Here is a 288358-nt window from a genome sequence, read left to right on the forward strand (position 1 = left end):
GGCTCGAACCGGGATCCTTAGGCCGGTCCTTGCGCTTTGCGCCACCTGCGCTTAACCTGTTGCACTACCGCCCGACTCCCTGTATGATAGTTTTCTATCTTTTCACTTTGAGTCTGTGTTTGTCTTGAGTTAGGTGGGTTTCCTGTAGATAGCATATTGTTAGGTTGTATTTTCTGATCATATTCCTACTCTGTGCCTTTTCATAGGTGAATTCAAGCCACTGACATTTACTGATATCAAAAATTGAAGATATTTTAATGCCATTATTATAGTTTTTAGAGTTTTCGGATATATGGTGTATTTATGATGGTCTGTCTATAGGAGACCTTTCAGAACTTCTTTCAGGGCAGGCTTTCAACTGCTGCTTGTTTGAGAAGGTTTTTATGCCTCCATCTAGTCTGAATGACAGTCTAGCAGGATACAGTAGTCTTGGTTGAAAGCCTTTCTCATTGAGCACTCTATAGATATCTTGCCATTCTTTTCTGGCCTGTAGTGTTTGTGTGGCAAAGTCTGCTGCTAATCTTATGGGTTTTCCTCTGTAGGTGACTCTTTGTTTTTCTCTTTCAGCCTTCAGGATCCTTTCTTTATCTTTATTCCTTTCCATTCTAAATAAGATATGTCTTGGTATCTTTAAGTCTGGGTTAATTCTGTTTGGGACCCTCTGGGCTTCTTGAACCTTTATGTCTTTTATGTTGTCTAGACTAGGGAAGGTCTCAGCTATTATGTCCTGAAGAATGCTTTCTTCTCTCTCTTTTCTCCCTCTGGTAAGCCAATAATGCATATAACATTTCTTTTGAAGTCATCCCATAGATCTCTGTTGTTGTTTTCAGTATCTCTTAATCTCTTTTTGAGATCTCTTACTTCTTTTTTAGTTGTCTCTAATGCACACTCAATCTTGCTAATTCTGTCTTCAGCCTCATTGATTCTATTCTCTCTCCCCTCTACTGTTTTCTGGAGTTCATCTATTTTGTTCCCCTGTTCTGATACTGTTTTAGCTTGTTCAGCTAATTGTGTTCTTAGCTCAGCTATTTCAACTTTCAGCTCTCTAATAACCTTGAGATAATTAGTGTTTTCTTCCAGAGTCTCATTTGTTGTTTCTGCATTTCTGATGACAATTCTTTCAAACTCTTTACTCACTCCTGTGACTATTTCCTTAATAAATGTTTGGATGTTGACCTCACTATTTTGTGGTTCAACGTTTGGGGGTTTTGTAGCTGGACACTTGTCCTGGTTCATTTCTCCAATATTTCTTCTTGTTGGTTTAACCATTCTATATAGTATGCTATAAGGTCCCTCTCTCAGTACTTCCCAAATTACTGATCACTCTTGCCTGGATTGACTTGTGTCTAAGTAAGGCACTTAAATAGTTCACAGTTGTGGAAATTAACAGTTGTTTCTTTTTTATATTATTTTATTTGCAGAGGTACATATGGAAGAGACCAGAGATGCTATGACTCCCTTTTGATTTATGATTTTTTTTAAATTTCTCTATTGAGGAATTAATGTTTTACATTTGACAGTAAATACAATAGTTTGTACATGCATAACATTTCCCAGTTTTCCATATAGCAATTCAACCCCCACTAGGTTCTCTATCATCCTTTTTGGACCTGTATTCTCCCCCCCCCCCCACCTTATGTTTGGTTGTCTCTTTCCTGTATTTTCTTGCCAGATATTGGGTTGCCTGAAAAGTTTTAACACATTTTTGCACAAAAAATCAGAAAAAAAGGCCTGGGGAGACAGTATAATGGTTATGCAAAGAGACTTTCATGCCTGAGGCTCCAAGGTCCCAGGTTCAATCCCCAGCACCACCATAAGCCAGAGCTGAGCAGTGCTCTGGTCTCTCTCCTCTCTCCCGTATCTCTCATTAAAATAAAGAAAGAAAGAAAATAAAGAAAACCAGAAAAAAAATCTGTCAAGACTTTTCCATAAACCCAACAGGAATGGCCCTTCTCCTGCTGTCTCAGCAGACACAAGCAACAATAGTTCCTGGTGACCAGTCATCAGCTCCTTGATTTTCCTTATATGGATTCTTTTTTTTTAATTTCTTTATTGGGGAATTAATGTTTTACATTCGACAGTAAAAACAATAGTTTGTACATGCATAACATTCCCCCATTTCCCATATAACAATACAACCCCCAATAGGTCCTCTGTCATCCTTCTTGGACCTGTATTCTCCCCACCCACCCACCCCAGAGTCTTTTACTTTGGTGCTATATGCCAATTCCAGTTCAGGTTCTACTTGTGTTTTCTTTTCTGATCTTGTTTTCTGCCTGAGAGTGAGATCATCCCATATTCATCTTTCTGTTTCTGACTTATTTCACTTAACATGAATTTTTCAAGGTCCATCCAAGATTGGCTGAAAACGGTGAAGTCACCATTTTTTATAGCTGAGTAGTATTCCATTGTGTATATATATACCACAACTTGCTCAGCCACTCATCTGTTGTTGGACACCTGGGTTGCTTCCAGGTTTTGGCTATTACAAATTGTGCTGCCAAGAACATACTTGTACATAGATCTTTTTGGATGGGTGTGTTGGGTTCCTTAGGCTATATCTTCAGGAGAGGAATTGCAGGGTCATAGGGTAGGTCCATTTCTAGCCTTGTGAGAGTTCTCCAGACTGTTCTCCACAGAGATTGGACCAATTTACATTCCCATGAGCAGTGCAGGAGGATTCTTTTGACCCCACACCCTCTCCAGCATTTGCTGCTGTTACCTTTTCTGATGTATGATATTCTCACAGGAGTGAAGTGGTATCTCATTGTTGACTTTACTTGCATTTCTCTGACAATCAGAGACTTGGAGCATTTTTTCATGTGTTTCTAGGCCTTTTGCATCTCTTCTGTGGTGAATATTCTGTCCATGTCCTCCCCTCATTTTTGGATGGGGTTATTTGTTTTCTTGTGGTTGAGTTTGGCAAACTCTTTATATATGTTGGTTATTAGCCTCTTGTCTGATGTATGGCATGTAAAGATCTTCTCCCATTCTGTGAGGGGTCTCTTGGTTTGGGTAGTGGTTTCTTTTGCTGTGAAGAAGCTTTTTAATTTGATGTAGTCCCATAGGTTTATACTTGCCGTAGTCTTCTTTGTAATTGGATTCGTTTCATTGAAGATGTCTTTAAGATGTATGTGGAAAAGAGTTCTGCCAATATTTTCCTCTAAGTATCTGATAGTTTCTGGTCTAAACAGTTGTTTCAATATTATTTCAATCTCTGAGTTGGATCACAGAGGCTGTTAAAAGCTTCTTCTTTTTCTTCCCTGTAGGCTATGGGAGCCTGAGGGCTTTTAAACTATAAGTAGGCTTCTTATCTTAATCACTCACTCCTGAACAAGAGATAAAGCAGGGTGGGGGAGAGACAGCACAGTGGTTATGCAAAGAGACTCTCACACCCCAAGGATCCAAAGCTCTGAGCTTAATTCAGCTCCTCTGCCAAGCTGGGTAGCACTGCTGGGCCCTGTGAGTTTCTAAACAAGTCCTGTTTATAGTTTGTATATTCTGAGGCAATTACTAACCATGTTCTCATCAGGGGAACAATGTGGAAAGGCTCCCACTATACAGTTCCCTTGCTAGGCCACCGAGGTGTAGCTCTTCTCCTGAGTTTCCCAGTCAGTTCTCTGTTCCCAGATGTCAGCACAGGGCCTCCCCCCTGATGCTCCAGTCTCTGAGGACAGTAGCAATGGAGACTCACAGCTGTGGTTGGTGAGTGTTAGGGGAGTCCTCTCCTCCCTTCAGCAGTCTTTTTGTTGGTAAAACAGACTAGAGGTGGTGTCTCAACTGGTAAACTGCCGGACTGTTACCAGCCACTCAATCTCTCCTTAGGCTCCTCCCTGTTCACGAACCACATGTGTTTGCACTCACCAGTGGTTTGGTGGGTTTCTGAATTTGTTCTAGTCCTGCCTTGTTGTGGTCCCAGGTGGTCTCCTTTGGTATTCCTAGTTGACCTGGGAGAGGAGAGGAGAGAAACACAGCTGCTGATTCTCCGTAGCTCTGCCTCCAGAAGCCCCCAAAGTCTTTTACTTTGATGCAGTACACCAACTCCAGTACAAGTTCTTCTTAGTGTTCTCTCTTCTGTTCTTATTTTTTCAGCTTCTATGAGTGATATCATCCCATATTCATCCTTTTCTTTATGACTTATCTCACTTACCATGATTCCTTCTAGCCCCATCTAAGATGACGTGAAGAAGGTGAATTCACCATTTTTGATAGCTGAGTAGTAGTCCATTGTGTATATATACCGCAATTTACTCAACCACTCATCTGTTGTTGGACACTTGGGTTGATTCCAGTTTTTGGCTATTACAAATTGTGCTGCTATGAACATAGGTATATATAAATCTTTTTGGATGGGTATTTTTGTTCCTTAGGATATATCCCCAGGATAAAAATTACAGAATCATAGGGGAGGTCCACTTCTAATCTTCTGAGAGCTCATCAGACTGCTCTCTACAGGAGTTGGACCACTGGAAGATATTCCACTGGTGGGATGCATGCCTTACCAAATACATGGCCCAGATCTGAGCTGGCACCACATGTGAGTAAACTTGTGTTGCAGGAGAGAAAGAAGGAGCAGGGCAAAGGTGTGTGTGTGTGTGTGGGGGGGTGGTGGCGGGTCCTTTTAAGCTCTGCGGGTAGGATCCTAGACGAATATCCACATGGAAGGTGTTAAGGGCAGGGGTTGCTTGACCAGTTGAGTTAGTGCTGAGATCTTGGTCACATATACTTGCTAATGTCCTCCCAGCAACCTGGGAGACTCTCTCCTAGGTAGTAACAATGATACTAGTACTGTGGTGTCTCTTCTTTTCCCTGTGTGTCTATCTGAAATAAAAAGAAAGGAAAAGATGATCTGAAAATGGTAAATTCATGCATTCATGAACCACTGGAGGGCAATGGTTGCTGAAGTTGAAGTCAACATGCTCCACCGCAGTGCCATGCAGCCATCTTTGGTGATGGCAGACTTATCTCAAGTGACTGGATGGAGAAAGAGCCTCCTCTGGCTATGCCATTTTCATAAAAGCACAGGAAGCAGGAACAGTTTCCCTCTTGTAGGTCTTAAACCTGTCTGATGGGGACCCTTAGGGCTTGGCCCCCATATTCTGAGTACATGGAAAACAGAAATCTGTGGTTCTCAGGACCAGCTACAATCTCTGAGATACCAGAAGATTGAGAGTCAGGAGCCCACATCTCAGAATCCCTGTGGCCTGTCTCTGCCTCAGGTTAGCCACCACAAGGCCTTTCCTGGGATGGAGACAGAGTCCAGGTACCTTGTGGCACTTGGGGCTTTGCTCTTCCCAGTCTGCACTGCTCTCACACCCTCCACTGGTTGGCACGGACTTTGTCTCAAAGACGCTGGAGTCACAAGCAGTGACACAGCTCAAGGTCATCTCCATCCAGGTCCAGTCAGCCTTCCACACAGCCAGGCTGCAGCCCTTGGTCAGCAGGCAGGCGGTTTCCGGGGCAACTGCTCTAGTCAGCTTGGAATGTGCTCCCCAGCCTTCCATGGTTAGCTGGAAGTCAGCAGTCTTCTCAGGGGGATGGTTTTGCTGAAGTCAGGTGACCTCCCAGCTTTTGCATATGTGTAAGGAGGAGGAGGGTCAGTCCCTGCCCCCTGGGGAGCCTTTGTCAGGCCAACCTCATGACTCCCCAGCTGGCTTTGTCCAAGGGCACTTCAAAACTTACCCAAGGAAATACAGTTGATGAGAGGAGCCAGTTAAGGGCATTGGAGGAAGCTGGGGGGGCGGGTGGAGGTGGAGGGGAGCACTCCCATCAGACCACAGAGAACCAGGAATCCGGAATCATCTGACACTCATGCACTACACTCCCTTGGGGACACTACTGTGTCCAAGTCAAATAACACTCAGCACACTGGGAACGAGTCCCTTGATGCGAACCCACTCAGCACCCAACATTTTCTGCAATTAACTGTACTGGGGTTTGGTCTCCCAGGAGCACACTAGCTAGACTCATTTCCTAGAGCTACAATAGACCTCTCTTTATCACTAGTAAAAATCTTCTCCAAAATTGAGAGCTTTAACTTACCTCTTATAATTAAAGCACTTCACATACTCTTGTTCTGACTTTTTCCATCCGAATCATCTGGATCCTGCCTACCAGTGGTACTCATTTCCACTTCTATATTTTAAGCAGTGTTTATTTATTATTCATTAAGTTATCCTGGGCTTGCAAAGCTTTAAAAATCTCAGGTGTTTGGCTTTTGTTTTTGCCACCTGGGTTCAGTGCTCACACAACTTAACCACTCCTGGTGACTTTTAATTCTTTGTGCTTCTCTTTGACAAAAGGTGAGACAGAGGAAAAATATAGAGAGGAGAGACACCTGTACCACTGCTCTCCTGCTCATGAATCTTCCCCCCTGCAGGTGGGGGCTGGGGGGTTGAATCTGCCTCCTAGTACATGGTAACATGTGTTTTCCATGAGGTGCACATTCACTCTCCCCCTTTGTTTCCCCCCTAACCCATTGTTGTTGTTGTTTTAACTGCCAAATATTTGCTGGGGCTTTGTGCCCAGGTGGAACCCATCATCCTTGGTGAATTCTTTTTCTTTTTCTCTAGCTGAGGGATGAGAGGCAGCAAGAGAGAAAAGACAGAGGAGAGACACCATAGCATTGCTCCACACTACAGCTCAGCTATCTCTGCCCCTCAAGTAGGACAGACAGAAATTGATAAGTGAAGGGGGATAGAGAGGGGGGGATGAATACTAGGGTGTATCTAGCTGAATGGTGCGGCTGTTGAATGCACATGTTACCATGTGCAAAAAGCCAGGTTCAAGGGCCGGATCCCCACCTATAGGGAAAGCTTCACAAGTGGTGAAACAGTGCTGCAGGTGTCTCTCTCATTCTCTCTCTCTGTCTTCCTTTTCAAATTCTCTCTGTCTCTATCCAATAAATAAACAAAACAGTAAAGAACTGTTAATTTAAAAAAAAAGAGAGAGAGAGAGAAAAGAGCATTCAGCATTCAGATGGTCCTATGTGGTTCCATCTGCTGTCACCAGGGGGCACTACCATAGATCTAAACTATAAGTGGAGTTGAACCTATTTAACAAAAATAAGGAGATGGAGTGGAAGGTAGCTCATCTGGTAGTGTGTATGTTAAGATGTGCAAGGACTCAGGTGTGAGCCCTTGGGCCAGCACATGGGAGCACCCGGCAGTCAGAGGTGGGGGACCTTCACTAATGGTGGAGGAGTCTGTGGTGTTTCTCTTCTCTCTATTTCTCATTGTCTATCTAGAGGAAAATGGCCACTGGAATCAGTAAATTCGTACAGGCATTGAGCCCCAGGATAATCTTAATGACATTACAAAAGAGAAGAAGAGAATTGTAGCGGTGGTGGGGTGACAAAAAAAATGGCAACTTTGTATTCCTCATTCAATGTTTGAGCAAATTAACTACATTAAAAAATTGAATTTAACTGAACTTTAAAAAGTATTCATTGAGTTATGAGCATTTCACTTGGATAGTGTGATGCTTTGCCATGTATGTAGGTAGCCCAGGTCTGAGCCTTTTGGAGGAAACTTTGGTGCTGTTTTCTCTCCTCCCCCACCTTCTCTCACTCTCTCTCTCTCTCTCTCTCTAAATGAACAAATAAAATTTATTACTTATAACACAAGTGAAAGAGAAGAAGAAGAAGAGAAGGAGAGAACCAGAGCATCACTCTGACATATGCGATGTTGGAAATCAAACTTGGGACCTCGTGTTTTGAAGTTCAGTGCTTTAACCATTACACCACCTCCCAAGTTGCTTCACTGGATTTGGTTTTTAAGAAGAATAAGGAATATGGACATCAAATTGTCATCCTTCTGTAGATAATTGGGAAGTGTAACTTACACATTAAGTGGGGGCACGTTCAGCTCTAGACCAGGGAGGCTGGGAAATGTCACCTTCCAAAAAGACTTGCAGCCCTGCTGTGTGTGCTGGTCTGCACTAGGGGGCACCAGGGAGAGCCCCCCCTCCCGCTGCCGAGGGATTTCAGGCCTTTGCCATCTGGGTGACTTCACTAGGTTCCTGTCATAGGCCATTTGGGCAGCTGCAGTAGATATCATAGGTGGTGTAACAATAAGTAGACTTTTATTTCTCACCGCTCTGGAGACTGGAAGTCCAAGATGAAGTCATTGACCTGTCTAGATTTTCACTAAGGGCTGGCTTCCTGGTTCCTAGATGACCATTTTCTAGCTGCATCCTCACATGGTGGGAGAATTGAGAGAGTTGTCCGGATGTCTTCTATAAGGGTGCCCATCTCATACAGGAAGGAAGGCTCCACTCCATGACCTCGTGGCCTCAGTACCTTCTATTGCTATAAAAGTTGGGCTCCTGCTTTAACACATGAATTAGGGTGTGGTACAGATGTTTAGACCTCCACAGCTGCTTACTGGTGCTCCCCAGAACACACCTCTCACATGCACTCAGAGTGGTTTTTCTAAAACAGCAGATCTGGGCCCAGTGGTGACTCTTCCTGTAGAGCGAACATGTTACCATGCATGAGGACCCGAGTTCAAATCTCTGGTTCCCTCCTGCAGGGGAGAAGCTTCATGAGTGTCGGAGCAGTGCTTCAGGCATCTCTCCTCTCCTCTCTCTCTCTTTTTCTCTCTATCTTTCTCACACTTTCTCTCTCTCATCCTCTATCAAAAGGAAAGAAAAGTTCACCATCAGGAACAGTGGAGCCATGCAGGCATCAAGCATCAATTACAACCCTGGTGACAAAAGAACAAGCAAACAAACAAGCAGAAACACAGATCTGACCATGTGACTTCTCCCCAAACTGTGGTACACTCTCAATTATGAAATAAACTTTTTTTAAAAAAATAAGTTTTCTATTATTGTCAACAGGGATATCACTGGAGCTCAGTAATGAATCTACTGCGCCAGAGGCTGTTTTTGTTGGTTTTTGATTGAGACAGAGGGAAATTTAATTGATAGGGAAGGGGGATAGACAGAGAGAAAGAAAAAAGACACTTGAAGCATGGCTTCTTCACCCCTCGTGAAGCTTCTTCTCTGTAGTTGGGCTCCAAGGGGCTTGAACCAGGGTCCTTACACATGGTAACCTGTGTGTTCAAGCAGGTATGCCCGCCCTCCTAGACAGTCATTCTAACTCAACTCAGGCCCTCTTCTCTGAGAGCTCATTGACTTTAAGATTATTTGCAGCGTGCACCATCCCCCTTGGTCTCCATGTCTCAGATGATGTCTGGAGTCCTGAAGGCAGGACTTCAGCTGTGTTTTACTCGAGTGTCTCTTACAGTGTCACACTGTCCGAGCCACAGTCCGCATAGCCCATCAAGCAGTGGGAGTTCCTCTCCTACATCTGTACACACTCAGCTCAGTCCTCTTCCTCCTCCAGCACCTTCCTGCCCCTCTTCTATGGGGCATCCAGGGTCACCGCTGTCCACTGTCCAGTCTTTTCTGAGTGTGTACATCAGCCTGAGTGGTGTACAATAAGGGGCAGAAAAATGAAAGTGGGAAAAGAATAATGACATTTCTTATTCCAATATTTTCCTTCTCCCTTTTGGGAAGATGTCATACATAAAGCAGAGAAGGAAGCAAGATTTTGCTATAAAAACACATCTTCCTGGATTCCTTCCACAGTGGCTCTGTGGAGTGGCCAGGGAGGGCCTGGCCTAGCTGAAGGAGATGCTGACACAGTCCAGGAGGAGAAGGGGAGGCTGACGCAGATACTGGAGGTCTTGCCAAGTCCCACAGGAGTGTCTCAGCGTGGGATTTGGCTGCTCACACAGCACAGTGAGGGGAGCAGCTGCTTCTTCCAATAGGAAATATTAGCAGGAGGGGTGACACCCATTGGTATACTCACCTCTGATGGCAATGGGATGGATGGTCTCCCTGGTCCCCTCTTCCAAGTCTAGGGAATTGTCCCATGGTTCCAGGTGAGAACCCAGGTCTGAGCAGAAACTGCAGCCCTGACCCAAGGGTCCAGGGTGGTATCAGCAGACAGTCTGCTGTTGTCAGCAGAGGGACAGACCTGGTTCTGACATTCTGTGCCCTCTCTACTTTTCTTTTCCATGTGAGGACATCAATGTCTGTGAGTGGAGAAGTGAGTGTAAGTGAGTGGCATGAGGGTGGTGGTGCAACTGGTTAAGCATTATAATACACTAGGATCTAGGTTCGAGCCCCCAGTCCTCACCTTCAGGGGAAGCTTCACAAGTGGTGAAGCAGGGATGCAGGTATCTCTCTATTTTTCTCCCTCTCTATCTCCCCTTCCTTCTCAATTTCTCTCTGTCCTATCAAAGAAAAAGAAAATGGTTGCTGGGAGTGGTGGATTCACGTGCAGACACCAAGCCCCAGTGATAACCCTGGTGGCTATAAAAATTAAATTAAATTAATGGCATAAGTTACAAAAAGCTTTTGGCATAGCCTGGAGTATGGTCTCTACTTAGTAAAAGAGAGTGTGTTGATATGATAATGGTGTCTGCCCCAAAGTTGCCTCCATAGCAAAGGCCCTTCTGGCCACCCTCCAAAAGCATGTGCCTGTTGTCATTGTCCACATACTGCAAACCCTGCTGGGGTCAGGCAGGCAAAGGGACACAGTGGTGAAGGTAGAGTCACTCACTCACTCCGGCCCACAGAATGCCAATCCATCCATTACAGATGTGCTGACTTCCCTGTCTCCTCAGGTGGTATATTGAAGTGATTTGTAGCTACTTTTCCTGACTCAGTTGTCACTTTGAATATTATTACTCTTTGACAATTAAAAAAAAGCCTTCAAAAGTCACCTGACTGTTTAAAACATAGGTTTACAGTGGCCACGGTTTGTCTAATTCTGCTGTGATTTTTGGAGTCTTCTATCTACTTCACTTTTCCCCCTCCCATCAGAAAGAAAGATATTTACATAAGCAGAGTAAGAAACTCCATTCCTGAGAGCCGGCAGGTTGCTCACCCGGTAGAGTCCCCACGTCATGTGACCATGTATGAAGAACTTGGTTGGAGGCCTAGGCCACCACATGGGAGCACATGCAGGGAGTAATCTTCATGAGCAGCAAAGCAGTGCTGAAGTGCCTCTCCTTCTCTCTCTGCCTCCCTCTCTCTATTTCTTCACCCACCAATTGTGGCACTGTGGCTGCATCATGAATAGAAAGACTGAGAGAAGCTCCCACCCCCAGCCTCTCTCTGAACTGAAGTTTCCTTCAGTGTTTGAACTCGAGCATGGGTCGCACATTACACAAATGAGCTCTTTTGTTGGGTCTTGTAATTTAATTGTCTTCTGTGGACCAGTATTGGGTGGGTAGGTAGGAGACACATTTCCAGAAGAAAACTTGGGAGCCAGAGAGGTGGCTTTCCTATGTCTGAGGCCCTGGAGTTAATTCCAGTGTCACATTAAAAATAAGACTGACAGACAGAATGTCATAATGACAGAGTGGTGCTCTAGCTTTTCTCTCCCAATTCAAGAGAAAAGGAGCCCCTTCTCTGCTTCCTCAGAATATTCTCTCTCCCTCCTCAGCTTCATTCTATTCTTCCTTCTTCACTTTGTATAACAAAATTTATTCATCACCTACTATGTGTCAGACCCTCAGCTAAGTACTGGGGACAGGGAGGTAGAGAAGACTCTTATCACTGACAGGTGGCCTGAAGGGTGGCCCAACAGTTGTGAATGCCTGATTGTTGTAAACCAGGATAGAGACACTGCTGCACGGAGAGACCTGGAGACACAGAGAAGATGGACTTCATCCAGAATGGGAAGAGCAGAAGGAGGAGGCAGAGCATCAAGGAGAGCTTCTTGGAGGAGGAAGCCATAGAACTCAATTCTGAAAATGGGACTGAGAACAGATCTTCTTGCCTTTGACATCTAGTCACTGAATTTGGTGCTGTGGGTTGGAGGTGTTCCCCCAGAAATAATGAGCAAGAATGGAGCCAGGTGGGGATGTGGAGGGCAGAGAGCCGGACCACCTCTAAGCCTATTTGAAGATTATTTTTCAAGGAAGCCTTTCCAGGGTAGGTACCATTTGATGGTGAGTACTGGACTAATACAGGTTGGATTTATTTGTGTGCCTTTTCTTTATTCTACTTTATCAGGGGATTAATTATTTACAGAACAGATATTGATACATAGGTACAGCCTCTCATTTCCCCATGTTAGATGCCTGCAAGAGACTGTCTCCCCTAACCTAGCCCCTTTTCCACCATCTTACACCAGGTTCCCAACACCCCTCTTCTACTATATCTTTCTCTCCTTCACTGGACTCTTTTGCTTTGGTGCAATATACCACACCCAGTTCACCTGTCACCTTATGTTTGTCCTTGTTTCTTAAGTTCCACCTATGAAGGAAGTCATCCCACCTTTCTCTTTCTCTTTCTGGATTATCACACTTAACATGAATCCTTCAAGTTCTGCTTATTTGTGACCTTGAGGCCCCCGCTGGCTATTGACATTTGGCAGGTAGCCAGGAGGCACTTTTGTCACTCAGCACTGATTGACATCTGCTGTGTGCCAGCTCTGTGCTGGGCTGTGTGACCCTTGTGTGACTGAACCAACCCTCCACACAGGCCTTCATTCACTTCAACCCATTTAAGATTTATTTTTAAGAGGTTCCATTTCCTTTATGAAGATCCCACCCCCACCTCCAGCCCACAAAAAGTGTTTTCTAGGGGCCAGGTGGTGGTGCACCTGGTTGAGTGTACATGTTATAATGCGTAAGGACCCAGGTTCAAGCCCCTGATCCCCACCTGCCTGGGAAAAACTTTGCAAGTGGTGAAGCAGGGCTGCAGGTGTCTTTCTTCCTTTCTCCTTCTCTATCTCCCCTTTCCTTCTCAATTTCTGGCTGTCTCTATCCAAGAAACAAATAAAGATAATTTAAAATATTTAAGTGTCTTATGTTTATTTACCAGTGTAGACAGTGTCTAAATGAACGGTTTTCTTCCTGTGTCACTTTTGGTCAGAAAAACAAAAATAAACAAATAAACAAACAAACCCGTAATCACACAAACAAACAAACCCGTAAAGACACAGCAGAGAAAATGTTCAACTTAACTGATTTCCCCATCATCACCACACCCCTGCTTCCTCTCCCCATCCTTCCCAATCCAATTTGGTGATCTTCCATGCTCCATCTTCTTCTTCATTTATTTATTTATTTATTTATTTATTTATCTATGCCTCCAGGATTATCACTGGGGTTCAGTGCCTGCACTACAAATCCACTGCTCTTGGTGGCCATTTTTTCCATTTTGTTGTTGTTGGACAAGACAGATAGAAATTGAGAGAGGAGGGGAAGATAGAGAAGAGAAAGATGGACACTTGAGACCTGCTTCACTCCCCGTCAGGCAACCACCTGCAGGTGGGATCCTTTCGCCGGCCCTTGCAATTCGCACTGTGTGTGCTTAACCAGGTGTGTTACCACCTGGCCTCCTACAAACCATCTTCTGATGCCAACCTGCATCTGCATGACATGGAACCACATGGGAAATGGCCCCCTAGGAACCATTGTCACCTCTCTTCTCTAACCATATAAGTTTCACTTGGCTCCACAGGAATACCTGGGCCTGATGGGAAGGAATCAAGCAGACCCAAGTTCGGATCCCAGCTCTATATTTAGCTGTCGTAACAGAGGGTGGTCACTTAACTTGACAGCTCATGCTGTAAAGTTGAACAGAACCACCTAGCCTGGTGGCTGATGTTTTCCTGTTGGGAGAGAGACAGAGAGAAAAAAGAGACACCTGCAGCACTGCTCCACTGCTCATGAGTCTTTAGCCTCTGTAGGTGGGGACCGGGGACTTGAACATGGCAATGGTGTGCCACTGAGTAGCCCTCATGAGTCTCTTGAAGGAGGTTCTCAGGATGAGGGCAGGCAGGCAGCCAGAGTAGGGAGAAGCCCCTCTCCCCACCCCCCTTCCTGTGTGGGTGGACAGAAACAGGAAGCAGAGCAACGGTGGCAGGGTTTGCAGACCCAGTGCTGAGTCTGATTCTTGCTGCTTCTCACTAATAAGGAATCTTCCTAGTAGGCCATTTCCTCATCTGGAAACAGGGCTGACCCCCAAAACAGGCTGAGAGATGGTCTTGTCACTGTAGCCATCGTCCTCAGTGAGCTTGAGCGAGCCTGTTCTGCACACATGACACCACCATAGACAGGGGCCTGTCCATCCACAGCAGGCCTGTGGCAGATAAGAGAGGCCCCTCAGCTCACCCCACAAATGAGTGTCACCCTCCAAGAGGAGAGTGGCTGTGGAGACACAAGTAAATAGGTGCCTTCCCATCTCTCTGTCTCTCTCCAGTTTTCTTACTCTCTGTCAAAAAGAAATAAAAAGCAAGTCTGCCTGGAACACTGGGGTTGTGTAGGCACCAAGCCCAGCAGTAACCCTGGTGGAAAAAAATATTTTAAAGACCTATCAACCCAAAATATGGTCCCCAAGAATCTTCCAGAAGTGGGCTAAGCCTTCAGAGTTGTCCTCCTCAAGTCCTCAGGAAGAAGACAGTGAGGGTGCTTTCTTCCTGAGCCCCAATAAACCTGTTGAGGCATTGAGTTGTCCCATTGAGGGGGATAGGGTGAACAAGGCTCCGAGGACCTGTGGCTGAAAGCTCAGGACAAGGAGGACCAGCAGGAAATGGGACCTGTGTGACTGCAGGTCAGAGAGAACAGCCTGGAGTAGCAGCTGGTGGCAAAGGACAAATAAGGCCTTCACTTTAAATTGCCACTAAGGACATAAGCTCTTTTATAGTCACAGCTGCATTATTCACAATAGCCAACAAGTGGAAGTAGTCTAAATGCCTATCGGCAGATGACTAAATAAAAAAGTTATGGGACCTATACTCCATGGAATACTGCTGAGAGAGAGAGAGAGAGAGAGAGAGAGAGAGAGAGAGAGAGAGAGAGAAATGATATTGTGTCCTTGGGGACGAAATAGTTGGAACTGGAGGTGATTATGCTTAGCAAAGTCAGTAAGGAAGTGAAAACAACTACCAGATGGTTTTGCTCATATGTAGAATCTAGAGAATTGAAACACATGAACTTGCAAAAAAAAAAAAAAAGTAGCAAAACTATCTCTAAGACTTTGTGAGAACCATGGTGGTTATTGTTAGGGGACCAGGTTCGCACGTTGGCGGTGGGTACAATGTCCACCTACAGCCCTGCTGTCTTAGCAATTTGCAGATGCCTGCTGAATCCCTCATAAAAATTACCTGAAATTTTTTTTAAAAAGTAAAATGTTCAATAAATCACCCACCTAGGGTATCCCAGCCCCCCTCCCCCTTGTGGCTGACTAGGTTTCCGGGCTCCTCATTGGAGGACTGAGTGGGTGAGATGAAAGCGTCAGAATCAGGACTGTCCCCCCACCCCGGAAAATCCAGCACCTTCTGTGGTGTGTTCAGGACAGGGTGTGGTGGGGCCACCCTGCGTTGGTGAGATGCCATCAACCACAGGTGGCTGGGGCTCACGAAGGAGGCAACTCTTGCACAAAGATAAGGGCCACCTCTGGGTGTGGCACCCACTCCTGGGAGCTAAGAGCCCCAAATGTGTCTGGTTCTTGGAATGCAGGAATGAGAAGATGAAGGCAGGAAGGACCTAGGGACTCCTCCTCAGTGTCCAAATGTGAGGTGAATATTGTCAGAATTAGCATACGGAGCAGGGTCTGCACCTCAGGTTTTAGAAAACAGGAAGGGAGTGGGGAGGAGGAGAGTGGTGGGGGGTGGGGGAGAGCTCTGTTCTGGTCTGTGAGCCCTGGAAGGGGTCAGAAAGGCTGCCTTTCAAAGTTTACACCAGCCTTACCACAACTTGGAACCTGGGTTTGACCCCCGGCACCACATGAGAGCACCTACAACACCAGTGAAACATCATGGGTGGAGGACTGGTCTTTTGTCCATACACACACGGAAAAAAAAAAAAATCTGCACCAAACATGCCTGGTGACTACAAGCCACTGGAATGGGAGATTCCCCAAGACTGGGCAAGCTAGACAGAGCTCTTCAGTGTTAAGGCAATTGGCTATAGGGAGCTGCTGTGGGCTACGGAGCTACTGAGCACTGAATGAGTATTGAAAGAAACTGACTGCTGGAAGTGGGGAGAAGTGCTGCACAATGAGCTGGGGACAGGGGCACTGAAAGGAGGGTCACAGCCCATAGCTTATGCAGTGACAGTGGGGACAGCCGAGAGCTGAGGCTGTCGGTGAGGTCACCTCCCCTTCCCAGCCCAAGATGACACTCAGCTTCTCAGTGTCATTCCCACCTCAACCTCCTGTGCAGAGTTCAACCCAGTTGTCTTTTTTTTTTTTTTTTTTTTTTTTTTTTTTTTTGCCTCCTCACTGGAGCTCGGTGCCTACACTACGAATCCACTGCTCCTGGAGACCATTTTCCTCATCTTATTGCTCTTGTTGTCATTGTTGTTGTTATTGCTGGATAGGACAGAGAGAAATTGAAAGAGGAGGGGAAGACAGAAAGGGGGAGAGAAAGAAAGACACCTGCAGACCTGCTTCACTGCTTGTGAAGTGACCTTCCTGCAGATGGGGAGCTCATTTTTACCCCTTTCTCTAGAATTAATGCTTCAGGAGGGTAAGGCCTACATCTCTTCTTTCTCTCCAGTATTCCTAGCACTTAAGAACCTCTTTGCAAGTGGTTAATGTACTTGGATAATGGAGTTTTAACTTCATGTTCAGTTGTCCAGTTTCGTGTGTGTGTGTGTGTGTGTGTGTGTGTGTGTGTGTGTGTGTAGCCACGGCTTCACACTATTGAATTTCACCTCTTCTGAGCCCACTTTTTCGTTCAGAGACAGAGACATAGGTAGAGACAGAGGGAAAGAGGAAGAAACACTGTAGCACCTGAGCTTCCCCTGGGTGCATTGATACCCCCATGTGGCATCAGGGCTTAAGCCTGGGCCAGATACATAGCAAAGAAGTACTCCTACCAGGTGGGCTGTCTCTCTGGAGGGTCCCTCCACTTCCTTCATGGATGAAGAAACATGCTGTTCTTTTCTCTTTCTTTCTGATTCCAAAAGTAGAGCAACAGTAGCGCCATGTTAACAACAACAACAACAACAAAATCTGTGTTCCTTTAGGCTCTGTCATTTTTCATTCCCTCCCTCTTTTAGCTCCTGCCCATGACAAAAAGACAAGACCATTATAGGAACTTTAAAATATATTATTTATTTGTTTATTTTTGGTAGAGACAGAAATTGAGAGGGAAGTCTGAGATAGGGAGGGAGACAGGACGACCCCTGCAGCCCTGCTTCACCACTCTTGAAGCTTCCTCCCTGCAGGTGGAGACTGTTAGTTTGAAACAAAATGCTTGAGCATGGTAATGTGTGTGCTCAATCAGGTGTGCCACCACCCAGACCTTCAAATGAGAACTTGTTAAGCAAGACATCATGAAGAGGCTCTAACAGGACTTGCTCTTCAGCCTCCCTCCCAGCAGCCTCCCTGATAACAATGGCTGAAATTCGTCAAGGACACACTGCCTCCCCCACTTCTTCCCATCCCCTTTGCCCTAAAGAGTTGCCCCAGACCTTGAAGAAGGCTGCCTTTGTGCTTAACCATGAAAATGATGGACTTTCACTTGAACTTTGCCCAGCCACCCAGCTTCCAGAATGAGCAGGTGTCAGGTGTGTAGGTGTTTGGGGTCGGGCTAATCTCTTACACTGTCATCCTGCCCCAACTCTTCCTGCCTCCTTAAGGACTCATCCGTTGCCACTGTCAGTGGAACTAACCCCTACCCTGCCACTAACACAAGTGATGATGGTGGTTCCTCTTTTTTTTTTTCCCTTTCCCCTTTACTTGATAGGACAGAGAGAACTTGAGAGGGGAGAGGGAGATAGAGATGAGGAGAGACATAGAAACACGTGCAGTACTTCTCATGAAGCTTCCCCCCTGAAGGTAGGGACTGGAGACTTGGACCTAGTTCCTTGTGCTTGGTGACTTGCACTTTACCAGGTGCACCACTGCCTGACCTCACCCACTGTGGAGGTTGTTTTTGTCATCCTGAATGGGGGAGCTGAGGCCTTCAAGGACTTGAAGGAGTCTCTGGGAAAGTGAAACATTGACTCAAGTGATCTCTGCTGACATGAGTGATATGACTAGAGTTCCCACAAAGGAGCAATCAGAATCAGCTGGAAAGTTCTGGAAGGAAGCCAGACCTGGTTGGGCAGGGCAGACAGAGAGCACACTCCAGACTTAGGAGAGAATTTGAGGACAATCCCATCACAACGTGTGCCAGAGGAATGTGAAGAACAAATGTGCAACTTCAGATTGTGCGTAGCAAGACTTTATGGGGTACTTTTAAATTATGTCTAGGACTGAGCAAAAATGCACTTAAACTTTCAAAAGTAATCACTACCAGGTTGAAGCTTGTGGAATGTCTAAAATCACAAAAAGGAAATAAAAAACAACAAATATTGCTGAAACAAAAATGTACTCTTAATTGCTTACATTTTTGTCATATCTCTCTGGTCTCTTTTTATTTCTAAATTAAATAAAATAAAATATTTTTACAGAGCCTGGAGTAAAAACTCCCTAAAGTGTACTTATTTTGTCATGTGTGGCCCAGGTTTGAACCCCAGTGCCTCATGGGAGTTCTATGGCACTGGGGGGAACTCCAGCTCTGTGTTGCTTCTCCCTCTGTCTCTTGATCTGAAAGAAAAAAATTGGCCCAAGAGTGGTGACATCACAGATGTGTGAGGCTCCACAAAATTTTAGATATATGGGCAGGCATAGATAGCATAATGGTTCTGTAAACAGACTCTTATGCCTGAGGCTCCAAAGTCCCAGGTTCAGCAATCCCCCATACCACCATAAGCCAGGGCTGAGCAGTAATCTGGTTAAAAATAATAATAATAATAATAACATATATATATATACTCTATACCTGCTAACATTGTTCAACTATTTTTCCTTTTAGATTCTGGAATTGATAATAATTCTCTACTTCTAATGAACTCCCACCCATACCCTTGGTCTCCCTTTCTCCTAAGCAATTGCTTCATAAATCCTTAAGAACCCTCTGCCCATCTTACCCACCCCCACTATCACCTCCTCCTAGCCTTTGCCCCAAATGCGCCACTCCCTTTTCTTTTAAAGTAGCTCTTATACTTGGCTTTCCTTCCTAACTTTATGTTTACCCTATGTCATTTCCTTTAGTATCTTTTTGTTATCATTATTTTTTTTATTACCACAAGGCTTATCACCAGGTCTCAGTACCTGAACAATGAATCCACCACTCACAGTGACCATTTCTTTCTTTCTTTTTTCATTTGACGAAACACAGAAATTGAAATAATGGGGGAGAAAGAGAAGAGAGAAAGAGAAGAGATGAGGAGAGAGAGAGAGGGAGAGAGAGAGAAAGCTGCAGCACTGCTTTACTATTTGTGAAATATCCCTACTTCAGGTGGGGGGCCAAGGGCTTGAACCCGGGTCCATAAGCACGGTAAAGTGTGCACTCAACAGGATGCATCACCACCCGCCATTTCTCCTTTAGTGTCCTTTTAAAAACTGATTATGCAAGAGAGAGAGAATGAGGCTAGAGCATTGGGAACAAACCCGGGGCCTCTGGTATACAAGTCTCTACCCACTGATTCATCTCCTTGACCATGGTTTTGCCTTATTTTGAACTTGTCAGATATTGATATACAAAACTTAGTGTGCCACTGGGAAAATGGCTCAGTGAGTAGAGCACAGGACTCTCATGTTTGGGGCTCCAGACTCAGTGCTGTGCACCACACAATCCAGAGAAGAACTCTGTACTCTCTCTCTCTACCTTATTTTATTTTATTATAAATTTATTAAAATTTAATAATTTTTTATTTAAAATGTTATTTTATTTTATTTATAAAAAGGAAACACTGACAAACCATAGGATAAGAGGGGTACAACTCCACACAGTTACCACCACCAGAACTCCACATCCCATCCCCTCCCCTGATAGATTTCCTATTCTAAACCCTGTGGGAATATGGACCCCACTGGGGTCATGATGGAGTGCAGAAGGTGGAAGGTCTGGCTTCTGTAATTGCTTTCCCGCTGAACATAGGTGCTGACAGGTTGATCCATACTCCCAAAACCTTTTTTTTTTTTTTAAAGAGAAAAGTCTGGCTTATCAATAGCCATCTTTATAAGTTGAACACTTCCATTTTATTAAGCACTTAGGTGAGTCAAAAAAGAAACTGGAATGGGTGAGGGAGAGAGCCTAGTGGTTAGGCATAAAAACCTTCATTCATGAGGCTCTGAAGTCCTAGGTTCAATCCCCCACACCACCATAAGCCAGCTGAGTAGTGCTCTGGTCTCCCTCTCCTCTCCTCTCCTCTCCTCTCCTCTCCTCTCCTCTCCTCTCCTCTCCTCTCCTCTCCTCTCCTCTCCTCTCCTCTCCTCTCCTCTCCTCTCCTCTCCCCTCCCCTCCCCTCCCCTCCCCTCCCCTCCCCTCCCCTCCCCTCCCCTCCTCTTCTCTTCTCTTCTCTTCTCTTCTCTCTCTTTCTCTCTCTCTCTCGTTAGAATAAAAACAAATTTAAGGAAGACTACTGGAAGAAGAGATCAGCTTGTCTCTTGCATCTATCAAACTCTACAGCACACAGCAAAGTTTAAAGTAGGACTTTACAACTGCTCATGGGTAAATGTTTTTACATTCTCAATGACTTTTCATTTCTGTTTTCTTTTTAGATAGAGACAGAAAAACAATGTTTTTGTACAATCCCATTTTAGTTATTAAACTCAAGCAAAAACTGTGGCAGTTGTGGGCCCCAAGGAATGGACTTTCTAGATTCTTTCCAATCTAAGGTCCCTATTCTCATCTGCTCTGTTCCTACTTTTCTTTTTCTCTGTTCACTAACCATTGTGTCACATTTTATATCTTGCCGCGCCTTCTGGCCACCAAGCTGCAGATGTGACCATGATTCCACCCTGACTATTCTGGGCCAGAAGACCTCACCCCACTTCTCCAGAGCCCTACCCCTCTAAGAAAGATAGAAACAGGCTGGGGTTATGGAATGACCCGCCAATGCCCACACCCAGCGGAGAAGCAATTACAGAAGCCAGAACTTCTCCCTTCTGCACCCCCAAAACAACTTTGATCCATACTACCATTGGGGGGAGAAGTGATCAGGGGGAGATGACCAGAGAGCTCTGAATTACATCAGGACCTGGAGAGAGAGGAGATAAAAGGAAGGTACATTTGGATGTAGTAATAGGTGTGACTTGGAAACAAAGATAAGATGGGACCTAAAGGGGGGGGTGGCAAATATATTCAAATACAAACAGACTGTTGTAGAAATAATAGTTAACCCTTCAACCTTAGGAGACCTGCTGTAGCTTCCACTGGAGATATTGGGGATTCAGAATTCTAGTTGTGGGAATGGTGCAGTTGTACCTCTGTTAGCTTGTAATTTTGAATCTGGGTCACCCACATGGTAAAGCAGTGCACTATCCAAGTGAGTTATTTCACTAACCCTTGATAGTTTTTCTAAGTCAGGCATCAGAGGCTGATGACTGTGCCCTATCCTTTGATCTATAATGGAGTTATTTGTTGCTGGAATCCTGCAGACCTCAAAGAAGTCACCAGCGGAAACAAATTTCAATGGAATTGAATTCTTTGTAATCATTTTGTAATGGTGCTTTTCTTTACTACCTTAAAAACATCATTCAAGGGGCAGAGAGATAGCTCACTTGGCAAAGTGCATGCTTTACCATGTGTGAAGACCCAAATTTGAGCCCTGGTACCACATGAGAGTACCACAGATGGCACCAGGGGAAGCTCTGAGGTTGGTGGTAGAGCAATATTATGGTGTCAGTGTCTCTGTAATTAACAGAATGAAAACACTGACCCGGGGAGCAATAGAATTGAACATGCTTAAGGACTTAGAGTCATGGAAGAGGGGGGATTGGCCCAGACTGGGGGCCAAGAGGGGATAGGCAGTACAGTGCATGCTGTGCACACCAGAGGCCCTGGTTCAATTCTTCCTGGTCCTACATTCAAATCAAACAAAAAAGTGAAAAACATTTTTCTGAAAATAAGTCCATAGGATCCTCTTAACTGCCAAAAAATTCCTGGGCACCAAATGAACAACAACAACCAAAAAAAAAAGGGCTGAAAAAGGAGAAGAAGAAAAAGGAAGAGGAGGAGGAGGAGCTCTGCATCCTGATGTTCAGTGGGCAGGTTGCTGCTCTGAATAGAGAGCATACTTTTTTTTTAATCCACCAGGATTAACTGGGGTTTGGGGCCTACACACAAATCCATTGATCCCAGCAGTTAGTTTTTTTTTTTTTTCTCTTTCTCTTTCTTTCTTCCTTTCTTTCTCTCTTCCTTCCTTTTTTTCTTCCTTTTGTAGGACAGAGAAATAAAGAGGGAGGGGAAGATAGATAGGGAGAAGGTGAGAGAGACACTTACAGTATTTACTTCTTCACTGCTTGTGAAGCTTCCCTTCTTCAGGTGGGGAGTGGGGGTTTGAACCCAGGTCCTTGCTTATATTAACTGGAGATGACACTTTTAAGCCCATAACACATAGTGTTATTAAAATGAAGTTTGCAGTTTCCTCAAATCTTCCTTAAGTAAAGGGCCTGTTGGGGGACTGGTCAGCGGCACACCTGGCTAAGCACACATATCACCATGTACAAAGACCCAGGTTCAAGCCCCTGGTCCCTACATGCAGTGGGGGAATCTGCACTAGTGGTGAGGGTGAGCCAGAGCTGCAGGTGTCTCTCTTTCTCTCCCATCTCTATCTCTTCCCTCTTGGTTTCTCTCTGTTTTTATTCAATAAATAAAATATTGAAACAATAAAAGAGCTTATTTATTTATTTTGGATAAAAACAGAGAGAAGTTGAGAGAGAAGAAGGAAATAGACAGATGATAGAGATAGTTCCAAAGAAGGAGGAGGAGAAGGCTGAGGAGATGGCAGGCTATCGAAGACCCATTTCCCTCTTTCTCTTTTTCTTTCATCTGCTTCTGGGATCACAGACATAATGGTTGGAGCTCCAGCAATTATCTTTCCCCTTGAGAATGGAGGCCACAGATGGCAGTGCAACAAGACTGAAAATTTGCTGCATCCCGAACAGTGTGGGACGGGGAGGAAAAGGGGAGTCACTAGTCTTACACTGATAATATTGTCACTCAGGCTTCTGTTTCTTGCCATCAGGCCTCAACCAAACCATGCCCTTTCTGAAGCATAGTTGAAAATGGAGTTGTTTATTTGAAGAATTTCTAGAAATCTTCCCTCATTCTAGAGAAAGAATCATTTCAAACCCAGACGATGACTATCTTCCTGCCTGGTGTTGTCTCTAGTGTTTAAACACAAACCAGTAGTGTGGGAACATTTTTTTTCAGAGTTTCCATTTTTGACATGGCTAAAAGTTGATAACTTTTTGAGTCTCTCATTTCCCAGCCTCTTCTTCAATCTTTCCCAAAGATGGACAGCCTCTATCAACACAATGTATTATTGTGACTCTCTTTTAAGAACTCCCCTTAAGATATTTTTTTATGCAGCACAGGGAAATTAATCCAGGACTTTATATACAAGATGTTCACAGCTGAGTAACTTCCCTGGACTAGATTTCTCACTCTTTTATTTTAAAGACAAAAAGAGAGGAGAGTTGCCCCAGCATTGTTCTACTATGCAGGGAGCCTCCCCAGAGCCATCATACTATCCTATGTGGGACTTAAGCCCAGGGCTTCCTTCACACATGGTAGGGTGCATGACTAGTATCCTGTGGACCCAGCATCTTAAGATTATTTTTAAATATTTAATTGTGACTTTTTTATTAGTGATTCAATAATTATCAACAAGATTGTGGGATAAGAGGGGTACAATTCCATATAATTCCCACCACCAGAGTTCCATATCCCCTCCCCTCCATTGGAAGCTTCCCTATTCTTTATCCCTCTGGGAGTGAGGACCCAAGATTTTTATGGGGTGTAGAAGGTGGGAGGTCTGACTTCCTTAACTGCTTCTCTGCTGGACATGGGCATTGACCTGTTGATCCATACCCTCAGCCTGTTTCTATCTTCCCCAAGTTGGAAAGGTCTCTGACATCTTAAGAGTTTTAAAAATTAATGCGTCCTAGAGCTCCGCTTCCCCAGAGACTCATCCTACTAGGGAAAGAGAGAGGCAGACTGGGAGTATGGATCAACCAGTCAATGCCCATGTTTAGTGGGGAAGCAATTACAGAAGCCAGACCTTCCACCTTCTGAAACCCACAACGACCCTGGGTCCATCCATGCTCCCAGAGGGATAGAGAATGGGAAAGCTATTGGGGAGGGGTGGGATATGGAGATTGGGTGGCGGGAATTGTGTGGAGTTGTACCCCCCCATCCTATGATTTTGTTAATGTCTCCTTTCTTAAATAAAAAAGAAATTAATCATTACTGTTGGTAGTAATGCAAGCAGGTACAGCCCCTTTGAAAAACTATATGGAGAGCCTTTAAACAAACAAAAATGGAAATATCTTAGTTCCTGTAATACCACTCTTGGACTTTTATCCAAAGGGCATGAAAACATTAATTTGAAGGGACATATACACCTCTATGTTCATAGCTGCAATTATTCACAATAGCAAAGAGTGGAAGCAGCCTCAATACCCACTGACAGACAACTAGATGAAGAAGTTATGGGATTTTTACTCCATGGAATATGCAATCTAAAAAGATGGTATTGTATCCTTTGGGGAAAACACATGGAATTGGATGTGGTTATGCTTCATGAAATAAGAGATGAAAGAAAACTACAGGATGCTTCACTCACATGTAGAATTTAGAGAAATGAAAGACATGAACTTGCAAAAAAAAAAAGTAAACAAGTTAGGGGGCTGGGCAGTAGCACAGTGGGTTAACCACACCTAGCACAAAGCACAAGGACTGGCATAAGGATCCTGGCTCAACCCCCCAGCTCCCCACCTGCAGGGGAGTCGCTTTGAAGTGGTGAAGCAGGTCTGTAGGTGTCTCTCTTTCTCTCCCCCTCTGTCTTCCCTCCTCTCTCTATTTCTCTCTGTCCTATCCAACAGTAATAACAGCAATGGCAACAGTAACAACAAGGGCAACAAAAATGGGGGAAATGGCTTCCAGGAGCAATGGATTCATGGTGCAGGCACTGAGCCCCAGTAATAATCTTGGAGGCCATAAAAAAAGGTAAACAAATTGTCTCTAAGACTTTGTGAAAACTATGATGGTTATCGTTGGGAGAGAGGAGGCATAGACCTTTGGTGATGGGTGCAATGTGGAACTGTACCTTGTCATTTCATAATCTTGTAAGCCACTAGTAGTCACAAATTTAAAAATAACTTAGGGGGGAATCAAGTGGTAAAGATATTCCTGATATGCTCATTATATTGCAGGTGTATTCAGATGATATTTTATCATGTAAAGATCAATAACACATTTTAAAAGGATGCTGTGTTTTATGGAATACACAGAACAGTAGTTCCTGTCCTCAGAAAAGATTGTTAAATAGTTGGGACAGTTTGCGCATGTAAAGATAAAAACACTTAACAAGTACCATAGATCCAGCAAGTGGTAGAATAATTCAGATTAGGAAACAGTGATAGTCGGGTGCTGGGTAGTGTCAAACACAATTAAGCACACATATTACCAAGCATAAGGACCTGGGTTCAAGCCCCCACTCCAGACCTGCAGGGGGTCTGCTTAACAAGAGGTGAAGCAGGTCTGTAGGTGTCTATCTTTCTCTCCCTCTCTCTATCTCCTGTCTTATCTAAAGAAGGAAAAAATAAAAATTGGCTCCCTGGAGCAGGGGATTTGTAGCTACTGGCACTGAAACCCCAATGATAATCCTGGTGGCAATAAAACAAAAACAAAAAAGAAAGAGAGAGAGGAAGGAAGGAAGGAAAGAAGGAAGGAAGGAAGGAAGGAATCAGGAAAGAGAGAGTCAGGCATTAGTGCAGTGGGTTAAGCACACGTGGCACGAAGCTCTAAGGATCCCAGTCCGAGCCCCTGGCTCCCCACCTGCAGAGAAGTCGCTTCACAGGTGGTGAAGCAGGTCTGCAGGTGTCTATCTTTCTCTCCCCCTCTCTGTCTTCCCCTCCTCTCTCCATTTCTCTCTGTCCTATCCAACAACAATGACATCAATAACAACAACAACAACTACAGCAACAATTAAAAAAAAAAAGAAGACAAGGGCAACAACAAAAGGAAAAATAAGTAAATAAAATAAAAAAAATCTCAAAGAAAGAGGAAAAGAAACAGTGATGGTCCTGGGAAGAACAGAGTTATGATAAAAGCAAAGAAGAAATAAACAGTGGAGGAATGAAAGAAAATAGATAAACCAGTTGGCTGATGGTCCTGGGAAGAACAGAGTTATGATAAAAGCAAAGAAGAAATAAACAGTGGAGGAATGAAAGAAAATAGATAAACCAGTTGGCTGAAACTGAAGTACAATTCAAATGACTATTTTCCTTGTAAATTTTTTGAGGGTAATCAGCCCACCAGTCTTCTGGGGTTTCCATGTCGCTTTGTGAGTGCTTGTAATATTGCATGAGAGAAATGATCATTATAAGCCCTCTCCAGACAGGGACACTTAAAAGCCTCTCACTTACATGGACTTCTACAGTCCTGTGAATGAATCTAGTTTTTGACAGGTGTATGTGCTACATCTTTAATTAAACCATCCCCTTGTAGTACTTCCTTTAAAATGACCTAAAAGTTATGTTTTATTGTAGGATCATTTTAATCTTAGTACTACATAAATTAAAGACCTCAATACCTAATCCTACTCTCCACAGATAAGACACACTAACCACTAACATGGTAGTGTACATGCTCACACAGTCACTCATGTGGGTTTTATTTTCTTGAGTCTGGCCTGGAAACCCAAGTCTAGTTTCTCTGGAATGTCTATCATTCTCAATATTAGTAACATACAGTGAATATCAACTTCAGAGAGTCCTGATTGGAGCTGTCCTGATTGGAGTACAAACTTGGAAGCTAAGGGGGAAAGCCAGTGGGTGCGTTAGCCAAACGCCAGTGTATGCCCTTGCTATACTGATGAGATACTAAGTCAAGACTGTGGAATGCACTGCAGGTGCCTGGAGGGTTCTGAGTGAGGATTGAGGAGGAGAACTCCAATAGGAACCTTAAAGAATAATTCATCCAAGGTTCAGAGGCAGCCACTGCTGAAGTTAATCCTACTTTGTAATGGACTTCCCTAATTCACAAATAATTATTGACACAAAACTCACGTAACATGGCATTCACCATATTGAAGTGCACAATATAGTGATGCTTTGAAATTCACAATGCCATCTCAACTCCATCTCTGTCCAGTTCTAAAATGTCCCCAGCACCCCCCAAATATCAATAAAACCCAACTTTATTAAGCAACTTCTCCCCAATCTCCCCTTCTTCCTAGCCCTTGGCAAGAATCATTGTGTTGTATTTGTAGATTGAGCCAATCTGAGTAATTCATGTGAATGGAATCAAAGACTATGTGGCCTTTTGGGTCTGACTTCTTGCATTTAGCATAATGTCTTTTGAGATTCACATACAGTGTAGTGTGTATTGATACTTTTTTTTTAATTGCCACCATGTTTATCATTGAGGCTTGGTACCTGCACCATGAATCCATTCATTCTGGTGTCCATTTTTTCCTTTTTAAGTTTCTTCTTTTGTTGACAGAGATGAAGATGAATTAAGAAGGGAGGGGGAGATAGGAAAGAAGAGAGAAAGAGAAACACCTTCACCACTTGTGAAGCTTCCTCCCTGCTGGTGGGGATAGGGGATTTGAACCTGGGTCCTTGTGCCTGGTAAAGTGTGTGTTCTGCTGGGCATGTCAACCAGCCCCAACATATCCTTTTAACTGTTGAAAAATATAACACCCTTGTATTGCACCAAAGAAAAAGATGCTGGGTTGGGGTTGGGGAAGAATACAGGTCCAAAAAGGATGACAGAGGACCTAGCAGGGATTGTATTGTTATATGGCAAACTGGAAAATGTTATGCATGTACAAACTATTGTATTTACTGTCGAATGTAAAACATTTGTTCTCTAGTAAAGAAATTAATAATAAATAAATAAAATAAAAATATACCACCCTATATCTATAACACAAGCAGTTTATCCCTTCATTAGAGGCCTTTCTAGGGTGGCCCTCTTCTTTTAGGAAGCTGAGAGGAAATATTTGCATATCTGGACTTTTATGGACAGGTCAGAGGAGGGGCTGTGAGCTAGCTAACCAATTAGAGTGCGCACTTCCTCTTGTTTGAAGATGGGGTTTGAGAGTGTAGCCACAAGGCAATATCAATCAAAAGGGAGGCTTCGGGACTGATGGAATTCTCAGCCTCTATCCCTCTCTGTCTTCCATCATCTATCTGGCAGGTTGGGGGGTGGGGTGGGGAGAGAACAAGGAGAATCTGATGGGAATGATGTAATTATATAAGTGCAAAGTCCCAGTAAAACCCTGGTGAGAAAAAAGAGGGAGGCACAGGTTAATTTGGGGTTTGCCACATCAGCTCACATCGCCTTCCATTTGGAAGTGGCATAAAGTTCAGAAAAACCTAGGCTACCCAACTTTACAACAGCCCCAGGCCCCAACCAGGACAGCAAAGCTTATCTCCATTATATAGATGGGGAAGTCAGAGTTCCAGAAACCACAGTCAAATGACCTGGCTATAATGTGCTAAGCATAAGGATACAGTGAAGGCTTCTGAGCAACCTCACCCTGGCATCCTGCCCCCAGTTACTACTGACAATGACCACAGTGGTAGCCAGAGACCCAGGTGGTAGGGAGGGTGGTGTGGAAACCAACAATCCCAGGCTTTTGAGAGCAGGACGGGGACTCATACCCAAGGACAGAGGCGGTGCTTCTGGGACCCACACACTTTATGCTCATTCTTCTCCTCCTTCCCACACATCAAAGCATCTGACCAGGAATTCAATTTTTATCTCCATGGCTCCTACTTCCTGGAGACCTAGACAAGCAGTATCCTGTATGGGGTGGGTGTTCATGGGCAGAGAATGTTCCAGAAAGGACAGCGGGTGGCAGACTGATTATTCACATAGAAACATGCGTAGGCCAAGTGTGTGGCACAAATGACTGAATGCATCCGATGAATACAGTTTGAAACGTTTATTTGAAGATCCTGCAGGTTTTTCTGCCAGGTAGTTTCTTCTCTGTGTGTGGGACATTAAGTGAAAAGTCTAGACTAAATTGTGACTCTAGATAGTGCACTGTCTGTGCCTCCAGGAGGGGAAAGGGAACAATGGTTTTTGTTGGCACCCGTCAGGGTTGGGGCTGGACTGATTTAACCAAGGGGCTCCCGGAAGTCTGCAGCTTTAGGGAACGAACACCTGCATGTAAGTTCCCCTTCTCTGTGATGCCGGTTACACTACTAACATCTCTGTACCAAAGCTGGACTGCTGAGAGTTTCCACAAACCTGACCTGTAGGTGAGGGAAAGAGAAAGCACAGGAGCTTGCCATTTCTCTCTAGAATGTAGTATGGAAGATTGGCTCCCACTCCTAAACAGGAAGTGCCTCTCTACTTGGCCGCCATCTTGTTTCTGGCCTGTGTGTCACTTGATGGAAGAGCAGAGGCAGGGTTTTTGAGAAAATCAGAGGTAACCAAAGTATGATAAAATATGCCTTAAATCTCACTGGGTAGGTTCTCTTTTGACAATTTGAAAAAAAGACAGTTTAAGACAAGATGTTTCAGTTGAGGCTATAGATAGCATAATGGTTATGCAAAGAGATTCTCATGCCTAAGGCTCCAACATCCCAGGTTTCTTTTCTTTTCTTTTCTTTTCTTTTTTTTTCCCAGGGTTATCACTGGGGCTTGGTGCCTGCACTACAAATCCACTGCTCTTGGCAGCCATGTTTTCAATTTTTTTTGGATAGGAGACAGGAAGGGAAGATATATATATATATATATATATATATATATATATATAGAGAGAGAGAGAGAGAGAGAGAGAGAGAAAGAGACACCTGTAACCCTGCTTCACCACTTGTGAAGTGACCCCTCTGCAGGTGGGGAGCCAGGGGCTTGAACCAGGATCCTTGTGTAGGTCCTCGTGCTTTGTACTATGTGCACTTAACTCTGGTGAATAAAAATAATAATAATAGTTTTTATAAAAAGATAAGATGTTCACCTTCATATAGTAGGCAATCAGTGTCTGGGATTTTTTCCCTCTCTTTCTTTTTTGTTTGTTTGTTTTCTGTTTTTACCAGAGCATTATTCATCTCTGGCTTGTGGTGGTGAAAGGGATTGAACCTGAGACTTTGGAGCCTCACACAGGAAAGTCTCTTTGCATAACCATTGTGCTATCTACCCCTGCCCTGTTTTATTTTTATTTTTATTATTATTTATTGTATAGAGACAGCCAGAAATCAAGAAGAGAAAGATACAGAGGAAAAGAGACAGAGAGACACCTACAGACCTACTTCACCATGCCTGAAGCTTTCTCCTTGCAGGTGGCATCTGGGAGCTTGAACCCCTGTCTTTGCTCGTTGTAACGTGCACTCTATCAGGTGCCTCACCACCTGCTCCCCCTCCTTTTTTTTTTTAGAAAATAAAGTTGCTGTATGCAGGGGAGACAGCATGATGGATATGCAAAACAACCTTCATGCCTGAGGCTCCAAGGCCCCAGGCTCAATCCCTAGCACCACCATAAAACAGAGCTGAGAAGTGCTCTGGTAAAAAAAAAAAAAAAAAAAAAAGTTAAAAATAATGATAATAAAAAGTTGCTGAGCACACACAGACTCACATAAAATTCCCCCTTGACTCCTGGGGGGGGGGGGTGGAGGGTTACAATGCCCTCAGCACACTCTCTTTGTGTTACACACTCACACATGAATTTATACCATTCATCACAGTTTGCTCTGTGTTTTTTGTTTTGGTTTGGTTTGGTTTTTGCCACCAGGTTTATTGCAGGGGCTCAACTCCACCATTCCCATGGGCATGTTTTTTAGAGCGTGAGACAGAGAGAAACAGAAAGGAAAGGGAGGGCGCTGAGCGGTGCTACAGAGGGTTAAGAGCACATGGCGCAAAGTGCATGGACCGGATCCCAGAAAGGATCCCAGTTCGAGCCCCTGGCTCCTCACCTGCAAGGGGGTTGCTTCACGGGCAGTAAAGCAGGTCTGCTGGTGTCTATCTTTCTCTCCCCTTCTCTGTCTTCCCTTCCTCTCTTGATTTCTCTGTCCTATCCAAAAACAATGACAGCAATAACAACAATAATAATAACAATAGCAACAATAAACAACAAGGGCAATAAAAGGGGGGAAATAGCCTCCAGGAGCAGTGGATTCATGGTGCAAACACCAAGCCCCAGCAATAACCCTGGAGGCAAAAAAAGAAAGAAAGAAAGACAGAAAGAAAGAGAGAGAGAGAGAAAGAGAGAGAGAGAGAAAGAAAAGAAGAAAGAAAGAAAGAAAGAAAGAAAGAAAGAAAGAAAAGGGAGAGATATAAAGAGAAGGTGAGACACCTATAGCATTGCTCCTCCAGAGCTCTTGAAGCTCCCTCTACCCTGACAGCACAGATGAGGGCTAGAAGCTTGAACACTGGTCCTCACAAGTGATAACATGTATGCTCTACCAAGTAAGTAATCCACCACCCACCCTGGTCATCTCCTTCTCCTTCTCCTTCTCCTTCTCCTTCTCCTTCTCCTTCTCCTCCTCCTCCTCCTCCTCCTCCTCCTCCTCCTCCTCCTCCTCCTCCTCCTCCTCCTCCTCCTCCTTCTCTTCCTTCTTTCCTGCTGCCAGGGCTTCCCTGGGGCTCCCTGCCAGCATGATTCCACCACTCACAGAGGACTTCCTTCTTTTCTTTTCTTTCTTTCTTTCTTTCTTTCTTTCTTTCTTTCTTTCTTTCTCTCTCTCTTTCTTTCTTTCTCTTTCTTTCCAGAGAGAGGGTGAAAGGATAAAAGGTAGAAGGGGAGAGAGAATGAGAGGGAAGGAGAGATGGAATAGAGACTCCAAAGCTCTGTTTCACTATTTTCCTGAAGTTTCTCCTTTGCACAATGGTCCCTTGGCTGCTGGGTTTGAACCCAGGTCCCTGAGTCTCATGGTAAAGTGTGTGATCTGCCTGGTAAGCCATTTCCCTGCTCCCTCATTGCATCTCTTGGGTGTGGGGCCCTATTAGCAAATAGGTGAGGAGAGGGGAAAGGAGCCCAACAAAGCCAGGGACTAGAGTCCTTGAAGGGCCTTGGACCACCTCCTGACTGCCTAGAATTGAACTGAGGAGGATCCACCCATCAGCTGTCTGCCCCAGGTAGCATGGGGGAGGGCTGTGGACTCTCTCCTACATCCTTGTCACCATAACAGGAAGCTTCTGCCAAGTGCTTAAGGAAACCCTGGACAGCTGGGCCAGGAGAAGGTACATACATGACCCTTTGCAAGGACCTGGGTTCAAGCCTCCAGTACCATCTGGGAGCACCATGTACAAGGAAAGGGTTCATATACAGTGCTGTAGTGTCCCTCCTCCTCTTCCATTCTTTCTTTCCTTCCTTCCTTCCTTCCTTCCTTCCTTCCTTCCTTCCTTCCTTCCTTTCTCTCTCTCTCTCTCCTTCTTCTCTTCCTCCTCCTTTTTTTCCCTCCTCTCTCTCCTCCTCTCTCTTTTCTTCTCTCTCTCTCTCCCATCCCATCCCTCTGTTTCTACCTGATTGAGGGACGTCCACCAATAGTGGTGGAATGGTACAAGCTAAAAGCAGCCTCCCCCCCCCCCAGAGGCAGAAAAGGAATAAAGAAAGAAAGAGACCTAAGGGAAGTGGGGAGACAGCAAAATCATTAGGAAAAAATATTTTCATGCCCAAGACTCCAAAGTTCCATTTTCTTTCTTTTTTAAAAAATGTTTGTTTATTTATTCCCTTTTGTTTCCCTTGTTGTTTTATTGTTGTAGTTATTATTGTCATTGTTAATGGATAGGACAGAGAGAAATGGAGAGAGGAGAGGAAGACAAAGAAGGGGAGAGAAAGATAGACACCTGCAGACCTGCTTCACCGCTTGTGAAGCAATTCCCCTGCAGGTGGGGAACCAGGGGCTCGAACTGAGATCCTTAACACTGGTCCTTGCACTTTGCGCCACATGCACTTAACCTCCGCCCAACTCCCCAAAGTTCCATTTTCAATCCCCAACTCTACATAGTGGTTTTGCAAGAGACTTTGATGCCTGAGATTCTGAGGTCCCAGGCACCACCATAAGCTAGAGCTGAGCAGTGCTCTGGGCTGTTTCTCTCTGTATCTCTCCCTCATTAAAATAAAATAAATAAAACATTTTAAGGGAGATAGAAAGAAAATAAAGAAAAGAAGAGAAAAGAAAAGGAGATGAGACCAGAGTGGGTATCTTATAATGTGCAAAATCTCTGGACTCAGAGCCAACTCCCACCCTGCCAACCAGGCTCCCTTCACCAAATCCAGCAGTAGGATAGTCGTCTCTCTGGGGCACTGTCCCAACCACTCTGAAAACCAATCCCAGATAGCAGAGCCACTGCAGACCCCAGCTTCCTCCCACCCTCCTTCTTTCCATTCTCCAGCAGCTCTGCTGCCCAGACAGTGAACATTCTGCTCACAGGCCCTGAGCTTCCTAGTCATCTCCTCACTAAGCGGGAGTCATGGATCATCATCTCAACAGCCTCAAGAAAGGAAAGACATTTTCAGGCCCGCCAAAGGTCCCAAAAAAGACAGACAGAAAGAGAAAGGAACAGTCAGGGGCAGGTGGAGGGAGGTAGAGAGGAGAGGGACTGAGCCAGGGCTCACAGGCTTCCAGGAGGGACCACGGGGTTTTCTCCTAGAGAAAACTGCTTCTCCTGGAAGCAGCTCCTGCCCTATTATGGAGATACAGTAAGCAGGGGTAGACTTCTGGCAGTGGGCTGGCCCTCTCTTCTTCTGGGGCAGGGGAAAGGCTCTGCCTGCTCTAGATCGCACTTTGCTTAGAGCACTGCAGGGGCTGACAGCTGCTCTGAGGGCCCAGCTCCTTATTTGGTCCTAGGAAGAGGTGCCTTTCCTGCTGATTCACAGCTCTGCTGTCAGAGTGCACTTGGAGGAGGGTAGGACAGGATGGGAGGTGGCTGTGCATAGTGAGTGAGAGGGAGTCTGCCTCCCTCCTTATTTTATTAAGCACCACTATTCAGCACCATTTTATTCACACAGACCAAGTTGGCTTGACCTTTGATGAGATGGGGTCTTTGGAGCCTCAGAATGAGTCCTGTTAGAAGTTGCTAATGGTGGGACTGGGCAGTGGCACACCTGGTAGTTCTCACACAGATTACCAAGTGCAAGGATAAGGACCTGGGTTCAAGCCCTCAGTCCCCACCTGTAGGAGGAAGCTCCACAAATAGTGGAGCAGTAGTGCTGTAACTCTCTCTCTCTCTCTCTCTCTCTCTCCCTCTCTCTTCCATTTATTTCTGTCTTTTACCTGCTTGCAGAAAAAGGAGAAAGAGAAGAGAAGCAGCAGAAGAGGCAGAAGAAGAGGCAAAAGGAGAGGGAGAGGAAGGAGAAAGGAAGAGGAGGAGAAGAAGATGAAGGAGATAAAGAAGGAGGAGGAGGAGAAGAAGAAGCTAATGTGAGGAAAGACAGGTTGGGAGGTTTTTGTTCTCAGGTGCAATCAGGTTCACCTCTTGGTTTGTCACCCACTGGCTGTGTGCCACCCAACAACTAATTAACCTCTCTGAGTCTGATTCTTTCTTTCTATTTTGTTTGTTTGTTTATTAGCCACCAGTTATCACTGGGGCTCTGAGCCTGAAGGACTCTACAGCTCCTGGTAGCCATTTTTTTCCTTTTCCTCTAGAATCTAGAGGAGAGAGAGGGAGAGAGAGGGAAAGAGAGAAAGAGAGAGAGAGAGAGAGAGAGGTTGAGAGAAACACTGTCACAGTATGGCTTCACCACCTGTGGAGCTTCCCACACACCTGCAGGTGTTCCAATGTGGAGGCCTGGGGGCTTGAACCTGGGTCTTTGCACATCGTAGGATTAGCTCTACCAGGTGAGCCACCTGCCAGTTCCTGAGTCTCTGTTGCTTAACCTGAAGAATTAGGTGTAGAACACTGCAGGGAGATGGCTGGGTGGTGCCGACTCTCCAGGATGGAAGCAAGGAGGTGGATTCATCACAGATCAGGCTCAGTCACTGAAGCCTGGGACTCTGGAGTCATTCACCACAGGGTGGGAGGTGCCTGTTTTCTCAGGGGCCATCTAACACTAGTCCAACTCACGGAGACAGAGGTGCAGACCCAAGTCCCCAAGTACTGAGTCAAAATGAAAAATATAGTCAGTAGGAGGACTGGTCTGATGATGGGGGAGTGATGTGGGAAGTAAAAGTGTCACTAGGCCTTTGCTTAAGGAATATGAGGAGGCTGGACAGCGATGCACCAAACTGAGTGCACACATTACCAGGGATGGTTCTCTACCCAGGTTCAAGCCTCCACACCCTACCTTCAGGGAAAAGCTTCATGAGCCGTGAAGCAGGCCCTTCCCCTCTCAATTTTTCTCTGGTCTAGCAAATAAAAAAAATAGGGGGAAAAAAGGAAAAAGAAATAATGGCTGTTGGGAGCAGTGGATTTTTTGTGCTGATACTGAGCCTCAATGATAACTCTGGTAGCAAAAAAAAATAAAAAATAAAAAATCAGACTGAGAACAACAACACAAACACTGTTCTGGAAAGACTACCTCTCCTACTGAGTCTTCAGAGACTATAGCTGTAACAAAAGTGTAAAGGAATGATTCATAAGGGGCCAGCAGGTGCATCGAAGGTAGAATGCACACGTTACCATGAGCAAGAACCCAAGTTTGAGACATGGGCCACCACGTAAGATTACATGCAAGGAGCAGAAGGAAGCTTCACAAGCAGTGGAATGGTGTTGCAGTGTTTTCCATCTCTCACCCTCTACCTAAAGTCTTTCCTTTTTTTCAAAAGGTCATTGGGAGCAGTGGACTTGTGCAAGCACTTAGCCCCAGAGATAACCCAGGTGGCAAATTGTTTTTTTCAAAGTTGAATTAAAGAACATATCAACAGGGCCTGATGGTGGCACATCCAGTTGGGCACACATATGTGTGAAGACCAGGGTTTGAGACCCTGCTCCCACCTGGGAGGAGTGGGGGGAAGCTTCATGAATAGTGAAGCAAGTCTGCAGGTATCTATCTATCTATCTATCTACCTATCTACCTACCTATCTATCTATCTATCTATCTATCTATCTATCTATCTATCACCTATCTATCTACCCACTCCATTCTCAATTTCTCTCTGTCCTATCAGATTAAGTAGAAAGAAGATTGAAAAAAAAAAGAAAGAAAAGACAAATGGCCACCAGGGTTGGTGGATTCATAGCAATAACCTTAGTGGCAATAAAAAAAAGAAGAAGGGGTCGAGTGGTAGTGCAGCGGGTTAAGCGCACATGGCATGAAGCGCAAGGACCGGCCTAAGGATCCTGTTTGAGCCCTGGCTCCCAGCCTGCAGGGGAGTCGCTTCACAAGCAGTGAAGCAGGTCTGCAGGTGTCTGTCCTTCTCTCCCCCTCTGTCTTCCCCTCCTCTCTCCATTTCTCTCTGTCCTACCCAACAACGACGACATCAACAACAACAATAATTACAACAACAATAAAACAACAAGGGTAACAAAAAAAAAAGGGAAAATAAATTAAAGAAAGAAAAAAAGAGCATACAAACATAGTGTTTGGCTTGACATCTCTTGGTGTCATGGGTGCTGAGACAGGCAACAAGAGAGGGTCACTCTTGGACAGTACCATCTTCTTCCTTATCAAACTCATGCACCAAAAATGAATGTATCAAATAATAAACAGAAGTGCTCGTCACAGGGCTCTACTGCTCAATGCTGGTAGCATGAGGTCTCTAAGCCCACACATCCCTCCTCTGGTTTAATACTGTTCAGACCCAGAGAAATGCTTCACCATGGCTCCTGTCCTATATTTGCAAAACAGCAAGTGACTGCATATGAGCCTGGCTCTGCAGCTCTCTGTCAATTCCAGGAGTCCTAACGTAAACAAGACAACTCTACGTATAAACAACAACAACAAAAACCCTGCCATCAAGTTTTGTGGACTGGATCCCTGCCTCATTAGAGGACACTGCCTTTTTGGAGAGTGAAAAGATTGAGCAGTGGAAGAATCTAGAAAAAAGGCAAATTCGTAAACTTGTTGCTCCCAAGGTTATCGCTAGGGTTCAGTGCCTGCAGGGCTCCACCATTCTTGGTGGCCATATTCTTTTGATAGAGGGTGAGAGGCAGAGAAAGGTTGGGGGAAGGGGGAGAGCAGAGAAAAAAAAGAGACACCTGCAGCACTGCTCCACCACTCGTGAAGCTTCCCTTCCTCAGGTGGGGACCAGGGACTTGAACTCAGATATGCATGCATGGTAACATTCTCATAAGAAACAAGAAATGACACACAGAGGCCACCTGCCCAGAACAGTGATACCTTCAGGCATTGATGCTGGAGACTGAGAATATTGGAGTCACAATTTAGCATGTGACACACCTTGGGGACACAAAAAGTGACATGGATTCTACTGCCAACTTGCTTCTGTCCTTACCGGTCTGACCTTGGGCAGTTTCCTCCCTGCCCCTGAAGGCCTCCGCTCCTGCCCTCACCTTTGAAGACAAAAGCGCAGTCTTCCACACTTGGTTTCTAAGGTCCTTCTTGCTTTGCAGCTCAGTGGTGTAGCTGCCAAAAGGAGTCCTGTGTGTCTTGAACCCCAGCCAGTGCCAGGCCTACTTATCCCAACAGGCAGTTGTTCTTTTTGTTGGCTGGCCTCTGGGGCAGCCCAGGTATTTTATGATGTTATGGGGTGGGAGGCGCTGGGTAGCCCATAGCCTCAGCCCTGGGGGCCCCTAGTATTGACCTTGGCCCAGCCTCTTCGGTGGAGGTCAGCCCACCCTTGTTATGCGGTCAGGCAGACACACCACCTCCAGGGAGCCACCCACAGGACAATAGCTCCTTTGAAGGCATTAAGCCATTCCAGCTAGGACAGACAGCCCTTGAGTTCTGATGTGGGGTGTGGTTGGGACTTCTTTGAGGTGTGACTCATTTTTATGCACATATTTGACAGATATATAAATGGGAAACTAGTCAGCCTATTGCATAGCGTTGCCACAAAGAAAAAAAAATCCATATGACACTCTAGACACTGTCTAACATTTAATGAGTTCTGATCCATATTAGCTATGGGGGGCCTTCTGCATACCAGGTCCATGCCAGGATCCTGAAGTGGCCAGCTCCTAGAGGAGGGCATGGAGGTTAGTCACCCCCACCCCCAGACAACCTAGGACAAAGGATAGAATGAGGAGGAAGTGACAGAGGTCAGAGTCCCGATGGGGACCTGTTGATGCTTTGGGGAGAAGAAGAGGAAGCAGGCATGGTGGACACCTTGGCTTCTGCTTCCTCAGACTGTGCCCTACCTCTCCCCCTTGGGGGAAGTCAGGTAGGACTGTTTGCAGCTGACAGCAGGTGACCTAAAAGGCCAGGTAAGGCAGAGAGAAGGAGAAGGAGTGCAGTTCAGAGAAAGTTCAGGGAAAGTCCTCAGAAGTTGTCTCCAGTGGTCAGAGAAAAAAAACTGAATCTATTGGAAGAAAAGTGGGAGAAAGGGGAGGGGGAGAGGGAGAGAGAACACAATCAGGGCACGCTGGCCTGAACACAGCTGTACCTGAAGCTGCAACTAGCTCTGTTTCAAGTCAATAAAATAACCATTGTGTATGGGCTTTCTGGCATTTGTAATCGACAGCCTTGGCTCATGCATCAAGTTTTTGTTTTCTCAAATATATTCATTTATTTATTTATCTGAGAAATACAGAGAGAAATTTAGAGGGAAGAGGGAACTAGAGAGGGAGAGAGAAAGAGAGACAACTGCAACACTGCTTCACTGCTCATGAAGCTTCTCTCCTACAGGTGGGGACCGGGAACTTGAAACCCAGGTCCTTGTGCATGGTAATGTGTGTTCTCTACAGAGTATGTCACTGCCTGGCCTCAATATATAATACTTTAAAGATGAAGGGACAATTGAAAAGAAGTTTGAAGAATATGTAGACGTTTATCAGGAAAAAACCCCACCATACTAGTCACTGATGTTTAGGAACAAATAAATAATAATTTCTAGGAATTCTTGGGGTCTTCCCAAACCATAATTGGTTATGTATTTTATAACGCTTCGCTCATCTTAAAATATTGAATAATCATACTAACAAGCTGTGACTAATGTTTCTGTGGTAGGGACATGATAAATGTTACAGAGATTGTCTATTCTTTAAAGGATAAAATAAGTATCTGTTATTATGAGGAAATATAATTTATATGCTTTAAAATGCTTTTTAAAATCTCTCTGTGTGTGGCTTGGGAGATGGTCACAGACAAAACACAGCACGTACATGTGTAAGGACTAGTACTTGAGACTTTGGACTCTGGTTTCTCTCTCTCTTCCTCTTTCTTGTTCTCTTTCTCTTTTCTCCCTTCCCTCCCCCCCTTGTTGAATAAATATATAAATCTTTAAAAATCTCTTTGGAACTGATACACATGAATTTATAAATAAATTAATAAGTAAGTAAATAAATGCAAACTATTTCTGAGATTTGTGTAAACTATGGTGGTTATCTTTGGGAGGTGGGAGAATGGGAACACAGAGCTTCGGTGGCAGGTGTGATATAGAATTACAATGTAATCCTGCAATCTTGTAATTTCACTTTTAAAAATAAATATAAAACAGAATAAAATCTCTCTGTTATAGATATTTGGTAATATAAAATAATAAAAGGAAGATTATCCCAAATGCCAAATAAAAGTCATTGAAGATGGAAAGATAATACAAATATTAAAAACTCTTCTAAAAACAAAATACTTAAGCTCAGAAAGCACTAAGTGCCCTAAACAATAACCTTGGATTTTGGCTTCATAACAATCAAGAAGTAGTCAAAAACTTCATTTTGTGCTGATGCAAGTTGAATTATTAAGACTGAATCTAAGAGTGAGCAGAGAGATAGCATAATGGTGATGCTCTGGCTAAAAGAAAGAAAAAAATTGCTAAGTCTATTTTCTACTTCAGATTAAAAGTAGATTGTCTCCTCCTGATTTTGTCTTTGCCTTAGGAATCACTGACATTTTCAGTAGTGATTTCCGGTCAAAAGGTTCAAGGTCACACATCATCTTTTTGGAAGTCTCTCTTGTTTCCTGGGGTCCAGCTGTCTCTCAAGAACCACTTTCTCAGAGCATTGCTCTGCTCCTGGCCTCCAGGTAGCATCCTTGCCTGCCCTGGTCCCAGACCTCAGCCAAGCCCACCACCCTTAGCCTTCTAGGGTGCACTCCCTGCCTCTCCAGCCCCAGTGGCCTCAGCAGCACTGATCCTGGTGTATTTCCCCCTGGGTTCCAGAAGACCACCTCTCCTTGCACATCTCCACCATCTTTTGGGGAGTCTCCATAGCCAAGGAGAGAGACTGTTCGGGCTGTCAGCTGTGGACTGTGTACAGTACGTGTATATATTCAGTCCCATCTTAGAACTGGACTTGACTATATACTTGCAAACAATTTTTTGTTCAGTGCATTTGGCTTGCTACTCAAGGGGGCATAAATTATCTTTGTATCTTTAAGGAGACTGCTTCAGGGGGCCGAGTGGTAGCACAACAGGTTAAGCTCACATGGCGCAAAGCACAAGGACTGGCTCCCCAGATCCCCACCTGCTGGGGGTCAATGCACAAGCAGTGAAGCAGGTGTGCAGGTGTCTGTCTTTCTCTCCCCCTCTGTCTTCCCCTCCTCTCTCGATTTCTCTCTGTCTTATCCACAACAACAACAGCAATAACAATAACATGGGGCAACAAAAATGGGGAAAAAATGGCCTCTGGGAGCAATGGATTCGTATTGCAGGCACTGAGCCCCAGCAATAACTCGAGTGATGCTGAGGAATTATTCTGATGAAGTCTGCGGCGCAGCCCGACACCTGGCCACAACGGACACTGGAGGCAATAAATAAATAAATAGATAAATAAATAAATAAAATAAAGAAGACTGATTCACTTATTGATTAATGCGAGAGAGAGAGGGAGAGAGAGAAGGGCATTGCTTTAGCATATATAGTGTCCAGAATAGAACTTGGAACTCAGTATTCTACCACTGTACTACCTCCTCAGCAATTTTCCTCATATTTATTTGTTTATTTATGTATTAATTTTGCAGTTGTGACCTCATACATGAATCCAGTAGACCATTTTTTAAAAATGTTTTTAAAGTTTTATGTATTTATTGGATACAGATAGAGAGAAATTGAGGTGAAAAGGGAATACAGAGGGGGAGGTAGAGACCTGCAGCACTGCTTCACCACTCATGAAGCTTCCCCATGCAAGTGGGACCTTGGGCTTGAACCCGTGTCTTTGCTCATTGTGATATATACCCTCAACCAGGTGCACCACTACCCAGCGTCCACCAAGCCACTTTTCCCTTCAAACAGAGACAGAGACAAAGACAGAGACACCATACAACAAAGCTTCCTCCAGTGTCACTATGTGGTCTCAGGGCTCGAATCTGGGCTGCACACATGGCAAGGCAGGTGACCTATCCCTGATCTATTTCTCCCACCTCTTATCCTTACACACAGTCAAGGTCTTCTCTCTTCCATTTCTGTTTCTACTGCTCTCCCTTGTATCTTTTTTCTCACTTATTTTTTCTCCTGTAGTAGGACTCACTTTATCTCCATGATTATTTTTTTCCTCCATGATTATTTTTTTTTTTTTATATATATATTTTTTTTTATTTAAATTTTTAATTTAAGAAAGGATTAGTGAACAAAAGCATAAGGTAGGAGGGGTACAACTCCACACAATTCCCACCACCCAATCCCCATAACCCACCCTCTCCCATGATAGCCTTCCCATTCTCTAGCCCTCTGGGAGCATGGACCCAGGGTCGTTGAGGGTTGCAGAAGGTAGAGGGTCTGGCTTCTGTAATTGCTTCCCCGCTGAACATGGGCGTTGACTGGTCGGTCCATACTCCCAGTCTGCCTCTCTCTTTCCCTAGTAAGGTGTGTCTCTGGGGAAGCTGAGCTCCAGGACACATTGGTGGGGTCCTCAATCCAGGGAAGCCTAGCCAGCATCCTGGTGGCATCTGGAACCTGGTGATTGAAAAGAGAGTCAACATACAAAGCCAAACAATTTGTTGAGCAAACATGGATCCCAAGATTGGAATAGTGGAGAGGAAGTGTTGGGGAGGTACTCACTGCAAACTCTAGTGTAATCCTGCTTTCAGGTATATATTTTGCAGTAGTTTATGGATACGTGTGCGCATACGCTCTCTCTCACAGAAACTGGTGTATGTCTAGGTTATTCCTCCATGATTATTTTAAGTGTTTACATTATTATTCAAATTTTAAATCTACCTTCTTAAATGTCTACTATCTTCTTATTCTTTTCTTATTTATTTTAATTTTGTGATTAAAACTATTTCTAAGTCTTCTATTTGTGTCCTTAAGTCTATACTCTCTCATTTCATCTTACCTCCTCTTTGAGGTTTTGTCTGCCTCCCTCCAGCCCTCCCTCCCTTCCTTCCTTCTTAAGTATACCTCTTAATTTGATGCCATTGGTGAATTTTTAAAAAATATTTTACTTACTTATTAATGAGAAAGATAGGAGGAGAGAGAGAGAGAACCAGACATCACTCTAGTACATGTGCTGTTGGGGATTGAACTCAGGATCTCATGCTTGAGAGTCCGATGCTTTATCTACAGCACCACCTCCTGGACCACATGAATTTTTTTATATATAATTTTTTGTATGTTTTGTATGTTTTCTTTTCTATTTAATTATTTTAATTTTTAGAAGTTTAAAAAATTTAACTTAATTTAATGAGAGAGAAAGGTAGAGAAAGACACAGAGAGAAAGGCCAGAGCACTGCTCATCTCTGGCTTATGGTGGTGCTGGGGATTGAACCTGGGACCCAAGAATTTCATACATAAAAGTCTTTTTTCTTAACCATTATGCTATCTCCATAGCCCCTTTTTTCTTTTTGTAAGAGAATGAGAAACACAGATAAAAAGGGAGAGAGAGGGAGTCGGGAGGTAGCACAGTGGGTTAAGTGCAGATGTCGCAAAGCACAAGGATCGGTGTAAGGATCCTGGTTCCAGCCCCCATCTCCCCACCTGCAGGGGAGTCGCTTCACAGGCGGTGAAGCAGGTCTGCAGGTGTCTATCTTTCTCTCCCCCTTTCTGTCTTCCCTTCCTCTCTCCATTTCTCTCTGTCCTATCCAACAACAACGACATCAATAACAACAACAATAATATCTACAACAATAAAACAATAAGGGCAACAAAAGGGAATAAATAAATATTTAAATTAATTAATTAATTAAATAAAATGGAGAGAGAAAGGAGAGGCATCACAGAACAACTCCACCACTTGTGAAGTTTCCCCCTACAGATGGAACAGTGGTGACCCCCATATTATGACTGAGGGCTTGAACCAAGGTGCTCAAATATAGCAAAGTATGTGCTCTACCAAGTGGGCTATCTTCCTGTCTCCTTGCTTATTTTTACACACTTTTGTAATGCAGGGTTTCATATAGGCCTGATACTAATGAGTGGCCTTCCTGGCCAGAGTTTTCATTTGTTTATGTATTTATTTATTTATGAGAGCAAGACAGACAGAAAGAGAGAGATACCACAGCACTCACCATCTATGGAGCTTTACTGGTACCTCCATAGCCCTCCCATGTGGTCCCAAGGTTTGAAACTAAGCCTTAAATACAGCAAAGCACACCCACTAAGCAGTGAGCTATTTCTCAGGCCCTGGATTTTTATTTTGCAGGTGCTAGGGAGCCAACAAGGTGTGTTAGGTGGGGAAGCAAGTCAAGTTAGGCACAAATGGGAGCTACATCCTAATAATCACTCTCTCCTGTTTCTAGAAACATTTTCTGGGACCTGGAGTGTGATGAAACCAGATTCCTTTGCTCCCACCTCTTCCCTGTTTTAAATGCTTGTCAGGGAGCCATCTCCTTAGCAAATTAATATCCTTCTCCTGCCGTCTTTGCTGAGGATGCCCAGATTCTGTCCAGTCCTGTTCTCACCAAGGCAGCACAACAGTTACATAGCCAGCAAGTCTAGATCCAAGCAGCAACTTCAGCTCCATTAATCTCTCCCTCTCTCTCTCTCTCTCTCTCTCTCTCTCTCTCTCTCTCTCTCTCTCCCCCTCTCTCAGATATTTTTTTACTGGGTAAGGATAGAAACTGTAAGTGGAGAGATAGTGAGGGAGAGAGAAAGACACCTGCAGCACTACTTCATTGATCATGAAGCTTCCTCTCTGCAGTTGGGGACTGGGAGCTTGAACCCAGGTCCTTGAGCACTGTAACACATACACTCTACCAGGTATGCCAACCGGGAGTTGGGCGGTAGCTCAGCAGGTTAAGCACATGTGATGTGAAGCCCAAGGACCGGCGTAAGGATCCCGGTTCGAGCTCCCAGCTCCCCACCTGCAGGGGAGTCACTTCACAAGTGGTGAAGAAGATCTGCAGGTGTCTATCTTTTTCTCCCCATCTTGTCTCCCCCTCCTCTCTCCATTTCTCTGTCCTATCCAACAACAGGGACGACATCAACAACAACAACAATGATAACTACAACAACAATTAAAAAACAAGGGCAACAAAAGGGAAAATAAATAAATAAATAAATAAAACTTACCAACTCCTCATACCCACCTGCAAGGAGGAAGCTTCACAAGTGATGAAACAGGTCTGCATATGTCTCTCTTTCTCTTTCCCTTTCTACCTTTTTCCCTTCTCTCTCAATTTGTCCCTGTCCTATCAAATCAAACAATAAAATAAAATAAATAAATAGCGCACCATTAAAAATAAAATAATTTGGTAGTCTTGGAGGTGGTGCAGTGGATAAAGTGTTGAACTCTCAAGCTATGAGGTCCCGAGTTCAGTCCCCAGCAGCACATGTACCAGGGTGATGTCTGGTTCTTTCTCTCTCTCCTCCTATCCCTCTCATTAATAAATAAATAAAGTATTAAAAAATAAAATAGTTTGGAAGTATCCAAGTGTAATGTGTTCAAGTCTTTGACTTGGGTGAGATTTTCATTGCTTCTGCATGCTGTGATGGAATGCTGTGACTTCCGAGTTATGCTTTGTAAGGCTGTACCTTCCAGTTTTGTTAGCAGACTCTCTTTATTGCCTGCTCAACTCTAATGCTGTAACCATGTAGCAAGTGTATGAGAAGAAAAGGCTCATCCCAGAAGAACCTACAGTTTCTCACTGAAGGCAGCAAGTAGCTGCACCTTTCTAACAGCAATGTGAGTTTGGAGCATACGCTTCCCCACTGGAACATCAGCTGAAAGTCCTGCCCTAGATGACCCCTTCCTGTGACCTGAAGTAGACAACCCAGCTAAGTTCTTCTGTGAGATAATAAATGTACAGTGTTTTCAAGCTTCTTAAGTTTCTAGCAGGCCCTTGAGGGAATGGACTGTGATATGCAAATGATATATCCTGAAACACCAATCCCTGCTGGCCAAAGGAACTAGTAACAAAGGGAGTAACAGAGAAGCTGCAACTACCAATAACAGAGGATAATTTCTGGAACCATCCGTTCCACCCCGGTTCCATGGCTGCCAGTTCTTAGCAACATCGCCCCGCCAGATATTCGTCAGGATGCGGCATCATCTAAGTTCATTTCCCACGTCTACGCTAGACCGGACCTGCCAATATACGCGGATATCTTCGCCCACCCTGTTCAACGCTTGATGTCTCGTCACCCAATCTGGTCCCCTATGCCTACACTGAACTTCTCTGTTCCAGTCTCTTGGAAACAGAGCTGGCAGTCAGCTGAGGTAAAGAACAAACACCTCATCACAGACCCCTGCAAGCGTCAACCCGGCTTTGACCTAGCACGTTATGATTGGGCCCTCCTCAATCGCTATCGAACAGGCCATGGCCGGTGCGCCTCTATGTTCCATCGCTGGGGAGCCAGAGACGACCCAAACTGCCCCTGTGGCTACAGACAGACTATGACTCACATAGTTAACGACTGCCACCTCTCCAGATTCAAAGGAGGTCTCAAAACTTTACATCAGGCTCAACCTGATGCTGTTGACTGGCTACGGAAGAAGGGCAAACGCTAGAAGAAGAAGACAGAAGGGGCCACGCTGCTCCCACTTAGGTCCTCCAAAAGTCTATTAAAAAAAAACCTGGCCCTGGGAAGCCCAGGTTGGGGGTGGGTGGTGTGTGTGTGTGTGTGTGTGTGTGTGTGTGTGTCTGTTGTGTGTGTGCATGAACATGTGTGTGTCAGTGTCCAGCATTCCTCCCTGCAAATAATATTCATCTTGTCTACCTGGCCGGTTCTCTCTGATTCATGTCAACTACCATGAGAGCCACCTCTGGGAAGTCAATCAGGGCTTCCCTAAGAGAATGTGACACTCCACCAGACCTAGAAATCTGCTTCCCCCCACAGCAATAGCACTAGATAAACATTCCATGCCCCTTAGCAACCGTCTCCTGAAAAGTCAAGGGTGATGTCCTCTTCATCTCCTAAGGCCTGTCCCCTGCACAGAAGTTCTAGAAATGAGTGTGATCCCAATTGAACTGGTTTCTGTCTTTCCCCCCAGGATTCCCTCCAAGTTTCCTCCCAAAAATGGACCTAAAATGTTTAATTTTAGCACTTCGTTCCCCACCTAACACGCCTTTTTGGCTCCCTAGCACCTGCAAAATAAAAATCCAGGGCCTGAGAAATAGCTCACTGCTTAGGGGGTGTGCTTTGCTGTATTTAAGGCTTAGTTTCAAACCTTGGCACCACACTGGAGGCACTAAGGTAGGAGAGGAAGTGTCTTTCCTTCTTGTTGTCTATCTGAATGCAAAAGCCATCCAGAGTGGTGAAGGTGGCATGTGTGAGGAACACTGAGAAATAAAAGAAATAAATAAATGCCCAAACTATTGGGCAGGGCAATCAAAGAACATTGTCGCTTGCTCTGAATTGCTTGTCCAGTCTTTTCTACCTTGTCACTGAACGCTCCCAGCATATGTTCCCTCCACTCAACGTCTCTTCAGTCTCTCCTTTGTGGGGAAAAGCATGGGATATGTCATACCCTTTTTTGCTTCAGGAAATTTAGGCCCACTTGAGGGTCCCCTCTCTCCTGGGTGTCTTCACTCTACCCCCACCCATCCCCAGGAAGCCCATATGCCGCTCTCCTGTCCCCCTCCCCCTACTCCCTGAGTGGTATTCTACCAAGCACCACCACCAAGTATTGCTCATCCCCAATTCAGCTCCACTCTAGTTTGTGGGTACCATGAAGAACATCATAGACTTCTCTGATGATCCTTCAGAGTCCCCCTTACATCCTCCTTTTCCCCCTCCTACCCAGAAACCCAAGGAATGGTTAATGTGTAGAGGAGGAACAGTGCTGATCCTGAACCCCCTAAGCTGAGCTGATGGGCTCATGGGCTATTCAAGGGCTAGGAGTAGCTGTGTGGGTGTCAGCACAGGAGACATTGTGCAAACGACCAAAGGGGTGGTAGAGGTAACTTGCAATGAAGATACCACCTCACATTGCTAATCCTGCCCCTCCAGATCTGAGGGACAGGAGCAATGATAGGTCATGGGGACTTCCTCTTTCTGTGGGAGATAGCTGCCTATTTTGTGATGGAACGTGACAAAGTGACCTTTTAGGGCAACTTTGTCTTTAAAGACCCTGCTATGTAAACTCTAAGTTTCCTTCCCAGTCCTAAAATATCACATGATGGCTGGGGTTTGATTCAAAGGTCTCCTTCTGGCTCCTCTGGACATGCTGATGCAGACTACTCAGTAGAAAAGGTCTTTTGGTGCAAAACATCCAAGAAAGACTCTTGTAAGTCTCATGTACTTCACACATTCTTGGTGCTCTTTCCTATCACTTACTATGTATATATTTTTAAAAAATATATATTTATTTTCCCTTTTGTTGCCCTTGTTGTTTTAGTTGTTATTGTTATTGATGTTGTCGTTGTTGGATAGGACAGAGAGAAATGTAGGAGGGGGGGACAGAGAGGGGGAGAGAAAGATAAACACCTGCAGACCTGCTTCACTGCCTGTGAAGTGACTCCCCTACAGGTGGGGAGCCAGGGGCTCGAACCGGGATCCTTACACCAGTCCTCGTGCTTTGTGCCACATGCACTTAACCTGTTGCGCTACCACCTGACTCACATATATTTTAATTTTTTTATTATCTTTATTTATTTATTGGATAGAGGCAATCAGAAATCAAGAGGGAAGGGGGAGGGAGAGAGGGAATCAGGCAGTGGTGCACCTAGTTAAGAACATACTACAGTGTGCAAGGACCCAAGTTCAAGCCTCTGGTCCCCCCCTGCAGAAGGAAAGCTTCACAAGTTGTGAAGTAGAGCTGCAGGTGTCTCTGTGTCTCTCTCCCTTTCTATCCCCCCTCTCCAACTTCCTTCTCAATTTCTATGTCTCTATCCAATAATAGAGTAAAATTAAAAAATAAAAAGACAGAGGGGAGAAAGAGACACCTGCAACACTGCTTTACCACTTGCAAAGCTTTCCCCCTGCAGGTGGAGACTGCAGGTTTGAACCCAGGTCCCTGCACACTGTAATATGTGTGCTCAACCAGATGCGCCACCACCCAACCCCTATTTTTTAAAATCATTTTAATTTTTAAAATTTCGGATAGAAACAGAGAGAAATTGAGAGGGAAGAGGGGGTAGAGGGGGACAGAGAGAGACATTTGCAGCACTGTTTCACTGTTTGTGAAGCTTCCCCCCTGCCTGTGGGGACACATTGGTCCTTGGGCTTGGTGACATGTACACTCTACCCCCACCTGGTACCTATTACTTATTTTTGTTGTAGGGGTTCATTCTCACAGATGCCACATAGATCAGTTATTCAGAAAAGAAGGAACATGGAAGGAATGTAGATGCTAAGGGTGACCTTTGACCCTTGACCCTCCATTGTCCACTACCGCTGACTGCAAATGCCTCGCTTTGCATATAACTGAAGGCCACATTTCCACATGCATGTTTCAGTTGGCCAGAATTTGCATTTAGATCATGAGAAAGGGATTGCATCCTTTAATCCATTTCTTACAAGCTCAGTGGGTGTTTCCAGATAATGAGAGAGATGAGAGAGAGAGAGAGAGAGAGAGAGAGAAGGAAAAGGTCTAAAAACTACTGGCTCAGAAAAAAATTCATCCAGGGCATTAAGGGTCTTTGTCCCTGAGTCAGATTTGCAATGGGGACCAACACAAGCATGCAGAAATCTATCATTTGAGTTGTTGCAAAGTCAGATGGAAAGTAGATCATTTTCTTTGTCAGAGTCCACATGTAAAATGGAGCATATTTATAAGTAGCTGAGGCTCTGCTTCAGAAATATGTCCACTTAGCCTGGTTTTGCCTTTCTAGCATCATCCCCACTCTCAAAACAACAACAAAAAGAAACTTTCTGGATTTAGGAGTGATAGAAGATGCTTATGATTTCTGTCCTTGCCTGAATTGTAGGCTTTGATCATTCAGCAAATATTTATCAAGTATATTCTCTGCTCTGCTCCAGCACAGCAGATGCAAATGGGAATAAGAATAAGGCTATTTCCTGACTTCAAAGAGGAAGAGATAAGAGGTAGCATATTACAATAGAGTGTGCAGTGGAGAGTTTTTAGTAAATGTTTGATGAATGGATGACTAAGAGCAGACCAAGTGGTCTGGAAGGTGGTGTGGTGGATAAGGATTTGGACTTTAAAGCTTGAGTCCTTGGTTTGAACCCCAGCATCACATGTGCCACAGTGATGCTTTGGTTCTCTCTCTCTCTCTCTCTCTCTTTCTCTCTCTCTCTCTCCTAATTAAATCAAAATTAAATCATGAATAAAGATAAGACTAAGTTGCTTAGTATAAGACAAGGAAACCCCAATATTATGGGGTGTGCCAGGAAGATACCTAACTAATTATGGAACGGAGAGAGTACTGAATACATTTTTTTTCCCTCTTCTTCACATTAACCTAGAACTGTAACACTTGCCCTTTGCCTTTTGTTCTTTCTAGATTCATGTATTGGTGGTAGCAAGTCTCTCTCTCTCTCTCTCAGTGCATTTAAAAATAAACATGCATGATTGTTTTGGTCTTTTTTTATTTGTTTGTTTGTTTTTTACCAGAGCACTGCTCAGCTCTGGTTTATGGTGGTGCAAGCGATTGAGCCTGGGACTTTGGAGCCTCAGGTATGGGAGGCTGTTTGCATAACTATTATGCTGTCTCCCCCACCCAAGCATCACTTTCTAAAAACAGTGTTAAAAAACAAAATTAAAACAAAACAAACAAACAAATAAACAGGTGGTCTGGAAGGTAGTGCAGTGGATAAAGCATTGAACTCTCAAGCATGAGGTCCCAAGTTCAATCCTAGGCAGCACATGTACCAGGGTGATGTCTGGTTCTTTCTCTCTGTCTCTCTCCTCCTATCTTTCTCATTAATAGATAAATAAAATTTAAAAAAAAACAGTGATTTGAAAAGATTGGGGATTAAATCACAAGTAAGATATTGATGTATTGGGAGGGTATTGAGTGGCTGGTGATGGGGGGTTTCATAGAAATATCGTGGGGGAGTTGGGCGGTAGCACAGTGGGTTAAGTGCATGTGGTGCAAAGCGCAAGGACCAGCATAAGGATCCCAGTTTGAGACCCCGGCTCCCCACCTGCAAGGGAATCACTTCACAGGTGGTGAAGCAGGTCTGCAGGTGTCTGTCTTTTTCTCCTCCCTTTCTGTCTTCCCCTCCTATCTCCATTTCTTTTTCCTATCCAACAACAACATCAGTAGCAACAATAATAACTACAATAATAAAACAAGGGCAACAAAAGGGAATAAGTAAATAAATAAATATAAAACAATTATATAAAAAACGGATATCATAGCGGGGTTGCATGGTGATGCACCTGGTTAAGTGCACATGTTACAATGCATAAGGACCCAGGTTTGAATCCTTGGTTCCCACCTGTAGGGGTAAAGCTTTGTGAGTGGTGAAACAGTACTGCAACTGTCTGTCTCTCTTCCTCTCTATCTCCCCCCTTCCCTCTCAATTCCTGTCTGTCTCTATCCAATAAATAAATAAAGATAATAAAAAAATTTTAAAAGAAATATAGATGAAGAGCCAGCGTGATAGCTCACCTGGGAAGACACCTGTTTTACCAAGATGCATGAGACTGAGTTTTCTGCCCCTGGCACAGCATTTGGCAATACTGTGGCCCAGAAGGAAGCTTTGGTGCTATGCTATCTCACTCTTACTCTTTCTCTGTCTCCCTGTGTGAAAAGAAAGCCAGCTTTGAGAGGTGAAGTCACACGTATGTGAGGCCTCCCCCCCCCCCAGAAATAAACAAAAAGAAATATCACCTTGGGCCATTTGTCAAAGGGTAGATAGAGTGTGGGTCTCAAGGAAACCAGGGACAGAAATGGGAGTAAAGTGACCCCCTGGCCCTCTCTCCACGGCTCACACAGGAGCTGTGGTTTTTCTAGTCCTCATATGTCTGTGCTGCTCTCTCATCTGCTTGCCTAGCCATCCTTTCTTCAAGCTTGGCTTCTCTTCAGAGCTCTCACATTTCCTGAGTCCTTGTGACTGCTCGTGCATGTGTAAGTTGCCCAGATGAAGGGGGAAGATGAAGGACACAGGGGAAGGAGAGTTCAGAGGGGCCAGGGCAGAGGTGAAAAGCAGCTAGAAACTTACTTCCTCATCTGTGGCCTTGGTGGATGCTGAATGGGAGATGGCATAGTCAACATGCTTAGGGGCATGCCTCAGCTTCAGCCATGTCTTAGAGTCATGGGGCTTGGGGTGGGGGTGGGAGTGGGTTTCAGCATGAGAATTTCAAGTAGGCAGTACAGACATGAGTTGTTTAATGACCAGAATAGTTCTGAGAAATGTACCCTTAGATGATATCATTGTATGAAAGTCTTAGAATGTAACTGCACAAAGTTCTAGAACTTACTACATGTGTATTAAGTAGCCCCTTGGGACCACTGTCATCTACATTCAGCCTGTGGTTGACAGCACAGTCATGAAATGGCACTTGACCAACCATGCAGGATGAAGGGGAGGTTGCCCTTCTCAGCCCCCTCCAGTGCCTGCAGAGCTTACACCTGGCAGGTGTGACTGAGGGAAGCACATCATCTTGCCTAGGAAATAGAAGGGGGCGGGTTTTCCCCATGTTACTGAGTCCCTGGTCTTTTTGCACAGTGATTTGACAGATTTATTGATACATCTGTCTGTTTCTTTAAATTGAACAAATGTGAACATTCACTCTGTAAGGGTTAGAAGACTGGAAAGAAATAAAAGAGCTTGCCATAGAAGAGCTCACTTTCTAGTAGGGAGCAATGCAGTCCAGAAAGACTGAAGATGATGATATAGTGTATGAAAAAAAATGTAAAAATTATATATGTTGGGAAGAGGGAACAAAGAATCCATGAAACACATGAGTGCATCAATGAATGAATGAATGATCATTTGCCCAGAAGGGAAATTATGTGTCATGTGCCATGCTTGACACCAGAAAGGGGGTTGCTGACATCCTCAACAAAGACTTTATTCGTAGTATTGTGAAATAATAACAACATATTTGAAAGATCAGGCAGTGGCATGCCTGGTTGAGCATACAGGTTACCTAGTGCAAGGAGCTGGGTTCAAGCTTCCAGTGCCTATTTGTAGGGGGGAAGCAGTACTGTAGATGTTTCTCTGTCTTTCCCCCTTCCCTCTCAAGTTCTCTCTGTCCTATGAAATAAAAGGGGAAAGAAGTTCCTCAGAATGGTGGATTCATTGTACAGGTACTGAGACCCAGACATAGCCCTAGTGGCAATTAAATATAATAATAATTATAAAATAAAATATAATAATAGAAACAAATTTTTGAGTTATTACAGATATGCAAATATTTGACAGTTGATAATTTGAAGACATTTTTTATTTAGTTGTTATTGGATAGAGAGAAAATGAGATATGAAAAGGAAACAGAGAGACACCTACATCCTTGCTTCACCACTCATGGGCTTGCAACCTGGGTCGTTGTGCACGATAATGTGTGTGCTTAACTAGGTGCACCACTGCCTGGCCCCTGACATTTGCTAATTTAATACTTTTTTGCCTATATGTCTGTTCTTGAAATCAAGAGTTTTTAAAAAATATTTTTTATTTATTTATTTTTATTGTTGTTGTTATTGATGCCGTTGTTGCATAGGACAGAGAGAAATGGAGAGAGGAGGGGAAGACAGAGAGGGGGAGAGAAAGATAGACACCTGCAGACCTGCTTCACTGCCTGTGAAGCAACTCCCCTACAGGTGGGGAGCTGGGAGCTCGAATCGGGATCTTTACTCCGGTCCTTGCGTTTTGCATCACGTGCCCTTAACCCGCTGTGCTACTGCCCAGCTCGCGAAATCAAGAGTTTTTGTGTGCGTCTTTGATTTCTCTTACCTGCCCCACAGCTCATTTTTTAGGCAGTCACTAGTCAGCTTTCTTCTCTTATTTGTGTTTTCTAGCATTTTCTATAAATTGAATTATACACTAGATATTCTTTTTTTTCTAGCTTTTTCTTTCAGTATAATTATGTTGTGATTCAACCATGCATACAGATTTAGATATATGTATGTATGTAAATGGAGACAGATAATTAATTTTGTTGATGAGTAACATTCCATTGTATAAATATACCACACTGAATTTATCTACTGCCATGTTTATGGACTTTTGGGTTTGTTTCCTGGTTCAGGCTATTCAAATAAAGCTTCTGTGAATATGTGCATACAAATATTTCTATGAACATATGCCTTCATTTCTCTGGAGTAAATGCCTAGGAGTGGACTGACTGGACCGTTAGATAGGGTGTCTATCTACCTTATTAAGAAACTGTCAAACTATTTCCCAAAGTGACTATATCATTTTTTATTCCACCTATAAGTGTATGAAAACTCAACCCCTTCACACCTTTGTTTTGCAAGTCTAAAGTGTTTTTAACTTTTTTTTTTTTTTGCTTCCAGGGTTATTGCTGGGTCTTGGTACCTGTACTGTGAATCCACTGCTCCTGGTGGCAATTTTTTCCCATTTTATTGCATAAAGCAGAGAGAAATTGAAAGAGGAGGGGGAGAGAGAGAGAAAGATAAACACCTGCAGACTTGCTTCACAGCTTGTGAAGTATCCCCCTTGCCAAGGGCTTGAATCCAGATTTGAACCTAACATTTAGTACTATGTGTGTTTAACCAGATGCACCATTGCCTGGCCCTCTTTAACCTTTCTCTATTGGGAAAACTGGGTTTAGCAACATGAAGAAGAATGACACAGAACCAGTACATCTTACCATGCACAAAAGTCAGCTCCAAATGGATCAAAGACTTGGATGCTAGACCAGAAACCATAAAATACACAGAAGAAAGCTTGATAGAACAGCTCACAATGTCTGTTTTGGAAATATCTTTAGAGAATCAAGTTCAACAGCAAGGAATACAAAGGTACAAGTAGACCAACGAGATTACATCAAACTGAAAAACAGCACAGCAAAAGGAAGCACCATCAAAACAAAAGGGCATCCTACTGAATGGGATTTTACATGCCACATATCAGACAAAAAGCTAAAAGCCAAAATATAGAAAGAGATCATAAAACTCAACAACAATAATAACAAGAGCCATTTAAAAATGGGGAAGGGATCTAAACAGACTTTTTATCCAAGAAGATATTCAGGTGACCAACAGGCATATGAAAAATGGTCAAAGTCACTGATTATCAGAGAAATCAAAATCAGGACAACAATGAGATATCATCTCACACCTGTGAAAATGTCATACATTAACAAAGACCAAAGCAACAGGTGTTGGCAAGGATATGAAGAGAAAGGAACTTTTTTACATTGTAGGTAAGAATGCCAATTGGTCTAATCCCTATGGAAAACAATCTAGAGAATCCTTAAAATAATAAAAAGCAAAGTAAAACAAAAGGCAACAGCCTACCATCTGATTCAGAAATTCTTCTCCTAAAGACCTCTCAAAAAAACAAAGCACTAATCCAAAGAGATCTATGATTCATATGTCAGTTGAAGTGCTATTTGTAATAGACCAAAGTTAGAAGCAACCCAAATGTCCAACAACAGATGAATGATTAAGGAAGTTGTGATAATAGGCACACATCACACACACACACACACACACACACACACACACACACACACACACACGCTAATCAGTTGTAAAAATTGATGGAATTTTCTCTTTTGTTACAACTTGGAAGTAACATAGGAATCATGTTAAGTGAATTAAGTCAGGACAAATACCAGAGGATCTCATTCATAGGTGGAATTTAAGAAACAAAGACAGGAAAAATATAGGGTAAAAGTTAATTAGATGTGGTGTATTAGGGTCAGAAAGATAGCATAGTGGTGATGCAAAAGATTGTCATGCCTGAGGTTCTGTGGTCTCAGGTTCAATCCCCAGCATAAGCCAAAGCTGAGTAGTGTGTGTGTGTGTGTGTGTGTGTGTGTGAGAGAGAGAGAGAGAGAGAGAGAGAGAGAAGAGGAGCTATCATATATATATATATATACATATATATATGTGTATATATATATATATATATATATTCATTGAAGTAAATCCAAGAACTCTAAAGGAAGGAGGTTGAAGTGCACTGAAAAGGCAGGTAGAGGGGCCCTGCAGTGATGAAACAGGTTGAGCAGATATGTTACAATGGACAAGGACCTGGGTTCAAGCATTGGTCCCTACATGCAGGGGGAAGCTTCACAAGCAATGAAACAGTGTTTTATGGTGTTCTCTCTCTCTCTCTCTCTCTCTCTCACCCTCACTAACTCTCCCTTCAGTTTCTCTCTGTCTTTGTTAAATAAATAAATAAATAAATAAATAAATTTAAAAGAAAGGCAGGTAGGGACCCGGTATCCTATGGTGGAAGAAGAGGATAAAATGATAGAGGGTATGGTATGCTGACACTCATCATGAGGAGATGTGAAATTGTACACTTATAACAACAATCTTGCAAATCAGCGTTTCTCCAACATAATAATCTATTTTAAAATCTGAACCATTATAGTAGGTACAAAATGGTGTTCACTTGTTATTGTGTTTGCATTTCCCTACTGATGAATGACCTCCAGCACCTTTTCACATGCAATCTTGCCACACTTATGCCCTTTCCTTTGCTACTCAACCATAAAATGGGATAATAATATCTACTTCATAGAGTTGTTCTTTATGAGAATAAAAACATGTCTAAATGCTTCTACTCTTCTTAGACTAGTGCCTGGAAAATAATTAAATGACAATTTTTTTCTTGTGTTCATTTAAAATCGTGGAAGGCAACTTGATTCTGTTTCAAGATGCAAGCCAATAAGGCCATTTTCCAAATATATGGGATTTGGGGGCTCAGGAATGTAACTCAGTAGCAGAGCACATGTATGCTTCAGATGTATATCTGTATCTGTGTCTGTGTCTGTGTCTGTGTCTGTATCTGTAGCTCATGTCCATAACACTGCTAAAAACAACAACAAACTTGGGGACTGGATGGTGATGCACACAAATGAGTGCATATATTACCATGTTGGAGGACCTGGATTCGAGTCCCCACTCTCCACCTGCAGGAGAAAAGCTTCATGAATGGTGAAGCAAGTTTGCTGGTGTCACTTTCTCTTTTCCCCTCTTTCTCTGTCTCTCCCTCTCCTCTCAATTTCTGTCTGTCTTATCTGATTAAAAAAGGAGGGAGTGGCTTCTGGGGACAGTGGATTTGTTGTGCAGGCACTGAGCCTCAGCAATAACTCTGATGGCAATAAAAACAAAACAAAACAAACAGAAACAAAGAAACAAACAAAAAACCTTGAAGTCAAATATATGGGGTTTTGCGCCATCATTTTCCTCATCCTTGTAGCTCTTGGTGGTAGCACATCTAGAATTTTATTTACTTAAGTTGTTCACTTTAAAGGTACTTCATTAATTTTAATATAGTGAGACAAATAGGTAAATATTCAATAGATACATAGATAGGGGCACAGAAAGATAGAGAAACCAGAGAGCACTATTCAGCTCTGACTTATGGTGGTGCTGGCAATTGAACCTGGGACCTCAGGGCCTCAGGCATATTCAGTGGGGAAGCAATTACAGAAGCCAGACCTTCCACCTTCTGCATCTCACAGTGACCTTGGGTCCATACTCCCAGAGGGTTAAAGAATCAAGGCTATCAGGGGAGGGAATGGGATACGGAGTTCTGGTGTTGGGAATTGTGTGGAGTTGTACCCCTCTTATCCTATGGTTTAGTCAATGTTTCCTTTTTATAAGTAAAAAAATAAAAAAAGTCTTTTGCAGAACTATTATGTTGTCTCCCCAGCCTACAAGGGGACTTTTTAGACAAGTGGGATTGTCATTTAACTTTACCTCCTGTCCTGAATAAGAATCCCTTTTGCATGCCACACCTGAGTGACTGCTGGCTGCCTCCTGACCAAGAATTCTTTAGGCTGCTTGAAGAATTTCTCATTTCTGTGGAATGTTGATGGTGTCTGGCTGAGGTGTGTGTGTGTGTGTGTGTGTGTGTGTGTGTGTGTGTGTGTGTGTGTGTTTCCCCTCAGAGACTGGGAAGCTAAATTTCTGAATTCAGTGTATGCATTGCCAGATTGTTACTACCATCAGGATATCTGACATGGGCATTTACATCTGCCAGAGTGGTGAGCACTCATGTGAGAAACTGGGCACAGCCAGCAGCTTTCTGGAGACCAATGACTTCTTTTGTGACTAGGGAACTGAACTTGGGGCAAGAATCCTGAGGATTTTTTTTTCCCCTGAGTTCTTTTTATTTGGCTCCATCAAGGGTGGGAGAAGGGAAATGCTAAAAAAAAAAAAAAAAAAAAAAAGTCAGAAAGGACACAACAGTTCTAGATTCCCAGCAATTAATTAGTTAGTTTATTTTAAATTGCCACCATGGTTATCACTGGGGCTTAGTAGTTATCACTTGGCTCCTGGTGGTCACATTTTTTCTTTCTTTTAAAAGAAAATTTGATAGAACAGAAAGAAAATCTGATAGGACAGAAAGAAATTAAGAGGGGAGGGGAAGATACAGAAGGAGAGAGAGAGACACCTGCAGTCCTGCTTCACCACTCTTGAGCTTCCCCCTCTGACATGTGGGGACCTCCAGCGCCAACCTGAGTCTTTGCACATGGTAACATGTTCACTCTACTGGGTGCATCACTATCCCACCCTTAATCTCCAGAAATTTGAAACTCAAACATCTTTTGGTTTCAAGTCTTTTTCCTGATTGAGGAGCAGGTTACTTCACTTATTCAAACAGCAATGCTAAAACAAAGGTGAGATGGTTGACAAGTCAAGTCAAAACTTCCACTTAAATTTCAGTTAATAGTAATGTAATGGGAATCCGACCTAAGGATCCCGGTTCCAGCCCCCAGGCAGTGAAGCAGGTCTGCAGGTGTCCGTCTTTCTCTCCCCCTCTCTGTCTTCCCCGCCTCTCTCCATTTCTCTCTGTCCTATCCAACAACGACGACATCAATAACAACAACAATAATAACTACAACAACAATTTAAAAAAAGACAAGGGCAACAAAAGGGAAAAAAAAAAGTAATGTAAAGACTGATTCAAGTTTTAGATTCTTTAAATCTCCTGAACTTGAACGCTGTGCCTCCTCCCCCACCCCCACCCCCCACTGCAGCCCCCTACATACTTTTCACTAAATGCTGCAGGTTAGAAAGTCATGCAAAACACACTGCAGCACCAAAGCTTAAATGAGATAGATTCTCTTCCAAGTACCAACTGGTTAATTTCCCTCACTTTTTTTTTTTTTTTTTTTTTGCTAGTGGTGGTGATGGGGGAAGACTTAAAAATTACCACTATGGGAAATTGAGCAGGAGATTTCCAGCCTTCTTAGGTCCAGGACTATCTTTTTTTTTTTTAATCAATAATAATTTCGAGAAGTGCAAAAGCATACCAGTGTCACGTTAACAGTATGTGTTAGGTAACAGGTAAAATACAGCATGAAATCAAGTTAGTGCATCTAACAATCACACAGCTCACAGACCAACAGCCAGCGTGCCACAGTCCTGCACAGCTTACTGAGGTGCATTTCAAATGAACAACTTTGCAAAAAGTAGGTGCCTCCTTTGAATTTGCATATTCGTGCAGAGGGACGCAAACCGTTTAGATAGAATTTTTTTAACTCCGAAAAAGACCCCATGATTTGCTTAGCATAAAACGCATACTCAAAACTTTATTTAAGATAATTTTTTTCAAAGCCAAATAGTTTCATAAAGTTAAGCCACCAGCAAAGGCTCGATGGAGGAGTGGAAAATGGATCGTATATCTTTAACCCGCAAAAGTTAAAAGTCTTTTTTTTGGGGGGGTTAGCTAACAATGGAAACTTTTTTTTTTAAGTGTTTCCCTCCTTCAGTCTTGCCAAGCAATAGAAAAAAAAAAAAAAAGAAGAAGAAGAAAAGAAAAACTTGTTCCGCTGAGTTCAACCCCAGACCGGCTCACAACTTCCTTCCTGCATTCCTCCCCCGAACCCCCGCCTTTCTCCCTCCTCCCCTCACCCCCCCTCGCCTTTTTTTTTTTAATCGCACATGAGCAAACAGTGAAGTCGCCGAAGACAGAGCTAACAGAGTTGGGATCTCCACGGCCGCGGGGAGCGTGCGGAGCCCTGGCCGCGTTGTCACCGCCCAGACCGCTGCCCCCGCGCCGAGGAGCTTGCTCCCCCCTTTCACCGTACCCAGCCCGCCTTTTTCTTTCTTTTTCTTCTTTTTCTGATCTCATAGCTTAGTGTGGAACTCCCTGTGAACTTTTCTTTCGCTCTTTCTTTCTTTCTTTCTTTTTTTTTTTTTTCTTTTCTTTTTTTTGACGTTAAAAGCTATCTTGTGTCTATGAGGGCTGCGTCCCTGGGCCATGTAGCCAGCGGGGGACCCGGGGACTTCAGACTCCGCAGGTAAGTGGAGCAGCTTTTTTTTTTTTCTCTTCTTCTTCTGGGATCTGGCCTGGAAGCCGGGTTCCCCTCGCCCCGCTGTCGAGCCAATGAGTGTTCCGGGTTCGGGGCGAGCGCGGCCCGGGGGAGGTGCCTGTTTCGGGGAGGCCGGCTTGCAGCTGGGGTGCGAGAGGAGCTGCGGGAGACTAGTTATCCGCGCCCCCCCCACCCCGGGTTGGCTCGCCTTCCGGGCTGTCTCGCGGGGTGCGCTCCGGGGGTCCCGGGTTTGGGCGGCTGCGCTACGCCGCGCCCCGCGAGGCGGCCTGGGATGCCGAGAGGCCCTGCCCGCCTCTCGAGGGCGCACCGGGGCTCCTCCCTCCGAGTGGGTTCGGGCCCCGGAGCCCTGCGGGCGGCGTGCGGGGGGCTGGCTTGTGGACCCTCACACAAGCACACGCACACACGCCCCTCCGCTGGGGCCGAGAGCTGCGGGCAGGGAGTGTGAGTTCCGGCCCTGGGTGCGCGCAAGCGCGCCCTCACACAAAACACACTTGTTTTGGGACAAGCAACAAGGCTGGTGAGGGGGGGGACAAGGCCCCCGGGCAGGGGAGAAGGGAGGTCGGCCGGCAGGGGTGCTCCTAGCGGGGGGGGGGGGGGTTTGCTGGCTGCAGCCGAGGGAACTGCAGCAGTCGGCTCCGAGCGTTCCAGGTGGTCAGAGGGTGGAGCGGGGCGCGCCTGCAGCTGGGGGGCGGGAGCTCGAGGGACTGTGCTGGGCCCTGAAGACTGAGGCTCCGGGTAGAGTGGGGAGGGGTCGGGTATCTGGAGGCAAATCTAAGAATTTGAGGCTTTTCATTGGGGTGGGGGTGAGGTTGGGGAGCCCCTCCTCCCCCGGGAAATGTATGCCTTCAACTCCAGTGCAACTCAGATGAACCTTCCCCCCACCCCACCCCACCGGCCCGCGTCCCACTGCAGTGCACAGTCCTTCTAAGTGAGGCAGCCAGTGGCGCCCGATCCCTGGGGTCCCCCCCGACGCCCTCCCCCCCTTTCTGGGGCACTGACTTTTCTCTCCTTGTGTCTCCACAGCGGCGCTGTTGTGTATGGAGCTCCCGGCGGGGGCTGAGCGTGCAGGCTCGCCCCCAACACGCCGCCCAGGCCATGGCCCCATGAGTGCGCGCCGAGCCGCGGCCGGCCGCCCCCCGGGACTGAGTGGGGCGGGAGCGGCGCGGGGCGGCGGCCCGGGAGCGCGGAGGGCCGAGTACTATGGCTGTGTACTGCTATGCCCTCAACAGCCTAGTGATCATGAATAGCGCCAACCAGGCCCCGAGCGGCCCCCGGCCCAGCGGCAGCGAAACGCCCCCGGAGCCGGGGAGGGCGGTGCTGAGCCCTGGCAGCGTGTTCAGCTCCGGCAGAGGCCCCGCTTTCCTCTTCCCCCCAGCCGAGTCGCTGTCCCCTGACGATCCAGGGAGCCCCGGGAGCTGGCGAGGTGGCCGGCGTCGGCTCAACAGCAGCAGCGGCAGCAGCGTGGGCAGCCCGAGCTGGGCGGGTCGCCAGAGAGGGGACGTGCAGCAGGTGGTGACGGCCGGCGCCCTGGCCCCCTCGGGCCCAGAGGAGGCTAAGAGGAAGCTGCGACTCCTGCAGCGCGAATTGCAGAACGTGCAGGTGAACCAGAAGGTGGACTTGTTCGAGGCGCACATCCAGGCACAGAGCTGCTCCGCCATCCCGGCGCCCCGCAGCCCAGGGCTGTGCAGGGCCCGCTCGCCCTCGCCCTCGCCCTCTCCCGGCCCCGCCCGCAGCAGCAGCCAGCCCCCAGCGAGAGTCCTGGCTCAGACTGGGGAGCGCAGGACCAAGTCCTGGGGCGAGCAATGGCCAGGGACCTCGGAGTCCGGCCCCGGGAGAAGAGGGGCACCCGTCTTGTGCCTTTGGAAGGACAAGGAAGGAGGGGCACCTCTGCCCATCTCAACCGAATCTCCAGCTCCAGGGGCGCAGGGCCCAGCGCTACCGGTCAGGACAGAGAAGGGGAGCCCTGCTAGGCTCCATTCTGGCACTACTGTAACCATGGAAAATGACAAGAGGGTCTCTCTGTCTTTGGCGACTCCTAGCTGCCAAGGTCTCCCTTCCTTGGGGCTGGCGACAGTGAACCCAGCAGTGACCACAGAGGTGCCAGCGAAAGCCACACACCCCCAGCTGCAAGGCACTGTCCTCCCTGAGTGGGCAGAGGGGGTGCGCGAGCTTAGGGGTGCGCACCCTGGAGCGATCCTGCTGGGTACTCAGGGACCTTCTTCGGGCAGAGAAACAAACCCAGCCCCAGAGCTGGGTGGGCCCCGCAGTGGTGGAGAGCCCCCTGGGAAGGTGGGGGGAGGAAATCTGCCTGGTGGAATGCGGGGTTCTGGGGAACCCGAAGTGGGCCAAAGGCCAGGGGCGACCACTATGAACGCGCCAGAGCCATCAGAGGCCGGGAGCTGGCTCAGGACCCCAGGAGACCTGGACTCAGCGAATCCCGAGGTGACTCCCAGTGGAACCCCAGTGGTTGGAGGGCCTCAGCAGAGCCTCCAGAGAGTACAAGAAGGGTCTCCCACTCCAGGCTTGCTGGGGGGCAGCCAGCAGGCACAGCCGGGAGCCCGGGAAGTAGAGGCGGGAATTTCCTGTGGCAGAATGCTGGAGCCTGTTCGCTGTTGGGGACCCAGGACCCAAGAGCTGGCAGAAGCCCTGTGCCTTCCTGCGGACAGGATGGACCTGCATGTGGCCTCCAGGACCTGGCTGGATCCTGTGGAGGAAACAGGTCTGGTGTGGACGTGTGGCATGGGGGTACAGGCAGAGGGGACTTGGGAAAGCCAGCCACAGGACAGAGACCCCAGCCGCCCCCCAGAACTGCTGGCCCTGGGACCCACGAACAAGCCTCTCCCTAGAGAGGGCAGCAGCCACAGTAATATCCCTGCGGTCATCATCACAGACATGGGAGCCCCAGAGGGAGCCCTGGACGAACCTCAGGGGAGCCCCCTGGGCAGCCTGCCCCTGAGGAAATTGTCCTCCTCCTCCGCCTCCTCCACTGGCTTCTCCTCCTCCTATGATGACTCTGAGGAGGACATATCCAGTGACACTGAACGCACCCTCGATCCCAACTCAGCCTTCCTGCATACCCTGGACCAGCAGAAACCCAGAGTGGTAAGTTCTGCCCAAGGATTTTTCTAGAACTCATGTGGCCTTCATGTTCCCTTTATGCTAAGCCCTGCAGACTCTGATCAGTGTGATTGGGGCTAGTGTTTCTTAGAACTCTGTCCAGGTCTGTTTGGACACCTGCCCACTCATCATGCACTTGGTAACTGGGACAGTGGAGTCACTTGTAGCTACTTCTTGAAAAGCTCATCTTGAAAAACTTTTTAGGAGTTGCAAGGGATTGAACCCAGGGACTCAGATATATCATATATGTGCTCTACTTCACTGAGCTACACCTCCATCTCCCCATCCCCACCCCAGTTTCCTAAGAAAACAATTTTTTAAGTGCCTTGGATAGGTCACCACTCACTTCTTAGGAAGATAATATGAAATTCATGAGGATTCCGAAAGCCTTCCTGGTTAATCCCAGAAGGTACCCAGAATGACTGAGTGGAGATTTTTATCTCACTCTGTCAGGTGAAATGTTTGATTCTGTGACTCATTTAGGTGGGGGGAGAAATGACACTGAATTAACTCAGTATAAGTGACAAGGCTCTAGGACAGAACCCTGACACTTACAGATGTATTTGCGGCCATTTGGGGAACCAGAGTTTCAATAAATGAAGACAATTGTAATATTCTTAGGGCCTCATAACTCAGGTATCTTGATGTACGAATTAAAAATGAAGATACTGCACTGGTGTCTTTAATAGCAGAATATTCTATCAGATTGAATTGCCTGAGATAGGGAGCTGGGTGCTGTCTCCAGGGCAGAGATTTCTTGCCTTATGCTTGCTGCTTGTTGCCTGATACAAACTCAGTTTCAGTGACATTTTCAAGGTTCATCAGACTGAAGTCTTGTTCTGTCTATGGCAGTGGACAGGAGTCTGTTTCTGTTACACAGTTAATCTCAGTCCTAGACTGTTTGCACTCTTAGGAGGATGCAAACTTCATACGGAAGACCTAAGCGTTCAAGCTGACACTTCTGAAAAGGTCTGGACTTTCTCTCAGCTTTTCCAGAGTGGGGAATTTCCTAGTTCAGCATGCAGGGGGTTCTTACGCCACTTCAGGGGAAAGTTTGCATTGGGTTGTAGTCTGGAGCCTACCTCCTTCATCTTGAGTGTCAAATACTGTTTGACCGACCTTCATGACTTGAACCACAGCACCTGAGAACTTTGTGTTTCTACTCCTTGCTCTTCTCTGAGGACCCCAAACAGGATTCCCACTGTTGCTTCTGAAATCTCAGCCTGCGTTTCTGATGTTCAGGCATTTCTTTTCATAAAACTCAGCTTTTTGCGAATGATTGGGAGGCAAATGTGTATGCAAATCTGGTCCCTATGAAGCTGGGCATTTTGTGGCCAGGACTGGGCCTCCCTCAGGCCTGGGCACACACCTTCAGAGGAGGGGTAATCCCTGAGCAGGTGGAAAAATGCTTCTCACGGGAGGCGTGACCTATGTGGCACTGGCTGGCTGCCTGCCTGGGGTTCAAGGCCTGTTGGATGACATGGCCCTCTGTTCCTTCTATGCCTTTGTTTCTCAAACCCTGAAACCTCATTGGGACAGTCAAAGGAGCTTTCACTTGTTCTCCAATTTTCCATTCGCCCTTCCTAATGGTGGACTGGCAACTCTTGTTGGCTGGCTCTTGATACAGTCAGTGTGTCCTGATGTTTGAAAAGGGCTCTTGTCTGCAAGTCATTGGAAAGGGAGATAATAATGGCAGGTGATGTTTTCTCTTTCTTTTGTCAAAGGGATGCCAGCTGAGAAACCAAGTGGCCAAGTGGTCTGCTCAAGTGAGCCAGCAGGTCCAGAGTTAGCCATCAGATGGGCCTACTATCCAACCCACTTCCCCCATCTTTAAACAGACACCCCTCTTTTCAGACACCCACGGGGTAAAGCCAGGGAAAAAAATCCCCTGCTAGCCTAGCTCTCAGATTGCATGTGGCTGTTGAGGAGTGCGTCTGTGCTGTGTGTGTGTGTGTGGGGGGGGGGGGGTAACCAACTGGAAATTATGGGATCCTGGGGACTTTTGAGCTTTTGGTTGAGTGCCCACACAATAAGCTAAGTTTTTTTGTTTTCCTGGACATATTGTTATGGTTGGGGCCTTTATCTGAGACACCAAAACTTTTGCTCTTTTGGCTAAAAAAAAAAAATCACTTGATCACCTGATACTGATATTTTGTCTACTGAAAGCCCAGACATCTTGATGAACCAGCCCTTTTGTTGGGCTTCTCAGTATTGTGTAGATAAAAACTTGGGCCACCATTGCTGTTTGAGGTGGCGGTTCTTTTCTCTGATCCTCAGTGCTTCTCGTCTGTCTGCGCTCACACATGTCCTCACATGTACTAACACTTATAACCCCCTCACGCACACTTACCCTCACACTCTTGCATCCCGCAACACTCTTACTGTCACACATGCTCTGCCTCACATGGACTCAGCACACTCAGACCATTTAGAAATCACCTGCTTAGCCTTCCAGTCACACAGTGCCCCCTGCCCCCTGCCTACCAGTCCTCAGACCCACACTGAGGTTTTTTTTTTTTTTTTTAAAATACTGACCTTATTGACTGTATGTGAATTACAGAGAAAGTTGAAGAGAGGAGCTTGAACACCATTGTGGTAGCTTGGGGTCCCAAGGAAGGAACGGGGAGCCCCAGAGATAAAGTCCTGTGTTCTTCCAGTTGAGCTTTTTCCATGGCCTCAACACACTAAGATTTTTTTTTTCTTTTAAGGCTTCTCTGAATTAACCCTTATATGACTCTTGCTGCACATTCTTGAGTCCTCATGAACAATGGCTGTGTGGGACTGTGGGGGGGGGGGCGGAGAGGAGAGGGAGAGAAAGAGAGAGAGAGGAGGCTGAAGCCTGGATATTATGTGAGCTTCATCTCCCAGTTGCCCACTGGGAGCACCAGAGCCAGTGTGTAGAGAATTGGTGAATTCAGAAAAACTCCTTGGCATTAAAACAGAGTGAAAATCACATTGTTTGGAAATGCATTCTGATGTCCTTTAACCAGTTAGGCTCTGCAAAGCAGTGAAGGCCATTTTATTGGAGGGCAAGTGAGAAGATAGAATGGCCTCATTTGCTTACAGGGGTCCAGGATGTAAAGTCATCCTCAGAAACTTGCAGGGCTGGGGAGTCGGGCGGTAGCACAGCAGGTTATGCACACATGGCGCAAAGCACAAGGACCAACCTAAGGATCTCGGTTTGAGCCCCCGGCTCCCCACCTGCAGGGGAGTCGCTTCACAGGTGGTGAAGCAGGTCTGCAGGTGTCTATCTTTCTCTCCCCCTCTCTGTCTTCCCCTCCTCTCTCCATTTCTCTCTGTCCTATCTAACAACAATGACATCAATAACAACAACAGTAAAATAACAGGGGCAACAAAAGGGAATAAATAAATAAATGAAAGAATCATGCAGGGCTGCAAAAAACATTCATGAAAGCCTAAAGCTCTGAGATCCCAGGTTCAATCCCCAGCACCACCATAAGCTGAGCGGTGCCCTGGTCTCTTTATTTATCTCTCTACCCTTCTTTGTGTATCTCTCATTAAAATAAAACAAAATAATTCGCAGGAAAGAGAAGAAATGTGCAGAGCACCCTAGGTTCCTTCTGACAGGCTCCTTCTGTTGCTTCAAGCAGGATGTTCCAGATTTTTATACCATGTGTCTGTTTATAAAGGATCAGACGTGGAGTTTGCACAGCAGTAACCGTGTTAACACTCCAGGTTCACTTCACTTTGAGATGGGGACACCAGTGCACTGGGCTGAGCAAGGATACTATTTCTCATCTTTAATACAACTCATTATTGACCAACAATTCTTCTTTTTCTCTTATTATTCCATTTAAGGCGTGGGTCCCCGGGGTGGGCCTTGTTAGAGCACCAGCTTGCATACTGGAGGACCTAGAGGTCAGGTTCAATCCCTGGTACCCCATTATGCGAGAGCTGAGCAGTACTCAGACCTTTCCTCATAATGAAGTAAATCAATCAAATCAATCAATAAATCAATAAAACAGTGGTCTAGGAGGTGGTTCAGTGAATCAAGCACTAGACTCTTGAGTATGAGGTCCTGAGTTTGATCCCTGGCAGCACATGTACCAGAGTGATGTCTGGTTCTTTCTCTCTCTCCTCCTCCTATCTTTCTCATTAAAAAATGGATAAAATCTTTAAAAAATACATAAAAATAAAATAAGTAGCAGAGTAATTGAAACATCTGACTTAAAGTATGTTAAAGCATACATGCATTTTATTTTAGAAAACAGGTTTTATTAAACTATAACCACATCAACAACAGGTTTTGTTGAGTTACTCCAAATCTATCAGTGATTGGTAAGTGGGCACAGGGGCAGAGCAAAAGTCTTGCAGGCATGAGATCCCTAGTTTGATCCCCAGCTCTGCTTATGCCAAAGTGATGCTCTGGTTCTCTGTCATAATTAGAAAGTAAATAAATCTTCTAACGTGTATGATCAGCTATGTATACAAAGCCAAAGAAAATAGTGGTCTAGTTACCTGAGTATGTATGTGGAGATAGAAAGAAGGATTATACAAAGTCCTTGACACCTTGATGCTTACTATTTTTTTTAAGCACCACTGGTGCTTAAAATTTCCACCCATCTCCTTTGAATTTCCACCCTCCTCCTTTTCCTCCTCCTTTTTTCTCTTTCCCTCCTCCTCCTCTCCTTTTTTTCTTCTTTGGCATTACTTAGCCTATTGTTTTGCTTTATAAAAAACTGACTATATAAAAATATATTTTATAAAAAGCTAACTATATAAAAAATACAAACAGCATCAGTGGTGTTCATTATAAAAAGCACCACTCTGGTACCTGTGATTTGGGGTTTGAACTCAGCACCTCATTCTTGAGAGTCCAACACTTTATGCACCATACCTTAATGCCTCCCAGGGCTAGGCAGCATCAATGCTTTTATGTGGTTTCAAAAAGTGTAACACGTCTATTCCGGGGTAGACCAGTTGAACATTTGTAAAGCCTTTCCAAGGGATCATTTTTGAAAAATGAACCTAGTAGCAAGTATTGTGAAGTAGATTTCTTTTTCCCTACATGAGAAGGCCCAGATGTGCAAGCCCAGGAGCTCAGGTTGCCTGTGCTTCTTCTTCCTCCCCCCCCCCCCCCCAAAAAAAAAGAGCCACCCTCTTCTTTTCTTGGTTGTGTTTAGAGGATCTTTCCAGCTTGGCCTCAGCATCTTTCAGGCCTGACAGGAGCCTGAGTTATTTATGTGAGGTTTTGGGTGCTATTCTGATCTGTCTAGAGAGGAGGAAACTGAGACTTAACAAGGCACTGGGACCTTCAGACACGTTGCTGGGCTCCATCTCTGTTTGGGTTTCCTCCTTCTCAGATGCACGTGGTGCCTAAAGATCTCATGGGTGGGAGGGGGACAGGCAGTGGCACACCTGCTTAAGTGCATCTGCTACTATCTATAAGGACCGAGGTTCAAGCCTAGGCCTACTCTTCACCTTCAGGGGGGATGCTTCAGAAGTGGTGAAGTAGGTCTGCATGTGTCTCTCTTTCTTCCCTCTCGTTCTCAATTTCTTTATGTCCTATAAAAGAAAAAGGGAAAAAAAATGGCCTCCGGGAGCAGTGGATTTGTGTGTTTGGCAATTACAAAAAAAAAAAAAAAAAAATCTCGTGGTTGGGGGAGTAAATAGGTCTTGTCTAATCCTGGCTAGTTTTAGATAATTTGATTCAAAACCTAGTATGTGTGGAGGGCATAGGGTGTGACAAAGACCAGGCCGATCACATTGGACCTGAAGCTGAAACCAGACACATTTAATTTTGTGCTTTGATGAATGGATCTGTGTCTCTTCTGGTTGGGGCGGGGGTGGGGGTGGTTCTTTGTAATTTCACACTGAAAAAACGAGATTCCCATTCGTCATTACGTTGTGTTGGAGGATCTCTGGGTAGAATGTCCCGGAACATGTGAACACGGGAAGGGAGAAAGAAGGTGGCATTCAGTTATCTGAAGGCCTGGGCTTCTCTGAACAGCGAGGCTGGGAAATTGAGGCCTAGCCTACACCGGGTCAAAACAGTGCTTCAAAGACCTTGTTTTATCCTAGATAAAAGTAATTTAGTCTTTTTAAAATGCTTTTCAAATAAAGGTGATATACGGAGGTGGGGGGGTGGTTTGGGTGGGGATTGATGTTTGGCCACTGTAAAAACGGTTTAGGATTTATCTGGCCTTTCAGTTTTGGAAGAAAAGCTTATTCAACCTGTTGCTTGTTGTTCTTATAAAAGTGTATTTCAGGCAGTCCACACATCACTTCCAGATCTTTCATTTTGAAACCCTGAATGGCTATGGAGGGGGTAACTGCTGATTTCGTTGGCAGATGCCTGCTAAGTGGAGGGAGAGATTAGATTGCTTCTGGTAATGTATTTATATTCCCAAGAGGATTGATAACATTAACTGGGCTTGTTTTATTTTGTCAGGTTGCAATCTAGTTGTCCCAAGGTAGAATTTTAAAATATTTGATGGAAAGATTTTTTTTTAATTTCTTTATTGGGGAATTAATGTTTTACATTCGACAGTAAATACAATAGTTTGTACATGCATAACATTTCTCAGTTTTCCACATAACAATACAACCCCTGCTAGGTCCTCTGTCATCATTTTGGACCTGTACTCTCCTCCCACCCCCACCCCAGAGTCCTTTACTTTGGTGCAATACGTCAATTCCAGTTCAGGTTCTACTTGTGTTTTCTCTTCTGATCTTGTTTTTCAATTTCTGCTTGAGAGTGTGATCATCCCATATTCATCTTTCTGTTTCTGACTTATTTCATTTAACATGATTTCTTCAAGCTCCATCCAAGATGGAGTCACCATTTTTAATAGCTGAGTAGTATTCCATTGTGTATATATACCACAACTTGCTCGGGCACTCATCTGTTGTTGGACACGTGGGTTGCTTTGATGGAAAGATCTTTATGTTTTAGTAGTGGGCGGGGGGAGAGACACCTTTGTAATGGGTGATGGTTCAGAGTTGACTGGGGGACTCATCTCAACTGTGCTGTGGTCATACCTGCCACCTGAAGGGTTCTGTGGGTTTGGATAGGAGACCCAGGCATGGTGAGTTTTGGGCACGTGCCCTCAAATCGTCCACTGGTTTGCTTTATGATGACTTTTTTTTTCTAGCTAGGTAACATTAATACCATGGAAGATGTATTTTTTGGCTTTTTTTTTTTTTTTCTCACAGCACTACTTAGCTCTGGCTAATGGTGGTGCTGGGGATTAAACCTGAGACTTCAAAGCCTCAGGCATTAGAGTCACTTTGCATAATCATTATGCTATCTACCCCAGCTCAGAAGATGTATTTTTTTCCCTTTTGTTGCCCTTGTTTTTTTTAATTGCTGTTGTAGTTATTATTTTGTTGTTGTTGATGTCGTTGTTGGATAGGACAGAGAGAAATGGAGAGAGGAGGAGAAGACAGAGGGGGAGAGAAATACAGACACCTGCAGACCTGGTTCACCATCTGTGAAGCGATTCCCCTACAGGTGGGGAGCTGGGGGCTTGAACCGGGATCCTTTTATTTTTTTTAGAAGATGTATTTTTCATAGCCCTTGAGAGACTAGTCTCTCCAAGTTTATTGCTTAAGAAATCACATCACACCTAATGTGAAGGAGTTAAACTGGACTTGTGTGACAACAACTGTCTTGTAAATTACTTATTTCCCTAATAAAATTATATTTTAATAGCTTTTAAAAAATATTTTATCTTTATTATTGGATAGAGACAGAAAAATTGAGAGAGGAGGGGGAGATGTAGGAGAAGAGAGACAAAGAGACCCCTGCAGCACTGCTTCACCACTTGTGAAGCTTTCCCTCTGCAGGTGGGGGCCAGGGACTTGAACCTGGGTCCTTGTGCACTGTAATGTGTGCACTTAAGCAGGTGCACCACTGGTTATATTTTTAAAAGGAATCAAATCAAACCTAACTGTGGACTTTTTGATAATATGAAAAATCCTTTAGAATGCTGGCCTCCATTTTCTTCTCTGGGTGTTTGGGATTTTGTGTGTCCAGTTTTCCTGAGATTGTGCGCCCTTCCAGTGGTTGTGTGTATCTCATTTTCTGAACTTGAGGGTGGACGGTGGTGCTGTGCTACAAGTGTTCTCAGACAACAGGGAGCAGAAACACCCGGCATAACAAAATTTCCTTCATTTCATGGGGCCATTTCACCCCACTGTGTAGCCCCAACTGGAGGTATGGAAGATACAGAAACATCACCTACAAGGTCCCATGACCATGTTCCCCTTATGTGGGGTGGGGGGTGGGGGACTTCATGAGAGGTGAAGCAGTGCTGTGGGTGTTCCTCCTTTCTGTCTCTCTCCCTCTTTATCTCTTTCTGCCTCTCATCCTTGATTTAAAAAAAAAATGGCTCTGAGGAACCACTGTCTCGGTCAGTCTTGCAGGAACTGAGGCCCCAAGGGATAACTCTGGTGGAAAGAAAACAGTTTTGTTTGTATAGCTTATGGAATTAACATTACAAATCAGGATCTGAAAGCCCATTGTCTCCCTTGCCCACCTTTTCCACAAAAGAGCAAAGCCAGAGAAAATTCAATACAGTCACAAGTGCTGTACTTGCATCCTTCTTTTCACTTGAAATTTTGTCATAGTGGAAAAAGCTCCTTCCTATGAGAGATCAGGCTTGGCTTTCAACATAGTATGTGTTTATACTATGTTTCTTAAAGAAATGAGCTAGTGCGGGAGTCGGGCTGTAGCGCAGCGGGTTAAGCGCAGGTGGCGCAAAGCACAAGGACCGGCATAAGGATCCCGGTTCGAACCCCGGCTCCCCACCTGCAGGGGAGTGGCTTCACAGGCGGTGAAGCAGGTCTGCAGGTGTCTATGTTTCTCTCCTCCTCTCTGTCTTCCCCTCCTTTCTGTCCTATCCAACAACGACGACAACAATAATAACTACAACAATAAAACAACAAGGGCAACAAAAGGGAATAAATAAATAAAATAAAATATAAAAAAAAGTGTATGTGTCAGAATATAGTAGTCACATCACTTTAAAAAAAAAAAAAAGAAAAGAAATGAGCTAGTGAATGAAAGAATAAGTGAATGAATGTGCGCCAGTGTCAACTGGATTATCAAACCATGAAAGAAATGCTGAACAATCTGAAAGGTGAAGAATGGGCAAAGAGGAGCACAGTGAAGGTGTAAATCATTCTTTCGGCATTGCTGTCATTGGGGTGAGAGTGCCACACTAGAGTTCAGAAGACTTACGGTGGAATTCCAGTCTGTAATAATCTGTACACCCTCTGAAACATGGGGACAGTAGGAATGGACTCACACACTGGGAGAGTTCACTTTTGTGACACTAATACAAGTACCTTGATGGGCAGACAAAATAGCACACTTGCATAGTGTGTTGCTTTGTCATGTGTGCAACCCAGGTTCAGAATCCACTCCTACCACATCAAAGGAAACTTTGGTGCTGTGGTCTCTTTCACTCTACCTTCTCTGTCTCTATGATAAATAAATAAGTTTGGTAGGGTGTACATTGCCATGCTTGAAGACCTAGGTTTAAGTCCCTGGTCACCACTTGGGAACGCCTGTAGGGAGGGAGGAAGCTTCTTAAGTGGTGCTATGGTGTCTTTCTTCCCTTCCTACCTTTCTCTGTCTCTGAAACCTTCTATCCAAATTAAAAATAAAAAGGCTGCTGGGAATGGTAGAGTCACATAGGCTCGAAGCACCAACAAACAAACAAATCACTTGGAACAGCGCCCAACATAGAGCAGAACTTCAGCAAACCCTAGTCTGAGTGGAGTTGAGAGGCATCCTGCATACCTGTGAAGCAGGCATTGTCTGTCTAGAAATTTCGTTGGACCCCTTGCGTGAAAGGCTCTGTAGCAACCATAGCACACTGTCTAACTTCCTCTTTTGCTTTAAAGCAGCCTTGGAAAAATGATTCTGCCTTAGCCAGGAAGATGGGAATGACAGCGTTGCTCAAAGGTGCCCGAGGTGCCTCTCATGGAACCTTGAGAAGCAGGCTGTTCCTCACTTCCAGCTTCATTTCCTAGTGTCGTTTCCTGTTGTTCAGCTACAGGGCTGGGGACGGGTTTCTAGGCTCAGGATGAAAAACATATCCCAGTGGTCAGCATGATCACAGAAGTACGTGCTGTCTCTTGGACTCGAGGAACAAGGCCAAAGTGTTGTTAGTGGGGATGGGGGTGAGGGGCTCCACACAGGTTTCTCAGTGTCCCCTGATGAGGGGCGCTTGTTGAACTTGTCTGGCATGACCGTCAACACTCCTTTTGAAAACTCATGATGAGAAAGTGCTTCTTTCCCCCCTGCTGAACTTTACTTGGACATTTTATTGAGCCGATAATACAGGATGGAAAACTGTTAAACAAAAGATCTCTCTTGGGGGCCAGTCGTGGTGCACCAGTTAAGTGCACATATTACCATGTACAAGGACTCAGGAACGCTTCATGAGTGGTGAGGCAGGTCTGCAGGTGTCTGTCTTTCTCCTCTCTGTCTACCCCCTCTCTCTATTTCTTTCTGTGTTATCAAATGGGGGGGGGGAGTGGCCACCTTGAGCAGTGGATTCGTAGTGCTAGCACAGAGCCCCAGCCATAACCCTGGTGCCAATAAAAATAACACCCTGTTGCACCTTTTCACCACAGTGTTTCTTCTTTTCCTCCCAGTCAGCGGTGGAGTCTTATTAGTAACCCCTAAAGTAGGAGCTATAGACACTAAGAAAGCAGGGTAGCAACTCATGTTTCTGTGTAACTTCATTTAGCGAGGAATGAAGAATGGATTTTAATTTTCCCAGCTTTGAATAAATAGAAAAACTTGACACCATTAACCTGGGTTAATGTGGTGAATTCTTAAGTAATTCATTATTAAACTTATTCATTTTTTTAACTTTTTGAATTTTATTTATCTCACATTTAATAAGATAGAAATTGAGAGGGCAGAGAGGGAGAGACTTGCATACCTACTTTCCCACTTGTGAAGCTTCCCCCCCTGCAGGTGGGGACCAGGGGCTTGAACCTGAGTCTTTGTGCATGGTAGTATGTACACTCAACCAAGTTCATCAACCCTGGCTCCATTTAATTAATTTATCTGCTACCAGGGTTATTGCTGGGGCTTGATGCCTGCATGACTTTACCATTTCTGGTGGCCATTTTTTCTTTTGCTAGGTGGTAGGAGACAGACACCCGTAGCACTACTTCAACTCTCTAGAAGTTTTCCTCCCTCCAGGGGCTTGAACCTGGGTCCTTGCCCACACAGTGGCGTGGTGAGCCACTGCCCAGTCCCAGTAGGGAGTGAATTTTCAACTGTAGAGGAACATCGCTTGTGAAGTTCACTGTTATCCTAACAATCTAGCATTGTTACTTTTGTGGTGAGATTCTGGGAGGAAAGGGAAAACGACATGATACAGCAGCTCCAACAAAGGCACTGAGATGATTTCCGTTGACCTGGTGACTAAGATCAGGGCTTGTCTAACCTAGAGATGATGGTACGTGGTAACCAGGCTGAGTCAGGGCTCCTCCTTGGTCAAGAACTCTTGCACACTGGTGGTCCATGTGCTCACACGTAGAGAGTTGTTTCGGAATGAGGCACTTTAGCCTCTGGCTCTTGGGGCCTGGACAGTACTGTCCTTTCTTTACCCCTCGCTGCCCCCCCTCCAGCCCACCTTCAAGGCTTGTATTCATTCTTCCCCTCCCCAGCCACTGAATGAAAATGAATAACCAGATTGTGCTGTTTCCCAAGAAGAAGCTGTCATGCGCTTTCGATTACCACCAGCACTTCATGTTTTCTTGCACGGTGGGTGGGGAGACCCAGCCTGAGCACAGCAGACAGAGAGGGGCTCCCCTCCCTGCTGACTGGCCAATAGCTCCTTCCCCTTCCCCCATCTCCACTGTTCCCCCCACCCCCACCCCTCAGCTCTGCCTGGAGTCTCTCTTGGCATGCTACTAATGGTGGGATCTGAGAAATGACAGGGGAGGTCACTGCACCCCCCGGGGCCATTCCCAGCAAGTGTTTTTCCAATTTTGCTGACATTCTTTCCAGGCTCAGCTCAATTTGTTTTCATCTTCTCTATGGCAATTGATGACCAAGTCATAAAATGTTTAATTCGGCAGGATCTCCTGTTGAAGTGATTCTTCCACACTTGTGAAGGAGCTGGTGCTTATTCAAGCCTCTGCTAGATGTGTGTGGGTAATATGTTTATTATGTTTTATTTATTTTTATTTTACTGGATAGAGACAGAGAGAGAGAACAACAGGGAAAGCAGAGATAGGGACAGAGAAATTGAGACAACTGCAGCATGCTCTACCTCACCGCTCATGAAGCTTCCCCCTTGCAGGTGGAGACTGGGGGTTTTGACCCAGGATCTTTGCACGTGGCAAAGATGCTTATCCATGGTTGCCGCCACCCAGCCCCACTTTATTTTTTAACAAACTATAATAGCTGTCTCAGTAATATTACTCATTATGTTTTAGGGCTGGGGAGACAGCATAATGGTTTTGCAAAAGACCTTTGTGCCTGAGGCTCTGAGGCCCCAGGTTCAATCCCCAGCACCATAAGCCAGAGCTGAGCAGTGCTCTGGTCTCTCTCTCTCTGTATCTCTCATTCATTAAAAAATGAATAAAATATTTTAAAAAATAAAGAAAATTACATATATATCCTGTAACTCTGGGGAATGGATTGCATCTGGTATAGAGAGAAGCAAGAGGCTGACTTTGAAAATTCTTATCTAACCTGAATCTATTAGCAGGAAGCTGAAAAGGTCTGTGGAAGACAAAGAGATAAACAGTTTAATCTCTGAACAATGTCAAGTGGAAAATCCAGCCGTTGCCAGTGGTGTAAGGAATGACGATGGCAAGGAGGTTTTGTTGTTGTTTTTGTTGGGAGAGCAAATTCTGAGGCTCAGATCACAGAACCAGGGGCAGGGGAAGATTGATTGCTCCATGTCACAGCTGGGTGGGTTCAAGAAAATTCTGAAAGGTCTTCAGGATACAAAATTTGCAATTTGTTAATGCAGAAGGCACTTAATGGAGGTCACTTAATTGAGGTTTCACTGTGTATGAGGGCACTGAAATGTTTTCCTTCTTCCATCATTAGAGTCATCATGGCTTTCAGGACTCTTCAGCATTAAATATCTGATTGATTCCAAACAATCCGGGGTCTCTCGGGCTTCTCAAAGAACCTGACCAGGTGTACTACTAGAGAGCATTATTTTGGGAGTGGAATGGCTCATGACTCTCAGATTTGGAACCTGACCTCTGGCCTCTGGCATTCTCATCCATAATATGGGCATCTGAGTAAAATCTTCCTGCAGACTTCCTGTGAATACTTGCATGGATGGTGTTTAGGGAGCATGTGTCTGCTTTTCCTGTAAAGCCTAGTTTTTGATTAGTTGTGTTGTGTCCTCTGGTGTTGCTTTTTTAAGTTTGCCACAAAGAAGACGGCCAAGTGACTCTGGAAGAGTGCATGCTTTATAAGCATGAGGCCCTGTGTTTGGTCCCTGTTTATGCAAACGAGGCAGAAGAGGAAGAGGAAGAAGACACAAGAACAAATAGGACATCATAAATGATGGAGGGGTGCTCTGCTCTCTACCCCACTAACCACCCTCTCTTTTTATCTCCCATCAGGGCTTCTCTGTGGCTTTACATTTACATGATTCTACCCTTCCTACTGGGCTCTTTTTTTTTTTTTTCCTCTCCTTAAGATGAGGGTGAGAGGGGGCCAGGAGGTGGCGCACCTGGTTGAGCGCACATGTTACAGTGCTCAAGGGCCCAGGTTCAAGCCCCCAGTCTCCACCTTCAGGGGGAAACCTTCACAAGCAATGAAGCAGGACTGCAGGTGTCTCTCTCTCGCTCTCTATCTCCCCTACCCTTTTGATTAAATAAATAAAGATAATAAAAATATTTAAATAAAACATTGAAAAAAAAGATGAAGGTGAGAGACAGAGGAGAGAGACAGAAAAAAGGAGAGATATCATAGCAGTGATCCACCATTGGCATAGCTTCTCCTTTGCATGATGCTTCCATGTGGTGGCCGAAGATTTGAACCCATGTCCTTGAGCAGGGTAAAGTATGTGTTTTACTGGGTGAGCCATATCCTAAACTTTCTTATTAATTAAAAAAGGGGGGGGTGAAGGATACATCTGTATTGGTTATGCAAACAGACTCTCATGTCTAAGGCTCCAAAGTCCCAGGTTCAAGCCCCCACACCACCATAAGCCAGAGCTGAACAGTGCTCAGGTAAAAAAATAAAAAATAAATTGCTAAGGGCTCTGTCAGAAATAATCCTGTAACTGAGGTAGAGCCCACTCTGAAGTGAATCTTGCCATGGGTGTGGGGGAGCAGGGGTGAGCAGACGTATGTGGATCACATCCGGGTTCTTCTCCAACTGCTCTGTGTAGTCTCTGGCTTGGATATCCATCTTGGCCTGGGCAGCCATTTTGACCAGCATAGACTCTGGACAGTTTCCCGCCACCCTGTGTGGTCTGTCGAGTAGGTGGTCTGTAGGGGTATGCATTTGGCAAGAGAGATGTGAGGCCACAGAGTTCATGTTCTTGTCAGCTTCTGAATGATTCAGGGGAGATGGTCTCCATTTAGGATTTCAGCCACTAAGTCTTCTAGTACTGCAGAATGGTTTTCCCGCTGAGTTTGAAGAAGTGAGAGGAATTTTAGCAAAGTTTTGAGTGTTTAAAGCAGATGTTACACCGAGCCAAATTCTTTTATTTATATATATATTTTTTATTTTATTTTGCCTACAGGGTATTGCTATGGCTCAGTGCCAGCACGGCAAATCCACCACTCCTGGTAGGCATCCCCCATTTTTTCCTTCTATTTTATTTGATAGGACAGAGAGAAATTGAGAGGGGAGCGGGAGACATAGAGGGATAAAGAGAGGCACCTGCAGACCTGCTTCACTGCTTGTGAAGCTTCTCTGCTGCAACTGGGGAGCAGGGGGCTCGAACCCAGCTTCTTGCAATGGGTGCACTACTGTCCTCCGCGCCCCCCCCCCTGCCAAATTCTACATGGCATTTTTCTGAGTGTGGACATTGCTGTCTCAGACAGGACCTCCTTTCTGGGGTCCATCTGCCCTCAGAAGTGGAAGCTGTACCCCTGTGGTCACCTAACCAGCAGACATCTATTTACCCGCTCCCTCTGTCTGCAGATACCTGTGCTGGGGAAGGATTGAACCGATAATATCACAGCCCTGGGGATGTGCCCTCTGAGGCAAAGCTCGTGCCAGCTCGTGTGCTTGAGATTTGCGAAACTCGAGAATGAGTTGTATAGCCATTAAACAAGCCCATTCATTAAATATGAGTTAATAAATAATGACTTGGCGTGTGGGCATGTGAATGACAAGAAGCTCCGGTGAGTGTTGTACCACAACAGGGAGTGGGAGAAGTGAGTTTGGGCATGAAGGGTTATATCTCTGTTAGAAGTGGGCTGGCAAATGGGCCATCTGGATTCAGAGGCTCTGGGGTCTGGAAGGGAAGAGGCCCTGCCTTCTCATCCCTGCCAGCCCAAATGCCCTGCACTGAACACCACATAAACTGGTGCTTTGCTGATGAGAGATGTGCTAGAATTATGACTAAGACGTCAGGCAGCCCCCTACTCTCATCCCAAGTGACCAGAGGCCCTGGCCAGGAACACTGAGGAGAGACTTTTCAGTAACTGTGTCCAAAACCTTAAGCTGTGGCTGAGTATTGGGATGAGTAAGAAGGGTAGAGAGCCAACCACTGCAGACTGAGGACGGCACTGGGTTGGAGCCCAAGCCTTGCTACTTCCTGTGTGACCCAAGAGACATAGCTCTTGACTCTAGCCCTCAGTTTCCACATCTATAAAACAGGGCTTTCCATAAAGCCTTAGAGGAAGTGGTGGACAGAGTACCTGGTTCAGTATCTGGAGGTTCTAAATGTTCAAAAATTGGTCACTGTAGGGACCACTGGACAGATGCTCTTTTCCTCAGCTTCTGTGCTGAACAGTGTTTCTCCACTGTTCTCTTCACTGAAGAGAAAGGGGAGCGGGGATCCCAGGTAGCATGGCTACTGGTGCGGCCTTCTCCTTGAAGTGGGGCCTGAGGGCTTTCTGATCTGGAGTTTTGTAGGGGTGTGGAGTGGAGGCTGGCTTCCCCACTTGACCTGAACTCACCCTCATGCTGTGCAAGTGTGATGAGGACCTGACTTCTCTGGGTCTCAGAATCTTGTCTGATGTGAGGGTGATGACAGTCTGGGGTTGGTGTGGCCATGACTGGAGACTCAGGGCCTGGACATGCATGATGTTGCTGAGTGACCTCTAGGGCCAAGTTTGCATTTGTTGAGGGAGAGAGAGGGGAAAAGAGAAAGAGAAAGGAGGGAAGGTGGGAAAGAGGGTGGGAGGGAGGAGAGGAGAAGAAAAGAGAAGGGAGGGGAGGAAGAGTAGGAAAAGGGAGGGGAGGGGAGGGGAGGGGAGGGGAGGGGAGGGGAGGGGAGAGGAGAGGAGAGGAGAGGAGAGGAGAGGAGAGGAGAGGATAGGAGAGGTAGAGTGAGTACAAAGAGGCACCCACCACTTCTCCACCATCCATAGAGCTTGCAGGGTGTCATCCTCAGTTCTCCACTGTGGTGCCATGGCTTGAACCTAGTAGGGCCTCCCACTTGTGGCAGAACACACTCCTGTACCCAGTGAGCTGTCTCCCAGGCCCCAAATAGAATTTTTTTTTTTTTTTTTTTTTTAGGTAGAGACAGAAGAACTGGGCTCAAATCTGAGTCTCACACATGGTAAAGCAGCACACTATTCAAGAGAGCTATTTTACTGGCCAGGCCCAAAAAACCATTTTCTTTGTTTGTTTTTACTAGTGCTCAGCTCTGGCTTATGGTGGTACTGGGAATTGAACTTGGAACGTCAGAGTCTCAAGCTTCAAAGTTGTTTGCATAACCATTATGCTGTCTCCCCAGCCCCAGAACATTTTTCAAGCAACCCTTTTACTTGCCCAAGTTCTCTCATCCAAAGTGGAGGTTGGGGGTGATGACAAAGTCAGTGACAGGATTGATTTTTCCAAGGAGGCTCCTTGCTTGCAGGAGAGGCCTCACTTTGTTACCAGGGCTCTGGAGTTGAAGTTTAAAAAACAATCCACTGGCATTCAGCTGCTGGCAGGAGGTGTCAGATTACTCACCCTGGAACCACTCTTTTTCTGCTCTCTGTGAGGTGGAAACTGGCTGAGGTCATCCAGGCACGTGTGGATGACCTCATGACCCTTCTTTCCCCTCCCCTGCTCCTCTGCTTTCTGGGTGTGTCTCTGAGAGTCACAGTAGTTCACAGGAGAGTGACTGAAAGGAGGAATAGAGAAAGTACATCTGATTTACTTACTGCCTGCTGGGACCTTGTGTCTACATGATCCTACTGCTCCCAGCAGACTTTATTTTTCTCTTTAAATTTCAGACTGAGGAAAATCTACTGCTCCGGTGGTAGCGCAGCGGGTTTAGTGCACAGTGGTGCAAAGCGCAAGGACCAGACTAAGGATCCTGATTTGAGTCCCTGGTTCTCCACCTGCAGGGGAGTCGCTTCACAAGTAGTGAAGCAGGTCTGAAGGTGTCTATCTTTCTCTCCCCCACCCTCTGTCTTTCCCTCCTCTCTCCATTTCTCTCTGTCTTATCCAGCAACAACGACATCAATAACAACAACAATAATAACTACAGCAACAGTAAAAAGGGCAACAAAAGGGAAAATTTTTTTTAAAATTTAGGTTGAGAGACAGATGGAGAGAAAGAGAAGGAGAGACACTGCTGCACTGCTTCACTGTTCAAGAAGCTTCCCTAACATGTTGCTCCCTTGTGGAGTTAGGGACTCAAACCTAGGTTTTCAAAATGGTTAAGTTTATGTCCCACTGGGTGAAAGATCTCCTGACTCAGTGTGGATACTTCTTTTTTTGCCTCCAGGGTTATCACTGGGGCTCAGGTGCCTGCACTATGAATCTACTGCTCCAGTGGCCATTTTTTCTCATATTATTACTATTAATGGATAGGATTGAGAGAGGAGGGGGAAGATAGAGAGGGGGAGAGAAAGATAGACACTTGCAGACCTGCTTTACTGCTTGTAAAGTGACCCCCCTGCAGGTAGGGAGCCAGGAGCTTGTGTGGTTCTTTGTGCTTTGTACTAGCACTTAACACAGTGTGCTACCTTCCAGGCCCCTGGATACTTTTTAAAACAAACTTGAGTGCACGTGCATGCACACACACACACCTTTCTGAACACGTGTGTGATTTAATTGGCCTTCACTGCTCCTCTACACCTTTCTGGTGATGCACAGGCTCTTTCTTAGATTAAAGAGATGGTTCCTTTCACTGCAGACCCAACTGGGGCTTCAACATAGGCCTCTTCACAGGGCCTCTGAGGACCAGGCTGTCCTGCCTACACCATCCTGTCTTCTCTCTGGAAGAAGGGCCTGCAGCACTTCTTGGATCACATTCATCATTGTCCTTTTGGTGAGGCAGGACCCACTGGCTCAGGGTGGTGGGTGGTGATGTGGGAGATGAGCCCAGTCAGACTGCTGGGGCGGGCCGCACTGACCTGGAGCACAGTGCCCACTTGGCCAGGGGGTGTGGGATGTGGGAGTGGGGGTTGGGGAGAGAGTCCCAAGAAGGTAAGGAGCAGAGGCTTGTGTGGTGACAAGGGCAGGTCTATCAGAATAGGACAGACTGTCCCTTGGCTAGACATCGATGCAGCTGTGGACAGCCCACCTACAAAATGTAAGCATGACATGGGACATGGAAACAAATGCCTCCTTCCTTCCAGGCTGTACTAAGAGGCCTGAAGCCTGGTGTGTTAACCCTCAGGGCTCACATCTTTTCTCTCTGGCTGCCACAGGCCTCCCTTCCCTCACCTCAGGGTCAGCCCAAGATGGCCTGTAGGGCTTGGAAGAGTTTGCAGGCACAGAACTGCTGGTCTTTCTTGTGACGCTATGTTTCATTCTGAAGAGATGGGACTCAAGTCTGTTTTGTGCTAGCATCTTCTCCTGAACCCCAGACTCTTGTGCTTTTTTCAGGAACTGAGAGACTGACCCCTGGGAGGAGTGACAGCACGAGAAGGACTTGTGCATCTGTGTCTGTGTTGTTCTTAGTAGCAGTGAGAATGGCCAGGCCAAAGCAATAACAGCGCCTCCATGATGACCCAGCCTGGGAATACACACGGGTAGGTAGTTAGTTCCATCCAGGGTGAGGCTGCTGTTATCTGGAATGCAGGTCACAGTGTGGGGACCTTGAAAGTCACAGCCTCCTCCAGAGAGGCACCTCTGTCCCCCTGTGGGCTGCTGGCTCTCACTGGGAGCCCCAGCCAAGTCCTGTGCATCCAAAGCTGCTTCCTGGACTCCATGCTCTGGCATTCTGGCCTGGCTTAGCTTTATGGTCTCTCGCTTGGCCACAAATAGCACACCCCCAGGGAAGGGCAGTGGCCCTGGCCCAGAAGTCCTTGCAGCCAAGCTCCCCAAGAGTCCCTATGGGTCAGCCAAAAGGGAAGTGCTGGTGTGTCCCAAGTGCAGTTTCTGGGTGCTCACCTGCCTGACCTCTGATTGTGGTTTGGGAACATGTAACACTGACTTTGGAAAAAAGATATGGAGCTCATTAGAAAATAGTTCACTATGATCCCATGACCAGGTATGATAAAGAGAACATGAGTCCTGGGTACAGAGTTTATTCTACTCTATTTTATTTTAACTTTTGTCACTAGGATTATCACTGTGCAAGGCTTTACCATTCATGACAACCATTCCTCTTTCCTTTTTTCATTTTGGCTGGGTTTAAGAGAGAGAGGAGAAAGGGAAAATGAGGGGGTGAGAGGGGAGAGAGGAGAGAGAGATGAAAAGAGAGATACCTGTAGCACTGCTCATGGAGCTTTTCCTCCCTGCAGTTGTGGGCTGGGGCCTTGAACCTGGGACCTTGCCCATCGTGACTGCACTGTACTAGATGAGCCACCACCCAGACCCCTGGATACAGATTTTTAAAAATCAGCTACATGAAGCATAAGAGTGGAGGGAAACCTGCCATCAGTTTTCTTATGAAAGTCACTGGAAGCTATGATGTCACTAACACCTCGGTGTGCATTAACTTTGTGGCACATGTAATGACAGTTGTGATTTCTAAACTCTCTGCTGTGTGGCAAGCACGTTCCATGAGTTGCTACTTTTAATTTTTTGAAGGTTCATATTATTTATTTCCTTTTGCTGGCACGTGTGTAATTTCACCTCTTTGAACTACTTCTGTCATTCAGAGAGAGAGAGAGAAAGAGAGAGAGAGAGAGAGAGAGAGAGAGAGAGGGAGAGAACTTCCTCCTTTGCCATAGCATCTTCCTGGATGAGCCAGGCCTCAAACCCGAGTCTTGTATGTGGGGATGCAGGACTCCTCCCCACTGAGCTAGCTTGAAGTGTCACGGCTGCAGTTTGAACTCCCCACTATCTTCCATATCCTGGCTCTTAATTCTCAGAAACTCGGAAAATAGCAGTGGAAGGTGATGAATAGGGCAGGAGTGCTGAGTTGAGTTTTGGGCACTGTGCTTTAGGATAGTGGGGGGCTGACTGCATTCAGCGCAGAGGGAGAGTGGTGCGGGCATGAGGGTCGCTTATGGTTTGGGACATATTTGTTCTCGGGGCAAGGGTGCTGCCTTCTCACTGACCCAGAGTAGCATTTTGGTCTGAGTCAGGATCTGCTTTCTGTTAGAAGAGGTGGGGCTAAGTGGGGATGCTTTTCCTTCCAGATGAATGGTCTTTGTGCAGAGTAGATTGAACCCCAGAAATAGGGAACTTTGGGGACTGTTGTGCAGCTCCCAGCCTGGGGGAAAGAAAAGCAGTGAACCTCAACCTTTAAATAGCAGTGAAATCTCACTGGAGTAGACAGATAGGTAGGGAGCCCCACTTCCCAGTGGGGGCCAGGAGCTCCTAGACACTTCTCCACAACTACCTGGAGTCACAGCCTGCTCCTTCCTGTGGAGTCCAGCACAGGGCACCTTGGTGGGCACAGACCATAGACCTGCACCTCTCAGGCTACCAGAGAGACAGAGATGGGGGACTTCATGTCATGGGATTCACTGGATATGGTTATACAGCCCCTAGACACAGGGAAAGGCCTCTGTGGATGTGAAGATTTCAAACATGACAGCAGCATCTACACTGGAATTGAGGGCCAGTAAGGTAGCTTGCTTGGCTAGTGCACCTATTTGCCATGCATGAGACGCAGGTTCAAACCCAGCCCCTACCACACTTGGGTACACTTTGGTTCTGTGTTGTCTGCCCTTCTATCCCTCTATCTGTCTGTCTGCCTTTCTATCTGAAAAAAAGTTAACTTGAAACCCCAGCAATGACACGAAACACAAGGAGTTGGAATTGAGCGTACTGAGTTGTGTGACCTGCCTATGGATGGGTGGGAGATACTGGGCATCAAGGGGCAGGTGAACACAAGGGCAGGAGGACTGGGTGGGCTCTCATTTGGTGATGGTCTTGGTTTTTTCCCTCCAGGAAAACAGTTTTTTGGTTGTTTTTTTTTTTTTTTGCATGACTTAAATGACAGAGATGGGCTTGAAGAGTGTGAGAGTCAGGTGTGTTGTGGTACCTCCCTAGAGAGGAGCCAAGCTGTGTCACTGCCTGAAGGTGACCTCTGTCAGCACCATGGGGACAAGATGGGATGGTGTGCAAGCCCAGTGTGTATTGAGCACAAAGGCTCTGAAAGAATCCTGGAAGGTGGGCTACTCAGCTCCTTTGCCCTCCTCTGAGATTCTAGAAGGAGACAGCTGTGTGTGTCCTGGTTTGGGCTATTATGGATAGGCTTTTGTATGACAACATAACCATTTCTCTTTTTTTTATTTTTTATATTTATTTATTTATTTTCCTTTTTGTTGCCCTTGTTTTTTTATTGTTATAGTAGTTATTATTGTCATTATTGATGTCATCCTTGTTAGATAGGACAGAGAGAAATGGAGAGAGGTGGGGAAGACGGGGAGAGAAAGATAGACACCTGAAGACCTGCTTCACCGTGAAGTGACTCCCCTGAAGGTGGGGAGCCAGGGGCTCGAACCAGGAACTGTATGCCTATCCTTGCACTTTGCACCACATGCGCTTAACCCGCTGTGCTACCACCCGACTCCCACTTTAGAACTTTTCATTAGAACTTTTGTTAGTTTATTCTTGAGCTCATTTAAGTTCTGTAAAACTATAAATGTAAAAACATTTTCAGAATTTTTGGACTTTAATTTTTTATTATGTTTTTTCACTTCAAAATACAGTCATTTCCACAAAGCATTATGGCCTGGTATAGTGTGTTTAAAGGTATTTTTATTATGTAATCATTCTTTTTTTTTTTTTTTGCCTTCAGGATTATCTCTGGGGCTCAGTGCTTGCATTATGAATCCACTATTCCTGGAGGCCATTTTTCCCCTTTTTTTTTTGGGGGGGGACAGGACAGAGAGAAATTGAGGATGGGGAGATACAGAGGGAGAAAGATAGACACCTGTAGACCTGCTTCACCACTTGTGAAGTGACCTCCCTACAGGTGGGGAGCCAGGGCTAGAACCAGGATCCTTGAACAGGTCCTTGCGCTTTGTACTATGTATGCTTAACCCAGTGCGCCACCTCCTGCCCCTTATTATTTTGTCTTTTAAAATTATTTTATTTATTTATTATTGGATAGAGACAGAGAGAAATTGAAAGGGGAGAGGGAAATAGAGAGGGAGAAAGACAGACACCTGCAGCCCTGTTTCACCACTTGTAAAGCTTTCCCCCTGCAGGTGGGGACTAGGGGCTTGAACCTAGGTCCTTGTGCATTGTAATGTATGCACTTAACCAGGTGCACCACTGCCTGGCCCCTTATAATCATTGTTTTCTTATGTATCAACTGATACTCATACTGTTGTTTCTCTTTTCCAAGCCCTCAAAGCAATTCTTTTCCAAAGGGATGATTCCTTCTTGGTGGTTTCAAAGTGAGATAGCCAGAGGCTGCTTTTACATAGAGGCTTGCTTTTAACTTTACTTTGTCACCAGGATTACCACTGGGGCTCAGTACCTAGATGATTCATTCCATCATTCCTCGTGACCGTTTTTTTTTTTCCTTTCTTCTAAATAGAGGGTGAGAGACCAAGAAAGACACCATAGCACCTCTTCACCACTCCTGAACCTTCTCCCTGGAGACATTTTCATGTGGTGATGTAGGGCTTGAACCCATGTCCTTGTACATGGTAATGTGTACACTATCAGATGAACCACCTGTCAGCTGCCTCCCCTCCCTTAAAGTTTGTTTTAATAAGAGAGAAAGAAATGAGAGCACCACTCAGTTTTGCCTTACAGTGCTGCCGGGTATTGAACCTGGGGCCTCGGAGGCCTCAGGCATGCAAGTCCTGTGCCCTTACATGCTGAGCTATCTCTTCGGACCTGTGTACACATGTGTCTGTGATAAATTCTTAGGAGTCCAGTTGGTGGGCGAGACAGAAGTTGCTGGAATCTGGGAATGGCACCCAGTAGACCATTCCCTTTGCCTGGTGTGAGGACCTGGGTTTGAGTCCCTGGCTATTACATGAGGACACCATGCAAAGGGGAAACTTCACAGGTGGTGAAACGGCACTGTGGTGTCTCTCCTCCTTCACCTATCTCTCACTCTGTCTTTTGCCTTCTGACTGAAAAGCATCAACAAAACCGCCCTCCAGGCATGATGGGATCATGCATGCATGAAATCCCGTTGAGAGCCTATCAGCAAAAGAAAATAATAGGGGGAAAAGAAAGGAAGAAACTGCTATGCTGTTTTCCAGAATGCCCACATTACCCACCGCATGTCCCCACCTGCAGTATGGGAATGGTCCAGTTTCCTTCGGCTCCAGTATGTAGTAATGTTGCTGGTTTTTATTTTAGTCATTTTAATGGTTAACTCATTGTATAAATAATCTTTCCCTAAAGATATATTTTATCTAACTTATTTCATGAGAGAGAGAGAGAAGAGAGACAGACAGACACAAGAGCATCACTATGGCCCATGTGGTGGCAGGGATGGGACCTGAGGCTCATGCAAGATCCTGTGTTCTACTGCTGAGCCACCTCCCTCCTTCCTGTTCAACTTGCTTTAGTCTCTGATGGGACATGGTGCTGAACACCTTTCTGCGTGCTTATTTACTGTCTGTATATCCTCTCTTGTGAAACGATATGGCTTCAGAAAATTTTTATAGGAGGCTGAGAGGTGGCTCACCCAGTGGAAGACACAAATTAATGTGTGAGGACATAGGTCTAAGCCCCTATGGTGTCTCTCCTCTCTTTTCTCTTTCTCACACATAGCCTCTAGTAACAAGTTTAAAAAAAAAAAAAGGCTGCCGGGAGCATTGCAGTCATGCAGACACAACGCCAGCGATAACCTTGGCAGCCAAAACATCAAAAAATGCAGAGAGATGCTATGGATCAGGCAGGATGTCAAAAGGTGATACTTTCTTCCTGCATGAACTAAGCCTCAGTGGGCCACAGTTGTGAGTGTTTTGTCATTTCTAAAGTCCCGTCCTGCCCCTCCCTCCATGGAGTAGTGACCCAGAGTGCCTCCTCCAGGCAGAATGGGGCCTCCCTCCCTAGCTCTGCCTCCACAGTACTCCATCAAGACTGACTCCCAGATGCTATATTTAAGGAAAACTATTTACCTGGGGCCTGGGAACAGAAGGAAAACAAAGGGATACATGTGGTTTCCCCTGGCCACCTGACTGGGACTTCTCTGAGAGACTGTGGCAGGGAGCAGGCTTCCTTGGTGAGGCCTCTTCCTTCTATGTCTCTTCAGTGGGCGGCAGGTAGAGGGTGCACTTCTGGTTTGGGTTTGCAACATGCTAGGTGTCACCAAAGGTCTCATAAATGCTTCCTTTTTATCTTAATGAAAGAAAAAGAGATTGTGTCTGTAATTTTAAATTGCCAGAAGTGGCTGAGATGATTCCCCCCCCCCGTTTTCTTTTCTCTCCCCCCCCCCCCTTTTTCTCTTTCTTTTTGGCCACCAGAGCTGTTGCTGGAGCTTGGTGCCTACACAGCTCCTCCATTTCTGCCACTATTTTTTTTCTCTTTCATTTCTGTTTTGAAAGAGAGTGAGAGACAAGAGAGAAAAAGAGAAGAAGAGGGAAAGAGAAAGCAAAAGAGAGAGAGAGAGAGAGAGAGAGAGAGAGAGAGACTTGCAGCACTGCTTCACTGTTTACAAAGCTTCCCCCTAGAGGTGGGAATGGAGCTTGTACCCAGGCCCTTTGGCACGGTAGCATGCGCACCCCTGGGCACTTGTAATTTCTGTTTAAACAGCACCAAAGCACAGCCTGTCATCCTAGCAGCATTGTTGCTTTTTGTCCTGCCTGGCTTAGGAGAGGAGCAGCTGGAAGTGGCCTGGGGGATCCCTGGGGCTGCTACCAGCCTGAGGGATTTGTCTCCACTGGGAGGGTAGCTGTCAGCTGCTTCGGTGAGTATTTACTTTAGTTTTGCTGCCTGGGAATGTCCTTGGGACTTCACAGCATGTGAGCTCAGCATTCTGAGTCTTCATCACTTGTCTCTTTACATAGTGAAGTGTACAGTGGTGACATAATGCGATAACATGTGGTTCATGTGTGTAAACTGTTTATCACAAGGAGACAACTCGTTTTCAGTGGGCTAGAGAAGATTTGGGGGGAGGGGTAGGAGCCTAGGATTTTTTTCACATATATTTGTGAACCTGGGCTTTCCACACAGTGCTGTGTGACTTTGTATATCATCACAGTGTTTCACTGGTCATTTGAATGGACCTATGTCCAGGGATGCAACTGGGCCACATGACAGTTTGCTTCAGAATATTCTGGTTTGGTGCTTTTTGAAAATAAGTTTTGAGAGGACCAGGTGGTGGTGCACCTGGTTAAGTGTACACATTTTAGTGCGTGAGGACCCGGGTTCAAGCCCCTGTCCCCCACCTGCAGGGGAGGAAGCTTCACAAATGGTGAAGGAGGGCTATAGGTGTCTCTTTGTCTCTCTCCCTACCTCTTGATTTCTGAATGTCTCTAGCCAATAAATAAATAAAGATAATGAAAGAATTTTTTAAAAAGTATTTTAAAAAACACAAGTTTTGATTATGGCCTGAACTTGTTCAGTTCATTTAAAAACAAAAGTACAACCACAATTTGTTACATTCCTGGTTCAGATTTGTTCCTGGTCTGATGGTGAATATGAATATATATATTTAATTTTATTTCCCTACCAGGGATGTCACTGAATCTCTGTCTGTACAATTCTCCTGCTACCAGCAGACATTTTATTTTATTGTTTTAGATAGAGCGTAAGATGGAAGGAGGGAGGGAGGGAGGGAGGGAGGAAGAGTGAGAGAGAGAGATAGAAAAAGGAGAGACCACAGTATTGCACCACCACTTGTCAGACCTCCCCCATGCAGGTACTCCCCATCTGGTGTCTGGAGGCTTGAACCCAGGTCTTTGCACATGATAAAATCTGTGCTTTGCTGGATGATTCCCCTCCTATGCCTGAGTAGTTCACTTTGTTTCAAATCATTCCTCCCAACAGCATCACTATTATAGACTTTATTTCCCATGAACTTGTAGTCTATCAGTATAGTGTGTGCCTGTGTTGAACCTGTTTCTCAAATATTCCAGTTAGCTGAGACCTTCCCTCCTTACACTGGTACTTTTCCCCCCTTTTGTTGCCCTTGTTGTTTTTCATTGTTGTTGTGGTTATTATTGTTATTGATGTCGTCGTTGTTAGGACAGAGAGAAATGGAGAGAGGGAGGGGAAGACAGAGAGGGGGAGAGAAAGATAGACACCTGCAGACCTGCTTCACCGCCTGTGAAGCGACTCCCCTGCAGGTGGGGAGCCAGGGGCTCAAACTGGGTTCCTTCCACCAGTCCTTGTGCTTTGCGTTACACTGGTACTTTTTAATGAACTTGAAATAGTAAAATACACCAGAACTAGCTGAGCTTTTTCTAAAGGCACCCAAGGTCTTTTCCCTTTGGGGACCATTCAGAGGTCTCTGGCTTCACTCAGGAGAAGCTGAAGGAACTCTTCCCTCATGAAGCCCACAAATGTTTGCTGATTAGCTCGTGACAAAGCCACAGTTATACTAGCAGACAGGAATGCATATGTGAGTGAGACGAAGTCCCTATCATCTAGGAATTAAAATTTGTTTTAAATTATTTATTTTGAATAAGTTAGAGAGAGAAATTGAGCAGGAATGGGAAAGAGAGGGGGGAGGGAGAGAGAGAGAGAGAGAGACATCTGCAACAATATTTCACTGCTCATGAAGCTTCCTCCCCTGCAGGTGGTGATCAAGGGCTTGAACCCAAATCCTTGCACATGGTAACATATGCACTCAAGTGGGTGCATCACTGCCCGGCCCACCTTCTAGGACCTTGTAGATCAGTAGAACAGACAGATGGCACTACCTCTCATGCTATATCAATCACAGGTAGGCCTTGAAAAAGCGTTCGTGCGGCCAGTCCAGTCTCAGTCATAGCAGTAGAGGGTCCGTGAGGCAGCCCCAGCCCTTCTCACTCTGTCTAGCACAGGGTATCTCGTCTCTGTCATGACTGATATTTTGGGTGGGATCACTTTCTGTTTTGTGGGGGAAACTATTCTGCACACTTGAAGTGTCTTGCTGTAGCTCTGATTAGTGACAAACCCCCACCCCCACATTGTAACAACCCCAGATGTCCTCAAACATCCTCAGCTGTTCCCAGAGAGAGGTGTGCTGACCCTGGTTGAAAGCTTTCTGCTCTCTAGTCCCTACCCAGGAGAGCTAATGCTGTCTTGGTGCATGTCCACAAGTTTAAGGAGTGACTTCACCCTCAGTCCTCTTCAGAACAGGTTCTAGCTCTGCCTGGGGTTGTGAGGAAGGGCGAGTTCACAGCTGGTGCCGTTGGAATGGAATGTTGAAGGGGCCCAGCTCCCCTCCGCAGAGAAAGGGGAAGGATGTTCAGAGTGACGTACATGAAAGCAAGATGGAACAGAACAGAGCAGAGCAGGCTACAGGAGAACAGGTGTTTGCTGTGGCTCTTCCTCTTCCTTCTCTAGTGCTGTGTGTGTGTGTGTCTTGTTTTTGTTTTGTTTTGTTTTGTTTTGTTTTGTTTTGTTTTCCTCTCCTGCTCTGAAGCAGCAAGAGCTTAGGGCACAGAGCAGCTGTTTTCACTTTCGATTAAAAGTGGTCCAGGGACAGGGTGGTGGTACATCTGGCTTACTGCACACGTTATAGTGTAAGGACTGGGGTTCAAGCCCTCAAGCCCCATATGCAGGGGGAAAACTTCACCAACAGTGAAGCAGAGTTACAGGTGTATTTCTCTCCACTCCCTCCTTACCTCTCAATTTCTCTCTGTCACATAAAGCTAAATAAAGTTGTTTTTTTTTTAAGTGGTATGTTTGGACAGGCCAGGTTATATTGCAGGAACAGTCTTGTAACCAGCATTTTAAAAAGAAGAAACAAAGGAAGATTTGGCCTGGTGAAGTAGCTTACTTGGACAGCACGCTGCTTTGTCATGTGTGTGACCCAGGTTTGAACCTGGCCCCCACCACACTGAAGGAAGCTTCAGTGCTGTGGTCGGTCTCTCCCCCCCACACCTCTCTATCTCTATATTAAAATATATATATATATATGTATTTCTTGCTTAGGCAACATGCCTGTTGTGGATCAGCCATGGGCTCTGCTCTGTAATGGCCCCACCCTGTGACCCAGGTTGGTGGTACAGTCACTCTCTGGAACACTGGTGGTCACCATGTGGAGAGTCACACGTGACAAAGCTTCAGTCCAGAGTAGCCCTAGCCACTTCTGTTCAGATTTCATCAGCCAGGCAACTCTCATGTCTTCTCACATGGCAGAAACAGCTGAGCCAATCACAGAGACCAGGAGAAATAATGGAACTATCTGGGGGTCTCTCAGGTGTCTTGTCTACCCGCCATGACAAAGGTACCATCTCCGGGGCATGGTTGCCTGGGCTGCTCTCTGAGGGCCTCTGACCTGAAAAAAATGACCTTAGTGAGGCATTGCGAGAACAAAGAGTTTGTGAATTCTCCCCAAATGTGAATTCCTGTCTGAACAAATTGAAGAAGTCCTTTGGAGTTAGGGCCAGCCTTCCCCCACCACCCCAGGCCTTTATCAGTTGAGCGAGGCCAATGAGAATAGGAATAGAAGAAAGGGTGCCAGATGTGTGTGGCCCTGGATGTCATAGACGGTGTAAGTGAGCTGGGGTAGTTTTGCTCCGGACATCAGCAATTACGGGAACACCCAGGGCGCCTCCTCCCACTGTGAGCACCATCAACAGCACCAGCCTGAGCCAGGCAGGCAACAGGTAGCAAGAGGGGACCTTTGCCAGCCAAACATTTCTGGTTCTATCTCTGAAAGGACCTCAAAACACTCACTGTGTGCCTTGTGGCTGGGATGCTTTTAGAAAGTGGTAAAATGTTCGTTCAGAGTCTGTCACTGTCCTAGGCCCTGGGCTAAGGAGATAGAGACGGAGCCTGGCTGCCATGGGGCTAAAATGGACTGAAAGCGGAAGCCTGTGGGGAAGACGCCGGCCTTGTCACCCCTGGCAGAGGGGGCCACGGAGGCCTTAGAAAAATAGAAATAAAAATAGCAGTGGCCACTTCCCTCCCTGGTAGAATGTTCTCTCCAATGCTGTTTCCACGCTATTTCTGTTCCCCTGTAATTTTTTTTTTTTCCAGAGCACTGTTCAGCTCTGATGTAAGGTGGTGCTGGGGATTGAACCTTAGACCTCAGGGCCTTAGGCATGAGAGTCTTTTTACATCACCATTATGCTGTCTCCCCAGCCCCCTCTACTCTTTCTGAACTGCTTCTCATGATGGGGCATGGGGTGTTGAGGCAAGGGAGGCGGACAGAAGAGGGGGTGAGGTAGGGGACAGCATTATTAAGTGTCTGGGACACAGAAGTGGGGTGCTGCAGAGACTAGAAGAGCCTAGAACAGCCAGCTAGGCCCAGAGTTGCCCCAGCTCTGGGGGCTTGCAGGAACATGTGTACCCACAGGCCTCTGCAGCCTTGGGGGGAGGGGGGAGGGTGCTGAGTGGACTGCCCTGCAGCTGGGAGCGTTACTGACTGTCCTGTGGTTTGCTGATAGCTGCACCAGAGTTGCGTGTGTTTCCTCCCTCCTCTGCTGCTGGCTTCTCTGGGGTGCTCAGTGAGGCACCAGGGCTCCCCAACACTTGTCACACCCCAGTATACATGTCACTTGGGAGCTCTGAGGGCATTAGGGACCACACTGCCCTCTTAGGAGCCTGGGCCAGCTCCTTGTCCTCCTCACTCAGTGTCCCCCATCCCCCATCCTCCCATGTGACCTTCTGACTACTGTCCTTAAACACCTGTTTCTTCTCTGGGAAAGGGTGGGGCTGCAGAGACACTCTGCAGCGCGGTGGGGGTGATGGTGGTGGTGGTGGTGGTGTGTGTGAAGCAGCTGTGAACACTCAGTGCCCTAAGCTGGTGGTGCCCAAGGGACCAGGTGGCCAGGGAAGCCCCAAGTGCTGGGGACCCCACCTGGGCCTGACAGTGGCTTTGCTAGAGGTGCTGAACTGCGGGGAGGGGGGGGAGTAGCAGCAGCAGTGTGGCTAGGAAGGGGGGAAGGGGAAGAGGAAGAAGAGGGGAGGAGGAGGAAGGGGAGAAGAGGAAAGGAACCGGAGGAGGAGGAGGAGGAGGAGGATAGACAAAAGGAGGAGGGAGGGGGAAGAAGAAAAGGGGAAAGAGGAAGAGGGGGAGTACTGGGAGGAGAGTAGGGGCCAGTGGGCCCCCAGTGGGGCCCACCCCTGTGGTGCTGCTGAGGAGGTGGTTAGAGCCCTGCTCACCCCATGCTCCGAGGTCTCCGGAAGACACAGGTGCTATATATAAAAGCAAGGTGATTATCTCACTCTTGTGAAGTTTCCACCTGGTGGTTGACTGCACACCACTGTGGAGATTTCCTGAGCCCTTCTTCTGGTTCTCCCCTGGGCGGGGGGGGGGGGGGGGGGGATGCCGGGTGTGCAAGCTAAGAGAAGGGTGCTGTGAGAATAGGAGCCTGCCCCGAGGACCTCCACTCCAGCCCCCCAGCCCCCTAGGAACGCCTGTATCAGAGTTTGCTTAGAGACAAAGAGAACTAAGAGTGTGTAGAAACACAACCAAGCTCACACTAGTGAGCTTCTCCCGACGTGGTCCCAGTCTGTCATAAAACCCCCTTTCCCTTTGGGTGTTGCACCTGGTAGAGTGCACATGTTACCAAGGGCCTGGGTTCAGGTCCCTGGTCCCCACCTGCAGGGGCAAAGCTTCACAAGCAGTAAAGTAGGCCTGTAGGTCTCTCTCTCTCTCTCCCTCTCTATCTCTGTCTGCCCCCTTCCCTCTCAGTTTCTCTGTCTCTACCCAAAATAAATAAATAAATAAACATTTATTTTAAAAAACTTGCCCTTTTCATGCCTTTCAACCTTGTACAATGTGGGGACTTTGCTCATGGGGCCTCTAGGTTAGGAGTGGGAAAGGGTGTTGTGAGAGAGGCTGCCTAGAGTTTCTGCCCTGGAGGAGAGGGTGGGCAGTGCTCCTTCAGGGTTTCTCTTGGCACCTGTCACCTCCACAACAAATGACAGGAGATCCAGGTGGACAGGTTTCCCTTTAACTGGGAGTGGCATGAGATTTTTTGCTACTCTGTTGGGGACATAATGGCTTCCAGTACAGTTATTGACACCTGGGCACAATTTCTCATCTCCCTGTGATAAGTGTCTGCAAAACATTCTCACCCACAACTTAGGTCCTTTTCCACCACGGTGCACCAGGATCCCAGAGCCCCTCCAACCCATCTCATCCCTCCTTCCCCAGAGTCCTTTGCATTGGTGCAGTCCACCACACCCAGTCCAAGTTTCACTTTGTGTTTTCCCTTAGTGTTTTTGTTTCTGGAGTTCCACCTCTGAGTGAGATCATCCAATATTCTTCTTTCTCTTTTTGGCTTATCTCACTTAACACGATACCTTCAAGTTCCATCCAAGATGTGGCAAAGGACATGACCTCATGCTTGTTAACAGTTGCAATATATATATATGGCACAACTTTCATAGTGGAACATGCAATTTTCCTGAACAACTTTCGCAAATGGGGCATAGTTGGCATTTGGGGGCAGGACAGTTTTCATTGTTTGAGTCTGGCCTGCACATTGCTGGCTGGCATCTCTGGTTGTGGGCTCTGGAGGCCAGCAGTAACCCCTCAGCCATTGGCATCCTCCCTCCTTCAAACGCCCTCTAGGGCAGGGGCAGGGTCAGGCCTTGCAAAGGATTATTGGCACCAAAAGATATCTAGCAGAGTTAAAACACTTAGGAGAGCAGTGGGGAAGGTGTGTGTGTGTGTGTGTGTGTGTGTGTGTGTGTCTGTGTCTGTGTGTCTCTGTGTGTCTGTGTAGTAGGGAAGTGGAGGATATTGGCCTGAGAAGGGTCCCCATCAGCTTATCTTGTCATCACCTTTAAGCAGTCAAGTTTAAATTTGTCATCCTATTTGGGGCAGCCTTAATCAGCTGTTGTTCAGCCTGTTTGATTCTTTTTTTTAATATTTATTTATTCCCTTTTGTTGCCCTTATTGTTTTATTGTTGTAGTTATTGATGTAGTTGTTGGATAGGACAGAGAGAAATGAAGAGAGGAGGGGAAGACAGAGGGGGAGAGAAAGATAGATACCTGAAGATCTGCTTCATCGTCTGTGAAGCGACACCCCTGCAGGTGGGGAGTGAAGACTTGAACTGGGATCCTTACGCCGGTCCTTGTGCTTTGTGCCACCTGCGCTTAACCCGCTGTACTACCGCCCGACTCCCAATTCTTTCTTTTTTTGACACCAAGGTTATTGCTGGGGCTTAGTGCCTACATGATGAATCCACTGCTCCCAGTGGCCTTTTCCCCCTCTTCTTTCATTTGACAGGACAGATAGAAATTGAGAAGTAAAGGGGAAAATAGAGAGACACTTGCAGCATGGCTTCATCATTTGTGAAGCATCCCTCCTGCTTCCTTCCCTGGCAGGGACTGGGATCTTGAACCCATATTCTTGTGCATGGTAACTTGTATGCTCAAACTGAGTGTGCCACTGAGTGGCCCCTGTTCAATTATTTCTTCCTTCTTCTGTGCATAGGACTCTTGGTCAGCTTCATTCGTGGGTGGGTAACCAGTGCATGTATGCATGCATGCATGCATACACACACACATGCACACACTGTCCTGAAATTCTTCATAGTTCTGTCTTTTGAGTGTGTGTTTTTTAAATGAACTCCAATGGGACAATGAGGTGTGAGCCCCTTGGGCCAGGGCCCCACTTGGCTTCCCTCTAGCCTGCCCTTAGCAACTTCTGAGACACCCCATCAGCACCCTGTCTTTACAGATACCTGCTATGTCCTAGCTTGGAGCTGGCAGTGACCCTGGTGGCAACCAGAGGGGGCATGAGGTTGAAGGCAGAAAGCCAGGTCTCAGGTAGCCACCCACGGAAGGGGACTGAATGGGTCGACGGTGCCACACCAGGTAGAGGAAACAGGCCCAGACCTGGGCCCTGGGGATTCTTCTGGTCACACATAGCCAGATGGAGAAAGACAGTGACCCTGGTCTGAGGATAAACTGAGTTGGAGTCTGAGCTGACCTAGGGCCATCCTGCCCTCCTTGGAAGCATCTCAGAAGTTCTTGGGAGCAGCTGAATATCAGGAGCCCTCTGACACACCTCCTTCCCCCACCCCACACAAACCCTCCCACAGCCGGCTGCATACTTTCCAAACCCCACCACCACTTCTAGACCGTTACTAAAAAATGCATGGCTGGCAGACATTCCTGCCCAGATGCTCGCCACCCTCCTACCACTGGGCCAGACATGCCCCAGACAGCCCAGACAGCAACAAGGGGGCCAGGGAAGCCACCTCCGTGTCCCCTGTGCAGCCAGAGTGAGGCCTTTGTCCCTGTCTGGCATCTGGTGGAGAGGGGAAGTTTCTGGAACAAAGGCCTGGAAGCTTCACCTAGGGGGACCCATGCTGACATTTAAAGGTCTTTCACCCTCTATTGAAAATTCAGGCAGACTCCTTCCCCCACATATCCCCCCTACCACCACTTTTCTACCCCTTCACCTCCACCCTCCTCCCCCAGTACTTTCCTGTTCTGCAGGAAAACAGTTTTGTCATATCCTTGGTGAAATGGGAAAGTGGTGGTCAGGAGGCCTCTGGTGGCTCCGCTGTTAAGAGCCTGGGACTCTGCTGCTCCATGCTGTCCCCTGCCTCCTGTGCCATCTGCACTCGCCTCTGGGCCAAAGGAAGACACTTGTGGACAATGATGTGTCCTGGAAATGCCAGTGCCCTTTCTGCCTCCATCTCCCCTAGGCCAGGAGGCATGGGCCCACCAGTGAACACCTCTACCCAAGCGTCTGAGGTGCCCTCAACTGCAAGGCAGTGAGAACTGCAGATGCAGTGGCGTGAGCAGTGTGGGGGAACAGAGTGTCTCGCCGTCAGCTCTGGCATCGTGTATCAGAATCACTCCTGGGCTTTGTTGTGACCCTGTGTCCTTTGCCCTGTCCCACAGCAGGTGACTCATCTCTTCCCTTGGTTGCCGGATGGCTGCTGCAGTTCCAGGTGGCTTGTGGACACAGTCACATCCTGTGAAGGAAAAAGACAGGCTGGCCTTTTCCACGTCTGAGGCCCCTTGACCAGAAGCCCCCCACCCCCAGCAGACACTATCTAGGTCTCGCTGGCTGTGCCATATGCTGGTGCCCAGTCAGTGACTGAAGCCAGTGACTAAAACAGTTATCATTTGCTCCTGAAATAGTTTCAAGTAGCACACACTTTACCAAACCTTTTTTTTTTTTGAGGGGGTAGGGAGGGATGTAGATATTCAAACAAAATCAGTTTCCAACCTCATCCTATAAAGGAGGCAGTGCTGATTTCTTTCATTTGTCCTTTTCATTTTATTTACTGAATAGAGACAGAGAGAAATGGAGAGGGAAGCGGGAACTAGAGAGGGAGAGAGAAAGACACCTGCAGACCTGCTTCACTGCTTGTGAAGCTTCCCTCCTGCAGGTTGGGACTGTGGGCTTGAACCCAGGTCCTTTTGAACCCTGTCCTTTTTTTTTAATTTTTAATAAATCTTAGAGATTGACCAAATGAACCATTGAGCTCTTGCCAAGAACACTTTAGTATCTGATAAGCTGTATGACATTGCTGTACATGAATATAATTTGGTTTCATCATTTGATTTTATCATCTTACCAGCATTTCACATTTTTATGAGTTGACAATGATTCTCTGTCATTTGAAATGTATATATAATAAATGCAGCAAAATTTTAAAAATATTTATGTATTACTAATGAGAGAGAAGGAAGAAGAGGAGAAGGAGGAAGGGGGGAGAGAGAGAGAGAGAGAGAGAGAGAGCATGAGAGAACCAGAGCATCATCAAGTCCAAGCTTGTCCACTGTCCGGCCTCCTAGGCTGCTGTACTGAACACTTGTCACATCTATTTTTTTTATATATGCCAGGTACAGTTCTAAGTGTTTCCATATGGTTTATTGGGCATAATCTGTATAGAAACCCATTTCCACAAGAGGAAACTGAGGCACAGAGTAGTGTGGCACAGTACATAATGCTGTTCTTGCTGGGACTGCCATAGCCACAGCTCTCTGCAGCATTGAGCATTTTTGTAAAAGGCATGCTCTTTCGCTTCTCCCATTAGCTACTTCCTTAGGAAACATTCAGTGGTATTGCTGTCAGAACCCAAGACATAGGTAGCTGTGTCATCTTCCCGTCTTACTTTCCGGAGCCTCTGAGCCAGGAGCTGGGTCATTACCAGTTCTGAGTGCCTGGGTCTTTCTCCCAGCCCTGAGTTTTCTTTGTTTTTGTATTGTCACCTTGACCCTTAAACTTTTGTTTCTAAGTGGAACTTGGCATGTGTCTTTGTGACGATGATGGATGATGGCCTTCATTTATTCGTTTCAAACTGCCTGCTGTCCCCCTGAGCACTGTGGAATGGTGGCCTATAGTGACAGCATTTTCACATTGCAAGTTTTTATTTATATTTTTATTATTTTATTTATTTGATAGAGACATCCAGAAATCTAGAGGGAAGGGGGAGACAGAGAGGGAGAGAGACACCTGCAGTACTGCTTCACCACTTGCAAAGCTTTCCTTCTGCAGGTGGGGACCAGGGGTTCGAACCCAGCTCCTTGCGCATTGTAACATGTGCGCTCAATCAGATGCACCACCACCTGGCCCCCGTATCAAGTTTTCATTGTCATTTATAAATATCTTCCTACTCTGTCTTCTCTTAAAATCCTACTCCCCCCACCCCTTCCTCTTCAAACAGATTCTCTTCTTTTCCTCCTTGTGAAATTGTTCTTAAATAGCTTGGCCTGGAAATGGAAACTGTCTGGTACTTGAGGCTGATGGATTGGTGCTCATTTTTCTTACTGGAACTACCTTTGTGATTAGTCACACTGTGATGCATTGCACCCTATGAAGACTGGTTTTTGCTTTTTCTTGTCTTATGAAGGGGGTTTGGTGAAGCACCGAACTGTTATCTGTAGGACACCACTGGTTTTAATTGCAGTCTCTCCGGGGGTGTCTGGGATTTGAACCCAGGTCCTCAGGCATGCAAGGCTGGCTCTCTCTCTCTCTCTCTCTCTCTCTCTCTCTCTCTCACTGAACCAGTTCTCTGACTCCCACAATTCTTTTTAATTATATAGGACTGATAGAAATTGAGAGGGGATGGGGGAGATAAGGAGAGACAGAGACCTGGTGAAGTTTGGCCCCCTGCAGATGGGGAGTGGGGTCTCAAACCCAGGTCTTTGTGCATGGTAATATGTGCACTTAACCCAGGGTGACACCTCTTGGTCCCAACTGTTTTGTTTTGCTAATCTCTCCTGAACCCCACAAAGCAATTCAACTGAGAGTCGGTGCCTAGTGCTATAATGGGCCACAGGTCATACCCAGCACCCCCCAGGTCCTGACCACCTGGGCATCTTGGCAACAGAGTAGAAACTGACACTTAGACCCAGAAAAGCCAGACAGAGTGGTGGCTGGAGACTTGACGGAATCCTTGTAATTAGTAAGGGGAAAAGGCCTGTTAGCGCATGTGGTGTCCTCCACTGCTGCCCACAGGCCCCAGACAACTTTAGGAGGTGACATATAATTTGCTCTGCTACCTGATGTGTACACTTGAGTTTTCAGGGTTTTATTTGTGAGAGTCAAGAGCTGGATTCTACTTCAGTTGTTTTTAACCTTTTGGGAGACATGTGTTTTGGACAAAGGTAGAAAGTGCATTTCTCCTCTTGCTGGAGAAATACAGGTTGTGATCCAGGAGAAGGTATAATGTGTCATGCTTGCTTCGCGGGCGGGAGAGAGAGAGAGACGACCAGGGACTCATGGCTGAGCTGGGAAGCAGTATCTCTATTGATAAGCGGAGATGCGGTTCAACAGTCTAATCTCTTCTAATCACAACACAATTCTGTCCTGCATCTCTCCTGAGGCAGAAGAGTCAGGAACAAGGAATTACGTAGGATAGGGGGCGGGGAGAAGGGAAAAGCAGGAACCAGTGAGGATTAAACCAATGTCGGGAGGTAGGGGAGTGCTTAGTTAACAGTGGTTATGTAAATAGAATACATCGTAAGTAATACAAGCGAACCTAATGTGATGATCAAAACAGAAGGTCTTATAAGCAGGATTTAGAAGCATACCAACAGTAATGGATAAAGCATTGGATTCTCAAGCAGGAGGTCCCAAGTTCAATCCCCAGCAGCATATATACCAGAGTGATGTCTGGTTCCTTCTCTCTCTTTCTCTCCTCCTATCTTTCTCATTAATACATAAATAGAATTTTTAAAAGAGAGTGAGAGAGAAATACACATCACAAATCTTCTGGCAGGTTCTTTCAGGACTTGTAGAACTAGAAACCCATTGCCCCTCCAGTCCACAACCTTACAGGTTTAGAACCCAAGACTTCTTCATCTTTGAGAGCATTTTAGCTCAGAGAATCTAAATTCTAGAATGTTTCTCAGACAGGAATCTCAGACTGGAAGTGGATAAAAAGAGAGACTTTTGGGAGTTGGGTGGTAGCACAGTGGGTTAAGCACAGGTGGCACAAAGCACAAGGACTGGCGTAAGGATCCCGGTTCCAGCCCCTGGCTCCCCACCTGCACAGGAGTCACTTCACAAACGGTGAAGCATGTCTGCAGGTGTCTGTCTTTCTCTCCTCTCTGTCTTCCCCTCCTCTCTCCATTTCTCTCTGTCCTATCCAATAACAACAACATCAATAATAATAATAATAATAATAACTACAACAATAAAACAATAAGGGCAACAAAAGGGAATAAATAAAATAAATATTTAACAAAATAGAGAGACTTTTGTCTTTGCTGAGACTTCTGTTTGTAGTTTTTGTTTTTATGTTGTCTATTTTACTTTCATCTATTTTTGTGATGTGATGTTCTTTTTCTTCACATTTTTATTTTTAAGCGTTCTGAAAATTGAACCCAAAGCCTAACCAAACAAAACATGTTCTTTGCCACTGAACTGCACCCCCCAGCCCCTGCATTCTATGTGTTTATTTATTTGTTTATTTATTTATTTATTATTTAGGACAGAGAGAAATTTACTTGAATCCTGGTCCCCATTCATGGTAACAAGTGCACTCAGCCCAGATGTACAACTGCCCAGTCCCGTCCTGTGTTCTTAATACCTTGTACTACCTCTGATTGAAATTATTGAAACCTTTCAAGTTTGTAGGAGTAGAATTTGGTTCTGACTGGTTTAAAAAAAAATTAGTTTATGAGAAGAGAAAGAGAGCCTAGAGAACCACTCAGTTACATACAGAGCTGGGATTGAATCTGGGGCCTCATGCTTCTGAGTAGAGCCATCCAAATGCCCTTTGAAGTTCACAGCACATACAGAGGAGGGGGAAAATTTGTCCAGGCATTCTGACCACTCCCAGTGACTATTAACCTTTCCCTGCTGATCCTTGGCCTTCAGCTTCTTGAAATAAGAGAGAACAGCTGGTTTGGGTGTTTTTGGTGATGAAATGGGTGTTGAGAAGTTAGAAGAGGGAGAACATTGTCTCCTGGGTGATCGGAGTACTTCCCCAGCACTTCTGGGCTTGCTTGCTTACCTAGAGACTTTGCTTCAGTTCCCAGGGACTTTTCCAATTCCTCAAATGTCCTGTCAGAGAGGGAGTTGCAGAGAATATGATTTGGCCTCAGAGATCTGTTCACAAGAGTCAAGCGAAAGTGTTCAATATAATCTGATGTTCCCACAAGCCTTCAGCTGTGGAGGGCAGCCCAGCCTTTTGGAATGAGGTGGAGACAGCCAAGATACCAGATTTTCTGGTGGAGGCTGAAGGCATGCTTATATGTGTGTGTACACGGTTGCTTCTGATTACCTGGATTGGATTTATTGATAGACTGTTGACAGTGCTTCAGGCAGGAGGAAGAGAAACTTGCAGCCACAGTTTTATATTTCTGGAGTCTTTTCCTTCCCTCTCATCAACAAATATATGGCAAGTGGCAAAGTATTTGCCTCTATATATTTCATGGAATTTTAGGCTGATTTGCTCTATAGGAGAGTGACCTGAATGTGGGAACTTTTGGTTCTAATTCTGCAGTGTTTAGTGGTATAACTGTCTAGTTACTGGTGCTGCTCTTGTTTCTCACCTATTCCAGGATTAATCTGTAAACATTTAACACTTTTAGCCAAGCAAGGGTTATGCTATGAGCTTATATATACTTTTTAATTAATGGGGTGGCAGGGAGAGGAAGGGGTAGGTCAGTGCACTGTCTTCTGCCATTTATGACCTTCTATTTCCTTTTGTCTTCCTAATTTGTATGCAGCACATGAGGATCTAACCCACCCAAGGCCTCACACATGCCAGGCATGTGCTCCACTGCTGAGCTATTTGACCTGCACAGTGTGAGGCTAGTTAAAAGCACACAAATAATTTTGCCAGTAATTCCCTGTTGTTAGTATAAGTTTTATGAGGAGTTAGTTTCACAGTGTTAAAAGGATCCTACAGCTTTAAGCAAGTCCATTTCAGCTGCAGTTGAAGCTTTGTGAAGTCACAAGTTTTCCCTTATCCACTTCAGAGGCGAGAACCTCTCATTCTTACACAGGGCACAGCGCTGCCGTTGACTGTCCATCACTTAGTGTTTAAGTAGCCAGCAATCTCTGAAGAAAGTCTGGCTGTAAAGTTGCCAGAATGGTGCACTGTTTTGTTTCAGGTCACTGTAAACACTCTTTCCCTGGATCATTTTTACCTCCAGTGCTTCTTGTTTCAGTCTTTCTTTTTGCTACTGACTGAGAAAATATTACATCCCTCTAGAAAATTTCCAAGAAAAACAGATTTCATTGTGTCTTGCTCAGTTCAATTTTTAATAAATTGAAAAAGATTCTAGTTGTTTTTTTTCCCTCTAGCCTCACACATCTTCAGCAAGCTACACACATGCACACACACACACACACACACACACACACACACAAATTTTATACAGGAAATTCTCAAAACTTTGACCACTGATGATGACTGTAGGGGTGTGGCTAGCCTTGGTTACATAACATAAAAAAATTAAGTCATTTTATTACATTATTGACCATGTATAATTTAATGAGTATCTAATTTAGTAAGCGTTCCTTATTTGTAGCTGGTAATTTATGACAGCCATACTAAGCAGATATTTTCCTAAGGTGTTTGTTCTCTCGCAAAACTTTCCTCCTGCATTGTAGGGACCAGGGCCTTGAACCTGGGTCCTTGCACATTGTAGTATGTGCACTTAACCAGGTGTGCCCACCACCTGGCCCCAGTTCTCTCAATGTTTATTTTTCTCCACCATGTAGCTCCCTGTTTCCATGCGGCTTCTCTGGGATTTGAACCTATAGTGTTGGAGCCTGACCCTCCCACTGCTGGAGAGCTGATGGCCCTTTCCAAGCTGCTCAGTGTTGTCGGAAGAAGTGAAAAAAAAAAAATTTTTTTTCCTATCATTTTTTACATCAAGTTAACAAATAATGGGACCAAAAGTTGTTCTTTCTGGTGTGTGTGTTGGGGGGGGGGAGAGGGGAGATAGTGGTGAGAAGGATGGGAGTGAGACAAGAATTGCTGATTTTTGGCAATTCAGTCTTGGACTGGATTCAGTGTGCAAGGTAGTATGAAAAACGAACTGTAGTAAATGTGAGTTCTGTAAACACTGCCTACATGGGGTAAGATGCTAAATACAGACACCTGCTCTGATTAAGTGGGGCCACTGGGCCCACAGCACCCCTTTCGGCCTAAGTCCCATTGCACTAACAGAGCTGGATTCTCCCAGGACCCCTGGCGGGCTCCGGGCTGCCTCGCGCTTCTCTCATCTCCTGCCGCCTCTCTTCCCACCCGAAGGGCCCAGCGGACTCCGGGTAGAGCCCCCAGCGCTGCGGTCCACCTTGTGGGCGCCGCCCAGCTGCTCTGGGGCAGGGCACCTCCCGCCACGTGACCCGGCGCGGTGCATGCCGGGAGGCGGCGCCCCCTCCTGGGGCCGCGGGTTTCCGCGCGTGGGCAGCGGGCGGCTGACGAGCGCAGGAGGTGCTGGGTGAGGGCCTTGGCCGGGGAAGCCGCGGGGAGGAAAAGCCCTCTGCTGGAGCTGTCTCTCTTCGGACCTCCCCGGACGACTCTGCTTTGGCCCTGTGAGAACCAGGCGACACAGAGGGCAGAAGGACCAGCACTCTGCAGGTTCATTGTAAACAATCTGGAGTCAGGACTCCACTGCCCTCGGGTGCTAGCGCTCGGTTTTTCTCCTATGGCCCGACAGCACTGTGCAATCCAGCTGTTTTCACGTCTGCACTCTTCCCTTCACCTACTCAGACGTTTGCCATTTCCCCTCATAATCACTTTCTCTTACTTAAACATACACACTTAGCACTTGGCAGGCGGGATGGAATCTCTTCGGACCTCAGTGTTTAAGCTGCTGAAACCGAGGGCATATTTTTGGTTTAGATATTTTACTGTTGTGAAAATAAACCACCTCCTGCAGTTACATCAACTCGTATTTTTTTTCCCTCTACAGGGTCAGTGTAGATAATCTATTGGGAGAAGAAAAAAAAAAGTGTAGTTAGGAAAGGATAAAATTCCAACTTCTGGTTCTTGAGTTTGGGGAATTCATTGCTTCCTGCCCAAGAAAGAGACTGTGAATTGTACATCCTGGGTGTCTTGGAGAGGAATATTGAACTAACTCTGTACCTTTGCTTTGCAACTGTAATGAACACAACTCCCCCAGCCAAGGCAAGGTTTCTCTGCCCTTTTCAGCAGGTGGGACTCCAAGAAGGTCATTGATAGCACTTTGGAGGGCAATCCACACCATGGTGGAATAGGGGAGAGCATCAGTTTGATTCTGTTAGGGGACTAGTTGTCCTGCTCAACAAATACCTCCTGCTCTTGTTTTGGTCTCTGGTGTTTTCTCTGATCCTGTGCAAGCTTTTCCTGCCTTTTCTGATGCTTTGTGTGTGCATGGGTGTTTAGCGTATAAAGAGGAGGAAGATTTCTGATAAGGGAGCAGTTGGTGAGCAGGAAATGGCTATTTGGTACTGACTGTTCTGTAGAACTAGGGAGTGTTCCTGGTGCTGATGCTGATGAGGTCAGTGGGAGGACTCAGTCATGATGCTGAGTCCTCTGATCACAGGTGGGCTAGTGATGAAATCATAAGAAATAAAACTGTGGACATTAAGTTTTTGAAATAGAGCCACAGTTGGCAAGATGCTAGAATCTTCACAGGCCTATAGGAATTTTCCTGTTGGGATTGTACTTTCTGTCCTGTAGAAATGGTGCTGCTTTCAAAAGTAGGAATTCTCGGTATATAAGAGCAGGACCTGTATGGCTGGATTCTGATCACAGTGCCAAGAGTATCTGTATTTCCTGGTGGTGCGCTCACATGGGCAACTAAGACATCTTGAGAAATCTTGTCCAGGTTCAGGTCCATGTCCATGTCCATGTCCATGTCCACAAAAGCACTTTACAACTGCATTCTGCTGGTTTTTCATTAAAGGTGAGATGTGCTGTGTAAGGTGCCCCTCTTGGCCTTCTTAGGCTCTTACTGCATCCAGAGTCAAAGGGTAAATGGTAGATGATAAAAAACCTGAGTAAAAAATAAAGTGACTTTATAAGGTTCTGTTTTTTTTTTTTCTGAGGACCCCAGCATCTGTTTCTGCATTCTGTTCTTCTCTTGCCTGAGTCCTGTTTGGGCTTCGGCCTCCCTGCACAGTGCAGGGTGGAGGTGCCCTGCATTCAGGCAAGATAGCCTACAGGAAGAAGTGAGCTCTGAAGGCCAAGGCTGGATTTCGGCCCAGCCTGGCCACTGACTAATAGCACTGTAGGCAAAATGTGTCTTTGGTAGAAATACTTTCTGCATTGGGTTTATGTGGGGGCTGAGTGATCACATTCTAAGGACCTGGCATAAATTGAGAGGGGGAGGGGGGATAGAGAAAGAGAAACTCCTGAAGAGCTGCTTCACTGCTTTTGAAGCATCCCCCACCCCAGCAAGTGGGGAGCTGGGCTCAAACCTAGGTCCTTGCACATAGTAATGTGTACTTAACCCAGTATGCTACCGCCCAACCCCCTCGATTTTGTTTTTAAAGTAACAAGGCTGGGGCCAGCAGGTGGCTCACCTGGTAGAGTGCACACATTGCCATGGGTTCAGGGACCTGGGTTTGAGTTTTGAACCACCACATGGGAGAGCCTGCATGGGGAATGCTTCATGACTAGTGGAGTGGTGCTGTGAAGTATCTCCTCTCCCCTTCACTCGCTCTATCTCTTCCTACCTAGAGCCATTGTGCAGGCACTAAACCCCAGAGATAACCATGGTGGCAGAAAGTAACTCATGAATTAATTAGTGAATGAGACTGTGCCATCCTGGATGCTGTGAAGACGCTGCCAATACGATCATCTCAGAAAGCTGGTAGAAAGCTGTAGAAAAGTTGGTATAGCACATGCCAGCTATGGGTGGTTGGTATGTGCTAAGCCTTGTTCTGAGTGCCTGATGTGCTGTGGCTTATTTCATCTCCCTAGTGCCCTTGAGGTCAGTGCTATGAATATGTCTCTGTTGTCAACGAAGAAACTCAAGCACAGGGAGGCTAAGGAACTTCTCAAGCGGCAGAGAGAAAGTTTAGTAGGTGAACACAGGCTGTCAGGCTCCAGAGTCTGGGCTGGGAATTGCTGTGTGTTGGCCGGCCGGGTGATAGATTAGGGGCTCCGTGTTGTCAGCAGCCTGTGGGAGCCCCTTGGGGGGTCACATACCAGGCATCCTGCCCCTGCCCCTCCTCCTGTCCCGTTCATAGTGCTGCTGCTGCTGCAGGCCCCTGTCTTCACGTTTCCTACTGCTGGACAAATGACCAGCTAAGTGTTTTCCTTTTGGCCTCGACCTGTCCCTCCCTCTGATTAGGCTTTTAGCAAATGTTAGACAGCCAAGGTTGTTCCTTTGGGGATCTGGTGGGCCCTGTGGAGAGTTCAAGGAGCCTTGGCCGTGTTCCCTGCTCACCAGCTCTTTCTGGGGCCTCCCACCTGCTGGGGCATCCAGAGGACATGCTGGGCTGATGATACTCGCTGTCCAGCACCTGCCAGAGTTGCCAGACACCGCCTGCCTGGTTTTCAGCAAAGAGAACAGGTGGAAGAGGAGTCGGGATGGAGCAGGGTCTCTGAGCACATGCTGTCTCTGGTGCATCTGTGAGCAGGCAGGCTGAGAGAAGCCAGGTGCTGCGCTGGCCTCTAGCTCAGGGCCCTGGTGAGGAGAAGGCTGCCCCGTCAGTCCCCTGGAACCCCAGTCAGTGGCTCCTCAGCTTTGAGATTACCCCCAACTCCCAACCCCATTTTTCTTTCTCCCCCTCCCCTTTTTTGTTTGATAGGACACAGAGAAACTAAAAGGGGAGGGAGAGATAGGGAGAGAGAAAGAGAGACACCCTCAGACCTGCTTCACATTTCATGAAGCTTCCCCCCTGCAGGTGGGCAGCAGGGGCTCCAACCTAGATTCTTGTGCATGGTAGCACTCTCCTGGGTGTGCTGCTGCCCTGGGCCCTAACCTCGCTCTTTCTTTTCTATTCTCTACCAGTTACTGGGGAACTGGGGACCATCCACTGGAATATAAATGAATGATAACCTGTTCTGTGGGGGTAGGGGAGAACCTAGATGCTGTTTTTCCCAGGTGATGTTTGCTTAAGCTTATTCTGAGTCTGGGAAGAGGTAAGATGAAATTAAAAGGCTCACACTGAAGGGCTGGGCATTATGTTATTATGCACAAGGACCTGGGTTCAAGACCCTGATCTCCACCTGCAGGGGGGGAAGTTTCCTGAGAAGTGAAACAGTGCTGTAAGTGTCTGTCTCTCTGTTTCTCTCTCTTCCTCTGTATCTCCCCCTTCCCTGTCAATTTCTCTCTGTTTCTACCCAGTAAACAAATAATAATAATAATAATTAATAAATGTCACACCCTATTGCTTTAAGCTCTCATGAGATCTGAACACCCAAACTCACCTTGAAGGAGAGAGGTTTTCTCTTCCTCCAGCTTTCCTGGCCTGAGGCCACCTGTGTGCTGTCCAGATATAAATTCTCCCTCTGCCTCAACACTTCCTAAGGACTTAGGGCCCCCTTTCCATCTGTAGCTATTTCCCGTGGTGCTCTGGTATGGTGAGAATGCCAGCGATGTAGCAGAGCTCTGATTTTGTGGAGTATTCTCATGTAGTGAACCCCTGGGCCCCCCAGCAGTTGAGGATGGGGACCCTTAGGACAGATGAGCCCAGAGATGCCATCCGTTGCATTGTGCCCTTAAATGCACCATACCTTTATCACACATAATTCTTTCCATCATCTTACAGACAAGGAAGCCAACACAGAAAAGTTACCCAAGTTGTGACAGGCACATAGCCTGAGCCAGTGGAATTTTTCCCCAACCTATCTGCTTCCCAGACCTGTCCTCAACCCTGCCCCTAGTTTTCTGCTTCAGTGAACTCTGTTATGTCATTTCCAGATAGGAGCACCTCCAAATTCAACGTGACCCCATTTATCTAATGGTTGCTGGGTGATTTGTTCCCAACAGGCTTGGGAGCTTGAACTTCAGGGCTGGGACACTCACTGTATGTGCCCTTCCTGTGGGAAGTTGATGCCATTGAGTGTGAGTTAGACTTCGAGTGTTCTCCTGGGTGTTGAGTCTCAAGCTAAGGGGGGAGTTGGATGGACCACGTTGGTCTTCACTGTGTCCAACTCTGAGATGCTTGACCTTAGTATGTGAAGTGAAATGCTTAGAAACAATTTAACTCTGCCCACAAATGCTGAGGGGTGTGTGTGTGCGTGTGTGTTTCTTATTGCTCATGACTCCAGGGAATTTTCTGGATAAAATCATGCACTTTATTGATCACCTTAAATTCAAAGGGACTCTGAGAAACAGTAGCAGCTGCTGGTGAGGCCAGAGAACACAGGAGAAAGGTCAGGGCCAAACCTGCCCTTTCCTTTCTAGCCTTGACCTTGTTCACGTTGGGACCTGGTATTCAGGGCCTGTCAACCTTGCCAGTCCCTTGTAACTGATACTGGCTACTGTATCAGTTCTCTGTCAGTTTTTTGCACCATTTTTTCCTTTATTGGGGAATTAATGTTTTGCATTTGACAGTAAATATATCAGTTTGTACATGTATAACATTTCTCAGTTTTCCACATAACAATACAACCCTCACTAGGTCCCCTGTCATCCTTTTCCATCCTTTTTCATCCCATATTTATCTTTCTGTTTCTGGCTGATTTCATTTAACATGATTTCTTCAAGCTCCATCCAAGATGAGCTGAAAATGGTGAAATCACCATTTTTAATAGCTGAGTAGTAGTATTCTATTGTGTATATATACCACAACTTATTCAGCCACTTGTCTGTTGTTGGACACCTGGGTTGCTTCCAGGTTTTGGTATTACAAATTTGTGCTGCCATGAACATAGGTATACACAAATCTTCCTCTGTGTCAATTTAATGCTCATTCAACACTTAGCAGAATATTGAGGTAGATATCATCACCTCCATTTCACTGATGTGGAAACTAAGGCTTAGGTAGATTCAAGGATCAGCCCCAAATCACATAGCTAGCAGTTGGTAGAGCCTGAATTTTAACCAAGCCAATTGAATTCTGAAGACTCCCAAGTAGGGGGTGGGAAGGATCTGGGTGGAGAATGAGAGAATGGCATAGGGGAAAAGAAAGAGGGAGGGGTTGATGATGGAGAAATATTATTGGGGCCCACTCTGAGCCCCCATTTGGGGAGAGATAGCTTCAAAGACTGATGGGGAAATTTTTTTTAATCTGGGCATTGGTCAAGCTACTTAACCCAGTGTTTTTCTCTCTCTCTCTCTCTTTCTTTCTTTATTTCTTCCTTTCTTTCCTGGTTTGAAAAAATAAGTATTTTATGTATTTTGGTAGGGCTAATAGTAGTCCACATTTTGTTTCTTTTAAGTCTATGTACACACCATGAACAAATATAATATATAAACATTGCTTTTTTCATTTTTTACTTACAAAATTACATGTCATCAGGGGTATAATTCCACACCGTTCTCATCACCAGAGTTCTGAATCCCAAGTCCCTCCATTGCAGACCACCGTGGTTCTCCCAAGGTTGCAGACCTGGGTTAACTGTCATCTCTACAACAATGATCTGTCTACATTTGTACATAGTTGCCCCTTTTTCTCCATATCCAATCCCCTCTTCCCCTCCAAGCCACACATAACCCTGTTACTCAAATATCTCTGTCCTTTTCACCCTCTCTCTCTGGGACCTGATGGAGCTGCAGTTCAAAGTCCTTTTATCCTCTTCCTCCTACCACTTCTCCCTCACTGGGAGTATGGACCAAAGTTGTTTTGGGGTGCAGAAGGTAGGAGTTCTGGCTTCTGTAATTGCTTTTCCCTTGGATTTGAGCATTGGCAGGTTGATCCATACCCCAGCCTGAAAGCATTTTAAAATTTTTTATATTTATTTATTTATTTATTTTTACCAGAGCACTGCTCAGCTCTGGCTGATGGTAGTGTGGGGGATTGAACCCAGGACTTTGGAGCCTCAGGTATGAGAGTCCCTTTGCATAACCATTAGGCTATCTACCCCCCACTTATAAACATATTACTATCCAGAAGCGTCTGCTACCATTCTAGAGACACAATACAATATTTAAACCAGTGCTTCAACGGAGATGATTTTGAGCCTGAGGGCCTTTTGGAAACACTGAGAGATGTTTTTGTTTGTCACCACCATGAGGGGTTGTGCTGGCTGGATGCGCTCTGTGAGTGGAGGCCAGGGGTTCGGGAGACATCCTGTAAAGCCCAGAAGAACCAAAGATGGTCCCACCCATGACTCCAGTGCCACCAAGCTTGTGTGATGATGTCAGATTCCCAACTAGGTAGCCTCCGGTGAGATAAGATGCGTCAAATTACGACAAAGTTCTAGGTGGGTGATCACTTCACATACCATTGTGGCTGAGGGCACCTCATACTAACTGGCACTGTTGTCGGTTAGAAACTAAAGCAGAGGGAGTAGGGCGGTTAACGCAGCGGGTTAAGTGCATGTGGTGCAAAGTGCAAGGACCAGCGTAAGGATCCCAGTTAGAGCCCCTGGCTCCCCTGCAGGGGAGTCGCTTCACAGGCAGTGAAGCAGGTCTGCAGGTGTCTATCTTTCTCTCCCTCTCCTCTCTCCATTTCTCTCTGTCATATCCAACAACAACAACAATAAAAAACAAGGGCAACAGAAAGGAAAAATAAATATAAATAAATATAAAAACTTTTTTAAAAGAAACTAAAGCAGTTACTGATAATAAAAACAAAGTCATTTTTAAGTTGTCTAGGACTGGATTCTGGAAGTCTACCTCTGGTGTCCCCTTAGAAGCCTCTGGTAGCAGATGAGTGGTCAAGAAAGTTGTGTTTGTTTACTTATTATTTAACTTTTTTTTATTGCCTCCAGGGTTATCACTGGGGCTCGGTACCACCACTGTGAATCCATGGCTCCTGGTGGCCATGGTATTTATTTATTTATTTATTTAGAAGGGAGGGAAGCTAGAGAGACAGAGAGAAAGAAAGATGCCTGCAGACCTGCTCCACCATTCCTAAAGCTTCCCCCCTACAGGTGGGAACTGGGGACTTGAGCCCAGATCCATGCTCAACCAAGTGCATCACCACACAGCTCCCTAATGTGGTGGCTTTTATAGACAGTGGAAGACTACTCAGCTATTGGGAATGATGGAGACACTTCCATGTCATCTTAGATGAAGCTTGAAGGAATAATGTTAAGTGAGATGAGCTCCCCCCAAAAAGGATAAATACAAAATGATCTTTGCTCATGGACAGAATTTAAGAAACAAGAACAGAAAGGAATAACACAAAGTAAAACCTGGACTGGGTTTAGCATATTTCACCAAAGCAAAGGACTCCGTGGAAGGAGGACAGGGAAGGGGTGGGGTGGATGGGGAGACCCCTTGAGATCCTGTTGCCTGATGACAGAAACGGAACTAAGAGTGTTTTGCAGACTATCGCAGGAAGATGAGAATTTGTACTCAAGTGTCAAAAACTGTACTGTAAATCATTAGCCCTCTAATAAAATTAAAGTCTTTGCCATTTAAAAAAACAAGCATTTGAAAACTCTCAAGGGTTCTCAATGGCCTCATTATTCACAGTCTTTGTGGGTCAAACAACTTCATAACTACTTCTTCTGCTCCATGCATAAGCAAATTTGATTGCTCTCTCTTGTCCTGCCCCTCAATGACATTTGGACACAATGTGGCCTTCTACCTGGGTTTATAGCAGACCAGGAATAAACTGAGGTGGTTTGTGGAGACTCTGCTAAGTGAGCGCATTTAGACTGTTCATAACTACTCCTTTTCCGCATCATTGTCCACAAGCCCCTGTCCTGCAGCTCAGCCCTGTGTTTGTCCATCAGAAGCCTCCCCAATTCCATCAAGCAAATAGTCCACCTTCACTCCTTTTACCCATATCCTCTTTGCGGCCTTAAAGATTACTTTGAGATGGTTCTATGAACAGACTTGAGGTTGTTAAGAGTCATCTGTGAAGACTAATAAGCTAATAAGCAGGATGTCTCATGAGAACCCTTCATGGGGGGACCACTGGATAACTTTTTTTGCCTCCAGGGTTATTGCTGGGGATCAGTGCCTGCACTGTGAATCTACTGTCCTAGTGGCCATCTTTTTATTATTGGATAGGACAGAGAAAAAAATGAGAGGGATAGGGGAGATAAGGGGAAAGAAAGATAGACACTTGCAGATCTGCTTCACTGTTTGTGAAGCAACCACCCTGCGGGTGGGGAGCTCGGGGCTCAAACCGGGATCCTTCATACTATGTGCACTTAACCTAGTGCACCAGCTCCCGGCCCCCTGGATAATTGACTTCTCTGAAAAGTGTGTGTGTGTGTGTGTGTGTGTGTGTGTGTGTGTGTGTGTGTGTGTGTGTCTAAGTGTAACCAGGGAGCTGGCTCAGTGGTAGAGTACGGGACTTGGATGCACAGGTTCCCAAGTTTGATCCCCAGTACCATCTATGTCAGAGAATCTCTTAATAAATAAAAAGTCCAAGTATATAACTTCAAGAGATAAGACAAAAGGATGGGCATAGATAGCACAATGATTATGCAGAGAGACTCTCATGACTGAGGCTCCGAAGTCCCAGGTTCAATCCCCTGCACCACCATAAGCCAGAGTCAAGCAGTGCTCTGGTAATAAATAAATAAATAAATAAATAAATAAATAAATAAATAAATAAGTAAAATTACGTTTAAAAGAGAAGGGGGAACAAAAGCACAGAGCTGACAAAATAGCTCATGTGGATAGTGCATTGCTTTGCCATGTGCACGACCCTGGTTGGAACTTGGCCTGTGCTGCATTGAAGGAAGCTTCAGTGCTGTAGTCTTTCTCTCTCTCCCCGCTCCTGCCTTTCTGTGTCTATTTAAAAAAAATCACAGGTATGAGGTGTTTTTTGTTGGAGCAAGGTATCTGCACTACAGATCCACTGCTCCTGGCAGCCATTTTTTCCATTTTTGGTTGTTGTTGTTGATAGGACAGAGAGAAATTGAGAGAGGAGGGAAAGACAGAGAGGGGGAGAGAAAGATAGACACCTGCAGACCTGCTTCACCACTTGTGAAGCAACCCACCTGCAGGTGGGGAGCTGGGGGCTCGAACTGGGATCCTCGTGCCAGTCCCTGTGCTTCACACTATATGCACTTAACCCGGTGCGCCACCACCAGCCTCCCAGGTATGACTTTTTATGAAAAGGTAGTCTTGAGTTGTTCAGGAAAGGGAGCAAGGACACATATCAACCCTCCACATTCACCCTCTGCTGACCCATCACACAGACACGTATGAACTCCGACAGAGAAGACCGACTCCTACAAATTCTAGCAGTTTTAACGTTGGGGTCTTGACCCTCCAGAGGGGGTTAATGCAATTGGTCCTGACCAACATGCCCTCATGACATAGCCACAGGGCCTGCTGCAAACTGGGATGTTGACAGTGGTTGCTGTGGAAAGGTCAGGGGAGCAGCCAGCAGTGGTCTCTGCAGACCCACATAGGAAGTGGTTCTGACGTTTCGAAAGTACATTCTGAAACAGTGACTCCTGGACAAGGGTTTCCCTCATCTCTGTGCGTGCAGAAGGTTCCCGGCACTGCCTGACAGTGTTCCTTTCAGATGAGTAGAGAAAAAGGCAAGAGGGAAGGAGGAGCTGGTGGAAGGGCCTGGCAGAACTCAGTGTCTGCTGGGCTCTGCTCTGGAACTCGTGGCCTCTCCATTCCCAACAGTAACGCCTGCCCGGCTTCTGAGAAAGCAGGGCTCTGTGCTGTCTGCTCAGAAGGGTCAGAAAGGTCTTTTGTAACAGTTCTGCCTCTCAGGTCCCTGGAGGGAAAAAAAGAGCCCAAGATGGACCAGAAGGCTGGCTTTGTTCCCTGACCAGCTGAGCTCTGTCACCCACGGCCTGAATCAGACAGTCAGGAACATTTCAACTGAGGCAATAGTTCCCAGGACCGGAGAAAGACACACACACACACACACACACACACACACACACACACACACACACACACACACACACGGCAGAAAGTCATAAATTAAGGAGCCAGAAGTTGAACATTTTTGTTGTTGTTGTTTATTTGTTTTTGTTTGTTACTGTTGGTTAGTTGATGCTTAAGAAGGAAAGGAGCTGGCAGATGAAATAGCTCACTTGGATAGTGCACTGCTTTGCCCTGTACATGGCCCAGGTTTGAGTCTTGCCCCCAGCGCATTGAAGGAAACTTCAGTAATGTCTCCTCTCTCTCTCTCTCTCTCTCTCTCTCTCTCTCTCTCTCTCTCCCTCCCTCTCCCCCCTCTCCATCTCTTTCCCTCTCTCCCTCTCTTTCCCTCTCTCCCTCTCTCCCTCTCTTTCCCTCTCTCCCTCTCTCCCTCTCTTTCCCTCTCTCCCTCTCTCTCCCTCTCTCCCTCTCTTTCCCTCTCTCCCTCTCTCCCTCTCTCCCTCTCTTTCCCTCTCTCCCTCTCTCCCTCTCTCCCTCTCTTTCCCTCTCTCCCTCTCTTTCCCTCTCTCCCTCTTTCTCCCTCTCTCCCTCTCTCTCCCTCCCTCTCCCTCTCTCTCCCTCCCTCTCCCTCTCTCTCCCTCCCTCTCCCTCCCTCTCCCTCCCTCTCTCTTCTCTCTCCCTCTCTCTCTCTCTCTCTTCTCTCTCCCTCTCTCCCTCTCTCCTCTCTCTGCCTCTGCTTCCTGTGTTTCTAACTTAAAAAAATAATAGTGAGAATTATTGTGGTGAGGCCGGGTGGCAGTGCACCTGGTTGAGCGCACATGTTACAATGCACAAGGACCCATGTTCAAGCCCTTGGTCCCCACCTGCAGGGGGAAAGCTTCACAAAGTATTGAAGCAGTACTGCAGGTGTCTGTCTCGCTCTTTCCCATCACCCCCTTCCCTCTCGATTTCTGGCTATCTCTATCCAATAAATAAACAAAGATGGAAAAAAGAAAAAGCCTGCTTGGCAAGGGAAAAAAAAAAAGAACTGTGGTGGGTATTGTAAAGAAGGCAGAGGCACAGATCTATGGTGGTGTGTGTGGTGTGGAACTATACAATCTTATGATCTTGTAAGTCACTACTTTAAAAATGGCTTGTAAAAATTATTTATAATTACAAATTTAAAAAAAACACTAAAAGAACTTTTGAAAGACATAAATAAATGAAAATATATCAACTATTTGTATGAGTTAGACACACTGGGCACTGAAGGGACTGGCAGGTGCCAGTAGTGAGCCATTTTATTTTATTATTTTTTAAAGTATAGCTGGACGGCAGAGATAGAATAATGGTTATGCAAAAACACTCTCATGTCTGAGGAGCCAAGGCTGCACACTCAGTCCCCCAGCTCCACCATAGGCCAGAGCTGAGCTCTGGTAAAACATAACAATAATGAATGAATGAATGAATGAATGAATGAATGAATGAATGAATGAAAAATATTAAATCTTTAAAATGTGACAATAAAGAGGAACCCAGGCCTGAGAATTTTTTTTAAATGTGGGAGTTGGGCAGTAGCGCAGCAGGTTAAGCGCACGTGGTTCAAAGCACAAGGACTGCCACAAGGATCTCAGTTCAAGCCCCTGGCTCCCCACCTGTAAGATAGTCACTTCACGGGCGGTGAAGCAGGTCTGCAGGTGTCTATCTTTCTCTCCCCCTCTTTGTCTTTTTCTCCTCTGTACATTTCTCTCTGTCCTGTACAACAATGATGACATCAATAACAACAACAACAATAACTACAACAACAATGAAAAACAAGGGCAACAAAAAGGAAAATAAATAAATATAAAAAATTTAAGAAAATGTTTTAAAATATTTTCTAAAATGATAGAGGAAGGGGTTGGGTGGTGGTGCACCTGGTCAAATGCACATATTATAATGCACAAGAACCCAGGTTCAGTCCCCTAGTCACCACCTGCCGGGGAAAACTTCATGAGTGGTGAAGCAGTGCTGCAGGTGTCTCTCGTTCTTTCCCTCTCTATCTCCCCTTCCCCTCTCATTTTCTCTCTATCTCTAAAGAAAAGATTAAAAAAGGAAAAGGAAAAAGGAGTGGCCATGTGTTCAGTGGCAGAAGTAACACACAGAGCAGTGCTGCTGTGTGTGGGAGAGGTCTTTCCTGCTGTCTTTCTCTTCTCCTTTCTTCTTCCCCTCTGTTCCTTCCTTCTCTCAAGAAGTTGACATGTTCCTCAAATAATCATGTTTGCTTACATTTTATGATTTTATAATTGGGGCATTGACATTTGAAGGATGGGTCTCTCGCAGTCCCCACCTCCTCCTACACTCCTGCATGGCTCGATCCGCTGGGACTTTTCTGTGTGACACTTCAGAAGGAGCCAGCACACTGGTCGCCCAGGGGCACAGGCTCCCTGAGCAGGAAGACCTGGGTTCTAGAGGCCAAGTTCAGCCTTCACCTTTCTCTGGAAGGATGGGGTGAGAGTCAGTGCTGGTTTATGTTGGGAATTCCAGGGCTGCTATCTTTAGAAGCTTGCAACCCCTCCCTTCCCCCCCCCACCATAAAACGATCTCCACCTTCCTATTTATTTAAAGAAGCATTGAGGCTGGTGTTTATGAAATGTCTTCCCGCCATTTCATGTGACTTGGGAAACAGCAGCTGGGATGTTTTGGGTTTTTCTTTTTTTTTTTTTCCCCAAGTGGGAAGTTAGGTGGGGCAGGGAAACTGTGGAAAACTCAGAGACATTTAAAGTCAGGCCAGCAGGGCCCTTTTCTCTCTTCTTTCCACCCCCCCAACCCCCTAAGACAGTGTAGTGCAATGGAAAGTGTATGGGGCCCTGCAGGCTGACTCCTAGCCCTGCCCCTTTGGGCACATTGCTGCATTTCTAGCTGATGAGTCTTCGTGATTACAAGCTTATGAAGGCTCAGTATAAAGCACAGGTATAATACTTTGTCCATAGTATGTTCTTTTTTAAAATTGAAAACTTTTATTATCATTATTATTGTTGCCATCACTGTTATCACTGGGGCTTGGTGACTGCATGACAAAGCCACTGCTGGCCTTTTTTTTTTTTAATGGGAAGAAGAGAAATTGAGAGAAAAGGGAGATGGATGGAGAGGGAGAAAGAGAGACACCTGAAGACCTGTTTCACCACTCATGAAACTTCCCCTCTGCAGCTGGGGAGTGGGGACTCAAACCCGGGTCCTTGCTCATGGGAACATGTGTGCTTAACTGAATGTGCCAGCGCCTGGCTCCGTAGGTTATTTTATTTAACTTCAGTTTAATTAATACATTCATATTTATTTATTTAGCCAGAGCACTGCTCAGCTCTAGCTTATAGTGGTGTGGGGAACTGCACCTGGGACCTCAGAGCCTCAGGCATGAGTCTTTTTGCAGAAACACTATACTGTCTCCCCTGCCCCAGAGCAGACTCTCTTGATAAACACCAGCTCCTTTCCAGGCCTTTACTCTTTTTTCCCTGTGGATAATCTCATTACAAGCCCTGGGTCATCGTTGGGGTTTCAGCAGGTACATGAAGTCTCAGATGTCATGGAGTCTGGGTAGGTAGGCCCTGGGCCTGTTTGGATCTTGGGGGACCCACTGGCCCCTGGCATCAGGATAAGGGTTGTGCAATTTGGTGCTGCTCCAGGAGGATCTTGTGTGCTTGTTGTTTGATTGGGGGTCATTTAAAATTGAAACCTACAATAAGGCCCTGGGGAGAGATGGAGGCAGCACTAAGGGAGCATTTGGGACAGCAGACCACTGGGCATTACAGGGCTGTCTATTATTCAGGAGAGCAGACATTGGTCAGAGAGCAGAGTTGCCCTTCAGAAAGCAGTCTCCAGAGAGGCGAGCTCTTCTCACTGCAACCCCCTACAAGTCATTTTCTCTGTTCTTTACTGGATGGAAGACACTTGCCAAGATTTCATTTTGCAAACTGACTGAGAATTAACAAATTCTGCTGATTCTGGGGACTTCCTTCCCCACTGTGGAGTCACACTCTGCTTGAACATTTGTGTGCGGGTGTGTGGATTGGAGTGCTGTTTGTTTCCTCGGCTGTATGACTTCTCCTGGCCTTCCGTGACTTGAGGCTAGGGAGCAAGGAGGAGCAGCTGATCTAGTGGCTATGCCTGCAGCTAATCTGAGGATGAAAACACACCTCCTTATCCCTCTGCAGATGAAAACATCTTTCAGGGTGTGGGCAGCATAGAACTTTAAAACAACAAAAACAAACAAACAAAAACCCTGTCACTTGAACTGTGTTCAAGTGTGTGGTCCTGTAGTGTTAGTCAGGTGGCTATGCTGCCAGCACTCCACCATCCCTCTCCAGAAGGTTTTGTCTTCCCAGTTGAATGTGTGTACCCTAAACACCAGCTCCCCACGCTTCCCTCCCCCACTGCCTGGCCTCCACTGTGCTTTTTTTCTGTCTCTGAATTTGACTGTTCTAGATGCCTTGTATCTTACATTATTTGTCTTCTGATGAAAGGCCTTTCATTCTCCCTCACCTTTCTGTGATTTCACTGCTTCTAGCAGATACATCCCCCCACACACACCCCACCACCATTTTAATTTTAGTTAGGGACAGAATAGCAGAGACAGATAGACAGGGAGGAGACAGAGGAGAAACACCACAACACTGCTCCAATATTCATGGAATTTCTCCAGTACTATGTTTCATACGGTTCTGGGGCCCCCATCCTGGGTCCTCGTGCAAAGTCCGGTATATTCTCTACTGGGTAAGCCCTCTCCTGTCCTCTATGACTGGTTTGTTTCACTTAACCCCCAAATCCTCCAGGTTTGTGTATATTGAAACATATGTCAGAACTTTTTTTTTTCTTTTGTGACTGACTTATTTCAGTTAATGCATGATGTCTTCAAGGGCCATCCACATATCATAGGTCAGGCTCCCCTTCCTGTGGAAGGCTGGATTACATTCTCTTGTACATGGAGACCACACTCTGTTAATCAGCTCACCTGCCAGCAGACACAGGCTGGCTCCCTGTGTGCGACCATCGGGAGGACCCAGTCTGGACCTTCTTCTTCTTCTAGCGTTTGTCCTTCTTCCGTAGCCAGTCAACAGCGTCAGGTTGAGCCTGATGTAAAGTTTCGAGACCTCCTTTGAATCTGGAGAGGTGGCAGTCGTTGACTATGTGGGTCATAGTCTGTCTGTAGCCACAGAGCCAGGACACTTTGCTTTCTGAGGTAGACCAGTAGTACAGAGGGTGCTCTGTGTGGTGGAACATAAGTGAGGTATGTCCGAATGTGTCTGAGTCCATCTGTCTGTGCGAGTTTATGTAAATAGTTAGGATAGAAGAGTCCTGTTTTCGCTCTGGAGAAATGCTGCCTGCCCACCTGGCTTGTCAGAGACTCTTGATGTGAGGGTAAACAGGAGGCACGAGTGCGGCGGAGCCTTGACGTAAGGGAGGCACAGGCAGCTCCACCCAACTCCTGGGTGAGCCAGATTGAGTTTCCATACTCAGCAGCCTCTCTGAGCAGCAAGCCTCCTGCCCCCTGTGCTGGGCCAAGCTGTCTGCTACAGGGCACTGTAGTGGCAGAAAGGCTGACAGGCCTGGGAGTCCCAGAGCTGGGACTGGAACTTATTCTGAGGCTTAAGCTCAGTTTCTTACACTCTTCTCTCAATCTTAGTCTTGTTATTTTAAGATAATTTGTGTTCCAATATTTAATTTTTTAATTACTTATTATTTGATAGGACAGGGAGAAATTGAGATGGGTGGGGGAAGTGGAGAGTGAAAGACACAGAGAGACACCTCCAGCCCTGCTTCACCACTCATGAAGCTTTTTCCTTGTAGGTGGAGACCAGAGACTTAAACTTGGGTCCTTGTACACTATAATGTATGCGATTAACCAGGTGCTCCACCACCTGGCCCTACTGAATTTATTTTTAATGAAAGAGAGATACAAGAAAGAAAAAAGAGAGACTAGAGCATGTCTCAGCTCTGGCTTATGGTGGTGCTGGGGATTAAACCTGGAACCTCAGAGCCTTAGGCATGAAAGTCTTTTGCACAGCCTTTATGCTGTCATCCCAGACCCCTATTTTTTCTAAAGGGTGAGCACGTTGCTGGGATAGTTCTAATCTTATTTACCTGGTTTGAAATATGTCACCTGGTACGGTACGGGCCATACACTAAGGTTCCTTAATCCCATCTCTGGAAGCTAGAGGTGAAACAAAAGCTGATCCCCAGCATGGCTTCCAAAATATCCCCAAGAAACATTCACACTTCTATGTGGAATGAGAGCAGGACCTCCACAGGTGACCCTTTGAAGAAAACATTCTTGATTTAAATGGGAAAATTCTGGTGTGTAAGAAAAACAAAAAATTCTGGCCGTCTCACTTTCCTTGTCTGTGTGTAGAGGGCTTCTAAGAGACTGTTGGTCAGAGCCTTAAAAATAAGCCCATTGTCAGTTGTTTGGGAACGTACACGTGTCCCAGAAGGGTTTTAAGCATCTGCCTCAAATGAACCATTGCTCCTTGGATGAATATCCTGAAGAGATCAGAAGTCAAAGCTGTCCCAAGCTTGTGCTGAGCCTCTGAGGAAATGTGGGGGTGCTGCCTCTTGAGCAGAGGGATATTGAGCAGGGTTCACCAAGGCTGGGGGACCTGCCCTGTTGGCATCTGTGTGACCCCAGCTCTGCTCAGGTAGGGCAGCAGGAAGTACCTGCTTCAGTGAGTGTTGCCGCTGGTAGCGGTTTACAAAAATTGCAGGGCCAGAGTTTCACACTGCACCAGCCAACAAAGTGCTGTGTCCCTCTGTACTCTGCTAACCGTCATATTCTCACAATGTCTGAGAGACAGCTTGGCTGCTGTTTATTGTGCAAGTCCATTTGCTAGAGTCTTCTCTATTTCACATGTGAGCAAAACCATCTAACCATGATCACCTCCAGTTCCATCACTTTGCCCTTGAACAATGCAATCACATTTTTTTTAATTGCAGAGAAACATTCCATTGGACATGCATCCCATAGCTTCTTTGTGGGTTTTTTCTACTTTTTTACTTATGATAATAGGTTACAAGATTGCAAGATTACTGTATCTAGCTCCACACCACAGCCACCACCAATTTCTGTGTCTGCACTCTCCCACCCCCCCAAAGATAACTGCTATAGTTCTGACAAAGTCTTAAAACAATTTGCTTACTTCTGCCTTTGTTGTTGTTTCTCTCTCTCTCTCTCTCTCCCTCTCTCCCTCTCTCTCTCTCTCTCTCTCTCCCTCTCTCCCTCTCTCCCTCTCTCCCTCTCTCCCTCTCTCCCTCTCTCCCTCTCTCCCCAAATTTATGTGTATCAGATCTCTAAATATATAAATGAAACCATCTGGTGGTTGTCTTTCATTTCTTATTTTGCTAAGCATAGTCACCTCCAGTTCATCTATTTTGTCCCAAAGGGCACGATATGATCTTTTTTTAATGCAGAGCAGTATTCTATGGAGTACATATCCGGTTTCTTTAGCCAGTCATCTATATAGGCTGCTTCCACTCTTTGGCTATTGTGTGAACAATATAGCTATGACATAAGTGTCACATAGCTTCTTTATCCAACTGTCTGTCACTGGATATTTAAGTTGCTTCTGATTTGGGGCTGTTGTGAATAATGCAGCTATGAACACAGGGGCACTCAGAGAATATCTTTTTATTTTCACCAGGGCTATTACTGGGGCTCAGTGCTTGTGTGATGAATTCACTGCTCCCTGCAGCCATCCCCCCATTCTTTTATTTTATAGGACAGACAGAAATTGAGAGGGGATGGGTAATAAAGAAGGAGAAAGAAAGACACCTGTAGCACTGCTTCCGCACTCATGAAGCTTGTCCCCTGTAGGTTTGAACCCAGGTCCTTGTGTGTGGTAACAAATGCTGTCAGCTGGGTGCACACCACCCAGCCTCTCTGCTTATAGCCTCTTGAACCAGTGCTTTGAATATCTGCACAGGAGTGGCATTGCTGGGCCAGAAAGTATTTCCATCTGTACTTAAGGACTCCCCATGCTGTTTTCCACAGGGGGCTGCACGAGGGACTGGGCTTGGCCACCTGCAGCTGGCAAGCTCTAAAGTAATGTTTGTGTCAGAACTCATATTTGGGGGGCAGTTGGTACCCAGTTGTCTCTTCAGAGAAATGTATCTCCGGTGAAAGATGGCATGTTTCCCAGATGGACCCTGAGCTGGAAGACAGAAACCAGGAAGCAGGGCAGGGCATTAACCTCCCAGGCACATAGCAGATAAGACTCCAGGCCCCTCAGACTGCCTTTCAGGCTCCCTTTTGGTGACTCTGTGTGGGAAGTGGTACATTTGTCTTTGCTTGCCAGGATGGGGGGGGTTTGGGCTTGGGACTCAGAAAGGACTTCATAAATAATCCATGACTCTGCAGCACGGGGTTCAGAGAGCTGACAGTCCTCTCTTCCTGGCCAAAGTGGACACTGCTCTGTTCTACATTGCTCTCAGCCCAAATGTAAATGATACTATGAAAAGATTCTTTTGGGGACCCGGCGGTGGCACACTTGGTAGAGCACACATGCTACAATGCACAAGGCCCTGAGTTCGGGCCACCCACATGCAGTGGGGAAGCTTCATGGGGAGTGAAGCAGTCCTGCAAGTATGCACCTACCCCTCCCTCCTTCCTCCCTCCCTCCCTCCTTCCCAGCTTCCCTTCCCTCCTCTCCTCTCCCCTTAATTTCTCACTGTCCTATTAAACAAAATAATAATGATAATAAAATTAAAAAGTAAAAATAAAATAAATATTGTGAAAAAAGAATGGTTCCTATTCTAGCTATTTTTACTTGCTCACTGAAAAATACATTGGCAGTGGAATGCGGTGAGTGACTTGGACACATCTGTGAGACCTGGAACTTGGGCCAAGGTTTCAACATTGCTGGAGCATCAGACTCTAACCTCCACTCCCCACTCCCTACCCCAGCCTGAGCCTGGCTGCTACAGGGGCCTTTGGCTTTCGAATCCTCCTGAGCAAGTAACTCTTCCCCTTTCCCTCCAGGCCTTTCCTGTCACTATGTGTGCCATCCATATGCAGTCCACAGAACACAGTGACAAGTCCACATTTCACCAGGCAGGGCATCCCTGTTAAGAAGACCAGACACACCCCTAGAATCCTTTGGGGCATCCTTTCCCAGTGTCCACTTGGAAAAGAAGAGTAAGAGAGGAGAGGAGATTGGTGGGCAGGAGACGTGCTGGGTAGGTCTGCAGGGTGCACGAGAAAAGGGTAGCTAGGGGGGTGGGTTATACTATTGTTAAGAAGAGGTTCAATGGCCTCTTACGGCAGGGTGGGGTAGTGCAGGGGTGTAATAATGTAAGACGTGTAAGGAGGTGTGAATACTCTAATTCTTTTCATGCCCGTTTGTTTTAAGGTTTTACTTGAGTGAGTCAGGCAGTAGCACAGCAGGTTAAGCGCACAGCAGGTTAAGCGCATGTGGCGCAAAGCACAAAGACCAGCGTAAGGATCCCTGTTCGAGCCCCCAGCTCCCCACCTGCAGGGGTCGCTTCACAAGCAGTGAAGGAGGTCTGCAGGTGTCTATCTTTCTCTCCCCCTCTCTGTCTTCCCCTCTTCTCTCCATTTCTCTCTGTCCTAGCCAACAACAACCACATCAATAACAACAACAATAATAACTACAACAACAATAAAAAATAGCAAGGGCAACAAGAGGGAAAAGAAATAAATATTAAAAAATTGTTTTAAAAAAAAGATTTTACTTGGGCCAGGGAACTAGCTCACTTGGATAGCTCAATCTTGCCAGATACAAGACCCTGGTTCAAGTCTGGCATCCACTATACTGAAGGAAGCTTTGGTGATGGTGCTATGGTATCTCTCTCTCTCTCTTTCTCTCTCTCTCTCTCTCTCTCTCTCTCTATCTATCTCTATCTCCCTTCTCCCTCTCTTTCCCTTCTGTATTTCTACCTAAAAGTTTTTTTTAACTTTTTAAAATTTTTTTATATTTATTTATCCCCTTTTGTTGCCCTTGTTTTATTGTTGTAGTTATTATTGTTGTTATTGATGTTATTGTTGTTGGATAAGACAGAGAGTAATGGAGAGAAGAGGGGAAAACAGAGAGGGAGAGAGAAAGATAGACATCTGCAGACCTACTTCACTGCTTGTGAAACGACTCCCCTGCAGGTGGGGAGCTGGGGGCTCGAACCGGGATCCTTATTCCAGTCCTTGCGCTTTGCACCATGTGTGCTTAACCCACTGCGCTACCGCCCAACTCCCCTAAAAGTTTTTTTCTACTTGTTTGTTTATCAATGTGAGGGAAAGGGGATGAAAGAGAGAAGCAGAGCATCACTCTGGTGCACGCTATGCCAGGACCTCGTGCTTCAGAGTCTTATGCTTTATCCATTGTGACGTTTTCCAGGCTGTCATTCTTTGGATTTGTCTCCAGAGCCATAGAGGATCTCTGTGTCCACTTGGAACTTCCCCCCAAGGGAACCCAGGTGTGGTCATGTTTGCTTCGTGAACCCAGGGAGCTTTTCCCACTTCCTCTAGTCCCCCAGCCATAGCCTCCTTTCCAGTCAGTGCCAGACGTGCCCAGAGATGGAAGGCCACCCACTGAGTGGTGGGAGAGTCGGTGAATGTTCTGCAGCCGGCCTGCTCCTTTGTGTGTATTCAAGGACAGATGTCATGGTCTGCCCGCTGCCCGCTTGCCCACCCAGCTCTACCTGCTCACAGGAGCCAAAACCAGGCAAGGAGCCTGCTGGCCCACATATCTGCCCTGGGCACACATGCAATGGGCCATCCTGTCCTGTGACAACTTGTCCTGCTTATTATCTAGATGGGTGTTTTCATCTGCCCCCACTTCTGGGTTGCTCCATATTTCTCTGCCCAGGGAACCACTCCCCCAACAGCTCCCCCAAAACTTCTTGTGTTTAGAAACAACCTGCTGCTTTGCCCAGGTCTAGTGTCTTGTGACCAAGAAGGGGGACTCCCCCCTTCCCACAGATTTTTTTTGTGGGGGGGCTCTTCATGAGTTCCACGTATGGATTGTATAAGAGTCGGACTCAACACCTGTTCCAGGCTGGGTGTTCCAGCTGGCCCGGCAGGTGAACCCTGTGCACGCCCTCAGGAGCTGCAGGTGTGTGTAGCTGGTTGTGGAGGCATGCTGTCAGATCTGGGGAGTGGGAGGGATGGGGCAGGGCCAAGCATGCAGCCGGGCAGGGGTGACTCTCCCAGGGCACACAGCTATCCATAAGGGCCTCCCAGGAGCAGGGACAGTTGGGCTATGTCTTCTTTTCTGGGCCAGACAGGGAGAAAAGAAAGAGTGCAAGTGACCCTGCCCAGCAGCCAGAGCCCGGAGAGAATGTGGGGGGACCAGGAAATGGTGAGTGGTCTAGGGAGCCAGCACTTGGGTGCAGATGTGGGCAGTAGCTGGAGTGAATACTGAATATCAAGCTCAGCAAGAGCTGGATTTAGGGGTTTTTCAGGGGAGGGAGAGAGCCTTACATGTTTTTCATCCCACCACTCCCGGACCAACTTTTCATTCACAGAGCCAGAAAGGGAGAGAAACCACAGCACCATAGCTTCTGCTGGGGCTGTGGCATACTCCATGTGGTGCCGGGCTTGAACCTGGACTGCCCGTAACAAGACAGATGCCCCACCAAGTGAGCCTTGGATGGACCTTGGAGCTACATTTTGCAGTGACATACTCTTAGGCACTGAAAACAGCCTATGGATGACAAGAAGCCAAGCTGAGCTTTGAAAGCAGAATCAGGGTTGGCAAAATAGCCCACTTGGATAGTGTGCTGCTCTATCTGGGCGCAACCCAGGTTCAAGCCTGCCCCCATCACACTGAAGGAAACTTCGGTGCCTCTCTCTCTCTCTCTCTCTCTCTCTCTCTCTCTCTGTCGGTCTATCTACAAAAAACAAAACAAAACAAAACAAAAAGACTAGTTGTGTAGGATGAAGGTAACAGACAACAGGGAAGGGGGATGTTCTGGATCTCTCTCTCGATACAGGAAAGGTTCTCTCCTCCACTCTCCACCCTGGTTTAATAGCTGGGATTAAACATCCCTTGCTTTGAACCAGCAGCTGATATGCTGTCTTTGCAGACCATCTTGCGATAGCATTATTTCCCCAGTTTGGGCATGAGGGTTGCTAGGATACTGACTGTTGTGGGCCAGAGGTCTGGTAAGGTGCTTGGTAGCTAGAAGAAGTTCTCTTAGTCCCCCTTTACTTGTCCTTGGGCAGATGGCTTTGTCATTCCTTAGATGAGGAGAGGAGAGAACACAGGGAAAGGGGAATGGTGTGTGCTTAGACTCTAAATTTCAGAAGTGAGGCTTAAGTCAGACACTTTCCCCACCCCCCCTCCACCTGTCTGCCATTTCACAGTGAACCTGTATCACACAGCCAGCAGGAAGGTTTAAAAGGGGTGTGGGGGCATCAGGTGGGGGTGGGTGTACACAGACATGGATTCGGGTCCTGCTTCTGCCTCTGATAAGTCCGGTGACCTTGAAAGGGACATAGGATCCACTGAGTGTCTGATTTTGGAATGAGGACTAAATCTTGGTTCTTATGAGCACTTGCCTCTTGGTGATGCATTGCACATCCCAAGAAATCATCATCGACGTAGAACCTCCAGCAGCTCTTGTACATATTATTTTATCTCATCTTAACTTATTTTACTATCACCAGGGCTGTCACTGGGGCTTGGTGCCTGCACGAGGAATCCACTGCTCCTAGTGGCCACCTTTCTTTTCCTTCCTTTCTTCCTTTCTTCCTTTCTCTTTCTTTCTTTCTTTCTTTCTTTCTTTCTTTCTTTCTTTCTTTCTTTCTTTCTTTCTTTCTTTCTTTCTTCACTACTTGTGAAGCTTTCCCCCCTGCAGGTGGGGATCAGGGCTTGAACCCAGGACTTTGTATATGGTGATGTGTGCTCTCAACCAGTGGCACCAGGGCCAGGCTCCTCCAGCAGCCTGTAGATGTTGAAGGCAGTGTTGGTGGCAAGGCCTTAGAGCTGCTTCGAGCTGCTGTTCCCCATCCTCTCTACCTTGGGTCACTGGTCACAGATCCCCACTGTGTCTCTTTCTTCCCAAGTCAATACAGGCTCCCTACTCTACTGCACCCAAAGGCGGCAGTGCCAGCTACCTCCCTCTGAGACCCCAAAGCGTCATGGAATAAAGTGGGAGAGATAAAGAGAGAGATAGTGGACAGACCTGTCTGGGGCAGGGCTGCGTGTGGTGACACAACCCCAGTGACACAATCCAGCCTGATTGCCACCCACCTGGTAGGTAGACCAGTAGCCAAGTGCCGCTCAGAGCTCCTGAGATGTTCCAGGTGCTGGAATGACTCTGCCCATCTCCCACACCACCCACCACTGCTAAATGGCCTCCTCAGCCCCTCCCCAAAGGAATATGATGTTCACTTGAACGAAGGGTCCTCCCCCCAAGGGTCCTGCCAGGCCCCAGGGCCTCTGAGTGTCATACTACATGCAAGTTCACCCCTTGCCCTCTCTATGGGATGCTCTGTTACCATCCCATTTCACAGATGAGGAAACCAAGGCTTTGTACCTGGAAGTGACTTGGCCCAGGTCAAGTGCCCAGTGGGCAACGTGGCCCAGAGGTAGGGTTTGAATCCCTGCTGACTTGGCTTTCTGCTCTGCCCTGCACCTCTCCTTTTCATTTTTTCTTTTCTTTCTTTTTTTTTTTTTTTAGTTTTTATTGCCATTAGGACTATCAGTCCATACCTGCAAGATGAATTCATTGTTCCTGGTGACCATTTGATAGAACAGAGGGCACATAAATTTAGAGGGGAAAAGGGAGCTAGTAAGGGAGAGGAACAGAGAGACACCTGCAGTACTGCTTCACTGCTTATAAAGCTTCCCCCCCCTGCAGGTGCTTGAACTCTGATCCTTGTGCCACCATCTAGTCCTATCACCTCTCCTTTTCTATAGATAGCAATCAACAGTAGGTCCTTTGGGGCTGTCCCTGTTCTCAAGAATCCTGGAGGAATTACTAAGTGCTTCCTTTGCTAAGCTTCTTTTTTCTTCTTTCTTTCTTTCTTTCTTTCTTTCTTTCTTTCTTTCTTTCTTTTTTTTTTAATATAAAGACAGAGAGATACTAAGGGGGGGAGGGGAGACAGAGAAGGAGAAAGAGAAGAATCTGTGGGGGCTGGGTAATATACCTGGTTAAGCTCACACATTAGAGTGTGTAGGGATCCAGGTTCAAACCCTGGTCCTCATCTACAGGGGGAAAGCTTCACAAGTGGTGAAGTCATGTTGCAAGTGTCTTTCTGTATCTTCCCCTTTCCCTTTTGATTTCACTCTTTCTCTATCAAATAAATAAATTAATCAGAGAGAGAGAAAGAAGAACCATCAGAACCTTCTTCACTACTCATGAACCTTCCCTCCTTGCAGGTAGGGACCAGGTACTTGAATCTGGATCCTTGCACACTGTAACATGTACCCTCTACCAAGTGTACCATCTCCTGGCTCCCGATTAATTTATTTATTCATTTATTTATTTTAAGCAGAGAGAGTGAAAGAGACCATAGCACTAAAGTTTCCTTCAATGCCATAGAGCCCAGGCTCAAACCTGGGTCTTTCACCTGGCAAAGCAACACACTGTCCAAGTGATCTATCTTATCAGACCCCTATTCCTTATGCCAGTCCTTGCGCTTCACCCAGACCCTTATTCCAAGCTCTTCTGGGCCAAAACTACCAAACCCAGAGCGTCTCACCTGGGCTGCCTGGTGGAGAGACTTGAGAAGGTTAGCCAAGCCCTGTGGAGATTGTGATCCAAACAGGTTAAGTCACACTCCCTGAGGGTGGATCCCATACCCCCTGGCTGTGAACTTCCCAGTTAGTGCTGATAACACAGTCTAGGTTAAGGATCACTGAGCCTGCACACCTGCTGGCCTTCATCTGGATGCTCCTCTGGGGGCAGCTGCTGGGGTCCTTCTCAGGGCAGAGAAGTTCTTCAGCCACTTCTTGCTATGGAGGTGGGCCCCAGCCTGACTAATACATCATCTCCGGGTAGCTTTCAGCAGCCATGCCACTTAATTAACTACATGCACGCATGAACGCGCACTCACACTTGAACTCCAGGCCCTAGCTTGGCTTCTTAGAGGCAGCTGCAGGAAAGCAGGTATCTGTGTTGAGAGGTTGGGGCAGTGTCTGGGTATTGCCAGGACACTTGTGCCCAGCGGCGTGTCCAGATGGCAGCCAGGAGACCTGGATTCATCCCTTGGGGTGTCCCCACCTTGTAGCATTTAAATGTTGCAGGTGAGGAAGGTTAAAGCCTAGATCTGAATCTGCAGGATGCAAAAAAGAATATGCAAATTGGGGTTTCAAAGAAAAGCCTCTATTATGGAATTTAAAAATCAAATCTTGGATCTGGATGGAGTTATTCTTCTGAAGAGCAGGGGAGGGCTGGCAGTTGCAGGAAGGCACACTAGCTAGCATCTGGCAGGTCTGGTGTAGGGCTGAGCTCAGAATTTGTCCTTCTCTGCACTCACCAGTGCTCTGGCTAAGGTGGACACCAGCTTTTGCATGGCGCCCTGGGAATCTCAGCACACTGGATTTCTCTCCCCTTCCAGCCTTGCCCTGCTTCCTTTTATTTCTTTTTGGCCACCAGAGTTTTTTTGCCCACTGGGGCTTCATGCCTGTATGACTCTCCCTTCCTGGTGGACTCCTTCATTGTTTCCCTCTCTAGGGAGGGTCTCTGTTCCTCCTCAGGTGCAAGTATGCCTTATTTTATCTTGCTTCTTTATTTGCGGATATCTTTTTTCTCCTTAACGAATAGGTTTGTGCAGTGCTGCCCATGTTTGTATTTCACTGTTTGTTTGTGTGTGTTTAGATACAATGCTTCTACACACCGAGTAGATTGTAGTAACATGTAAACACAACTTCCTTCTTTTTAAATTATTTATTCATTTATTTTTACCACCAGGATTACTGCTGGGGCTTGGGGGCCTGCACGATGATTCCAATTTCTGATAGACAGAAATTGAAAGGGATGGGGGATAGAGAAAGGCAGAGAAAGAGAAACACGTACAGTACTGCTTCCGGCTGCTTGTAAGGCTTTCTCCTGCAAGTGGGGACCTAAGACTTGAACCTGTGTCCTTGAACACTGGAATTAATGTGTGATCTCAACCCCTCAGCCTGATGCACCACTGCCAGCTCCTGCAAACAATATTTTGCTATGCACTAAGAAACCAAAAAAAAATACCTGTGACTCTTACTTACAGTGCTGGCGTTATTGTGGAGGTCTTGGACTTAACCTACAGTATCTCTATTTCTCTATCTTTATCTCCTTCCTTCCTGCCTTCCTTCCTTCCTTTCACCCTCAGGGTTATCACTGGAGGTGCCTGCACCATGACTCCACAGCTCCTGCAGGCGATTTTTTTTCCATTTTATTGGATAGGACAGGGAAATTGAGAGAGGAGGGGGAGACAAGGGGGGGAGATAGACACCTGCAGATCTACTCACCACTTGTGAAGTGGCCCCCGCAGATGGGAAGCCGGGGGCTCAAACTGGGATTCTTGCTCTGATCCTTGCACACCGTGCTATGTGCACCTAACCCTGTGCGCCACCTCCTGACCCCCTTTTTCTTCTTTCTTTTTAAAATTTTTTTTATTATTTATTTTCCCTTTTGTTGTCCTTGTTTGTTTTTATTGTTATAGTTATTGTTGTTTATGTCATCGTTGTTGAATAGGACAGAGAGAAATGGAGAAAGGAGGGGAAGACAGAGGGGGAGAGAAAGACACTTGCAGACCTGCTTCACCTCTTACAAAGCAGGTGAAGACTCCTCTGCAGGTGAGAGCCAAGGGCTGGAACTGGGACCCTTGAGCTGGTTCTTGCGCTTAGCGCCACGTTGCGCTACCGCTTGACCTTGCTTTTTCCTTCTTTCTACCTCTCTGTTGGAAGGGACTTGAACCTCCAGTGCTGCCATGCACATCGCATCTTAAGAAACTGGAATTAAAATTCACCCTTGAAGGAGCATTTTGAGGGTTGTACAAATTCCAGTAGAGCCTGCACTAGCCCCGCCCACATCCCCCCCTCCATAGCCTGAGCTCTGCCCCCTCGAGCTTTGCTTACCTGTCACCTAGCTCTCTCACAGGGAGGTGAGGAAGCTCCCTTGAAAGTTGGGTGGCAGGCAGCAGTTAAGCGCACGTGGCGCAAAGCGACCTGCATAAGGATCTTGGTTGGAGCCCCCAGCTCCCTACCTGCAGGGGGATAACTTCACAAGTGGTGAAGCAGGTGTCTATCTTTCTCTTCCTGTCTTCCCCTCCTCTCTCCATTTCTCTCTGTCCTATCCAACAATGACAACATCAATAACAACAGCAACAATAAAAACAGCAAGGGCAACAAAAGGGAAAATAAATAAAATAAAATAAAATAAAATAAAATAAAATAAAATAAAGAAGTTCTGCCCTTGTGGTCCAGTAGGTGGTGCAGTGGCTAAGACACTAGACTCTCAAGCATGAGGTACTGAGTTCAATCCCCGGCAGCACATGTACCAGAGTGATGTCTGGCTCTTTCTCTCTCTCCTCCTGTCTTTCTCATTAATAAAATAAATAAAATATTTTTTTAAAAAAGTTCTGCCCTACAAGATCAGAAGAGAAAATACAAGTAGAACCTGAACTGGAATTAGCATGTTGCGTCAAAGTAAAAGATTCTGGGGTGGGTAGTGGGGAGAATATAGGTCCAAAAAGGATGACAGAGGACCTAGTGGGGGTTGTATTGTTATTTGGAAAACTGAGAAATGTTATGCATGTACAAACTATTGTATTTACTGTCGAATGTAAAACATTTATTCCACAATAAAGAAATTAAAACAACTAAAAAGAAAGAAAGAAAGTTCTGCCCAGATTGACCTGTCAATGCCCATGTTCAGTTGGGAAGCATTTACAGAAGCCAGACCTTCCACCTTCTGCACCCTGCAATGACCTTGGGTCCATACTCCCAGGGGGTTAAAGAATAGGAAAGCTATCAGGGGAAGGGATGGGATACGGAGTCCTGGTGGTGGGAATTGTGTGGAATTGTACCCCTCTTATCCTATAGTTTTGTTGGTGTTTGCTTTTTATAAATAAAATTTTAAAAATGCCAAAAGAAAGAAAGAAAGTTCTGCCCTGAAGGTGGGTCCCAGGCCTCCAGAGAATTATTTTCCTTGATCTCTGTGGGGTAGGAAGTGCTTGATCTCTTATAGGCAGGTTTTCTTTTCATTTCTGATGGGACTTCACCATGACAGGCTGACTTTTAGAGAGACATGAAAAGGGAAAGAGAGAAGGAAAGACACCACAGCACTCAAGCAACCTCCAGTGAGATGGGGGCCAGGCTCGAACCCAGGTCCAATACACAGCCAAACTTGTGCGTGATCCAGGTGTGCTGTTGCACTTACCCTAGACCAAAGTTGTATGAACCCCTACCTGGCCCTTTTTGGAACAAATAATTCAGTTTCCTCTCTGACTGAGACTGACAACAACCCAAATCACAGTGATGACAGAGTCATTCTTGACATTTCATTAGCTTTTGGGGCCCAGAGGTCATGATGATTCCAATGACCACTAGACTTTTTGCCTTCCTGCAGGGTCTTGGACCTTTCCTTGGGATGGGAGTGGGTGGGGAGTATGTACCCCAAGAATGCTGCAGCAAGCTGTAGAGGTGTTTTCGTTGTGTCCCTCCTGAGTGAAAGTCTGGGTTCTTGCAACATGGGGAGTTGTCCTGGTTGCTGTCCTGGGTGCTGCATTTGCATTTGGCCAGTTTCTTTTTCCTTTTTTTTTTTTTTTAATCTTTATTTTTTTATTGAATGGAGACAACCATAAATTGAGAGGGAAGGAATGGAGAGAGGGAGAGAGACAGAGAGACACCTGCAGTACTGCTTCACCACTTGTAAAGCTTTCCCCCTGCAGGTGGGGACTGGGGGCTCGAACCTGGGTCCTTGCGCATTGTAACCAGTGCGCTCAACCAGTTTTATCCTCCGTTTTATCCTCTCATTGTGCCGTACCCTGATTGTGTCATATGTCAGTGTGATTGGGTCTTTTATAAAAAGGCAAACTTCATGCCCCCAGGGAGGGGAGTGGTGTTAGGGAGAGTCTCCAACAGACAAAACTCTGGTCTGGGTTTGGACCTGGTCTCGGTTTGGAAAGGTGTGGAGGAGAGATCAGGCCAGAGAGAAGAATCTGGAAGCAGGCAAAAAAATTAAATAAAAAAAAAAGTCTCAAAGTAGACTCCTCATTGACAGGCAACTTATTCTTTTTATTTGTTTGTTTGTTTGTTTTCTTGGGGGTTTAATTATTAACAGTACATATGGTTGTTGATACATGAGTAAAATTTCTCAGTTTTCTTCAAGACAGTCTCAGCCTGGGTCCTCCTCCATCAAGCACCAGGACCTGAAAGGACACAGCACCTCACTCATCCAGAGTCCTTTGCTTTGGTTCAATATAGCAAAATGCCACAATTTGATGTTTTGCAAAGTATTCAGTGAATGCCTTAGAGGCTTTATGTGGCAACTGAAATGATACAGACGGAGTAACTACTTTATTCCACCACCCAGTGCCTCCCATTTCCCCTCCATCTTCTCTCTCTCTCTCTCTCTCTCTCACTCTCTCTCACACACACACACACACACACACACACACACACACACACACACACACACACCTCTTTCTACCCCTCCACCAGGACTGAAAGGTCTCTCCCATCCTCTGCCATCTTGCCGGGTGTTGTGAATAGAGGAGGCTCACCTTTCAGGCTGCCCCTGCTCTGCACCCCTCCCCTCCTGCCTCTTGGCAGAGTCCAGTGGGCTGACTTGGTCAACAGCCTTTGTGAGCAGAACAGGCCTCTGTGTCCATGCCTCCCTTGGTCCCCAGGGTCACTCTGTCCAGGAAGTCTGGCTGGAATGCCTTGGACCTAGCTGGCTTAGGAAGACAAAAGCTTGAGGCTTCCTGGGGGCCTGGCAGGGAACTGGGGGGGAAGGAACTGCCAAGGTGCTGGGGAGAGAGAGGGAGATGGAACAGAGGGGTGTTAGTCTAAGGGGAGTGAAGTCTGAGCTTTGAGTTCTTAACCTAAAAGGCAGCACAATGTTCCTTATAGTATTAGTCCTTGTTTCTTTTTTGTTTTGTTTTTCTTTATTTTTATTGTATCTAGTTTCTTTTAATTTTTTTCTTAATGTTTCTATTAGTGAGCTCACACTGTTTTACAGAATGATTAGATTTCAGGAGTATTTTCATGCCCACACATGATACATGGAAGTTGCCATTCCTCCACACCATAATTTTGGGCCTCCAGCCCCCCATCCTCAGCCATCTTAGTTCTCACATTGTTCAAATCTAGTTACTTTTTTTTTTTTGCAAGTTCATTTTAGTCCCCTATATTCTACATATGAGCAAACCCATCCAGTAGTTATTCTTCACCTCTTACACCATTCAACATAATCACCTCCACTCCCACCCATTTGGCTCTAACATGTGTCATTTTCAAGGCTCCATAACAAAAAAATTAAGAGTGGTGGCAGAAAAATGGAATATCTGCAGTGAGATAAGAAGCAACTCAAAAACAATCATGGGGTTGCCTTTGAAGCTTGCCTGGAGAGACTTAGAGTTGAGAAGAGCACTGAACATCTGCCCCGGCCCTTTATTTATTTGTTACTAGAGCACTGCTCCACTCTGGTTTGTGGTGTTGCTGGGGACTCAACCTGGGACCTTTGGTACTTCAGGTGTGAAAAGCTTCATGCATAGCCATTATGCTGTTACTGTCTCCCCAGCTCCCCAAGGTACCATACACAGATGACTAATACTGGATAGCAGGAAACCTCTTCCAGGTTTCAGCGTTCTCCTCCAGGCACTTTTGCTAGACAAGGACTTGCCCTTGGATGAAGTCTTGTGATTTGCAAAACCCTTGTATCATCTGTTTCTCACACTCGTTGTAAACAGTAGCCTTGGGAGCCTTGTTATCGTCCCTGTTTACAGATGAGGAAGCCAAAGCTTGGGGAGTTGAGTGCCCTGTTCAAGGTTGTGGCAGGCAGCGGGAAGGGGGAAGGAAGAGGGATGCCAGTATTTCCTTTTTTTATAAGTTTTGTTTATAAAATGATGCCGGAGCACTGCTCAGCTTTGGCATATGGTGATGCTGGGGATTGAACCTAGGACCTCAGAGCCTCAGGAATGAAAGTCCTTCACATAACCATTATGCTGTCTCCTCTGCCCATTTTATTTGTTTTAATGAAAGAGATCCAGAGAGAAAGAGAGACATCAGAGCTCTGCTCAGATCTGGCTTATATGGTGGTGCTGAGGATTGAACCCAGGACCTCAGAGCCTCAGGCCTGAAAGTCTTTTGAATAACCACTATGCTGTCTCCTCAGCCCCAGAGCCAGTATTTCCTTGACTATTGTTTCCCGCTAAGATAAACTTAGAGGTTGGCTCCTGGGGTTCCGAGATCCCTTTTGAGCTCTTGGATTCAAAGAACCACTTGTTCTTGGGGAGTGTGGACCTGTTGAGCCACCATTCTGTCCCCGGTTGGAATCTACAGGAAATTGAAACTGAGAAATGATTGACTTCCCAGACAAGGCTCTGGCCTGCATTGGCACTGTGGCACGGGTGCATGAACTAGCCCAGGGGTGTCTGAGATTCTTCTTTCTCAATATGAAGATCACCTGGGAGGGAATCTTGAGTTAACAGACTGCACACAGAAGGCATCAGGCAGCGACCAGATGTTCATTTTAATACATGGAAAATATGACTCAGAACTGGGGCCCATCTGACCCCTCCGAGCAGGCAAATTAGGTCATTGAGGGTGAAGCCTCTGGATTGCAGCTTATGTGGGAGTAGGGGCCCTGGTGCAGGTGGCTCCCTTTACTCAACCCCCCCACCACCACCACACACACACATATACATATACCTTCTTGGTCCTCTTTAGATTCCCAACTCCACTGGATGTATTGGATATTCTACTGAAATTCTGCAAAACCGTGTAGGTGTTGAGTTAAGGAAGTGCCCAAGTGACAAGGCTGCCGACTCAGTTGGGGGGGGGGCGGCAGGAGGAGACTGGGGGGGGCCAGAGGTCAGCACTCAGGAGGGCTTTGCAAGGACTCGGGTGTTGTTGACAGTGACCCCAACATTAGCAGAGCGTGTTAAGTCACTTTTGTCTTTATGCCTTTTTCCATGTGATTCTGATGCTGACCACAGACAGGAGCAGTGCTGTGCACAATATCCCTGCTTAAGAGAGGAAGTAGAAACACAGGGTACAGAGTGGTGGTACACCGGGTAGAACACACATGTGGGTTCAAGCAGCCGCTCCCCACCTGCAGCAGGAAAGCTTCACGGTTGTTGGAGAAGTGCTGCAGGTGTCTCTCTCTCACCCCTCCCCTCTCTATTTCTCTCTGCGCTATCAAATAAAATCAAGAGAGGGAGAAATAAGAAATCCAGGAGCAGAAACGTTTGAGTAATTTTCCCAAAGTGGCCCAGCTGGTAATGGTGGAGTTGGGACTCTAGCCTGGGCCTCTTGACCCTCATTTAGGCCTTCCTCCCCTTCCTTCCTCCTGCCTCCCACCCCCTTCACTCCCCCCAAGGACCTTGGTCTCAGGCCTTGGCCTCCCCAGGGAGTCCTGACTATTCAGTGAGCTAGAGGTAGGGGAAGTGACTGTGCACATTTTTCCAGGGCTGAGGTGTTTCTGGAAAAAGGTGGGTCTGTGTCTGTGTCTGTGTCCTGGCCAGCGCCTGAGATTGTGAGAGCTGGGACCCAGCCTTGGGCCTCGGGCTGCTGGGGGCTGCTTGTGCAACTGTTTCCAGCAGGGCCAGTTCTGTGCACGCTGCGAATGGAAAGTAGTAAGAGTTCCATTTTCCTGTTTCAAGCTAGCGTTTCCCCCTTGGGGTGTAGTAACCACTTCCTCCTCGGCACCCGGTGCAATGTGTAAACACCAGTTACAGCAGAGTGCTGCCTGCAGAACCTCTCTGGCTTCCTTTTTTCTCCCCCCCCCCCACTCATCTGTATGTACATACGCACACACACACACACTCCTCTCTGAAGGATGGTTCCCCATCCCCTCTGGGTGACACTTTTCATGGTACCTTGGTCATAGCAAACCCACAGTGAGGTCAGATGTGGTTCTCCCATGCTGTTTGCTATCCAGCTCCATTTGGGAGGGATCCAGATTGGGGTCAGAGTGGTTAAATGTCAGAGACATGCTGGGTTAGCCAGAGGCATCAAGGTGGCAGACAGGATGCACAACAAGGAACAGAGAGACAGAGTGAAGGAGAGACAGATAGCATTGCTCTGCTACTCAGAATGCTTCTCTCCTCCCTGCAAGTGCTCCGATGTGCTGGATGGGGGGCTCGAACCTGGTGTTCACATGCACTAGGTATTCTGAAAGCATCTGGGTTTGGGGAGGGCAGACAGGACTTGGTGGTTAGATAATGAAGGAAATGGTGCACACCTGGTTGAGTGCACAGGTTACAGTGCACAAGGACCCAGATTGGAGCCCCTGGTCCCCACCTGCAGGGGGAAAGCTTTGCGAGTGGTGAAGCGATGTGCAGGTGTCTCTCTGTCTCTCTTCCTCTCTGTCTCCCCCTTCCCTCTCATTTTTCTGACTATCCAATAAATAAGTAAAAGATAGTTTAAAAAAATGTTAACGATCATGAAGGAAACAGACTTTTTTTTTTTAAATAGAGTCAGAGAAATTGAGAGGGGAAGGGGAAATGGAAAGAGAGACACCTGCAGCACTGCTTCACCACTTGTAGAGCTTTCGGGGTTTGAACCAGAGTCCTTGCATATGGCAACTTGTGTACTTAACCAGGTGCACCACTACCCAGCCCTAGAAACAGGGGCTCTAAAGAAACTGAAAGGGTAGAAGAGAGAGAAAGAAGGATCAGTAAAAGGTGAATAAAAGGCTTTAAACAGAACTGTTCATTGCAAGTACCTAAAAATGCTTTAATTCTTCTTAAGAATATCTGTACTTGGGCTGGGAAGGTAGTACAGTGGTTGTGCAAAAAGACTTTCATGCCTAAGGTCCCAGGTTCAATCCCCAGTGCCACCATAAGCCAGAACTGAGCAGTGTTCTGGTCTCCCTCCCTGTATCTCTTTTATTAACATATATATATATTTCCATCCCAAGGAAGTTATGGTGTGGAGCTGAGCTGGTTGGCCTTTTACTCTGTAAGGGGACAACTGAGATCGAGAGGAAAATGGGAAGACTGGAGATGTATACACACACAAACACACTCTCTCTCTCTCTCTCTCCCACTCTCTCAGAGCAAAGCAGCTCTTTGTGTGTTCATGCTTAACCTTTACACATTATTAAATAAAACAATGGGCGAGCAGGTCGCTGGGCCGATCTGGCAGAGATCTCTCAGTAGAATAAGCATCAATTTCCTGAAACTCTGGCAGATTTGCAAGACGGCCCAGACACAGCAACGGAGAATAGCAGACAGGCTCTGTGCAGAGGGAAAAGCCAGGCAGAGGGCGGAGAAAGACGGCTGGCCTCTAGCGCATGCGCGTGATGTGTCCCTTTGAAGACATCGAACTAGGGAATTAATTCAGGGGGATCCTCGATAGGTCAGTGTGGAGACTTTGAATACAGGTAAATTACACTAGCCATTTATTTATTTTGCCATCAGGGTTTTTGCTGGGGCTCTGTACCCATATGATTCCACTGCTCCTGGCGGACTTTTTTTTTTTTCCATTATTATTATTAAGATAGAGGATGCAGGAGAGAGAAGGACACCATAACCCTACCCCACCGTTCATGAAGCTTCTCTCCACGGAGATGCTCCCATATAGTGTTTGAGGGATTGATCCCAGAGTCCCCTATGTTATCCCTCCTAAATCACCCCCCTAGCCCCCATGCCAGACACAACCAATGTTTACACAGTTTCTTTGTGTTTTCTTTTTTTCTTTATCTTCCTTTTTGATAGGGATAAAAATTGAGAGAGAAGGGGAGAGAGGAAGAGAGACACACCTGCAGCACTACTTCACCACTTGTGAACCCAGGTCCTCATACATGGTACAGTGTGTGCTCTACTGGGTGCATCACCACCCAGCCCCCATCCCTGTATTAAATGAAAATATCTGGAATGACCTCCCTGGCCCCCTTAGCACAGTGGTAGGCCTGTTCTCCGCTTGTCAGAAGCAGGAGTCTAAGGAAAGGCTGTTTGCTTGAAAGGACTGAAGCTAAGGTAGAGGGACCCAGCCTTGGCTTAATAATACCTGTTTGTCTGCCCAGGCTCACCTCTCCCCCAGGAGCTGCAGTCTGAAGAGAGTAAAAAGCCACCTCCTCAGACTCGGAATTCTTTCCCTACACCTCCTCCCACCATGGGCACACGAGGCAGCACCTCACTGGGCCCCCCAAATAGGCTCCTCACCCTGACAGAGTCCTCCCCAAGTTCCTGTGGTCAGGAGCCATGGGCCTGGGGAAGGCCCGGCCTTTCAGCAGAATCACACCTGCAGCTTAGGATGCTGTGTGACGGAGTGAAAGACAGAGAGGATGTCCGGAACTGAGGGCTGAAAAAAAATCCATCCTCATCTCCTACCTGGAGACCCTTCCAACCCATCTTTCTGGTTTATACCTCTTTTCTGTTCCCAGGGTGACAGGCAGAGGATTTTAAAAAACATACATCATAGGCCTAGGGCATGAGGCCTCAAGTTCAATCCCTGGCATCTCATGTAGTGGAGTGATGCTCTGGTTCTCTCCCTTTCTCATAAATCCACCAACCAGTAAATAAATAAATATCTTTTTTAAAGTAAGTCAAATTATTGAGGTGTCTGGAAGTTATGACGTATTTTTCTATGCAAAAAAATGCATCATAATGGCTTTTCTGACAACCCAATATAACACTCTTTCTTCAAAACCCTCCAGGGCCTTCCCATCTCACTGATAGAAAACTCCAAGTCCTAGTACAAGTGAAACACACCCCATTTGCACTGAGGACACTCATTCTTTCTCCAACTGTGAGTCAGTGAGTCCACCAGCAGTGGCACTGTTCAGGCAGGGGCTACAAAATGAATCTCATGGGTCCCACCCTGAGACACTCAATTTTGATTTCTTGTGTGTAGAAGGGTTGTCCACACAAACCTCTTTCTTACCTATACTGAATATGGGGATTATCATCTACTGTGAGTCTGTTATCAAAATGCTGCCCTCAGAGGCCCTGTTCTGGGATTGGCGTTCAATCTTGGCTTCATAGAGCCTGCTTCTCTTTCAATAAAAGACACCTTTTGCAATTGGAGACCAGGGTGTGCTATGTTCTTGGATCAAATACAGAATGAAGCACTGAATTTGTCAAGTGAGATGTGGCAGCACGTTCTGTGTACTACCTATTTCTTTGCTTAGCTGATTTCTTTTTTCCCTCTTTGTAAAAGGAAACTAACAGGGATGTTTCCCCAATGTAGAAATTTTAAAAACAAAGGAGAAAAAAAAAATCATTGTAGAGCTTTCTATACTCACTAAGCATGTTGATTCTTAGTTCACTGGTAAATTCATATCCCATTTTAATTTTTTTTTATTTTTTGTTGCCACCAGGGTTTTGCTGGGGTTTGGTGCCTGTATGTTTAATCTGATGCTTCCAGTGTTCACCCTCCTTCCTTTTTTTATTTTTCTTTCTTTCTTTGATAGTGACAGAAAGAAATTGAGAGGGAAAGGGGAAATAGGGAGAGAAAAAGAGACACCTGTAGCGCTGCTTTACCACTCATGAAGTTTCCCCCATGAGGGTAGGAACTGGGGGCCTTGAAGCTGAGTCCTTACACATGGTAACATGTTAGCTCAACCAGATGTACCACTGCCCAGCCACCCCCCAGTTCCTCCCCCCACTTGATTTGTCTCTTTCTTCTTTCCTTTCTCTTTCTTTCTTTCTTTCTTTCTTTCTTTCTTTCTTTCTTTCTTTCTTTCTTTCTCTTTTCCTTTCTTCCTTTCTTCCTTTCCTTCTTTCTTCCTTCTTGTTTGTTTCCAGGGTTATTGATGGGGCTCAGTGCCTGTACCATGGATCCACTACTCCTGGCAGCTATCTTTTTTCATAGTTGTTGCTGGATAGGACAGAGAGAAATGGCGAGAGGAGGGGAAGGCGGGAGGTGGGGGAGAGAAAGATAGACACCTGCAGACCTGCTTCACCACTTGTGAAGTGACCATTCTGCAGGTGGGAAGCCAGGGGCTCGAACCAGGATCCTTACAGTGGTCCTTGCACTTCGTACTTAACCCAGTGTGCTACTGCCCAGCCCCTCCAAATTCCCATTTTAATCCAAAAACAGTTTTTGAGGGAACTACAATGGATAGAAGAGAATAATAGCTAGGAAATCAGAGCAGAGGGTCAACTAGTTTTATCAAAATCAATATAAATTTGATATGCAGTAATGGATACCAGTACAGCCATTCTTACAAATTAGTGTATTTCTTCAGCCTCTTAAAGTACAGATCTTTTTATTGTCTGTGTGCTACCCCTCCCCCATGAACATGATATAGCTTTCCGTTTTGCTTTCTAATGCTTATTGTTAAGGACCCAGTGATCAACCCCCAAGGATGTATGCTCTGTGTCCTGAGCCTTTCCTCTATTGTTGGGTGTTGGATGGTTTTCAGTGCTATTGTTGTTCTAGACAATAGTGTAATCAACATCTTTGTGCTGGTAACTTTTTCCGTATTTGAGAGTATTTCCTTAAGTAGATTTCCAGAGGTGAAACAAGGAAAGGGAAGATTCAGACATTTTTGCCCTGGAGACATAACTTGTGAGGTCACCTTCCCAAATGGTTGTGCGTTCAGGATGTCCCCAGCACTCACTGGCATGTATCACACTGTCTCTTGCTCTTAACTACTTTTGCATTATTTATCTGGGCTTAACTCATTTAGCAGGGAAGTGGGATCTTGCTATATTTATTATGTGTCCACTGGCTTATGTCTGTGTTGCCAAGCTCTACTGGCATCTCAGAGATTTAGAGGGTTTTTTTTTTTCACCCATTAATTTTTTTTAGATGCCCTTGTAGTTTTTTTATTGTTGTTGTAGTTATTATTGTTGTTGTTATTGATGTCGTCATTGTTGGATAAGACAGAAAGAAATAGAGAGAGGAGGGGAAAACAGAGGGGGAGAAAAAGATAGACACTTGCAGACCTGCTTCACCAGGTGGGGAGCAGGGGGCTCGAACTGGGATCCTTGGGCCAGTCCTTGCATTTTGTGCCACATATGCTTATTCATTTAACTTCATACAATGTATGGATTCTTGGACCATTCATTATCTTGTAAAGTATATTCTCGAGATATTTGACTTTTAGTGGAGGATCTTCTTCACTTCAGATACTTGTCAGTTTTACATGTTAGCTAGACAAGAGTTCTTTTTCTTAAGCTCTTGGTTTCTCTGTCATTTTTACCTATGGACCCGAGAGTCTACTTCAAGTTCATTAGTCTGACTGTCAAGGTCGGTGTGATCTTGATTCACTGTTTTCCAGAAGCCTCCCCTTCTGTTCTTCTTTTGAAACTACAAAACTGATCCCAGCTGGGAGTCAGGTGGTAGTGCAGCGGGTTAAGCGCACATGGCGCAAAACACAAGGACTGGAGGAAGGATCCCAGTTCGAGCCCCGGCTCCCCACCTGTAGGGAAGTCACTTCACAAGCGGTGAAGCAGGTCTGCAGGTGTCTATCTTTCTCTCTCCCTCTCAGCCTTCCCCTCCTCTCTCCATTTCTCTCTGTCCCATCCAACAGCAATGATATCAATAACTACAACAATAAAACAATAGGGGCAACAAAAGGGAATAAACAAACTTTGGGAAAAAAAAAAGAAAAATATTAAAAAAAAAAAAAAAAAAAACTGATCCCGGAGACTTAGACTTACTTGACACTTGATGTGGACAGCTTTCTCTGTAGACAAAATTATTTTCAGTAGTAATCAGAAAGTAAAAGCAAACAGTGAAAATGACTGTAGAAGAACTGCAACCTTTTCTATTACTGAAGTTTATACTGCGGTCATAGTAATAAAAGGAAAAGAAAAAAAAAGAGGGAAGGGTTATAATGGATTTACTATTTGTCAGACACATTAATACATACTTGGAAAATTACAAATACATATCAATCTGTAGCTGTAATGAGAAATAACATAGTTTCTGTTTGAGTCTTCTATACATTTCAGATTTCATAAGAACTGACCTTTGCATATTTATGTTCAGTATGTACTCAGATTTATCTCTGTCTTCTTTCATGGTTGATTATACACAGAGCATTTTTTTTTTACTAGTTCTAATTTTGAAAACTTTCTTTCCCTTGAAGAAACAGCACATATAAGTAGAAGACACTGAACACAGATTGCTAGATTGGGCAGAAATTCATAAATTTCCCACTTCATTGTAAATTCCAGAAAAATGCAGTGCTGGCCTTATCTTTATTTCTCTGGGACTGATTCAAGGTCTCTACTGTTGGAGTTTTTGAACACAAATACAAACACCATGTGGCTTTAGAGACAGCAGGGTAGAACTAGCTGAGGTTCTATTGTTTGTGTCTTTTTGTTGTGCTGCCAGTGTTTAATTCTGGTCTGTTCTTGATGTCCAGAAATATGTCGCACAAACCGTGCCCTAGCACACTAGGGTGATTAGGAATCTTGAATTTTTGCTCTTTTTTTAATATTTATTTATTTATTTATTTCCTTTTGTTGCCCTTGTTGTTTTATTGTTGTAGTTATTGTTGTTGTTATTGATGTCACCGTTGTTGGATAGGACAGAGAGAAATGGAGAGAGGAAGGGAAGACAGAAAAGGGGAGAGAAAGATAGACACCTGCCACCTGCAGACCTGCTTCACTACTAATGAAGAGACTCCCCTGCAGGTGGGGAGCCAGGGGCTCGAACCAGAATCCTTATACCGGTCCTTGTGCTATATACCACGTGTGCTTAACCTGCTGCACTACCACCCAACTCCCAAATTTTTGCTCTTAAAGCTGCTCGTGGAGGCTTTAGACGTGTTTCTTAATAATGAGAGAGTTGCCCCAACTGATTCTAATGCATAGAATTAAAGGATTTATAACACGGGATACATTTGATTCAGGGAATGGAATGCATCTATTAAGGGAGTAAGTAGGTAGCACTTGAAACCTGCACATTTTATAAAAATTAAGAAGCAACTCAGCTACTGTTTAAAATTAGACAGAGGTTTGGGAACAGAGTGGTAGAGAAGTGTCCCTTCAGAGTCTCAGCTCCTCTTGTCTATCTCCTCATGCTGAGTTGAGTTCATTGTTTCCTATGAACTTTTGCTGGTTTTTTCCTGCTTTGGCTCACACTTTTCCCCAACCCTGATACCGTATCCCCACCACACACACACAGACACACACACACACACACACACACACACACACACACCTCACATTGTACCTTAAAAGGCCCCCTTCCTAGGCAGCTTTCTTTGTGCATCCCCCTGTCCCCCCAAATAGCTGTCTTTGCAGCCTGGCATCTGGGCCTCTGTGAAGTCACATATTTTTTTTTTAGCACATTTGACCCAGATTTGACCCCTTTTTCTAGACTGTGACACTGAACTCAGTACATAGCATAAATATCAAGGGTGTGTTGGGTTTAAGTGGGTATAGATTATCAGATCTGGTAAAATATATAAGGAGTTGGGGGAGGGCAGCTGGGCCTCTGGATTGGGTGTTTCATAGATGAGAGGTGAGGGGTGACTATTTCTATCAAAAACAGTCCTGGGGCCTAGGCCAGGAAGGGCACTTGGCTGGATGGTTTTGCCCTCCATGAGGATGACCTTTCTGGGCAAGAGATAGCAGCTTTGTGGAACCAGCAATGCTGACTGGGTGTGAGGAGATCTGGCTTCTCTGCTGAGCTATGATGGAGCTGAGTTCTGTCTCTTGTCTGTAGGTTCCCTGAATTCAAGGACCTGGATCAAGGTAGTGAGTCCTAACTCCAGCTCTTCCTCCTCCCATTCTCCCTCCCCTTCCTCTTCCTCTTCCTCCTCCTCCTCTTCCTCTTCTACCCCCCCTTCTTCCCACCAGGATTACCACTGGAATTATATGCCCACACAATTCTACCACATCTGGTGGCCATTTTGACAGAAGGTGATAGATATAGAGAGGGAGGGAGTCAGAGATAGAAAGAGAGACACCTGTCTCGCTGAGGGGCTAGCCCTGGTGATGGGACCCCACCCTGAACCTCAGAGACCATTGCCCCTGTTTCTTGTGAGTGTGGGTGAGCCCTCCCTGCCTACATCAGTAATCCCGCCTGTTAGCTAGGCTCTCCCCAGCTGGGGCAAAGGTGCCAAACAAGTCTCCTTTTCTACCTTCCCAGACAGGCTCTGAGAGAGTGTGGGGGGGTGGGGGTGGGGGTAGGGTTTCCCAGCTATTTAGCCTAGCAGGCATCATTGACTTCTGTTGCTGGGATGATAGCTGGCTGAGGTCTCAGGACCTTGACTGTGGTAGCCTGAGACTTGGGGGGCACAGCGAGGCTCTGAGCAGAGTGGTGGGGTATGCAGGCTACAGACTGCAGAGGAAGGGGCAGCAGCCTTTCCAGGACACTACCCTCTACAGGCCTAGGAAGGTGCAGAGGGGAGTAAGGAACTCTGTTAGGAGTGTGGCCTTTGTTCTAGGGCCTCTGGAGGTGCCACTGGTTATTTAAAAACAGGGACCTGGTGAGATTTCATTTTTAGAAACAGGCTGAGAAGGTCCAGGAGATGAGATGAATAAGAGGGATGATGCTGGGAGGCAGCAGGAGAGTTGTCAGGGCAAGGACACCCCGGGGCACTCTGCTGCATATTCTATTTTTAAAAAATATTTATTTATTTATTCACTTTTGTTGACCTTGTTGTTTTATTGTTGAAGTTATTGATGTCGTCATTGTTGGATAGGACAGAAAGAAATGGAGAGAGGAGGGGAAGACAAAGAGGGGGAGAGAAAGATAGACACCTGCAGACCTGCTTCACCACTTGTGAAGCGACTCTCTTGCAGGTGTGGAGCCGGGGCTTGAACTCGGATCCTTACGCCAGTCCTTGTGTTTTGTGCTATGTGTGCTTAACCCACTGCGCTACCTCCTAACTCCCTCTACTGCATATTCTAGAAACCCCATTGCATCATCTCCACATAATTTGTGGTCCTCACTGGTTCAGCACAATCCCCTCAGACTTGCTGGTCAGGGAGAGACAGGCCTGGAGGTGGGAGGTGCCTACAGCTACAGTTTGGGAGTGATTACCAGCAATGGCACCCATCCTCTGTGATGCTCTGATGGGGGGTTGGGAAAAGTTGGTCTTGCTTGTTTCTATCTTTTTCATTTTTCTCTTTTGTTTCCTGTTTCCACCAGGGTTATTGCTAGAGCTCAGTGCATGCCTGACTCCACTGCTCCTGTCAGCCATTTTTTTCTCTCCTCTAGGGTGAGACACAGAGAGACATACAGAAGGAAGAGAGAGACAAGGAGAGCCACTGAAGTAACACCACACACACACACACACACACACACACACACACACCGCTCCCATGTGGTGGCCCAGGGTTCAAACCTGGGTCCGTATTCATAGCAACCTGTGTTCTCTCTCTCTCTCTCTGGAAGTGAGAGACCCCTACAACACCATTTCACAAGAAAGAAATATACTTACAGCATTGGCTCACAGTTTATGAAGCCTGCCTCCCCAGTAGGTAGGGGCTGGGGGCTTGAACCTGAAGCTTTCCACATGATATAGTGTGCCACTATCAGGCCCTGGTGTTGAATTTTACAACCACGAGGTATTGGGCTTCCTCCTAGCACATCTCATACCAGTGAGCGCTGCTCCCCCCTCCCCCCAGCTCCTTCCCCTGGATAGGCCCCAGCTGTCAGTCCCAAATGTCAGGTGCCCCCACTTCTAAATTCTGTTCCAACCAATTAATGGTGGAGACCAGTCAGAGCTGTTTTTGGTTTTTTGTTTGTTTGTTTTGCCTCCAGGGTTATCACTGGGGCTCAATGCCTGCGAATCCACTGCTCCTGGAGGCGTTTTTCCCATTTTGTTGCCCTTGTTGTTGTTGCTATTGTTATTGTTGCCGTTGCTGTTGTTGTTGGATGGCACAGAGAGGAATCGAGAGAGGAGGGGAAGACAGAGAGGGGGAGAGAAAGATAGACACCTGTAGACCTGCTTCACCGCTTGTGAAGCAACCCATCTGCAGCTGGGGAGCCAGGGACTAGAACTGGGATCCTTGAGCCAGTCCTTATACTTTGTACCATGTGCACTTAACCTGTTACACTACTGCCTGGCCCCCCCAGAGCTGGTTCTGATGAGCTTTGACACTTAGTTGAGTGATGTTCCCCTTTGGGGTGAACAGACAGCAGGCAGGTCAGGTTGGTGTGGTTCTCGGGTTTAGAAATCCTGGCTCTTATTTCAGCTCCTATATGTAGGTGACCACTGAACCATCTCATGTAAGAGTTTCTGTCTCCCTGCCTTCCCCACTGCATAACCAATCTAATCAGAGGCCAGCTTTCTTTGGGCATTTAATTTTCTCCCCTAAACCAGGTGTGTTTCTTTGTACACAGTGTATTCTGGCATTCAAAGTTCCTCCCTGCTGGTGAAGATGCAGGAACTTAGCAAAGGAGGTGACTTGTCCACACTCTTGTAACCAGCAGAGGTCCTCCAGTCCCCTCCACCCACTCTTGCTTCTGCTTCAGGGGCTGCAATGCTGCAGACTGAGTACGGAACAGAGCCCACAGGGAAGGAAAGACTGAGATTCTGACCATGGGTGGAGACCACAATGAGTGTGGGTCCAATATTTCAGGAGAAAGTGGGAAAATCTGGTGCCTTTTAAAAGCCCTTATTTTCATATATTGACAGCTAATTAAGGAGGGAAAAAGCAAAACAAGCAGATGAGTAACTACACAAATGAAGTTGGCTACCCCCTGGCTGCAATCTGCCCTGTGTCATCTGGTCATTGTCACCTACTGGCTTTACGGAGGGTCTGGTTTAGGACAAAGAGGGCCAGACTTCGTTCGATGTTAGGGGAAATGAGAGATCTGCATTTGGGGAAAGGGAAGAGAAAACAGTTTGTCCCAGCACCCTGGAGGCCGAGTGCTGTGTAAATAGCTCCTCAGCTTGCATTCCCAGGAAAAGCACAAACTTTCCATCTTCCTCTTGGTCTGCTCTGCATTCTGGGGTCCTTTGGCTGTCTAGTGTCTTACTTCCTTTTCCAGAGATGGAAATGATGACAACTTAGAAATATGTCTTTGGTCCATTTCATCCTTGGTGACTTCACCCGGAGACAGATGTGCCCTAATAATAGCCCTGAACGTTTGGGAAGGAAGAAATCCGCCAGCTGTTTCTGTTCCCTGGCGGTGATGGCCTGTTGTTCCCCGGAGACCTGAGAAGGGCTGAACTTGCAAGAGAGCCATGGTTACCATGAAGACTCCAGAGTCCGTGACAGAGTCCTTGAGCATTTTGGTTCACTCGGAAGGCTGAATCTCATGCCCCCTCCCAATTCCTAGCTTAGCTGTCACCCCTGCTTCCTCTGGGACTTGTGTGTGCCTACTCACAAGGGTGCATAGAGAAAGGAGATCTGTTCCCTTTGGAGAGAAGCAGAGGCATTCAGCTCCTGCTGTTACCCTCACTCTCCACCCCTGTACCTGGAGGTCCAGAGCTTGTTAGTACCTAAACCCTATCTGCCTTGAACAACTCCCTCCTGCAGGTATCCTGTGGTTCCTTTGGTTCAAGGCCACTGCTGGAAGAAGCCTCCTAGGTCATTCGACCCATCACTCAGCCTCGAGCATCCCAGACTGTGTTTCTCAGATACCCCCACATGCATCTCTCAATGGTGGTGTGTCTCCCCTAGCTCGGTGGGAAGGAAGTGAAATGAGGCCAAGTGAACTGGAAGTGTTCTGTTATTGGTGGTGCAGGCAAGAAGATGTTTTTGTGACACTTTGGGACAGAGGGTATTTCACCTTAGACACAGTGTTTGTTGATTGACTTATCTGCCCATCTGAGGGTGATCCAGAGAGGAACTGAGGTGGAATCCTTTTCTCCCCCACCCCATTCCCTAACATAGGAAAATTCCCACCACAGCCTTGTAAAGACCCATCCTGGCAAGTATTACCTCAAGAGCTGCTTGAAAATAGCCCTTGGGTGAAATAGATACAGACCAGTGAAGGGGACACAGATGGGGGTGCCCCTACTTCTACATGGTATGGGAGAGCCCCCCCCCCCACACTCACTTTTGAGGGATAGGACTCATGTCTGCTGCCTGCCTGAGGGTAAGGGGACAGGCAGGAGGTTCCTGGGAAAGTGCTAAGTAAGCACTCATCTCCCTCCCCACCCCCTACTCCTGCTGACAGAGACACAGGGAGCAGCAGCGCAGGGCCATGAGTCAGTCTGTTGATGAAAAATCACACACAAGACACACAAGATGACCTCAGAGGACAGCTGCCTTCTGAGAGCTGACAAGCCTCACTCACACTTGAGGGCTCGCTGGTTGATGTCTTTTGGGGGCAGCCCACTTCCTGTGTCTACACTAGAACAGACACACAGCTGCTTAGACAAGACACTCAAGCTCCTCTCTGCTTAGGAGGCAAAGGGCCTCTGGTGATTCATAGCAGAATGGGGGAGCAGGGCTATAGGAAGCAGCTCTGCATTTTGGATTCTCCCACAGTCTCTTTTACAGCATGCTGGGGAGCCCCAGGCCGATCAGCATAATTGATCAGAAATCTGAGTGGCAGCAACTGATCTTTGGGGTGTTATTATGTGGTTGGTTTTTCCCTTTGTTGGTCGGTGTTCCATGTCTTCACAACAAATCAACTACTGTCAGTGGCCATTTCTTCTCCTTCTCCTTTCTTCTTCTTTTATCTTGATAGCAAAGAGAAATTGAGAAAGAGGAGGAGGAGAAGACAGAAAAGAGAGAGACACCTGCAGACCTGCTTCACCACTGTAATGTGTGGCTTGGTGCCACACTGTAATGTGTGCGCTTGGTGGCGCACCTGCTTGAGCACACGTTAAAATGGCAAGAACCCAGGTTCAAGTCCCCAGTCCCCACCTGCAGGGGGAAAGCTTTGTGTTGCATCTGTCTCTCTGTCTCTCTCCCTATCACTACCTTCCTTCTCAATTTCTGGCTGTTTCTATCCAATAAATAAATTAAGATAATACAAAAAAAATTTTTTTTAATGTGTGTGCTCAATGGGGTACACCACCACCTGGCCCCATAACTGCTTTTCATTATATATTATTTAAATATTTTATTTATTCATTTATGGGATAGAGATCAAGAGACATTGAGAAGGGAGGGGAAGACAGAAGGGGCAGGGTGAGAGAAAGAGAGACACCTGCAGCACTACTCCACCACTTCTGAAGCTTCCCTCCTGCAGGTGGGGACTGGGGTCTTCAACACGGGTCTTGGCGCATGGCAATGTGTGGTCAACAGGGTGCCACCACCTGGCCCCCTTGGAAATGTTTCCTCAATATAGAGCCGAGTGTTTGCTCCCAGCTCATAAGCTCTCACGTGGAACCCGGGCTCTTCCTGAAAAGTGCCCTTGTTAGAAATTCCTTAAGTGGGTGTTTCTCAAACTCTCTGCCTTTGGAGGTGGCGGGAGTTACCCCCTTTTAGCAGGTCTCTGCAAGCACTCTGTGGCTTCTCCCAGTTACTTAAAAGGCAGTGTTTTTGCCTCTGAGTATTTCTTGGCTGAGAGAAGGAGGCTTGAAGCACATCTTCTTCCTCCTTGCACAGCGTCCTGTGATGTCCCTGGGCTTTTAGGATGTTTAAGTGGAGGGGAACCAAGTTGAGCACACATGTTAGTTGCCATGTACAAGGACCTGGGTTCAAGTCCCTGGTCTCTACCTGCGGGGGTAAGCGTCAGGTATGGTAAAGCAGTACTGCAGGTCTCTATCTATCTACTTATCTGTCTGTCTATCTGTCTCTATCTCCCCTTCCCCTCTCAATTTCTCTCTGTCCTATAAAACAAAAGGGAATATATATGTAAGAGGGGGATTAGAAGACCACCAGAAGCAGTGGGTCCCACCAAGCCCTAGTGATAACCTCAGTGGCAACAAAATTGAAAAAAAAAAATGAGTAACTGGGAATGTTTCAGTCGCAGGGACTCAGAAAAATAAAAGGCTGAGTGCTGAGGCTGCTTACAGAGGAGGGGTTTGTTTTTGCTGAAGAGACAGGAGGAGGGGGGAGTGGCATTTCAGATTCCTCACTGCTCTGCAGAAAAATTAAAAAAGCTTCCTTTCCAATTCCTAGCTATTTAATGTCAGCTTCCAGCGTGGGGTGAAGAGGCTTACTCCCATGTAGGCCATTCTTGCACAAGGCCCCAGGGATAAGCATGGATTTTCTTTTTATGGTGGGGGTAGAGTATGGGGTGGCTGCATTGTGAGGGGTTTACCTGCAGGAGACAGCCTGGCCATTGGGGGCGTCTCTGTGCAAAGACTCAGTTTAAAGCCAGTCCCCAGCTCCTCCAGCATTCAATGAGACTGCTAGTTTGGGACCCCTTCCTGCTAGCTGTGGCCTCCTCTTCTGCCTGTTCCTCAGGAGAAGGGTTCCAGGGCTAGGGCCCAAAGAGTGTGCTGTCCCTGCTGCTCCCATCTGCTAGGGTACACAGAGCCCCTTCCTGCAGGTGGGAGGCCCATCTCACCCTTGGAGAGCTTCCAGACCAGGCCTTTACTGCTTACAGGCGTGTCTGCCCATCATCCATTTAGTTCTGTAGACAACCTGCAGGTTGAAAGGTATTCCCACACTAGGAGGAAATGAAAGCTCAGAGCATCTAGGAATCGCAGGATCTCAATCCAGGTTGATCTAGTACCCACACCACCTGGGAATAATGGCAAGACGTGAGGTAGCCCAGCAGAGCAAGGGAGAGCCAGGCTGGGCACCACTTAGCCTCTGCAGAACCTGGTATAAGGGGTTTAATCTCTCTGGACTTTAGTATCCACATCTGTCAGATGGGCTGGTGGGAGGCTTTGTGGGGTAGGTTGAGATGCTGCTGGCATAATACTGGGCAAATGCTGAGCACCACTGTCTTGTTCTGTCAGTACTCGGTACATGTGAGCTCTTCATTTCTGTTTCTAGAACAATCTCCAAGTTACTGCTTCTCCTCTCCACCTGCCTGGCCTCACAGCTGCTAGAGCTGAGGGGATTTGTCCCTCCAGGATCCCTGGAAGTGAGTGGGGGCAGTGTCCTGACTGTCCGTTTGAGGAGTGGGAGGAGACACTGAGGATGGGGGCCAGGGGGGTGCTCAGAGGTCCTGGGCATCCCAGGACACTAGTGCCAACCGTGTACTGGCCAGGGAGGGCCTGCAGTAAATTTCCACCCTCTGTAGATTGGCCCTGTTGTTTTACATTTTACTAAAGTAAAAATAAATTCCCCAGGGAGGGAAGGGCCTGGTGTGTGTGTGTGGGGGGGGTGTGTGTGGGGTGTGTGTGTGTGTGTATGTGTGCTGCAGTCAGGGTGCTGGGATGCCCTTTCCCAGGGGAAAGGCTGAGCCTTCTGATCACTGGGAAGTCAGCCTCTGAAGGGGTAAGGGGGGTGGGGGCAGCTACTCTCCCCTTCACCCCCAGACTATTCCCCAGTCCAGGGCCACTCCCTGCTTCCTCCTATTGTTGACCCCGGAGCCTGTGGTCTCAGTGGCCTTGAGGTGGGCTAGGCCTCTGTGTGCACCAGAGCATTTCCTCTGTTTGCTGCTACTTCCTCTTGCTTGCCTCCAGACCGCCATTATTTTTAGTTCTCCAGAGGATGGAATCCAGAAGGGAGGAGGGAGGAGGATCAGGATGAGTGACCTTGTGGACCAGGGATGAAGTGTTTGCTGGGGAGCAGCGGAAGCGCTTCCATTTTGGGTGAATGAAGGTGATCTCCCTTTTTGGAGAACCCAAAGCAAAGCCTGATTTGGTGAGGCTTTGCGCCCCTTCCACACCAGCTCCTGGGACAGTGGATCTGGAAGGGAGACACACTAGTGGAAGTGCTCTCTTGTCTGGGTTGACTTATCTTAGTGAAATGGGATCCTCCAGGCCCTTTTGTGCTCATGTGAAAGACCCCTGGGCCTAGGCCAGCGGGGCTGCCAGAGGTTCTGGGGGCTGTGGCAAGAATCAGGACATTCCAGCAAGTGTGCCCACCTCCTCCCTGGTGGTGTTTCTGGAAAAATCCAGGTGTGGGCAGATGAGTGGAAAGAAACACTGGCTTAGGCCTGTCTCGTTTCCTTGGAGACAGGATGTGGCAGGACCTGACCCTCACTGCCTGCCTGCCTGCCTGTGAGGTCTTCTCATCTGTCTGTCTGTCAGGTGGTTGGTGGTTCTGCATCCCGCCTGGGGGCCTGAGGGTAGACAGCAGTGAGAGAATAGCTTCCAACTTCCCCAGGAGTTTGGCCTCTGTGTGAAGACACTGTATAGATCCATCAAGCACTCTAGGCCTGGCCTGCTCTGGCAAGGGTTCTGAGAAGGCCATGTGAGTGGTCTGAGATGCTTAGTGGGGAAGGCCTGACCAGCTCACCACTCCCAGGGAGTCAACTGGAGGGGGGGTTGGAGGCGGGCGAACTATAGGAAGGAGGGGTTGATGCAGGCACCAGGGAGCCACTGAGAGGTGGGGCAGGTGCAGGACAAGAAGGGCCTTGTTAGATGGGAGAGGGCACCCAGAGTGTGAGGACAGAGGTTGGAAAGATGGGCAGTCCTGTGTTTCTAGTGGGGGCCCCCTGGGGTCCTGCCAGTTACTGCATCAAAGGTTCATCGCTCACTGCTCAGAAGATCAATGAGCTGAGAGATAAGAGTTGGTGCAAGAAAAGCAGTATTAATCAGGTGCTAGCAAACCAAAAAGCTAGCCGACTCGTGTCAAAAAACCATCTTCTGGGGCCAGGCAGTGGTGCACCTGGTTAATTGCACATATTTCGGTGCACAGCAACCCAGGTCCAAGCCCCTGGTCCAAGGGGAAAGCTTCATGAGTGGTGAAGCAGGACTGCAGGTGTCCATCTCCCCCTCTTCTAAAGTCCTGTCTCTATCCAATAACAAATAAGCAAGAATTATATATACATGAAATCTTCCTTTTACATTGGATTCCAAGACTTATAAAGGGCAGTAGGTCGGTGAAGAGGGGTAAGACTGACTGTTCATCCAGCTTGAAGGGGCCTTTTTTTAAAAAAAATTTCCACCAGGGTTATTGCTGGGATTCCATGCAGCACTACAAACCCACTGCTCCCAGTGGCCACATTTTCCTTTTTCTTTCCTTTCTATTTTATTTGATAGGATAGAGAGAGATTGAGAAAGGAGTGGGAGAGAGAGAGACGCCTGCAGTCTTGCTTCACTGCTTGTAAAGTTTTCCCCTTCAGGTGAGGAGCGGGGGATCAAGCCCAGGTCTTTGTGCACAGCAGTATGTATGCTCAGCTGGGTGCACCACCACCTGGCCCCACAAAGTTGTTTATTTAAAGGAGTCAGGCGGTAGCACAGCGGGTTAAGCACATGTGGCACAAAGTGCCAAGACCGGTGTAAGGATCCCGGTTCGAGCCCCCGGCTCCCCACCTGCAGGGTGGTCACTTCACAGGCGGTGAAGCAGGTCTGCAGGAGTCTATCTTTCTCTCACCCTCTGTCTCCCTTCATCTCTCCATTTCTCTCTGTCCTACAGTGTCCAACAATGACAATATCAATAACAACAAAAATAATAACTACACCACTAAAACAACAAGGGCAACAAAAGGGAATAAATATATATATATATATATATTTTTTTTTTTTAAGTTGTTTATTTAAGACAGTTTGTCCAGGTGGAGGGGATCCAACTGTGAGAAATGTATCACCAGAGCCTAGTGATCTATAAAACTCTGAGATAGAATTGTTAAGCAATCCAGTGTCTGCATAACAGGTTCGGCTTTTCCCAGAGCTCCACATGACAGGCTCAGAACATTTTGACTTCCTTTGGTGTTTGGAAAAGTAAATACGTGCAGTGGAAGATGGAGTCTGTAGTGCTTTTCACCATGTATGCTACCGTCAGCTGGGCTTGGAGTGACCCCTTTGGCAGGGAATTCATATGACTTGGGGGGAGGTGGTCATGCCAGAGGACCCTCATGAGCTAGTCTGACTACTGTGGAACCACACCTATACCTGCAGGAGGAGGAAGGCAGTGAATCCTGAGAGACCAGCTAGGGAGACACTTGGGGTGTCCCTGGCCTGGCCCAATGGCTGCTGGGAGCTAAGGTGGCATCCTTCAGAAGGGCTAGGCCCATCTAAAGCCTTGCATCAGGAGTGCCTTTCTCAAGCAGGTGGGGTCAAGGCCTCCACTCCAGATGCAAAACACAACAGTCCAGTGGGGAGAGGAGAGGCCAAAGCTTTAGGGCACAATCTGCAGTACCCCAGACTCTCCATCTTAGGAAGCACCACTGCTCTATTTTGCATTTGGCATTTTAGGGGGAAGTTTCTGCTCAGAGGACAGTTCATCTTAAAAGCCAGACTGGTATTTTTATCTGGAGCCATCTCTCCTGCCAAGTCCTTGGGCATGGTTTTTCCGACCCTCCTTCGTGTCTTGGTTTGGAAAGGCCTGCCCACTCACCTCCAGACTTTCTGCTGGCACAGGTGGGGTTCCTGCTGGCCGCAGCCAGGTCTCTAGCCGGGGCCCCGGGGTCCTACCTGCCTGGGCTTGCACCCAGCTGCTGTCAGCGCAGGCTTCTGCCAGGGAAACACAATGGACAAAGTTGGCGTTTCCCCAGCATGGGCAGGAAGGCTCACTAGGGAAACCCTAACTGCTCTTTCAGAAAGACACCAAAGTAGGAAGAATAAAATCACCTCCCCCCCCCCAAAAAAAAAAAAATGGACAATTTAGTGACTTGCTCTCAGACTTTTGCAAGAGCTGGACAAAGGCTGCAACACATTCTGTTCCTTCTGGAACCTTCTCTGGATGGGTTGTCTTTCAACACTCTGTGCCATGTGCTTCCCTAAGTGTGCAACAGTGAGGGCTTTCTGGGAGCCGACTTGGAAGGAGGACAGGGCAGGGCAGGCCTTTGTAATCAGTCCTCCCCCCAACCAAAAGGTCACTCTTTTGACAAAGCGCTTGTTGTTTATCTGAGACTACTTTTTCCACTGGTAGCTGTGGGGAGGGAGAGACAGCCCCAGGTCACTGACCATCAGTGCCCAGTTATCCTGTGGGTTGAAACAGAATACACTCCTCAGGATAAAGTGGTAGGAACCAGGAAGCTGTGTGACCTTGGGCAAGTGACTTAACCTCTCTGGGCATGTTTCTTCCTTTGTAGGGGGAGATAACTATGCCACAGTTCTGAATGAAGACTGCATGCAGTATTAGCATAGTATTAAGCATTCGATGCGTTATATCTTGGCCAGGTCATCACCACTGCACACCAACACACACACATATACACACATGCTCAGAAAATAAAATATATTGTTTTGGAAAGTCAGAACATTCAGATAATTTTCTTTTCCTGATATTTTAGAGATTTACTTCCCTTTAATCTCTTTTACTCTGAGAGAGAGAGAAAGGAAGAAATACCTTACTCTGGGAGGTGGAATGGGGAGTGGCCAGGTTGTGGCTCAGTGGGCAGACCACAGGACTGGCATGTGTGAGGCCCAGGGTTCAATCCCCGGTACTGTATATTGTAGAGTGATGCTTAAAAGTAAAAGCGAGCCAAGTGCTCTTTTTAATAAAAAGGGAAACCATGAGAGGAAACGATCGAAGACTGGAGGGGCTGGGTGGTGGCACACCTCCATAAGTACACACATCACAGTGTGCAAGGACTTGAGTTCAAGCTCTGGCCTTCCTCTTTCTCCCGTTTCCTCCTCTCTCTGTGTCTCTCTGTCTCTCTCCACCCCCAATAAATCAAATAAAAAAATTTAAAGTACATACATAGTGAGCCTCTAAGTCCTACCTGTCCCAGGACACAGACATAGTATCTGTATGGCAGTGTCACAGCCCTATTGGCTGTCACTGTTACCATGGGGTGACCAGGGCTGTGCCCAGCTCACAGGTGGAAACACAGAGGTTGGGAATCACTTGCCCATGGCTGCAGCTCAGAGGTGGCATTTCAACGCCCAAACCTGGAGGATGCACCCCCACACACACATGCTGCCTTCTGCAAAGAAACTCTGGGGCCAAAGCCTATTGTTCTGGCTCAGAGATGAGGATTTGAGCAGAATTCAGAGGGGCAGTGTGTGTGTGCGTGCATGTACGTGCATGTGCACACCACAACGTTGCAGTGGGCCTGGCAAAATCATTGCTGGAGGAGCAGGAGGCAGGAACGCTGGCTTGGGGGATGCTTGGGGTTGTAGGTGCTGTGCCCAGAAGGCCCCCCTCTATCACGGTCCATATAGTGTTTAGGAGACAGGAGAGGGACACAGGAGTCCTGATGAGATGTGGAGCAGCCTAGAAATAAGGCTTTATTGGAAGGCTCTGTCTAGCTCGCCATGGGTGGATGCACCCCCTCACACGCCTTTTGGCTCAGTCTCTGTCCTCTGGACTGCTGAGGGCTCTCAAAGACTCCCAGCTGGACTTTACCTAGGGTAAAGGCTCAAACTGGGACACTTGTCTCTGTAAGAGCTGGAGGATGGAGGAAGGGTGCCCAGAGCATATTGGGGCCACCCTAGAAGAGCCTCTAAAACAGGCAGGCTTCCTGGAAAGGGGGCAGGTATCTTGAATTACCTATGGATGAGTTAAGTTCCTGCACACCTGGAGCCATTCTTGTGAATAGTCCCTGATGCCTGGCAGTGATGCCCTTTGTAGGTCTGAGGGTGGTGGGAAGGGAGTTGTGATGCCAGCAATCACCCCTGAGAGCAAATGTTCAGTGAACTGAGGATATCTCCATGTGGGGATGGGAGTGGGGGTCCCCAGGCGAGATAACTGTCCCTCAGGTGTGGATGAGAGAGCCCTTAAGATGGCATCTGCCTCTGGAGTCTCAGCCCTTCCACTACTCCCCAAATGCACTGAGAAGTTCAGTGTTGCTTTGAAGGTGCAGGCAGTGCCTCGAGAGCAGACCCCAAAAGGTGGGGAGAAGATAGTGCTGACCCCCCTCTTGTGGGTGCTCCCTTGGAGCCCATTCACCTCTCAGTAGACCAGAAAGAGGCCTTTGAGGGAGTAAAAAGGGGGAAGGCCTTGAAAATGGGGCTGAGGGCAAATGAGGATCAGTCCAAGGACTGATCCCCAGCGTTGGTCCTCCTGCCAGGTCTTCCTGGGGGCTGTGAGCTCTTTCTGTGACCAGGGGCAGAGGAGAAGTAGGACAGGACCCAGAAGGCCCTGCGAGACCCAGATCATCTGCCACCACTAAATAGCAAGCCAGATTTCCAGCCCAGAAGTCAGATCACCTCCAGGGGGCCCCATGCACCATTCATGCACTGCGCCCCCATCTGGACATTCTTCCTGAGCTCTGGGCCAGAGGCACCATTTTTCCAACAGACCTCTGTGGACCCTGAAAGGAGCTGAGATGGTTTGTGAGAGTCGAGGGTACGTGTTCCCTCAACCCCAGCCTGGGCTCTGAGTCCTTCTTCTTTGCTCCTCCTCCCCCTCCTCCCCTTTGACCTGATCCCACCCCATTGCTTCTGTCTGCTTTTTTCTGGGAGTCTAAAGCCTGGCTTTGAGGTGATCCCAGCTAGCTCTTTGCTTAAGGCAGCATCTCCCCGCAGCATGAATGGGGGTAACAGGCTGGGAGAACCAGCCTGAGGATGGCATTTACCCAAGAGCCTGATGGGGAGGCTTGGAATCTGGGCTAGATAAACAGAAAATTGCCTGGCCTCCAGCTTCACCTGGGCCCCACCCATCACCCCCCAGCTAGTAAGTTGTTTCTAGCCTGAGCTATAGAATGTTTGCAGGACAACTGTGTGTCTGGGGCTAGAGGCAGGGTGTGCACACCAAGTGTTCTGAGGGGCTCCCCTGATATCCAGCCTTTTAGGGCCAGAAGTTGAGAAGTGATTAAAGGCAGTTAGTTATGTGTGTTTGCCTGGAGAGGGCACTGCTGACATCCACCCACCCCTCAAGCCCTCTTTCTTGTGACTTCTGCCTTCACAGCATGTAAGGGACTGGGACTGGGGCTGGGTTGTCATGTTTTACCCTCCGACTCAAAGTTTCTCTGCACATCCTCTGAACAGTTCAGCTGCCAGGAAATGGGGTAAAAGGGGAGCCCGGCTGAGAGCAGTTTCAGCAAGGCCACATGGCTTGCCCACTCCAGAGTCCACTCTAAAAGACCACAAGGCCCCATACAGTCCTTTTATATACTTTTCCTTCAAAACTACTCTGGATGGGTTGGTGTCGGCAGGAGACACTGCAGTCAGGTCAGAAACACAGCAAAGGGCTGAGGAGACAGCATAATGGGTTTACAAAAGACTTATGTCTGAGACTCCAAGGTCCTAAATTCAATCCCCAGCACCACTGCAAGCCAGAGCTAAGCAGTGCTCTGGTATGTCTCTTTCCCTCTTTCTCTCTCCCTCTCCCCTCTGCCTCTCTGTATCTCTATCATTTAAATAAAATACTGAGAGTCAGGCAGTAGCACAGCGGGTTAAGCACACGTGGCACGAGTAAGGACCAGAGTAAGGATCCCGGTTCGAGCCCCCAGCTCCCTACCTGCAGGGGAATCACTTCACAGGTGGTAAAGCAGGTCTGCAGGTGTCTGTCTTTTACTACCCCTCTCTGTCTTCTCCATCTATTTCCATTTCTCTCTGTCCTATTTAACAACGACGACATCAATAACAACAATAAAAATCAACAAGGGCAACAAAATGGAAAATAAATATAAAAAACATAAAAAATAAAACAAAGTACTTAAAAAAAAAACAACAACACAGTGAAGACCTAGACATGGCAACAGAAACTCTGAAATTGCAGTCTTGCCTCACCTTTGCTGGAACCTGAAGGAAGTATTGAGTGGGATGAGTCAGGAAGAGAGGGATGAATACTGGATGACTCCACATGTAGGTGGAACTGGGGAGACAGGGTCAGAAGGGGAGAACAGAGGGTGAAACTTGGACTGGTGTGTGGGTACTGCACCAAAACGAGGAACTCGGGGATGGGGGGAATGGAATAGAGGTGCTTAGGGGAGGGGGGCCTGGGGTCCTTGATGGTTGGTGAAAATATTTAGCTGACACCTGTTCTGTAGAACTAGAAAGTCATAAGACATGTATAGGCAAATGCACTGTAACTCATTAACCTCTTCTCCCAATAAAAGGAGAGAGAGAGAAAAAGACAGAGGAATCTAATCTGTACCTCCTAAGCCCCAAAATGGGGGCCACTGAGGGGTTCGTGTAGCTGAGTCTTGCCCCATCTTGCAACCCCCAATGCATTAACTGAGTAGCCTGACTTCTGGCCCTCAGACAGCTCAAACCACCCCATTCAGGATCCAGGTCAAAACAGGGTGTCCTCATGGGCACTGGCTTGCTCAGCGATGGAATTCTTCCATCTAGTCAGTTTTGGGGTGCTTGATTTTTCCCTTGAGGAACCCTCCCCCCAAAGTTTCCAAGTGCAGAATCCCACCCCTAGTCTAGAGGTAGGTGGCTGGTTTTTCCAAGAGGCTCTTTGCTCCTCTGCTAAAAGGGGCAACCTGGTGCCCCCTGGTGTCCACCCATCTAACTGCCCAGCAGGGCATCCCCAGTTACACAAAAAAGTCTTTTGTGCCTGAGTCTCTAAGGTCCCCAGTTCAATCCCCAGCAGTACTATAAACCAGCCCACACTTCAGGCCCAAGTGCTACACATCTGAGCAGGAAAGAAGCCAGCTTAAGCTGGGTCTCTGAGAGCTGTTCCTTGTGCACGATGATGCTTAATGGGCTGTAGAAGAACGCCCCAGCATTGCCTTTAGGCCAGTCTGGCGTGAGTAGGAGATGCGATAAGACTAGAACTTGCCCGAATCAGCTAGCCCATACCTCTGGTTGACGTCAGAGGACTCTGCACCCCGTCCCCTACCAGAGGCCAGGGGGTCCTGAAAGTGTGTGGTGTCCCAGACCTTGAACAGTGTGGCATTTGTGTTTCACAGAGGTTGGCTTGAGAGGCTGGAGACCTAGGACCTAGTTTAGAGAAGTGACTGAGGCTATTGAGTGGAGAGAAAGCAAGAGAGAGAGAGAAGTTCCCAGCAATAGGATTCTTCCAGGTTGCTGGCTTCCCTCCCTGCTTGTCCCCTGTCTCCCTGCTTGTCCCCTGTCTTAGCTGGCATGGAGGAGGCCTGGTGTCCTGTGTGGCCACCTCCATCAAGGGCTTTAGAGTATGGCCTGCCACTCCCCCATGCCCAGAATGGGGCTTCACCCTACATGGCCTCTGTGGCCTCCTGGACATCAAGGGGCCTGATCCCTGCCATCTCCTGCCTGTTCCCTTTCTCCTCCTTCAGCCCATAGTTGAGCACCATGGGCTGCCTGGCCACCTCCCTTCTGAAACTTGGCTCTGTACCTAGAAGTGCTCTGGGTGTTTAACGTTTGGCAACAGCAGAGTCAGCATTGCCCGGGTGCTGCTATTTAAACACCAGGGAAAAACCCCATGCGGCTGCCAGCAGAGGAGTTCCCTGTGCACATACCCAGTGGAATATTCCACCACCCTACATGGGAGGACTGTAGTGGCTGCAGCCAAGTGGGGCCCCTTTTCCTGCTGAGAAAAAAAAAAAAAAGATTCCTATGGGAGCTGGGAGGTGGCTCACCTGGCTGAACACGCATGTTACCACACATAAGGACCTGGGCCTAAACCCCTAAGCACCACGTGGGAGTGCCTGTAGTGGGGGAGCCTCAAGTGGTGGGACAGTGCTGTAGTCTCCTTGTCTCTGTCTTACCCTCTATCTAAGAAATTAAAAAAAAAAAAACGCCACTAGGAGTAGGAGTAGGAGTAGTGGCATCATACAAGCACCAGTGATAACCCTGGTGGCATAAATAAATAGAAAGAGACAGAGAGACACCTGTAGCCCTACTTCGCCACTTGTGAAGCTTTGCGTCTGCAGGTGGGGACCAGGGGCTTGAACCCGAGTCCTTGCACACTGTAATGTGACTGCTTAACCAGGTGCGCCACTGCCTGGTCCCTGGTCATCACATCTGCACAGACAATGTGAGATGACGTGTTACATCTGGATGACAGTGGCCATCTCTAGTCCTCCTCCACTGGACCTTTGCTCTTGAGACCTTTCCAGAATGACTCAAGTGTATAACAGTTGACTATTCATCTCTCACTAGACAGGAGACCCTGAGGCCCCTAGACAGGGCACATAGAAAGACTCAGCCCTGGACTGGAGCCCTCTGCCTAAATCCTCCCACCCTGGGCCTGTCAGCCTGTCATCCCTCTGAATCCTGGGGCAGGGATGTGACCAGCAGGTGGTGGCCAGCGGCGCTCTTTCCCTCTGGACCTGCCATAACATCTTCGCCAGGCATGGGAGCAGGACTCCACTTGGCCCATCTCCTGCCATTTAGGCTCTTGCGTTGTTGGCCTCACACATCTCTCTTGATTGTTCCTGCAGCCCTCCAGGTTCTGTGATTTTAAAAAAGAAAGGGAAGAATACTAATGTGACTTCTTTAGACTTCCCTGGCAATCTCCAGCAGACGGGATCCAAGACACACACTCTTGGCAGCAAAGCCCAGCCCTTCGATCACGTGGCCTGGCAGAGTGCTGCCCTCACTGCAGAACTGACTAGGCAGGGTGGGTAGAATGCAGGCCACACTCTGCCCTTCCAACCTGTTAGACACTTAAAAATCCTTTTCTTGGGAGTGGGGATTAATGGATTACAGCACAGTTATTGACACATGGTGTCTGCAAACACTCTCACCCCCCAACTGGGGCCCTTTTCCACCATCATGCACTAGAACACCCAAAGGCCTCTTTACCTCCCCCTTTCCCAGAATCCTTTGCTTTGATGAAATACACCCCACCCAGTTTGTTTCACTTTGTGTTTTCCCTTTCTGTCCTTATTCCTTCAGTTTCACTTATGAGTGAGATCACTGGGTATTCATCCTTCTCTTTTTGGCTTATCTTGCTTAACATGGCTCCTTCAAGCTCAATCCAAGATGAAGTAAAAGAGATTACCTCATTATTTTAAACAACTGAGTATATATACCACAACTTTTTTAACCACTCATCTGTTACTGGGCACCTGAGCTGTTTCCAGGTCTGGGCTATTCCAAATTATGCTGCTGTGGACATGGGTGTACAGAGATCTCTTTTGTCCCAGAAGGTCCCCTTACTTCTGGGTGCACATGATATAGATGACAGGTAGGGCGAGTCCTTGGGACCACCTGTCTGGTGGCTCGCTGAAGTGAGTTACCTCAGCAGAAAACAGTTGTCCTCTTTCCTAATGAAGTGCCTTTTCTTTCTTTGTTTCTAGAGCAAATCATGGAGGAAAATAAAAAACATGGTGCACTGGTCTCCCTTTGTCATGTCCTTCAAGAAGAAGTACCCCTGGATCCAGCTGGCCGGACATGCAGGTAGTCTCAGATCCACTGACTTTCCCTCCCAAGGACCACTCTCTGGGGCCACAGGATGGGGTGGGAGGCCCCTGGCCCTCTGTGAACCCAGGCAGACCCTCCCCGAGACCCTGCAGTTGGAATCACAGACATACCTGAGAAATATGATATTGATGCTGCCTTAAAAATACTGGGCGGTGGCACACCTAGTCGAACGCCTGCATTACCATGCACAGGGACCCAGGTTCAAGCCCTTAGTCCCCACCTGTAGGTGGAAAGCTTCTTCACAAGCGGTGAAACAGTGCTGCAGGTGTCTCTTTCAATCTTCCTCTCTATCTCCCCCTTCACTCTCAGTTTGTCTCTATCCAAAATAAATAAATAAATAAACAAAACATTAAAAAATACTTTTAAATGTACATGATAGGGCAGGGGAGACAGCATAATGGTGATGCAAACAGACTCCCATGCCTGAGGCTCTGAGGTCCCAGGTTCATCTCCAGCACCATCATAAGCCAAAGCTGAGCAGAGTGCTCTGGTAGACAGACAAACAAACAAAAAATGCACACAATGCTGGGTCAGCAGAATAGCTCACCTAGATAGTGTGCTGCTTTGTCATGCAGGCACCCAGGTTTGAGCTCAGCCACCATTCTATTGGAGGACATTTGAGTCTCTTTCTTTCTGTGTGTGTGTGTGTGTGTGTGTGTGTGTGTGTGTGCGCATGTGTGTGTGTGTGTGTGTGTGTGTGTGTCTATCTGAAAAAGTCAGCCTGGAGCTGTGATGCCCCAGAGATAACAACAACAAAATAAAGCTTATGGAGAACAGCCTCACACTGGTTTGTGCCACCTCTTCCCCACACACACATCCATCCACCCCATGTCTCCCTCCCTCCCTTCTTCTCAGGATTGAACCCAGGGCCCCATCCATGCAAAACCAAGCACACATCAAGCCCCTCTGTCTCTTAAATTCCCCCTTCTCATTTTCTCCTCCATTTGAATCCAAGGAAACCGATGACCTCATCAATCTGACCCCTTGCCCACTGTTGGTCCTGGGGTTGCAGCAGCCATGGATGGGGAGGGTGGGAGCAAGTGCCTGCTGATACACATGTCACCTGAGACTGTCAACTGCTGGGTGCAAGGGACTAGGGTTCAGGGCCAGCCTGTGGGCTGCATTTCCCCCATTGGTGACATTGGAGACAACACTGTACAGCCAGCTGGCCCAGGTGGCCCTTGCTCTCCAGGGGGCCTTTCAGTGGCTGCCCATAAATTTGGCCTTTGTGACTCAGAGCCTGACACTGTTTTTAATCTCCCCACTCACACTGGCCCAGCCTGAGATGTGCAGGTGGACACCTTCCCTCATATGGAGCAGCCCCAGGGGGTTTGCTGTGGGCCCTCTAGAGTTCCTGCTCTACTGAAACAGGGAGACACCTCTGTTGGCAGAAAAGGCAGGCTGGGGATGGACTGGAATAGTTCCAGTAACACAAAGAGGAGGTCCCAACCCCTATCTCTTACCTCACACTCCAACTCCCAAGTGGAGAGCTCTCATGGCTCCCAGCTTCAGATGTGTAAGCTGGGGGTCAGGGAGGGGAAAGGGAACCAGACTGGGGTTATAGGCGGTGAGTGGGGCCACAGTGGCCCCCACTCCCCGTTAAGTGGTCTGTCCACCAGAGAGGACTTGAGCACCACTTCAGCACTGTGTTGGCCCTCTCTGTGGCACCCTGAAAAGAGGGCATCCAGGTTGGTGGGTCAGAACTGGGTGATTAAACACCTTCACCTTGCTCTGCAGGGAGCTTCAAGGCAGCTGCCAATGGCAGAATCCTGAAGAAGCACTGTGAGTCAGAGCAGCGCTGCCTGGACCGGCTGATGGCTGATGTGCTGCGGCCCTATGTGCCTGCCTACCACGGGGACGTGGTGAAGGACGGGGAGCGCTACAACCAGATGGATGACCTGTTGGCTGACTTTGACTCGCCCTGTGTCATGGACTGCAAGATGGGTGTTAGGTGAGCTCGTCGGGCCTAACCCTGCAGCAGACACCCTCCAAGGCCAGAGGTTTTCCATATGCAAAGGAAATAGAGCCCCTGGCTTCGCTCAAGATGGCCACTTCCCTTCTCTGGTCAGCTGGGTGGAGCAAGGCCTGACTGGAAGCTGTGCCTCTTCACTAAGAGGGCAAAGGGAACCTCCCATCCACTCAGGCGGGGTCACTGAGTGATAGCCCGCTAGGGGTAGCAGCTTGCTGGCTTCCTGCCCTGTAGCACTGGAGCAGAGGTTCTTATGCGCCCTGTGCTGGTGTGTGGGGGAGAACTGCTTAGGGCGAGCTGGACTGCCAAAAAGACCTGTGCCTGGGTGTGAGTGGCAACAGGGGTGCCGCAGGTGCCTACAGGAGGCGCCAAAACACTGCATCCCCCCAAGCTGGCTTCGCAGAGAACAGGCCCAGGAAATAGAGCTCAGGACCGAAGCCTATGTTTGCCTCAGATGGTTTCTTTTTGTTCTTCCATGGGGTTGAATTTAATTTCTTTTGACTTGCTATGATTATTTTATGAGTGATTAAATAATGGTATACAAGATTCTAAGATTACAGGGGTATAGTACCACACAGCACCCTTCTCCAGAGTTCTCTGCTACCTTGCACTGCTCCCGATAGCCACCACAGTTCTCACAAAGTCTTAGAGACAGTTTGCAACTTTTTTATTCTTTTTTGCAAGTCCACATTGTTGATTTATCTATATCCCACAAACAAGTGAAGCCATCCACTAGTTGGCTTTCACCTTCCAGGAAATTGAGAAAAAGAGGGCTGTGTATGATTGTGTGACTGTGTGTGTGCGTGTGTGTGTGTGTGTGTGTGTGCCAGATGTTTTCTGTGTGTGTGTGTGTGTGTGTGTGTGTGTGTGAGAGAGAGAGAGAGAGAGAGAGAAAGAGAGAGAGAGAGAGAGAGACAGACAGACAGAGAGAGAGAGAGGAGGAGGAGGAGGCTGACAGGTAAGAAAGGCCCAGCCAGCCAGTTCCTCTCGTCACTCGCCCTGGCATCATGTGATGGATCAGACAGAGAGGCGGCCTACAGTTGCCATGGTGCTGGCAGAGGGATGGAGGGTCCTGCTGTTCACTCTTGCACAATCCTGGCTCTCCCTCCTTCTCTCCATCTCTTTCTTCTTCTGTCCAGGTGCCTCCAAGCCCACCCCACAGAGAGGAGTCAGATTGTCCCTCCAGTCACCATGTGGTGATCGTTCTTCACTGAAGTCTAATTTTTGTCCCCAGAAGTTTCTCCCCTGGTGCCCCAGGATGTGCCTTTAAGGGAAGGCCCAGACTATCCTTCTGTCCTTCCCAGTCAGGTGGCAGCAGGACCCAGCCTGCCTTCTGGGCTTGGGATGCAGTGTTCAGACAGGTGGATATGCAGAGTCAAGTGGTATGGCTGGTGGGACAAAGCAGAGCCAGGCTGTCCTGAGTCCTCGGACCCACCCCATCCCAGAGTGTGGCCTCCCAGAAGCAGGTGACCAGAAGCCTGGCCACTGCCAAGATGGACATCTGGACACTAGGGTTTGATGCTTGTCACAGGGGTGGGAATGACATAGTCCCCCAAGGTGCCTTCAGATGAGGCATCTCAGGTCACCCATTCTGCATGCAGGTACACTCACACTGTTCTGGGGAGCTTTGTTCTGTGGGCACCTTCAGAGGGGCTTCCTAACCTGCAGACCAGAGGCCTGGGAGACCAGAACTGTCTCCAACCCTTCTGCCCTAGGTGAAGTTGTGGTGGTGTGTCACTAGCCCCTCTCTGAGGGAAGCCCCCTTCTTCATCTCTCCAGTCACGTTTTCTCTCCTGGCAGACTCAGCTCCCTATGTGACATAGAGGGGGTGTGACACGGGGCTGGCCTGTTCTCTGTGAGCCCCACTGCCTCGTCAGTGAACCCCCGTGATCATCTCTGCATAGTCACTTGGTGGAAGGGAGCAGGGTGGCAGAGCACTGTTTTGTGGGGCGACCTTTTCGGAGCTATCCTGCTGTGAAAAGGGATTTGACATCAGAGCCTGCTTCCTGTTTGGGGCACTCCTATGAGCTCTTTGCAGAAGTGTAGCCTCCCACTCACCCCGCTGGCCCTGCATGTACTGAGGAACTGGGGGTGCAGGGGAAGTGCTCATGTGCCTGCTCACGTGCCAGCGCCGAGCACCCTGTCAGGGCTGAGGGCACAGCCTCTGTCTGGCTCCACAGGCTCTGAGGCTCCTGTGCATGTCGGTGACCCGGCCGAACTCAGGCTGGTGGCTTTTCCTGCTCATCAGTGGTTTCTGAAAACACCTTTTTTTTTAAAATGGCATGGGTTTTGCCCATTGGGTCTGTTCCAGGCTTCTGGCCAGCAGTTTGAAGAGGGCATGGGAAGTGGTGGGCAGAGCGGGGAGCCAGGGCCAGGCCTGCTAGCACAGCAAGGCATTTCAGGGCAGCTCCCACCCACACAGAGGACACTTCCCTCTGGGGCAACTGGCCTGCAGGCTTCAGTGTCAGGGAGGGTCACTGGCACATCTGGGGCCCTCAAAGGGGCTGGAAGGGAGTTTAAAACAGGAGAGGGGGTGAAGAAATAGCTCACTGGGGGCAGGGGTGCTACAGGGAGATGGTGCAGCTGCTTGAGCACACATTTTCCCATGCACAAAGGCCCGGGTTCAAGCCCCCAGTCCTCACCTATGGGGGCTGGGGGGGGGGAGTTTTATAAGTGGTGAAGCAGTGTTGCAGGTGTCTATATTTTCTTCCTATCTCCTCTTCCCTCTCAACTTCTCTCTGACTTGTCAAATTAAATAATAATAAACAGCTCAGCAGGTAGGACACCTGCCTCGCCAGGCACACAGCCAAGGTTCGAGCCCAGCACATCACACAAGGAAGGTTACAGTGGCACTAGAGGGTACACTAGGGCTGTGAAGTCCCTCTACCTCTCTTCCCCCCCCCCCAATGAAAAAATGGACTAGGAGTGGTGGAATCATGCATGTGCAAAGCCCTGGTGACACCCAAAACTAGTAAATGAATGCATGAATAATAATAACAGTCACAATAAAATAAAATGGGAGCAGGGAAGAGGCCTTTGTGATGCATAATGTTTGTGTGGATAGGTAGGGAGAACAGGACAGGATGGTTCCCCATCTCATTTGGCCACGTATTAAGACAGGCAGTTGGGTCTGGGGGGTTCAGCCTTAGACTGCTGCAGTGTAAGGGAGAAAGATAAGACACCTACAGCCCTGCTTCACTACTTGTGAAGCAACCTGCCTGCAGGTGGGGGCTGGTTGAATCCAGGTCCTTGCACATGGTAACATCATCACTGCCAGGCCTCTGGACTCAGTCTCACTTTAGTTGACATTAAACAGCTATGAATCAAAAAAGAAGCAGAGCAGAGAGGAATCTGAAATGCCATTGTCCCTCCTCCCTCCCATCTCCTCCACTTTGGGGGACACAGGTAGATGTAGGAAGACAACACTGAACCCAAGATGCCTAGCTGGTTTTTGGCAAGAGTAGCACAGTAGACAGTTTAGCTGGCCAGACTGGGGCTAGGGGTCCACTCTCTGCATGCATGGAGGCTTTGAGCTTCCTCCCCACTTGGAGACAGGGAGCTGGGCTGCCTCTCCGTCTCGGACGGGGCGGGGGGTGGGGGGGCAGGGACTGGATGGCTGTGTTGTGTTAGTCTTTCCACTGGAACTCGGGCCAAAGGAGCAGTGGGCAGACGAAGACCTGCTGTCTATGAACTGTTGTGTCCCCACCATGGGCTTCTCTCTTTGTTACTGTGGTCACCACCACGTATGACCACTGAACTCAGTGGACTCCACCATGAGCCCTTTCTCCTAGCCTCCCTTCCAGAGGACGAAGGGAAAGGGGTGGCAAAAGAAACCACTGAGTTGCCTGGCCCCTCTCCCCTGTGAAGGTCTGTCTTCCCCAGAAGGAGTTGCTGTATCGGTGTTAGGTCTTGGAATAAAGCTGCTTGCACCCGACAGGACTGCTGCAGCTCTGACAATCTCATACCCTTCCCAGCCCCTACCCATTCTGGGTGGGCCTCCCTTGGCCACAGTGAGCATCACCTCACCTATGGCCTCGCCTCCTATGCAGGACCTACCTGGAGGAGGAGCTAACCAAGGCCCGGAAGAAGCCCAGCCTCCGGAAAGACATGTACCAGAAGATGATTGAGGTGGACCCTGAGGCCCCAACTGAGGAGGAGAAGGCGCAGCGGGCAGTGACCAAGCCGCGGTACATGCAGTGGCGGGAGACCATCAGCTCCACGGCCACGCTCGGCTTCCGGATCGAGGGCATCAAGGTGAGGCCCACCCTCAGCGTCCACCTGGGGTCCACTGTCTGCACACATGTAGGCCCTGAGCTTCCTCCTTGCTCAGGGGCAGGGAGCCGGGCCATCCCTCCATCTGGTAAGAGAGGCCTTGGACTGGAAGGCTGAACATTGACATTGAGGCCCCTCACCCTCCAACAGAGGCTGCACCCCAATATATTTTCAAAAGATATTTATTTAGTGGATAGAGACAGAAATTAAGAGGAGACGAGGCGATAGAGACGAAGAGAGAAATGTAAGACACCTGCAGCCCTGCTTCACCGCTTGTGAGGCATCCCCCTGCAGGTGGGGACTGGGGACTTGAACCCAGGTCCTTGAATATGGTAATGTATGTGCTCTACCTGGTGTACCACTGCCAGGCCCCTGGACTCAGTCTCACTTTTGTTGACATTTTTTTTATTTCAGCCCCTCTCTCTCCCTCCCTGCCCCCCCCATAAAAAAATGGACCAGGAGTGGTGAAATCATAGGGCTTTGTGCACACAACAAATCCATTGCTCCCAATGGTCTTTCCCCATCTCCCCTCACCCCCTTTTTTTCCTTTTATTTAATAAGACAGAGAGAAAATTGAGGATGAAGGGATAGAGGAAGAGAGAGGGAGAGACAGGGAGGCCGACAGTACTGCTTCATTGCTCATGAAGCTTCCCCTGCATGTGAGGGCCAGGGCCTTGAACTTGGGTCCTTGCACATGGTACTAGGTGCAATCAGCAGAGTGCACCACCACCAGGCCCACCTCACCCCCAGTCTCTAAGCCACGGCTGTCACTCTTTTCCTCCTCTTTCCCTCCAGGGAATAGTCTAAGATTACTTCCTCCACCAGGATCCCATTCAGCCCCTTGCTGGATGTGGGGGTGCAGGTGGTGGTCCTCGTAGTGTTCCTGGTACCTGCCTCAGTGCCCCTGGCCCACACTGTCCCCCCTTCTGTTGTCGCTGAGCACTGGGGTCAGTGCCACAGCAGGCTGTGGGGCTCGGTGCAGTGGAAGGGCCCACAGCTGACAAGCCTTGTCCAAAGTGGCCGTGGGGGAAGTTTTTACAGCCCCACTCCCAGGGCAGCTGCTTTGGGACCCCTTCCCTGTCTTCTGGGAGAAGCCTCTGTTTTGTATCCAGTTCTCAGACAGGATGCAAATTCAGGGCTTGCCACTCATTTTCCTTTGTCTGATGGGAACAGCCGCCTCTCCTGCTTCCTCTCTCTCATTTTTGAGTTGCAGGACTCCTCTCTGCTTGCTCTGAGGCTGTCTGCTGGGACCCAGGACCACCAACTGTCCTCTGCCCTGATCCCTCCAGGAAGCTGCCTGTCTCCTCCTCCTGCTGCTCCTCCTCCTCCTCTTCTTGCTCCTCCTCATCATCATCCTCTTTCTCTTCCTCCACCCTCTCATTTCAACCTGCAGGTCTCTCCCTCCCCAACCCCCCCCCCAGTTTTCTCAGAGGCAATCTTGAGGTGTACAGACCCAACTTTGGGGACTCATGGTGTTATTTGGGACAGGTCCCCTCAGAGAGCAGGCCTGCCCCTGCTCCAAACACTTGCGGCAGACATAGTGACCTGATTAAGGAAACAGAGCCATACATCAGGCTGTGGGGGGCAGGGCAGGGGAGGCCGTAGCACTTGCATTTGCTTTCAGGGGCCCCCTTGTAGGAGGCCTCATGGTGCAGTGGGGGCTAAGTTGCACTTGGAATGGGGGGGGGGGTACCTCTCTCTTGTCTAGGGCAAAGCAGGTGTCCTGGATGGTTGGGATATGGACAGTCCAGGGGGAAACCCTAACCTCAAGGGGAAACTGAGGCAGGGCTGGCTCCCTCCCCCCCAGGCCCGAGCTCTCTGCACACTTGCAGGCCTTTTCTAAAGCTCTCTACTTGCCCTGGCACAGTAGGACTACCACTCAAGTCCAGGTTCAAGTCTGAGCTGATCCCCTCTGCTGACTCCCCTCCTGGGCTGGGGTGTTCTTTCTCGCTTCAGAAAGAAGATGGATCCGTGAATCGTGACTTTAAGAAGACCAAGACGCGGGAGCAGGTGACAGAGGCTTTCCGAGAGTTCACTCAAGGCAACCCCAACATCCTGGTGAGTGGGTGAGGGGCTGGGGCAGCTCACCACATGGGGTGGGGGCTGTCCAGGGCAGGGCTGACCACACAGATCAGCCAGACTTCTGCTTGGGAGATGAGGAGGAGAGTGGGGTGGCCAGGTTCTGCTGCGTGGGTGAACATGGAAACACGTGGGACACTCGTTCTTTTCTCTGGAATGCCACTCCACAGCCCTGAAAAGATTTTTCCATCCCCTTGGGAAGTGATAATTGCCCCGTTTCCTCAGAACCTGGAGCTCAGAGCCCAGTAACACCTCCTGGCAGCCTTCAGGAGTGGGCACTATCCTCACCCCCATTTACAGAGGATGGGGAGCCCTGTGAGAGGTTCATGCACCAGACAGCCTGCACCCCAGACCTATTTTTGGCTTGGGTGGACTGGACTGGACAGGAGAAGTGCGCCCTGGAGTGTGAGGGTGTCATACCACCACCCCCCTTCCTGGCAGGAACTTTCGAGCTCTCTCTGAGCTCAGAGCTGTGTGGGTGGGTGGTACAAGTCTGTGGCAAAGGGCCTCAATGTTCGCTGCCTCACTGGCAGGCAAGCTGGACAGACACACTGAGCACCAGCTGATATTGGCGGTGTTGAGCCACTGCTCCCCTAAGGCAGAGTGCTCTGGGACAAAGACCTGGGCACACACCAGGCTGTGACCTTCATCTCCCAACTCCCACGAGTCCCTGCAGAAGACCCCTTGTCCTGAACCACAGCCTGCAGAGCAGGAGGGAGTGGGCCTAACCAAAAAACTAGGGGGGCCCTCCCCTTCCTGTTCTACCTGGGGAGGCTCCTTGGATCCCTAATCTTCACCTCAGTTCCCATGTGGCCCAATCCCTGCAGTTCCAGGGTCACCTGGATGAAGGACTTATCCCCCCACACACCTCCTGTGTGGGCTGTGACCCGGATGCAGCAGGAACTTGGGATCCAGGACCCCACAGCTCAGCCCATTTGGAGAAATCTGTGGAGAGGGGCCTGGCAGAGCTGTTGGGGGCACTTCTACCATCCTTGTGAAAGTAGGGGCCCCTAGAGATGGTTCTCACCAACCACACTCTGCAGAGGCTCCCTGACCTTTGCCAACCTTCCAGATGAATTGAGGGGTCCTGGGGGGTGGGAGAGTTGCACAGTCCTTGGGAGACTGCCCCTCTCAGCCCCTCCCTCTGGGGGAAGAAAAAGTGGGAGCCCTGCCACCCCACTTTCTCAGCTTCATTTCTAGATGAGGAGAGTGGCTATAAGGCACCCCCCCACCAGCACACACACACACACACACACACACACTTATTCATCTTACAATCTACTTTGCCCCCCCCACACACACGCACACAAATGTTTTAAAATTTGGTCTCAGGGAGTCAGGTGGTAGCACAGCGGGTTAAGCACACATGGCCCAATGTGCAAGGACTGATGTAAGGATCCCGGTTTGAGCCTCTGGCTCCCCACCTGTAGGGGGGGTCACTTCACAAGCAGTGAAGCAGGTCTGCAGGTGTCTATCTTTCTCTCCCCCTCTCTGTCTTCCCCTCCCCTCTCCATTTCTCTCTGTCCTATGCAACAACAGTGACATTGACAACAATAACTACAACAATAAAAAAACAAGAACAACAAAAGGTAATAAATAAATAAATATTTTTTTTAAAAATCTGGTCTTCTGTCCCCAGATCACCTACCGGGACCGGCTGAAGGACATCCGAGCCACCCTAGAAATATCTCCCTTCTTCAAGTGTCATGAGGTGAGAGAACTGTCATGTCCCTTTGGAGCCCGCACATCAGCTGGGCAGGCCCCTCCCACACTCCCAACCTGCCTGCTCCTAGGCCCAAGGGACATCTCTAGGGTGACCATTGCTACCAGAAGGCCATCAGGGTCAGGCCCCTGCTGCATGTGGGAGGCATAAGGTGACCTCACGATTGTCCAGCCTGGGCTCTATGGTTCTATGGCCCTGCCCCTTCTTCATGGTTCCTGGGACCCCTCTGCTGTGATATCCAAAGGTCTTAGGAGTAGAAACTCACTGAGCTGCTTAAGTGACCAAGTATCTCCCTAAGATCTTTGGGGTGGAGGGCAGCAGACATCCCAGTAGATTGGGCAGTTGTCAGCAGGTTCCTGGATAGGATTATCTGAACCCCCAGGAATGGTCATGTTCAAGTCTGGTCTCTGCAGGAAAGCAGCCCTATTGGGTGTGTTTGTTTGTTTGTTTGTGGCCAGGGTTATTGCTGGGGCTCAGTGCCTGCACTACCAATCCACTGCTCCTGGTGACCTTTTTTTCCTTTTCTTTCTCACTTTCTTTCTATTTATTTATTTTTTCTTTCTATTTTATTTGACAGGACAGAGAGAAATTGAGAGGATATGAGGAGATAGGGGGAGAGAGAAAGAGAGACACCTATAGATCGGCTTCACCTACTTGTGGAGCCTTCCCCCACCCCCACCCCACCCCCTGCAGGTGGGGAGTGAGGGTTCAAACCCAGGTACTTGTGCATGGTAATGTGTGATCTAACCAGGTGCGCCACGGCTCAGCCCCAGGTGTTGGGGGGGGGGGTGCGCTTAACCCAAGTCCTGCCCACAGAAGGGGTTGTGGCTTCATCTGGAGGAACTGGGAGCAGGTGTGGGGAGCTCCCTGGGGGGTGCAACATGGGGGAGTCCCTCTACCCTTGCACAGCAAGCTTTTTTTTTTCCTGGCCCCAGCTGTAAGCATGCATGCTCTCTCCGCTCCGAGGCCAGCTATTTTACTTCATTCAGAGTAACAGAGAGAGAGAGACACCACATCAGTGGTGCTTCCCCTGGTGTGATGGCTTCTCCCAAGTGGTGCCAGGACTTGGACCTGGGCCGTGTATGTGGCAAGGCAGGTGCCCCATCTGCTGAGATATCTTCCATCTTTGGTGCTTTTTTTTTTCTGTAATTCCACCAGAACACTGCTCAAGCCTTGCTTATAGTGGTGGAGGAGAGAAGATTGAACCTGTGACTTTAGAGCCTAAGGCATAAAAAGTCTTTTTTGTATAACCACTATGCTATGTCCTCTGCTCAAGGAACACTTTTTTTTTTAAAGATTTTATTCATTAATGAGAAAGTAGGAGGAGAGAAAGAACCAGACATCACTCTGGTACATGTGCTGCCAGGGATTGAACTCAGGACCTCATGCTTGAGAGTCCAATGCTTTATCCTCTGCGCCACTTCCCGGACCACCTTAGGAACACTTTTAATCCATCCCTTCATGCCCCTCACTCTAAGGCCTGAAAATGCTTATATTCTCCTCCACAAATGTGCTGGAAGACAGGATAATGACATTTCTCCAGATGGATTTGGTGCTAAGGTCAGAAGAATGGGAATAAGAGCAACATACAACTATATAAGAAATTTTATAGACTTCTGTGTGTGTGTGTGTGTGTGTGTTTGGTTGTTTTTTTTTTTACTTTTCACCAGAGTATTGTTCAGCTCGGGCTTAAGATAGTGCTAGAAATTGAACTAAGGCTTTCTTGAAAAGGAATTGAAGTGTCTGTGTGTATACTCACAAGAAAGGAAATGGAGCACCACTCTGGCACATGAGGTGCCCAGGATCCAACTCAGGACTTCCTGCTGGAGGGTCCAATGCTTTATCCACTGCACTAACCCCTGACCCCCCCCCCCAAACAAAAAGGAAGGCACACCAGAGCTTTCCACCTGCATGATCCCACCACTCCTTGAAAACTCTTTTTGCATTTTTTTTGTTTGTTTTTCCCTTTACAGACAGAATTAGAGAGGGAAAGGGACAGCTACCATGCACCTGATATGCTGGGGGCTCGAACCCAGGTCCTCAGTGATGGGAAAGTGTGAGCTATCTCCAGGTCCTCTTGAAACACTTTTTTCTGCAGTGCACTTTCTGTAGTCTCACTTGAAAACCAGGTTTAAAAAGACTTCTATTATTTTCCAACTGGAAAACGGAACCTTCTTGACTATACTCATCATTTCCAGGGTGGGGGGCACAGAAGAGGTCTGTCCTCTCTGTAACTCTAACGATTCTGGCTCTGGGGATTGGAGTGACTCCTCAGCCCCTCCCTGCACCCCCTCTGTCTCTTTCTGCCACCACACAGGCCACCAGGACAGGGCCTTACTCCCACACAGTAATTCTGGCCTGGCTAGAGTGTGGGAGGGCGGGAGGCTCCTCGGTTCTTTCTCTGCTGCAGACCCAGCCACCCAGGCTGTGCAGGGGATTGTGCCTCAGGCAGGGTGACCTGGACCTCACTGCCCCCACCCTGGACCACCCCCCCCATGCATTTGGAAATACACAGGGCCCTTTCCTCTGCCCTCCCAGAAACATCTCCCTTTAAAAAAATCTTTCTGGGAGGCCGGGCGGTAGTGCACTGGGTTAAAACACACATAGAGCAAAGTGCTAGGACCAACTCAGGGATCCCAGTTCAAGCAGAGGACTCGCTTTGCAAGTGGTAAAGCATATCTGCAGATGTCTATCATTTGCTCACCCTCTCTGTCTTCCCCTCCTCTCTCTCTTTCCTATCTAACAATAGCAGCAACAGCAATGACAATAACAGCTATAGCAACAACAACAATGGGGCAAAAAAAAAAATGGCTTCCAGGAGTAGTGGGTTCTTAGTGTAGGCACCAAGCCCCAGAGATAACCCTGGAGGCAAAAAAAAAAAAAAATCTTTCTGAAGTCACCCAGTTGATTACACACGGTATGATGTGCAGGGACCCAGACTGGAGCCTCCATATGGGGGATACCTGCAGAGTCTGTCTCTTTTCCTCTCTGTCTCTCATGCTTTATCTTTAAAATGAGGGAGAGAGCCCACTGGGAGTAGAGGAATTGTGCAGGCATGGAGCCTCAATAGTAAGCCTGGTGGCAAAAAGAAAAGAGAAGACAAGAAGGAAGGAAGGAAGGAAGGAAGGAAGGAAGGAAGGAAGGAAGGAAGGAAGGAAGGAAGGAAACATTTGCTTATTAATAAGAGAAAAATCAGAACTTCACTCTGGCACGTGTGATGCCAGAATCTAACCCAGGACTTCACCCAAACAAGTCTGACACCTTAGCTGCCATCTCCTGGCCACAGCATCTCTTGTCACAACCTTGGGGGGAGCGCGAGGGGACCCCAAGGTTGAGCTGCGGCCTGATGTCATGGAACAGGTCAGAGTTTGGGGAGGGGAATGGGTGTCTGCCCACCCTTTGAGTCTGACATCACTGTGGCAGGCATATAATTTGCAACTCTAGGGTGCCCACCCCAACTGATCTCTCCCCATCTCTAGGGGTAGGGGTTGGGGAGAGGGGTCAGGCTCTACCCAGTCTGGGGGCCTATTGCAGTGCTTAAGACCCAGGCCCACCCCCTACCAGGTGATTGGCAGCTCGCTCCTGTTCATCCACGACAAGAAGGAGCAGGCCAAGGTGTGGATGATCGACTTCGGGAAGACCACACCGCTGCCAGACGGCCAGACGCTGCAGCATGACGTCCCCTGGCAGGAGGGCAACCGCGAGGACGGCTACCTATCGGGCCTCAACAACCTCATTGACATCCTGACTGAGATGTGCACAGGCGCCCCGCTCGCCTGAGACCCCTTCGACCCAGAACCCCTTCTCTCCCTCCTCCCCCCTTCTTTCCCTTCTTGCTCCATTCTCCCTGCACTTATACCTGGCTCAAACCCCGGGCTGACCCTCCCGAGCTGCACTACAAGATACTTTGTAGAGGAGTCAACTTCTAACTACTCCCCCAAATGAAGGGTTGTCTTCTGGGGGCTCAGAGATCTGGAGGGAAGCTCAGGTGTGAGGGTTGGGGAGAGGGGGCTGGATGCAGAGCGCACCCTAACTTCTGAGTCCGCAGCCTCTGGCCAGGATACTGATAGAGGCCGGCTGCCCCCTGGTGGCCGGTACTGTTAGCACCACCCGCCACCGAGCACACCCTTTATCTGGGGCGGCTTCCCTATCTTTGGCCAGGCTCCATGGTGGTCTGGGCACAAAATCACTAGGAGCCACACATCGACTATGAGGAGAGTACTCCCTGCTTAGAACCCAGAGGCCCCTTCTGCAGAGTCACTAAGGCAGGGGACAACTCCCACCTCTACCCCCCCACACACACACACACAATTCATCTTGTTTCAAACTCCTCCAGCTTAGGATCGGAGTGACCTGGCTGTGCTCACTGGCCCAGGTCCCCAAAGTGACATTTGTCATCCTGATGCCACTCCACCCCCACAGCCACTGATGCAGAGCCAGAGGAGGGAGGGAGACCCTCCTCAGTGCCACACAGGCTTCAAGCAGTGACAGACAGGGCCGCAGGTTAGCACCCCATGGGGAAGGGGCCTGGGACCGGATCCCTGGCATCATAACTGCCCCCCTAAAACAGAGCTGATGGTCTCGAGCCTGGTGTGTAGGGCATGGGGCTGTTCCTGGCCCCTCCTGCAGCATCTCTTAAGTTTCTGGAAGCTTCATAGGGAGTCATTCCAAGCCTTGTTTTCATTGCCTAGCAAGGTTGTCCGAATCTTTGAGAAAAATGTACAGTCTGTCTTTAAAAAGATTTAAGAAACAAAACTTCCAGCTCTGGCCATGAACTTGCCCCCCCCCCCTAGGCTGACTGACAGATGCTGAGACCCCTGTTCCTTGAGAGCTCTTTCTAGAATGTGGTAGGCACAGTGCCTGCCAGGGGTGTGTGCCTTCAGGCCCCAGTCTCAGACAGGGCCACCACCCCCCATAACAGCTCTGGAGGCTCCTGGGGGAGCAGTTGGCTCTTCCACATGCCACTTGCTTTTCTCCTTTGCTGTTGCGGGGGGGGGGGGGGGGCCTGTGAGGACAGGCAAGTACTGACTTAAAAAAAAAAAAAGGAAATCGTTTTTCAACTCCTGGCTGGTGTTCAAAAGGGTGGTGAGCTCCTGTGTGGGTTGACAGCTAAAGGTCACGCCCTCCACCCCCGCTGAGCCAGTCCTTGTGACAGCACATGACCCTGTGAGGAGTACAGCCTGCCCAGGTTCCCCCACAATTTCTTGCTTCTCTCATGGGGGATGGGGCAGGGCAGGGAGAGTCCCAGTCCAGACACAGGTCCTGTCCCAGTGGGCCAGCCACAAGCCATCCCTTCACTCTCTCCAGGGAAGAAGTTCACTAAAGCAAGTGCATGCTCTGAACAAAACTTACAGGGGACCAGCTTCACCAGCTGAAGAGAACAAACTCACCAGAACACTTTAAGCTGGCACCAGCTGTCTGTGGATCACGTGCCTGCTGAGCCAATGGATTTGCTTTGGGCTCACGTGAATATGTGAAAGTGGCATCAAGTAGCATCTTTTCGGAATCATTTTCATTACTTAGGGGCTTGGGCTGGGGGCAGGGGAGAGGCTTGTATTTACCATGCTGTTCTCTTCCACACTTGCTGTCCCTCCCATCACTTCCTTGGACCCTGGCTCACTCCACCCCAGTCTGAGTGGGATGGATGGATCAAATGGAAAGTTCCAGAAACCCCATCCCAGAAAGGAACTCAGTGGGTCCTGGCCAGGCTGGAGGGTGGGAGAGCTGCGTGCACCTGAGCACAGGTGAGTGGCCCCCCTCTGTGGGTGCTGCCCTTGGAGAGAAATGGTGGTGGCACAGAGGGGAGGGGTCTTGGTGTTCAGCACTGCTTAGCATCAAGGGAAGGATTCTCAGCCACCTTCCCCAGACTTGCCGTTAGTGTCATGTTTGACGTTATTAAGTTATATTTATTTTGTTGGTTTTTTTTTTTAATTGCACAAAACACTAAGACTGAAAGACTAGGTTCTGTCGCTCCTGAACCCCCCCCCATGCACACACACACACACACACACACACACACATACATATACTCCTCTCGTGCTGGGGAGCTGGGGCAAGAGCCCAGGAGCAGCCCTGACTCCTCAAGATGGAACCTTCTCCAAGCTGTATTTAGCTTTGACTTTCTGCATCCGGTCAACCGTGAGTGTATATAATAACCAAGTCCTTGATTGGGGAAGGAGCAGGGCGTTCACCCCAGGCCAAGTGCCTTTTCTGGAGGAGGAGACTCCCCAGTGGATTTCCCTCCCTCTGCACCCCTCCCTGTGACACCTTGGAGGAAATGGAACTGTTACAGTCCCCTCACACCACTCCCTGCGCTGTGCCTGTCAGATAGACTGCAGCAACTCTGTACTTTCTAAATAAAGACCTTGGATCCTGTGGTGCTGTGTGCTCTGTGAGTCTTCTGCCCTGCACACCTGCAAGAGTCATCGTCTTCAGGGAGTTGGGGGCGAGTCTCTTGAATGCTGGAAGGATTCTGCTGTTGCTTCAACGACCCCCTGGATAAGGGTCAGCTCAGGTGGCATTTTAAAGTGCAAAGAATCTAAAACATTCCAAAGATGTCTTATCTAAGTACCACGGAACCTTACAGAATGGCAACAGAGAAGTGCCCCCCACGTCCAGTCCGCCACAGCCCCAGAGACACTCCTCTCACTTCTTGCTTAAGGAAAGGGCTCAGCAAGCTGGTTGTTGGGCACTGCGTCTAGCCCCATTGTCTCCATAACATGTCCACAAACAAGGTTGAGTTCACCGTAGGGATAGGATGACGGAGGCTTGAACAACCTGATCTGGCTGAGAGGGGTGGGTCTCAAGGTCACAGGGTTCCTCTTAATCTTCCATCCAGCCATCAGACACTGAGCACCTGCCATGTGAACTGGGTTCCTAGTGGAGGGTGTCATGAATTTCCTTCCAGGTTCTCCCAGCTCTGGACTCCTGTGCCTTCATTCACAGAACTCAGCCCTGAGTGCCTTACCATGCACCATATGGGAGTGTCAAGGCACCAGGGAAATATCCATTATTATTATTGTTGTTGTTACTATTACCTTTATTTATTTATGGGGTAAAGTCAGCCAAAAATCGACAGGGAAGGGGGTGATAGGCAAAGAGACACCTGTAACACTGCTTCAACACTCACAAAGCTCCCCACCACCACCACAAGTAGGGATGGCTTCAACCCCAGTTCCTCGCGCATTGTAACGTGCGTTCAACCAGATGTGCCACCACCCAGCCCCTGCCAGGAGGATCTCCAATGCTAAACATCTCTTTCTCTCTCTTTCTTTCTTTCTCTCTCTCTCTCTCTATATATATACATATACATATACGTCAGAAATTTAAAAAAATTATAAAGTTGGCCTGGGAGTGGTGAAAACACTCGTGTGAGGCCCCAGCACTGAAAACAGAGGGAAACCCACAGGACCTTTGCATCTTCTGTCCCTTTGGCCTGAGGCACTCCCCTCTGGTTATCACACAGTGATTGGTGATTAGGACCCCTCAAATTCCTACATATGTGGTTCCAATCTGTGCCTACAGGTTCATCCCAGTTGCTTCTGGCAGAGTCACTCCTTTGGGTGGTGTGCTGCTTTGCCATGCATACAAACCAGGTTCAAGCCTGGCTCCCACCACATTGATGGCAGCTTCAATGTTGTGGTCTTCATTCTCTCTCTCTCTCTCTCTCTCTCTCTGACATCTTCCACCAGTGAGGGAGGAGAATCAGCCCTAAGAACACTTCCTCCTTCACTACCTGGACTGATGGTGCAACTTGACTAGCTTTCCAAATGACAGTCCCATGACATTAAGCAGCAGTTGCACTTAGTGGAGCCACTTTGACTGTATGGGCCTTGCACCTCACGCCCTCAAAGGGACTGTTCTCTCACAAACAGAAAGTAAGCCTCCACCTCAGGCTTTGCTTCCTGGAGGCCCAGTCCAGAGGCACCTCAGTATGGGTCTTGGCTCAGATGATGCCATCTTGGATAGGTTTCTGAAGCCCCAGCTGGAGCAAGGAGATGACCACAGCCACTGCCTTCCAGCTTGTGCTCACTGACTGGCCCTCCCAGTGCTCAGTTACCCAGGGGGGTTAATATCTGACTCTTCCTGGCACCCCAGGGCCACGACTGGGCCCTGCTTGCTGCTGGAATGGATTTTTTTTTTTTATCCTGACTTGAGAGAAGCATGCAGGGAAGTGAGCCCCACCCCAGAGGTTCCAGGATTGGGAGAAACATATTATATAGAGGAAACAGGAGATTCCTGTTGTCTTGGGTTTAAAAAGATAATAGATAGTTACTGCAATAATCACATTGTTTGGCAATTGGATTAACTTTGAAAAATCCCTGTTAGGATTTGCTGTATCTTTTTATAAAAAAGATTTTTTAATATGTATTTATTTCCTTTTTGTTGCCCTTGTTTTTATTGTTGTTGTAGTTATTGTTGTTATTGATGTCATAGTTGTTGGATAGGACAGAGAGAAATGGAGAGAGGAGGGGAAGGCAGAGACGGGAAGAGAAAGATAGACACCTGCAGACCTGCTTCACCGCCTGTGAAGTGATTCCCCTGCAGGTGGGGAACCAGAGGCTCGAACCGGAATCCTCACGGCATTCCTTGTGCTTTGCACCATGTGTAATTAACCCAGTGCGCTACCATCTGACTCCCTGGAATGGATTCTTATGCTACCTTCCCCGGACAAGCCTTGTCTGCTTCTTATCAAGACCTTATTGCTAATAATTGACCAGTAGAAGAATGCAAAGACTTTCTGGAAGTGTGGAGAAACACTCTTGGATTGTGTTTTGTTGTTGTTAAGTTTTTGTTGTTTTGGGCTTTTTATTTTGATTACATCACTATGACTTCACAGCTCTGTTCTGACATTCTGAGATAAAGAGGGGAAAACACTACAGCACCAAAGCTTCTACCAGTGTTGTGAGGCCAGCTCGAACCCATGACATGCATATCACAAAGCAGACCCCTTCCCAGGTGAGCTGCCTCAAAGCTCCCTGTGGCAAGTGTCTCTCCTCTGCCTCTTATCCCTGCTTCCCCTCAGGTCTTTTTGATGCCGCCTCAACCATGTGCAGCCCCTGCAGTCATCAGACACCCCGCCCCCCCATGTCTTGGTAGGTTCCCTGCTTGGCCTCTTGTGCCCACCCTGGAGTCTGGGAGGGCCTGCTCCAGCCCTTAGCCCCAACCTCATTCCTGCTTATCTCTCATTGGGGGGAGGGGGGGAGAGCCAGGCCTACTCAGCGACTTGCACATCCTGCTGATCTCGAGTGAACCCTACGTGCCCCCTAGAGCAGACTTGGGGAGGGTTCCTTCATTAGGTCTAACGCTTTCAAGGCATTTGCAGGTGAGGCTCAGAATTCCATAAATTGGGAGCAGGGGGGAGAGCATAATGGGAGCCAGCCTCAAAGTAGTCATGTGCCCTGTCAGCCTGGGGCCTCTCCTACCCACTCCTGTTAGGACCTCAAGGTTGTGGGAGTCTTCATTAAAGTCTGGGGAGTTGGGATAGTACCAGGGTCAGGGTTAAAAAAAAATCCTGGGAGTCGGGCAGTAACGCAGCAGGTTAAGCGCACGTGGCACAAAGTGCAAGGACCAGCATAAGGATCCCGGTTCGAGCCCCCAACTCCCCAACTGCAGGGAAGTCGCTTCACAGGTGGTGAAGCAGGTCTGCAGGTGTCTATCTTTCTCTCCCCGTCTCTGTCTTCCCCTCCTCTCTCCATTTCTCTCTGTTCTATCCAACAACAATAAATCAAGGGCAGCAAAAGAGAATAAATAAATATTTTAAATAAGTAAATAAATAATACTAATAAAAATAATAAAGCAAGAGAGAATTCACAGGGAGGGTGCATGTTTTTCCTTGCACATGGCTCAGGTTGGAGTCCCAGAGCCACATGGGAAGTGCTTGTGGCACCAGAAGAATCTCTCCATCTCTTTGTCTCTCTGTCTGACTGAGAAAGTGGCCTGGAGTAGTGAAGTTGCCCAGGCATGAAGTCCGGCACTGCAAAAATGAAATAAAATAAAATAGTAAAACATAACCAACAATAAATAGAGACTAGACGATGACTCACCTGAGAGACTGCACAAGTCACCATGTGCAAGGACCTGGATTCACGCCACTGGGGGGGGGGGGGGCTTCATGAACAGTGGAGCAGGGCTGCAGCCGCAGGTGTCTCTCCTCTGCATGTCTTATCCCTTTCTACCTCTCTCTGTCTCTCACTCTGTCAAAAAGAAAAAAAAGAAAAAAGGTTCCTGGGGGCAATGGAGTCATGTAAGCACTGAGCCCAATTTATGAGACAATAAATAAGAATAATGACAACAGTAATAGTAATGATGAAGTTTGAGAGAATCATGTGGCTTACCTCAGTTTTCTTTAACCTTTTAGGGATTCCAAATGCCTTAGACAATTAGAGGACACAATGGACCCTCGTCTACAAACATGCCCATGTGCATATATTTGATCTTAATGATAATTAACTAGGGACTCCTAGACACCTGTGAAGCCAAGCAATAAACTCTCAGAGTGGATAAGGGCTTTAACTAGCACTGCTGAAGTTGTAACATCCCTTCCCGGGAACATATTATAGAAACACACACACACACACACACACACACACACACACACAATCTCTGTAGCAGTAGCCTCTTCTTCCCTGTCTTAGCTCTCTAGCCATCTGAGCAGACCTCCTTAAGCACTGTGGGCATAGATTTCTGTAGACAGCTTAGATGGGGGGGGGGGGGGCGGGCAGTAGCGCAGTAGTTTAAGTGCACATGGTGCAAAGCGCAAGGACCCGCCTGAGGATTCCGGTTCAAGCCCCGGCTCCCCACCTGCAGGGGGTCGCCTCACAAATGGTAAAGCAGGTGTGCAGGTGTTTATCTTTCCCTCCCCCTCTCTGTCTTCCCCTTCTCTCTTGATTTCTCTCTGTCCTATCCAACAACAATGACAGGAGTGATAACAACAATAACGATAACAACAAGGGCAACCAAAAGGAAAAAATAGACTCCAGGAGCAGTGGATTCACAGTGCAGGCATTGAGCCCTAGCGATAATCCTGAACCTGGCTGTTATTCTGTACCCCATCTATGGCTGCCTGGGTCCCAGGACTGCAGCAGAGCCCAGCTATTACCACAGTGACTCAATAGCTGCAAAATCTAAAATATTTACCACTGCGCCCCCTACAATGAAGTCTTCTGCTCTCCACTGGAGAGTCGCAGCAGCTGCTGGCAGGACAGCTTGTGAGAGGAAGTTTGCTAACCTCATGTCATTGAGCAGGCACAGAGAGGGCAAGTCACTTATCTGAGATCACACAGGAAGCAGCAAACTGGGATCTGAACCAAAACCCCAGCTCATTCCATGACCCCATGAGACTATCCCTACTCTGGCCCCCAAGGCCAGTGGGTCAGGGGAAGGGGGGAGCTAGAGTGGCTTACTCAAGCACTTCAGGCTCTGAGGGACCCTACCAGACAATATTGTCCCTGTGGCCCTCTCTTCCCCAGATCACAGTGACACAGATGACCAGAGGTGCTTGTGCAGACCTTGTGGAATCAAACAACCCTTCCAGTTCACAGCTCTCATGTCTGTCTGAGAGACAGAAAATTCACCCTAGCTCTCAGTGTGCACGCCTGTCTGCTTCACTGTGCCAGCTGTGGCCTGTGCCTGGCACTGAGCAGCACTGAGGTGACACAGTCGACAGAGAAGTGAGGGAAAGACTGGAAAATGCAAGGGGAAGGGGGGCGCTTGCACTTTAGCAAGACATGACGACTTACAAAGCTTTCTTTTCTTCATTTCTCTAAATACGAAAAGAACTATTGATAGTTGTATGTAAACTCCTGGCATAAGGATAGGAGTCTCCCTGCAGCTCAGGCTGCCAAAGCACAAGGTCACGGACTGGGGCATGAATACTGGCACCATGGTGTCTCATGAAGCTGATAAGCCCAAGGTCAAAGTTGAGCCTGGTCCCCACCACATTGAAGGAAGCTTCGGGGCTGTGGTCTCTTTCGGTCTTGTTCTCTCTCTATAAAAAAGCATATATATTCAGTCCCTTATAACTGTTTTCCAGTGAGTGCCACCTTCTGCCCTGTGCCTTCTTAGTTCATGCCATTTTGGGGTGGGGTGTGAAGGTAGAGTTGGGGGGTGCAATGCTGATTTCTGTGTTTTTTCTCTGTGACCACATGTGTTTGGGTTGTTTCAAAAATAGTTTCTGCACATCAGAGACAGGCAGTATCTTCGCCAAGACAGCTTTCTGGCAACAGCAGCCCCGTCTTCCTTCCCTGGGAAGCATGCCCAGTTCCAATCATGCTTTCTGAGAACGCCTGCCTGCCTGCCTGCCTGCCTGCCTGCCTGCCTGCCTGCCTGCCTGCCTGCCTGCCTGCCTGCCTGCCTGCCTGCCTGCCTGCCTGCCTGCCTGCCTGCCTGCCTGCCTACTAGCCCAGGAGGCAGACGAAGGAGGCTCCTACTGGGGTGGCAGCCCCCTGGTGGAAGCGTCTGTGCATTACAAGGTGGCTACAAACTGGAACCTAGATCTGGCAGGCCCCCCCCCACATTCCCTATTAATGCTTACCCCCCCTCCCAGGGGAAAGCTCCTTTCCTCCACAGTCTCCCCCAGTCTAGCTATATCTTAGGGTCATAATGACTGAAGGTGCCCCAGTAGACAACTGTTGTGGATGGTTCCCTGTGTGCAGGGCACAGGCACTGAGTAAGCTGAAGGAGGTACTTACTGTAGGGCCACCACTCATATTCTTTTGTTTTTTTGTCTCCAGAGTTGTCACTGGGGTTTGGTGCCTGCAACATGAATCCACTGCTCCTGGAGGCCATTTTTTCCCCTTTTGTTCCCCTTGTTGTTTATACCACTCATATTCTAAAATGACGATATATGTCCAGAGCTGTCAAGTTTTGTCTAACCAAGGTCACCCTCAAGAGTCAGAATTTGACTCCAGGTGTGGAGTTAGACAGGTAAGCAGGCATGTGTGTCTCTCTGTCTTTTTCCCTCTCTATCCCCCTACCCCTCTCAATTTCTCTCTGTCTCTATCCAATAATAAATAATTTTTAAAATTTTTTAATTTAATTAATTAATTAAAATAAAAAAGAAGAAGAAATGCCCCCTGTGCATTAATAACTGCAGCTCAGGTCCCAGAGTTCTAGTCTGCTCTCCCCAATGCTTATCCTGCAGATCGTGAACATGTCTCCAGTGTGTAAGCGAAGTCTTTTCCAGATAAGTGTGTACATAGCATATTTTTCTATTCATGTATATCGAGGGATAAAATACATGAATGATACAGGTAATGTAAATGATAGACATGCTAGTGGATTGATTTTTGAAATGTTTCTTTCCCCAATATGTACTTATTTATTTATAAAAGAGAGAGAACTAGACATCACTCTGGCATACATGATACCAGGGATCAAACTGGGGGCCTCATACTTGAAAGTCCAACACTGTAACCATTGTATCATCTATGGGCCACTGCTATGCATATTGATTCAGGTAACCTGCTGGCTCTGCTACTCTGGCTGAGCCCTGATTGACTTAGCAAAGCTCAGAGAAGTTAAGAAGCAGGCATGATGCCTTCAGCCCACCCAGCTCTTGAGTAGCTCCTCAGATCTACCCCTCCCTACCGTGTCACCCCACTGGGAGATGGGACCCTTGGGACAAAAGGGAGTGACATTCTGACTTGCCTCTTGGTTTATAAAAAGGAAGGTTTGGGATCCTTCCCCTCTTTCCCTTTCACCTTCTTTCATTTCTTTTTCCAATTCCCTCTCCAAAATGCTGGCCAGGCAGTGAAGTCTCTCTTGGGATCCCTTGCTTATTTTAAGTTGTTCTCTGTTCTTCCTTCCCTGCTCAAATCTCAGGTCAGGCCCCTTCCTGGAAAACATCTCCTTCTGGCGCAGCAGAGATGACAGATGCCTGGCTCTCCAGAGAGCATGAAAACACTCTCTCTCTCTTTCTCCCTCTCTCTCTCTCTCTCTCCTCCAGAGATGAACTGGAGTCCTCCTCCTTCTCCATCCTGCCTCTGGCAGATGACAGGCTGTGAAAAGATGCCTTCTGTGGTTTGTTTCTTTTTGCCACCAGAGTTGCTGCTAAGGTTCAGTGCCTAAACCATGACTCCACTGCTCCTAATGGTTTTTGTTGAGAGAGAGAGAGAGAGAGAGAAAGAGAGAGAGGATGAGATATAGAAAAAGAGAGCAGGAGAAAGCTGGGGAGACAGCATAATAGTTCTGCAAAAGACTCATACCTGAGGCTCTGAGGTCCCAGGTTCAGTTTCTAGCACTGCCATAAACCAGAGCTGAGCAGTGCTCTGGCCTTTCTCTCTGTGTCTTTCTTTCTGTCTCATCCTCTCTCATTAAAATAAAATATAGGGAGTCGGGCTGTAGCGCAGCGGGTTAAGCGCAGGTGGCGCAAAGCACAAGGATCGGCATAAGGATCCCGGTTTGAACCCCGGCTCCCCACCTGCAGGGGAGTCGCTTCACAGGCGGTGAAGCAGGTCTGCAGGTGTCTATCTTTCTCTCCTCCTCTCTGTCTTCCCCTCCTCTCTCCATTTCTCTCTGTCCTATCCAACAATGACGACAACAACAATAATAACTATAACAATAAAACAACAAGGGCAACAAAATGGAATAAATAAGTAAAGTAAATATCTAAAAATATATATATAATGTTAAAATAAAATATAATAAAATATTTTAAAAAGAGAGGAGAAGGAGGAGGAGGAGAAGGAGGAGGAGACAAAGAGGAAGAGGAGGAGAGAAAGAAAAGGGGAGTGCCTGCGGTGCTGCTCTGCAGCTCATAAAGCTTTCCTCCTGAAGGTGGAGACTAAAGACTTGAACTCAGACCCTCCTGTACAGTAACATATGTGCTCTACTACATGCATCACCCAACCTTATGACCTGGTTCTCTCCTCTTTTTTCAATATTTTAATTTTTATTGGGTAGAAACAGAGGGAAATTGGAAGGGGAATAGGAGGTAGAGAGGAAGAGAGACGTCTACCTGCAGCCCTGCTTCACCGCTTATGAAGCTTCCCCCCTGCAGGTGGGGACCAGGGTCTTGAACCTGAGTCATTGTACATGGTAACATGTTCACTCAACCAAATACTCCACCACCACCAAGCCCCTGGTTCTTTCCTAATTTTAAGATGTTGCTTATGATGGAGCACTGGGAATTGCAACCTGATTGATGAAACATTCTCTCTCTCTCTCTCTCTCTCTCTCTCTCTCATACATACACACAGTTTGAAATGCTTCCCCCCATGCATCTTGGAATTTGGAGTTTGAACCTGTGTCCTCGAGCATTGTAACATGTGTGCTGTACTGGGTGTTCCCACCACTCTTATTCTTTATTTCTAGAGAAAAGAATGGAACCAATGAAAAGATAAGGAATATATGCTATGACTCCATCAATATGTCTCTAATAATTCTTTCTGTCCCTCTAAGGAGTAAGGCTGTGAGTCCCTGGTCGCTGAAGGAATTTACACAGAAGCCTCATAACCACTTTCCTAGGAGAACAGAGAGGATTTATAGAGAAGCTTAAAGGTTGAGCTCCATAAACTCTAAGCTCCTGACTCTGGGATTTGTGTTTTTTTCTTATTCCTCAGACGAACTAGCTGATGTTTAGAAAGCAATTGTCGGGAGTCGGGCTGTAGCGCAGCGGGTTAAGCGCAGGTGGCGCAAAACACAAGGACCGGCATAAGGATCCCGGCTCGAACCCCGGCTCCCCACCTGCAGGGGAGTCGCTTCACAGGCGGTGAAGCAGGTCTGCAGGTGTCTATCTTTCTCTCCTCCTCTCTGTCTTCCCCTCATCTCTCCATTTCTCTCTGTCCTATCCAACAACGATGACAACAACAATAATAACTACAACAATAAAACAACAAGGGCAACAAAAGGGAATAAATAAATAAAATAAATATTAAAAAAAAGAATAAAAAAAAAAAAGAAAGCAATTGTCAGGGCTGGGTGGTGATGTACACAGTTGAGGGCACATGCTACCATGCACAAGGACCTGGGTTCAAGCTCCCATCCTCACCCACAAGGGGGGAGTGGTAAAGCAATGTTGAAAGTGTCTCTCTTCATCTATCTATCTATCCATCTGGCCCTCCCATCTCAGTTTCTCTCTGTATCCAATAAATGAATAAATAAATAATTTTGAGAATAATTTAAATAAATAACTTGAAAAAGAAAGCAATTGTCTATCAATAAATATATTTTAAATGAAGCATTTAAAAGCAAGAGTTTATTGTATCCAATTCTGTAAAACCAGATGGTCTTGAGCTTTCTCCGCCTATCACATCAGATTACTGTCAACGGGAGAAGTGAGCCTTCATTCCAATTATATGCTGGGGGCAGGTCACCTCCACCAGGCAGGCCAGTACAATCTCATTGCTCCAGAACCCAGAGAATCTCCCACAGGCTGCACGTGAAGGTCTTGGGGGAAGGGCTCTTATAGCCACAGTCTGCAGTGTCTGGGTCTTCCATTGTACCCTGGCACATACAGCATTCTCTACCACTGCAAAGTGTAATCCACACATTTTCAGACCAATTACCTGGCACCTATGTTTCCATATGTTTGAAAACATACATATTCCTGACTCACACATGGTTCTAAACTTATGTTCTAGAAACCTGGAACCTCAGACTCCTATGGGCCCACATGTGGCCACATTGAGCAATGCCTCTCGGGTCTCGTGACAGAGAACAAACGCTGCAAGTGAAGTCCTTGCCAAGTTACCAAAGCGTCACCCCCATACTCCTGGTTCTGAGGTTTGACTGCTCACCTCTTTCCCTTCACTTGTCTGCTCTCTTTCAGGTCCAAATGAAGTTCCTCATGCCCCTAGGACTGTTGGCTCTTGCATAGCTAAGTACCCAACACTTCCAATGGGAAGCCGGCCAGTGGAAATAAACTCTGCTTCTACACTGCATACAGAGAGGACTCTGCCTGAAAGCTTTTCCATTTTAGGGAGGAGGTGGGAGTTGGGGGGGTGTACACAGGTGTGTTTTTTATCAATTAGCAACTGTTGCTACAGATCCGACTTCCTCCTGCAATGTGGTTTCCCAGGAGCAGAGCCTGGGCTGGCATGATGGATAGGAGTTGGCATTCTTGCTTGGAAAGTCTGGTTCAAGCTATAAACTAAGTTGGGCTTTGCAGGGAATTGGGGTGGGGGTATCTCAAAGACAGGGTCAGGGTCCTAAACTTCTGGCTTCAGTTGTCCCAAAGGCTCAAGAAGATTTGGATTTAAGTACTAGGGCATCAGACTCACTTTCTGTTTGGTGTTTCACCACTCCAGGCTGACTTTTTCAGACAGATAGATCACAGTACTGAAGCTTTCTTCAATGTAATGGGCCCCAGGCTCCAACCTGGCTCATGTATAGGGAAAGTAGACATACTATCCAGCTGAGCTATTTTGCCAACCCATAGTCTCAGGATTTCTTAAACTGGCCCCTCCTCAGGCAGTGTGTGGATGACCAAGGTGCTTCATCTCCTGTTTCCAAGGGCCCTAGAGCACCCACACTTACAATGTGTAGCGAGAGGGGCAGGGACAGAGTTTGAGCAGTTATGTTCGTCCTTTCTGGCAGTTATTCTAGGGAGAAGTCCTTGTGGTTGTAATCCTTGTTCACCCATACTTGCATCTGAGACAAGAGAAGGGAAGGGCTGGAAACTCGCAGCCTTTAGTGTCAATCTACTTTTTGTCACTCATGAAAAACACTTCCTGACCTGGTGCGTGTGTGTTTGTGTGTGTGATTTAAAGATATTATCTGTGTCTGGCACATTGAAAATATTCACTTAACACTGGGTTTTGCTCTTAGATGAGAGAAGTGGTGAAGACAGAAGGGGCAGGCAAATACAGGGAGAAAATATCTAGTTCACATTGGTTCTTGTTACTATTGCAGGGCAACTCAACTTTCCCAGCTGACGGAAAAGGAAGAAAGGGAAAGAAGGAGGGGGTGGGGGAGGAAGCAAGGAAGGAAGGTGGGAAGTGGGAGGGCCGCACAGATGGCTTGTGAGCCAAACAGTGGCATGCGCAAAGCTAGTGGCGACCTTTGAGAACAAATGTCTCTCCGTCTCTCATCTCTGTCCTTCTCACAGTGTGCCACTGTCTTACTCCGTCGTGTTACCATGAGGTAGGAACCATGGTCAGAAAGAACTTCAGGCTGCCACACAGCAGCCTGGGATCAAGGAGAAAAGAGAAAGAATCCCCTACACGGAGCCCCTGGTCTCCCTTGACCTGGAGGCACAGGGGCCTGTAGCAGCATCTGAGTGTTTAGACAGTACTTATTTTCTCCACTTGATGACATTGCTGGTTTTAAAAGGTTTTTTCTTTCTTTCTTTCTAGAACTCTTCTTTTTTTTTTCTTTTTAACATTGCTATTTTTGATAGGAATATAAATACCCACCGCCTCTCTGACTAGGGAGACAGCTGCAGGCCTCAGCTCTGAGCACAGGCCCCCTACTCCTTTCAGAGCTCTCCCCCCCCCCCAGAGCCAAGGACCCTCTGGGGGGGTTGGGCTGAAATAAATATACGGGATGCAAAGGGACCCTAACCCAGAGGCCTATCAAGGCCCCGGGCCTATTACACGGACTTCTGGGACACAGACCACAGGAGTGCCTACAGGGCGGTGAGGGAAGAAACCTGGAAGTGGGTGGGAAACTGGAAGTATGCAGCCCCGGGTCCCTGAGAGATAGACACCTCCAACCAGGGAAGTGTAGCTCATCCATATGACCTACTATTGCCCTGTCTCCATTTAGGGGATGGGGGGGGTCCTACCTTTTCCTCCTGCAACTGGACAAGAGACCAACTTAGTGATTCCTGGTTTTTGTCACATTGTGAGAAGGTCTCAAGGACCCACCTGGCAGCCATCTTAACTGAGCAGTTTTCCATGTCAGATTTGTGTGCCCAGAATATGCCATGTAACATACTGCTGCGTAGGTCTAGTGTTTCCTAAGCAGAGATTCCCCCCTGCCCTCTGCCTTCTCTCTTTATTTCTTCCCATAAACTGATTCAAATCATGTTTCACTCACCAATAGCAACAAACCCTAAGTCCCTGCTTCACGAATCCTCTCTGCCCCATGTGTGGGCCTCACACCAACTCTGAGGGCCGGGCTCCTTCAGAAATTATCCAAGCCTAGTCCACAGGACAGCAACACCAACTAGCTCAGTTTTTCCTGAGGTGAGCAGATTGGAGTAGGAGAAGTCTCTGAGTGCCTAAAGGATGTTTCCTTCCTGTGGCAGGGCTAAAATGTTCACTTCTGCTTCCAACAAGCCTTCTCACCAACCCTTAAGATGGACAGTTCTGCAGAAAGAATTCTCCAGCCCAGGGCACTCCAAGCATAATCTGAGAACACTGAATATCTTATTATGCATATGATGATGTAATACCTCTTGAGGGTAAGAGATATAGCTCATCAGGTAAGGCTGATGTGGCCCAGATTCAAACCCTGACACCATAGCACTGGAGAAAACACTGGTGCTGTGGTGTCTCTATTTGAATTTTTAAAAAACTGACCTGAGAGCAGTGAAATCTTGAATTTGCAAAAAATTCACAGGCTAATCATGCAGGCAGAAGATGAGAGAAGGAAGGAGGGAGGGAAAGAGGAAGAAAGGATAAAAGGAAGAAGTACATGGAGGAAGGAAGAAAAGTGGCTCTCTGGGGTAACTTTGGATGAGTCTTGTGTCATTATGCTGTGTTGGACATTAAGTTCTTCCTGGCTTTAGCAGTGATTGGAGTCTATTGTAGACACATTTTGAGGCCCTTGCATGAAAGGGGTTTTTGTATGGGACTTGGAGTCTCACTGAACAGTTGTACTTTGAAGTGGGCTCAAGGGTGGCCTCAAGACCCTTAAGACCACAGCATCTCTCAGTAACCAGTGTGGGCCAGGATCACCAGTTCCTCAGGGTCCTGGGCTTACTGAGAAATTGTAAGATATGGTACCTTATCTTGAGATTTGAGTAGCAACATTCACACTTGGAAACCCCTGCTCTGCCCCCAGAATACCCAATGCTCAGTGCAACCCCAGAACTGTGGCCTCAGCATGGACCCCAGTGCATATCAGGGCTGCTGAACTCAGGGTACCTATCCCATAACCCAAAGGTCTGAGGAAGGCACAGAGGCTTCTTAGTTCCAAGCCAACTATTTCATTTAATATGATTAGATTCCATCTTGTTAGCGTGTCTCTGCCTGTCAGGAGCCTTTTGCCTTTTGATTTGTTCAGCTAATAGAGTCATTTCCCTTTCGTCTACAAATCTGATAAGCTCACCAGGCCTTCATTCAATTATTGGAATAATAAAAAATGGAGCTGGGTCTTGGACTGTTCCATCCAGTCTTGCAAAGCAGCATCAGTTACTCATTAAAGCTGTGCAGTGAGGGATAAATCCCAACTGCTCTTATCCTCCTTCTCATTGACACAGGAGACTTGACAAATATGTACGTCACGCGCGCACACACACAGTTCTCTCAGCACCAAGTCTGGTGAGCATGAGAAGGGAGGGAAGTTCATTCGGATACTTCTTAGTAAATGCAGTCTGAGGCCTGGAGCTCAATTCATTCCATGTGCACATTCCCGTTAGCAGAGGGACCACTTCATCAGAACTTTGCCTTGTGAAGGGTCACTCTTTCAAGTCTTCTGGGAGACAGGGAAATGGAGAAATATGTCTGAAAATAGGTGAGGGTCATCTTTGAATAGGGCACCCTACAGAAGGAAAGGAGAGCCAAAAGCAGGCACTCACTACAGGGCAGGAAAGACATTTGAAAAGGTAATAGAAGAGTTGTTCTGTTAAGAAAGTGAAAGGGTTCATGGTCCAGGAGGTGGTGCATAAAGCATCAGACTCTCAAGCATGAGGTCCTGAGTTCAATCCCCAGCAGCACATATACCAGAGTGATGTCTAGTTCTTTCTATCTCTCCTCCTATCTTTCTCATTAATTAAAAAAAAAAAAGGAAGGAAGGAAGGAAGAAAGTGAAAGGATTCTGAGGTTCAGAGGTCCCAGGTTCAATCTCCAGTGCCACCAGAGCTAAGCAGTGCTCTGTTGAGAAGGAAGAGAGAGGAGGTGGGGGAGGGAGGAGAGGAGAGAATAAGGGAGGGAAGAGAAGAGAAAGCTAAGCAGTGGCACACCCAGTTGAGTACATGTTACCATGTGCAAATGCCCAGATTTGATTCCCCATTCCTCACCTGCAGGGGGAGACACTTCACGAGTAATGTATCAGGTCTACAAGTGTTTGTCTTTCTCTCTCCCTCTCTAACTCCCCCTCTCAATTTTTCTCTGTCCTATCCAAAAAAAAGGAAAAAGGAAAGGGAAAAAAGGGGGGCGGATGGCCGCCAGGATTGGTAGATTCATAGCACTGGTGCTAAGTCCTAGTGATAACCCTGGTGACAATTTAAAGGAGGAGGAAGAAGAGGAGGAAAGAAGGTGAGGGGAGGGGAGAGGAGGGGAGGGGAAGGAGGGAAGGGAAGGGGAGGGGAGGGGAAGGAGGGGAGGGGAAGGAGGGAAGGGGAGGGGAGGGGAAGGAGGGAAGAAGAGGGGAGGGGAGGGGAGGGGAAGGAGGGAAGAAGAGGGGAGGGGAGGGGAAGGAGGGAAGAAGAGGGGAGGGGAGGGGAAGGAGGGAAGAAGAGGGGAGGGGAGGGGAAGGAGGGAAGGGGAGGGGAGGGGAAGGAGGGAAGGGGAGGGGAGGGGAAGGAGGGGAGGGGAAGGAGGGGAGAGGAGGGGAAGGAGGGAAGGAGAGGGGAGGGGAAGGAGGGGAGGGGAAGGAGGGAAGGGGAGGGGAAGGAGAGGGGAGGGGAAGGAGGGGAGGGGAAGGAAGGGAAGGGAAGGGGCCATGGCCTGGGAGATGATACAGTAGATAAAGTGTCAAACTTGCAAACATGAGGTTCTGAATCCTTGACATTGTATATGCTTTAGTCCTCTCTTTCTCACTAGTAAATAAATCTTTGAAATAAAGAAGGAAAGAAAAGGACACAAGGATGTGAGAAACCACCAGGAGGGCACATGAATGTTTATTACATAGAAAAGAGAGAAAGGGAGAAAAGGTTTCCAAAGTCATATTTCCAGGATTTAAAAAAACAGACACCAACTTGGAATGCAGGGAGATGCCATGCTTTATATATTTATAATAAGAGCGTGAGTATATGTATAAGTATGTACATGGGGCTATGTACAAGGTTTTTTTTTGTCACAAGTGGTGTTTTTCATGACTTGTACAGGAATGCTGCTTAAGTTACACATTTTTAAGCTGGCAGAACACTGGAAAAATTGGGGCCTTGCTCAGCACCTAGGGGGTGCTGTGGAGACTCGAGCAGCAGAAAACAGGCCAGGGGTTGGTCCTAATGGTGCTGGGAAAGTGAAGCAGGAGCAGGCCTGGGTCCCAGGAGGTCTGGGTCAGGAGAAGTCTGGAAGCTTCCTTAAGTCCTGATATTAGAACGTTTTCTCTCTTGGAGCTGAGAAAGTCTAAAGGCCCCTTCACTGGGCTGACTTCTGGAGGGAAGATGGTGAAATGGATTCCCAGCAGGTCTGGGTGGAAGTGAGACCAAAAAAAAGTCCTGAGAGGTGAAAGAGTGGGTCTTCTTGGAGAACAATATGAATGTACAGCCATTAATTTCACAGAAAGAAGAGACCCAAAGTCCATCACAATATCCCAAAACTGCAAATCACAACATTTATCCAGATATAAATTCAGCAAATCCACACAGAACCAGTCTTCTTTCTCTCTCTCCCTCTGTCTCTGTCTTCTGTCTCTCAGTGTGTGTGTGTGTGTGTGTGTGTGTGTGTGTGTGTGTGTGTGTCCTTAATGACACCAGGTTCAACAGCATGGAACTCATCCCATAAAGAGAACTCCTGAGTGTCCCCATAAAGGGCCCTGGGCTGACAGCCACCATCACACGGTAACCTCTTGGCTGATCCTGTTAGGGGCTAACCCAGAAAATGGCGTGCATTACCTCTGTCGCCCCCTCCTCCCTTCATTGCTTCCTACATTGGGGCAGAAAAGGGGACTTAGAAGAGAGGAATGACTGTAGTTCTCGGGAGAGACCACTGTTGCTTCCTCTCTTACAGTCCCACTTCGCCTGCTACAGAAGCCAAGCTGAGGTTTGCAGGGGTGGGAGGTAAGGTTCGCAGAGACCAAGGAGAAAGATAAAAAAAGCCTGCATCTGGGCCCCTTGTGTGAACAGTGAGGGCAAAATGAGCCACCAGCCAGAGCCCACGCTAGAGGGAGCGGCCTGCAGAGAGTGCCAGGGCTCTTTGTAGACGTCAGTCCCAGAGCCAATCTGGTCTTCACCAGCAGCTGCAGCGCAGTGAGGATGCACCTGAGAGGGTGTGTGCCCAGGTTCCAGTGTGGGTGTGTCCACACATGCCTTTGAGTGTCTGTGCTTCTACCCAGGAGAAAGTAAAAATGAGGTGAGGAGTCAGCCAGACCAGTCTGGGTGGGTGGAGTTTTGGCAAAGCCAGGCATGGAAGGAGAGAGACTAGAGATGGGAATTTACAACTGATCAACCTCAGGCTCTCAGTGGTGAGAGAATTGAGGGGAGTAGAAATGGGGGGGCTGGGCAGTGGCAGAGCAGGTTAAATGCACATGGCCTGAAGCGCAAGGACCTGCGTGAGGATCCCAGTTTGGTTTGAGTTCCTGGCACCCCACCTGCAGGGGGGTCGCTTCACAAGTGGTAAAGCAGGTCTGCAGGTGTCTATCTTTCTCTCCCCCTCTCTGTCTTCCCTCCTCTCGATTTCTTTCTGTCCTATCCAATGACAGTAATAACAACAAGAATAAACAAGGTCAACAAAAGGGAAAAAATAACATCCAGTGGATTTGTAGTGCAGACACTGAGCCCCAGCAATAATCCTGGAGGCAAAAGAAGGAGGAGAAGGAGGGGAAGGGAAAGGAGAAGGAAAAGAAATGAGGGGCGACATGTTTTTGTTGTTAGTCAGGGGGGTCAACCTCTGTGTTGTGGGGCCTGCACAGTGAGCACCCCCCACCCCCCAACCTTGCCACCTTCCCTCCCTTGCTTGGATAATGCTCACCCTCCATCCCTTTAGCAGAAACAACAAAAATGGCAGCTGCTTGGGTTCCTCTGTCCCCAGCTCACAGAATATCACACAGTAGGAACAAACAACTTGAGGTCACTCTGGTTGGGGTTTCTCTACCAGTCCCCAGAGAGGTTCATCCTATCTCTGTGTAGAACTGAAGGAGGGGAACCCACAAGAGTTTGAGCATGAACTTCCACAGCTCTGTGGTCTCAACAACATTCTGAAGTGCTGAGCATTGAACAGGGAGAGAGCTGCTAGGGATCCAGAAGCCTGAGGTTACACAGCTGCCTGGGAAGATGGCAGTACCTCCCTCGAGACCTGCCTACCTCCTCACCCACTAAACACACTGGAAGTTCTGTGGAAGGAGAGGAACCCACAGCTGTCACACTTCCTTCCACTTCTACTCACCTGACTCTTACTAGAGACGGGCATGCAGTGTGAAGCCACAAGGAAGTTGCATCTTTGGCTCCATTTCTCACAGGCCTTACCACAGGCCTCTCAGACCCACACTCGTGCACACTGGGAAGTCACTGGAGGCACAAATACCCAACAGGGAGGCTGTGCCTGAGGTATGGCCTGGGTCACATAAGGGTCACTGAGATAAGAGCCTGTCTTATCATCTTGGGGCTTGGGTTCCTCAGGGTCCCAATCTCTGTGTGACAAGGAGTTTCTTTAAACATGTTAACCTCCTTCTAATCTCAGACTCACTAACAACAGGGAAAACAGCGGCCACGAACTGAAGCTCCACTTCAGTCTGGCAATCCCAACTATTCACACCGTGCTGGAGGCTTTCTCTGCCAGTGTCACCAGCAAGATGGCCATTGTGCCACAGAAGCCTGGAGAGGGTGTGGGGACCAATTGGAACATCTCTCAGGCTCAGGCTGGAGGCCCAAGAGGGGCTGGATTCAAGCCAAATGGGGGTCACTGAGAAAAACTCAGCCCCTCTGGACAGGACTGAAGACTCCTAAGGAAAGCATGTCAGACTGCTGGGCTTGGGTTCTTAGAGCCTTGCTGGTCCAGGACAACCTCAGTCAGTACTGCCTCCACCTTCCTTCCAGCACCCAGGCCTGGGCAAGGCCTCCCATGCCTGAGGATTTAGCTCTGAGGCCAGTGCAGGTTCTGAGATCAGTTCCCAGTTCCTCACAGGGGAAAATGCTAGCAGTATGTTGCTTTTTGTACCTCCTTTCAGCCCAGCCCTCTTCTGGCTGCTGGTCCTCAGCCTCAGTTCTGGGTGAGGCTGGAGTCCTGGCTACATCTGGAAGATACTGGGGCCAGAGTGACTGGAACTCCAGAGAGGTGTCCAGGGGTGTGGTTCTGTAGCTCCTAGCACAGCAGCTCCGGCTCTAACTACCACAGCTATACGATGATGGGGGGGGGGGTGTCAGTGTTTGGGGCCTGCCAACGAAGAGGGAGATAGGTCCAAGAGTTTCCCAGGATGGTGACAACAGTGTGACAGTGTGTTGTGGCCTCCTTCTGGTTCATCCTTTTCTTCTTGCTTGCTTGCTTCCTTCCATCCTTCCTCCTTTCCTTCTTCTGGTTTGTGCGTTTGTCTCACCCCATCACATCTGAGAGGACAAGGTCTCCAGAGGACAAACTCCAGATGAGCCCTAGATGTTTGAGAACCAGGCCTTTTCACTTGAGTCCTCAGTTGTGCTGTCTGAAAGCTCAGTATGGTGGCACAGATGCCCCACCAGGTCGCAGACAGCATCACAGGATGAACAGTGCTCCACACTGGGCCAGGACTGATGTCAGAAGGTTGTGCTGAACATTCTGCCCTCCCCTCAGCTGAGGCCAGAGGCTGCAACCACCCAAGGGCCACTTCTTTCCTGATGGGGGCTGGAACTGAAGGGAGTCATAGTCCTGGTGCTCCAGCCTGCAGCCCCACAACCACACATCTGCTGCTACAAGGAACTCTGTCCTCAGCTGTAAACCCACTTCAGTCATCAGTCTCCACAGCCTTGTAGGCCACTCCCAGGCCACCAGGTGACTTGCTCTAGCTCCAGGGTCCTGCTCTGGCAGGAAGGACCTGCCACTCTGACCCCAGAGTCACCATCAGGTCCTAGAAGCCATCAGTCACTATGAAACTCTGGACGTGCCTGTGATCCCAGACCAGCAGATCTTCTACTGAAGTCTCATCCATGACCAGCTGAACTTGAACCAGGGTCCTGCCTTTCTGGCATGTCCCTTGAGCGCTGTGCCATCAAGAGAAGCCTAGCTCTGTCACTAGAGGACTGGGAGTGAGTCCAGCACTTGCAGGTGGGAGAGCCCTCATTGCCAGCTGACTGGGGTTTGATACATTAAATCCAGGGCCAAGAGATGGCAGTGATGGCACACCTGGTAGAGTTTACACATTACCAGGTGCAAGGACTTGGGTTCAACCCCCAAGTTCCCATCTACAGGGAGGAAGCTTCATGAGTGGCGAAGCAGTACTACAGGCGTCTCTCTTCCCTCTCTCTCCCCCCTCTCAATTTTTCTGTTATATCCAAAAATAAATAATAAAGAATAAAAAGAAAAATAAAAGCCTCCAGGAGTAGCAGATTCATTGTGCAGGCACCAAGTCCCAGCGAAGGTGGTGGTGTGGGAGGACTCTCCACAGGACACCCTGACCCTTTCTCTATGGAAGGTGACAACGCTGAGACCATGCTCTGCATGAGGAGTGACCCTTGAGAGCTGACTCGGCCCATGAGGCAGGGCCTTCTCCAGGTGGAAAAGCAGCCAAAAAGTGTGAGGAGATCGAAGGAGGGGAGCTGGAGAAGTGGAGAGGCACTGTGGAGGGGAGCCATCTTCCTAAACACACCAAACCCCATATTCAGTCATCCTACACTGGGGCTCACAGTGATACCTGTCACTTGAGAAAACCCCATCCAAGTCAGGATCATGTCACTAGACATCCACCATAAAATGCTACCTCTGCCCCCTCAGCTGATGCAGGAAAGGACCATGGGGGCTGAATAAAGAAAGAGCCACGTGTCCCCAAAGCGCAGCCAAATGGCATGAGATTGTAGGGACAGCTAAGAGGAGACAGCTGCTGGGAGCCAGAACCAGCCTCCATGGGAAGGGGTGGGGGGCATCTAGGCATGGGAGAGTGACCCGAGGGGATTCGCTTTCTCCAAGGATGCCCGAAACCCCTAAGGGCAGAACTGTCATCAGAAAACCCAGTGGGTGGAGCAGACAGGTGGGCGATGCTCCAGACAGGGGTTTTGGGAAAATACCATGTAAGCAGAGGATCCCCAAGCTGCTCCTGGTGGAGTAGGGGGTGATTTCTGGCTGTGGGCTCCTCAAGCATTTTCATTTAGCAAGGAGAAAAGAACCACAGGGGTCATGAGTCCGCAGTTAGGATGAATAGGAAACTGACAACTGAAGCCCGGCAAACAGCTCACCTGGGTCGTGCACACAGTTTGGGCTTGGCCCCCCAACCCACCGAATTGGAAGAAATTTCAGTGACTTTCCCTGTTTCTTGTCTCTTTTTCTAGCTGAAAAAAGTCAGCCTAGAGTTGGGTTCATGCCCCTGTGATGCAAGAGACAGAGAGAGAGGGAGAGAGAGAAAGAGAGAGAGAGAGAGAAGAGACATGTAGTCATTGCTCTTCCTCCCAAGTGACTACTGTTTGCAAGAACATTCAGACAGAGGTTCACATCCCATCCAAATGTTTTTTTAAACATTAAGGATGTTCTAATGTGCCCTCTCTTGCCCCCAGCACCGCCATTGCCCCCTTGTCCCGCTTATTTAAGTTGTGTTTAAACTGAGGGTGGGGGTGCTCACACTCAGCAGCGCCCCCAGCCGGTCTGATCAATTGCATGTTTCTCTGCGGAAAGACCCGGATCTGAAGGTGGGGCATTGTCCCAGAGTCGCCCCTCCCTCCCCAAGGTATCACAAGTGGGTAACAAGTGTCTCCTGTCCTCTTTCTCAGCACAGGCTACGTTCCTGAATTCCTAGAGCCATCGGGCCGGCGACTCCAGGGACTGTTTCTGGGAGGGGGTGTCCTGCCGGCAGGGTTGGGGGGGGGGGGCTGCGCTGGGGGCGGGGCCAGAACACAAGCGCCTGGGCACTAGAGAACCACTCACCCGCCTCTGACCCAGCTCCAGGCAGGTGTGCGGGTGAGGTAGGGACGATGCCAGGAGGGGAGAGATCTCTGTCTCTCTATCAGCAGCGTTCCCCGCCCTCAGCCCTCACCCCACTGAAGATGCTCTGGGCGCTTTCTGGAAGGGGCAGAAAGACCGGCAGCATTTGCCGTCTAAAGCAGGTGCATTTTCCAAATAAATAAATGTGTTTCAAAAATGTAACACCCTCCCCCCGCTCCCCTTTCCACTCCAGATCCAGGAGACAGCAGAAGAGAAGGTCCTGGAGCCCACCGCTTCCTGAACAAGCTTCAGGGACCACCGCGGACTTCTCGCAGCGCCCGGCCTCACAGCTGCTGTGGGATGCCTTGCTCCTTGTAGCCTGTGGGAGGAGCAGAAAAGAGTTGGCTGGAGACCTGATTCCTTCCTGGTTTCTCCAGCCTCCTGCCCCACACAAGACCATATGGGAGACTGATTCACACTAAAGTATGAATGACTGGCCTCTACACAGGAAGCAAAACTGTGGCTGGAGAAGTGTAGAGCTCCTGGTTTGAGGGAGTGTACGAGAGCAGGGGGTCTGCAGTGGGGCTTGGGGGGTTACGATGTGTTCCTGAAGTCACCATACTCGAGTGCCTGCCCCGGCATGACTCCTCAATGCAGAGCTTCAAGAAGGTGCCAGAGCTTCAAGAAGGTCACTTCCCCAAGTTGTGGGTCTCTGGGAAATGTGGACAGTGAGGGGAGATGGAATTCACAGGATATGGATGGCATGACTGTGCTGAGTCACCTGGACATCAGGGACCCAGGTGAAGTGGACCCAGGCTTTGACAGTGACAAGACTATTGGGAAAAGCTGACCACTGCCGATACAGAGACATGGTTACTAGTTTATGTGGGTCTGAAAAGCTACTGGGTGGGCAGGGGGTGGGGGAGACAGCATAACAGTTCTGCAAAAGACTCTCATGCCTGAGACTCTGAGGTCCCATGTTTAATCCCCAGCACCACCATGAGCAGTGATCTGGACAAAGTACCAACAGTAGTATATTCTGAATGAGAGAGAGGATGAGAGAATTTTTCTTGAGTTGGCAAGATAGATCACTTAGATTGCTCACTGTCATGGACATAACCCAGTTTGAGCCTAGCCCCCACTGCACTGAGGGAAGCTTTGGTGCTTTGGTGTCTTTCTCTCTTTCTGTCTGGAAAAAAAAAAAAAAAAGTAGATCTGGAAACCAGACCAAAACAAAAGAAGAGAAAAGGAACTGGGTGTGGTGCGCCAGGTTGAGTGTGCATGTTACAGTGCATAAGGACCCAGGTTCAAGACTCCCGGTCTCCACCTGCAGGGGGAAAGCTTCACAAGTGAAGCAGGGGTGCAGGTGTCTCTATCTCCCCCTATACTATCGATTTCTGGCTGTCTCTATCCAAGAATTTTTTTTTTTTTGCCTTTGGGGTTATCACTGGGGCTCAGTGTCTGTACTATGAATCCACTGCTCCTGGAGGCCATTTTCTCTATTTTGTTGCCCTTGTTGTTTTTGTTGTTACTGTTGGACAGGACAGAGAGAAATTGAGAGAGGACAGGAAGACAGAGAGAGGGAGAGAAAGATAGACACTGGCAGTCCTGCTTCACCACTTATGAAGAGACACACCCCACCCCAGGGCTTGAACCAGGATCCTTACACTTGCACTTCGTGCCATGTGCGCTTAACCCGCTGCACTACCACCCCACCCCCTCTATCCAATAAATTAAGATAATAAAAAGAGGGGAGCTAAAAGGGGGGCTGTGGTGGTGCATCTATTTAAGTGCACACATTACAGTGTACAAGGACCCAGGTTCAAGCCCCTGGTCCCCACCTGCAGGGAAGAATCTTCACAAGTGGTGAAGCAGGCGTTCAGGTATCTCTCTGGCTTCCCTTCTCAATTTCTGTCTCTATTCAATAATAAATAAAATAAAAAGATTTTTTTTAAAGAGAGAAGAAAAGACATTGTAGTTACATTTTAAAAAACTGCAATATTTAGGGATGAGATGAGTAGAATTTTCTGAGTAGGTGCCACCATATCAGCTGATAACAGCCCACTGAGGAGCTTCCTTTTTTTTTTTAATTTGCCAAATCATTCATCAGTTTTTTTTTATTTTGATTTGATTTGATTGCCACCAGGGTTGTGTCTGGGACTCCATGCCTGAAGGATTCCTCCATGAGGAATGAGGATGAGAGACAGAGAGGAAGAGACAAAGAGATAAGCAGAGATAAAAAGGAGAGACACAGCAGCACTGCTCCTCCCACTCACACAGCTGCCCTGTGCAGATGCTCCACATGGTGGCCGGCATAGCACAGTGCACACTCTGTGGGGTGATGGCCTCCTGCCCCCCCATCGCTTTTAGATGTCAATAACCCAGTGTGGAAATGCAGGGCATGTGAATATATAATAAATGAAATAAATGAAGTAGGTATGACCATTATTGAAGTCAGTCTAAGCAGTTAGGGACTGAGTGTACCAGCCCCTCCACTTTTGTCTGTGTATAAGCATTTCCCAAAAGGAAAAGAGACATAAGAACTTATTGACCAGCTGAGATAGTTAGTGTTGGGAGTGAAAGGGGGCATTCATCCAACAACAAACTCACCTTGGGAAACTGTGACGGCACAGAGGTGTGAGGCAGCATGAGGAACAGGAGAAAGAGAAAGTGTAAAAACAGGTCAGAGAGACTGCAGAGATTATAAGGAGGGAGGGTACACAGTGGAATCTGGGCCATGGTGCAGGGGTTTATAGAGGGAACCCAAGCCCACAACAACGTATCAAAGGGCTCCCCTGTCTAGGAAGTTGCTACGGAGAAACTCTCCAATGCTCCCCTGCCTTCCATTTCTCAGCCATGCCCACATTTCCGCTCAATTGGTAGTGACTGCCTAAGCTCTGTGCTGAGAACAAGTGAGACTATTCAACAGAAAGTGTGATCAATTGGTGATGTCTGCCATGGGTAGGGTAGTAGAAAGATGTGACCACAGAGCTTCATAACTGAGACAAGCTGTAGCTGACTGTATTTTATTGTTATTACTGTAAACAGAGCAATGTGCTCATAAGCTTTTGTTTTAGCTTCTATTTCAGTTTCCATTTCTCTGAGATGTGTCTTCATATTTTTTCCTAGATGAGTATGTTAGTTGATGACACCCTAGGCAACACCTTATGTTCTGTAAAGGACACAATAAATCACCTTTATTTGTACAGAAGCTAGAGTGATGTCAGAAATAACAGCCACTATGCACCTATCTACTAGAAGTAATGGCTAGCAAGTCATCTGAGGCTCATTTCTTCAAAGCAGTCATTCCAGGATGCATCCCATTGCTATTCATAGTGACCCTAGCTGTTGGCTCATTTCAAGAATGATAGTTATTCAGCCTTTGAGTGAATAGGTACAAAGGCACAGGACAAGATGGTAGAGGAGAACCCAGGCTGCGGTGACAGTGTTTTGCAAAAAACTAAGAATTTTTTTTTGTTATTTTTTTTTCCTTTATTGGGGGATTAATGTTTTACATTCTACAGTAAATATAGTTTGTACATGCATAACATTTCTCAAAAACTGAGAAATTTTACACATAATTCAACAACTGCATTTACTCGATAGCGATTGAGGAGGGCCCAATCATAACGTGCTAGGTCAAAGCCGGGTTGACGCTTGCAGGGGTCTGTGATGAGGTGTTTGTTCTTTACCTCAGCTGACTGCCAACTCTGTTTCCAAGAGACTGGAACAGAGAAGTTCAGTGTAGGCATAGGGACTGCATAAAAAAAAAAAAGCATAAAAAAGGCAGAGGACACTGAACTCAGGCTGAGTTCACTAGAGATCTTTCTAGATCATTCTACGGCTCCCTAAACCCTAGACTTTCTCTTCTGCCTCTACCCTTACCTGGTACAGCTTATGTTTGGCACTGACAATATTATCCATGAGTGGTTTTGTTGGGAGTAGGACACAGTGAGAAGTGTGGGGTGGGACAGGAAAGCAAGGTGCCTGAGTATATGTGATCCCTGTTAGTGAGGAACTGTGGCCTGATGAGGTAGATAGAATGTGTGAAACGACAAGGAACGTGAATCAGGGCACAAGGTGACATGCATGGCTGCTTGGAATAGATAGTGTCAACGTTAAGCTCTTGCTAGGTTATATTTAAAATGTTAAATCGTCATTAGTAAACTTGATTCTGTAACGTTGTGCCCTCTCACAAAACAATGCTGTGTCTGAATCAGGTTTGCCTTTCTTGTTTGGTGGTGAAGATCACCCATTCACTGAGTGCCATAAGCAAAATGCTTCGATATAAGGAGACTGTGCTATCATCCAAATGAGACTAACACAGACGGAACATTCTATTCACCAGCAGCAGAATCCACATTCTTCTCAAGTACACATGACACATTTTCTAGGACTGGCCATATGGTAGGCCACAAAACAAACCTTAACAAATTCAAGAAGAATAAAGTCATACCAGAACATCTTCCCTGGCCACAGCGGCATAAAACTAGAAATCATTAGCAAAAGAAAAATACAGAAACACATGGAAATGGAAACAGCACTCCCCTGACAACCAGTGGATTGAAGAGGGAATTAAAGGGGAAGTAAAATCACTTCTTGAGACAAATGTAAATAGAAATAGAGTGAACCAGAACTCACAAGATGCAGCAAAAGCAGTATGAGAGGGACATTTGTAGAAATAAATGCTTACATTAGATAGCAAGAAGGACCCAAATCAACAACTGGCCATTACACCTTAAGGAACTGGAAGAAGAATAAACTGAACCCAACAGTAGCAAAACACAGGAAAGAATAGACATTAGAGGATAAGGCAATGAACTCAAGAACAAGAAATGAAAACAGGGATGGAATTTACAATGTGGCAACTGTCGATTAGATTGTTGTGTGATACGTAGAGGAATTGTTAAGAAGGTAAATCCTAAGAGTTCTGAGCACAAAGATTATTTTCCTTTCCTTCCTTTCATTTTATTCTATGTATAGGATGAGATGGATGCTAACTTAACTGACAGTGGCAATCAGTTCAGAATATCTGTAAACCAAACCATCATGCTGTGTGCCTTGGTCTTATATCGTGATGTGTGCTCATTATTTCTCAAGAAAATGGGGACCTGGTGGAGATTTGCTATTGTAGCAATCTTGGACGAAGTTACAAATATTTCCTGTGGAAAATGTACCCAGTGTCTATTTTCCTTCTTTCTGGAAATTTCATGATAGAGAGACAGATCGTGTGAACTTGCTTGAGTTACATGTTGGCTGCCCAGTGTTGTCAGCTGGGCCACTTCCTTGGCACATGCAATGCTCAGTGTGTCTCTTATTGGTATGTCTGACCCAGGTCTCTGTCTGTCTGTACAAAGGATCCCCTGCAGAAGCCAAGGCTGGGTATATGGGGAGGACTACCCACCTCCTCATTCCAGGTGGTCCAGCTCTAGTGAGGACCCAGGGGATGTCTCAGGAGAGGAGCAGGCCTCACTATGTCCACCACTGTTCTGGCCCTGCCCTTCCTCCAGCCCTGCTTGGGCAGTAGAGTGGGGGGAGCTACTCACTAGCAAGGATGACCATGTCCATGCCCCAGAAGATACTCATGATCCAGCCCACCATGACGATGGCCGTGAGGATCTGGATAAGGGCCGCCGCAATGTTCAGCCAGAAGACGCAGCACACGTGCTTGTCTGGGAGGTCGGTGCGGGCTCCACACAGTACAGTGAAGGCTGAGACGAATGTTCCTGCAGGGGGAGGAAACAGGAGAGGACAGGTCTCTGAGGGTGCTGGCAGGTAGGGTGGTATGCATACTTCTGCCAACCTGAGGTCCAGCTGCTATCCTTCCATCACCAAGGAGAGGAGTGGTCAGTGCCCAGCCCCTTCCCCCTCCTCCCTGGCCTAGAAGGCACAGCATGGGGTTGCAAAGGGCCCACGACAGTGCTGGGGTTTTGAGAGGGTCACATGTCACCAGAAAAGTAATGAATACTAATAAGGAGCAAGAGTATACCTCCTGCAGAGGCAGGTTGGGTGGGGGACCAAATTTGTGCCCCAAAGGTTCTAAGGACCAAAGAGTTCCAGAGAGGGAGTCTATGGTTGGGGTGACACAGAAATCACTCCCAAAACTTGAGATCTGGACAACTTGGAGTGGAGAGGACACATGCCAGGGCAGGTTTTCTGGAACCTTTACCTCTGAGGGCTACCCCCAGACACCTTCCTCATCAGGGGGTGGGAAAAAATGGCTGCCAAGAGCAGTGGATTTGTAGTGCAGGCAGCAAGCCCCAGAGATAACCCTGAAGTCAAAAGAAAAAAGGAGAGAAAGAGAAGAAAGAAAGAAAGAAAGAAAGAAAGAAAGAAAGAAAGAAAGAAAATAAAAGAAACTGGGAGCCCCTGTGGAAAATAGTATAGTGGTGCCTCAGGCATCTGAAGACAAAATGTCATCCTGCAAACTCCCAGTCTCCTCTGAAAGCAGAATGTCCATTTCATTCAGTAACTCCACCTCTGAAATCTCAAGAGAGTTGAATGCAGGGCCTCATAAAAAGATGCTTGAATACCCATGCTCATAGTACCTTTATTCACATTAGTTCAAGTATGGAAGCACAGTGCTGGGAGACAGCTCAGCTGGCAGAGTGCATGCTTTGCTATGTGTATGGCTCTGGGTTTGAACCTGGGCACCATATAGAGCACAACAAGGGGAACTCCATGCGTGATGGAGTAGTGCTAAGGTCTCCCTTCATTTTCTCAAAAGAAGAAGAGAAGAAGAAGAAAGAGAAGGAGGGAGGAGGAGGGGAGAAAGAGAAGGAAAGAAGGAGGAAGAGAAGAAGGAGAAGGAGAAGAAGGAAAAGGAGGAGGACAAGAAAGAGAAAAGGAAAGGAAAGGAAAGGAAAGGAAAGGAAAGGAAAGGAAAGGAAAGGAAAGGAAAGGAAAGGAAAGGACAGGACAGGACAGGACAGGACAGGACAGGACAGGACAGGAAAGGAAAGGAAAGGAAAGGAAAGGAAAGGAAAGGAAAGGAAAGGAAAGGAAAGGAAAAAGGAAAAAGAAAAAAGGGAAAGGATAGGAAAGGAGAAGTAATAGTAGTAGTAACTGGGCCAGAGAATCCATTCAGCAGTAGTATGCATGTGCAAAACCTTGGGTTCATTCCCTGGTACCACATTAAAAATGTTTTAGAATAAAAATGAAACATGGAAACAGTCCAAGTGCAAATTATGAATGGAGAAGCAAAATATAGTCTAGCCATACAATGGCTATTACTCAGCCTTTAAATAAATGAAGATGAGTCAACTTCAGGCAACCTTGAGGACATTAAGCTTAGTAAAATAAGCCAGACACAAAGAGAAGTACTTAAATGGGCCAAAATCATAGAGACAGAAAGTGCAATGATGGTTGGTGGGGGCTGGGAGAGGAAAGGATGGGAAGTCACTATTTAACAAGTTCCCGTTTGGCAAGGTGGGTAGCAGGGACTCAGTGGGTAGTGGCTGGTGATGGCTACACAGCCATGAGGCCAAGTCAGTGCCACTTGTTGGGCAATACGCCAGCTGCGGTCTATTTACATAACCTGTTACCTAAGAACCGCCCTGCCTGCAGGGCATTGGTTTAATCCCGCTGGTTCGAACTGTCTTTTTGCTCCGCCCCCTCTCCTAGTAGTCATACCCTGATTTCCACCACTCTCTGTTCGCTCCATTCTCTTACGTCACATCCTGTTTCCACCCTACTTGGCGAGTATAAATACAGCTGCTCTCTGATTAAACACACATGGAATTGCCTTCCAGCTCTGAGAGTCCCAGAGTCTCTCTAGCCCGGCATGAGTTCCTGATCCCTCTCCCAATGCAGCAGCCTAGGTTGGCTCCAGTCGAGTTCTCTCCAACCCAGAGAGCACTTGCTTGGGAAGAAGCACCCTCAGGCTATCCCGGCACCACTCACCTGGGCAAGCAGGTAGTGATGATGGGGAACTTCATGTGGTGTGGGCTTCATCATAACCACAAGATAGTGGAGATACAAAGGACAAACATTTATATGAGAAAGCTGGAACTGGGAAAATACTATGCCTCGCCTCAGAGACTCCTAGAGGGAGAAGGTCCTCCAGCCCACCTCCTGTCAAAGATGAAGTCCCAGCAGGTCGACCAAACTGATTAGAGGCCCAAGAGTCTCTTCATACAGATACCTGCTGCCCATGGAGAGAGAAAGGCTAGGTGAGTTCACTGCCCTGCTGGCACAACAAGAAGGGCTTCAAGAAATGAACACCAGGACCAGGAAATAGCATGATGTTTCTACAAAACAACTTTCAAGCCTGAGGCTCCCAGGTTTCAGGTTCAATTACTAGCACTACCATAAATGATAGTAGTGCTCTGATTAAAAGGGAAAGAAAGAGAAGGAAAAAGGAGAGGAAGGAAGGAAGGGAGGGAGGGAGGGAGGGAGGGAGGAAGGGAGGGAGGGAGGGAAGGAGGAAGGACAACAGCAAGGGGCAACTGTGCCTGGCAGGAAATAGTGGGCTGACCCATATTTAAGAAAGGAGACAGCAAGCCAACAAAATAGCTCATTTGGATAGTGTATTACTTTACCATGTGTGTGACCCAGGTTCAAGCCTGGCCTCCACTGCACTGAGGGAAACTTTAGTACTGAAATCCCCCCCAGGAAAAACTTAAAAAAGGAGACAGACTAAGCACATATGTAGTACAGAAGGGGCTTCTGGTCTCTTCTTTTACCCACACCAGCGTTCACATGACACCCTGGGAAGTGGACAAACAATGCGAACATGTTGTGCCCACAGTGATGTGTACCAGATGCACACACATTACCTCAAAGGGCTGACTGTATCACTTTGTGGATTACTGACAGGAGTGAAGAAATGCACTAGCCAGGAAGCAGAGGAGCCAATCTCTTCCTCCACAGAAGGCAACATCTGCCACAGCTGGCGAGACCGGTGTGAATGGATTGATAACATGGAAACATGGTTTTAATCAATTCGGCAGAAAAACTGAAAAATGTTTTTAGCACATTTTCATATGAAGAGGTGTTAATTATTTGAACTGAGCCTTGCCTGTTAAATAAAGAACCCACCCCTATGGCGGTGAGTTCATTCTAATCTATTCCACTGAGAATCCACTGAGGTGCTGAGGACATGGAAACTGGGGCGGGGGCTGACCCACCTGCATCCCAGGCTCCATCCACCTCCTGGGGAGACTGAGTCATAAGTGGCTCAGAGATAAACTGTTGGGTTAGATGAGTGGAGCAAGCCATGGAAGTGGGATGCTAAGGGAAAACAGTGAAGGGCAAGAGGAAGACTCCAGAAACATCTTGACCTGCCATCTAGACGTTCAGAGGATGATGAGTACGCTGAGAGACAAGGGCCAGCTGGGCATGGGGGGCTGATGGGGAAAACCTTTGCTTCAAAATGTCCACTTAGAAGAATGGAGTTCAGGCCAGTGAGCTGTGAAGAGCACCTGCCTTGACAAAGCCTTCTTCCTGCTTGCCTATCTATCTATCTATCTACCTACCTACCTATCTACCTATCTATCTATCTATTTGAAAATAAAAAGGTCAGGGGCCAGGTGGTGATTCACCCATGTTACCACACATGTTACCATGTGCAAAGACCACACCTATAAGGGAGGGAATTTTGTGAGTGGTGAAGCAGTGCTACAAGTATCTCTCTCTTTCTCTCTACCTCCTTCACCCTCTCTTTCTACTTCTCTATACCTCTCTGTCTTTATCTATTTTTTTTTTTTTTTTTTCCTCCAGCGTTATTGCTGGGCTCGGTGCCTGCACCATGAATCCACCACTCCTGGAGGCCATTTTTTCCCCTTTTTGTTGCCCTAGTTGTTGCAGCCTCATTGCGGTCATTATTGCCATTGTTGATGTTGCTTTGTTGTTGGATAGGACAGAGAGAAATGGAGAGAGGAGGGGAAGACAGAGAGAGAGGGGAGAGAAAGATAGACACCTGCAGACCTGCTTCACCGCCCGTGAAGCGACTCCCCTGCAGGTGGGGAGCCGGGGGCTCGAACCGGGATCCTTACACCGGTCCCTGCGCTTTGCGCCACGTGCGCTTAACCCACTGCGCCACCGCCCGACTCCCCTTTATCTATTTTTTTAAAAAGTCACTGGGAGCAGGCACCAAGGCCCAGTAATAATTCTGGTAATAAAAATAGTAATGGTAATAATAACAGGGGCCAGGCAGTGGTGCACCCAGTTAAGTGCACATATTTCCAATTGCAAGAACCTGGGTTTGTATCCCTGATCCCCACTTGCAGGAGAGACACTTATGAGTGGTGAAGCAGGTCTGTAAGTGTCTATTTTACTATTATTGTTGTTGCTGTTGTTACTATTATTTAAATTTTATTTATTGAATACAAATAAGCAGAAATACAGAGGGGAGGGAGGGGAGACAGGGACAGAGAGAGGCACCTAAAACACTGCTTCACCACTTGAGAAGCTTTCCCCCTGCAAGTGGGGGCTAAGGGTTTGAACCTGGGTTTTTACACAGTGGCTCATCCAGTAAAGAACACATATGTGACCATGTGCAAAGACCTGGGTTCATGTCCCCAGTCCCCACCTACAGAGCAGAAGCTTCATAAGCAGTGCTGCAAGTATCTTTCCTTCTGTTTCACTTTCTCTCCTTCTCACCTCCAGTAAAAAAAAAAAAAAAAAAAAAAAAGTCAGCTGGTGTGGTAGAGTCTCTAGTAAAAGCCCTGCTGGAGGAGAGACAGAGACAGAGAGAGATCTCACATATAAATTGTCCCCCAAACACTTCGCCCTTAACCCCAGCTGCTGCTGCTCCACACCCAGGGTGTCCCTCCTGGGAGACAGGCACTCTTCAGCCCTGCCTCCCTCCACCCCTTATCACAGGTGAGACCTCCATAGGCTACAGTCTTTGGCTGCCATCACTGCTGTTCTCACACATCTTGAATTTTCCACTTGAAAGGCCCCTGTGTATGCCGTGATGGAATCAGAACAGGGAACCAACCCTCTCTGCTGCCACCAATCACAGTGCCACAATGTCACAAAGCACAGATGTCATCCTTCCTCCCGAGGACAGAGAAAATGAGACCAGCTTGCTCCTCTGTCACTCCTGGTGGCTCTGCTGACATTGGGCTGATGATCCCACTGGAGGTGAGGCTGGCGGAAGCCAGTGATTAATTTTAACGGCACTGAGCATTGCCGTCAGCCATCAGCCGCCCAGTGCTCCTTAGTCTACTCTGCACCCCCTCTCACCCTCCCCAGACAGGTGAAGGGCTCCCCAATATTGGCATGCTGTGCCCCTCAGCCCAGGCACACTATGAAAGGACTCAGGAGCTGAGACTCAGAAATGGACATCGTGGGCCTTATTTTTTTTTGGGGGGGGGGGGGGTGGGCAGGTCTCCCCAGGATATTGAGCCTGAGCAGAAACTGACTGTGGAACTTCCCAACTCTGAGCCTTGTCATGACTGATTCCAGCACAACTGTCAGGGGGAGAGCAGGGAGGGGAGGGCTGACTGTGCAGTGACTGGGGACAGGGGGCCTGGCTCTGTCCTTCCCACCTGTCAGGAGGAGGGGGACTCAGGTGGCCTGTCAGGCAAGGGCAGCCTCAGTAACAATTGTTGGTGGGGGCAAGTTCTTCCTTCAAATTTGCAACCTGACAAGATGAGATTTCCACGGGTGGGTGAGCAGCAAGATTGAAAGCAGAAGGGATACAGCCCAAGGTCACAGCTGCCAGGGGCCTGATACAGGGCGACACTCAAGGGTGGCACTTAAGAAACAACTCTCCTGATGAAAATGGGGCTCCCTGGGATACAGTGAGTGTCTTCTGCGGCTGGGGCTGCTTCTCACTCTTTCTCTCTCTCTCTCTCTCTCTCTCTCACTCTCTCTCTCTCCTTTTTCTTCCTTTCTTTCATGCCACCAGGGTTATCACTGGGACTCTTAGCACAGACTGCAAACCCATCACTCCTGGTGGCCATTTCCCCACTTTTGACAGAGACACAGAGAAAAGGGAGACAGAGAGGGAAAGAGAAACACCTGCAGACCTGCTTTACTCCTTGTGAGGCTTCCCCCTGCAGGTGGGGAACCTGGACTTGAACCTGGTTTGCTTCTCATCCAATTAGTCAAATAGCAAATAACACTGAGGGTGAGGAAAATTTCATAATGGTCATGCAAATAGACTCTCATGGCTGAGGCTCCAAGGTCCCAGGTTCAATCCTGCACACCACCATAAGCCATAGCTGAGAGCAGTGCTCTGATAGAGAGAGAGAGAGAGAGAGTATCCTAGCCCCTCATGATTGTCACCCAGTGGTGAGAGTGACAACCACAGAAGTCAGGGTACAAATTCCAGCTGCAGAAACAAGCCTGAGACCTCATCAGGGGACAGCTTCCTCCTGTGTATGAAATGGAAATGTTAGGGCGCCAGGTTATGGCACACTGAGTTGAGCACACATGTTATAATGCACAAGGACCTGGGTTCAAGTCTCCACCACCCACCTGCAGGAGAAAAGCTTTGCCACTGGTGAAGCAGTGTTGCAGATGGCTCTCTGTCTCTCTCCCTCTCTATCTCCCCCTCCTCTCTCAATTTCTGGCTATCTCTACCCAATAGATAAATAAAGATATTTTTTTTAAAATAAAAAAAATTAAGAAAGGGGGTGCCAGGTGGTGGTACACCCGGTTAAGTTATCGCACATAGTACTAAGCGAAAAAGTGTCAGTAGCCCACACTGTAGGGTGGCTGTGAGGGCTGAGTTCTTGCCTGGAGAGGACTTAGAAGAGCACATTCAGTGAGAGATTTGTGGGAACATGAGATGGGCCCCTAGCCCACTGTGGAGGGGGTTGATCCAGGAAAGCCTCCCTTGGGGGCAAAGTAGAAACGGAAACTTGGCACATTGGTTGTGAATATGAGAAGTATGGGGTTTACAGCCAGAGACAATATCTTTCACAAAACCTCTTTAACACACTGATTCTCACAGTCAAGTTCACTCTGCCAGCCCCCTGAAGGCAGAGGCTTAGTCCTCATCCCTATGTGACAGTGCCAGGCAGCCAGAGACATTATAATTGTGATGACTCCACAGAAAGCTGGGCTAGGGCTCCAAGGTGATTTTCAAAATAATATAAAATGAAATATAATAAAATAAAATATAAAATACTGTGCATGGGGACTAGTTAAAAATACTTATGTGTGTCATCCAGGAGGTGGTGCAATGGATAAAGCATTGGATTCTCAAGCATGAGGTCCTGAGTTCAATCCCCGGCAACACATGTACCAGAGTGATAGCTGGTTCTTTCTCTCTCTCCTCCTATCTTTCTCATTAATAAATAAATAATATCTTTTAAAAAATAAAGTACACAGTCTCTATTATAAAGTTAGCTTCTATTTAAAAAAAAAAACTATGTGTATGAATTAGGCCTGATGTATGCCAAGAAAAATGAAGTGTCTTTGCCATTGTAGAATTAGAGGTGACAAGGCTGGGTGGTAGCACAGCTGGTTGAACACACACATGAAAGTTTGAAAGGATCCAGATTCAAGTCCCTGGTGCCTACCTGCAGGGGAGAAGCTTCATGAGCAGTGAAGCAATGCTGCAGATATCTCTCTGTCTCTCTCCTTTTCTATCTCCCCTTCCCTTGCAATCTCTCTAATTCTATCTAAAAATAAATATATTATAAACTAGTCGTAAGTGGCTTTTTTCTCTGTTTTTTCAAAAACAAATTCTCTTTTCAGTTTAAAAAGAAAAATGTATGACAACAACAATAATAATAACAACAACAAGGGCAACAAAATGAGAAAAATGATCTCTAGGAGCAGCGGACTTGTAGTGCAGGCACCGAGCCCCCACAAGCACCCTGGAGGCAAAAAAAAAAAAAAAAAAATGTAAATGTTTCAGGAACCTGCCCTGATCCAGCTTGTAAGTCCATCCAGCATTTAGCATCTCAGTGGCCACAGAGGAAGCCAAATAGCAGATGAGGGCACATACATGACATGACACTCCATTGTCAGGCCCCTAGTGCAAGGCCTTAGCATTCTGGGATAGCTCTGCCCAGGTAAGCAGTCAAAGGGGCCTCCCAGCAGACTGAGGGGCATGGCCACAGATGCTGAAGGTGGTGTGAGAGGAAGGCAGCTAGCAGCCAAGAAAAGACCCCAGTCCTGTGGGACCTCGAGGCACCACTGTAGCTTCACCTTGGAGGCCACACACAGCAGCAGATAAGAAGGTGCCCTCTGAGCTGGCACCCCAGCCTCCCAGGAGAAAATTGAGTATGGAAGGAGGGCGGAGGGAAGCCTGTGTGAGGCCTAGTCTGTCTGGGACTCCCCATGGGCCAGGCCCTGCCCCACAGGGAGGCCTGAGAGAGTGCTCCCGTGTGGGCAAACTCTCTGTCAGGGCTCCTGGGACCCAGCTCCTTCTGGTTCCTGAGGAGGCATCATTTAAGCAAGGCTGGCATCGCTGTTCCATGGAGGGCCTGGCCAGTTTGGTCTTTATTTGGGTGGTGGGGTTGGGGGGAGAAGGATGGAGAACCCAAACTTCTGGGCAGAGAGAAAAGAAGGGGCAAGGGCTTCCTAAGGACCCTTCTGAGTGAACATGTACTGACTACTAAGCCACGGAAGAGGAAAAGAAAAAAAAATAAAGGCTTGTCCAATGGGCTAGAGAGTCCACAGAAATTTTGCTGCCCTCTCAAAGTTCCAGCAGTCACAGCACAGCCATCAATGTGCTCAGGAGTCTGCACTGTAGCGAGCACTCACCAGAGACAGGTGCCTTCCTCTGTTACCTCCACTGACACCCGCGGCAATCCCAAGCCCACTCTCACATCAGAAGACCCAGACCACAAGGTGCACTAGGCAACTCTCAGGGATGGCCGAAATGGTCTCAATTCTCCACTCCCTGTACCTTCATGCCTTTTTTATTGGATAGAAACAGGAATTGTGGGGGGGTGGGCAGTGGCACACCTGGTTAAGTGCACATAGTTCTCTGTGCAAGGACCATGGTTTGAGGCCCTGCTACCCACTTGCAGGGGGGAGGACACTTCACAAGCGATGAAGTAGGTCTGCAGGTATCTCTCTTTCTCTCCCCCCTTTCTATCTTTCCCTCCCATCTCAATTTCTCTCTGTCCAATCAAGTAAAATTAAAAATAAAAAAGGAAAATATGGCTGCCAGGAGCAGTAGATTCCTAGTGCCAGCACACCAATCCCCAGCGATAATCCTACAGGCAGAGAGAGAGAGAGAGAAAGAGAGAGAGCGATTAAAAAGGAAGGATGAGATAAAAAGAGAGGAAGAAAAACACCTGCGCCCTCCTTGTGAAGTTTCCCCCCTGCAGGTGAAGACCAGGGGTTTGAACCTGGGTCTTTGGATACTGTAGAATGTGCACTTAACTGAGTATACCACCATCCAGCCACTACCCCGTGTCCTTTGCAAGGTATCTCTGCAAGTGCTCTTTCCAGAAGGCAGATTCGGTTTTCCTGCCCTCTGCATCCAAGCTGGCCTTTGTGACTTTCACCAACCTTAATACCACATGGTAGAGATGCCCCAGGCCAGTTCTAAGCCGGGGTCAAATAACCATGAATGCCTTTGCTGGCCTGCATAGCATTCCAACCAGCCACCGTAGGGACAAGCCCAGCTGGCCAGCTGCAGGGTGAGGTCACGTGGTAAGAGGCCTGGGTCATCTGTCCATTCAGGCAGAGAAAGACTAAGTCCAGGCCATCCCAGAGAATGGCCCTCCCAGGACCAGCCCCCATTGCCACCCGCAGATGCTGAACTAAATCAGTATCTGTCATTTGAAGTTGCTAAATTTAGGGGAGGTTTGTCAGGCGTGCAAGAGCTAAGCGAGACACCAGCCATCTCAGCCTCCTCACGGAGCCGGTGGCCAATTGGGAAAGAGACCCAGAGGCCTGAGAGGAGGGTGAATGTGGGCTCCTGTGACAGTCTATCCTAGAGAAGCACTTTCAGAAAGCCAGAGGCAAACAGAAGTACTCTGGTTTGCCATTCAGAAGTAGCCTACTCTGGGACAGCAATTCATGATCTAAAAACAACCTTTTTTTTTTTTCCTTTTACTGCCATCAAAATTATCACTGTGGCTTAGCACCTGCACAACAAATCTACTATTCCTGATGGCCATTTTTTCCTCTTTTATTTAATAGGTCAGAGAGAAACTGAAAAGATAAGGGGAGAAAAAGAAAGACACCTGCAGATTTGTTTCACTGCTCATGAAGCTTCACTCCTACAGGTGGGGATCTGGAGCTCGAACCCTTGCACATGGTAACATGTGTGCCCAATCCGGTGTACCACCACCTGGCCCCCAGCAACTCATAATGTTTTAAATCAGTTTATTGGAGGGAATGTTGATTTACGAGACAGTTGCCACAGGTGTATGGTTTCTTTCCTCCCCATAATAGGAGTCAGCACACCACACCTTCCACCATCATGTCCTCTTTCTCCACGACAGGACACTGCATCCCCAAGCCCCTTTCAACCTTCCTCTGCCTTCTCTCTCTAGAGTCCTCGGGTCTGCTGTAATGAACCATAGCCAATTACTGTGTCACCTTGTACTGTCTCTTGTCTTGTTTCTAAAGTCCTACCTATGAATGACATCATCTGGTACTTGTCCTTCTCCTTCCAGCTTGCTTCACTTAATGTAATTCCCTCCAGCTCTATTCATGTTGTAGCCAAAAGAACGATCTCATAGTTTCTTACAGCTGAGTCATATTCCACTGTGTATATATGCCAAAGTTTTCTTACCCATTCATCTGTCATTGGGCATTCACATAAGCCCACTGGTTGCTTGGTCTGGAAAGACAGAGGCAACATAATGGTTCTGCAAATGATTTTCCTGCATGAGACTCTGAGGTCTCAGGTTCAGTCCCCTGCATCACCATAAGTAAGAAATGAACAGTATCTTGGTCTTTCTCTCTCTGCATCTTTATCTCTGTATCCCTCTTTCATTAAAAAATAAAGTACTTGGGGCTGGGCGGTAGCACAGCGAGTTAAGCGCACATAGCACAAAGTGCAAGAACCAGCTCAAGGTTCCTGGTTCAAGCCATCAGCTCCCCACCTGCCAGAAGATCGCTTTGAAAGCAGTGAAGCAGGTCTGCAGGTTTTTATCTTTCTCTCCTCCTCTCTGTCTTCCCCTCCTCTCTCATTTTCTCTCTGTCCTATGGAACAACAATGACAGCTATAACAACAATAACAACCACAACAAAGGCAACAAGGACAACAAAATGAGAAAAATAGCCTCCAAGAGCACTGGATTCATAATGCAGGCACCGAGCCCCAGAAATAACCCTGGAGGCAAAAATAAATAAATATATAAAGTATTAAGAAAAGAAAAGCATACTAATTTCTCTTTTTTATTTCTTTATTGGAGGATTAATTTTGTTCGTTGTTTTGGTTATCGTAGGTGTTGGCCACGACACGGAGGAGAGAGAGAGAGGAGATCCGGAGCGGAGAGGGAACACAATTCTTTATTCGCAAGGACACCTCAGAGTTGGGTGAGAGCGCAGTGGTTCGGGCCACGTGGAACTAGCCAAAATGGCTGCCTTGCTCAGCAACCTTCCCTGCGTCTAATCGCCAAAGTGAAAAGCGGGCAAGAGAGCAGGCAAGAGAGAGAGGGGTGGAAGAAGAAGGGTTTTATAGGGCAAAAACCAGGAGTGATGAGCCAGGACAGGACTGGTTGGGAAGGGCATTTCGAGAATATCATATTAACTCTCGCAGGAACTGGCACTAGCCTGAGGGGACAACATGGCAGAACAGGCACTCCGAGAATGTCCCAACTCTCACTAGCCAGGACAGGATTGGTTGGGAAGGGCACTTCAAGAACATCGTATTAACTCTCGCAGGAACTGGCACTAGCCTGAGGGGACATCTGCACAGCAGTTGGGGCCCGGTGCCTACACTACAAATCCACTGCTCCTGGAGGCCATTTTTCCCATTTTGTTGCCTTTGTTATTGCCCTTGTTTGTGGTTGTTATTGTTGTTATAGCCATTGTTATTGTTTTTATAGCCATTGTTATTGTTAGATAGTACAGAGAGAAATTGAGGGGAGGGGAAGACAGAGAGGAAGAGAGAAAGACACCTGAAGACCTGCTTTTTTTTTTTTTTGGGTAAAGCGACCCCTGCAGGTGGGGAGCTGGGGGCTCGAACCTGGTCCTTACACAGGTCCCTGCGCTTTGCGCCATGTGTGCTTAACCCACTGTGCTACCGCCCAGCCCCCACTAATTTCTTAAGTAAAAAGTGGGCAAGTAGGGTTAAACGCAGGTGGTGCAAAGTGCAAGGACCAACATATGGATCCCGGTTGGAGGCCCAGCTCCCCACCTGCAGGGGAGTTGCTTTATAAGCGGTGGAGCAGGTCTACAGGTGTCTATTTCCCTCTCTCTGTCTTTCCCTTCTCTCTCCATTTCTCTCTGTCCTATCCAACAACGATGACATCAGTAACAACAATAATAACTACAACAAGAATAAAAACAACAAGGGCAACAAAAAGGAAATAAATAAATATTTTTTTAAAAATCTTAAAAATAAATAATAATTTTTTAAAAAGTAAAAAGTGGAATGAATTTGGTAAATCTGCTTCTTTTTTCCTTTATTTTTATTTTTTGGTCACCAGGGTTATCCCTGGGGCTTAGAGCCTGCACAACTAGCCCACTTTGGACAGCCTTTCCCCCCCTTCTAGACAGAGGGTGAGAGATGAGAGACAGAGAGAGGTAGAGATGAAGAGAGGAAAAGGAGAGACAACATGGTTCTGCTCCACCACACTTGAAGATCCCCTCATGCCGTGCAGGTGATGATTTAGAACTAGAACACAGGCCCTCACACATGACAACATGTGCGCTCTACCAGGTGAGCCACCTACCACCCAATGAATCTGATTTTAAAAAGAAAACTTACTTCAGAAAAGGACCAGCTGCTTGATAGGGGACTGCCCTCTGCAGGTCCTGGGAGGTTGCTTCCCCTGGGCACAGCCCAACCTTGAAACTGGACGGTGTGGGCAGGGTGCCCAGAACCAGGGCTCCTGAAAGGAGGCTAGGAGTGATGGGTGCCAATGTGGCGACAACTAAGTGGAGGCCCTCTCGGAGAGGGGACAAAAAGCTATGCTGGCTGACATGGAGAAGGGGGAGCAGGGGTGGGGCAACTGGCTGGGTGGTGTGAAAAGCAGAAAAGAGGAGATAGCAGTGCATCCTAGCACTAGAGCTTCTGGGAAGACTGCTCTCCACCCCCACCCCCAGCCTAGGAAATGGCTTCTCAGTGACCCTGGTAGGCTTGGGAACTCAGTCAGAGGCGGTGACCTCTGGCACAGGCCCTTCCCAGCAGCCAGGCTTCCCCCCAGATCTCTTCCACTACCCACCCACTCACCACTGTCTGGCCTCAATGGCGCAACACACTGAACTCTCCAGCTCAGAGCCCAGGTTCTGTACCCCATCCCCACCCCTGCAAGCCCTGATAACCCCTCTGTGGATTTTCTGGGGATCCACTTCCAGGCCAGACGACAAGGCCTTCATCACACTTGGTCTTTGAGCTTCTGCGTCATCTAGAAAGTGCCCAGGTATCTGATGAAGGGGTGAGTGGCAAGACTGCTCACCTGGGAGGGCACCTGCTGAATTCACCATGCTGGTGCTTTACATTGGTTTGTTCTAGCTCTCCCCCTGCCAAGAAAATTGGTTCAGTCCTGCTAGTTTTCGTGGGCCCGCTTGTCCCCGCCCCAAGGAACGCCGAGAGAGTTCCAGAGTTCCAGAGTTCGAGAGTTCTTGGCGCTGCCATGTGAGAAGGATGCAGGAGAGTTCTGTTTGGTGACTAGTTTGAGTTAGTTTATGAATCTTTGTTCCTGAATAAAGAAATACAGCTTCCCTGCCCAGCCGTATGTCCTCGAGTCTCTGTTACCTGCCCATGAAGCTAGCCTGGCCAGCTGGAGCCCCTGAATTTTAACAACACACTAGAAGAAACTTCAGTGCTTTGGTGTCTTTCCCTTTCTCTGTCTTTCTCTCTGCCTCTGCCTCTCTCTTTCTCTTTAAAAAAAGCCCTGGTGAAAATAAAAACAATAACAACAATAACAAAAAGTGTGTCTAGTGTTAGTAAAAATAACTCATTTGGATAGTATACTGCTTTGCTGTGTGTGTGACTCAGGTTCAGTCCAGCCACCACCAACATTTGGTGCTGTGTCCTCTCTCTCTTTCTATCCCCCCTAAAGAAAAGTATCTAGGGGCCAGGTGGTGGCGCACCTGGTTAAGCACACACATTACAGCACACAAGGACCCAGGTTCAAGGCCCTGGTCCCCACCTGCAGAGGGAAGGCTTCATGAGTGGTGAAGCAGAGCTGCAGGTGTCTCTGTGTCTTTCCCTCTCTATCTCCCCTACCCTCTCAATTTCTCCCTTTCTCTATCCAGTGATAAATAATAAAGTAAATTTTAAAAAAAATTTAAAAAAAGAAAAGTATCTAATGGGTTCTGCAGAGTAGCAGCAACTGTGTCTCTCTCCTCTCCCTGGTCAACTAAGAATAACAAAGAAGATCACCTGAGAACACAACAAGACAAAACTGGGAATACTTTGGGAATCTACCAAGTCATGGGAGTGAATAAGCTAAAATATCTACTTATAAAATATCTGTTAAAAATCCCTCATGCTCCCATATCCTAGAGGGAAGAAAAAGAACACAAGAGCATTTAACAGCCACCATGCTTCACCTCAAGGATTGAGACAACATTGAAACAACTGTTAACTTCCATAACTGTTAACTCTTTATGTATTGTACTTAGACACAAGTCAATCCAGCAAGTGTGATTAGTAGATTGAATAGTACTGAGAGAAGGACCTCATAACATACCATATACAATGGTTAAATCAAGAAGAAACATTGGAGAAATGAACAAGGACAAAAGCTCAGATAAAACTCCCCAAAGACAGAAGCACATAAGAATGAGGAAAAGATCCAAACATTAATTGGGGCATTCATCACAGGAGAGAGGGAAGAGTTAGAAAGTAATATCATCAGAAATGGGGAAACAATAAATGAGACTCTGAAAGGAAACACTATCTTGAGATCATTAGTGAGCTGAAAGCTGAAATAGCTGAGCTAAGAGCACAACTAGCTGAACAAGCTAATACAATATCAGAACAGGGTAACAAAATAGCTGAGCTACAGAAAACAACAGAGGGGAGAGAGAATATTATAAGTAAGGCAGAACACAGAACTAGCAAGATTGAGGATGAGAAAATTAGAGAAAACTAAGAAAGAAGTGTGATACCTCAAAAAGGGATTAAGAGATAAGTGAAAACAGTAACAGAAACATATGGAATGACTTCAAAAGAAGTAATATATTCATTATTGGCTTGCCAGAGAAAGAAAGAGAGGGAGAGGAAGAAAGCATTCTACAGGACATAATAGCTGAGAACTTCCTTACTCTAGACAAGATAAAAGACATAAAGGTTCAAGAAGCTCAGAGGGTGCCAAACATAATTAACCCAGACTTAAAGACACATCATATTTAGAATGAAAAGATAAGGATAAATAAGGATATTTAGATAAAGAATAATAATAATAATAAGGATAAATAAAGGATCCTGAAGGCTGCAAGAGAAAAACAAAGAGTTGCCTACAGGGGAAAACCCATAAGATTAGCAGCATATTTCTCCACACAAACACTAAAGGCCAAAAGAAAATGGCAAGATATATATCAAGTTCTCAATGAGAAAGGCTTTCAACCAAGACTACTGTAACCAGCGAGACTGTAATTCAGACTAGAAGGAGGCATAAAAACTTTCTCAGACAAGCAACAGTTGAAGGAATCAACTATCACTAATCCTGTCCTGCAAGAAGCTCTGAAAAGTCTCTTATAAATAATCACATCATCATAAACATGCTATTTACCAGAACACTCTAAAAATCTATAATAATGGCATTAAAATATCTTCAATCTATAACATCAGTAAATATCAATGGCCTGAATTCACCTATTAAAAAGCACAGAGTAGGAAGATGGATCCGAAAATATAACCCAATCATATGTTGTCTGCAGGAATCCCACCTAACTCAACAAAGCAAGCATGGACTCAAAGTGAAAGAATGGAAAACTACCATACAGGCCAACGGACCACAAAAATGTCAGGAACAGCTATTCTTAATCTGACACAATAGGCCTTAAAATAAATAAAAATTTAAAAGATAGGGACAGGCATTATTTAATGTTCAGAGGATCAGTTAATCAAGAGGTCTTAACAATTATTAATGTATATGCATCCAATGAGGGGCCATCTAAATACATCAAACATCTACTGAAAGGGCTACAGCAATGTATTAATAGCAACACAGTAATACTAGGGGATTTCTAACTACCAGTAGTTAGACCTCTTGGAAGTTAGACCAAAACTATCAAATACTTAGAGGAAAATATTGACAGAACTCTTTTACATCTAAATTTAAAAGGCACCTTCAATGAAACAAATCCAATTTCAAAATATTTTAAAAGTTGAATGATAAACACAAAGCAGTACTTGGACTGGGTCTAGTGTATTGCACCAAAGTAAAGGACTCTAAGGTATGGGGGAGGGTTCGGGTCCTGGAACATGATGGCAGAGGAGGACACAGAGGAGCACTGAATTATTATGTGGAAAACTGAGAAATGTGAATGGGGTAGATGGCATAATGGCTATGCAAAGAGACTCTTATTCCTGAGGCTCCAAAGTCTCAGGTTCATGGTGAATTCACCTTCTTTACCCTATCTTGGATGGAGCTCCAAGATATCATGTTAAGTGAGATAAGTCAAAAACAAAAGGATGAATATGGGATGGTCTCACTCATAGACAAAAGTTGAAAAACAAGATCAGGAGTCCAGCGGTAGCACAGCAGGTTAAGCGCATGTGGCGCAAAGACCAGTGTAAGGATTCTGGTTAGAGCCCCAGCTCCCCACTTGCAAGGGAGTTGCTTCACAGGCGGTGAACCAGGTCTGCAGGTGTCTGTCTTTCTCTCCCCCTCTCTGTCTTCCCCTCCTCTCTCCATTTCTCTTTGTCCTATCCAACAACAATGACAGCAATAATAACTGCAACAATAAAACAACAAGGGCAACAAAAGGGAATACTCTAAGCAGTTGGCTCTCTTACGAGCATAGACCAGGGAGAACAGAAGCAACTGGTGGCACAGCTATATACAAATGATGTCAAAGGACATAAATTATGGTGATGTGTGTATGATACAGTAAATCCTAACAAAGGGATTTTTCAAAGTGAACCCAATTGCCAAATAATATGATTATAGCAATAACTATCTACTGCCTTCTTAAACCCAAAGATAGCAGGAACCTCCCACTTCCTCTATAGAACCTATATTTCCCCAAGTCCTGGAACCTCTATGGTGGGGCTTTCCTGCATGCTTCTCTCAATTCATACCAAATGATATTTCATCCACCGATCCCAACCTAATCAACGCAACAAGTACCACCTCAGCATGTTTCACTTCAGACTGTGTCCAGAGACATTAGGCGTGGAATGTCAACCCTTCAGCCTCATTACTCAGGTGAGACCTTTCCGTTCATAGGATTCTCTAATTCCATTTCTGGTGGTTCACTTCCTAACAAAATCCCAAAACCTAGATATAGACCAGGTCCCATGAGATAGAGCATATGTTCACATGTATCCATAAATTAGGGCAAAATATATACCTGAAAGCAAAAGTACACAATAGTCTGCAGTGATCAGTATAAAGTTCATAATGAAATAATGTCTACTTAGACTTAGATACCCTCCTCACCTACTTCCTATTACACTTCCCTCACTCACTCCAAAGCTAACCATATCAAAGCAAGGACTGCAAAAGCTGAATAAGGTAAAGAATAGGAAAGCTATCAGGGGAGGCTATGGGATACAGAGTTCTGGTGGTGGGAACTGTGTGAAGTTGTACCCCTCTTATCCTATGGTTCAGTCAATATTTTCTTTTTATAAATAAATTTTTTTAAAAAAAAGCTGAATAAGGGTAAGAGACTGGCATACTTTAACAACAACTCTTTAGTCACTATCAGATCACCCCATCAGCTGGGGCCCTAGTTGGGGAGTCCTGAGATTCCCAAACAGACATGATGGGCCTAGACCTCGAATAAATCCCTCTCCCTAATATTACCAGTCATCTCTATCAGGAATAACAGAATAGACCCCTTTGTGGACCCTCATAGGACCTTGCCCTCAACTTGCATCAACAACAGTAGAGAATGTTCCATCCTCTAAAAGGAGGATGGACAACATACTCTATGCTCCACCTGAGGAAGATGGGTCCTGAAATTGGGGCAGCTTGGAACGTTCCTACTCATGACCACAGAATATGAGCTCAGATCTACAGGGATGCAGAGGTCACATAGGTTCTTAAGCTGAATATGGGCCCCAGATCCCATCAAATTGTTTACAGTCAACAATACTTATATACCTTTCCCATATTTGGGAGCAACTCTCTTCCCTGATCCAGCTTTCTGGTCCTTTTTCCAGCCATGACATCATCTCCCCAGATGATAACTTGGATCCACCTGCATATCAGATTTCAGGCTCAGGGGGGAAAAAAAACTAGTATAGTATAGTCACAGGCCCTTTGAAATAGAACTAAAATAAGCCTACTAGCTATCTACAAAATGGAGGACCCCCCCCCCAACTCTTCATCTGCACTATTACAGCCTTTAGGTTCATGATTAGCCAACAACTTGTTTGGCTTTATATATTAACTCTCTTTTAAGCCACCAGGTTCCAGATGCTAGCATAATGCCAACCAGACTTCCCTGAACAGACAACCCCACCAATGTGTCCATGTGTCCTGGAGCTCCGCCTCCCCAGAGTCCCACCCCACTAGGGAAAGAAAGAGGCAGGCTGGGAGTATAAATTGGCCTGTCAATGCCCATGTTCAGCGGGGAAGCAATTACAGAAGCCAGACCTTCCACCTACTGTATCCCATAATGACCCTGGGTCCATACTCCCAGAGGGTTAAAGAACAGGAAAGCTATCAGGGGAGGGGATGGGATACGGAGTTCTGGTGATGGGAATTGTGTGGAATTGTACCCCTCTTATCCTATGATTTTGTCAATGTTTCCTTTTATGAATAAAAAAAAATAAATTTTAAAAAGAAAAAAAAAAGAACTTGGACTGGAGTTGGTGTATTACACCAAAGTAAAAGACTCGGGGGGTGGGGGTGAGGAGCAGGGTGTTCAGGTCCTGAAACATGATGGCAGAAGAGGACCTAGTGGGGGTTGTATTATTAAATGGAAAAATTATGCATGTACAAACTATTTATTTTACTGTTGACTGTAAAATATTAATCTCCTAGTAAAGCAATTTTTAAAAAAGAAAAGTATGTAACTGCATCATTTCTTCTTGATGACAAGGACAACATTTGTGTAGAGTGAACCCCAAACAAAGTTACACTATGCCAGCTGAGCCCTTTTCCCCCAAGAGGTGGGGCAAGAGATGAAAGTGCAGTCTCTGAACACAGTCTCCCTGGTGAGTCCCCACCCATCCTGTCACCTGTGTGACCCAGGACAATTTATTTAGTCTCTCTGGGTGGGCTCCATTCAGGAGAATAGTAATCCCAAACTCTCTGTGCTGCTGATAACCTTGAGTAAGCAGAACAGCATGGGGGCTAAGGGCAGGATATAGATCACCCAATAGAACACACACTCTACCCTGTGCCAGGACCTGAGTTTGAGCCCCACTACTGAGGAAACAATGGTTAGGTCCATGGACAACCCAAGACTACCAGCCATGCACAGGAGAAGCTTCACAGGTGGGGAAGTTGTTCTGTGGTGACTCTCCTACTGCTCTCTCTGCCTCTCTCTACCTCTATGTCTTTCCCCCTCTATTTGCAGGGGAAGAGAAGGGGGGAGAAGAAGGAGGAGGGGAGGGAAGAGGAGGGAAGGGAATGGAAGGGAAGGGAGGGGAAGGGAGGGGAAGGGAAGGGAAGGGGGAAGGGGAAAGGGGGGTTGGGTTAGGGTTAGGGGAAGGGGGAAGGGAAAGGAGGGTTAGGGTTAGGGGGAAGGGGGAAAGGGGAAGGGGGAAGGGGGAGGGGGGAGGGGGGTGGGGAAGGGGGAATGGAAGGGGGAAGGGGGGAAGGGGGAGGGGGAGGGGGAAGGGAAGGGGGAAGGGGGGAAGGGGGAGGGGGAGGGGGAAGGGAAGGGGGAAGGGGGGAAGGGGAGGGGCGAAGGGGGAAGGGGGAAGGGAAGGGGGAAGGGGGAAGAGGGAAAGGGGAAGGGGGAGGGGGAAGGGGGGGAAGGGGGAGGGGGGAGGGGGGAAGGGAAGGGGGAAGGGGGAAGAGGGAAGGGGGAAGGGGGAAAGGGGAAGGGGGAAGGGGGAGGGGGGAGGGAGGAGGGGAAGGGGAAGGGGAGGGGGGAGGGGGGAGGGGGAAGGGAAGGGGGAAGGGGGAAAGGGAGGTGGGAGGGGGGAAGGGGGAAGGGAAGGGGGAAGGGGGGAAGGGGGAAGGGAAGGGGGGGAAGGGGGAGGGGGAGGGGGGAAGGGGGAAGGGGGAAGGGGGAAGGGGAAGGTGGAAGGGGGAAGGGGGAAGGGGGAAGGGAAGGGAAGGGAAGGGAAAAGAGAATGAGGGAAATGAAGGAAGGAAGATTTACAGGGAGCAATGGAATCATTAAGGCGTGAAGTCCCAGCCCTGTTGACAATAAGAAGAGTAGCATGGGCTACCCAGTAAGCACAGCCAAGTGTGTTCCCTGGCCACTATTGCCCTAGAAATGGGCTTCACACTTCCACTCCTTCCCAACCCAGGTGCAATGCGGGCACACAGCAGGCCTTCCCTGGGAGTTTATTAAACAACTGCCTCTCCATTGAGGCAGCAAAAAGAGCCCGAGGAGCTGCGTGTGCACAGTACTGAGCAGGTGTGCCTGTGGGTTCCTGCTGCCATGTGCCTTGTTTGCAGCTGTCAGACGGTTGACCCTGAGTGAGGACACCCCCAAGCCCCTGAATCCCCCATTCTACCACTCCCACCCACTCCCAGGTGAGAAGATCACAGAAAAGCTTTGACCTTCAGGACCCTCTCCGCTGAGAGGTGGGTTCCCACCCCTGGCTGACCCCTGTGGTTTGGGGGAGGCCGGGGTCCTGTGGGATGGAGTCCAGTAAAGACAGCTATCTGCTACATAGTCCTGTCCCTGAGCTCTAGAGCAGATCAGGATAAGCCACAGGGGAAAGCTTTCAGGTCAGGCCCTGAGCTGCCACTCCCCTCTGTTCCGGAATGGTGACTGCCTTTGGTACCCAGCAGAATTCAGACACCAAAGCAGACAAAACAGATTGAAATACAAATCGGGGGACAGTTCCCTAATGGGCCAGGGAGCCAGACCTCAAACTCTTCTGCCCCCTGGAATGACATTCTGAGGTAAGTGAATGATCACTACCCACTAGCAGGTGTCTCAGAGCACAGACACCCATTCCCTGAAAGGGTGTCATTGTTGCCCTCTTTGGAGACTCTCTGGCAACCCCTGTAGGAGCTACTACTGGGGACCCCTGGCAGGGCTCAGATTCCTGAGCTTTGGGTCCTGGCTGAACCCAACAGAAGTCAGATCATGTGTCACTGTCACTCAATTCACCAGGTTGGGCTGCAAAATCTCTTTGGGTGATTCCAGGAATGAATTTCACCCTGCTTGGATGAGATGAGGTGAGGGTGAGGGGGGAAACTTATGTTTTCAACAGGATGAGCTGCCAGCCCTGACAGCAGGCCCCTGAGGAGAGGAGGGTGCTGGGTTTATTCTAAGCCACGACATCCTGACTAAGATGATGATGACACCAACTTGAGAGGCTCAGCTGTGGAATCGGGCACTTGGTAGACCTGGATTCCACTCATTCCCCAGTCACCCCTTCAGAGCTGGGAATGTATAAGGCAGTACTCACAGTTTTTTGTGTTTTTTTTTTTTTAACACATGAGTTCTTCCATTTCCTTCCTTATGCTTCAACAGGTGAGCACCGAAGGGATTTGGGTGTTGGGGAGTAGTTGCCACCTTTGGCATCACTGACCTCATCACTGATGGCAAGACTGGTATGGGTCAGCCTAATCCTGCACTTCTGGACTCAGAATCTAGGCACCATACACATACACGTGTGCCCTGACAAAATGCCAGGCTCACCAAGCCAAGGTCCTGGGGACCTCTGGGAGTATATCTGACCAGCAAATATACCAGCTACAACTAGTCACTCATCACAGGACATCTGTATTTACAGTGAGTGGCAGTTTCCTGTCATTACTGAGGTTGATAAATTGCTTTTATGCCTTGTTTCCAAAGATAACCATTTGGAAGCTTCATTACAGGAACACAGTCATTCCTGATGATGTATCTTAGGGTGCTTTGGGCAAGAAATGACATCAAACCAACTCAAAAGGAGCTTAAGCCACAGGTAGCTGTATTATCCACAGTGACAGAAAGTTGAGAAGTAGCTCAGTGTTAGAGAGTATTCATACTAGATGCCCATCACTCCAGTTTTATTATCTAAAAAGACTAAAAGTTTTATTATCTAAAGACTGTTTCCAGTAAACTGCCCACATATTCTTCAAGCATAGCTGGGCTATCAGCAAAAGCCACAGCTCCCAGACACTTAGTATCTTAACCTTGGATATGGAAGAGGCTATCTTTAAGGCTCTGATAAGCAGTAGTCATTCATATGTTCAGTTTAAATCTACTATCTTTAGATTCAGTTTCCACTCCTTATATTTTAAGCCTTTTAATCACTTACCCCACTGTTCATTCAACTTCCCACCCAAACCTACCTCTTCTTATCTGAAATCCCAGTTTTGTAAACCTTGTTAATAAAAAAGATTCTGGCCCCAAGGGGAGGGTTTTGTTTGTTTGTCTGCTCGTTTGTTTTTTCTGGGCTATACTGACTCCTATAGTGGTAGTCACCTTTTCTAGCAGAAAGTCACCTCTGGGCGTCTCAGTCAGACTTCGAACTTGTCTGTCTCTCTGAGTAATGGTTTAGGATCCTGTGTCTCCAGCCCTGACAATGGGACAACTCAGGAACTGACTGATTAAGCAGCTCACCTGGGCTGCTCAGGGGCAGGACTTTTCCCATCTCTGCATTGCTGCTCTTGTGGTCAGCCTCAGGCTGGTTCCCACATGGCTGTACCAGTTGCCAGAGTCTCAATCCAAATGTGACTGACTATGTCTGGAAGGCCTCCTCCAGGCAGAAAGAGCCCTTTCACTGACTACTTATCATTTGGGTCATTTGTGCATTCACCCAGGACAGAGCTGCAAGTCTAGATGGAATTTGTCATCCTGGTAGAAAGGATGCTGGGCATGAATCTTGATGCTTCTTTCCACAACTTTATCAGAGAGCAGTGACCCTCTCTCTTCTGAGTAATCAGATGCTCCCAAGTAATCAGATGCTCCAAAATCAAAGCTGGAGACCACTATACTGTGTGGATGATGACACACCCCTTAGAATGATCGCTGCATTGAAAAAATATACTAAATTTCCACTGTCAAATGAGTGAGTGAATAAGATGTGAGATAGACAAGCCTTGGAATATTATTCGACCCTTAAAAAGGGAGGAAATATCTATGCATGCTACAATGTGGATTAAAAGTTAACTAAACCAGCCACAAAGGACTAAATATGGTATGATCCCACACATACAAGGTACCTAAAGCAGTCCAACTCCTATAGAGACAAAAAGTATGTCGATGAGAGTCGCGTAGTAGCGCAGCAGGTTAAGTGCAGGTGGCACAATGTGCAAGGACCGGTGTAAGAATCCTGGTTCAAGCCCCCGGCTCCCCACCTGCAGGAGAGTTGCTTCACAAGTAGTGAAGCAGGTCTACAGGTGTCTATCTCTGTCCCTCTCTCTGTCTTTCTCTCCTTTTTCCATTCCTCTCTGTCCTATCCAACAACAATGACATCAATAACTACAATAGTAAAATAACAAGGGCAACAAAAGGGAATAAATAAATAAATAAATGTTAAAAAAATATTTTAGTGGTCCAGGAGGTGGTGCAGTGGATAAAGCATCAGACTCTCAAGCATGAGGTCCTGAGTTCAATCCCTGGCAGCATATGTACCAGAGTGATGTCTGGCTCTTTCTCTCTCCTCCTATGTTTCTCACTAATAAATAAATAAAATATTTTTAAAAGAATATTTAATATATATATTTTTTAAAGTATATCTATGTATATGCCTGAGATCCCAAGTTCAATTTCCCAGCACCAAATATGCCAGAGTTAAGCAATGCTCTGGTCTGATCTTCTCTCTCCTTGCCTCTCTCACACACAGGAAAAATAAGCCCTTGTAATACAGAGAGAAAAACCTAACAGTGGTTTCCAGGGGCAGGGCTGAGGAGAATGTCAGGATGATTAACAATGTCCAGTCATCATGAGGTAGTATGTGAATCCCCAAATCAGGGTTACCACCCCCTTAGGACCTTCACATCTGGGGATACTGGAATACACGGGCTTCCCACCCCTGCCCCCAGTACCAGCTCTGAACACATACATGCACATGCACACATACACACCCCAAACTGTTCATGAAGATACCTGGGCCACCAGCTCTAGAGGACCATGGATCACCCTGTTTTATGAGATGCTGCTGAGCCCTGGAGTAAAGAGAGCCCCAGGGAGCAGCTGGGACAGGAATTGGGCTCCTCTCTGACTCTCCCTCCTACTCACTGAGCCTTCTAGGGTCAAGCTGAGCCTCGGTGGCAACCCAGGGCCTGCTCCAAGCTGAAGGCCCTGGTGGTGGGGGCCTAGCAGGGTAACTGGCAGTCTGGGTCACCTGTTCTTTCCTGACTCTTTCCTGCATCTAAAATGCAGGGGAAACACTGGAGGTGGCAGCCTGCAGGTCGTCCCGGGGCTCTCTGCCTCCCTGCCACTAGTGTGGAGACCAGAATGGCTGATGGGGGTCCTGGGGGGGTGCTGGTGACAAGGGTGAGTGCGTGGAGAGAACGGAAGGGAACACACAACCAATCAGCTCCGGGAGAAGCTTCTTAGGACAACTCGTTTATTAAGGGAAACAAGTAAGTAGATATACCCAAGGCTCAGAAAGAAGGTTGAGGTAATCATTAATCTACACACAAGGGAGTTGGGCGGTAGCACAGCGGGTTAAGTGCACATGGTGGAAAGCACAAGGACCTGAGTAAGGATTCCAGTTCGAGCCCCTGGCTCCCCACCTGCAGGGGAGTCGCTTCACAGGTGGTGAAGCAGGTCTGCAGGTGTCTATCTTTCTGTCTCTGTCTTCCCTTCCTCTCTCCATTTCTCTCTGTCCTATCCAACAACAACGACATGAATAATAACTACAACAGTAAAACAACAAGGGCAACAAAAGGGAATTAAAAAAAAAGATTTTTTTAAAAAAAAATCTACATACAATGCATAGTTACATCTTGAACTACAAAGTATTTGATCACAACTGGGAAATTACCATATAAGGTCTGGTCATGAGCTCACAATGCACAGGCAGATATTTTTCCCTAAGGGTAAATTATAAGCACCTCCAAGCGGGGGGAAGGGAGTGACTGAGCAAAGCCAGGATATTTGTGGTAGGTTTCAAGTTGGCCACACACAGTAATTTATGGACTTTGTTCAAAAGGGATGGGGTAGCATGTACAGGAAAGTTTCCAGTCTGAAAAATACCATCCATCATAAGTTCATGAGGTCTGGAAGGATCTGCCTACTGCATCCCCAGGAATGGGGGGTGAACTTGGGGTCAACCCGCTCAGGCTCTCATGGAAATAATGGCCTGGACTTCCCAGATAGTGGGCTCTTTCCCCACAGCAGCCCAGGCTTCAGCCGCAGGCCAGCTGCCAGGGCCAGCCCTGGGGAGAAGCTCCACCACTAGGCATTTCCTATTAGGGCAAGGAGGCCTTGGTGGGTAAGGAACGTGCTTTTCCAGTAAAGTTCCCTTTTGATACTCCAGTAGCTGGATCTGACCTGAGGTGACAGTCTTCCAGGGTCAGGGGGCTGTTCTATCTTTGGCTCTGCCCCCTGCCAACCTTGGGAAGCTCCTGAGAGTCTTTGGGCCTTAAGTTCTCTGGGCAACAGGGTGAAGTGACCAGTGTCTACCTCACTGTGTTAGGCAAGTGGCTATGATTGAGTCCCACAAGCAGGGCAGTTGACACAGCAGTTTTATTCCTCACAATTCTGGAGGCAGGAGCATCTAAGAGCCAGACACCCACCCATCTGGTTTCCAGAGAGAGACAGCTTTTGCTGGCTCACAAATAGCTGCCATCTCACTGCGTTCTCATGTGACAGAGCCAGTCCCTCCTTAGAAGAACACTGGTGTCATTTAATCTGGGCCCTACTTTCTTGAGCACCTTTGACTTAAATTACCTCCCAAAAGCCTTATCTCCAAATGCAATAACTGGGAAGCAGGTGGGTAGGGCTTCCATATTAACAGCAGAGCATGGAGTACAGTTATAGGAATATTTGGGCTCTTCAACTTCACAGTATACTTTTGAAGCCTTTCACCTCCTCCTCAGAGAGTCTTTCCTCTTCATGAAGACTGGCAGGTGTCTATATAAGGACCAAAGTGTATCACAGGATGTGATGGACTCCCCTGAGAAGACTCCACAATCCTGCCTCAGGTTTCTATCAAGCACTATCTATCTCTGTAAGGCCATGTCTATTTTCTTGACCCTTAGCACGCAGTCCCCACAGTACTGCTCTGTCTATTCTGAGTTACCAAAGGTAACATCCCATCCTGGGATGAGTCTTAGCCTGCTCACTCACACCTAGCCACCATGTTGTGAGGAAGACCAAATGAGGAGCCACAGAGAAAGTGCTCCTGTAGGCTACCTGGTTTCGCCTAGTCACTTAGCATCTAAATGACACTGTACAGCACTTTCTATCTGGCTCTTTTATCTGCCTCCCCCCAACAGAGCCCTGCTCATAACAAGGATGACAAATAAGAGGAGTCATGTTTCCATCTAGCACAAGCTCTGTAAGGCCATGTCCATTTTCTTGGCCAGTTGGCCAGTGACAGTCCTCACAGATTCACTCTGATCTGTCTATCCTGAGAGTTGTCAACCTGGGGTCCCCCAGATACCCATGACTATACGGAGTCCCCCCACCCCCTCAGCCTGTCTGCTCACCTGCTAGTTTTTCCTACTTCTCCTCAGCCTTTCTTCTAGAACCAGTGTCCATAGTTTCCTTTGGGACCTCCCTCTCCCCCATGCTTAGGTCATGAAGTTTGGTCCCAAATCTCAAGGGAGCACAGGACACAAACCTAGGGAATACTGGGGAAATAAGAAATTGTACTCCTATGTCGACAACTGTAAACCATTAACCCCCCTATTAAAATGATAAAGGAAAAAGCCTATGCATGCTGAACGATCAAACCTAGCCTTCTAAATGCTCTACCCTACCTCACCCCCCAAGTCAAAGTGCTCTGAGAGACCTGTGACTCAAGCCGGGTCAGTGAGATTCAGTTCCAGGAGTTCTACTGGATCAACTAGAAGGGAAAGAAAAACCCTCTTTTCATTGGATTTGCTAGTCTCAAAGACATTATGGAAAGTCTTGGTGAGCTCATTGGTAAAATGAGACACTAGGGTGGCATGTTCCACAAATATGCTCCAACTCCAACTTCTCATGACCCAATCCCTGTGGAAGCACCAGCAAGAAGTGGGTAGAGTCACACAACTTTCCTGCTCAACGATGGGGCAGAACTATCTGAAAACCTGCTCCAAAGGGCCAGGTAGAGTTCAGGGGCTGCCTCAGTGTCCCTGGAAACTCTGTATTTGAGACTCTCTGAGAGCTCCCCTTGGATTCAAACCTGCCACTCTTCAAAAACAAACAATAGAAGCCCATTTGATTGGACAAAAGAAAGGCGGCATGAGAGGAAAAATTCTCTGAATGATACTGAGGAAGGGGAGGGGAAGAACTTGACTAGAGCCAAGAGCAAGGCCCCAAGGAATCATCCCAGGTAGAAGAGCCTTCCCAAATGTCTCTTGTGAGAGTGTCTTGCAGGCACCAATACTGGGGAAATAAGAAATTGTACTCCTATGTCGACAACTGTAAACCATTAACCCCCCTATTAAAATGATAAAGGAAAAAGCCTATGCGTGCTGAACGATCTCACTCACAAGTGGAACTTAGGAAGGACAAAAAGGGGAAAATACAAAGTGAAACTTGGACTGGGTTTGGTGTCTTGTACCAAAACAAAGAACTCTGGGAAGGAGGGCAGAGAGATGGATGCGATGCTTTGGGGTCCTGGTGCACAATGGTAAAATAGGAACTAAGTTGGGGGAGAGAGTGTTTTATAGACACCTACTACAGTCAACAGCTGTGCCCTAAACTATTACCCCTCTGATAAAGGAAAGGAGGAAGAGGAGGAGAAGCAGCGGCAGCAGCAGCACCACTCCCTCTCTCCACAGGGACTAGATTGCTTGGGGCTCTGAGTTTTTCTTCCTCACATCTCCCACTCTGTAGGTTTTCATCTCCTTTTATACAGTGCCTGGGGGCACTGGTGCCTGTTCTGACACTGCCAGCGGGCTTTGGATGAGCCCGGTTGCTAAGAAACAAACCCCAGAAGCATCTTGAAACACAGCTCCACAAAAGCACATTCCTCCTCATTCACAGAGCCTGCCTTTTCTTGGATTGCTTGGGTTAAACTAACTAACAGCTGTTTTCTGAATGTTGAGCTTCTAGGAGAAGCTATTGAGCCAGCCCAGGGGAAGAGCAAATTTCAGAGCTCAGGGGATGGCCCTGGGCACCTTCTCCAAGAACTGCCTGCAGACTTTGGACAGGGGGCTCCTGATGGAGAAGTGAGGGAAGGCCGAGGGGATGGAGGATTCAAAGTTAGAGGAGAGGTTAAGCGCAGGCGGCACAAAGTGAAAGGACCAGCATAAGGATCCCGGTTCAAGCCCCTGGCTCCCCACCTGCAGGGGAGTCGCTTCACAGGTGGTGAAGCAGGTCTGCAGGTGTCTGTCTTCCTCTCCTCTTTCCATTTCTCTCTGTCCTATCCAAAAACAACAATAACTACAGAAATAAAACAACAAGGGCAACAAAAGGGAAAAATAAAATGAAAAAAAAGTGAGAGGACAGAGGGACCTGATATACAGGGATGTACAGGATCAATGGACTGTGTGACCCTGTCCTGGAGGGCTCATTAGGACTTCTAGGAACCAGTGATTTCACCATTGCCTTCAGAGAGGCTCTAAGTTAAACACTGTTTAGATCAAGTTCAACCACAACTTCCTTCCCTAGAAGGTTCTGGTCTTCATGGTGTTTCTGCCATACAATATGGAACAAGAGTTCCTGCCATGATCACAATCCTGCCCTCCCTACTGGTCACTCTGGCAAGATTGGTGACTTTGGGCTTCCTTGTTCTCTCCATCCACTGGCTTGGGAGGGGGCGCCACTGAGCTCAGTAAAACACAAAGGGGGAAAGGAGGACTCTTCACCCTACACCCCCTCCTCTGGGCAGGGTGTCAGTTGGCTCTGCTTCTACTCACTGTTCTCTCTTTGAGAATGAAATCAGTCATTCCCATTCCTGCTGGGCAGGTAAGGGCCTTCCAACCCTCAGAAAGCAACACCCAGACTGCCTTTCAGGCCTTGCTCAGCCCAGAACCAAAGTCAAGGGCAGCTGCTTGCTCCTCCAGGCAACAGGGACAATGGCCCCCAGAGAGGGCAGCAGACAGAAAAGCTCTTGTCTGGAGCAGCCACTGTGAGCTCCACAGGTTCGTCCCCTCTCTTCCTTGCTGCCCACCAGCCCAGCCAAGCTGCCTGCTCCAGATGCATTATTTTCTAAAGCTTTAATTAAGTATGTGTTAGAGCCTGAGGCAGGAGCAGCAGTGCTCACGAGCACCGTTAGGGTCATGCTTTCACTCTGGTCCGGGTAGTGAGCCACTTCTGGTAGCTTTCCAGGTCACACTCCTCTGCGCAGACAAAAAGTACAAAACAAGCGAACAAAAACATGTGGCAGTCTTCTGAGCAGCCCTGGAAGGTGCCACCATAGGCTGGGCCCTGGGCCCTGAAAGAGACACTCCACCCAGGGCTGATAGTCTGCATGGCCAACCCATTCCCCATACCCAACCCCCTGCCAGTACTGGGAGGGCCAGTAGCAAAGGAGTAGTCTCTCTGGCCTGCAGCCACAGAGAAACTCCTTGGGACACCTCTGGAAGGGGCCTCACTTCTTCTTCTTCTAGTGTTTGCTCTTCTTCTGTAGCCAGTCAACAGCATCAGGTTGAGCCTGATGTAAAGTTTCGAGACCTCCTTTGAATCTGGGGCCTCACTAATCTAGAAGCACAAAACACCCCCTCATGCCTCCCCACCTGTCACTCTCTATTTTACTTTTACAGAGACAGAGAGAAATTGGCAGGGAAGGAAGACAAAGAAGGAGAGAGAAAAGAAAGACACCTACATCACTGTGTCACCAGTGAGGCTTCCCCCCGTCCCTGCAGGTGAGCACCCAGGGACTGAACAGGGGCCTTTGCCCATGGTAACATGTGCACTCTACCAGGTGCACTAACACCTGGCCCCAATTTGTTCACTAAATACACTTCAAACACCACAAATCAGCAGCAGTGGTCACCTCCTCTAAGAGTCCATAGACTGGATGGTTGGCTTTTATCCACTCTTGAAGGGTAACAGTGTATTGCAGAGTGGTGGCAAATACCTTTTTACTTTATTTACTTAGTTAATTAGTTAGTTAGTTAGTTAGTTAGTCAGTCAGTCATTGCCACTAGGACTATTGCTGGGGCTTGGCATCTTCACAGCTCCACTGTCCCCAATGGTCTTTTTCCCCCTTTTCACTCATTCTTTTTTTCTCTTCTTTCTTCCTTCCTTTCTTTTTCTTTTTGATAGAAGATGAGAGGGAGACAGACACCTGCAGCACAGCTCCACCACTTGTGAAACTATCCTTTTGCAGCTAAGGACCAAGGGCTTGAACTTAGTACTAAGGCAAGTACTTAGGCACAGTACTAGGTAAGTTCTGCTGAATCCAATGCCACAGCCACAAGGGCCCTCAAATGCCTTTTTAACTTATACAAACTTGGGTGTGTGCTCTCATCCCATACCCAGGCAAGGTAGAAGGTGCAGGTTCATGAATTCATACATAGTTGGGGTGCAGCCCCACCACCAGGTTTTTAAGGAACAGAGAGACCAGTACTAGTGCCCTCAGTCAGGGAGGGAGGGAGTCTGGCAGTCCTCCTCAGGGTGCCCCTGTTCAAATTCATGGTGCTGCATATATAATAACAGTCAACACAATAGCTTTCTAGCAATTCAGAATTCCTTCTGATTCATAATCCGGTGTGATTCAACCCCCTTGGCTCTGCGCAGGTATTCAATTAGGCAGTGCCTGGCACAGAGTGCCCAGCCTGGTGTCTGGATAGCCTGTGGCAAGTCTGCCTTATGCTGACACCATTCCATCTTTCACTCCTCTTTCTGAGTGCTTCTCTTCCGAGATGGATTTTAGGATATACTGCTTCTTCATTCTACCCCTCCCTCCATCTCCTTGTACATCTAGTCTGGGAAACAAAGCTTCATAGTGAAAGCCGCGGACTGAAGATGTCACTGAATTCAACCAAAGTTGAAGACCAGGCACGTGGCTCAGTGCAGGTCATGCATTCACAAGGCTCCAGGTTTGAGTCCCAACCCTGATGTGGACTGATAGTTTGGACTTTTTCTCTCTCTTGTGAAATCAAACAGTAATACTGTTTAAAGTTTGGCACCGGGACTGGGTGGTAGCGCAGCAGGTTAAGCACACGTGATACAAAGCACAGGGACTGGATCCTGGTTTCAGCCCCCAGCTTCCCGCCTGCAGGGAAGTCATTTCACAGGTGGTGAAGCAGGTTTGCAGGTGTCTATCTTTCTTTCCTCCTCTCTGTCTTCCCCTCCTCTCTCCATTTCTCTCTGTCCTATCCAACAACAACAACTATAACAACTACAAGGGCAACAAAGTGGGGAAAATGGCCTACAGGAGCAGTGGATTCGTAGTGCAGGCACCGAGGCCCAACAATAACCCTGGAGGCAAAAAAAAAAAAAAGTTTGGCACCACTGAGGTTATCTCCCTCTTTCTTCTAGTTAATCTTGTTTTGCTTCACCGCTGACATCCAAGCTGAATTATATAATTTCCTGGACAATGTTTTAGCCTTCCTTTTTAAATATTTATTTATTTATTTTATAGAGAAAGAGAGGAGGGGGTGTTGTTGTGGTGGTCTGGTGTCGGGCTGCACCACGGAGAAGAGAGCAGACGTCCAGAGCAAAGGGGTACACAAATCTTTATTATAGGATGGGGGGGGGGTTTGGTTAAGACCACGTGGAGCCAGCCAGCAATGGCCGACCACGGGGGGGGGGGGGGGGGGAGAGCAGGGAGCGAGACCTCAGAGAGGGAGAGCTGAGAGCCCAGAGAGGGGGGGGGGGGTGAGGGGGCTTTTTATTGGGCGACAACCAGGGGTGACGTGTAGGGCCAGGATTGGTTGAAGGGGGCACTCTAGGATTTTGCAGGGCGTAGAAAAACCTGGGGGCGGAGATTGCATCAGAATAACTCCTCAGCAACAAGGGGGGATAGAGAGGGGGGCAGGGGTAGACAGCATAATGGTTATGCAAAGAGACTCTTGTGCCTGAGGCTTTCAAGTCCCAGGTTCAATCCCCCTACCACTGTAAGCCAGCGGTGATCAGTGCTTTGGTAAAATAAATAAATAAATAAATAAATAAATAAGAGAGATTGATTTGCAGCCCTGCTTCACCACCTGTGAAGCTTCCCTCCTACAGGTGGAGCCTAGGGCTGGTACCCAGGTTCTTGCACATGGTAACGGGTGCACTCTACCAGGTGCGCCACTGTCCTGTTTTCTTCTTCTTCTTAACACGTAATATCAGCATATGTATATATATATATATATATGTGTGTGTGTGTGTGTGTGTGTGTGTGTGTGTGTGTGTATTCCTGCCTATCATTCACTGTTACACACTGCAGCACCTTCACAATATTATTCATTATGTGAGTTTTCATTTTGTGTTTCAATTGGGAAGCTCACTGGGCTCATAAAGCTCAAAGGCTTTATGAACCTGAAGTTTGGGGACACGCTGCAGTTACCCTGATCTAGGCAGGACCCCTGATGCACAGAGCCTTTGCACATGATCCACCCACTCTTGGCTAGCCTCTTTTTCCCCTGCCCTGGTCCATTGCCAGAACTTTCATGTATCAACCGCTTTGTTTAAAGATACGGCTCCCTGCCTTCACATGGCTTCTTGGAATCAGATGTGCAGCATTTGAGGGAAGCAGCGATGGGGCAGCTGCCAAATTCACCACCTACTTCCCCCACCCCACCCCAACACTGCATCTCAACCTCAGCCTTCAGTGTGCAAAAATCCCCACCAAAAATCATGTTTATGGAAATTGCATTGCCATGGCAACTGCAAAGGTCTCACAAGTATTTTTAAAATAGCAAATTAACAAAGCCCACTTAGAAAACCTAAAATCTGTTCTTTTGTGGGCATTCGTGAGCATATAGATTTCAATGAACACAAAATGTGTTTTGTGACATGATGGCAAAAAAAAAAAGTCAGTAAAAAGTCACCCTAACCCTTCATCAGCTGGAGACAGAGGGTTGAATCTGTGAAAGTCAAGTCTGGTTTTTCTAATAAGAAGTCATATGTTGAATTTCTTCTGGAGAAAATGACACAAAAATCCACTGGTGCAGAAAAATGTGGGTAAGAGACCTGGCTTGCTGAAATACTTTTTTTTTTTTACTTTCTATTTTCACATCACTGATATTATTACCTCCCCCACTCTGCAAGACTATTCCATTTTTAACTCATAGGTTGTTAGCAATTGCATAAGCTTTCACTGCCGTGGTTTCGCCTGCCTGAAGCTCTATTATAAAACTTGCTTTTCAGAAGTCTGCACACACACATATCACACAAGAGGGCAAAATAAAAAAGAACCCAAGTACCCAAGCTTTTTGCTTTTTAAAAATAAAATTGGCATGGCTATCAAAGGGGATTCTTTGAAGGAGATGCACTAATTTCTGGTGTCTTTTATAAAAGACTTAAAATGTAACGGGCGTGTTTTGATGACTCGTCTCAAAACAAGGAATCATTGGGAGTTTGAACAGCTCAAACACAGGAGGTTCTTCATGTGCGTGGAGGAAGGAGAACCAAACCATGCTTCTTCTTTAGCTGGTCTCACTCTCCAGGGAGGAGGTGGGGCGCAGAAGAAAATGGTGGAGGAGAGTAGAAAACAAAATGGAGGAGGAGGGTGCATGGCAAGTACCGTGGTCTGGGCTAATAACTTGCTCTCAGCACCACCGGGTTTTCACCAAACGCTTAAACAGAACTGAATGTTACACGTGCTGACAACAGACTGGAGAACTAGCCCTGAAGACAGCGAGGCAGCTGCCAGTTGCCCCTGAATGGTGCGCTAGCTCTTGAAAGGTGGATGGGGTGCAGGCTCAGGGGCGTAGGAGGGGAGACGTGAAATGGATGGATAATTAGGCAGAAAAGGCCAGGGAAGAGATGGGCTCCAAGGTGAAACGGGAAGGAGGCGTTTCCTGGGGACAGCAGAGCCTACAGCCACCTGGGAGGGTGCAGTCCTCTGTTCTCTGAGCCAATGTACAGAGCTAGGGGAATCTAGGGGAGTCATCAAAGACTGGAGCCCCGCCTTGGGCCCCGCCTCCGGCCTCGCCCCCCGGGGAACTGTGGCAGCTCCTGGCACCCTGAGCCATTTGGAAGCTGGACGCCCACACTTTTCAGCCGCAGGAAGCTCTGGCTCTGTGTACTGGCTGTTCCAGAGCTTCCAGGAGGTAGACTGTTAGAAACCCAACTTCTTTAGGGAAACTGAAGGGAGGTGAGCAGACAGCCCAGGTACTCATTTTCAGCTTTGGTTCCCACTTGCATGCCAGAAGAAAACAGAGGGATTTGAGCCAAGGGCCAATGAAAGGACTAGTTACAGGGGTCTTGCAGGTCCCCAAGAGGCAAAGGAGAGTAAATTGCTTGTGATGAGTAACAGTGGAAGGAGAGATTATGCCCAGCCAAGGATGGGGCCTGTTGGAGGTAGGGGTTGTGGAGTCATCCAAAAATGGGGAGAGGACATGGACAGAATAATCACCACAGAATAGATCCAAAAGGCCGAGAAACACATGAAAAAATGCTCCAAGTCTCTGATTGTCAGAGAAATGCAAGTAAAGACAACAATGAGATACCACTTCACTACTGTAGAATGTCATACATCAGAAAAGGTAGCAGCAGCAAATGCTGGAGAGGTTGTGTGGTCAAAGGAACCCTCCTGCACTGCTAGTGGGAATGTCGATTGGTCCAACCTCTGTGGAGAATAGTCTGGAGAACTCTCAGAAGGCTAGAAATGGACCTATCCTATGATCCTGCCATTCTTCTGCTGGGAATATATCCTAAGGAACCCAACACATCCATCCAAAAAGATCTGTGTACACATATGTTCTTAGCAGCACAATTTGTAATAGCCAAAACCTGGAAGCAACCCAGGTGTCCAACAACAGATGAGTGGCTGAGCAAGTTGTGGAATATACATACTATGGAATACTACTCAGCTATTAAAAATGTTTAATATTATCACCGTTTATCACCATTTTCAGCTGATCTTGGATGGAGCTTGAAAAAATCATGTTAAGTGAAATAAGTCAGAAACAGAAGGATGAATATGGGATGATCTCACTCTCAAGCAGAAGTTGAAAAACAAGATCAGAAGAGAAAACACAAATAGAACCTGAACTGAAGTTGGTGTATTATGCCAAAGTAAAAGACTTTGGGGGTGGGTGGAGGTGGGGGGAGAAAACAGGTCCAAAAAGGATGACAGAGGGCCTAGTGGGGGTTGTATTGTTATATGGAAAACTGGGAAATGTTATGCATGTACAAACTGTTGTATTTACTGTTGAATGTAAAACATTAACTCCCCACTAAAGAAATTAAAAACAAACAAAAAAACACCTGTGGTCCAGGAGATGGTGCAGGAGATTAAGCATTGGATTTCAAGCATGAGGTCCCTAGTTCAGTCCCTGCCAGCACATGTACCAGAGTGATACTCTGGTTCTCTTTCTCTCTCTCCTCCTATCTGTCATTAATAAATAAAATGTTTTAAAAAGATAAAATTAATTAGAAAACCGCATGTTAGAGGTAGGTAGACCAGACAGCCCAAATGAACAGATGCTTGGTTTTAATGTATATCCTACCTATCATTTGCCCATACTAACCTCACAGTTAACTGTCTTCAGATATATGCTAGCAACCATGTTTTTACCCTCATGACCGGTGGTGGTGCATATTCCATGATATCTGGAGGCGGTGGATGGGAAAGCCCCACACAGACTAAGAAATGATGGGGTGCAGACAACATTGGGGACACATAATTGCTCAGCCACTCCCTACCCTGGGTCTGCCTATCTACAACTTGACATGGGGTGGGCACAGTTCTCAGTCTTCAGGCAAACTCATGCAGGGAGAGCTAGAATGTTCTGTGGCATGAAGGGGTCTTAGACTCAAGTGAGACACTATCAGGGAAAGTAAAAATATACAGTGCCCCTACCCAAAAGAGGGCCCCAGGAACCACTCATCTTGCCTGTATTTGATTTCCTCCAGCCCCAAATGATTCTCAAACCAGACACATACACACACACACACACACACACACACACACACACACACACACACACACACACACACACACACACACGTGCGCGCGCGCAGAACCCATCAGATGCAGAGTCCAGTCAGTCATGTCCAGTCATGGGCACTGAGAACTCAGGTCAACCAAACCTCTGGCCGTGTTTAGACTGAGAGCGTTGGTGTGTCTACCACTGCTCCCTTTCTGGCTAGCGCTTAAAACCTCCAGTTACTTGGGACCTAAGATGGCTATGTTGATTTTTATTTCTCCTCTTCTGAGTCAGATCATAGAGTGATTTCTGGAAAGATTCCACTCATAAGTTCAAGCCACATGATTACCCTGAGAGCAGTCAAGGCCCAAGGGGCAGCCTTCCCATGCCCTCCTGGTCAGTCCTGGTTGCTGCTTTGAGGTTGGCTCTGCCAAGGTTCATGGCTGATCCTTGAGCTCCACGCTGTGATGCCAAAAGGAAGAATGAACAAGAAAAGAAACACTTATCCAAAAGAACTCTGAAGCATGTGGGATCTCTTCCAACTATGGCTCAAGTCTACAGATTCCTGACTGATCCTCAAAGAAGCCCATTTAGATGGGATGGGCCACTGCCAGAGAATCTGGAAGGGTGCACTGGCCTTAGGCTCCTGGGAAACTCACTGTAGTTATAGCCATGTCTGTGCTGAAGGGCACAAGAGTTTTTACTCCTAAAGGTTTGCAGCAAACTTTTCTATGACTTTGGAGGTTTAATGGTAGTATTCCCTGGAAAAGTCTCACTTGGGAACCTGGGATTTACAAGGCAATACCAGTGAGTATTCAGCAGTCCTTTTGAGCCCAAAGGGACCCAGATTAAGTTAGAGCTAATAGATTTTATATAATTGGGGAGGGGTAAGTTCATAACTCTGTGGTATAACACATAAGATCCTGAGTTTTGATTCCCAGTACCCTTCCTCAAAAAGAGAGAGAGAGAGATGCTCAGGAGGTAGCTTAGAGGCTAGAGTACCCACGTGAAGCTGTAGGTTGGATACCTGGCACACCAAGAAAGCACCAAAGACAAAAACAATGGAGCTCCATGGGTAGTGAAGTGGTGCTTTGGTGTCTCTCCTTCTCTTACTCTCTCTGTCCCTATAAAAACATATAAAACAAAAGTTAGACTAAGGAAGTGGTTCAGTGGTATTATGCATGTGCAAGGCTCTGAGGTTGAATCCTGGGTACTATATTTAAAAAGAAAAAGAGAGAGAAAGGAAGGAATGAGTGAATATGACTTACTTAGGGGACAATAGCTTAAATGTATGTGCAATTGTTCTATCTGAACTGTAACTTTATTTTTAAGTACTTTCTGTAAGTTTGAAAATCTTGAGAATAACAGAAAGCTCCTGTCTATCTTCTACCTGTGTTCATAATTTCAACCTTTCTGTTTAGTCTCTCTTTCTATTGTGATTTATTTTCTGTGGGCTCTGTGAACAGACTACAGATGTCACAACTCCTAATCCCTTAATACTTCAGCATGACTCCAAAGAACAAAGCTGTTCTCTGGCATCTCCCATAGCACAATTATCAATGATAGGAATTGTAATATGGGTAATATATTTTATCTATTTGCTTTTCATTTTTTGATGGTGGTTTCATTTGCTGTCAGAAGCTTTTGAAAGAAAGAATACTTGATCTAGTCGACAGTTCATATGCTGTTTGTCACAATAACATCCTTATTGGTATTCTCTTTTCCTCTGCTACAGGCTCCAATCCAAGATCATGTTTCACATTTAGTTACTTTGTGTTTTAAGTCTTATATTATAATGAGATTTTTTTTTTTTAGGAGAAGGCAGGACAGGTGTCTTGCAAAATGCCCTTCTGTGAGGGCTTTTCTGATCTTCCCTCATGAATAGACAAGTTCTGTGTCCTGCTGGAATGCCAGACAAGTCATTTTGTAGCTTGTTCCTAATGTTACATTAGGAGGCATGTAATGTGTCCTGTCCTTCCTGAATGATGATAATATTTAACAGTTTTCTTAAGATAATATTCACAGGGGCTGGGGAGACAGCATAACTGATATGCAAACACACTTTTATGCCTGAGGCTCTGAGGTCTCTGGTTCAGTTCCCAGCACTACCATAAGCCAGAGCTGAGCAGTGCTCTGCTATCAGCCATGCCCCCTCTCCTTCTCTCTCTAAAAATAAATAAAATTTGTTTCAAAAATGTAATATTCAAGGGTCCAGGTGGTGGCACATCTGGTTTAGTGCACATGTCACAAGAATGCAAGGGCCCCAGCTCAGCTTTGCGAGTGGTAAAACAGTGCTGCAGGTATCTCTCTGTCTCTCTCCTTCTCAATCACCCCCTCCCCTCTTGATTTTTGACTGTCTTTGTCCAATAAATAAATAAAAATAATAAAAAACATAAAAAATATATAATATTCATGGGGCTGAGCCATGGTGTAGGTAGACTGCAGGTTACTATCTGCAAGGACCCAGGTTCAAGCCCCAGGTCCCCACCTACTGGTGGGAAGCTTCAAGAGCACTGAAGCAGTGCTGTAAGTGTCTTTCTCTCTCCCTCTCTACCTCCTCTTCCCATCTCAATTTCTCTCTGTCTTGTCAAATAAAAGAAAGAGAAAAAAAGGGAAAACCGGCATCAATAAGATATTTTGTTTAAACATAATATTCATCTGTCATAGCATCCAGCCGTTTCAATAGTTCAGCAAGATTTAGCCACATAATGCTAATCATCTTTATATCTTCATCACCCCAAAAAGAAGCATTCACTCAGCAGTCCTACCCCTTCTCCCCATGCCCACCCCACCAACTGCCACCCTCTGCCTCTCAGACCTACAACTCTAGACCTTTCATATCAATGGATGTGCAGTCTTCTGTAACTGCCTTTTTCTCAAGATTTGGGTGGTGGTCATTTTCTTCACTTAGTTAAGATGGCCGCTTTCTCCCCCTGAGAGATGTGTACCCCTTACAAGTTAGGAACATTCTGTGGAGAAACTCTAAGGTTGTACACATTTACCCCTTCTAGATTTAACTTTTTGTTTGCTTGTTTGTTTGTTTATCTGTTTTACCAAAGCCAATGTTTATTAGAGGTATTTACTAAGATTGACCAACTCCAGCACTTGGCTCCCCACCCCTACTTACGATCCTTAGCCACAAACTTGAAAGTATGGATGAGGGCTCAGCTCTTTTCAGCTATATCACAACTGTCCCCAGTGAGTCCCCCACAGAGCTGGCCCTCTGTCCTTCCTCTCTTTTCATCTCTTAAACATTGGAGACTCCTGGGAGACATGCTATCCTGCCTGCAGCCCCGAGAACTCTTATCCTCACTTCTCTCTGTGCTTGGAATCCAGGCCAGAAGTCACATGACAGCCTGAGTCCCTTGGGTACATGCTGTCTTGGCTAATGGGCCAAGGACCCACTCTGGACTCCACAACTGGAAGTTACGCCACTCACTCTGACAGATCCCTGCTGGGCCAAGTGGTAGACGGTATGTAAAGCTCAGCATCTCCCCTGAAGGACAGGTGATCTACCTGAAAAGGTTCAAGCAAGAAGACCACAGACCCTGAGTGAAGAGAGAGGGAGAGAATGAGGACTGTCCTGAGGGGTCTGAGCAGGACATGGGGAGAGGGCATGAAAGGCATGGAGAGGAGGCTTTCTGGTATGGAGGCTCTGGCCCATGAACTTTTTTCAGGAGTGAAAAGCATCAATAACCCTGGAGGAAAAAAAAAAAGTGATCCAGTTTAACCAACAAAAAGGAGGGAAAGAGCAGAAGTTCATGGGCAACTTAGGACTCTAAAATGGAATATGAACTTAGCTGCATGGCTGAGGGAGAGCTTCTGAAGATTCCAGAGCAGTAGAAATGACCGGAGCTGAGGTATCAAAAAAGATATGCTAACTCTGCTAACAAATCTATTATGCATCAAGCAGACAGCATAGTGGTTCTACAAAAGACTTTCATGTCTGAGCCTCCAAGGCCCCAGGTTCAATACCCAGCACCAGAACTGAACAGTGCTGTGGTCACTCTCTGTGTGTATCCATCTCTTCATGTGCTTCACTTAAAGTAAATAAATGAAATATAAAGGAAGGAAGGGAAGGGAAGAGGAGGGGAGGGGAGGGGAGAGGTTGGGTGGTAATGAACCTGACAGAGCACATGTTACAGTTCACAAGGACCACGGTACAAGACCCTGGTCTCCACCTAGAAAAAGGAGGCTTCACCAATGGTGAAGTAGTAGTACTGCAAATGCCTCTCTCTCTCTCTCTCTCTTTCTCTCTCTGTGTGTGTGTGTGTGTGTGTGTGTGTGTGTATTCCCATTCCCTATGATTTTCTGTCTCTATCCAATAAGTAAATAAGTAAAAATAAAAGACTTAGAAAGAAAAAAAAAGAGAGATATCTCATTCCTGAGGCTCCAAAGTCTCAGGTTCAGTCCTCATCTCCCCCCAAAAAAGAACTGAGCAGTGAGTGCTCTGGTTGAGAGAGAAAGAGAGAGATGACAGAAGGAAGGGCACTACAGCAGTAACATAGCCACTCTGACCCTGAGGACCCACATCTTTGAAGTGCTGAGGACCCACTCTTCTGCAGCTTGGCCTAAGTCACTCTTCCCGCCCCTGGGGCCAGAGCCATTCTGTTACCAGAGTGGGGCTCCCTATAACTCAGAAACATTTTGACTTAAGCCACTGGCGCCATGCAAGCACGTTTTCATTGAGAAACTTTTCCTCCTTGGTGAGTGGTTTCTTTATAAAAACAAAAACAGAAAATAAAATATGACAACCAGCCCGACAGTGTTTGTTCCGGAAGCCTCCAGGCTGCTTGTGTCTCGCCCATCTGTGGCACCAATGTGGGCCTCCCCTTCTGAAGCGTGGATCCCTGCACAGGCAGAGAACTCAAGTCAGCAACCACAGAACGGTTCGCAAGCACTCCCTCTCTCCCCGAAGCTGCCTGGAGAACACCAGTGGCAGTACAACAGGCCCTGACATCTGACATACTGGAAGTCCCAGGTTCAATTTAGGCACCACCACAAGCAGTGCACTGGTTAAACAGACAGCAAAAAGATGTACTTGTCATGTTAAGCTTCTGAAAGAATATCAGCCAAGAAATGAGACTGGAAGACTGACTAGGTCTAAGAAGCACAGAAGTGTTGTGTTTTTGTCAACAAACTGACCCAGACACTCAGAGAGTGACTTTCATAGTATATAAATGTGTCTCAATAAAACTGTTAGGAGGGGAAGTCAGGCAGTAGCACAGCGGTTAAGCGCTGGTGGTGCAAAGCACAAGGACCCGTGTAAGGATCCCGATTCAAGCCCCCAGCTCCCCACCTGCAGGGGAGTCGCTTCACAAGTGGTGAAGCAGGTCTGCAAGTGTCTATCTTTCTCTTCCCCTTTCTGTCTCCCCCTCCTCTCTCCATTTCTCTCTGTCCTACCCAACAATGATGAAATCAATAGCAACAACAATAAAACAACAAGGGCAACAAAAAAGGGAACATGAATAAATAAATATTTTTTAAAAATTGTTAGGAGGAACCAAAAAAGGCCCTTTCTTACCATGGAGTGTTCACAGTTAACTAAACAGGATCACGTGGTGATGTGGCCAAGCAAGGATTTGTCGAATCATTTTACAGATGGAGAAACTAAGAGAAGTTGGGTGTGCCACTTCAGGTTCCATGTAACTTAAGAACCAGAGTGAGCACCGAGAACTTGAGAACTTCTAGTTCATTCCCTTCTTTCTCTGCAATGCTCTATGGATCCATGGATCAGACACAGAACCAAGGGCATTATGTAGTCCTGCTCCCTGGCAGTTGCCAGGAAAAGTGAGTCCTCCCTACTATGGATGGGACTGATGTGCATATCCTGGACCCAGCTCCATCACCCTCAAAGTGTCAGAGCTCCGACTGTGACCCAGCCCCAACTGCGCTTCATCCCACATGAGTCCTACTAGGTGTGCTTTGGCTTCCAGGAGTGGCAGGGAAGCCTCTGGTCCCATTCCAACACTTGGTGTGGGGATACTGTACACTGGATTGTGAATGCTGCTGCAGTGTATCCAGGGACAGGCAGTGTAGACAGAGCGGGGTGTAGACTCGACAGTGCGCAGCATGCACCTTTGTCAAAACAGTGCCCTGTTTGCCTCCGAGCACCGTGACCCTGTAAGGGGAGTGTTTACTCAAACAGTGCTGGTTTTGTTTCTCTAATTGTTAAAGGGATGCCTTTCATGCTCATTTTAGAAAATTTAGAAAATGTATAAAGGAAAAAAAAATCACTCGCGCTCCCACCACCTGCTAAGATTTTAATACATCTCCTTCTAATCTTATTTATTCATCCATCCATCTGGCCATCCACCCACCCTTTCATCTATCTATCCATCATCTACCTTGTATTTTCTTGATTTTAAGATGCTGTGGGTCATAAATGTACAATTAATTTAGCAACAACATTGGGGGGGTATAAAAGGATTGCATATACATTTCAAACTAGGAAAATGAAGAAGGGAAATATGGAGAGAAGCAATGAACTAGAATGTTAAGGAAGATCTTCTATGGAAGTCTTATGCTTAAACCCTAAGCCTCAGAACCTCAGAATGTGACTGTGGGTGAAGTGAGAGACTTTAAAGGAGCATCTAAGACAAAATGAGGTCTTTTCAGAGGAGACCCCAATCCCATATAACTGCTGTTCTTACAAGAAGGGGACATTTGGACAAAGACATGTGCACATGCCAAGCAGAGATTGTGGGGGTGGCCATCTTCAAGTCAAGCAAAGAGACCCCACTGAGCTGCACTTTCCAATATGGCAGCCACTATGGCCACTGAGCCCTTGAACACAGCTAGTCCAAACTGAGATGTGCTGTAAACACAATATTCACACTCAGTTTTGAAAACTTAGTATGTAAAAAAAAGGGGGTATATAAAACATTTCTTTGGGGACAGGGAGATAACACACCCAGTTCAAATCCCCAGCACCATGCACAGAACCAGGGGAAGTTCTCTGAATGGTGAAGGGGTACTTTAGGGTCTCTCTTCTCTCTGTCTCTACCACTCTCTATCTGAAATGAAAAAAAAAAGTCTGCCAAGAACAGTGAAATTGTGCCAGTATGAAGCCCCAGTGCAAATCAAAGCAGAAGTTTCATTAAATTAATTTATATTGATATGCATTGAACAATAATATATTGAACATATTGGGCTAAATATTTCATATTATCACATCTTTCACATTCTTTCACCTGACCTGTATGTTTTTCTATAATGCAGCAAACAGTTAATGTTATATCTTCTAGTACTTTTTAAAATACAGATATTAGAAATGTTTAGGTTGCATCTCAAATTTTGACTCATGTTATTTTTCTTTTGGAAAGTTCTGGCCTATGGCCATGACATCGTAAAGAGTTGAGCTTTTACTCTAAGAGGCATGGGAGCCATTGAAGCATTTGCAGCTCATAAATGAGATGATCTGACTCACTTATGCTTTAAAAAGGATACTCTGGTTGCCACATTTCCCATGACTGTAATGGGCAGCAGTAAAACTTGAGCAGAGCACTTAAGAGGTCACTGTAGTGGTCAGGAGCTGGTGCAGTGGATAAAGCACTGGATTCTCAGGCATGAGGTTCCAAGTTCAAACTCCAGCTGCACATGTGCTAGAGTTGCTACTCTGGTTTTCCTTCATTAATAAACAAAATATTTAAGAAAGAAAAGAGAGAGAGAGAGAGAGAGAGAGAGAAAGGTCACTTCAATCTTTCAGGAAGAAAGAGAGACTTGGACCAGGAAGGTAGTGGGAAAGCCAGAAAAAGTGGTCAGACACTGGATAGATCTTGAAAGCAGAGTCAAGAGAATTTCCTGCCAGATTGGGCGTGGGGTGTGAGAAGAAAAGAAGTCAAGGATGAGTCCCAGTTTTTGGCCTGAGCTGCTGGCAGGATGCCATTGCCTGTGATGGAGAAAGACGACAGAGAGAAGCAGACAGGGGGGAAAGATTGGCATCTGGTGTTTGATCTGCTAAGTCAAAGATACTTTTTGGTTCCCAAGGAGGAAGGTCTATTGGATATAAGACCCTGGAGTTGAGGGGAAAAGTTTGAGCTAGGAATTTGGATTTAGGGGGAATCATCACCATTTAACATTAAAATTTAATTCATCATTTCAAGCCAGGAGACTTGAGTACCATCATCAAGGAGTGTAGGTGGAAAAGAGATCAAGATCAAAGGGAAGATCAAGAGCAAAAAGATCAAGTGCCCTGGGGAGCTTCTAAGTTTAGAGGTTGATGAGAAGATCAAAGGAAACAGAAAAGGATTCATGAAATATAAAGAAAACTCAGAGAGCAATGTTCCAGAAGTCAAGTGAAGATAGGTTTTTATTATTATTATTCCCATATGCAGACATGGCTTCAGATCTTGGTAGGGGTTTTCAGGTTTTTGTTTTTGTTTGTTTGTTTGTTTGTTTTTGCCTCCAGGGTTATATCACTGGGGCTTGGTGTCTAAACTGCCTGCAGTACAAATCTACTGCTCCTTGAGGCCATTTTCCCATTTTTGTCACCCTTATTGTTGTTGTTGGATAGGACAGAGAGACACCAAGAGAGGAAGGGAAGACAGAGGGGGAGAGAAAAATAGACACCTGCAGACCTGCTTCACCACCTATGAAGTGACACCCCCCACCCCTGCAGGTGGGGAGCCAGGGCTTGAGCCAGTCCTTGTGCTTCACGCCATGTGCACTTAACCCGCTGTGCCACCTCCCAGCCCTGGTTTTTAAGTGAGCAAGACAGTGTGCCCCTACAAAGTCCAGAAAAATGAATACAAAGAACTGACTGCTGACTTTGGTAACCTGGAGGTGAGAGGTCACCTGATAGATACAGACCAGGTGAGTGATGAAGGCAAAATGGTTTTAAGAGAAAGCCAAGCAAGAGGATTGTAGAAAGAAAAAACATAGACAATGGTATGAGGGCATATAGGACCAAGAGGGGCTGTGCCAGGGAGTGAAGATAGCTCATCCACTACAACACATGCCTTGTCTGAAGACTTGGGTTTGAACCCCAGAATCTCATGGGATCACCACAGACTGCACCAAGAGAGCTGTGTGGGTGGTGGAGCCATAGTATGGTGTCTCTCCTTCACGTCTGTCTCTCACTCTTTCTGCTCTCGCTCAAAGAAAGAATGATGTATTTGGGCCAGGGAGGCCACTCAGCAGTGGTGTCACACATGCATGAGATCCTGGGTCCATTCCCCAGAGACACATTAAAAGAAAAAAGAGGGGGAGTTGGGCAGTAGCGCAGCGGGTTAAGCACAGGTGGCACAAAGCACAAGGACCAGCATAAGGATCCCGGTTTGAGCCCCTGGCTCCCCACCTGCAGCAGAGTTGGTGGGGAAGCAGGTCTGCAGGTGTCTATCTTTCTCTCCCCCTCTCTGTCTTCCCCTCCTCTCTCCATTTCTCTCTGTCCTATCCAACAACAAACAACATCAACAATGGCAATAATAATAACCACAACAAGGCTACAACAACAAGGGCAACAAAAAGGGGGGGGGGGAAGGCATCCAGGAGCGGTAGATTCATGGTGCAGGCACCGAGCCCAGCAATAGCCCTGGAGGGGAAAAAAAAAAAAAAGAAGGAAGGAAGGAAGGAAGGAAGGAAGGAAGGAAGGAAGGAAGGAAGGAAGGAAGGAAGGAAGGAAAAAAGAGGAGTTACTTAAAAAGTCAAGAGACTATTTCAGGGGGCCAGGAGATGGCGCACCTGGTTAAGCACACATGTTACAGTGCGCAAGGATCCAGGTTCGAGTTCCTGGTCCCTACCTGCAGGAGAAAGCTTCACTGGTGATGAAGCAGGGCTGCAGGTGTCTCTCTGACTCTCTCCCTTTCTATCACCCCTTCCCTCTGAATTTCAGACTGTCTCTATCAAATAAATTAAGATTAAAAGAAAGAGAGAGAGAGACTATTTCAGTGCTTATGCATGCTGCTGGGAATAAACTAATAAGAGAATGGCAATGGATGATGCCACAAAAAGTGAATTCCTTTGATTTTTTTTTTTTAACCAGAGCACTGATTAGCTCTGGCTTATGGTATGGGGGGGGGCGTGGAGATTGAACCTGGGTTTTGGAACCTCAGCTCTGAGAGTCTCTTTGCATAACCATGATGCTATCTACCCCCACCCACTTCGATGTTTTTCTGTTCTTCAGAGTCTACTTATACTGTAACTTTCCATGTTTCCTCAACTTTTGAACATCATTTGTTGACCTGTTGTGCAGATGCATTTGTTTTTATTGCCACCAGGGTTACTGCTGGGGTTCAGTACTAGCACTACTAATTCACAGCTCCCAGAGGCCTTCTTTTGTTTTCCTATTTTATTTGATAGGGCAGAGAGATATTGAGAGGGGAGGGTGAGATAGAGGAGGAGGGAGAAAGATAAGACACCTGCAGCACTGCTTTACCTCTCATGAAGCAACCCCTGTGCAGGGAAAAAGCAGAGATTCAAACCCGGGTCTTTGCACATGGTAGCATGTGCACTCATCCTGGTGCCCCACCACCTGACCTCCTGTGTCAGCTTTCTTTTTTTATTTTTAATTATTTATTTTCCTTTTTCGTTGCCCTTGTTGTTTTTTTATTATTGTATTTATTACTGATGTCATTGTTGTTAGATAGGACAGAGAGAAATGGAGAGAGGAGGGGAAGACAGAGAGGGGGAGAGAAAGATAGACACCTGCAGACCTGCTTCACCGCCTGTGAAGCAACTCCCCTGCAGGTGGGGAGCCAGGTACTCGAACCGGGATCCTTACACCGGTCCTTACTCTTGGCTCCTTGTGCACTTAGCCCGCTGTGTTAGCTTTCTTCTATCACCTCTCATCATCATTCCAGCTTATCAGTATGGTCCCCTTGTCCAAGCATCATACTATTACAGTTCATCTACTGATTACCATCTCAGTTTACCAACTATGAAAAACATCTCTTGATACCTCCCTCCCACTTAATATGAGGGGAAATTCACAATTTCACTCTACCTTCTACATACTAGCCAGCTTTTATAGGTTGTGCTGGGACAACAGTAATGCCACATCAGTAAAATAAAAATCTCCACAGCTCACACTGACTCTGAAGCCCTCACCTGAAACAAGCCATTCTCAAGTCAGGGGGGTGAGGGGGAACAATAGCAGAAGTCATGCTTCTTAACATGCCTGCTTGGGTATGGTATGGGTCACTTCCACTCACATCCATCAAAGCAAGTGCATCGCCACGTCTGATGCCAACTGGCAGGGTGTGAAGTATTCCCTGGCGTGGCGTGGCATGGCGTGGCATGGCGTGGTGTGGTGAGTCATACAGCATAAGGTGGACGTGTGCCAACCCCTTTTCAAAATGACTGGGAAGGAGCATTCAACTTAGTCTTGTTTACCTGCCAATTTCTTTCTTTTTAGTCCCAAGTATCTCTCCTTTCGCCCCTCTCTGTCCATGAGCCACATGTGTTTGTACTCACCTGTGGCTTGGTGATTTCTGGTCATAAATTGTTGGACTTTCAGGTGATTATCATTGCTTTTCATAGTTGATCAGGGAGAGCAAACTGTAGCTGCTGCTATGCCATAGTCACGCCTCTGGAAGTCTCTACTTGCCAATTTCTACAAGCTGGGTCCTGCATTTTCTTTTCTTTTTCAAAATTTCTGTATTGGGGAACTAATGGTTTACAGTTGACAGCAAAACACAATAGTTTATACATGCATAACATTTCCCAGTTTTCCACATAATTCGACCCCCACTAGGTCCTCCTCTGCCATCAAGGATCCTACATTTTCTATGTTGATATGGACAATCTTTTTTCCCCTATTTATTTATTATTACTTGATAGGACAGAAAGAAAATGAGAGGGGGAGAGCGAAGAAAAGAAAGAGAAACCTGCAACAATGTTTTACTGCTCACAAAGCTCCCCCTACAGGTGGGGTTGTGGGCTTGAACCTGGGTTGATTATTGTTATTATCATCATCATCATCATCATCATTACTATTACTACTACTATTACTATTACTAGATAGAGACAGACAGAAATTGAGAAGGGAGGGGGAAACAGAGAGGGAAAGAGACAGAGAGACACCTGCAGCCCTACTTCACCACTTGTGAAGATTTCCCCCTGCAGGTGGGGACCAGGGACTTAAAGCTGGGTCCTTGTGCACTGTCCTGTATGTGCTTAATCAGGTGCACCACCACCTAGCCCCTAAACCTGGGTGTTTATGCATGGCAGCATGTGTGCCCAAATATGTGTGCCACCACCTGGCCTCTCAAGGTGAACAAACCTCCTTTCTTTTTTTTTATTTTTTTATTTTTATTTTTTTTTAATAATTTATTTCTTCATTGGGGAATTAATGTTTTACATTCAACACAAACCTCCTTTCTAACTACTGCTACATAGTCTTTTGTGTGTGTGTGCTATTTCCCCCCTTTTTGTGACCCTTGTTGTCTATAGTTGCTGTTATTATTATTGTTGTTATTGTTGTTAGATAGGACAGAGAGTTCCAGAAGTGGGGCTATGAGCAGCAGCAGATCTGTTTCTCTCCTCTCCTCTCCTCTCCTGGATCAACTAGTAATACCAAAGGAGACCACCTGGGACCACAACAAGACAGGACTAGAACAACTACAGGAACCCACCAAATCACTGGTGAGTGCAAACACGTGTGGCTGGTGACAGAGAGAAGCCTAGGGAGAGACTAAGTGACTGGTAACAGTCCAGCAGTTTATCAGTTGAGACACCACTTCCAGTCTGTTCCACCAACAAGAGGACAGCTGAAGGGAGGAGAGGACTCCCCGGAGACTCACCAAGTGCAACTCTGAGTCTCCATTGCTACTGCCCTCAGAATCTGGAGCAGCGGCAGGGAGGGACACTGGGGGACAGAGATCTAACCAGAAAACTCTGGAGAAGACCTATACCTTGGTGGCATAGCTGTGGGGCTGTGAAAGTCTCTTTGCATAACCACTGGACTATCTCTGCCACACGCTGCCTTATCTCTTGGTCAGGAGTCAGTGATTAAGATAAGAAGTCTACTTATACTTTAGAAGCCCTCAGGCTCCCATAACCTACAGAGAAGAAAAAAAAAAAAAAAAGGTTTTTAAATCACTGAGCCCCGATGATGAATGACATAGTGGGGGTTGTATTGTTAAATGGGAATCTGGGGAATGTTATGCATGTACAAACTATTGTATTTACTGTTGAATGTAAAACATTAATTCCCCAATAAAGAAATAAATTATTTAAAATAAAATAAAATAAAATAAAATAAAATAAAAAAACAACCCACTGCTCCCAGAGGCCATTGTTGTTGATAGTTGTTGTTATTATTACTGTTGTCATTGTTGTTGGATAGGACAGAGAGAAATCTAGAGAGGAAGGGAAGACAGAGAGGGGGAGAGAAAGACAAAGAAAAAAAAATCACTGAGCCCCAACTCAGGGATTAAAATACTATTGAAACAACTGTTAACTTCCACCACTGTGAACCCATTAATTACCTTACTTAGACACAAATCAATCCAGGAAACAGTAATCAGTAATTTGAAAAGTACTAAGAAAGGGAACTCATAACATAATGTATAAAATGGGTAAACCAACAAGAAGAAATATTGAAGAAACGAACCAGGACAACAGTCCAGCTAAAAGTCCCCCAAAGGGTGAAGCACAAAATAATGAGTTCAACATCCAAACATTAGCTAAGGAAATAATCACAGAAGTTAGTAAAGAGTTTGAAAGAACTGTAATCAGAAATACAGGAACAACAAATGAGACTCTGGAAGAAAACACTATCTCAAGGTTATTAGAGAGCTGAAAGCTGAAATAGCTGAGCTAAGAACACAACTAAACAAGCTAAAACAGTGTCAGAACAGGGTAACAAAATAGATGAACTCCAGAAAACAGTAGAGGGCAGAGAGAAAAGATTAAATGAGGCTGAAGACAGAATTAGCAAGTTCGAGGACAAATTAGAGACAACTAAAAAAGAAGTAAGATCTCAAAAAGAGATTAAGAGATGCTGAAAACAACAACAGGGACCTATGGGATGACTTCAAATGAAACAATATACGCATTATTGGCTTACCAGAGGAAGAAAGAGAGGGAGAGGAAGAAAGTATTCTTCAGGCCATAATAGCTAAAAACTTCTCTAGTCTAGACAACATCAAAGACATAAAGATTCAAGAAGCCCAGAAGGTCCCAAACAGAATTAACCCTGACTTAAAGACACCAAGACACATCATATTTAGAATGGAAAGGAATAAGGATAAAGAAAGGATCCTGAAGGCTGAAAGAGAAAAACAAAGAGTCACCTACAGAGGAAAACCCATAAGATTAGCAGCAGACTTCTCCACACAAACACTACAGGCCAGAAGAGAATGGCAAGGTATCTATCGAGTGCTCAATGAGAAAGGCTTTCAACCAAGACTACTGTATCCTGCTAGACTGTCATTCAGACTAGATGGAGGCATCAAAACCTTCTCAGACAAGCAACAGTTGAAAGAATCAACTATCACCAAGCCTTCCCTGAAAGAAGTTCTGAAAGATCTTCTATAAACCATCAGACCATCATAAATAGGACATATATCAGAACACTCTAAAACTCTACAAGAATGGTGTTAAAATATCTTCAATCTTTGATATCAATAAATGTCAATGGCCCGAATTCACCTATTAAAAGACACAGAGTAGGAAGATGGATCAGAAAATACAACCCAACAATATGCTGTCTACAAGAAACCCACCTAACTCAACAAGACAAACACAGACTCAAAGTGAAAGGATGGAAAACTATCATACAAGCCAATGGCCCACAAAAGAGGGCAAGAACAGCTATTCTCATATCTGACACGATAGACTTTAAAATAGATAAGATTAAAAAAGATAGGAATGGACACTACTTAATGCTCAGAGGATCAGTCAATCAAGAGGACTTAACAATTATTAACATCTATGCACCCAATGAGAAGCCATCTAAATACATCAAACGTCTACTGAAAGAGCTACAGCAATATATTAACAGCAACATAGTCATAGTAGGGGACTTCAACACCCCACTCTCTCAACTTGACAGATCATCCAGGCAGAAAAATCAATAAAGACATAAGGGAGCTAAATGAAGAGATAAACTAGAACTATTGGACATTTTCAGAGTCATTCATCCCAAGAAACTGTAATACACATTTTACTCAAATACACATGGGTCATTCTCAAGGATAGACCATATGTTAGGCCACAAAGACAGCATCAGCCAATTCAAGAGCACTGAAATCATCCCAAGCATCTTCTCAGACCACAGTGGAATTAAACTAACACTTAACAATCAACAAAAGATTAGTAATAGTCCCAAAATGTGGAAGCTCAACAGTACACTTCTTAACAACCTCTGGGTCAAAGAGGAAATCAAGGAAGAAATCAAAATGTTTCGAGACTTCAATGAAAATGAAGACACAAGCTATCAAAATATTGGGACACAGCTAAGGCAGTCCTAAGAGGGAAGTTCATAGCTATACAAGCACACATTAGGAAACAAGAAAAAGCACAAATAAACAGCCTGATTGCACATCTTAAAGACCTAGAAGAAGAACAACAAAGGAACCCTAAAGCAACCAGAAGGACAGAAATCACTAAAGTTAGGGCAGAAATAAATAACATTGAGAATAAGAAAACCATACAAAAGATCAACGAAAGTAAATGTTGGTTCTTCAAAAGAGTGAACAAAATCGACAAACGATTAGCCAGACTCACAAAACAAAAAAGGGAGAAGACCCAAATAAATCAGATACTAAATGAAAAAGGAGATATCACAATAGACACCACAGAAATTCAACATATCATGCAAGGATTCTATGAACAACTATATGCCACCAAGCTAGAGAACCTGGAAGAAATGGATGATTTCCTAGATACCTACCAACTTCCAAAACTAAGTAAAGAGGAAGTGGATAACATGAACAGGCCCATCACAGCTAATGAAATTGAAACAGTTATCAAAAATCTCCCCCCAAAAAAAGTCCTGGACCAGATGGTTTTACAAATGAATTCTACAAAACCTTCAAAGAAGAACTAATACCTCTACTTTTAAAAGTCTTCCAGAAGATTGAAGACACTGGAATACTCCCTGCCAGCTTCTATGAAGCCAACATCACTCTGATACCAAAAGCAGAGAGGGAGACAACTAAAAAAGAAAACTACAGACCAATATCTCTAATGAACATAGATGCTAAAATACTGAACAAAATTGTAGCCAACCGGATATAGCAGGATATTAAAAAGATTGTTGATCATGACCAAGTGGGGTTTATCCCAGGCATGCAAGGTTGGTTTAATATACATAAATAAATCAATGTGACCCACCACATGAACAAAAGCAAGACCAAAAACCACATGGCCATATCAACAGATGCAGAGAAAGCCTTTGACAAAATACAACATCCCTTTATGATCAAAACACTACAAAAAATGGGAATAGATGGAAAATTCCTGAAGATAGTGGAGTCTATATATAGCTAACCTACAAGCCAACATCATACTCAATGGTGAAAAACTGGAAGCATTTCCACTCAGATCAGGTACTAGACAGGGCTGCCCACTATCACCATTACTATTCAACATAGTGTTGGAAGTTCTTGCCATAGCAATCAGGCAGGAGCAAGGAATTAAAGGGATACAGAGGGAGTCGGGCGGTGGCGCAGTGGGTTAAGCGCACGTGGCGCAAAGCGCAGGGACCGGCGTGAGGATCCCGGTTCGAGGCACCGGCTCCCCACCTGCAGGGGAGTCGCTTCACGGGCGGTGAAGCAGGTCTGCAGGTGTCTATCTTTCTCTCCCCCTCTCTGTCTTCCCCTCCTCTCTCCATTTCTCTCTGTCCTATCCAACAACAAAGCAACGTCAACAATGGCAATAATAACCGCAACGAGACTGCAACAACTAGGGCAACAAAAAGGGGGAAAAATGGCCTCCAGGAGTGGTGGATTCATGGTGCAGGCACCGAGCCCAGCAATAACCCTGGAGGAAATAAATAAATAAATAAATAAAGGGATACAGATTGGAAGAGAAGAAGTCAAACTCTCCTTATTTGCAGATGACATGATAGTATACACAGAAAAACCTAAGGAATCCAGCAAGAAGCTTTTGGAAATCATCAGGCAATACAGTAAGGTGTCAGGCTACAAAATTAACATTCAAAAATCGAGGCAGAGCTACGAGCAGCAGATCGCTTTCTCTCCTCTCCTCTCTTCTCCCGGATCAACTAGGAATACCAAAGGAGACCACCCAGACCGAAACAAGACAGGACTAGAATGACCACAGAAACCCAGTAAATCACCCGTGAGTACAAACACGCGTGGCTGGTGACAGAGAGGAGAGGGGGGCCTAAGGAGAGATTAAGTGACTGCTAACAGTTCAACAGTTTGTCAGTGGAGACACCACCTCCAGTCTGCTCCACCAACAAGGGGACAGCTGAAGGGAGGAAAGGACTCCCCACAGACTCACCAAGTACAACTCTGAGTCTCCATTGCTACTACCCTCAGAATCTGGAGCAGCAACAGGGAGGGACACCAGGGCACAGAGATCTAACCGGGAAACTCAGGAGAAGACCTATACCTCGGTGGCATAGCTGAAGGGCTGTGAAAGTCTCTTTGCATAACCACTGGATTATCTCTGCCACACCCTGCTTTATCTCTTGGTCAGGAGTCATTGATTAAGCCAAGAAGCCTATTGATAGTTTAAAAGCCCTCAGGCTACCATAGCCTACAGGGGAAAAAAAAAAGGCTTTTACACCACTGAACTCCAACTCAGGGATTGAAAAAACTGTTAACTTATATAAAATGGTTAAAACAACAAGAAAAAATAATGGAGACTCGAACCAGGACAAGAGTCCAGCTAAAAGTCCTCCAGAGGGCGAAGCACAAAACAACGAGTTCAACATCCAAACATTAGCTAAGGAAATAATAACAGGAGTGAGTAAAGAATTTGAAAAAATTGTAATCAGAACTGCAGGAACAACAAATGAGAATATGGAAGAAAATTCTAACAATCGCATGGTTATTAGAGAGCTGAAAGCTGAAATTGCTGAGCTAAGAAGGCAACTAGCTGAACAAGCTAAAACAGTATCACAGCAGGGCAACAAAATAGATGAACTCCAGAAAGCAGTAGAGGGCAGAGAGAATAGAATCAATGAGGCTGAAGACAGAATTAGCAAGATTGAGGATGAATTAGAGACAACTAAAAAAGAAGTAAGAGATCTCAAAAAGAGATTAAGAGATGCTGAAAACAACAACAGAGTCCTATGGGATGACTTCAAAAGAAACAATATACGCATTATTGGCTTACCAGAGGAAGAAAGAGAAGGGGAGGAAGAAAGCGTTCTCCAGGCCATAATAGCTGAAAATTTCTCTAGTCTAGACAACACCAAAGACATAAAGATTCAAGAAGCCCAGAGGGTCCCAAACAGAATTAACCCAGACCTAAAGACACCAAGACATGTCATACTTAGATTGGAAAGGAATAAGGATAAAGAAAGGATCCTCAAGGCTGCAAGAGAAAAACAAAGAGTCACCTACAAAGGAAAACCCATAAGATTAGCAGCGGACTTATCCATACAAACACTACAGGCCAGAAGAGAATGGCAAGATATCTATCAAGTGCTCAATGAGAAAGGCTTTCAGCCAAGAATACTATATCCTGCTAGATTGTCATTCAGACTAGATGGAAGCATCAAAACCTTCTCAGACAAGCAACAGTTGAAGGAAGCAACCATCACCAAGCCTGCCTTGAAAGAAGTTCTGAAAGGTTTCCTATAAACAACCAGACCACCACATTAGAACATATATCAAAACACTCTAAAACTCTACAAGAATGGCGTTAAAATATCTTCAATCTTTTATATCAATAAATGTGAATGGCCTGAATTCACCTATTAAAAGACACAGAGTAGGAAGATGGATCAGAAAACACAACCCAACAATATGTTGTCTACAGGAAACTCACCTAACACAACAAGACAAACACAGACTTAAAGTGAAAGGATGGAAAACTATCATTCAAGCCAATGGCCCACAAAAAAGGGCAGGAACAGCTATTCTCATATCTGACATGATAGACTTTAAAATAGATAAGATTAAAAAAGATAGGAATGGACACTACTTAATGCTCAGAGGATCAGTCAATCAAGAGGACTTAACAATTATTAATATCTATGCACCCAATGAGAAGCCACCTAAATACATCAAACTTCTACTGAAAGAGCTACAGCAATATATTAACAGTAACACAATCATAGTAGGGGACTTCAACACCCCACTATCTCAACTTGACAGATCATCCAGGAAGAAAATCAGTAAAGACATAAGGGAGCTAAATGAAGAGATAGATAAACTAGAACTATTGGACATTTTCAGAGTCATTCATCCCAAGAAACTGGAATACACATTTTACTCAAATCCACATGGATCATTCTCAAGGATAGACCATATGTTAGGCCACAAAGACAGCATCAGCCTATTCAAGAGCACTGAAATCATCCAAAGCATCTTCTCAGACCACAGTGGAATTAAACTAACACTTAACAATCAACAAAAGATTAGTAACAGTGCCAAAATGTGGAAGCTCAACAGTACACTTCTTAACAACTTCTGGATCAAAGAGGAAATCAAGGAAGAAATCAAAATGTTTCGAGAGTTCAATGAAAATGAAGACACAAGCTATCAAAATATTTGGGACACAGCTAAAGCAGTCCTAAGAGGGAAGTTCATAGCTATACAAGCACACATTAGGAAACAAGAAAAGGCACAAATAAACAGCCTGATTGCACATCTTAAAGACCTACAAGAAGAACAACAAAGGAACCCTAAAGCAACCAGAAGGACAGAAATTACTAAAGTTAGGGCAGAAATAAATAACATTGAGAATAGGAAAACCATACAAAAGATCAATGAAAGTAAATGTTGGTTCTTCGAAAGAGTAAACAAAATCGACAAACCTTTAGCCAGACTCACAAAACAAAAAAAGGGAGAAGACCCAAATAAATCGGATAGTAAATGAAAGAGGAGATATCACAACAGACACTGCAGAAATTCAACATATCATGCGAGGCTTCTATGAACAACTATATGCCACCAAGCTAGAGAACCTGGAAGAAATGAATGATTTCCTAGATACCTACCAACTTCCAAAACTAAGTAAAGAGGAAGTGGATAACATGAACAGGCCCATCACAGCTAATGAAATTGAAACAGTTATCAAAAATCTTCCCAAAAATAAAAGTCCTGGACCAGATGGTTTTACAAATGAATTCTACAAAACTTTCAAAGAAGAACTAATACCTCTACTTTTAAAAGTCTTCCAGAAGATTGAAGACACTGGAATACTCCCTGCCAGCTTCTATGAAGCCAACATCACCCTGATACCAAAAGCAGACAGGGACACAACCAAAAAAGAAAACTACAGACCAATATATCTGATGAACATAGATGCGAAAATATTGAACAAAATTCTAGCCAACCGGATACAGCAGTATATCAAAAAGATTGTTCATCATGACCAAGTGGGGTTTATCCCAGGCATGCAAGGTTGGTTTCATATACGTAAATCAATCAATGTGATCCACCACATCAACAAAAGCAAGACCAAAAACCACATGGCCATATCAACAGATGCAGAGAAAGCCTTTGACAAAATACAACATCCCTTTATGATCAAAACACTACAAAAAATAGGAATAGATGGAAAATTCCTGAAGATAGTGGAGTCTATATATAGCAAACCTACAGCCAACATCATACTCAATGGTGAAAAACTGGAAGCATTTCCCCTCAGATCAGGTACTAGACAGGGCTGCCCACTATCACCATTACTATTCAACATAGTGTTGGAAGTTCTTGCCATAGCAATCAGGCAGGAGCAAGGAATTAAAGGAATACAGATTGGAAGAGAAGTCAAACTCTCCTTATTTGCAGATGACATGATAGTATACATGGAAAAACCTAAGGAATCTAGCAAGAAGCTTTTGGAAATCATCAGGCAATACAGTAATGTGTCGGGCTATAAAATTAACATTCAAAAGTCAGTGGCATTCCTCTATGCAAACACTAAGTTAGAAGAAATTGAAATCCAGAAATCAGTTCCTTTTTCTATAGCAACAAAAACAATAAAATATCCAGGAATAAACCTAACCAAAGAAGTGAAAGACTTGTATACTGAAAATTATGAGTCACTACTCAAAGAAATTGAAAAAGACACAAAGAAGTGGAAAGATATTCCATGTTCATGGGTTGGAAGAATTAACATCATCAAAATGAATATATTACCCAGAGCCATCTACAAATTTAATGCTATCCCCATCAAGATCCCAAGCACATTTTTTAGGAGAATAGAAAAAATGCTACAAATGTTTATCTGGAACCAGAAAAGACCTAGAATTGCCAAAACAATCTTGAGAAAAAAGAACAGAACCGGAGGCATCACACTGCCAGATCTCAAACTATATTATAGGGCCATTGTCATCAAAACTGCTTGGTACTGGAACATGAACAGACACACTGACCAGTGGAATAGAATTGAGAGCCCAGAAATGAGGCCCCACACCTATGGACATCTAATCTTTGACAAAGGGGCCCAGACTATTACATGAGGAAAGCAGAGTCTCTTCAACAAATGGTGTTGGAAACAATGGGTTGAAACATGCAGAAGAATGAAGCTGAATCACTGTATTTCACCAAATACAAAAGTAAATTCCAAGTGGATCAAGGACTTGGATGTTAGACCAGAAACTATCAGATATTTAGAGGAAAATATTGGAAGAACTTTTTTCCGCATAAATTTTAAAGACATTTTCAATGAAACGAATCCAATTACAAGGAAGACTAAGGCAAGTATAAACCTATGGGACTACATCAAATTAAAAAGCTTCTTCACAGCAAAAGAAACCACTACCCAAATCAAGAGACCCCTCACAGAATGGGAGAAGATCTTTACATGCCATACATCAGATAAGAGTTTAATAACCAACATATATAAAGAGCTTACCAGACTCAACAACAAGACAACAAATAACCCCATCCAAAAATGGGGGGAGGACTTGGACAGAATATTCACCACAGAAGAGATCCAAAAGGCCGAGAAACACATGAAAAAATGCTCGAAGTCTCTGATTGTCAGAGAAATGCAAATCAAGACAACAATGAGATATCACTTCACTCCTGTGAGAATGTCACACATCAGAAAAGGTAACAGCAGCAAATGCTGGAGAGGGTGTGGGGTTAAAGGAACCCTCCTGCACTGCTGGTGGGAATGTCAATTGGTCCAACCTCTGTGGAGAACAGTCTGGAGAACTCTCAGAAGGCTAGAAATGGACCTACCCTATGACCCTGCAATTCCTCTCCTGGGGATAGATCCTAAGGAACCCAACACATCCATCCAAAAAGATCTGTGTACACATATGTTCTTGGCAGCACAATTTGTAATAGCCAAAACCTGGAAGCAACCCAGGTGTCCAACAACAGATGAGTGGCTGAGCAAGTTGTGGTATATACACACAATGGAATACTACTCAGCTGTAAAAAATGGTGACTTCACCGTTTTCAGCCGATCTTGGATGGACCTTGAAAAAATCATGTTGAGTGAAATAAGTCAGAAACAGAAGGATGAATATGGGATGATCTCACTCTCAGGCCGAAGTTGAAAAACAAGATTAGAAAAGAAAACACAAGTCGAACCTGAAATGGAATTGGAGTATTACACCAAAGTAAAAAACTCTGGGGTGGGTGGGTGGGTGGGGAGAATACAGGTCCATGAAAAATGATGAATGAAATAGTGGGGGTTGTATTGCTAAATGGGAATCTGGGGAATGTTATGCATGTAAAAAAAAAAAAAAAGAAGTAGAAACACAAAGCAGAAATTGACTGAGTTTGGAGTATGGCACCAAAGTAAGAAAGCAGAAGTATACTAGAGTTTGCAGTGAGTACCTCCCTAATACTTCCTCTCCACTTTTCCAAGCTTTGGGTCCATGATTGCTCAACAATTTGTTTGGCTTTGTATGTTAACTCTCTTTTCAGTCACCAGGTTCCAGGTGTCATCAGGATGCCGGCCAGACTTCCCTGGATTGAAGACCCCACCAATGTGTCCTGGAGCTCAGCTTCCCCAGAGACCCATCCTACTAGGGAAAGAGAGAGGCAGACTGGGAGTATGGACCGACCAGTCAACGCTCATGTTCAGCGAGGAAGCAATTACAGAAGCCAGACCTTCTACCTTCTGCAACCCTCAATGACCCTGGGTACATGCTCCCAGAGGGATAGAGAATGGGAAAGCTATCAGGGGAGGGGGTGGGATATGGAGATTGGGCGGTGGGAATTGTGTGGAGTTGTACCCCTCCTACCCTATGGTTTTGTTAATTAATCCTTTCTTAAATAAAAAATAAATAAATAAAAATTAAAAAAAAACAAAAATCAGTGGCATTCCTCTTTGCAAACACTAAGCTAGAAAAAATTGAAATCCAGAAATCAATTCCTTTTACTATAGCAACAAAAACAATAAAATATTTAAGAGTAAACCTAACCAAATAAGTAAAAGACTTGTATACTGAAAATTATGTGTCACTACTCAAAGAAATTGAAAAAGACACAAAGAAGTGGAAAGATATTCCATGTTCATGGGTTGGAAGAATTAATATCATCAAAATGAATATACTACCCAGAGCCATACACAAATTTAATGCTATCTCCATCAAGATCCCAAGCACATTTTTTAGGAGGATAGAACAAATGCTACAAATGTTTATCTGGAAGCAGAAAAGACCTATAATTGCCAAAACAATCTTGAGAAGAAAGAACAGAACTGGAGGCATCACACTCCCAGATCTCAAATTGTATTATAGGGCCATTGTCATCAAAACTGCTTGGTACTGGAACATGAATAGACACACTGACCAGTGGAATAGAATTGAGAGCCCAGAAGTGAGCCCCCAAACCTATGGTCATCTAATCTTTGACAAAGGTGCCCAGACTATTAAGTGGGGAAAGCAGAGTCTCTTCAACAAATGGTGTTGGAAAGAATGGGTTGAAACATGCAAAAGAATGAAACTGAACCACTGTATTTCACCAAATACAAAAGTAAATTCCAAGTGGATCAAGGACTTGGATGTTAGACCACACACTATCAGACACTTAGAAGAAAATATTGGCAGAACTCTTCTCTGCATAAATTTCAAAGACATCTTCAATGAAATGAATCTGATTACAAAGAAGACTAAGGCAAGTATAAACCTATGGGACTACATCAAATTAAAAAGCTTCTTCACAGCAAAAGAAACCACTACCCAAACCAAGAGACCCCTCACAGAATGGGAGATCTTTACATGCCATACATCAGACAAGAGTTTAATAACCAACATATACAAAGAGCTTGCCAGACTCAACAACAAGACAACAAATAACCCCATCCCAAAATGGGGGGAGGACTTGGACAGAATATTCACCACAGAAGAGATGCAAAAGGCCAAGAAACACATGAAAAAATGCTCCAAGTCTCTGATTGTCAGAGAAATGCAAATAAAGACAAGAAGATACCACTTCATTCCTGTGAGAATGTCATACATCAGAAAAGGTAACAGCAGCAAATGCTGGAGAGGGTGTGGGCTCAAAGGAACCCTCCTACACTGCTGGTGGGAATGTCAATTGGTCCAACCTCTGAGGAGAACAGTCTGGAGAACTCTCAGAAGGCTAGAAATGGACCTACCCTATGATCCTGCAATTCCTCTCCTGGGGATAGATCCTAAGGAACCCAAAATATCCATCCAAAAAGATCTGTGTACACATATGTTCTTGGCAGCACAATTTGTAATAGCCAAAACCTGGAAGCAACCCAGGAGTCCAACAACAGATGAGTGGCTGAGCAAGTTGTGGTATATACACACAATGGAATACTACTCAGCTGTAAAAAATGGTGACTTCACCATTTTCAGCCGATCTTGGATGGACCTTGAAAAATTCATGTTAAGTGAAATAAGTCAGAAACAGAAGGATGAATATGGGATGATCTCACTCTCAGGCAGAAGTTGAAAAACAAGATCAGAAAAGAAAGCACAAGTAAAACCTGAAATGGAATTGGCGTATTGCACCAAAGAGACTTACTTTGAGAGGTGGGTGGGTGGGGAGAATACAGATCCAAGAAGGACGACAGAGGACCTAGTGGGGGTTGTATTGTTATATGGGAAACTGGGGAATGTTATGCATGTATAAACTATTGTACTTACTGTTGAATGTAAAACATTAATTCCCCAATTAAAAAAAAATAAGAGTCAAAAAATAAATATGGTGCATCTATGTTGAAATAGCAGCAGCAAACTCTCAGAAGGCTAGACATGGACCTTCCATATGATCCAGTAATTCCTCTCCTGGGGTTATACCCCAAGGACTCCATAACACCCAACCAAAAAGAGATGTGTACTCCTATGTTCATAGCAGCACAATTCATAATAGCTAAAACCTGGAAGCAACCCAGGTGCCCAACAACAGATGAGTGGCTGAGAAAGTTGTGGTATATATACACAATGGAATACTATGCAGCTATCAAGAACAATGAACCCACCTTCTCTGACCCATCTTGGACAGAGCTAGAAGGAATTATGTTAGGTGAGCTAAGTCAGAAAGATAAAGATGAGTATGGGATGATCCCACTCATCAACAGAAGTTGAGTAAGAAGATCTGAAAGGGAAACTAAAAGCAGGACCTGACCAAATTGTAACTAGGGCACCAAAGTAAAAACCCTGTGGTGAGGGGTAGACATGCAGCTTCCTGGGCCAGTGGGGGGTGGGAGTGGGTGGGAGGGATGGGTCACAGTCTTTTGGTGGTGGGAATGGTGTTTATGTACACTCCTAGTAAAATGTAGTCATATAAATCACTGGTTAATTAATATGAGAGGGGGAAAATCAATTGTATGTCTCAAAGTTTTTCAAAACACAAACTGAATCTTTTTAATATATAGGCTGTGTATTTGATATGCGGACTCTCTCAAAAGCCTAGACCAAGTAGATTAGAAGCATCCAATAGCACAGCTATATACAAGATACTGGATACTGTACAGCAAACCATAACAAAAGGACTTTTCAAAGTTAACCCAATTACCAAATAATGTAATGATAACATTAACAATGATTGTCTTTTTGAACCCTATGACAGCAGGAACCTCACATCTCCACTATAGAGCCCCAACTTCCCCCAGTCCTGGAACCCTTGGATAGGGCCCACTTTCCCGTATGCATCTCCCAATCCATATCAAATAATATTGCATCCGCCGATCACAACCTAACCAACGCAACTACTGCCACCTCAACATGCTTCACCTCAGACTGTGTCCAGAGACTTCACGTGTGGAATGACAACCCTTCAGCTTCATTACTCGGGTGAGACCTTTCCTTTTATAGTACACTCTAATTTCATCTCAGGTCGTTCACTTTCTAACAAAGTCCCATAACCTAGATATACACCAGTTTCTGTGAGAGAGAGCTTATGTTCACATGTATCCATAAACTACTGCAAAATATATACCTGAAAGCAGAAGTACACTAGAGTTTGCAGTGAGTACCTCCCTAACACTTCCTCTCCACTATTCCAAGCTTTGGGCCCATGATTGCTCAACAATTTGTTTGGCTTCGTATGTTAACTCTCTTTTCAATCACCAGGTTCCACATGCCACCAGGATGCTGGCCAGGCTTCCCTGGATTGAAGACCCCACCAATGTGTCCTGGAGCTCAGCTTCCCCAGAGACACACCCTACTAGGGAAAGAGAGAGGCAGACTGGGAGTATGGACCGACCAGTCAACGCCCATGTTCAGCGGGGAAGCAATTACAGAAGCCAGACCTTCTACCTTCTGCAACCCTCAATGACCCTGGGTCCATGCTCCCAGAGAGATAGAGAATGGGAAAGCTATCAGGGGAGGGGGTGGGTTATGGAGATTGGGTGGTGGGAATTGTGTGGAGTTGTACCCCTCCTACCCTATGGTTTTGTTAATTAATCCTTTCTTAAATAAAAGAAATAAAAGAAATAGCAGCAGCACCATTTTTGTTAATTTTTTTTTACATTTATGGATTTATTTTCCCTTTTGTTGCCCTTGGTTTTTATTGTTGTTGTAGTTATTATTATTGTTGTTATTGATATCGTCGTTGTTGGATAGGACAGAAAGAAATGGAGAGAGTAGGGGAAGACAGAGAGGGGGAGAGGAAAAAAAAGATAGGACAGAGAGAAATGGAGAGAGGACAGGAAAACAGAGAAGGGGAGAGAAAGAAAGACACCTGCAGACCTGCTTCACTGCCTGTGAAGCAACGCCCCTGCAGGTGGGGAGGCGGGGGCTCAAACTGGGGGCTCCGCCCCCTTAGGCCAGTCCTTGCGCTTCATGCCATGTGCGATTAACCCACTGAGCCACTGCCCAGCACCCCTGCTACAGAGTCTTCAATGTTTTGTCTGTGACTGATTTGAGAAGGTGAAAACCACTAAACATCACTTATGCTGTTATGACTAAGTAAATATTCTTGACTGCAGGGTCAGTGAGAAGCTAAGAGCCCATATTTCTTTTTTTTTATTAATTAATTAATTTATTTATTCCCTTTTGTTGCCCTTGTTTTATTGTTGTAGTTATTGTTGTTGTTATTGATGTCGTTGTTGTTGGATAGGACAGAGGCAAAAAAAAATTTTTTTTAATTAAAAAAAGAAAGGCAGAGAAGACAGGACCAGAGGAGAAAATGGGCAAATATAGATAGATAGAGAAATAATAGTTAATCCATATCTGCAACCTTGGGAGAACTATTATAGCTTCCAATGGAGGGAATGGGGATATAGAATTCTGGTGTGGAATTATATCCCTGTTATCTTATAATGTTTTAAATCAATATTAAGTCACTAATAAAATAAAAAAATAGGTGTCTTTCTTCCATTCTGTCACTTGCTCAGCATCAAGCCACATTTTATGCATGCCATAAGGAATTTTGGTCCAGAGGAATAAATGATAGGGGGAGATAACCAGAGGGCTCTGAACCCCAATTCCATATCACCAGGAATCTAGTTTTTATACCATCACTGAAAGGAAGAGTAATCTGTAAAATGCCAGAGGAAGTCAGGTACTGTTCCTCTTATCTGAGAGAGAAGAGAGGAAGAGAAAGGATGCTCAGAAGCAACAGCAGGTGGGGGCAGGGGTAGTTAGCATAATGGTTATGCAAAGAGACTCTAATGCCTGAGGCTCCCAAATTCAATCTCCCACACCACCATAAATCAGAGCTGTGGAGTGCTCTGGTAAATGGGTGTGGGTATGGCTTAGAAAGGAAGTAAAGGCAGGAATGTAGGGGGAAAATGAGTAAAAAATATATATAAATATAGATAGTGACCGATTGTGATAAAATAGAGTCAACCCATGTCTGTGACCTTGGGAGAACTACTGCAGCTTGCAGTGGAGAGGATGGGGACACAGAACTCTGGCGGTGGGAACATTATGGAATTACACCCCGATTATCTTTTGATTTTGTAAATCAATATTAAATAACTAATAAAGGAAAAGATAAATGAAATAAGGGCATTGGCTTATTTTATTGGATTGTTTATAGATATTTTGTTTTTTATATTTGTACTTATGTATTTATTCTGGATAGAGACAGAGAGAAACTGAGTGGGAAGAGGAAGATAGCACAAGAGAGAGATACCTTCAGCACTGCTTCACCACGTGTGAAACTCCCCCTACAGGTGAAACTGGAGCCTTGAACCCAGGTCTGTGTGGATGGTGATGTTTGTGCTCAGCTGGGTGTGCACCATCTGGCCCCTTTATTAGATCTTTAACATCTATTCCAGGAAAATGTTGACAACGCTATGGCTTCATAAAGAACATACTCTCACAAGGAGAAATTGAAAGCAGTTTGATTGTCATTCTCAAGGAACTTATATCTGCTAGAGTCTTGAAACAGTAACAAAAGGTCAACAGGACTAAAAGATACCACAAGGGAGGGTGTGATTAATCGTACACTTGAGTCTCAGATTTAAAGGGGGGAGAGAGAGAGAGAGAGAGAGAGAGAGAGAGAGAGAGAGGCAGGCTGAACTAGCCTGTGTACTGGGAAAGCAAGACTGGGAAAGCAAGACTTCAGTTGAGTGGCAAAGGGTAGGTAGGCAGTATATCAGGGAAAAATGAAATATTCATGTATACCCAACAGCACATTTATGGCTGATGGAGTGCTGACACTTCTCCCTCTGACTTACCATCACTATATTATCAACATTCTCACTTCACTGAGGCAATCAAAATGATTTTTGAAATGTGAATATATAATCTTGATCTTGACCAGTAGATGAATTCCCTGGCCATTTGGGGGAAATAACAGTAAAGCTTCACTACCAACCAGTGTGAGCAGTAGGACATAATGTCCTACTTGTTGGGACAGGAAGGTACTGGCAACAATCTTTATTCAGTGGAGCTTTGCTAAAAGAGACTGGGGCCGGGTGGTGATACACCTGATTGACTGCACACATCACCATGCATAAGGTCTCAGGTTCAAGCCCCCGGTCCCCACCTGCAAGAAGGAAGTTTCAGGAGCAGTGAAGCAATGCTGCAGGTGTTCTCTGTCTCTCTCCCTCTCCTCTCAATTTCTCTCTGCACTATCTAATTTAAAAATAAAAGACTGGGGAGACTCTTTTAATTTATCTATTATAATATTTTATGTATTTGTTATTGGATAGAGACAGAGAGAAATTGCGAGAGGGAGGGTAGGTAAAGAGGGAGAAACTAAGAGAGACACCACAGTTCTACTTCACCACTCATGAAGCTTTCCCCCTGCAGGTGGGGACCAAGGGCTTGACCTGGGTCCCTGCACACTGTAATCTGTGTGCTTAATTAGGTGTGTCTTCACCTGGCCCCTTTTAATTCATTTTTAAAATTTGTTACACATTGTTCCAATGAGGAACCAGAACAGTCATATGCCACTGCTTCCAACCCACTCCCCAGGATGGTGGGAGGCACCCCCTTTGGACCAGAGTGTGATCTTGGCACAACTGTTGCTCAGATCAAGAAGTCACTGGGGAATGGTAAGGACAAGGTTTCTGTAAGGACAGAATTCTCCAGAGCAGCTACTGCACATGGGATGGCCCTGAGATACCTACATCAGAGAGGTTGGGGGGACCTTTGTTAGGCCCAATTCTTGCAACCTTGTCTAATTTGCAAATGAGGAGAGGACTTACAGCTAAGAAAATTTCCAAGGGAAAAAAGGAGGAGAAAAAGAAGAGGAGGGGGAGTCGGGCTGTAGCGCAGCGGGTTAAGCGCAGGTGGCGCAAAGCACAAGGACCAGAGGAAGGATCCCGGTTCGAACCCCGGCTCCCCACCTGCAGGGGAGTCGCTTCACAGGTGGTGAAGCGGGTCTGCAGGTGTCTATCTTTCTCTCCTCCTCTCTGTCTTCCCCTCCCTCTCTCCATTTCTCTCTGTCCTATCCAACAACGACAACAACAATAATAACTACAACAATAAAACAACAAGGGCAACAAAAAGGGAATAAATAAATAAAATAAATATTTTAAAAAATCAAAGAAAGAAAAAGAAGAGGAGGAGGAGAGGAAGAAGGAGGAGGGAGAGGAGGAGGATGTGAGGAGGAGGGAGGAGGGGGGAGGCATTTTAGTCAGTGGTCTGACCAATTTCCAGAGACTGGGAGGGAATGGAGGAAGGTTGGCAAGTGCTTAAAGCCACTTGATGGCTTTTCTCAGAGAGTTTTACCTAGTCCAACTCCCCTGGGAAGCTCCCCTTGAGAGCCCCCACCAGCCCTTCCTCCAGGAAGAACTAAATGCTGCTAAAACACATCTCCTTCTGCCATCATAGCACTTAACAGATTCAAGCAAAGTTGGTGTCAACTTCCCTCAACTGTCTGTGGCATCTTGCCTGCATCTGATGTATGCTCTGTACTTGCTGAATGAATGAATGAATGAATGAATGAATTGAATGAATCAATGAATCAATGAATGAACAGAAAAAAGTTGCATTTCATCAAAGGGAAGAGCCAGATAAGAATGCGCAGTACTCAATTTCTTTGCAGGAGCTTCAAACAAGAAGGGAGGACCTAAAGACATGGACTTGGGCTGAGGGGAGGATTTCCAAGAGCTGGGGTTCCTCAAAACACAGGGTGAGGGCACTGCAAATTTTGAGGGGGCTGCTTTGTTCTCCAGGGTAAGGGGAGGAACTAGAAAGATGAACAAGTACTCTGAAGCCAAGGTCCCAGAGGGCAACATATACACACAGTCAGAGCTCAGCTGTGTGGAAGGCCCCACGATCTCAGGAGCGACCCCTGCAGCCAAAGCCAGGGTTTTACATCCCCTCAATTCATCAGCCTGGAGAGCCAGGCAGTCCCAGCTTACAAAGGAGAAGCAGGAACAAGGATGAAGAGTCAGCAGCGCAGTGAGAAGCAGGTGCTTTGCACAGGCAAATGGTACAAGGGGGGGGGGGGATGACTACAATGAATTAGTCACTGAAAATCCAGACGCCTGTCTGTACACCCAAGACTCACCTGTCTCATGACTTTTTTTTTATAGTTGGCTTTTTTTTTTCCCTGCTGAATTCTTAGAAAGATTTCTTACAAGAAATAATAATTTAAAATCCCGTAGGATTCTTATCTAACAAAGGGGAAGTGAGCCTAGGGAGAGAACTGAGAACTGGGGGGTGAGGGTGTGTGTGATGCTGCCTGGGCAGGCTGGCCAGGAGGGCCTGCACTGGCCCACAGTAGGGTTTCACAGGGTTGGTCCTCTCCCCCTCAAGACATGGAGCAGCCCTACTGGGAGCCACCAAAGCATTTGTTTCCCCAAAAGGACACTTGAGGATGCTTTCTTTCCTTCAGCGCTTTCTTAAAACGTGAGGGCTCCGGGGAGCATGTACTCCAGCAGGTGGGAATCTGTCACAAATAGATTAACATCAGCTTGTCACCTCACAGTGTCTAAATGTGCACAGAACTGGGGTGACACGGATGGGGGTGGTACTTGGAGACACTCTGAAATATAAGCCCAGCCAAAGACAGCCATACTCACTGTTCAGACTCAGGGGTTCGGACCCTCGCTTCCCTTGGAATGGGGACGTAGGGATGCAGAGAGACAGATAAGGGCCAACAGGACAGGAAGACCCTGCGTGGCCAGTGCATCGCGCCACCCCCCCCCCCCCCGCCCCAGGAAGAGCGCTGAGGAGCCCCTCCCTTTCGCCCTTCAAGATGGCAAGCCAGGAAAACTCTCTCTCTCCACACCTTGGGCACCCCCATCTCTGCGATGAGCCTGTTTTTGAAAATTTATGGCACGGGTATCATTTGGGACATTAGTGTCAGCCAGAGTGAGGCCCAAATCCCATCAGCGCACCCCCCACACACACACACACACTTTCTGGAGGATGGGAGGGAGATGGGGGTGGGGGACAGCTCTGGCCACTTGTGGTCCAAACCCACAAGTACCTAAACTAGTCAAATCTCGCTTCCCTGGGGGTGCCCTGCTTGGGTGTTTATGGGATGGCCCACACCACGGGAGGATCTTACGACCTCCCCCCTCATCCACACTCACCACCCGCAACCCATAACCCAGGGCGCAACCCATAACCCAGGGCGGGGCTGGCCAGCTAGTCCCGGGGCCCCGGCTCAGAGGACTGTCAGAAGCCCTGGAGGGGGGGATTCGCGGGCACCCCTCTTCTCCTGCCGGGTATCAAAGGACTCACAGAGCCCAGGGACCGGAGTGTGGGGTGCCTGGGATGGGGAGGGGGCGTCTGGGCCACGCTGTGGCAAAGTTTCCTGCTCCCTCAGGCCGGCCAGCCTCACCCCTGGGCGGAGAAGGTGCAAGGGGGAGAGGAGCCCCGCGCTGCCCGCCTCCGGGGCGCCCACCCCGCGCGCTCCTGCCACCTGCCGGGGGCGCGGGGCGCACACCTGCCACCCTGGGGCGCCCCCGCCCGGAGGGACCTTCTCAGACCCCCCTCCCGCCCCACTGCGCCTTCTTACCCAGTCCCGGGACGAAAGTGTTGAGGAAGAGGCAGATGACGGCTACCGGGAAGGGCATGTAGGGGATGGCGGCGCGCAGGGGCCCCTTCTTCTCGCGGACCTGCACCACCACCCCGCTGGACGACGCCCCCCGGGGCTCCGCAGCCGCCGCCGTCTCGGCGTCCTTGTGCGCGGGCTCCATGGCAGGACTCCCGGGCTCCCCGGCTCCGCTCCGGCTAGAGAGCAGCTCGCACCCGCCGCGCTCCCAGCGTCCCCGCCCGGCCTCTGCCGGCGCCTGCCCGCCCTCAGCACCCCGCACCCCGGCCGGACGGGAGGCGGCGACACGCTGCGGCTCCCCACGCCCCTCCCCGCCCTCCGCTCCGCCCGCCCCCCCCAACCGCCCCCAGCCCCGAGAGCCCAGCAGAGTGAGGCAAAAGCTGCAGGAGGGCGACGCAGGAGGCGGCGTGCGGGGAGGGAGGGGAGGGACCTACACGCCCAGCCCGCGGCTGCAGGTGAGCTGGACCCGGACCTCGCCCGCCACCCGGGGTGCGGCGGTCTGCACACTGCCCACCTTTACCTGCAGGCGGCACCCAACGCCCAGGAGATGGACCGCAAAGAACCTACCCTGCTGGCCTTCTATGCATTTTTTTGGTAATTATTTTTTTAGTCAACTGAAATTTTTAAAATTTATTCATTTTGATAGAACATTTATCATACATTTATTCAATTTGATAGAAATTGAAAGGAAAGGGAGAGAGAGAGACTTGCAGACCTGCTTCACCGCTTCTGAAGCTCCCCCCTGCAAGTGGGGAGCGGGGGCTGGAACCCCGGTCCTTGAGTATGTGTGCACTCAACAAGGTGTGCCACCACCCAAACGTTAATTGCCGTGTGTGTGTGTGTGTGTGTGTGTGTGTGTGTGTGTTTGTGTGTGTGTGTGTGTGTGAGAGAGAGAGAGAGAGAGAGAGAAATTGAAGAAGAAGGGGTATAGAGAAGGAAAGAGAAGGAGAGATATCTAGGAGGGCAGGCGGTGGCTCACCTGGTTAAGTGCACACATTACAGTGCACAGAGCTCAGGTTCAAGCCCCTGACCTCCATCTGCAGGAAGAAAGCTTCAAGAGTGGTGAAGAAGGGTTGCAGGTGTCTCTCTGTCTCTTCCCTACTCCATCTCTCCCTCTCCTTTCAATTTCTGTCTCTATCCAATAATAAATAAATAAATAAATATGGGTAGGGACAAGAGAGGGACATCTGCAGCACTGCTTCACCACTCTTGAGCAACCCCCTTGCGGTGGAAAGCAGGGCCTGGAACCCAGATCCTTGTGCGAGGTAACAGGTGCACTCTGCCCGGTGTGGCACCACCCTGCCCCCTTCCTTCAGTGCATTTTTAATTTAAATGGATTTGCTTCTTCAAGTCCCAGAGGAAGAGCCTTCTTAACATCTCAGGAAGTCCGAAGCTTTTCAAAGAGGCACACACACACACACACACACACACACACACACACACACACACACACACAGTTTGACAGGTGGGTTAGCAGTCAAAGTGGCCACAGTGCCCTCTGCTGTTGATAACGTGGTGGTTGACAGCAACAAGAGGAATGGTCTGGAGGTGTCCAGACCCGCTGTAGGGGACCCAATATGACTCAGATTCTGGGGGAGAGAAAAGGAGTCAAACCCAACACCTGCCTTCAAAGATCTAAGAGATGGACTGAGAGACACAATGGAGCACTGAAAGAGACAAAGTCCCAGTTTGCCACTTGCAGGGGGAAGCTTCACGAATGGTGAAGCAAATCTGTAGGTGTCTCTCTCCTCTGTCTCCCCCTCCTCTCAATTGTTCTCCGTCTCTGTTAAATATATATATATATATATATATATATATATATATATATATACATATATATATACATATATATATATATATGTATATATATATTGGGGCCAGGCAGTGGCACACCTGGTTAAGCGCATACATTACAGTGTGCAAGGTTGCAGATTCAAGCCCCTGCTGGTCCCTACCTGCAGAGGGAAAGCTTCACAAGTGGTAAGGTAAGACTGCAGGTGTCTCTCTGTGTCTTTCTATCTCCCTTTCCCCTTTCAATTTCTCTCTGTCACTATACAATAATAAAGAAATAAAATTTGAAGAAGTAAATAAGTATTTTTAAAAGAAAGAAAATAAGGGTCTACCTGTGAGTGAGGGGACTTGCAAAGAAAGTGGGGTAGATAAGACTTAAATGATAGCCAGACCTTACTACTTGAAAGAGTTTTGTCTTATTTTATTTTATTTTTTATTGCCACCATTGTCATCACTGGGGCTCACTGCATGATGGATCCACCACTTCTGGCAGCAATTTTTATTTCCCTTTTTCTTTGCTTCTTTCTCTCTCTCTTTCTTTCTTTCTGAGACAGAGAAATTGAGAGGGAAGAGGAGATTGAGAGGGAGAAAGAGAAACACCTGCAGCACTGTTTCACCACTTGTGAAGCTTCCCTTTATAAGTGGGGACTGGGGACTCGAAGCTAGGTCTTTGCACAGGTAACATGTGCACTGTACCAGCTGCATCACCACCTGGCCCCAGAAGTTTGTTTTATTTTAAATAAATATGTATTTACCCAAGTACTCCCTGCCATGCACATTACATGCTCTCACTCATTGCCACCTTACCGTCAGAACTCAGTGAAGGATTTACTTATTCTCCCCATTTCACAGAGGGGGAAATTGGAGCACTGAGGGATTAGTCTGCACCAAGTCATATGCCAGGAAGTGAGAGAGAAAGCTTGGAATGCAGCCAATCCAGAACCCATATGTAAAATGTTTCTTTCAGGACCCAGAAAAAAGTAACCCACCTCCTTGAAGTGTTGTTTTTGCTGTGTCCTGGAACTGTTTTAGCACCAAACACTACTTTCCTGGAAAATAAAAGGGGGCAGGAAGTGAGTTTACATTTGTTGATTTCTCAGATGCTTCATGTCTGGTATCAGAAACTTTCCAGGCAGGGAAACAGCACATACAAAAGCCTGAAAGCCTAGAAAAGCAGGGAATATTCCAGGAATGGCAGTGCTGCTGGCATAGGGGGACATGTAAATAGAGACAAGAAAGAAATCCAGTAAGGCAGCAGGAACCCAATAAGGATGGATAAAGGAATGTGAACCTTACCCTGTTCATCCTGTGGACATACTCCACAGGGAAGATATTTAAGTGTTTTAGTCATTGTTACTATGGAATACAACCATTTTGTCAACAGCATAATTTCTGCAGGCCAGGAAATCAGAGCGCATAACTGAGAGAGCTCTTCTTTGCTCCATCACATCTGGAAACTGAGAAGACACAAATGATGGCAATGGTTAGAACAGCTAGCCGGGCTTAAAGGATCCACTTCCAAAGAGATGTTCAGTTCTGATGCCAAGACTGGAGGGCTAGGTCAATGGGGACCTAGCTCAACTGGCTCCAGACTACCTGCATCTGACCTCCTGACCCAGGACTTGGATTTTTCACAATATGGTATACCTGGCTGAGTGCAAACATGCATAGAGACTCAGGTTCAAGCCCCTAGCCGCCACAAGGGGAAAGCTTTCTAAGCAGTGAAGCAGTGCTGCAGGCCTCTCTCTCTCCCTCTCTCTCTCTCTCTCTCTCTCTCTCTCTCTCTCTCTCGACTCTCCCCCTCTCCCCCTCTCCCTCTCCCCCTTTCCCTCTCCCTCTCTCCCTCTCCCTCTCCCCCTCCCCCTCTCCCTCTCCCCCTCTCCCTTTCCCTCTCTCCCTCTCCCTCTCCCTCTCCCTCTTTCTCTCCCTCTCTCTCTCCCCCTCTCTATCAACCTCCTCCCTCTTGATTTCCCTGTCTCTATCCAAAATAACCAAGTAAAACAAATAAATTCATTTTAAAGGAACTGGAAGTAGATTCAACTGAATAGATTTTACTATTCTTTATTTTGTATTTGTTTTATTTTTTATTTATTTTTAATATTTATTTGTAAAAAGGAAACATTGACAAAAAACACAGGATAAGAGGGGTATAACTCCACACAATTTCTACCACCAGAACTCCATATCCAAGCACTGCTTAGCTCTGGTTTATGGTGGTGTTGGGGACTGAGCCTGGGACCTTGGATCCTCAAGCATGAATGTCTTTCTGCACAATCACTATGCTATCTCCCCAGTCTTCAACTGGATGCATTTTAAAATAAAATAAAAATGAGAGATTGTTCTGATGTTATTGAGCAGGATTAATGAATTGGACAGCATCCCACTAAACAGACAGATAAGAATTTTTAATAGTAAGTGCAGGGGTGTGTGTGGTGGGGGGAGACTTGCAAAGGCAGAAGGGTACAAAATGAGGGAAGAAGGAATTGGCCTAGGCAAGATCACATCCCTCTGGGAAGCAGCAGAGATGACTGATACTAAACAGGAAATTCCAAAAGACTGAGTCAAGGTTCAGTTCCTGGGACAGGCTTAGACTGCCAAAAGTTCAAACCTTACCTCCCAGTTTGGTGAAGTGAGGCTTAGCATAAATGACTCCATTTTGAGACTCCCATCTCTATTAACATTAGTTAGCTGTAACTGTGGGATAAAAAGGGTAGAGACTTCTGGTAGAGTCACTAGAGTGTAACTTAATAGAGGACTTTAAGGAGGGTGTTATAAGTGGTATTAAATGCCGCACAGTGGGGGGGGGGGGGTGGCCGGGGAGAGAGCACAAAAGGATCCATTAGATTTGGCCACTTGGAGATTCAACTCACTGGAGGTCCCAACTGTGAAGTCCACTAAACTCATCTTCAAGGAACTTATCAGCAAGAAATATTGATCATCCATAATGTCCTCTTATGATACATTTTTCCCCCAGAACACTGCTTAACTGGCTTATGATGGTACTGGGAACTTCAGGTACCTTAGGCATGAAATTCTTTTTGCATAACCAGTGTTGCTATCTCCTCAGCCAACTCTTAAGCATGAAGTCCCAAGTTTATTATTATTTTTCTTTACTGAGGGGATTAATGGTTTACAACAAAAACAGTTGTTGATACATGTGTAGAATTTCTCAGATTTTTGCAAAATACTCTCACCTTCAGCCTAGGTCCTCCTCCACCATCATGCATCAAGATCTTAAAGCTACCACCTCCCCCCAGCATCCTTTACTTTGATGCAATACACCAATATTTGTTTTTTATCAGAGCACTGCTTAACTCTGGCTTATGGTTGTTCAGAGCATTAAACCTGGAACTTTGGAGCCTCAGGCATGAGAGTCTTTTTGCATAACCATTATGCTGTCTCCTCCACCCTTCCTGTGGTACTTTCATGTCTATAAAAATCTACAATCTTGAGAGTCAGGCAGTAGCACAGCAGGTTAAGCGCACGTGGCACAAAGGTTAAGAACCAGTGTAAAGATCCCGGTTCGAGCCCCCAGCTTCCCACCTGAGGGAAGCCCCTTCACGGGCGGTGAAACAGGTCTGCAGGTGTCTCTCTTTCTCTCCCCCTCTCTGTCTTCCACTCCTCTCTCCATTTCTCTCTATCCTATCCAACAATGATGACATCAATAATAACTACAACAATAAAACAAGGACAACAAAAGGGAATAAATAAATAAATAAATACTTTAAAAAAAATTTTTTAATCTATAATCTCTCCTCTTTGGGTTCTGTTCATTATTTTGTGTTTTTTGTTTGTTTGTTTGTTTGTTTTGCCAGAGCACTGCCCAGCTCTGGCTTATGGCAGTGCCGGGGCTTGGACATGGAACCTCAGAGTCCCAGGCATGGAAGTCTTCTTTTGTTATTATTATCTTTATTTATTGAATATAGACAGCCAGAAATGGAGAAGGAAGGGGGTGATCAAGAGGGAGAGAAACAGAGAGACACCTGCAACACTGCTTCACCACTCGCAAAGCTCTCCTTTTACAGGTGGGGATGGGGGCTCAAACCTGGGTCCTTGTGAATTGTAACATGTGTGCTCAACCAAGTGCACCACCTCCTGGTCCTGAAAGTCTTTTTGTATAACCATTATGCTAGCTCCCCAGTCCATGTTCTCTCTCTCTCTCCTCTCTCTCTCTATCTTTTTTTTCATTCCCTTTTGTTGCCCATGTTGTTTTATTGTTGTAGTTATTATTGTTGCCATCTCATTGTTGGACAGGACAGAGAGAAATGGAGAGAGGAAGGGAAGACAGAGGGGGGAGAGAAAGATAGACACCTGCAGACCTGCTTCACCACTTGTGAAGCGACTCCCCTGCAGGTGGGGAGCCAGGGGCTTGAACCAGGATCTTTACGCTGGTCCTTGCACTTTGCACCATGTGTACTTAACCCACTACGCTACCACCCGAATTCCCCTGTTTTCTCTTTTATTCTCACTCTTGTCAGGGGCTTCTACCACATCAACTTGATGTTGTGTCTGTGGTGATTTTTTGAAGATTTTAATATCTACACTATTTCAGGTGCAAAGAGATCTCCAAATAAAAGTTAAAGCCTTAAAAATAACCACCCCTCAAAGAGCAGAAGAAAACACAACAGGGAAACACATCAAACAGCTGATTACATCAGCCGACGTTATATCTAGGCCAGGCATGGGATCAGGAAGGTAAAATCTACTTCTTGGCCTCGTTCTATTATCCGCTGAAGCAAGTTCCCCAGTGTTAGGACACCTTTTTCACTTGAAAACAAAATTGGCTAAAGTTAGCTTCCAAACTGCCCAACTGCACAAGGGATTTCGAATAAATTGATTGAGTACTGGCAATAGAACAACAGTCTTTGTTTGAAACTCTGCGTGTCTGTCCAGTGGTGTCACCTTGGCCAGAGTAAGTCATGGATTTGTGCCTACAAGTATCCATTTGTTCCATAGGAAATTCCATGTGTGAGAATTCCAAAGAGCCAGGATGTGAACTATGGATCATAAATGAGGACAATGTGATCTCAGGTCCTTGGGCCAGGTTACTCGCTTCTCTCTTCTTCTGTCTGTGGGTGGAATGCTTCACCTTCTTACCTAAAATGATAGCTGACCTCACGGAGCTCTTCTTGCAGAAGCCATAATGGTGTAACCTTTGCAGAAGAACAAGATAAGGGGGGAGTCGGGCTGTAGCGCAGCAGGTTAAGCGCAGGTGGCGCAAAGTACAAGGACCGGCAGAAGGATCCCGGTTCGAACCCCGGCTCCCCACCTGCAGGGGAGTCGCTTCACAGGCGGTGAAGCAGGTCTGCAGGTGTCTATCTTTCTCTCCCCCTCTCTGTCTTCCCCTCCTCTCTCCATTTCTCTCTGTCCTATCCAACAACGATGACTACAACAATAAAACAACAAGGGCAACAAAAGGGAATAAATAAATAAAATTAAATTAAAAAAGAACAAGATAAGGGGAAAGGAAAAGCATGTAAAGTCAAGGTCAAACATCTTAGTTCTTTCTTTTCCCCCCTCTTAATTATCTTTATTTATAGGATAGAGACAGCCAGAAATCAGGAGAATGAGGGTAGATAGAGAGGGAGAGAGAGACAGAGAGACACCTGCAGCCCTGCTTCACCACTTGCAAAGCTTTCCTTCTGCAGGTGGGGACGGGGGAGGGACTCAAACCTGGGTCCTTGCACATTGTAACATATGCACTCAACCAGGTGTGTCTCCACCTGGCTCCTAAGGTCAAACATCTTTACCTTTCCATCTTCCCATGGAGGAATATGCTGGGGTTGGGGTGCCCTACTGGACTCTGTGGGTCTGTGCTCCAATGGAAAGTCACCCCTGCTGTCAGCCTCCTTTCTTTCTCACTTAACAGCAAGCTTGTCATTGGAGGGGTACTCAGACCAGGAGGTCTAATCTGGATTTGGACGGCAGGTATATACAGAAGTATTTGGAAACATGGTGCTTACAGGAAGTCAGCCCTGAAAGGAAGGGTGAAGGGTGTCAGTAGTTAACCCCTCCCTGTAAGAAGGTGACTGTGGGTGCAGCACTTCTTGGACCCCAAGTAAACACTGGGGTTGCTGTTAGATAACTGCTCCCTGCCCTGCATGGACTTTAAAGGACCCAGGGAAGACTTGTTACCTCCCTGGATGTGGAGTCTTGATGATTTTATTTATGTATGTATTTATTTATTTGTTTATTTTTGGATAAAAACAGAGGGTAATTGCGAGAGAAAGGGGAGATAGAGAGGAAGAGAGAGCTACCTGCAGCACTGCCTCACCACTTATGAAGCTTCCCCCCTGCAGGTGTAGACTGGGTGCTCAAACCCAGCTCTTGGTGCATGGTAATATGTGCACCCTACTAGGAACACTACCGCCCAGCCTCAAAGCACTGTCTCTTTAAGAGCCCCACCATGGACACCCAGAGCCTGAGCTCCCTTGGCAAGTCCTACTTCTTAAGCAAACAATTCTGCGTTTTTCCTAAAGTTGGTAAGGCTGCAGCTGCAGACCAGGTTATAGAGGAAAACGCAGAATGCTGTTAAGAAAGAGTACCAAAGACTCCACCAGGCTTTTCTGATCTGAAAGCAGCTGAAACCAGGCAGTTGTGTTTGCTCTTAAGAGCCAAAGACACAGGTCAGGCATTTGGAACCCAGTTAAGCACACATATTATCTTGCACAAGGATTCAGGTTCAAGCCCCTGCTCCCTGCCTGCAGGGGAGGAAGCTTCATGAGTGGTGAAAGAGGGCTGCAAGTGTCTCTCTTTTCCTCTCCTTCTCTATCTCAGCCTTCTCTCCCAGTTTCTCTCTGTTCTATCTAATGAGGAAGGAGGAGGTGGAGGGAAAAAACAAAAAAGCATTCTCTCCTTGGAAACCTGGGAGCCTCAGGCATAAAAGTCTTTTTCATAACCATTATGCTGTCTCCCCAGCCCTATTTATTCTATTTTAAAGAGGAAGATACAGAAAAAAAGAGTCAGAGAAAGAGGGAGACCAAAGCACTGCTCAGCTCTAGTTTAAGGTTTAAGGTTGTACTGGGGATTATACCTGTGACCTCAGACCTTCCCTCAATCATGGAAGTCTTTTGCTGAACCATTATGCTGTCTCTCCTGATATTAAACATTTCCACATATACTCATTGGCCAGAATTTGTCACATGGCTTCACCTGACTACAGGGGAGTCCAAGAACTTCATTCTGGTCAAAAAATGAAGTTTGTTTGAGTTGGGGAGCTAGCTCAGCCTATTAAGAGCCACCAGCATGCAAACCTGAGCTTCCAAAGGTCACAGGTTCAATCCCCAGAATCATCTTATGCCAGAGTTGATCAGTGTTCTGGCCCTGTCTCTCTCCACTCATAATAAATTTTGTTTTATTTTATTTGCCATCAGGTTTATCACTGGAGCTCAGTATCTGCACAAAGACCCCACTGCTCCCAGAGGACAGTTTTTTCCTCTTCCTCCTTATTTTTTAAATTTTTTAATTTATTTTGGATAGAGACAGAGAAATTGAGAGGGAAGGGGAAGGGAGGGAGAGACACCTGTAACACTATTTCACCACTTGTGAAACTTTCCCCTGCAGGTGGGGCCCAGGGGCTTGAACCTGGGTTCCTTGTGCACTGTAGTATGTGTGCCACCACCCAGCCCCCCTTTTTTTCTTTCTTTCTTTCTTTCTAATAGAGAGAGAGGAAGAGAGAGGAAGAGAGATACCTGCAGCATGGCTCCACCATTCATGAAGCTTTCCCTCCTGTGGGTGAGGACTAGGGGATCCCATAAATAAATCCTTTTAAGAATTAAAAGTTTATTACCGTGGAAGAAGAAGGGATGTAAGGATGCTGGGGGCAGGGGTAGCAATCTCTTCTGCAATGATACACAGCCCTGAAACCATGTCTGCCAGCATGTTTTCTCTGTCTCCCAGTCTTCCTGTCCTCTCTCCAGCCTTCTGCCTCTCGACTTCTTCCCTCTCCCTTTCTGTCTTACTCCCCACTGCACCCCCTTTTGTGTGCTGGCTCCCCACTAGGTTCTTTTACATGCACCATCTCCCATACCTTACTCTGTGAGGATAGTGAACTGGACTGTGCCTCAGTAAAGTGAAACCATCTGCCAAAGTTCTCTGTGCGTAGCCACTACATCCACCTGCAGCTCTGCCCACCCCAGGCCCTTCTCCCCCTCTGGAGTCCCCCCACACACACACACACACATACTGAATGTCCCAGCCCCCACCTCCTCCCCCTGCTCTTGACTTCATTTGTCTTCTCTCTCACTCAGCTTATTACTCACTGGTTCTGCTCAGCTCCCGATAAATCCAATCAATCTATAAATCAGCTCTCCTGATTAGACCTGATGGGGATTAAGGTTGAGTTTCCATGTAATTACAGGTAAAGACCAGGCCAATAAATCAAAGCAAAAGGACAAAAAAAGAACAAAGCTAGATTACCTCGACAAATGTTACCTCTTCCTCTTCTCCCTTGTTGAGCTGTTTGAACAAACTTGAGGTGGGTTGGGGAGTGCCAGGATACAACTCTGACCTTGGGCCAAGTCAAGACCCTGAAGGTCAGTGAGGCCTGGGCTCCCAGTCTTGGGCCATGAGGTCATCTTCCCCCACTTGGCCACAGAGAAGGAGAGAGCAGAGATTGAACCACACAGGGGTCCCCAAATAGGCAGAGGGGTGAAACAGCACTCAAGGGCAGTGACAAATTTGTCCTGTGCTACAAGCAACTGTGCCATTTGTTAGTGAATGGCCTCTGTTATTTTCTGTAGTGTGAAGTAACATATGATAAATTTATAAAAAGTAGGAGGCTGAGGAGATAGCATAATGGTTATGCAAAGAGTCTTTCATGCCAAAAACAACAAGCATCACTGGTTCAATCCCCAACATCATCAGAAGCCAGAACTAAGCAGGTCTTTCTCTCTCTCTCTCTCTCTCTAGTTTAATGAAGATATATGTATATACATTTATCTTCATTAAAAATAAATAAATAGGAGAGCAGGTGCTGGAAAACCTGGCTAAGCATACATGTTAGCATGTGCAAGGATCCAGTTTCAAGCTCTTGGTCCCCACTTACAGGGGGAAAGTTTTCTTTTTTTTTTTTTTTAATTTTTTTTATTTAAGAAAGGATTAATTAACAAAACCATAGGGTAGGAGGGGTACAACTCCACACAAATCCCACCCCCTCCCCAGTAGCTTTCCCATTCTCCATCCCTCTGGGAGCATGGACCCAGGGTCATTGAGGGTTGCAGAAGGTA

The 288358-nt window shown here is 46.7% G+C and overlaps 2 protein-coding genes across 2 annotated transcripts; one reads left to right on the forward strand and one right to left on the reverse strand.

The window, feature by feature from the left end:
* Window positions 1-59372: 59372 nt before the first annotated feature.
* Window positions 59373-180341, forward strand: ITPKB (inositol-trisphosphate 3-kinase B). Its single transcript, XM_007534495.3, has 8 exons — window positions 59373-59728; window positions 60785-62863; window positions 163800-163899; window positions 165661-165874; window positions 169942-170146; window positions 172121-172222; window positions 173883-173954; window positions 177531-180341. The coding sequence occupies exons 2-8, from the start codon at window positions 60962-60964 to the stop codon at window positions 177744-177746; spliced, it is 2811 nt and encodes a 936-aa protein (XP_007534557.1). The 5' UTR covers window positions 59373-59728; window positions 60785-60961; the 3' UTR covers window positions 177747-180341.
* A 15559-nt stretch (window positions 180342-195900) lies between these two features.
* STUM (stum, mechanosensory transduction mediator homolog) lies at window positions 195901-277598 on the reverse strand. The gene is made up of 3 exons (XM_016193102.2): window positions 277305-277598; window positions 207541-207720; window positions 195901-202373 (listed from the first exon to the last, which is right to left on the reverse strand). Exons 1-3 carry the CDS (start codon window positions 277483-277485, stop codon window positions 202339-202341), a joined length of 396 nt encoding a protein of 131 aa, XP_016048588.1. The 5' UTR covers window positions 277486-277598; the 3' UTR covers window positions 195901-202338.
* Between the last annotated feature and the right edge of the window lie 10760 nt (window positions 277599-288358).

The sequence above is a fragment of the Erinaceus europaeus genome, chromosome 6, assembly GCF_950295315.1.
Source record: "Erinaceus europaeus chromosome 6, mEriEur2.1, whole genome shotgun sequence".
Taxonomy (NCBI): Eukaryota; Metazoa; Chordata; class Mammalia; order Eulipotyphla; family Erinaceidae; genus Erinaceus; species Erinaceus europaeus.

Excerpts from the sequence above, each read along its gene's own strand:
- ITPKB (XM_007534495.3), top strand. The coding sequence starts at position 60,962 with ATGGCTGTGTACTGCTATGCCCTCAACAGCCTAGTGATCATGAATAGC. Across the intron at positions 163,900-165,660 it reads CCAGCTGGCCGGACATGCAG|GGAGCTTCAAGGCAGCTGCC; the intron begins GTAGTCTCAGAT and ends CTTGCTCTGCAG. Across the intron at positions 172,223-173,882 it reads AAGGCAACCCCAACATCCTG|ATCACCTACCGGGACCGGCT; the intron begins GTGAGTGGGTGA and ends TTCTGTCCCCAG.
- STUM (XM_016193102.2), bottom strand. The coding sequence starts at position 277,485 with ATGGAGCCCGCGCACAAGGACGCCGAGACGGCGGCGGCTGCGGAGCCC. Across the intron at positions 207,721-277,304 it reads CACTTTCGTCCCGGGACTGG|GAACATTCGTCTCAGCCTTC; the intron begins GTAAGAAGGCGC and ends CTCCCCCTGCAG. Across the intron at positions 202,374-207,540 it reads GGACATGGTCATCCTTGCTA|GCTACAAGGAGCAAGGCATC; the intron begins GTGAGTAGCTCC and ends CTCCTCCCACAG.